The sequence below is a fragment of the Ailuropoda melanoleuca genome, chromosome 10, assembly GCF_002007445.2.
Source record: "Ailuropoda melanoleuca isolate Jingjing chromosome 10, ASM200744v2, whole genome shotgun sequence".
In the NCBI taxonomy this organism is placed as follows: Eukaryota; Metazoa; Chordata; class Mammalia; order Carnivora; family Ursidae; genus Ailuropoda; species Ailuropoda melanoleuca.
The window spans coordinates 96,631,166-96,893,119 of record NC_048227.1 but is presented as its reverse complement, the minus strand read 5'-3'; the positions used below and the strand labels follow the sequence as shown (position 1 = coordinate 96,893,119).

At 36.2% G+C, this 261,954-nt stretch overlaps 1 pseudogene; it reads left to right on the top strand.

The window, feature by feature from the left end:
• The first annotated feature begins 45,535 nt into the window (after nt 1–45,535).
• Nucleotides 45,536–185,145, top strand: LOC117804226 (annotated as a pseudogene).
• Nucleotides 185,146–261,954: the final 76,809 nt, after the last annotated feature.

Sequence of the window (261,954 nt, the reverse complement as noted above, 5' to 3'; positions counted from 1 at the left end):
TTATTTACGTGACAGAGAGAGAGACAGCCAGCGAGCAAGGGAACACAAGCAGGGGGAGTGGGAGAGGAAGAAGCAGGCTCCCAGCAGAGGAGCCCAATGTGGGGCTCGATTCCAGTACCCTGGGATCACACCCTGAGCCAAAGGCAGACGCTTAATGACTGAGCCACCCAGGCGCCCCAAGGGAAACAGTCTTCTTAAACATACAATAGTCTCAAGTGATGAATATATAATCATTGAATTTTGCTTAGTATCATCTTGAATAAATCTTTTCATTGCACTTACACATGCATTGCCTATTCTAAACTTTATTAGAAACTTCAGTTATTCAAGAGAAACCTTGTCTGTATTTTAGATTTGGGGTAAGTTTGTCTCATGCTGCTGAGGGTAGAAGGCAACATACAGACTGTTTAAAGTAAAAAAATGAGTTCATCTTGGAATATAAGTCCTTTGAAAATGCCATGTGCCACATTCTCCCTATAAAAACAACTATGCATATTCAACCCCTATCAGTAGGTTGACAGAGCACATATTCTTAGCTACATTTTCGTAATGATGATGGAATGACATTAATGCCACTCAATTATCATTCACAACTCATCTTGTTAACACTGACATATGTTTGGAATATAGGTTTTCAAGTTTAGGGTACAAGTAATACTTACAGTTCCAGCATATGACTCACTAGGCTTCAGAAGAAGTTAAAGTCAGGACTTCAACTGTCTTACAAAGCTATAAATAATTCCTTAAACAGGGCACCTGGGTGGCTCAGTTGGTTAAGCAACTGACTCTTGATCTCGACCTTGGTCAGAGTCTCAGGGTCATGAGATCGAGCCCCAAATCGGGCTCCACGTTGGGCATGGGGCCTGCTTAAGATTCTCTCTCTTCCTCACTCCCTCCCCCACCCTTCTTCTAATAAAAAATTCTTTGAACAAGAAACACATAAACTCATGTAAAATAACTCATAAAATAACATTTTATGAGCATCTGCTCTGCATAAATAGTTTTTTGCAGATGTTCTAAGAGTGCAATGAGCAAAAAAGTGTTTGGTGTCTAGAAGGAGGAGATAAGTAGGTGCTGTGATGAAGATTACTGCATAGGACAATGTGGTAGCCTGCCTCTAATATCTCAGAGGTACATGGCCCTGGTGTTCATGCCTTGTATAGCTTCCTCCCACAGCACACTAAGTTTGATCTATGTGACTAAGCGTATATGGAAAAAGCAATGGTACTTCACTTCTGAGATTAGATGATAAAAGATTGTGGCTTCCATCTTTAGCACTCATATTTTCTTTTGGATCAGTTTCTCTTGGATCACTTGCTTACCAGTTTGGATGCCTTTTATTTCTTTATGTTCCCTGATCGCTGTGGTTAGAACTTCCAGTACTGGGGGCGCCTGGGTAGCGCAGTCGTTAAGCGTCTGCCTTAGGCTCAGGCCGTGATCCCGGTGTTCCAGGATCGAGTCCCACATCGGGCTCTTCCGCTGGGAGCCTGCTTCTTCCTCTCCCACTCCCCCTGCTGTGTTCCCTCTCTGGCTGTCTGTCTCTCTGTCACATAAATAAATAAAATCTTTAAAAAAAAAAAAAAAAAGAACTTCCAGTACTGTGTTGAATAAAAGTAGTGAGAGTGGACATCCGTGTGTTATTCCTGACCTTAGGGCAAAAGCTCTCAGTTTATCCCCATTGAGGATAATGTTAGCTGTGGGTTTTTCGTAAAACTGTGCCCCACCATGGCGGGGAACCAAATGCTGCCTATAACGCGCAAAGAGAGTGCATACAGACGAATGGACTGAAGGAAAAAATGGATAAGACACAACAGCAGGGCACATGCAATACATATAGGAAACATCCCTGAAATGCTAGGTTCTGATGAACAGAAGACCTTGGATTAGAATGCATGTATCCAAATTGATAACCCTGGGTTTTTGCCACTACATTGCTCCTCTACTTGACTCATTTCAAGAGAGACCTTGAGCTACAAGGAGCCACCTCAGATGCTCATCAATTCCTGATCCTCAGAAAATGTGTCGAAGAATAAATATTTTGCTATTTTAAGCTGCTAATTCTTGGAGTTCAGTTTTACACACCAATGATGAACACAGAAAATATTTGGAAGAAAGAGGAAGAGAAAGATCTGCTATAAGTGGAGAACTAGAAGGAAGCTTAGGGAAGGGACTTGAAATAGGGCCTAAGAGATTGAAGGGCCTTCCTATGAAGGAAGAGCACAGTCTTCCCAAGCTGACTGAATGGTTAACGCAGAAACATTGCCTGTGGTGGGGTGATGATGGAATGTGGGGAGATCGGTTAGTGGAACTTCCCATAAACACATAGAGGATGGGAGTGGCTGAAAATGGTAAGAGTGGCAGAGTTTGAATGCCGGCCTGAGGAGTTTCATGTTGTCTGCGTCTGTGGAAATAAATCCAGCCACTTTTGACAGTGAATTGCAATAAGTGAACCTACTGGCAGAAAGACCAGCCAGCAGGCTGTCAGGGAAATAATGAGCACTGCATGAGATTTGGCTGGGGAGGGGAAGCAGCAAGAGGGAAATAACTTGATAAATACTGCTTAGTCCTAATTGAAAGGGGTACAGGGTGAATTGATGCAGGGGAGGAAGGAGAAGGGACTAACAATGACTCATGTTTTCAGCCTGCAGGTCAGGGGAAGAGTGATGTCTTTAATCAAACAGAGGGAACATAGGAGGGAAAGATTGGGGGAAGATGATAAGAACGAACCAGGCAGATAAATAATAAGTCCTCACATTAATGCCGCACACTAGCACTTTCAAAATAATTTGGAGCCATTGTATTATTTGTTCCTCACAACCCTTCTGTAGAGAAAAGGCAAACCTCTTTCTCTTCATCTGGGACGTGAAGAACACCAAGAAAATTAAGTGTCATCAACTCGACCAAGGTCACAGAACTGGTAAATGGCAAATCTGGGACTAGAATTCATCTGTCCTGCTGAACAGTTCTGTGTTTTTCATTATATTCAACTAGTAATACAATTAGTAACACAACTTTTAATAAAATAACCTCAGATATGCACATCGATGTGTGTTTGGATAGAGGGGAGGTGGTGAAATGAGGCAGCAAAACTGTTCTCGAGATTCCTATACTATTAACAACCTAGAAAATCAGTGAACCACCTGACTTAACCATTTCTGGGATCTACCGTCAACCTTAGCAGAAGAGAGTTCATTCTTCATTGGCCTTTCTCAGTTTCTCATTGACAGCTTTTCAATTTTCCCTCTGAAAATCATGTTTCCTTGATGTCCCTTGAAGGACTTCCTAGTCTTTGAAATTATCTACCAGCTAAAAAACATGCATTTGAATTATGTGGATAAATGGTTTATTCATTGGACACATTTTGTTTCTTGTATAGGAACTTCCATTTCAAAGATGCAGATAATGCCATTGGTTAAAATGCCGGTATCACATTGGAAAATGTTTTAGAATGGCAATACAAACTTGTTAACATTTTCTCCATATTTTGAGAAAGACACAGTCTGGTAGATTAATCAGATAATTGGATAATTATAACAACACAAAATTCTAAATTTTCAGCTCCTTTAGGATTGCCAGAAGCATGAATTTACCTACAGGAAATTCTGCATGTGAACTTGTTCTTTTTAAAACAGAATGTTTTGCAACGTAATTTTTAGAAATCATGCTTAAATCAAATTTAAGCTGTGTTTGGTAATGACTGCCTTTCTGTACGGCATGCAGAGGCAATTGTAAATCTTTCTGGAGCCTAAAGAAAGACTTTACAAAGAAGGCATTACTTGAAATAGGATTTAAGCTGAACAGAAATATAAAGAGAGAAAATGGTCAAGAGCAGAGCACTCTAGGCAGAGATAGGAAAAAGAGATAAGAGAACTAATGTATTCTCTGATGTTTAAGTAGTTTTGTATTAGAAAATATATACAAGGAGTAATTAAGGCAGAAATTGGGGAGGTATCAGATCTTAAAGTAGCTTGGATATAATGCAGAGGTATAAAGATTTGCTCTGAATATAAAGATTCCTTTAATATTTTTATACAGGGGAGTAATAAAATAAGACTGCGAAGTTACAAATACTGCTCTGAGGTCAGTATGAATGATTATGAATAGATGAAGGTGGAGGAAGAGAAACTTTATGTCTAAGTGAAAGAAATTGAGAGCATGAACAAAATTTGGGAGAGGAGAGAAGCGGGTTGTGGATTACTTGTGGGGAAGGAGTGCATCTGAGGGAGGCAAACGAATGAGTAATGGTCCTCATCATAAAGATGAGAGAACAGGGGCCTCAAAAATTATGTTTCAGCAGAATGTATAAATACAGGTGAGTAAACCTCAAAAGACTGGGTTTCTGAAGTCCTGCAACATGCCAATAAGAGTTAGCCTGAAGAGTCTTGTGCTGTGACTTGAGAAGAAGGAGAAAGTGTCCCCAGTGGGTTCTTTGACTAGATTAGAGTTGGAAAGAACTCAGTCAAGTAGAATTGGTGAATCTAGAGAAACAGGAGTAATTAGGAAAACTGGATGAAAGCCAGTTATAAACACTCTGGTCTAAAGTAGAGCTATGAGTGATTTGACAAGTCATAATACATGTTAAAAGAGTGAAAATAAAAACAAGAAGACAATGTGAAGGAGATAAAAGGGAAAGAAAAGATGTGGAACCCAGTGACAAATGAAGTGTACATTAAATGAAGCAAAACAAATTAATAATTTAATTTAATAAATTAAAACAAAATGAATAAATATTTCTATATTCAAGGAGTATATAAAACTTAAAACAAAATAAATAAAATAAATAAATAAATAAAATTATTTAATAAATTAAAACAAAATAATTCAGAGTTGTTCTAATTCAGGATGTCTGTTCACATTATACAATTCTATAAGGGAAATTCCTCAGAGATTGAGGAAAACATTGGTTTCTTCCTCAGTGGGAGGAAATACATAGCAATTCCCACAGGGGAGTGGTGTTTTTCTCTCCAGCTGTCTCCTTCTGCATCTCCAGAGAGTCCAGATCAGATGTTCACATCTTCCAGTGTCATCGAGGCCTCTGTCCAGCTTGTGAGGATCACGGAGGGACCATGGCAAGTCCCTTAAAATCTTCCTCCCCTGGAGTTTATGAAAACACCATTCTAAGCAGAGAGGCTGGATCCTCACCAGTGCCAATTTAAAATTCTTTCTCAGCCTTAAACTCGCATTTTGAAAAGACTATAGAAATATCTCCTCTTTACTTAGAATCTGTCCGGTGTCTACTGTGTATTCATTTTCCCCAGACATTTGACCGATCTCTGGGCATGCCAGGATAATGAATCCTTTCCTAAGCAAGCATTGAGCCCAAACGAGCATTTCTTTTCTTTCATTATAAGTTTTCTTATATTAAGTCACTCCAGTCTGTATATATCAAAAGTCAACTTTTCCTAAGATACAGCAAACTGAAAAAAGTTATGTTTTGTTTTAATTAATTCATGCCAACCCATTACTTCTACTTAAAAAACCAGTTTATTTCGTGAGTAGTGTGAAACTAACCCCTCGGTGTAGTGCTTTGGCCAGTGATCTTCTGTGCATGAGAATATCACTCTGGAGGTATGTGTTTTTGCAGGGCTCGTAATGTTGTAGGAATGAGTCATTTTAATGGATTTGAGTTAGGTGCTCTGGAAAGCCAATTCTGTTAGAGGATTCAACCATTCCGTGTTTGCAATTCTGTACTTCGCTGGGTATCATAACTACACCCACTGGCTGCTGAAGGAATTTTGAAGGAAAGTATTTAGTTTGTGGTTTTCTTGACTCTTGGGTTCCTGGAAATGAAAGTCACCCTTCTTCCCTAAAGCCTCACCAACAGTCCTTTTATTTCTATTCTATTATAGTGAAGTTTCCTTCTGTTTACACCCTGAACATCTGACAGACAGAGGAATACAGATAATTGAGTCGATAACAAATAGAGGCAGCCAGAAAGTAATGTTGACAGAAGGTCTTATATCACCTACTTCATTACTGTTTCTTAATGCTAACTTGGACTGAACTGTGAAATTGACTTTAGATTAGATGGATTCCATAAAAAAGATTACATTTTTTGAGATGTGACTAGATAATCCCATTGGCAATCAAGAAAAGGAAATACCAAATTGGTTCAGTTTCAACTAAATGTTCTCTTAGTTTTAAATATAAAGTTTTGTGTGTGACAGATTTTTATAGTCATGAATATTATGCACAGATATTGTTGCTATCACTTTGACGTTAGTATTCTAAAATATCTGCTTAGCCACCTCCCCCTTAGGAAATAAGTTTAAAGGAGGAGAAAGAAAATTTACACTCAAATGTTTCTTCCAAAATATTTATTTATTAAATTTCCTTGAGAAATATTTATTTATTTATTTATTTATTTTCTTCCAAAAATATTTAGAAATTCCAGGTTATTTTCAATGACGGAACTATCTGGTGTTCAACTCAAACAAATATCCCTGCTTTTTTAAAAAAAATCTATTTAAATTCAATTTAGTTAACATATAGTGTATTATTAGTTTCAGGGGTAGAATTTAGTGAATTATCAGTTGCATATGACACCCAGTGCACATTACATAAAGTGCCCTCCTTAATGCCCATCACCAACTTACCCCATCTGCCCACCCACCATCCCTCCAATAACCCAGTTTGTTTCCTATTAAGAATCTCTTCTGGTTCGCCTTCCCCTCTGTTTTCATCTTATTTTTCCATCCCTTCCCCTATATTCCACCCTGTTTTGTTTCTTAAATTCCACATATGAGTGAAATTATATGGCGTTTGTCTTTCCCTGACTTATTTTGATTAGCATAATACCCTCTGGCTCCATCCACTTCATTGCAAATGGCAAGATTTAATTCTTTATGATGGCTGAGTAATATTCCATTGTATATATAGACCACAACTTCTTTATCCATTCATCTGTTGATGGACATCTGGGCTCTTTCCATATTTTGGCTATTGTGGACATTGCTGCTTTAAATATTAGGGTGCATATATCCTTTTGAATTAGTGCTTTTGTGTTCTTTGGGTAAATACCCACTAGTGGAATTACTGGACCATACGGTATTTCTATTTTTAATTTTTTGAGGACCCTCCATAGTGTCTTCCACAGAGGCTGCACCAGCTTGCATTCCCACCAACAGTGCATGAGGGTTCATTTTTCTCCACATCCTCCCCAACACCTGTTTCTTCAGTTTTTTATTTAAGCCATTGTGACAGGTGTGAGGTAATAGCTCATTGTGGTTTTAATTTGCATTTCCTTGATGATGAATGATGAGCATCTTGTCATGTGTCTGTTGGCCATCTGGTTGTCTTCTTGGGAAAAATGTCTGTTCATGTCTTCTGCTCATTTTTTAATTGGGTTATTTGTGTTTTTGGTGTTGAGTTGTATAAGTTCTTTATATATTTCAGATACTAGCCCTTTATCAGATATGTTATCTGCAAATATCTTCTCCCATTCAGTAGGGTGTCTTTTAGTTTTGCTGGTTGTTTCCTTTGCTGCACAGAAGATTTTATTTTGATGTAGTGCCAGTACTTTATTTTTGCTTTTTTTCCCTTTACCTCAGGCGATCTAGCTAGAAAAATGTTGCTACCAACAATGTCAGAGAAATTACTGCCTGTGTCCTTTTCTAGGATTTTTATGGTTTCAGATCTCACATTTAGGCACTTACTCCACTTAGAGTGTATTTTTGTGCATGGTTTAAGAAAGTGGTCCAGTTTCATTCTTTTGCGTCAAGCTGACCAGTTTTCCCAACACCATTTGTTCAAGAATCTGCCTTTTCCTATTGCATGATCTTGCCTCTTTTGTTGAAGATTAATTGGCCATATAATCGTGGGTTTATTTCTGGGCCTTCTATTCTGTTCCATTGATCTAGGTATCTATTTTTGTGCCAGTACCATACTATTTTGATGACTACAGCTTTGTAGTATATCCTAAAATCTGGGATTATAATGCTTCCAGTTTTGTTTTTCTTTTTTGAGTTTTCTTTGGATTTTTGGGGTCTTTTGTGGTTCTATACAAATTCTGAGATTATTTGTTCTAGTTCTGTGAAAAATGCTGTTGGTATTTTTATAGGGATTGCATTAAATCTGTAGATTGCTTTGGGTAGTAAGGACATTTTAACAATATTTGTTCTTCTAATCCATGAGCTTGGAATAATTTTCCATTTGTTTGTGTTGTCTTCAATTTCTTTCATCAGTGTTTTATAGTTTACAGAGTACTGTTTTACAGATTACAGAATACAGGTCTTTTAACTCGTTGGTTAAGTTTATTCCTAGGCTCACTAATTCAAGAAGCCCAAATTCTGAACATCCACAACTCCCTGTATTGCTCCACTCTAAGCTCCTGGCATGTCTCACAGCAATTTGTGAAATTTTTCAGACTATGAAGGAGAAGACCCCATGCCAGCTCCTTCTTCAGATTCTCAACAGAGCTGCCCCCTCACTTATAGTCAGTACCATGCAATTTTCACAGCTCTCTGCCTCAAAGGAGGCAAGTAGCTGAGGGTTGGAAGTAGAAGGGAAAGAAGAAATGCTCAGTCCTCTCTGCATCCCATATTTCCAAACTGTTCTTAATGTTAAAACATTAAGAAGGAAGGTATCCAGGATTCAGAATATAGGTCTCAGTTCATTTCTTGGCACTTTACTTCATGCCTCAAGAATTACAGGATATTAATACATCCATCATCTAAAATTTCACTAGTTATGATGTTTCTGCAATATTAAGTTTCAGAAATAGATGTGGCTTTAATTATGTTTAAGAATATGAGTTAGACATCTCATGTTCTTTCTGAGGTTTTGGGTTTTCTCTTTTTTTTTTCTTACTTTATTGTGGAATATCATATATGGAAATAGAAGAATTGAAACATACAAGCACATTTAGGTTCAACAAAATCCGAATCTATTAAACTGTAAATTCATCAATGACCACCCTCAAAATTACTCACTCAACAGTTTTGAAATCCATTACAACTGAATTCAGCCTAATGGTATTCAAATTCAATATAACATTTTCTATTTGACTGGGATTCAAATTAGAGGAGACATAATTCATATCAAAGTCAATTAGAAGTTTTGCTGAAACCAGTTCAGGACATGCTGTTCCATCAGAAGGAGCCCTGACAGTCTACCTGGAGATGTGCCAAAGAGTAATTCAGAATTAGCACAATTGGGTACTTACTCTCTACTGTGTCAAGAACTTATCATAGCCTCAGGAAGAAACATAGATTTAAATCTCTCAAAGCAAATAACTAAGATTTCTTGGTATTAGATTGTGCCTTATAAAAGTGAAAAGATACCTCAAATTTTCTGTTTTGAATTATTAATTATGTGTCTCCAGTGCTCACTGCTCTTTAATGTTTATAGTGGCAATTTATGTGGGTACAAGGCTTTCTAATAGGATATCAATTCCACAAAGTTTCATGCGTTCTCAGTCAAATGACCACTAATAAATGGAAATATTAAAAAAAAAACAAAAAACAGCGACCACAAACATCAGTGCTGTTTTTGGGGATGTGTTGTGAATGCAGAAAGAAGCAAGTACATAAGTGTGTGTTCCCACATCAGTCTGTGTGTATACATGCTTGTGGGCTGCCACAGGGTGTGGGGGGACACAGACTATCAATAAACTATCTACCAGAGCTGAGAGAATCTTGGTCCACTTGCCAGATAATCTTCCTCAAAAATTTGTGGCTGACATAAGATTTTGACGGAGCAGCTCTTTTCCCTATCTGAGGATTCTGCTCAGATAAAACCTCTATGATAGCCAGTCAACCACTCATTGGAATTTTTTTTAACGGAAAACAAATCATTACTAAAATTGTTAGTAGGTACTGACAATGTAACGTGTCATTTTTAGTGTTACGCTCACATTTTGTCAGACTAGAAGTAAAACAAAAACACCAATAATGAGCAAGGTAAACGAGGTATTTACAAGGTAAGCTAAATTGAGAAAAGGACTAGAAGAAAAAGAATCTTTATAAACCTGATAGATGGANTACTGACAATGTAACATGTCATTTTTAGTGTTACGCTCACATTTTGTCAGACTAGAAGTAAAACAAAAACACCAATAATGAGCAAGGTAAACGAGGTATTTACAAGGTAAGCTAAATTGAGAAAAGGACTAGAAGAAAAAGAATCTTTATAAACCTGATAGATGGAGATTAATCTTTCTATTAAAGTTTTTAGTTAATAATGACAGAAGTGTCTGGAATGTCAATTTGCAAAACTCGGGGAGTGCACATCATGGCAGTTCATCAGACAGCGCAGATCTCAATCTGCGTTCTGAGAGCACTTGTTCTGTGAGATACTTGTTGAGAAGAGGTTGAGTAGATAAATCAGCTTGTGAATAAAACTTACTGCCCACCCTCCTTTCTGTGTTCTTGGTATCCACTTACTGCATACTGTTAGCCAGCTTGTAGGAAAACACACACACACACACACACACACACACACACACACAACTCTTTAGCTTTCTTTAACTGACTTTCAAATAATCAGTGTGTACTTGATAGAATAAGTGTCATGTGGAACACATTTGTGGAAAGACTGCGTAACAAAATTCTATAGCGCTATTACTTTTCATGTTCTGATTTTATGTGTTGAAGAGAGACTGAAAGACATAAATATTTAACCATCTGTGAAATGGTAAATTGAGGGAAAGGGACATCAGAGAATCCTTGAATGATAAAATGTCACATTTCATACATATCTTTTTATACACAATGATTAACCCAAACTCTCCTATATTTCAGGAGGAGTAAGTTGTTTTATTCTAGGAGCTTCTTAAACAGTTTGTGTGCACCTTTATTATAATATGTAGTACAATTTAATGTAATGTTGTAATGTGAAAAATAACATACCACACACAAATACATATGCACTTAATTTTTTTAAATTAATACTGAGAGACTCATCCACCAGATTAATTATCTGGTTAATAAAATTTATCATAACAGTATCTGACAAACCCTCTGTCATCCCTCATGATTTCATTCCCCTCTATTCTTCCTTCAGAGTTCATCACTACAATGAATTTTGTTTCATCGTTTACTCGGCATCTTTAAATGAGATTTATCTTCTATGGATGTATCCCTGAATAATATATTGTTTATTTTCATAGCCTTATTGATTTCTAATTTATATATCATGAAATTACCTATTTTAAGTATATATTTCAGTGACTTTTAGTAGATTTATGGAGTTATACCACCATCACCATATTCAGTTTTAAAACAGTTCCATCATCTCCCCAAATTCCCCCCTCGAAGGTCCATAGTAAATCCCCGTATCTACTTTAGTCCGTATCTACTTTTTATCTACTTTTTCTGCTTTCTGCTCTGCTTCCATAGTTTTTGCCTTTTCTATATATTTCATGTATAGGGAATAATACAACATGTGCTCTTTCATATGTGGTTTCTTTATCAGAGCATGTTTTTCATGTTCATTCATATTTTTATATGGCTCGATGGTTCATGCCTTTTTAATGCTACGTAGTATGCCATCATTTGGATATTCCATATTATGTCCCTCCATTAACCAATTGCCTAATATGATTAATCCTACTTATNATATGGCTCGATGGTTCATGCCTTTTTAATGCTACGTAGTATGCCATCATTTGGATATTCCATATTATGTCCTCCATTAACCAATTGCCTAATATGATTAATCCTACTTATGCACATTCACGTTTAAACCTATGTGTGAATATACGTTTTCATTTCTCTTGACTACAAACCTAAAAGTTGAGTTGCTGAGTAGTAAGGTAAGTGTACTTTAAGTTTTTAGCAAACACCAAATTGTTTTCAAAGTAACTGTATCATCTAAATCCCCACTGCGATGTATAAGAGTTATAACTTCACCTCACCAATGCATGGGTTTTGTCAGTCTTTTATATTTTAGTCATTTTAATATATATTTAATGGTACATCATTATGATAGTTAATTTGGATTTCTGTAATAAATGATCTGTAGTATCTTCTTATGTACTTATTTGCCATTTGCACATCTTCTTTGGTGAAATGTCTACTGATACATTTTGTCTTTAAAATTTTTTGGTTTATTTATAATTAAATTATAAGAATTCTTTTTATATTTTGAATAAAAGTCCTTTATCAGATATATTCTTTGCCAGTGTTTTTCCAGACTATTGCTTGTCTTTTTATTTTCTTAACGGCGTCCTTCAAAGTGAAAAAGTTTTAATTTCGTGAAGTCCAAATTTTTGATATTTTATTTTATTGATTATGTTTCCAATTTTATATCTAAGAAGTTTTTTCCTAACCCAAGGTCACAAAGGTTTTTTTTTTCAGGAACTATTTTTATTTTTCTTTTTTTCCACTTCTTGTTTTTTTTTATTTATTGAAATTCAATTAGCCAAGGTATAGCACATCATTGGTTTTTGATACAATGTTCAATGATTCATCAGTTCAGTATAACACCCAGTGCTCATCACATCACGTGATGTCCCCCTTAATGTCCATCACCCATTTACCCCATCTCCCCACGCACCTCCCCTCCAGCAACCCTCAGTTTGTTTCCTGGAGTCAAGAGTCTTATATGGTCACAAAGATATTTTTTTCTTTTTTACTATGACTTCTTTTAGAGTTTTCTAGTTTCGGTGGATATATTTACAAATGCGATCTATTTTGACTTAATTTTGATATATGGTATAACATAAAATTCATTTTATATCTGACATCATCTGTTAACAGTAAATTCAGATTAGTTGCAGCATACAAGATCAATGCACAACACTCAAACTCAATTCTATGCATTAACACCCAACATGTAAAACCAAAATTAAAAGCACGATATCATTTATAATTAATCCAAAGAAAATGAAGTACTTAGATACAAATCTAACCAAACATGTGCAGAATATTATTCTGAAAATTCTGATGAAATATATCAAAGGAAACCTAAAAAAGTTGAGAGACATACAATGTCTATGGTTTGGAAGACACAACATAATAAAGGTTTCAAATGAGCCATCAAGTCATGAAAAGACATATAGGAACCTTAAATGCATATTGCTAAGTGGAAGAAGTCAGTCTGAAAATGTTGGGGTTAATATAAAGCATGAAATCAGCCATAATGCCTGGCTTGCTAAAATGTAACACAGAGGCCGCTGAGGGCAGGGAAGGTTTCCGAGAAGGGCGCAGGCCTTTGGAATGCCGAGGCCTACGTGACCACTCTGCCCTTGGAATACTTCGGGGAGTTGCCTTCTCAAAGCCTTCCTAGCCCGAACAGTCGCCCTGTGATCTAAGAGTTGTAGGTATTGTCCCTTAGGCTATGTTTAGCAGAACTCCTAAAACATGCCCAAATTAGCATATTGTATCTTCCGGGTAAACAGATCCTCCCAGTTTCAGTAAGACCCCTTGTCAACATCATGTGCTTGAGAAACAGTGATACGGATTTGTGAATATCCTGAAGGACCAATAAAAGCGGGAGCAAAGAGGAGCAAAAGGTCTTTGCCTCTGAGCGTTGACCCCCTTGCCTTCTCCTCTCTTTTTTTGGCCAAGTTTGGAGTAACCTTTCATCCGTTGGTACAGGGATTGCTGGCCATTCCCGGCATGAAAATGCTATACACTCTGATTCCAACTGCATGACATAAAGATAAAACTATTCAGACAGTAAAAAGATTAGTAGTTGCCAATGATTTGAGGACAAGGAAAGATGGAGAGGTGGAGCATGGGAGATTTTTAGGGCACTGAAACTGTTGTGCTTGCTATTGTAATGAAGGATACATGACGTTGTGGATTTGGAAAAACCCATAAAACTCTAGGGCACAAAGAAGCCCTAATGTAACTTAAGAGCTAAAGTTAATAATCATGTATCAATATTGGTCCATCAATTTTAACAAAGTTACCACATCAATGCAAGATGTGAAAAATAGGGAAACAGAGACAGGGAAAAGTGGAATATGAAAACTCTGCCCTGTCTTCTCTGTTTCTCTGTTTTTCTGCAAACTTAAAATTGCCTTAAAAAATAAACTCATTTAAAAAAAAAAAAAGCTGCACACGGAGTCAGGTAGAATTTAGGAATGTGTACATCTGGCATGAATTTAAAATGTTATGTTTTAACTAAAAATAGGGCAAACACAATATAAGCCAGGCTGATATATTTTCAAAGAAATTAAATAGAATAAATCAAATAAACTTCAAATTTCCATTTCACATAAACTTTTTTGACTACCGTTAAAAACTCTAATACTATTTTCTTAAGTCACCTGATTATGATTTATTAATGAATTCTAGGAGAACTAGATCCTCTGTTGATAAAGTTCTATTTAATAAGAAGTTGGATATGCAATAATTAAAAATGGTTGGCAGTCAGCAGATAAAAGTTCTGGGCACTGAATGTTTATAAACATTTGCTGCCTCACTTCAGATCTGTGCTATGAGCTATTGAACCGTAAATAGAGTTGACAAAATATAGAAAAATATTTTTCTGGGTGATTTATTAAAATTATAAATAAACTTTGGCAACTACGTTTAGCAGGGCACTGAAGTAGGCACTCAGGTTGCTCTAAGGGATTTTCAATTCTCAGATAACTCCAGAAATAGGGTAACGTGTGTGACATAGTAAAGTTTGTCCCATAGAATTCACTTCCTTCAAGTATTGGCCCAAATGTAACATTCTAAGAGATGTGAACCCTGACCCCTCTGTTAAAACTGTGGCTTCTTCTAATCTCAGCATTCTGACAGCCCTTGTCCTTCTCTGCCTTCCTAGTGCACTTTGGCCTATGAATGCACTATAGGATATATTGATCTTAAAAGAACGAGTTCTGAGTGTAGGGTAGAAGGGCAAAGAATAACTTAGGTGAGGACATAGAGTGAAGTGTCTTGAATTAGGTAAGTGGTTGTTACTTCCAGCACTTAGTTTAGTATGGCTTCTCTGGTAACTTGACGGTGCATCAATCACCACAGATAGGCTGAATTACACTGCACTGTTAGAACCATTAGAACAAAAATAATCCTTGGAACCATCCAAGGAAAATGAGAAATATTTTTTATGTTTTTTATTTGTATTTTTTATTTATTTTTGTTGAAAGTAAGGTTTTTTAAAACAGATCTCTGGATTTACGGTTTCTCTGTATGATTCTTTTAATTTTGACACTGTCAACTTTGTAGTATCTTTTTTAAAAATTTAAAAAAAAATTTTTTTTTAAATTTCTTCTAAGATTGTATTTATTTTTGAGTGAGTGATGAGAAAGTAGAGAGGGAGAGACAGGGAGGGAGAGGGAGAAAGAATCTAAAGCAGATGAGCCCGACGTGGGGCTCAATCCCATAACTGCAAGATCATGACCTGAGCCCCAAAAAAGAGTCAGATACTTAACCGACTGAGCCACCCAGGTGCCCCAGTAGTATGTTTTTAAGAATCCATTATTCTTTCCAAATCTCATTCTATCAAGAAAGATGAATGCAGCTTTTATGGCACACCAAATTTTGAGACAACAAAATCCTCGAGTAAATTGTTAGAAATCAGCAGAAGTAGCTCTAGGTAGACATTTCCTCCCTCTCCTTTTAGTCACGTGGGTTCTCGAGAATTTATGTATTTTTTCCTCAGAACATTATCTATCATATTTGTGTCTATCAGAAAGTTAAAAGAATAACACATCCAGTTAATATGCAAAAGCCTTGCCATGTGGCCATGCAAAGAGCCGTTCTGCCAAGTGTTATTGAAAACTGTGAAGGGCAGGAGCTCTGGCTCTGATTACAGTGGAAGTTTTGGGATTGGGTTGGCCCAGTGGTACTTGAGTGTCACAGACGGGCTACCCACAAAACTAGCACTTGGATAGATCACCATGGAGACGACTTTTGAAATAAACAGAAAATATGAACATTTCCATCTGGCTGTAAGTTGTTCACCCTTGTGTAATGGTCAAGGGGGGATTAGCCTGTCCAATACATGAGGCCACAGAAACTGCAGACCACGAGACTGGATACCTTTTTTTTGGACCCACGTGAGCAGTCAGTGTTTTGACCTAGAATAACCTGTGGGGATTATATATGTAAAATGAAAGTGCAACAGAAAATTCACATCATTGCATGTGCTTCACACTGTTGATGTAATTGATCTCCTCTAGGATGTCCCTCTCAGGACATTCATTAAGTTAACCTATGAACTCCAACAGCAGCAAGATACAGATTTATATGACGTTAAATTTTTTTAAGGAAGCATTTTGCAGATAATGGTAGGTAGGTATCAGTTAGGTTTATGTTTACTTTGAGGAAAAATGAAACCCTTCCTTCTTTGCTTGTTAATATCCTCCAGTCCAACACCAACCCCTTCAATCTAGCTTAATAGGAAGTTATTGTGCAAGTAAATGTATATAATAAAGACCAGATTTTTTTTAAAAAAAATGTCCAAGTCAAAAAAGCAAGTAGAATAACGGGAAAGAAAAAATTTTGTTGTTCTTCTGAGAAGTTCTATATTATAGAAGGCACAGAATGAAGGTGAATTAAGGGATAGACTATTGTAACTAGAATTTGGGCTCTTCCATTAACTAATTATATGTCCTTGGACAAGCCACATAATTTCAGAGTTTTACTTTTCACATCAGAAGAAAATGAAAGCAGTGGTAAAGAGTCTCATTGATCTACCCGTTACAATTGTGTTGTGAAGACTGAATGACAATGAAGTTAGGGAGTGCACTGTAAATACTCAAACACAATGCAAACCAGTCACTATGACTAATACCTGTTTGCATTACGACAGAGGAAAGAAATGTATTAGCTGCAAATCAGCCCATGGTAAAGTGAAATGTACCATATCTAGGAGAGGATATGCCATTGATCCCAAGTGTCTCAGTAGACTCATATGCATGAATAGCTGTGGCTGAGGCCCACTAAAACACTTGATGTTAATTAATTTGCTTTTAATTTTTAAAAAATTAGCTAAAGTCATATAAGTGCATAAGTTCTGCTATTAAACATCATTACAGGTTCATTGTCAAATGCATATAATTTAGAATCATATTTAAGCCCCCTTTTATAATTATTTTTAAAATTATATAACCCTAAAAATATGTTTTCATTCTTTGATAAGATAATCTCTTTTAAAAATAAGTTGATAATTGTCAAGATAGTCCAGCTAATTATTCCTAAATATTTTGCAACCTTCTATAAATTATTAATTTCAGATTCATAGTTATCTGCTGCTGCCATTCTATTATATATGCAAAGTAGACCAGTAGGCACAATGTCCAAAGCAGTATTCCCCAAGGTATAGATCAATATATGTGCTAATACACAGATCTTTGACATATTCTTAAAGTCTATTTCTTTTCTTAAAAAAAAATTTATTTATTTATTTTAGAGAGGGACTGAGCACAAGCTGGGGAAGAGGCAGGTGCAGAAGAGGGGGAGAGAGAATCCCAAGCAGACTCCCCATTGAGCATGAAGCCCAACACAGTGTTCAATTCCAGGACCCTGAGATCATGACCTGAGCCAAAATCAAGAGTTGAACACTTAACCAACTGAGCCACCCAGGCATCCCTAATCTATTATATTTCTATTTCACACATAATTCAGCCTGTAATTAAAACATTCGAAATAGACCATGGTATTTATATGGGTTTACTTTTGTCCTCATGGGGATAAATGTACTTTTTTTCCCAAAGATTATGGTCATAGAAAATTTAACCTCTCTATTCTGTCCTAAACATTACATCCTTTATCTCTCTGTCAGAGTAATCCTCAGTAATATAACATTAAATTTCCTGGTTGCTCATTAGTGATGGATTCTCATTTGTTATTAGTGAAGATATACAGATCATTTTATTTTTCCTTTTCTAAAGAAATTTAATCTCCTTCTCAATCATCTACATCAACATTTACCTCATCGCTTTCATGTTTAGAGTATGTGGTGCTTGTTTACAGAGTCCTTCAACATCCCATAGTGGATTTTTCTCAGTTTTAGTCCAATTAAAGACATATATATAATATTATGCACCTAGAATTATGAAATTTGAAATATCATTGAAAGTATTATTTTTATTCTTCAAGGAAACATTAACTCACTGACACAATTTAAATGGTAAAATGTCTTGCTTAATAAAAAATGCTCTGAAGATTAAAAATAACCATGAATTATAATGGCAAAGCTTGAGACTATCTCATCTAGCCATTAAAACTTAATCAGGTTCTCATAAAAATTTTCTACGATGTCTGGGTGATAGAATACTTTCAAGTGCTGTCAGGTAATATTCTTCTTACACCAGTGAACATGCAGTAAGTGAGAGCTCCCCTTCCTAATTCTCTAATCCTCAGAACTGAGACGATAAGGAAATAACTTTTGTATATTCCTCCCAGCTCCACTCTTGAAACTCACAGCTACAAGCATTTAGCTGTTTTTCAAACTCTCCTCTGCTATACTAGAAATGCTTAAAGTGGGCGCCTGCGTGGCTCAGTCATTAAGCGTCTGCCTTCAACCCAGAGCATGATCCCAGGGTCCTGGGATCGAGCCCCACATCGGGCTCCCTGCTCTGCTGGGAGCCTTCTTCCTCTCCCACTTTCCCTGCTTGTATTCCCTCTCTCGCTGGCCGTCTCTCTCTGTCAACTAAATAAATAAAATCTTAAAAAAGAAAAAAAAGAGAGAAATGCTTAAAGAAAGGATCTAAGAAAGTGTGTATTTGGGACATCATAGCACAATGAACAGTACCCCAGAACAAACATGCCACAAACCTCTTTCCTTGGGTGACACTGGCCAATCCTGAGTGTTTCCCTGGAGCAGAGGCAGAGCAGACCTCAGAAGAGGTTAAATCTGCAGAAGAGCCATGTTTGTTTCATACAGTAGCCTGCTTTCATATTCTTCCAGTTAATTTGTATTGAAAATCACTGGAAAGCAAAGCAATGCCAACTTTTCATCTGTATTCCAATTGCATGCTCTCCCGGAATCTTTTCTTATTATAGGCGTGCTGTGTCTTCTAAGAAACTGGATCTCAAATGATGTGTTTTACAAGGAGACAAATTTGCTGGTATTCAAATAATAATTTATTACTTTGGATCAGACTTGATATGATTACATGTTTGGAAAATCCCCCAGAATACATGTGTGCAGAATGTAGGTGTATCTTAAATGACCCATAATTTGTCAACTTAGGCATAAGAGATCATTCAATTAAACAGGAAGTTCAAGTTAAAGGAGGAGGTATATTAAGGAAGTAGGTAAGGTATAAGACGTGGTATTTGGATAAGATTTAAACTTTATGGCCAAAGATTTGCAATAAAAATCAAATTGAAAATATCTAGCATGCAGATGAAGAGAAAATAAAAAGTAATCAAGTATCTTCATCTGAAAGATGTAGGGAATCGTGGGCAGGCATCAGGGTATCTAATAATCATCTTCCACGGGATGATTAGATGCTTTGTTTTTTCAGAACAAGGACGTTTTGTTTTTTCATTCTGGCACCAACTTTTGGGGCCTTATTGCTTCCACTAATTTCCCTGTTTGTCCTAATGACTAAGCTGTTTTCAAAGCTGAGTGATTAACAATACAATGTGCGGCCTCTGTTGTTTGTATCAGAAACCGGCTTGAGATTTCCTGAGCTTTCTAACACTAAACATGGTCAAAAGCAGTCCCTGGAGACTTCAGTGTCTTAAATTATTCATTTAGCTATTAGCACACAGGAGATAAACAATCACATGTCCTTGGAGGAAACCAAGTAGGTACAGAGAACTCTAGGGCAAAAATTAAGACACAGAGGAGGAGAAAAAAAAAGATGATCTAATATGCATCTGACAGATTTAGGAGAAGGAAAGTATTAAATATGAATTGGCTGAAATTTTTCCAGAATTGATAATTTACATTAATTTTCATATGCAGGAAACACGATAAATATTAGGTAAATAAACAAATATAAACCCACTTGTGGGTTTCATCATAATGACAAGGAGAAAAAAGCTAAAGGCCAGAAATAAAAGGCAGATTGACCATAAAGCAAAGATAACACGACTGCAGTGAATTTCTTAAAAAGCAATGATAGAAGTGAATATATGAAAGAATATGGGGATATAAAATAGTGCAGATATTCTGGATAAGAGTAGCCAGTTTCTTGAAAAACAAACACGCACTTAGCATGGAATCTAGCGCGTGCACTCTTGAGCATTTATCCCAGAGAAATTAAAACTCATTTTCACACAAAATCCTATACACAAATGTTAATGGTGACTTCATTTTAATAGTTAAATACCAGCGGGGCACCTGGGTGTCTCAGTCGGTTAAGCTTCTCCCTGTGGCTCAGGGGCTCAGGTTATGATCCCAAGGTCCTGGAATCAAGCCCCACATGTAGGGCTCCCTGCTCAGTGGGGAATCTGCTTCTCCCTCTGCTTGCCCCTCTCCCTGCTCATTCTCTCTCTCTCTCTCTCTGTCAAACAAATAAATAAAATCTTAAAAAGAAAGAGTTAAGTATCAGAAAGAATCAAAAGGTCCTTCAAAGAATGACTGATTAAATAAGCAGTAGACACCCACACCGTGGAACACCACTCAGTTATACAAAGGAACAGACAGTTGAAATACCCAACAGCTTGGATGGATTGCAAGGAAAATACGTCCAGTGAAAACAGTCAGTCTCCAAAGGCGATAAGCTCTATGATTCCATTCTGTATTAACATTCATGAAATGGCAAAATTGGTGAAATTAAGAACCTTAATAGAGATTAGTAGTTGCTGAAGGGGCGGGGGGTGGAAGGCTATGGTTATAAAAGGGGTTCTTATAACATAACCGTCCAGTGTTTTGACTGTGTTGATGGACGTGAACCACACAGATGTTAGAACTGCATAGAACAAATACACACAAAAATGTGTGTACGTGAAATGGCCGATTTCCGAATAAGGTTGATGGAGTGTATCATTGTCAGTTTCCTGCGGCGCTATTGCTCTATAATTATGCGAAATGGCACCACTGGGGGAAACTAGGCAGAGGATTTACCAGCATGCTCTGTATTATTTTCTACAACAGCATGTATATCTCAAAATCAAAAGTTTTAAAAAAGGGTTACTTCAAAAATTAAAAATAAAGAAATAAAAGGGGTGAAGGAAGATTGTCAGTCACAAATTCAAAGGGAATTAATTGCCAAGTTTAATTCCAAAATGAAGTTAGTTTGTGAGAGTCTAATTACAGTATTTTCATGCAGAGAGAAAAGAAATATAGACTCAGAATTTAATAAATACCACCCCCATGAGACTTTAGGGAGATAATTAAGATCCTAATGTGAGGCCCTACTTTGATAGGACTGGTGTCCGTACAGGAAGAGAAAGAGACACACCAGAGTTTGCTTGCTCTTTCTCTCTCTCCACATGGACACAGAGAAAAGGACAGGACAGGACACAGCAAGAAGGCAGCCGTCCACAAGCCAGGAAGCAGCCTTCAGCAGAAGCCCACCCTGATGGCGCCTTGCTCTTGGACTTTTCAGATCTATGAGAAAATACATTTCTGTTGCTGAAGCAAACCAGTCTGTGGTATTCAGTTATGGCCGCCCAATCAGACGTATCTAGTCACTAAAGAAACTGGTAAAAAAATGCTGTTCAGGAGGAAGAAAATTGAAAGTAGGAATGGAGTGATGAGCAAAATCAGTGATCAATAGTGACTGCACAAAGCAACATCAGAAATAAGGACTGATTGGAGAGAGAGATGAAACTGGAGTGTTATTAATAAGCAACGATTATATATATTATATATATATTTGAAAATGATATCAATGTTGAAGTATGGAAAAGATGTATTATCTGGAAAAAAAGCAGAGGTATTATTTTTGTCTTTAACTTAAGAAAATGTCTTAGTGTAAAAACTTACCAATAGTTCATTATTGGATAGAGCAGTGGAATTGAAAGATTATATTTAATACATGTCAGTGATTCCCCCAAAAAGCAAGAAAGGTTAATTTAGTGTTAGGAGTCTTTATATTGTTTGAATACAAGATCTTTGTTAGGTATATACCTTCCTGTGAGCTATCATCTATCTATCTATCATCTATCTATCTATCATCTATCCTCTATCTCTATATATGTCATTTCGTATCTTAAGAAATCTATGACTCAACAAACTGCCAAAGATACTCTGTTGTGTTTCATTCTAAAGTAATTATGAAACTTTTTAGAGGCTATTAAGGTCTTCCGCCCTAAGGGTATAGGAAAAAGAGTCTGGGCAGATGAAGCAGCATCTGCTGTTCTCCCTTCCAGTCAGTACTTGCAGGGGTGAGGGGTGAGGGGTGAGGAGTGGGCAGTGGTAGAGCTCGCTCCAGGTCCCCCCATCCTCCCCGTAAGAGCTTGCTGGCATGCTTCCTATGTCTGTACACCTCCTCTTTCAAGGCTTCTTACTCACTCTTGCCCACACTTGCCTTTACAAATTTGTTAAGCAATTGAAACGAATATAACACTCTATGCTAACTACACTGGAATTAAAAAAAAAACAGTAAGAAAACTTGTAGGTGAAAATTCTTGCCAGTTTATACAGCATTTAGTGGCTTCTGTCCTAGGTAAGTAAATGCTTAGGTCTGGTTTCTCCCCAGAGGCCCTTTTCTCTCACCAGATTTCTAATTAGTTGTTTGCCCTGAGAACTTAGTTCTCTGATAGGTTCAGGAAAAGCCACCACTTTGCTGATTTCCCAGTGTTGTTGCCATTAAAAGGATGGATGTCAGATTCTTTCCAGCTCTCCAAATCTCCGTATTGAACCTGCATGCCACTCAAATTTATTATATTATTATTTATTAAACATTGTAATCAGACATATTCTACATTCAATCAACAANAGGTAAACAGATCCTCCCAGTTTCAGTAAGACCCCTTGTCAACATCACGTGCTTGAGAAACAGTGATACGGATTTGTGAATATCCTGAAGGACCAATAAAAGCGGGAGCAAAGAGGAGCAAAAGGTCTTTGCCTCTGAGCGTTGACCCCCTTGCCTTCTCCTCTCTTTTTTTGGCCAAGTTTGGAGTAACCTTTCATCCGTTGGTACAGGGATTGCTGGCCATTCCCGGCATGAAAATGCTATACACTCTGATTCCAACTGCATGACATAAAGATAAAACTATTCAGACAGTAAAAAGATTAGTAGTTGCCAATGATTTGAGGACAAGGAAAGATGGAGAGGTGGAGCATGGGAGATTTTTAGGGCACTGAAACTGTTGTGCTTGCTATTGTAATGAAGGATACATGACGTTGTGGATTTGGAAAAACCCATAAAACTCTAGGGCACAAAGAAGCCCTAATGTAACTTAAGAGCTAAAGTTAATAATCATGTATCAATATTGGTCCATCAATTTTAACAAAGTTACCACATCAATGCAAGATGTGAAAAATAGGGAAACAGAGACAGGGAAAAGTGGAATATGAAAACTCTGCCCTGTCTTCTCTGTTTCTCTGTTTTTCTGCAAACTTAAAATTGCCTTAAAAAATAAACTCATTTAAAAAAAAAAAAAGCTGCACACGGAGTCAGGTAGAATTTAGGAATGTGTACATCTGGCATGAATTTAAAATGTTATGTTTTAACTAAAAATAGGGCAAACACAATATAAGCCAGGCTGATATATTTTCAAAGAAATTAAATAGAATAAATCAAATAAACTTCAAATTTCCATTTCACATAAACTTTTTTGACTACCGTTAAAAACTCTAATACTATTTTCTTAAGTCACCTGATTATGATTTATTAATGAATTCTAGGAGAACTAGATCCTCTGTTGATAAAGTTCTATTTAATAAGAAGTTGGATATGCAATAATTAAAAATGGTTGGCAGTCAGCAGATAAAAGTTCTGGGCACTGAATGTTTATAAACATTTGCTGCCTCACTTCAGATCTGTGCTATGAGCTATTGAACCGTAAATAGAGTTGACAAAATATAGAAAAATATTTTTCTGGGTGATTTATTAAAATTATAAATAAACTTTGGCAACTACGTTTAGCAGGGCACTGAAGTAGGCACTCAGGTTGCTCTAAGGGATTTTCAATTCTCAGATAACTCCAGAAATAGGGTAACGTGTGTGACATAGTAAAGTTTGTCCCATAGAATTCACTTCCTTCAAGTATTGGCCCAAATGTAACATTCTAAGAGATGTGAACCCTGACCCCTCTGTTAAAACTGTGGCTTCTTCTAATCTCAGCATTCTGACAGCCCTTGTCCTTCTCTGCCTTCCTAGTGCACTTTGGCCTATGAATGCACTATAGGATATATTGATCTTAAAAGAACGAGTTCTGAGTGTAGGGTAGAAGGGCAAAGAATAACTTAGGTGAGGACATAGAGTGAAGTGTCTTGAATTAGGTAAGTGGTTGTTACTTCCAGCACTTAGTTTAGTATGGCTTCTCTGGTAACTTGACGGTGCATCAATCACCACAGATAGGCTGAATTACACTGCGCTGTTAGAACCATTAGAACAAAAATAATCCTTGGAACCATCCAAGGAAAATGAGAAATATTTTTTATGTTTTTTATTTGTATTTTTTATTTATTTTTGTTGAAAGTAAGGTTTTTTAAAACAGATCTCTGGATTTATGGTTTCTCTGTATGATTCTTTTAATTTTGACACTGTCAACTTTGTAGTATCTTTTTAAAAAATTTTTAAAAAATTTTTTTTTAAAAATTTCTTCTAAGATTGTATTTATTTTTGAGTGAGTGATGAGAAAGTAGAGAGGGAGAGACAGGGAGGGAGAGGGAGAAAGAATCTAAAGCAGATGAGCCCGACGTGGGGCTCAATCCCATAACTGCAAGATCATGACCTGAGCCCCAAAAAAGAGTCAGATACTTAACCAACTGAGCCACCCAGGTGCCCCAGTAGTATGTTTTTAAGAATCCATTATTCTTTCCAAATCTCATTCTATCAAGAAAGATGAATGCAGCTTTTATGGCACACCAAATTTTGAGACAACAAAATCCTCGAGTAAATTGTTAGAAATCAGCAGAAGTAGCTCTAGGTAGACATTTCCTCCCTCTCCTTTTAGTCACGTGGGTCCTCGAGAATTTATGTATTTTTTCCTCAGAACATTATCTATCATATTTGTGTCTATCAGAAAGTTAAAAGTATAACACATCCAGTTAATATGCAAAAGCCTTGCCATGTGGCCATGCAAAGAGCCGTTCTGCCAAGTGTTATTGAAAACTGTGAACGGCAGGAGCTCTGGCTCTGATTACAGTGGAAGTTTTGGGATTGGGTTGGCCCAGTGGTACTTGAGTGTCACAGACGGGCTACCCACAAAACTAGCACTTGGATAGATCACCATGGAGACGACTTTTGAAATAAACAGAAAATATGAACATTTCCATCTGGCTGTAAGTTGTTCACCCTTGTGTAATGGTCAAGGGGGGATTAGCCTGTCCAATACATGAGGCCACAGAAACTGCAGACCACGAGACTGGATACCTTTTTTTTGGACCCACGTGAGCAGTCAGTGTTTTGACCTAGAATAACCTGTGGGGATTATATATGTAAAATGAAAGTGCAACAGAAAATTCACATCATTGCATGTGCTTCACACTGTTGATGTAATTGATCTCCTCTAGGATGTCCCTCTCAGGACATTCATTAAGTTAACCTATGAACTCCAACAGCAGCAAGATACAGATTTATATGACGTTAAATTTTTTTAAGGAAGCATTTTGCAGATAATGGTAGGTAGGTATCAGTTAGGTTTATGTTTACTTTGAGGAAAAATGAAACCCTTCCTTCTTTGCTTGTTAATATCCTCCAGTCCAACACCAACCCCTTCAATCTAGCTTAATAGGAAGTTATTGTGCAAGTAAATGTATATAATAAAGACCAGATTTTTTTAAAAAAATGTCCAAGTCAAAAAAGCAAGTAGAATAACGGGAAAGAAAAAATTTTGTTGTTCTTCTGAGAAGTTCTATATTATAGAAGGCACAGAATGAAGGTGAATTAAGGGATAGACTATTGTAACTAGAATTTGGGCTCTTCCATTAACTAATTATATGTCCTTGGACAAGCCACATAATTTCAGAGTTTTACTTTTCACATCAGAAGAAAATGAAAGCAGTGGTAAAGAGTCTCATTGATCTACCCGTTACAATTGTGTTGTGAAGACTGAATGACAATGAAGTTAGGGAGTGCACTGTAAATACTCAAACACAATGCAAACCAGTCACTATGACTAATACCTGTTTGCATTACGACAGAGGAAAGAAATGTATTAGCTGCAAATCAGCCCATGGTAAAGTGAAATGTACCATATCTAGGAGAGGATATGCCATTGATCCCAAGTGTCTCAGTAGACTCATATGCATGAATAGCTGTGGCTGAGGCCCACTAAAACACTTGATGTTAATTAATTTGCTTTTAATTTTTAAAAAATTAGCTAAAGTCATATAAGTGCATAAGTTCTGCTATTAAACATCATTACAGGTTCATTGTCAAATGCATATAATTTAGAATCATATTTAAGCCCCCTTTTATAATTATTTTTAAAATTATATAACCCTAAAAATATGTTTTCATTCTTTGATAAGATAATCTCTTTTAAAAATAAGTTGATAATTGTCAAGATAGTCCAGCTAATTATTCCTAAATATTTTGCAACCTTCTATAAATTATTAATTTCAGATTCATAGTTATCTGCTGCTGCCATTCTATTATATATGCAAAGTAGACCAGTAGGCACAATGTCCAAAGCAGTATTCCCCAAGGTATAGATCAATATATGTGCTAATACACAGATCTTTGACATATTCTTAAAGTCTATTTCTTTTCTTAAAAAAAAATTTATTTATTTATTTTAGAGAGGGACTGAGCACAAGCTGGGGAAGAGGCAGGTGCAGAAGAGGGGGAGAGAGAATCCCAAGCAGACTCCCCATTGAGCATGAAGCCCAACACAGTGTTCAATTCCAGGACCCTGAGATCATGACCTGAGCCAAAATCAAGAGTTGAACACTTAACCAACTGAGCCACCCAGGCATCCCTAATCTATTATATTTCTATTTCACACATAATTCAGCCTGTAATTAAAACATTCGAAATAGACCATGGTATTTATATGGGTTTACTTTTGTCCTCATGGGGATAAATGTACTTTTTTTCCCAAAGATTATGGTCATAGAAAATTTAACCTCTCTATTCTGTCCTAAACATTACAACCTTTATCTCTCTGTCAGAGTAATCCTCAGTAATATAACATTAAATTTCCTGGTTGCTCATTAGTGATGGATTCTCGTTTGTTATTAGTGAAGATATACNATTTGTTATTAGTGAAGATATACAGATCATTTTATTTTTCCTTTTCTAAAGAAATTTAATCTCCTTCTCAATCATCTACATCAACATTTACCTCATCGCTTTCATGTTTAGAGTATGTGGTGCTTGTTTACAGAGTCCTTCAACATCCCATAGTGGATTTTTCTCAGTTTTAGTCCAATTAAATACATATACATAATATTATGCACCTAGAATTATGAAATTTGAAATATCATTGAAAGTATTATTTTTATTCTTCAAGGAAACATTAACTCACTGACACAATTTAAATGGTAAAATGTCTTGCTTAATAAAAAATGCTCTGAAGATTAAAAATAACCATGAATTATAATGGCAAAGCTTGAGACTATCTCATCTAGCCATTAAAACTTAATCAGGTTCTCATAAAAATTTTCTACGATGTCTGGGTGATAGAATACTTTCAAGTGCTGTCAGGTAATATTCTTCTTACACCAGTGAACATGCAGTAAGTGAGAGCTCCCCTTCCTAATTCTCTAATCCTCAGAACTGAGACGATAAGGAAATAACTTTTGTATATTCCTCCCAGCTCCACTCTTGAAACTCACAGCTACAAGCATTTAGCTGTTTTTCAAACTCTCCTCTGCTATACTAGAAATGCTTAAAGTGGGGCGCCTGCGTGGCTCAGTCATTAAGCGTCTGCCTTCAACCCAGAGCATGATCCCAGGGTCCTGGGATCAAGCCCCACATCGGGCTCCCTGCTCTGCTGGGAGCCTTCTTCCTCTCCCACTTTCCCTGCTTGTATTCCCTCTCTCGCTGGCCGTCTCTCTCTGTCAACTAAATAAATAAAATCTTAAAAAAGAAAAAAAAGAGAGAAATGCTTAAAGAAAGGATCTAAGAAAGTGTGTATTTGGGACATCATAGCACAATGAACAGTACCCCAGAACAAACATGCCACAAACCTCTTTCCTTGGGTGACACTGGCCAATCCTGAGTGTTTCCCTGGAGCAGAGGCAGAGCAGACCTCAGAAGAGGTTAAATCTGCAGAAGAGCCATGTTTGTTTCATACAGTAGCCTGCTTTCATATTCTTCCAGTTAATTTGCATTGAAAATCACTGGAAAGCAAAGCAATGCCAACTTTTCATCTGTATTCCAATTGCATGCTCTCCCGGAATCTTTTCTTATTATAGGCGTGCTGTGTCTTCTAAGAAACTGGATCTCAAATGATGTGTTTTACAAGGAGACAAATTTGCTGGTATTCAAATAATAATTTATTACTTTGGATCAGACTTGATATGATTACATGTTTGGAAAATCCCCCAGAATACATGTGTGCAGAATGTAGGTGTATCTTAAATGACCCATAATTTGTCAACTTAGGCATAAGAGATCATTCAATTAAACAGGAAGTTCAAGTTAAAGGAGGAGGTATATTAAGGAAGTAGGTAAGGTATAAGACGTGGTATTTGGATAAGATTTAAACTTTATGGCCAAAGATTTGCAATAAAAATCAAATTGAAAATATCTAGCATGCAGATGAAGAGAAAANTTAGAATTGATGAAGAGAAAATAAAAATTAATCAAGTATCTTCATCTGAAAGATGTAGGGAATCGTGGGCAGGCATCAGGGTATCTAATAATCATCTTCCNAAGAGAAAATAAAAAGTAATCAAGTATCTTCATCTGAAAGATGTAGGGAATCGTGGGCAGGCATCAGGGTATCTAATAATCATCTTCCACGGGATGATTAGATGCTTTGTTTTTTCAGAACAAGGACGTTTTGTTTTTTCATTCTGGCACCAACTTTTGGGGCCTTATTGCTTCCACTAATTTCCCTGTTTGTCCTAATGACTAAGCTGTTTTCAAAGCTGAGTGATTAACAATACAATGTGCGGCCTCTGTTGTTTGTATCAGAAACCGGCTTGAGATTTCCTGAGCTTTCTAACACTAAACATGGTCAAAAGCAGTCCCTGGAGACTTCAGTGTCTTAAATTATTCATTTAGCTATTAGCACACAGGAGATAAACAATCACATGTCCTTGGAGGAAACCAAGTAGGTACAGAGAACTCTAGGGCAAAAATTAAGACACAGAGGAGGAGAAAAAAAAAGATGATCTAATATGCATCTGACAGATTTAGGAGAAGGAAAGTATTAAATATGAATTGGCTGAAATTTTTCCAGAATTGATAATTTACATTAATTTTCATATGCAGGAAACACGATAAATATTAGGTAAATAAACAAATATAAACCCACTTGTGGGTTTCATCATAATGACAAGGAGAAAAAAGCTAAAGGCCAGAAATAAAAGGCAGATTGACCATAAAGCAAAGATAACACGACTGCAGTGAATTTCTTAAAAAGCAATGATAGAAGTGAATATATGAAAGAATATGGGGATATAAAATAGTGCAGATATTCTGGATAAGAGTAGCCAGTTTCTTGAAAAACAAACACGCACTTAGCATGGAATCTAGCGCGTGCACTCTTGAGCATTTATCCCAGAGAAATTAAAACTCATTTTCACACAAAATCCTATACACAAATGTTAATGGTGACTTCATTTTAATAGTTAAATACCAGCGGGGCACCTGGGTGTCTCAGTCGGTTAAGCTTCTCCCTGTGGCTCAGGGGCTCAGGTTATGATCCCAAGGTCCTGGAATCAAGCCCCACATGTAGGGCTCCCTGCTCAGTGGGGAATCTGCTTCTCCCTCTGCTTGCCCCTCTCCCTGCTCATTCTCTCTCTCTCTCTCTCTGTCAAACAAATAAATAAAATCTTAAAAAGAAAGAGTTAAGTATCAGAAAGAATCAAAAGGTCCTTCAAAGAATGACTGATTAAATAAGCAGTAGACACCCACACCGTGGAACACCACTCAGTTATACAAAGGAACAGACAGTTNCTGTCAAACAAATAAATAAAATCTTAAAAAGAAATAGTTAAGTATCAGAAAGAATCAAAAGGTCCTTCAAAGGATGACTGATTAAATAAGCAGTAGACACCCACACCGTGGAACACCACTCAGTTATACAAAGGAACAGACAGTTGAAATACCCAACAGCTTGGATGGATTGCAAGGAAAATACGTCCAGTGAAAACAGTCAGTCTCCAAAGGCGATAAGCTCTATGATTCCATTCTGTATTAACATTCATGAAATGGCAAAATTGGTGAAATTAAGAACCTTAATAGAGATTAGTAGTTGCTGAAGGGGCGGGGGGTGGAAGGCTATGGTTATAAAAGGGGTTCTTATAACATAACCGTCCAGTGTTTTGACTGTGTTGATGGACGTGAACCACACAGATGTTAGAACTGCATAGAACAAATACACACAAAAATGTGTGTACGTGAAATGGCCGATTTCCGAATAAGGTTGATGGAGTGTATCATTGTCAGTTTCCTGCGGCGCTATTGCTCTATAATTATGCGAAATGGCACCACTGGGGGAAACTAGGCAGAGGATTTACCAGCATGCTCTGTATTATTTTCTACAACAGCATGTATATCTCAAAATCAAAAGTTTTAAAAAAGGGTTACTTCAAAAATTAAAAATAAAGAAATAAAAGGGGTGAAGGAAGATTGTCAGTCACAAATTCAAAGGGAATTAATTGCCAAGTTTAATTCCAAAATGAAGTTAGTTTGTGAGAGTCTAATTACAGTATTTTCATGCAGAGAGAAAAGAAATATAGACTCAGAATTTAATAAATACCACCCCCATGAGACTTTAGGGAGATAATTAAGATCCTAATGTGAGGCCCTACTTTGATAGGACTGGTGTCCGTACAGGAAGAGAAAGAGACACACCAGAGTTTGCTTGCTCTTTCTCTCTCTCCACATGGACACAGAGAAAAGGACAGGACAGGACACAGCAAGAAGGCAGCCGTCCACAAGCCAGGAAGCAGCCTTCAGCAGAAGCCCACCCTGATGGCGCCTTGCTCTTGGACTTTTCAGATCTATGAGAAAATACATTTCTGTTGCTGAAGCAAACCAGTCTGTGGTATTCAGTTATGGCCGCCCAATCAGACGTATCTAGTCACTAAAGAAACTGGTAAAAAAATGCTGTTCAGGAGGAAGAAAATTGAAAGTAGGAATGGAGTGATGAGCAAAATCAGTGATCAATAGTGACTGCACAAAGCAACATCAGAAATAAGGACTGATTGGAGAGAGAGATGAAACTGGAGTGTTATTAATAAGCAACGATTATATATATTATATATATATTTGAAAATGATATCAATGTTGAAGTATGGAAAAGATGTATTATCTGGAAAAAAAGCAGAGGTATTATTTTTGTCTTTAACTTAAGAAAATGTCTTAGTGTAAAAACTTACCAATAGTTCATTATTGGATAGAGCAGTGGAATTGAAAGATTATATTTAATACATGTCAGTGATTCCCCCAAAAAGCAAGAAAGGTTAATTTAGTTAGGAGTCTTTATATTGTTTGAATACAAGATCTTTGTTAGGTATATACCTTCCTGTGAGCTATCATCTATCTATCTATCATCTATCTATCTATCATCTATCCTCTATCTCTATATATGTCATTTCGTATCTTAAGAAATCTATGACTCAACAAACTGCCAAAGATACTCTGTTGTGTTTCATTCTAAAGTAATTACGAAACTTTTTAGAGGCTATTAAGGTCTTCCTCCCCTAAGGGTATAGGAAAAAGAGTCTGGGCAGATGAAGCAGCATCTGCTGTTCTCCCTTCCAGTCAGTACTTGCAGGGGTGAGGGGTGAGGGGTGAGGAGTGGGCAGTGGTAGAGTAGCTCCAGGTCCCCCCATCCTCCCCGTAAGAGCTTGCTGGCATGCTTCCTATGTCTGTACACCTCCTCTTTCAAGGCTTCTTACTCACTCTTGCCCACACTTGCCTTTACAAATTTGTTAAACAATTGAAACGAATATAACACTCTATGCTAACTACACTGGAATTAAAAAAAAAACAGTAAGAAAACTTGTAGGTGAAAATTCTTGCCAGTTTATACAGCATTTAGTGGCTTCTGTCCTAGGTAAGTAAATGCTTAGGTCTGGTTTCTCCCCAGAGGCCCTTTTCTCTCACCAGATTTCTAATTAGTTGTTTGCCCTGAGAACTTAGTTCTCTGATAGGTTCAGGAAAAGCCACCACTTTGCTGATTTCCCAGTGTTGTTGCCATTAAAAGGATGGATGTCAGATTCTTTCCAGCTCTCCAAATCTCCGTATTGAACCTGCATGCCACTCAAATTTATTATATTATTATTTATTAAACATTGTAATCAGACATATTCTACATTCAATCAACAACTACTTCTGTTTCTAAAGAGCTTAGAAATATACTGTTGATTCTTGTTTATTGTATCTTATCTTCTATGGGTTCATATATTGTTAATATTACACCAGAGGCCTCCTTTGGGATTGATCTCTCACAAAGAGGCTAGTTTTGCTGATGGCATGAGGCAGGGGACCACTTCAGACCCCAGTCTTGGAGCAACATCCAGACGTCCAGCTTTCCCGTCTTCCATGGACCCAGTGTTAGGTCTCAAACCCAGAGCTGGAGCATTTTGTCACCATGGAAACCCCAATACTTATGCGTTTTTTTGTTTTTTTGTTTGTTTGTCTTTAACTGTTTTCCCTACGTCTTGAGACTCTAGTGATGTTCTTTAAATATGTTTTATTGAAAACCTAGTTCTATTATAATGAAATATATATTCACATGGTTCGACCTTATATTTTTAGTAAAGGATTCCTTCAAAATAACTCTTTCAGTATTTTGCTAGAAAACCATATTTTTGCCCTCACTTTTTTGTATACCAGTCACGGTAATGCAGTATATTTTTTAAAATGAGAAAATTTAGATGATTACATGAATTCTAGGTAATGGGACCTTGAAAAACAACGCTTGTAATTCAGAATGTTTATAATATATTTAGACTCAAATAACCAGTTCATTTCTTATGGGAATTCATAAGGAGAAAATTCATAAAGGCAACATAAGGCCCTATTTTGAAAACTTTCATATGCCAGTTTAACATCTTCAGTTAAAAGACATGAGCAAATTAGTGTCACCAAAGGATTAGTAATGAGAAAGAATCCCAATGTAAAATGACATCATAATATAATTCATTTGACTTCAGAGTCCAGGTAGGACCTGATGGCAGAACCTGAAGTTTAGGGAGATGCCAAGAAGCTCTTACAAGTATGAAGTGAGCAGAATTAATTAAAATCACAAAAAGAGCAGTAAGAATGAAAAAGAATGTGGTAGAAGTGCCAGAATTTCACATTTGACTGAGTAGATGGGGAACCGTAGATAAAGCCAAGGTGAGATAAAGCTAACGCTAATGGCCCCAGAGAAAGAATATATAATTTATGAATAAAAAGGAAGAAAATTCTCTTTTGGCATCAAACAAGTAATATATGTAAACTGAGCATAAATATAAACACCAAAATCACTGGAAGAATAGAATAAGTAAAATTAGAAGGAATATTACAGTCATTTTAGACTAGAACTTGTATAGAGGTAAAGCTACAGATAAAATTATTTTCTTATTTCAGTTTTAGTTAAAGAAAGCTCTGTATAGCAAAGATTTTTGCTTTGTTTTGTTTATTTGTGTTACATAGGTGTTAAGTTTGGCATGTAGATGTTGGGGTCTACAGGGAAGTTAGCAAGCTTCTTAATATTGTGAAAATCCATTGTACTTGTGAAGTGAACCTGAAGAAATATAGCCAGACTAAGAATTTAAGTAATGCTAGTATGATACATTACTGGTTGCTGCTTTGCTACATTCAATTAACATTCTGTTTCATTGTTTTCATTTACCATAGAGTTTGTGTGGTGCTTTATGTTTGAAAATACTCACAAAGCATAATTAGAAGTTCAAGATGGCATACGTCAACTTTCTTTCACAAGAAGAACACATTCTTTCACACAATAATTTTTTTCCCCTTAATTTTTAGAACAGCTTTGAAATTCGGCAACAGGAGCGCAACACTTCTCTTAGCTAAGTGAGAATTCTTGAAAGTATTGCAGACAATGAATATTTAAAGAATGATTTGTTGTGTGGTTGACTGCCATTTCAGTTTTTATGATTTCTAAGTGCTGCCAACTGAAACTATGACAGAAATTAAATACACTAGCCCATATCCAGGAGCAAATGTTATTTAAATTATAAATGGTAGGGGCAACTGGGTGGTGTTAAGCATCTGACTCTTGGTTTCTGCTCAGGTCATGCATGATCTCATAGCCGTGGGCTAGAGCCCCACATCAGGCTCTGCGTCTAGCCCAGAGTCGGCTTTGGATTCTCTCTCCCTCTCCCTCCTGCTCACTTTCTGTCTCAAATAAATAAATAAAAGTCTTTTTAAAAAATTAAAAAATATATGTAAATGGTAAACTAAGACAGCATTTCTGGATTAGTATCATTAGAGTACAGATAAAGTTCTAATCTTCCACTAAAAATAAACGAATAATTTATTTTATTATTGCGACAATACCTATCCCATTCTATTCATGTTCATTCTGTCTATGCTTTGTGTCATAGGACCATATATCAATAATGTCAGGGAAATTCACAGAGCAGTCACAACAATCATCTCAAAATAACATTCTTGTATGTCTTGCATTGAACTGTATATTCAAAAAGGTATACTGAAGGCTTCTTACTCTGAACAAAATGAAATGGAAACTTACTTGGAAATAGGGGTTTTTGCAGACGTAATGAAAATAAGAGTTGAGATTATACTGGCGATGAGTGGGGCCTTAATCCAATATGAATGGTGTCCATCCAAGGAGAAAGAAGTGACACAAAGGCACAGAGAGAGAATGCCATGTGGAAACACAGGTGAAGATTGAAATGAAGCATCTGCAAACCAAGGATCATTGGGGACACTAGGAGCTAGGAGGCAGGCCTAAAACTCATTCTCCCCTATAGCCTTCAGAGAGAGCATGGCCCTGGTAACACCTTGATTTCAGTCTAAGCCCTCAGAACTGTGAGGAAATAAATTTCCTTTGCTTTAAGCCACCAAGTTTGTGGCACTTTGCTTTGGCAGCCCTTGGAAGCTAATACTGTGGAGTTGGAAAATAAATTATACTAGACAGACATTGAGAAAAATATATTCAATCACTATTTGGTGGCGTTGGAGGGCTTTATTCATCATTAGATAAGAAAATGTGGTTCTAAGAGTTGAAGTAACATGCCGAAATCATACATACAGGAAGAGGCAGAGCAATGAGGAAAAATGATAGATTATTTCTTTCTGTTTCAGAACAAACAGTATTATCAATGAGAATTGATATGATTGGATGACCAACACACAGGACTTAGAGTAAGGTGACAGAGTTTCCAGCTCTGGTCCTGTTATCTATCAATTATGTGAGCCTTTTAAAAAATTAATTTTCTTTGCTTCTGTATGCTTTTCTAAAAGGACGAGATTGAATGAGATATTCTCTAAGATTTATCTCAGACCTGACCAACTAGGACAAGCTTTGTTTCTTATTAGATATTAATGTGCTTCTCTCTTTCACTAATAATTGCTCATAAGTTACCTTCATAAGTACTCAGAAAATAGCCATAAAGTCACTGATTGTGCCACTAATTAATCCATTCCAGTTATTCACATAAGCAATCAAATATTCTTCAAATAATGAAAAATTCTTAATATAAATTTCAAGAATTGGATTGACTCATGAACTATTAAAAGATGTAGGTCTAAGACAAAATGCTTATTAAGATAGAAAAGATACATATTCAAATTACTTAATTTGCAGATCGTTCATCACAGGAAAAAGTTTCACTATTTTTAAAAAGTTAAGTGTTACAGTAGAGTGACACACGGTAAACATGCTATATTTTAATATTTTCTCCTTCTTCTGACCTCATAAGAGGTTAAAGATACAATTACTCTAAAGTGAGCAAGTTCTGTCTTCATGGATCCAAGAGATATTCTGAAAAGGATAATATCTGAGAGTACTAGGGTTAAGATAAAAAATAAAAGTGGAATATTTTAGATTCTATGTCCATGGAAATTATATGCCGGGATACTGAAAATATTTACAGCTGTGATCATAAAAGACCAATGGAAAACTAAAAACTCAAGAGGAAGAAAAGAAATTCAAGCTGCCAAAGGGTCAAATACCCACCCAGTATCTAAAACAAAGTATTGAACTTATTGTTTGCTAAGCAAGGGAAAGCTGCTTAAGAGAGACAGACTTACCGCTTACTTTCAGAAGGGTGTTCAGTCAAGTGAGGAAGTTGCTGATTCGGCCAATTTCAGAAGCACAGACGGTCACTGATTTGCTGGCCTTCAGAAGTGTCACTGAGAGTAATTGATCCAAGGGGATGGCTTTAAACCTTGTTCTGGTGGTAACTTATGTTTATGGCCAAATAACCGTCACTGTTTTCCTAGGACAATAAACATTTTTCTCAGGGAGCATCATCTTGCTACTTTGTTAATTTGCCAGCCAAGTAATAAATACACTTCTATTTGCTGGCACCTTAGAAGATATATTTGGGCACTTTAAAAAATAAATTTCAATAGCGATACTTTACTCTGGAAAACTCAGAATATATTATGCAAAAATGTGTGGGTATTTAATTAAGAATACTCTGGTACTACTTTGATATCATTAAAAATAGATTTTTTTGCCAGGGAAAATCTTGTTTTCCTTATTAGTAAGCTCATAAGAGTAGATCAGGAATTGTGAAATAATGGAGATGCCAGAAGCCTGGGGTTTGCATACCAACTCAGCTCCTCATTGATTATAAGATTTTCATAGCACGCTTAATTTCCACGCCATGTATCAAGAGCATAGGCTCAGAGAACAACTTAGATACATGACCTCAATATTACTATGGCTTTGGTTGCAAATCTCTAACTGATCTATAATGGTAAATTGGAATGGGAAATATATGAGACTTAAGGAACCTTGTTGCCCCATTTTCTTTAGGCTTAGTCTAAAGTCATGTCTCAGCAGTCTGACCCATATACCAGTGCCTTGATTTTCCCTCTGATATTCATGATTTTGTATCTTATTTGGTCCTTTAGAATGCAGGGCCTGAGACAGGGATTAAAGTTATGATATTCTATTTGGGAAGGTCAAACCTAAGGATGAAAGAGTTATTAAGAGACAAGAATCGAAGTAATTAAAAGAGTGAAGTAATGTGCTTTAAGATGAGATGAAAGATGGGCAGGTTGCTTTGCTGGTATTTCTGCGCTCCATGGTACCTGAGATGTCTTCCGAAGAATTCCAAGGATAAAGCGCACTGAGTCACAGACCAAGAAAGGGGAATTTCATCTCCCTCATTTCATATTTCCTGCTTCCCATCAGCTGTGTGATTCACCTCCTCATCTTTGAGTTACATACGTGGTCTCTCTCAAATCTGCTCAGGAAGGCATGTCTTATGCCACTCAGGTTGGGATTTCATCCAAGTCTGGAATTAGAAGGAGGACAAGTGCAGAGAGGCTCTGGGTGGAGGCTGTGAGCTCTAGAGTAGCCCCACATTTTCGGATTCATCTAGCTGGATTCTTCAGCTGATCAAGCGAGCTGCAGCAGGGGGATAGAGCATCTGCAAGAGCTCTAGCTATGCTGGGTCCTGCCACCAAACTAGGGCGGACTCATGACAGCTTGAGAAGGAAAGAGGTAATAGAGAAGATCCATAAAATCTCCTAAGATTTGTATGTGACCCGCCCAATGGTCAGAGTACTAAGAGAAAAGAGAATTTGGTCTGAATTTCCCATTTCACGTTATTCTTCCTTAAACTCTATACCGGGTCCCAGTTGGTCTACTCCGGGCCCTGGACTTCTAAACTGGACTCCATAGCCTGACCCGAACAAAGCTCTCCAAATCCCCTCATGGGGGGAATCTTCACCCTCTCCAAATCCCCCCTCTCCACAAACATTCAATGTAGTTGCTTCAACTCATGTTCTTGATGATTTCATTTTGTTTTTTAAATACATCCAGTTTTCCAGAAGAAGAGAAGGAAAGGTGTTTTTGATCTCTTTTTAAAGTTTAGAATGTCTTATAAACAATGCCAACCAATCTAAAGATTGAAATAATATTATATTAATTTCTCAACACCTGCTGCATTAGTCTGCTGTAACAAAAGACCACAGACTGGGCCACTTAGTGACAGAAACTTATTTTCTCACAGTCAGGGTGTCAGCAGGGTTGGTTTCTGGTGAGACCTCTCTTTCCAGCTTGCGGATGGCTACCTTTTCACTTTGTCCTCATTTGAACTTTCCTGTGTTCATCAGAGATCTCTGATGTTTTTTTCTGTTCTTATAAGGATACAAGTTCTATTGAATTAGGGCCTATTTTTATGACCTCATTTAACCTGTTACCTCCCTAAAGGCTGTATCTCCACTGCAATTCAGTTTCTCTCTACCTGCTTTTCAGCTTATTATTATTATTTAAATAAAAATAAGACGGGGGAATGAATACTTTTGGCATAACCAGAGATTTACTACAAAACAACAGAAATTCTAGTTACAGATTTGTTTGTTTTTAAAAAATCACTTACATTATTTTAATCTTTAGAATCATGAAATCATGCATTTACACATAGGGAATAAAACTGGGGAAACGAACTGATCAGTTAAATGCTTTTTGTCACATATAACAAAAAACAATGCTAATGGGCTTAAATAATGAAAGGAATTTGCTGTCACATGTAATTGAAAAAATCTCTATCAGTAGAAGAACTGTAAATCATGTCCTACCCAGACTTAGTTTTCAAAGTAGCCTCACCCTCAGTGACAAGATGTCTGCCCCAGTTTCAACTCATGTGTAGACACCGCACCATTCAGAGAAAGATAGAGCTCCCCGAAAAAAGTTCCTAGATGTACTATGAAAAGGACATTTTTTAAAGGTAACCTGCCAACCACTTCATTAATAAACACGGCAGTGATATGGAATGTGCTTATTGGCCTATTCTAGAACTTTCAATAAATATCAGGGGTTCTCGGCAAAGAATAAAAGAATCACAGATGCTAGGGTTGTAACAGGAGACGCCTAACTCCCCCAGTTAATCTGACATGAGTGTATTTTTTAGGCAAAAATTTACAGAAACAGAGTGGTTCCATTATTCTCATAAATGAGGTACAGGACTCAAAGAAGTTTCTTCTGGTTTATTACAATGCATAAGTTTCCAATATATTTTTTAAGGAAACTATTATAACTTAATTATTTGGCAGTATGTTAATGAAGCTAAGGTCACTGTAATATACTAGTTTTTCTATCTTAGAGAGCCTGGTGAATGAATAGAGTATGGGCTTCTTATAGCAAGATAGACATGTCCCTGTAATTGTCAGTAAAATCATAACTACTGCTAGAACTACAGTCCATGGTAGACTAATCTGGCTATTGACATCTCCTTTCCCTTAAATATGTTCCTATACATACTTAAAGTGATTTTTAATGATTCTTTAAAAGTCTTCTTTATTATTTCAGTGACCAAACACTTTGGTGTCCCCCTAAAAATATAATACAATAAAGATTGTGAATTTCTTATGGCAGTCAAAGCAGCTAAACTGCTATGAGCAACAACAACAGAATAAACAAAAAGTAATGTCTTTTAGAACAGCAAGAACTAAATTTAATCTCTGTGTAATCTATGTTTAAGATTTGTAGTGTATATCTTTATAAAGTAACATGAATTTTAAAAATATTTATTATATTTTAGTGTATTTCACTAATTCTACTCGAAATTCACACGATTCTGGCTCTCAAGAATGCAAAAACAAATATGCATATTGTAAAAATTAAAAGCTGTGTTTATCTCCTTTCTAAAACCTTGCCATTAAAATGGGTTTAAAAGCCACTTAAGACTTTTAAAAATTATTAGACACCCACTAAATTAGTATGCAAAATGGCAATGCAAGAGAAATTGATTTTGTTGTTTTTTAAATCAAGAACTTAAACGCTTCTCAAATTTCCTAGGGGAAAACACAATATTTGAAAACTCCCTATGAGGAAAGTTCATAATCTTCACAGTGGCAATCCTCACACACTGGCTGTGAAAAATCTAATAATCAGTGTTACAGTAAAGTTTGTTTTGGAAAGACTAAAAAGAAAAAATTATAGGAAAAGAATAAGTAAATCTAAAACAATCTTTACTGGATAGTTTCAAAGCTTCAAAGTGAAAATTCATCTGTCTTTGTTCATTTCAATCAGTACTTATTTTCAGGGGAATACTGAAATCTCACAAAAATTAAAAGCAACTTTTTCTAGGAATGGTTTGTGATCATACCCCTCAGAGAAATGGCATGTTTTTCTCATTTCTTTCCTCCTCTTAAATTTAGTTATCTTTTCCCACATATTCTAACCCACTTGTTAGAAGGTGGTATGATATGAATATTAGTAAGTTTGGTACTGAACACATTTGGTAATATAGCACTTCACAGCTAACAAAGAACAGTAATATGCATGGGTTTATTTAATGATACGACCTGATTTGGGGAAGTAGATATTATTCCCATGATCTCTGCAGAGGAAGAACAGCTACTGTTTGGTTGAGCAAAACCACAGCTAAGGTGCACTTATATGAATGGTTACTTTGATCTATAAATTCTCAAATGTATTTAATTGGTAGAAGAATGATATATTGGGCCATGCTCTCATTCAGTAGTAAGAACATGAAGACCCTAATTCTACTCACACTACCTTTGGCCGTGTGACCTTGAGCATGCCACTTGCCCTCATTGCATTTCTCTTCTCCTGAAGAAGCAGGATGGCAGAAACCCTGAAGCCAGTCTGCGTGGATCTGAATCCAGGTTTACTGCCTTTTGTCTGGATGACTTTGTGAAGTTTACTTAACCTCTCTATGCACCATGTTCTCATCTGTAAAATGAAGTAAATAAAAGTATTAACTCTTAAAGATATTATGGAGATTAAAATGAACAAATGCAAAGTACTTAAAACATTGCCTGGTACTCTGTAAGTACTATATTTGCACTAGGTAATAAACGGGTCAGCTGCTTTACATAAATACATTCTTTAAGTCTTATGACACAGTCTTGTGGAGACAGTAGAATTTGCTTTTTCCAAATAAGAAACAAAAGCGTGGAGACCTTCAAGAATTTACTAATGGTTATTTATTTAATGAGTGCTAGAGCTGGTATTTTTAGTTCAAGTCTAGTGTGTTCCAAAGCCTCCGCTCTTTCCAATATCAAGTGGAGAAGATCACTTCCTAATGGGAGAAACAAACAGAGATGAACACAAATAAAACCTGATCCAATGTGTATCTGAATCTGTTGTCTGCAATATTAGCGCTACAAAGTGCCATGGGAGTATTGAGGAAGAAGTAATAAATGAACAAATGAGGTAACATTTGAGTTATCTGTGAAAAAATAAATAGTGCTTAATTAGTGGAGAAGTGACAGCTAGACCTTGCCAGTACAGAATGGCTTGTGGACTATTTTCCATTGACTCATAGTCTCTTCACGGAGTGCCTGGTGGTCCAGTGTGGAAGAAGTCGTTTGTGGAAAGGGATGATTCTTCTCTGTTTTTCTCACAAATTTGGGCTCATTATGTGGTATACTACACATGGAAGTGCTTTCCGAGCTTTGAACTGCACAAAATGACTTGAAATTAGAGAGAACTCTTAGTCCTAGATACTAAACCAATGTTTCCATTTCCACCAGCCTGTGCTTGAAAAGCTAACATCTGGAGGGGCATTTGTGGTAAAGCATTAACCATCAATGACACATTTGATTAGCATTGTCAGTTTTGTTTTTTTTTTAAGATTTTATTTATTTATTTGACAAAGAGAGAGACAGCCAGAGAGAGAGGGAACACAAGCAGGGGGAGTGGGAGAGGAAGAAGCAGGCTCCTAGTGGAGGAGCCTGATGTGGGGCTCGATCCCAGAGCACCGGGATCACGCCCTGAGCCGAAGGCAGACGCCCAACGACTGCGCCACCCAGGAGCCCCAGCATTGTCAGTTTCTTAGTCCAAATATCATATTGTAGTTAAATTGTAGTATCATCCTTGGAAAGTTAAGTCCTATTACACTTATCCAAATCCCAAGAAATTGCATTGGACAGTTGTGTATTCTAGGACACCATACCAGTTATACTGTAATATAATAATGTGCTTCCTCTTGAGCATTTTTTTAAAAAATTTATAATAGCGTGTTGATTTGGGGCCGCTTGGATGGCTTTAGCTGGTTAAGCGTCTGTGTTTGGCTCAGGTCATGATCTCAGAGCCTGGGACTGAGTCCCGTATGGGGTTCTCTGTTCAGAGGGGAGTCTGCTTCTCCCTCTCCCTCTGTGCTCTCTCTCTCACTCTCTCTCAAGCAAATAAATAAAATCTTTAAAAAAACAGTGTGTTGATTTAACTTCTGGTTTTCCAGCCTTCAATATTATTAAGCTCAAGTTTACATTAAGATTAAAACAACTGTTGTCAGCCTATTCATGCATTTACTGATTCATTAAATAGTTATTTGGTGCTTGGGACTGTTCTGGGGCTTGGGATATACCAGAGAACTAAACTCCCAAATTTGCTCAATATAGCAAAGGAGGAGAGAAAAAAAACAACAACAAATACAGTAAATAGGTAAGTGTTCAAAGATGTTAGAGGATGGTATAAGCTGTGAAAAAATGAAGGCGCATAGAAGGAACGAGAATGCTGGCTGCCCCAGAGACATGGGTTGTACTTTAAAACATGGCGGTCGCAATAAGATTCGTTGAGTAAGTGATATTTGAACTAAAACTTGAGGGGATGTTAGTCATGTGACTATTTGGTGGAAGACTCTCTGGAAGAGGCCAACAGTTAACTAGAAGCTAAATACAACTGAAGGAACTTGAGCCATGGCTATAAGAGTACACAATGAAGTTGGAGGAAGACAAGACACTGGATTATGTAGGGTCTTACTGACATTTTCAGACTTTGGCTTTTTTTTTTTTTTTTCAGACTTTGGCTTTTATGCTGAGATGGGAAGCCATTTTCAGGGGTTCACCAGAAAAGTGACATGAGCTGATATTCATTTTAAAGAGCTGATCCTGGCTGCTGTGGTGTGGATAGCCTATAGAGGCCAAGAGCAGAAGCAGAGTTAGTTCTTATGAAGTTCTATGTTTTTTTAAAAAAAATATTCTATTTATTTATTTGAGAGAGAGAGAGGAAGAACGAGCATGAGAGAGAAAAAATAAGCACCAGTGGGGTGAGAGGCAGAGGGAGAGAGAGAGGCAGTCTCCCCACTGAGCCGCTGAACAGGGAGCCCAATGTAGGGCAAAAAGTTATACTCTAAAGAGAAAGAACTGACTTTCACTTTCTCCATGCTTTTTCCTTGACTCTTCTCCTGGTTCTCCACATGACCTTGATCAAATTGCCACATCTCTCCTGGCACACATTTCTTATTTATGAAAAGAAGGTTGATTCAAAAACGTTGTTGCTCTCCTTCCAGCTCTGACAATGTGAACCATGAATGTGCACGTTTTTATAAAAAGCAGTTTTCCCGAATACTCAATAAAATGCTGATTATTTTAAAAATCATTTTAATTTCCTTATTTGGGCAGGCAGTTATTGATTTCCAAATTGCTGAGAATCTAGGTTTAATTTGACAAATATGTGCTGAGTTGAAATAATGTATCTCTTGAAAACACGTCTCATGTTTGTGGCTATTTTGTCAAAGGAAGAGAGAATCCAATACGATGGTTGCAAAGAATCTTGAAAGAACTCAGGAAAAGTTATAAAATGAACCAAAAGTTAAAGTGGTAAATTTATTCATATAGGTGAAAAAATGATTTAGAACAGATTCAGGAAAAAGAGAATGCTGAAGATCTACAATTAAAAAAAAATTCTGGCCCAATTAAATATTTGAGTATTAGGAATAATTTCCAGAATACCAGAAGTTATTCACTTTCTATATTACACAAATTTTTGCTTTACTAATTTATGGAACAAATTGCTTTATAAATTCATGAAAGGTGTTATATATTTGTTTTATGATTTCTTCATTATTATTACAATATTCAGTAAATTGTGGAATGTGATTTTTTTTCAATAAGGCCTATATGAAAAATGTTAATATGACATCTATCTTTTCATTAGAAAAAAATTCATATTATGTAAATTAAGTGAAATTTCAAATGTACAAATTGTTGCTTCTTTTGGATATTTTTTCTGAAATCAAATAGTTATTTGGGTAAAAAAAAAATGTAAGTTTGGAAGAAATAGCCTAGGTGTTAGCTCATGATCTGTCCAGACAGATTTTAGCTTAAATTATAATTCTGAGACTTGCTCATTCTGTGACCTTGAGAAAACTTCTTACTTTCCTTTGAGGCTCAATTTCCCTCTAAAATGGATCTAATAAGGTTAAAGGACATAATGTGTTAAGTGCTTAACAAAGTAGCCAAAAGATGCTGGAAATCACTTCCTACTACACTTCTTGAGTTTCTTTCTTGACTTTCATTGTTGTCATTACTTCCATGGAAACTAGGTCCTGGAAGAGATAAAAGGAATTTTATATTTTCTTTCCTTATATAGTCTGAATTGTTACTTATTTTTAAGGATGGTTGCAAAATACAAAGGGAAATAACAGCTATTTTTAAGGCTGATGTTTTATTTCACATGTTTATTTTCACAGCCACCAGTAACATACAGAGAAGAAAGAGAAGGGTTGAACATCACCAAGACTGTAGCAGGTGAGCCTCTGCTATGCAAACCTAGTCCTTTGAGGTGGTTTCACTTTATAGGATATTAAATACAGTCAGATTCATTTTCTTTTCATCCGCTTTTCTTGATTTTCTGTGTATTGATTTCTCCACAGCTCTCTCATTTCCAGCAACTAAAGAGATCGTATTCTCAAACTAATTCTTAAACCATTTTTAAACAAATACAAATATTGCTATAAATGTCTGGCAGTTTGTTGGTAGGGAATGTAATACACCATAGTATTCAATAAAAAGTCATGCAAATATGCATAGGCAAATTTGAGTAATATAATATATACAGAATGATATAAACATACATATATAAATGTATATATATTTTGCATATATATAGAGTAACTGGAAGAGGATAATGTTAGTAGAGAAACGAGAATTACAAAGAGTCATATAAAGTAAAATAAATTCAAAACAGAGGTAGAATTTTTTTATTAATTCAACAAGTGCCTATTAAGTACCTAATATGTGCTGAGCAGATTGCTAAATACCAAGGATATAGTAATAAATAAAACAGTAAAAAATGAAAATCCCTTCCTTATAGAGCTTATAGTCTAAGGGGAAGGAAAGACAATAAATAAGAATTTATTCTTATTTATGCTTTTATGCTATTTAGTCTAAAGAACTAGATAGCCAAAAAATATATGTTGGACAATACATATGCCGAGAATGGGGCTGGGGTGGGGGGCGAAGCTCAAGCAGTTGAGAGGATAAAAATCATCAGAGGAAGGGGTGATGAACTTCAGATAAGGTGGCCAGGAAATGGCCACTGAGGGAAGAGGATTGCTGAGAAAGGACCGGAAGTGGAGAACTAGCCGTAGAGCCTTGTGGGGGAGGAGTGTCCCAGCAGATGTGCCGAAGTACCTGACATGTTCAAGGAACAGTGTGGCTTCATGGGACCGTGAGGAGAGAGCAGGGGGAGAAGAGCAGCAGGTGGGTCAGATGGATTTCCCAGCCACATCATGCGGAGACTTTTCAGTCCAAGTTAAAACTTCTCTCTCTCTCCGTCCTTTCTTCCTTCCTTGCTTTTTTTTTTTCCCTGCATAATATGGAAATGTACTGCTGTGGCTCAAGTAGGGAGACATGATGTAATCTAAGATTTAAATATATCACACTGGCTGTTTGTCAGGAATGGATAGGAAAATCTGTTCCTATTAGGAAGTTATAATACCCCAAAGCATTAGATTGGCTTTCCGTTCACTTAACAGCCATTCCTGGCTCCCTTTATGGCTATCAGTGTAACATTGAGAAAAACCATGAAATCCTCTGGGCCCAATTTCCTTATTTATTAAATAAGTAAATTGGATCAGAGACTTAGATTTTTTCTAACTCTGCTGATTTATGATTCATGAAGTAGAAAAAAATTGTAAAATTATTTTTTCTGCTACATATTTAAGCTGAAGGTGGCCGTAGGCTATACCAGTTGTGCCACCGGAAACTCTTCATAGTGATGACAGCAACATATTTCTAGCTTTAGTGTTATATAGTTATATAGTATTTTTTTTGAATGCTTATGTGCACACAAATCATTTCTCTGATACTATGTCCAGCCTGAAAACTATCTGTAGAAAGTAGTATTGCCAAACATTTCTCATGGATTGAGACCTATGAAATAAAATGGTCATTGCAACAGTAGAATATTTTTTTTTTCTTAGAGACAGTGTAAAGTTGACATTAAAAACATATTTCATAGCATTCTGAAAAATGCTTCCTTGGGCATTTAAGATTGTCACATTCTTCATAGACTTTTCATGGTCCTGGCATGGAGAGAGGTTAAAAAGCACCTGACATTCATTCTATATGGACTGTTTAGCAGGTGCTTGTATAGACACAATGTCATTATGTCACAGCAGCAGCCCATTGTGTTAGTTTTTACTTTCCACTTCATACAGCAAAAGAATTGCTGAAAACATAGAGAAGTTATATATCCAATAAGTGCTGAGCAGAGATTTGGACTCAGGTCTTTCATATTCTATGTGATTTCCACTTTGCCTTTGCTACTCTGGATGTGATTTGTGGACCAGCAGCAGTGCTATCACCTGAGATCTTGGGAGAAAAGCGAAATCTCAGGGACCATCTGAGACCTACTGAATCAGAATTTGCATTTTAACAAGTTCCCCAGGTGATTCATGCGCATATGAAATTTTGAAAATCACATTGTGCTATGCCGCAGGGCTTTTTATCACTATGGATAGTGTTTGTATATTTCAAGGTCCTAAGCTGGGCACTGCGGAGATCTGAAATTTGCAGTCAACTCCAAAATCAATCTGATAAAATTCACTAGACAACTTGATTATGGTGTTCAGTATGTACTTATCTAGTCATATACATATGCATGAACATACTTACCCACCTGCACACGTATATACACGCCTGGCCGAGAGAAAGAGAGAGAGACAGAGACAGAAACAGAAAGACAAAGAGAAGACCTTACTAGAAAAAGGAACAAAAAATATAGATATTGACCGAAGAAGTAGATTTAATAATTTTTACAGAATTAAGATAATGCAATTCATTGTGATCAGCAGAGCAACTGCAAACCAGTGCCTCACACTCCTTCATGTGAGAAATGTGAGACCCACATGCCAGGAGAAGAGAAAACACAATAAATTGTGGGTGTAGATGCCTCACTTATCCCCAGATTACTGTAGGTTGCCAGACTCTTTGTTATTAAAACTCCAAAAATATTGAAAGGCCTCCAGGCATCATTTACTCTGCATCTGGAAAGAGCCTCCAGTGTCATAGTATTAAACATATTTATCACTTCAAACTCATTGCCCTGTGCTGTTTGCATGTTTTTAACAAAGTAATAAGCATTGTAGAAATGATGAAAAGTTTCTGTGCAGGACTCAGGAAGCATTAAGTGAGGCCCTGGGAACTCATACCTGACAAGAGTATCTGGATCTTAGAAACAGCTGGAGCCTGGCTCTGCTGCCGTTTCCTGCTGCAAATTTCCTGCTCTTCGAGTTCCCTTTTATTTTCTTCTATTTATTTCTAAAATATTATATTTTATGACTTTGAGATTTTCTAAACATATGTTTATGTATCCTCTTTGGTAAATACACAAAAGTGTGAGTCCCTAGTTCTGACACACTGTACATCCTGGGGTATAGGTATGCCAGGCACTGGGCATGAAGCCATTGACGACCTGGTTCACGTAAGCTCACGTTCAAGTGCTAGAGCGTGATTGGTTGAGGTGAAACTGACACTGAGGTGATGTCATTGAAACCGACGAGGCTACTAGGTATTGGAAGTTAGGGAGGACTTCTTGATAAAGAGTTGGCTTTATTTTTGTCTTGTTTACAGTCTGATGTAGCATAGTCAACCTTCCTAATTCTGGCTGTGTAACTTTGAGAAGTTACTTGACTTTTCGGTAACTTGGTTTTCCTGATCATTCAACTGGAAATAAAAAAATACATCTACCTAATAATGTGGTTATGAGCATAAAAAGATATAATAATACCTTTAAAAGTGCTTGGTGAGTACTCAATAAGGCTGGTTGTAATGACTCTGTTCTTTTAACAGAACATTTTTTTGAGAGTGCTTCTCTATGTACACAATTAAACATTCTTTGCAAGTATGGTTTTTAATAATTGCATAAAATTTAATGGTTTGGTTATGTCATAGTTTATACACACACTCCTTGAGTGTGTTGGACATCCAAAGAGTATCATAGTTTTTCACTATTTTAAATTACCTATGGCTTATATTCTTACCTGTAGATCCTTGTTCAAATGTCTGATTATTTACTTAAAAAAAAGTTCTTGTTAGCTGAAGCAGACAGATGTTAAAATCATTATTGTAAAAAAAAAAAAAAGTACTGATCAATACATCTGTCAGCTATGGAGGAGTGCCAGTGAAAGCCATGTCTCTGAAGTTCATTTGGATTTCAAATCTAAGAATCATTGATCAGTAGCCTACAATCACCTTAGATTCCCTAAGGGGTGTGCTGCAAAGTGGACATAGGGGATATTGATTTTTATAGTACATATCTAAATGGGATTAGTTTAGAACATAAAAGAGATAACTTTTTGCTAAATTAGGGGTAAACTCAACAACCTGTGCCATTCACCTTTTCCTGAGTGCTTTCTATTATGTCCCGTGCCATCTACGTGGAAGACTCTTTGCTTTAGGAAATTATATAAAACAGAAATACAGGAACAGAGCTATCCAGAGATAACCACTTTCATGTTAACTTGATATCTTAATTTATTTGAACTTTTGAAATTTTGGAGTTAAAATGTATCTTTTTTTCATCTGTATTTTTAGATTACTAATGCAGTAGAAATTTTTTCTAATGTTTAACCCACTTGCATTAGTTTTCTGTGACTGCTGTAACAAGTCACAGTAAACTTAGTGACATAAGACAATAGAAATTTATTTTCTTGAAGTTGTGGAGACTGGAAGTCTGAAATCAGTTTTACTGAGCCCAAATCAAGGTATTAGTAGGTAGGGCCGCACTCCCTCCAGAGGCTTGAGAGGAGAATCAGTTCCTTGCCTTTCCAGCATCTGGTGGCTGGCAGCATTCATTCACGGGCTGTGGCTGTGTCTCTATGATGTCTTACACAGGCACTGCAGTGGCATAAGTACCCATCTTGTTAATCCAAGAGAATCACAACCTAAAGTCCTTATCTTCATCACATTTGCAGAACTTTATGACATAGACTAACATTCATCGTTTCTAGGAATTAGGACTGAATAGGGGGCCACCATTCAGCCCATTTAAATTTTATTTTTGAGAATGAGCTGTTGATATAGTTTGTCTTTTTTTCTAGAAGCTTTTTCTTATAGCATTAGGTATAGTATCCTCTTATCTATATTTACTGATACAGGTTTCAAAAATTTCTTCCCACTTTCACTTTTTAAAATGTTTCTGATTTTAAAGATGGAGTTATAATGCAGGAGAGCATTAAAATATAGCTTGTTCTTAGATAAGAAGACACAATATTATAAAAATATCAATTCTTAGTGAGCTACCCATCTTTTTTTTTTTTTAAGTTTATTTATTTGAGAGAGAGAAAGAGAGAGAGAGAGCATGAGCTGGGAGAGGGGCAGAGGGCGAGGGAAAAGCAGACTCTCTGCTGAGCAGGGAGCCCAACATGGGGCTCTATCCCAGGACCCTGAGATCAAGACTGGAGCCAAAGGCAGACACTTAATTGACTGAGCCACCCAGGTGCCCCAGTAAGCTACCCCATCTTAAACCATGTATCAGTAGTATTTCTTAGAAAGTACCCAAGCAATCCTAAAGTTTATTAAATATTTTTGGCATTGTAATTTTTAAAATGAAACAATCAAAATTATTTCTCATTGCCTGCATATATTTGTATAAACCCAGAGAAAGATGAGCAAGAATTATAGATCAAACTATTAGCAATAGCTGAAATTGTTGAAAATTGAAGGACATTGAGGAGTTTCTGGGTAGTTTTTGGTGCGATGCTATGGTTTACATATTGCACATACTTTAATAGTTTGATGATAAACTTAAGGCATTGTTAAAAGGTCTGAAGCATAGAATTTAAAGAACTTGAGGCCATTAATATTTTACTTGACAACTTTGAATTATGATTTACATACATAAAACCACACTAATTTTAAGTGGAGAGTTCAATGAGTTTCCCTTTCCTTTTCCTTTTTTTTTGAACTGAAGGTGTAATTGCCATATAATAAACTGCCTTCATTTAACATGTATATTTTTATAAGATTTTACATATGCAAAAATACAAAAGCATCACCATAATCAAAATAGTGAAAACATCCATTATGTCAAAAATGTCCCTGTATCCCCCTTGGAATCCCTTCTTTATCACTTCCTGCCCCTATACTCCTGTTTGTCCCCCAGACAATCATTGATCTGCTTTTCGCCACTATATAATTTGCACTTTCTAGAATATAATTTTTCTGAAATTTTTTACTCAACATAATTATTTTGAGATGCGTTCATAGCAATTAAGGTTTTTTTGGTTTTGGTTTTTTGTTTGTTCGTTTGTTTTTCGAGAGGGAGGAGAAGAGCAGCAGAGGGAGAGGGGGAGAGAATCTTAAGCAGGTTCCACGCCCAGTGCAGAGACCCACAGAGGGCTCCATCTCATGACCCTGATATCAAGACCTGAGCCAAAATCAAGAGTCCAAGGCTTAACTGCCTGAGCCACCCAGGTGCCCCATAGCAATTTGTTTTTAATTGCGGAATAGCATCCCCCAAAATATGAATATGTAAGTACTTTTATCCATTTTTTCTTGACATTTTAGTTTATTGTAACTTTTTACTACTACAAATTAAGCTGCTATAAAAATTCATGTACAAGACTTTGTATAAACCTATAGTTTCGTTTCCCTTGGATTAATACTTAAGCTAGATACTATGGTAGCTCTATGTTTAATCTTTTAAGAATCTGACAAACCGTTTTCCACAGTGTCATACTACTTTACGTTCTCATCAGCGATGTACAGAGTTCCAGTCCGTCCACATCCTCACTGACACTGTTATTGTCAGGCTTTACAATCAGGGCTATTCTGATAGGCATTTAGGGGAATCTCATTGTGGTTTCCTTTATAATAATGATGTTGGCATTTTTTCGTGTGAGTACTTGCCATCTGTATACCTTCACTTCTGAAATGTCCTTTCAATCTTTTGCTCATTTTTAATTTTAAAACATTGGATTGTTTATTTTCTTATTGCTAACTTTTGAGAGTTCTTTAGATATTCTGCATACAAGTCCTTTATCAGATATGTAATTTGCAACATTTTCTCCAGCCTGGAACTGTCATTTTTATTCTCTTAAATAGTATCTTTTCAAAAAAAAGACGTTTTTTATTTTGACAAAATCCACATTAATTTTGTCTCTTATAGATTTGTTGTTGGTGTCATTTCTAAGAAATATTTACATACCTTAAGGTAAAAAGATTTCTGTGAGGTTCCTTGTGGAAGTTTTAATTGATTTGAGACTTTCTAGCATAGTCATTTAATGCTAGAAATTTTCTACTAAGTTTTATTTCAGCGTCGTAGCACAAAGTTTGATAAATTTTCGTTTTTACTCAGTTAAAAATATTTCCTGATTCCCCTTTTGATTGTGATTTATTTTTATGAGTGTTTTAGACACTCGGGGTTTAGTTTCTAAACACTTGGAAATTTCCCGGGGACCCTTCTGTCATTAACTTCCAATTTAATTCTGTAGTGATGATAGAACATACTTTGTATGACTTGAATAACTTTACATTTATTGAGATTTGTTTTATGGCTCAGGACTATAGCTTTGTACTGGCAAGTGTTTCACGTGCGCTTGGTAAGAATGTCTATTTTGCCGTTGTTATGTGAAGCACTCTGTAAATGTCACCTAGATCCAGATTTTGATAGTGTTGTTTAAATTCTTTGTTTTCTTACTGATTATTTTGCCTACTGTGTCTATGAATTGAAAAAAAATGTATTAAAATCTCTGGTTACCATTGTGAGTTTCTTCTTGCATTCTCCTCCCCCTTTTTTTCTTTTTGTGTTTTGTAGTTCTGTTTTTTAGATACATACACATTTAGAATTGTTATTTCCTTTTGATAAACTGACTCTCATTGTCATTAAAAAATTACCTTCTTTATCCCTAAAAGTATTTTTTGCTCTGAAATCTAAGTGGCTTTATAATAATTTAGCCATTTCAGTTTTCTTTTGCTTAGTATTAACATGGTGTAAAATTTTTGCAACCTTTTACTTTTAATTTATTTGGTCTCCATGCTTAAGGTATGGTTCTTATAAGCAGCATTTAACTGGTTCTTGCTCTTCAGAATATATATAATCTAAAAATGACTGGCTTTTAATTGAGGTGTTTAGACAATTTATATTTATTATGATTATTGATTAGTGATAAATTTATAATCATTCTATTTGTTTTCTAGTTTCTGGATCTTCTACTTTCTTTTTCTGCTTTCTTCTGGTTAGTTTTTTTTTTTATTTCATTTATCTCATTTGCTATTTTTTTAGTTAAAACTGTTTTTATTATTTTAGGTAGTATTGCTTTAGGGTTTATAATTTCTGCTTTAACTTATCACAGTTCACTTTCAGGTGATATTGTGTTACTTCATTTATATTATAAGGACTTTTTATTAGCATACTTTCTCCCTTCCCCTCCAACCTTTATACCATTTAATCATACAGTTTACTTTTAAATATATTATAAGCACCATGCTATGTTGTTATTATTTTTATTTAAATAATTTAAAAATCTTATATATTTACTTACATTGTTATCATTTCCAGTGCTCTTCATTCCTTTTTATACATCCATATTCCATCCGTTATCATTTAACTTCAGCCCAAATGTCTGCCAGTGATTAATTTTTTAATGGTGTATCCAGTCTTTATTTTGCATCCATTTCTAACAGATGTTTTAAGGGGTATAGAATTCTATGCTAAAAGTAATATTCTTTCAATATTTCAAGTATATTGTCCAACTTTCATCTCATTTGCATTGTTGTTATAAAGAAATCTGCCATAATTCCTATCTTCATTGCCCTACATATAACATGTAATTTTTTCTGGCTACTTTTAAAATTTTCTCTTTATCATTTGTTTTGAGCTATTAATTTATGGTTGGCTCTGCTCTAGCTTTCTTCATGGTCTTTTCATTTTATTGACCTTCTTCGGTCTAGAGCTTTATTTTTCTCATTAAATTTGAAAAACTTCAACCATTATCACCCCAATTTCTTTTCCAACTACCCTTCACTTTCCCTCCTCCTTTTTGAATCCAATTACACATACTTTAGATCACTAAATTGTTAAGAACTCACTGATATTTTCTCTTATTTTTATTTCAATTTTCTCTCTGTAATTCATTTTAGATAATTTTTATTGCTATGTCTTCAGGTTCACTAATCATTTCCTGTGAATGTTAAATCTGTTGCTCTCATCCAGAGTATTTTTTTTTTCTGTAGCTTCTACACCCAACATGGGGCTGGAGCTTATGACCCAGAGATCAAGAATCTCATGCTCTACCAACTGAACCAACCAGGTGCCCCTCATCCAGGGTATTTTTTTCTCACAGATCTTTAGTTTTTATTTCTATAAGTTAAGTTTAGTACTTTTTAAACATCTTCTGTGAACTCAGCTTAACATTCTGAATATATGGAATGCAATTACAATAACTCTGTTAATATCTTTGTTGACTAATTCAACATATTCATCAGTTTTGAGTCAGTGTCATTTGATTGTCTTTTCTCCTTGTTATGGGTTATATCTCCATGCTTTTTCCCATGCTTTTTGATTAGGGGCTAGATAAATATTTTAGATTTTATCTTGTTGGGTGCTGTAGATGTTTGTATTCCTATAAATATCCTTGTGCTTTGTTTGGGGTGCACTGAGGTAGACAGGAACTTTATGAAACATTCTGATCTTACTTTCAGATTTGTTAGATGGGACCAGATATATGTTTAAACCAGGGCTAATTAGTTCCCAACACTGAGGTAAGACTCATTTGAATGTATGATACACCAAGAGTCTTGATGCCTGTTTATAGCCTCAAAAGCTACTTAAGCTACTTGAGATTCTTATCTTTTCTTCAAACTCTCCCCTTATCTTGGGGATAACCCAAGTGTGAAGTTTCCTAAGAATTGGAAGAGTAAGCAGAAAAGGCAATGAAGACTGAAAAAAGGAGGAAACTTTCAGTTACCACCACACCTCACCTTGCTTTGGTGTGAGTCTTTGCCTAAGTCAGGTCTGAGTGAGGACAGGAGATGAACATTATACTGAAACTTTTATTTTAGTTTACACTTGAATTTTTCATACTTTAGAATTACCAGAAAATACATGGAATCTACCTGAGATCTCAGTCACGGGTAGAAAAGATATTTTCACAAGAAGAGTTTAAATGGGAACAATAACAAATACTAAAGTCATTTCAGCTTGTACCATGCCAGATACAGCTCATTCAATAAACTGGTTAAACTTTTAGTGGGTCACTGAATACATTTGTTTTAAAAATAAAGAGCATGTGTATCAAGAAAAAATAAAACCCAAAACCAAATTAAAAGAGAAACAATAGGAAATACTATAACATATATGACAGCAAAAATCAGTATCAAGAATATATGTCAGTCATTTGCAAAGTAATTTTAAAAAGACAATAATCCAATAAAAATGGACAAAGAATTTGCATAACACTTTGCACACACAAAAAGAAAACTAAAAGGGAAATAAATATATAAATATACTCAACTTCCTTAGTAATCAGTGAAATGCAAATTAAAATATCAGTGATATATAATTACTTCCATCAGATTGACAAAATTAAATGCTTGACAACACTGTAGGTTTCTATAAACTCTCACACATTCTCCTGGAAGGTGTAAAACGACTTAGGAGAACTACTGGATGTTATGTCATAAATTTGAAGGCCCTTGATTTCACTCTTTATTAATCTGGAAATAAATCTCAAAGCGTGTGAAAGTATAATTGTTAACTACATTGTCATTAATCAATAGACAATTTTTTAAATCATAATATTTTCATACATCTAAATATTATACAAATGTGTCAGTCTGGGTCCAATCAGGAGACAGAGCCACAATGGGTTAAACAAGAGAAGCTTAATACAAAGAATTATTAAACTGTGATTTAAAAAAATAGCAAGATATCAGGAAACTCTAAATGGTACTCTGTGGGTGAAGAGGAGTACTCAAGGAGGGACAAACTTGGAAAGTGTTTCAGATTTCGGTGAAGTGTAGCTCATTCCACTGGATAATAGAGAAGTTCACTGGGTTTTCTGAAGCTGGAACTGGTCTGCAGTCACTGGGCAAGCAAGCAGCAACCTTCCAGAGTGCAGGCAGGGGCAGACAATTAGCCCATGTGGCAGAGAGGGTGGAAACCTTCTGGGCTACAAATGAGCTTTGTAGGGGCCTGAAGAAGGAATTGGAATGCCAGAGCAGGCAGGAGGCCTCCAGGTACCTATGCAGCCAAGAATCCTTCAGAGTACCAGTTTCTGTGTCAAGAGGACCATAAGAAGGTTGTCATCAGGCCAAAGCTACAAAATCACTGGGACCACACATTCTCGGATGGGGCACAGCTCCAGTAGACGTTCTTCCATGCATACGGAACTGCAGGAGAGCCTACAATGTCCTTATAGTGCCCCCTACTGAGAAAGCTTAATATCATGCTCACTTCAAAGGAGAAGAAGAGGGACTCTTTCTATCATCACAATATATATTGAAAGGAACATTTGGAGCAGAAGGCAATAAATTGGTAACTGCAACAACAACGTAGTGAGATGAATCAACTGAATAATCCCCAAAAGGTGAATTTTGCTACACACTATGCCAATTTGGTCCATGATCTTTAGGAACTTAAAGTGTGGGATAAGAAAACAACAAAAAGTAAATAAAACTCATAAATGAAATTGTGATGTGGGATAGATTAAAGTAATTTTTTTTCTTATGGGAGAATAGCAGGGTTCCTATTTCAGACGAGATAAGAAATGAGCCTTTCTCTCTCTGCAATAGTAACATTGAAAGTGCAGACATGAATATAAGAAGTAGTCTCTTTCAGGAAGTAGAAAACGATCAGTGGCGTCTAATCTGCTGAAAAAAATTAGTGAAATGAGGAATATTTGGTGTTTGTTCATTTTGGCAACATGGAGGCATTTAGTATTCTTGGCAAGAGCAGTTTCAGGGGGAAGAAGCTAGATTGGAAAGCTTTTCTCTCTGCTCTTACTGTCATGTCACAGAAATTCACAAACCAGATCTGATGGCTTCATCTTCCCCGAATCTCTCAGTGTTCTGCCTGATTGTACTTTTCACTGTTGCTGGGTTGCAAGGCTTTTGTCTCACTGAGTCAAAGAATGAATTTCCTGGACGCAAAATGGTGAAGAAAAGTGAAAGTTTATTAAGTGAAGGTGAGAACAGAAAGGAAAGAATAAAACTCTAGCATTAGAGGGGTCCCAATGAGTTGCCACTGAAGACTTTTATGGTTGGTCTTTTATAGAAAAGTGAGGAGGGAACTTGGTAAATTTTTGTCATTATCATGGTGGATTTGTAAGTAGCATGATAATAGCCTGTCTATATATAGAACAAACATGGTGGACTTGTTACTATCATGAGAACAAACAAGGTGTTCTTATAAATATCATGAGAATATCCTGTCTATATTTAGAACTAACATGGTGTTCTTGTAAATATCATGAGCACAAACAAGGTGTTCCCTTCTTTCTGGTTAATATCTCCTCTATAACATTTCTCAACATCGGTGATATCTGTGAGCCTGGTTACTTAACCCCCTGCATGAGCCTAATCACATAGCCTCCTACCTGTCTCTCCATACCTAGCCTCACTTGTCTCTTACTCATCACCAGACTCCGATCGGTTATTGAGAGGTTTGCTTTAACTTTAGTATAATGGATTTTGCTTTGTTCTGTTCAGGCTAACGGAAATGCAGCACTTGCCCAAATCTAGTGGAACTAACTCTATGTTGAATTTTATATAAAAATGAAATTTATATTGACTTCAAAGTGTGATTTTAAAACTTAATTCCACGTGTATGAATATCAATCAGACTGGTTGTAAAAATGAAAAAAAAATATTTTACCAACCCTAAATCATATTAAAGCTTTCAAAACTAATTAAAGATTTTATGGTATGAAATATTTTCAGTTTCTTTAAAAAAATAACATTTTTATATTTGCAGTCATGCTTAAGTTCTTAATAGAGAAGAAGGAAGTCATAGTTTTATAGTGATAATAAAATTATTTTAGTAGACTTATGAATCCAGGTATTACTGTTTAAGGCTCTTGATCTATAAAATTAGATGTATCTCTTAGGACTACATAAAGGACAAAGTTTCATCATAATATGGACTCTGGCAGTGAAATGACAGAAAGATATTTACCCAATATAATCATATATACTACTTACCTGGCATCTAATTACTATTAATTGTAAATGTGGTGATGGGAGGAAGAAATATTTGCATTTTTGAAGGCTTTAAAGCCTCAGGACTCTCCCAAATCTCATCAACTACTTGGATACATGGAAGCTTATTTACTGCCTCTCAGCATAGAACTGGTTTGATAAATAGATGAAGCATATTCTGGTTCTCATGGATGCCAATGCAAAGATTTGAATAAAGAAGGTTAAGGACATTTTGTGCAGAACAGTTATATGAAATCAACGTTGGTATGGTAAATCTAATCTCCCCCTCACTGAGCACTCTTAAAAATCTATTTTAAAAATGAGGATTTTAAAATACTGCTACGAAATACTCTTCTCTAAGAGTGCCTGAAGTAGTAACAAACTGTATTGTTTTGTGGAACTATTTCCCTCAACCTCTGGCTCAAATCATAAATGCATCCATATTGTGGTTTCTCTGCTCACTTAAACACAGTCAAATGTATTATGTAAATGAGTGTATGAGTGTATACAACATATAGGTAGAGTTTATAAGATAAAAGTAAATGCATCTATACTCACCACAGAGCTTAAGAAATAGTAGAGAGGCACTCAGGTGGCTCAGTCGGTTAAGTGTCCTACTCTTGATTTTGGCTCAGGTCGTGATCTCAGGGTCCAGCCCTGTGTCAGGCTCCACGCTCAGCATGAAGTCTGTTTGAGCTTCCCTCTCTCCCTCTCCCCTTGACCCCACTCCCACATGCACTCTCTTTCTCGAAAGAAAGAAAGAAAGAAAGAAAGAAAGAAAGAAAGAAAGAGAAAGAAAGAAAGATAATAGATCTTACAGTATAGAACCCCCCTTCTGCCTGAATCTATCAAACATACCAGTCTTGCCCACAGAGGAAAGCACTACCTCAAATATATGTTAATCATTCTCTGATTTGCTTACAATCTTACTATCCATATATGTATTGGTAAGTAATGAAATCTTTATTATTGCTTATATTTTCTCATGGTTTTAGTTTTATGCTCTGCATTGTATTTTTGAGAATTAGCTTTATTAGTCCTATGGGTGTAGTTACTTGTTTTCACTGTGATACAGGGTTTCACTGTTTAAACAACATTCTTCTGTTGATGGACCTTTTGGCATTTTTAGTTTTCTATTCTTGCAAACAATATTGTTATGAACATTTGTATATATGCACCCTGATGTAATATACATGTACAAAGAAGTTCATAGTCATATGGACTTTGAGCTCTAGGATATATATCCAGAATTGGAACTGCTGGTACATGAAGTTTACTGGGGTACATTTATTAGATTTCACCAGTTTTCCTAAGCGGGTATACCAAAATACACTGTGATCGCCAGTGAATGGGAATTACCATTGCCTCATATAAAATTTGCCGTAGACAGACTTAATTTTGACAGTCTGATAGTTCTGATGCTATATTTCATTATGGTAATAATATGCATTTCCCTTATAAATAATGAAGTTGTACATATTTTCATTTATTTGTGAGCCATTTGTGTTTCCTCCTGTGGATCATATCTTTGGCCCATTTTCCCCACTGGGTTGTTTATCTTCTTCATACAGACTGGTGGGATATTTTATGTATTAAAGATGGTAAAATTTCTGCTGTATAAATGTTTCAAGTATCTTTTGCAAATCTATGCCATGCTTTTGCATTCTCTAAAGTTATCTTGTGATCAAAAGAAGTTCTTACTTTTAATCAATGGAAATGATGAATTATTTAATTTGTTTTAAAAATGTTTGCGTCTTGTTTAAGTATCTTTGCCACTCCAGAGTTGATGAAGATATTCTCCTAACTTGGCTTCAGAAAACTTGTACAGATCTTTCTTATTTGTAGATTTTCATCTCCCTGTTCCTTTTGAGTAGTGTCTCAAAATGAAATCCAGTTTCTTTTTTTTTCCCTCACATAGATAACCAATTGTATTAGCCCCATCATTTTTCCAATGACCTGCAGAATTTGCTCTCAGATTCCCTACATTCATGTTTTTGCTTCTCACTTTTATTGTGTTCTTGTGTTCTGTCTTGTGTCCTTCTAAAATGTATTGGTTTGTATTGATAACCACAGGTGCAAATTATCCTATCTGCTACTTCTATTTCAAGAATATCTTACTGATTTTTGGACTTGCACTTCTATGCATATTTTTTAAATCAACTTTGTCAGGCTCCATTAAGAGACCCTATTCAAATTTTAATTGGAATTTCACTCACTGTAGAGAGTAGCTTATGATTAATTGGTATTTTTATACTAGACTTCCTTTTCAAGAAAACAGTATATTTCTCCATTTTATAGGACATCTTAATGTCTTAAATAATAATTTATCATTTCTAACTATAGCATTTTTCACACTCCTGATCAGGTAATTGTTAGATACTCTATTTGTTACTATTATAGATGTCATACTTATTTAAATTGCATTATCTTGGGGTGCCTGGGTGGCTCAGTCAGTTAAGCATCTGCCTTCAGCTCAGGTCATGATCTTGGAGTGCTGGAATCAAGCCCTGAGGCAGGCTCCCTGCTCAGCAGGGAGTCTGCTTCTCCCTGTCCCTCTGCCCCTTCCCCTGCTCATGCTTGCTCTCTCTCAAATAGAAAAATGAAATCTTTAAAAAAATAAATTGCATTATCTTTCTGATCGTTACTGTTGTTTCATTTCGTATGTTTTTATCTAGCAAACTACACAAACTATTGTATTAATTTGAATTATGATTTTCATTGATTTGGAGAGGTTTATACATGATAATTACACCATTATAACAGTTTTATATTTTTTTTCAGGATCTTTTTTTAAAAAAGAATAGCTTTATTGTGATATAATTCATATATCATAAAATGCACCCCTTCAAAATATATCGTGTTTTCAGTATAAACAACCGTGACACTATTGCCATGACCTAATCGTAGAACGTGCCCATTAGTAGCCACGCTTATTCCTTTCCACCTCGAGCCTTAAGCAACCGCCTAGCTACTTTCGTCTTATGGATTTACCTATTCTGGATATTTCATTTAAGTGGAATCATACAGTCTATCGTGTGTGTGTGTGTGTGTGTGTGTGCGTGCGCACCTGCCTGGTTTCTTTTAGCATAGTGGTTTCAAGATTAATTCATGTTGAAGCATTATATCAGAACTTCACTGCTTTTTAGTGCCAAGTGATGTTCTATTGTAGGATATACCACATTTTTTTATTCATTTATCAGTTCATGGATGTTTGGGTTGCTTCCACTTTTTCTTTCTTATGAATAATGCTGCTCTGAACATTTATGTATAAGTGTTTGTGTAGACAGTTATTATTATTTCTTTTGTCTATACCCCAAGAAATGGAATTGCTTGGTCATATGGTAACTCTATGTTCAGTGTTTTGAGGAACTATCAGAAAGTTTTCAAAAGTGACTGTGCCATTTTAGGAAGTTCTTGTCCATGGTAGTTTCAAATATATCTTCTGAGCCATTCTCTCTTTCTTCTTTTTCTGGTGTTTCAATTACACATATATCTTTTAAAATTATCCCACAGTTTTTCGATATTCTATTTATTTTTCCTTCTATTTTCTCTTTGAATTTAAACATGGAAATATTCCAGGGGGCGCCTGGGTGGCACAGCGGTTAAGCGTCTGCCTTCGGCTCAGGGCGTGATCCCTGCATTATGGGATCGAGCCCCCACATCAGGCTCCTCCACTATGAGCCTGCTTCTTCCTCTCCTACTCCCCCTGCTTGTGTTCCCTCTCTCGCTGGCTGTCTCTATCTCTGTCAAATAAATAAATAAAATCTTTAAAAAAAAAAAAAAAAACATGGAAATATTCCATTGGCAAATTTTCAAGCTCACTGATTCTTTTCTTAGTTATGTCTAGCCTACTGATAAATCCATCAAGGGTATTCTTCATTTCAATTATAAAGTTTTTGATTAATGTTATATACTTCCTTTTTATTCTTTCTTAAAGTTTCTGTCTTTCTGCTTCTGTAACCATCTCTTCTTGCATGGTCTCTACTTTCTTCATTAAAGCCCTTAACATATTAATCATATTTATTTTAAATTCCTTGTCTGAAGATTCTAAAATCTGTGTTATACCTGAGTTTTCTTTTGATGCTTGCTTTGTATCTTCATACTTTTGTTCTCTTCTTGCCTTTTTTCATGGCTTGTAATTGTTGAGAGCCAAACATGCTGTATGTGGTAATAGAAAATGAAGTAAATAAACCTTGTGTGAGGTTTATGTTAATCTGGCTAGGAGTTCGGTTGTATTTAATGTTCCTAGTGGCTCTATGCACCTTAGACTTAAAATTCCTCCTGTGTCCTTGTCTTTGTCTTCCCTCTTAGCTTTGAGATTCCCTAAGCACTCCTCCTCGGACAGAGTCTGTGTCTTTTAACTATTGCAGCTAAAATCCACTGTTATGCTGGAGGTTTGTTAATATGATGATAAAGTGTATTGAGAGAGGGTGAGTATTCTATAATCTTTCAATAAAATCATTAGCTTCATAATAGGCCTGTGTCTCTGGTTGTGACCTTCACAACTGTGTCCCCAGGGGACAGCTTTTTTTCTCCCTGATAGCATATTCTCTTCCCTGACTACAGCATTCCAAACTATTTCCTTGCAACCTTGACCCCTGTTGACTTTTTTCTTCTCTTTTAGGTGAGGAAGAAAGGCTACCGGGAGTAGGGTGGGAGGAATTCTCTTCCTTGAATAAGGCTCTGACCTGAATATGGAGAGGAGGCTTTTGTTATGGAGAAGGCTCATGGCAAATTCCCCAAAGATCACTCTTCACTTCCTCCTCCCTGAGCCACTGGGATCTTTATGTGGTCTTTACCATGAGAATCTGAAGAGCTTTCTGAAGGTAATGCACACCAAGGTATGGAGGGGTCCCTAAGACTTCAGCCCCCAGGAGTTCTCAATCTCCTGCTAGTTTACACTAAGTCTCTAACAATTCTAAAAATTACCATTGATCAATTAAAAAAAAAAAACAAAAAACAAAACTAAGCATCTCATTAAAACATGGGCAAAGACTAAAATAGGCGTTTCTTCAAAAAAGATATACAAATAGCCAGTAAACAATGAAAAGATGCTCTCAACATCACTAATCATCAGAGAAATGCAAATTAAACCACAAAGTGAAACCACGTCACACTCATTGGTGTGTTTTATCAATTGGTGTACTACAAAACAGATAAATCCAAAACAGAAAATAGTTAGCATTGGTGAGGATTTGGAGAAATTAGAACCTTTGTGCATTACCAGTGGGAATATAAAGTGGTACAGCCACTGTGGAAAATATTATAGCAGTCCCTCAAAAAATCAAACATGGCAGTACTGTAATTCAACAATTCTGTTTCTGCACATATACCCAAAAGAATTGAAAGCAAGGACTCCGAACAGCCACTTGTAGGCAATGCACATAGCTGCAGTACTCACGATAGTCAAAAGACAGAAGTAACCCAAATGTCTATGGCTGAGTGAGCAGGTAAACCTACAGGGCATAAACACACAATAGAATTTATTCAGCCTTAAGAAGGAAGGAAATTGTGACATATGCTCCAACATAGATGAACCTTGAAGACATGCTAAGTGAAATAAACCAGAAACAAAAGTGATGTAGGAAAGATGTTAGGGTTCGAAGCTGACAGCCAAGAAAGAATTCTTGAGATGTCTTTGGGGCAAAAAAGGTGGTTTTATTAAAGCACGGGACAAAAGCTGTGGGCAGAAAGAGCTTACACTGGGGTCACGAGGAGTAGCCAATTATACATTTCAAGTTGGGAGAGGGGTTAGGGATAGTATAAGCCTCCCGGGTATTTTGGAAACAAGGTTTCCAGGATCCTGAGGGGGCTAGCTATTGTTAGGAAAGGTCATTTATTACTGTTTAGTAAAGACTCCATCAGGAGATCCTTCAGATGTACTAGGGGGATGATTGCCAACATGTATCTGGGGGGCGGGGGTAGAGATAAAGGAAGTTTCCAAAGGAATTTTTATATGCTAAATAGACTTACAGTGTCCTTGGGGTCAGGCTAGGATTGCCTTTTGCCCTTAGCGAAGTATCAGCATTGAGGCAGTTGAGCTCCTAGAGGAACATCACTCTGCCTGTTTCAAGGACTTGTCAATGAGCTGTAGGTAGTAAAGGAATTTAATAATTTTCCTTCTGCCTTTGTTTCCCACATCAAAAGGACAAATATTATATAATTCCACTTATATAAGATACCTAAAGTTAAAATCATAGAGACAAAAAAAAAAAAAATAGAATTGTGGTTACCAGGGACTGAGGTGAGAAGTAAATGGAGATTTGTTGTTTAATGGGTACAGAGTTTTAGTTTGAGGAGATGAAAACGTTCTGGAAATGGATAGTATGATGGTTGCACAGCAATGTGAATGTACTTCATAGCAATAGCTGTATAGTTTAAAAGGTTTAAACACGGTAACTTTTATGTTATTTATATTCTACCACACTTTTAGAAAATATCCATTTAAGTGTACCTACCAATTTATTGCTACAATGGCCTTTGTTCTAGGTAGGCAGATATCAGCTGTTTCTCCCTGAATTTCTCTCTCCAGATTTCAGGGTGGTAGTTAGCCCTGGGACCTCAGTTCTCCAATGGGTTAAAAAAAGGAAAAGCTGCTTTTCAATTTGTCCAGATTTCTCCTGTACATACAGGAATGTGATTCCTAAGTAGTTTATATGTCAGAGCTAAGATTTAATTTTTCCCCAGCAATGTAAGAGTATTCCGATTTTTCCATATGCTTGCCTTTTCAGAATCTTAAACCTTTTCTCTTTCATGTCTTACTGCAATAGCTAAGATCTCCACTTTAAATATCAATGTAAATGTGAATATATAAATATAAACATAAATATAAATGGTGTAGCAGAATTGACTTATTAGTAAACTAAAGAGATGTGTTCAACATTTCACCATTATGTATAATATTTCCTGTAGATATTTTTGGGACAACAGAACACTTAATAAAATAGCTGTAGAAAGGTAAACTTCTTGGAGAGTTTATCTCTGTCATACTTAAGTAACTTACCCAACATTGGTCATTCTATCGCTAAAAAAAGAAAATTTGTGTTTAATATTAAAATTTTATGAAATTAGAAAAGGTTTTGGAAATTTAATTGCTCCATATTCACTAAGACAGAATAGCATACGCCGCCTTAAGATATTTTTGGCTCTAATACTTTTTGAATGACTCATTCTAACAGTATAGAAATTTTAGGACATGAGAATCTCTCCTTACCTAACTAATCTCTTAATGCTCATGGAAGAATGTATAAAAAAGTTCTTATAACCTTAGTTATTTCAAAAATTTCAGTACAGGAAAAAATAGAAAAGTTCCTTCATTGATTACTTAAAAAAAAAAAAATCCATTCCCCAAACAGAAGGGTGTACATTGAAAGATTAAAATCATGGTGAGACTATTGCTATGTGTTAATTTATTGTGGCATTTGAGTAGATGCCTTTATAATGATGGTCATTTCCCAGGTAGTTTTAATAAAAATTTTAGCAGCATAAATTTTAATTTGTAAAAATGTAGTTTCATGACTAAAAGTATTATAGTCTTTTTAAAAAACGATGATTTTGAAACTACTCAACTAGGCTAGAAGCAATATAAGCCAAATTGTTTTTATTAAATTGTCTTTCTAGGCCATAATAATATGGCAAATTACTAGTTTATTAGATCATTTCGTTGTAGTGCACAATTCACCACTGTAATTTACCAGTTCTACTTCCCATGCTCTGGAGCATTTTCATCTTTTCAGCTTAATGGGTTTAGCTTTAAGGTAAATTGAACTAATCAAATCTCCTTTTTAAAGCAGTTTTCTCTTCTGACTTCATTTTGTATCTTTTCACACTCTTCATTGACTATCTACATTTCATACCTGTAGGCAGAATATGATTAACAATGTCAATAATTATTTGATACATGATTTCCTTTTTCTATAAATGGTTAAGTAATAAAAATTATAATTCTTATGGTACCTATTTACTTAACAGTTGCTAAGTGCAGAGAGAAGAAATCCAAGTACAGGGTGACATAGTTTTATTTAGTCAAAAAATGTGTGTTAGGTAAGTATTGTGTTCCAGAATATATTGGCTTCAAAAATTTGATAGTAGATAAGATGGCCATGGTATAAAACTTTAATAAACCATTTTATATACTTCACCATATGGATTTAGATTTGTCCTACATATGATGATGTTAGAAATTCAATTTTATTGAAATATCTCAACATGAAAGAAATTTTATGTTATTGATAGAAAAATGTGTATTTCTTCTAGAGAGTGATAATATCTAAAAGGAGAAATGAAACAAAGCATACTTGAACAAAAGAGCTTTGTTGTGCTCTAAGTTTTCCCTGAATTTTTTGTTTTTGTTTTTGTTTTTGTTTTCTGACCCAGAGAGGTTGGCAAAGGTGGGGAATAGTATGGAAAAAATAAATATATATTATATACTTAATACATTATATTAAATTTAATATTTAGCCCTATTTTCAACTTTTTGAGGAACCCCCATACTGCTTTCCAGAGTGGCTGCACCAGCTTGCATTCCCACCAACAGTGTAGGAGGGTTCCTCTTTCTCCCCATCCTCCCCAACATGTCATTTCCTGACTTGTTATTTTTAGCTATTCTGACTGGTATGAGGTGGTATCTCATTGTGGTTTCGATTTGTATTTCCCTGATGCCGAGGGATGTGGAGCACTTTTTCATGTGTCTGTTGGCCATTTGGATGTCTTTTTTGCAGAAATGTCTGTTCATGTCTTCTGCCCATTTCTTGATTGGATTATTTGTTCCTTGGGTGTTGAGTCTGATAAGTTCTTTATAGATTTTGGATACTAGCCCTTTATCTGATATGTCATTTGTAAATATCTTCTCCCATTCTGTTGGTTGTCTTTTGGTTTTGTCGACTGTTTCCATTGCTTTGCAAAAGCTTGTTATCTTGATGAAGTTCCAATAGTTCATTGTTGCCCTTGCTTCCCTTGCCTTTGGCAATATGTCTAGGAAGAAGTTCCTGTGGCTGAGGTCGAAGAAGTTGCTGCCTATGTTCTCCTCAAAGATTTTGATGGATTCCTGCCTCACATTTAGGTCTTTCATCTATTTTGAGTCTATTTTTGTGTATGGTGTAAGGAAACGGTCCAGTTTCATTCTTCTGCATGCAGCTGTCCAATTTTCCCAATACCATTAGTTGAAGAGACTGTCTTTTTTCCATTGGATATTCTTTCCTGCTTTGTTGAAGATTACATGACCATAGAGCTGAGGGTCCATTTCTGAGTTCTCTATTCTGTTTCATTGATCTATGTGTCTGTTTTTGTGCCAGTACCATACTGTCTTGATTACAGCTTTGCAAGAGAGCTTGAAGTTTGGAACTGTGATGCGACCAGCTTTGGTTTTTTTTTTCAACATTCCTCTGTCTATTTGGGGATCTTTTCTGGTTCCATACAAATTTTAGGATTATTTGTTCCATTTCTGTGAAAAAAGTTGATGGTATTTTGATAGGGATTGCATTAAATGTGTAGGTTGCTCTAGGTAGCCTAGGCATTTTAACAATATTCGTTCTTCCAATCCATGAGCATAGAACGTTTTTCCATTGCTTTGTGTCTTCCTCAATTTCTTTCATGAGTATTCTACAGTTTTCTGAGTACAGATTCTTTGCCTCTTTGGTTAGATTTATTCCTAGGTCTCTAATGTTTTTGGGTGCAATTGTAAATAGGATCGGCTCCCTAATTTATCTTTCTTCTGTCTCATTGTTGGTGTATAGAAATGCAACTGATTTCTGTGCATTGATTTTATATCCTGCCACTTTACTGTATTCCTGTATGAGTTCTAGCAGTTTTGGGGTAAAGACTTTTGGGTTTTCCACATAAAGTGTCATATCATCTGCAGAGAGTGAGAGTTTGACTTCTTTGCTGATTCAGATGCCTTTTATTTCTTTTTGTTGTCTGATTGCTGAGGCTAGGCCTTCTAGTACTATTTTGAACAGCAGTGGTGATAGTGAACATCCCTGCCATGTTCCTGACCTTAGGGGAAAAGCTCTCAGTTTTTCCCCATTGAGAATGATATTCACCGTGGGTTTTTCATAGATAACTTGGAACCTTTATTAATGGAGCTGCACACACAGTGCAGGACCAGAAACATTGAAGAATGAGCTCCATAGTTGCTGGAAGAACTGTGGACTAGCCTGCTGCCCCCGCCAAATGATGCCCCAACAAATGAACAACAAAGTACATGAGCTCCAACAGTGCCTGGCAACAGTGCCTGGCAACGCACAATGACCTTCCCAGAAGCCACAGCTCCTTCCTTTCTGCCCTCCAAATCCATGCAGAATTGCTTTGTGGCCAACTTCACTCTGAACCATGCAAGGAAAGGAATTCTGGGGTGGGAGGGGGAACAAAACAGTTCCAGTATAAATGAGTTGATCTGGTACAATATCATCACAATCTTTCCCTCAGAGAAATGAAAAGGATAAAGGTAAGTAAAAGGTAGAACATTTAGATCATTTGACCTCAGAAGCACCACTTCATTAAATTGAGTTGCCGATCAATAAGAAAAATTACATGGTGTGCACAAAAAAATAATGGCAGTATCTACTTCATTTTATTTGCTTTCTCTACAGTATTTGTGACTTTGCTGATTCTTTTGAAGCACATACAGACAAGGACAGCTTTTCCAGAATCTTTAATTGATACCTGAATTTAAATAATGATTCCATTCTTTAAAGAATGCATTTTTTAAATTCTTTGAAGAAGGTGGGAAAGAACAAGGTCTCTGGAGCCAAATTGTCTCAGGATGAAACTCAGCTTATTTATTAGCTGTATGATCTTGGGCAAGTTATTTAATCTGTCTATGCCCTGCTTTCTCTTCTGTAAAATAGGGATTATATGCTCACTTATCTCAAAATTGTTGTGAAGATTAAATGTATATGTGTGCCTGAATATTTATATATGTTTTGTATGTATATTTTTATATATGATCACATGTATATTCATACATATGAATGTATATTCATATATATGTTTTATATTAAGTGCTGTATAAGTAGTGATTACAAATTAAAGCATTATCCTTTTTAAGCATCTTTCTTAATATTCCAAAAATAGAAAGGATCACAGAGCAAGTTTTTCTTATTTATGTATTTTTTAAAAGATTTTATTTGTCAGAGAGAGAGAGTGAGAGAGCATGAGCAGGGGAGAGGAGGAGAAGGAGAGGGAGAAGCAGACTCCTTGCTGAGCAGGGAGCCTGATGTGGGGTTCGATCCCAGGACCCTGCGATCATGGCCTGAGCTGAAGGCAGATGCTTAACCGACTGAGCCACCTAGGTATCTCTTTATTGATGTATTTTATAATAAAGTGAAACGTGTGTATGATTCAGGTGGAAAGCTTTTCACTTGTTGACATACATGCAAGAGATAATCATTCTTGCCAGTGCCTTTACGTTTTTTGATAGCACATGACATGTTCTTGGTAGTGTTGAGACTACCACTTTCGTATAACATGAAAAAATGCAAATACCCTTCTTATAAAATCATCCGAAACTACTACGATCTATGATATTGCATATTGGGGGATAAAGTAGTTAATATTTTATGCTATGTCTTCTATTTATATATAAAGTGTTTTACATGTGAAAACTTCAATTTTGACATCACTGAGAAATTTTTTACGTTTAAGTTCGGAAAAATTTATGAAGTGTAATTTTATCATTTAATACATTTAATCATTTTTCTTATATTAACTAAATTTTGAAAAATACTAGAAAATAGTCTTTTTCAGACATCAAGTATATCATTTCCGAGTTTTCCATCTTTAACCACAATTTTGTTTGCTAAATTAATATCATATATTACTACATTCAGCTAGAATGTAGTAATTCATATCTTATCATATATATTTGTGGGGGGTTTTGCCTATGTTAAGAACATTCCCAAAAAGTAAATAATGACAGAGAATATATTTTTTGGCTACTCTGAATGATACAGTAAGTATGTATTTGGACACTTTTTTTTATGAGAATATGAAACCTCTCCTTTTAAAACAGTGTCACGTAGCAGGGCACAATAAATTAATACAGTGCTAACTCAGGAGGGTCAAGCAGTGAGCGGGATGAGGATTGATGTGGGGCTTCCAATTTTACCTAAAAATATATTTGTGTATTATGTATATTATTTAATAAGATGAGGAAGCATGTGAGAAAGAGCTGTTACAAGAAAAGTAGAAATTTTCATTGAAGTTTTAAAAAAATATGTATTAGGTACTCAGTGCCTGACTGTCTATGCTTCAAAAGAGTTAACAAACATGCCGATACTGTAGAAAAAGTCAATGAAGATGAACAGATGTGGCCATTGTGTTTATGTGCACACCATGTAATTTTATGTATTGACTGGCAACTAAATTCAAATAATTACATTTCTCTATGTTTTGACTTGATTTCCTAATGGTGACAACAGTTTTCACTGGGAGACCTGTAGATTCCTTTGTAGTTCCCCTTGAGTCTCAGGACACAAACTAACGAGCCATTTTTTTAAAAAAAAGTAACTATGAAATTGTCTCCAGCATCTAGAATACATCCTGTGGGAGTGGAGAAATGACAATGGTAGGACCCCTTCCACTCCCATTCAGTTATTCATTTACAGAGGAAGTGTTGCCCATTCCTGCAATCAGTCGTGGCATCTGCTGGGTTCTTGTGATCTGTGGTGATTCCCAGGTGGAAAAACTTCCGGAAGACAAAATAAGGGGAATGTTGAGCAGAAGTTGTGACTAACAGTTGACTCTTTGGGTTCTTCTTACCAAATCAGCATGATCCTTGCCTATCTCAGGAAGTGACATTCATTAAAATGCTTTTGAATCAGATCCTCAAGCTTAGAGCCTAAGTAGCGTCTAGGATGAGAAGGTGACTCATCCTAATCGCTTCTGTGGCATTTAACTAATGAGTATGAGTTTGCCTGAGGTTAACAGGCTTTCGTGATTCATTATTCTGATCCTGACCTCCCGAGGCACTTGGACCTCTCAGAGTCTGGGCAGAAGGCTGGATGTGAAAGTAGAGATTGCAGCAGTGCCCGCCCACTCGGGCAAGAACACGGAGATTATACAGCTGTGGGAAATCTCCCCAACCCCGTAGTACTATGTGTACTGGGCTTTTTGAAATCCTGCTGAGCCCTCCAAGTATCTACTCTGCATAAGGCTACAACTAGGAGAAAGATCCTATTCTAAAATGTCTTCAGAGAGTGTTATTTCACCACTGAATTGAGCTATAGCCACGGTGTTTCTTGAAAGAATGTGGACCCAAGTAATTGAATGCAGGGTCAAGTGCAGAATACGATAACCTGAAATTATGTCTTCTACCAGTTTATAAATGTCATTTTCAGAAGAAAGAATAACAATAATTACTTTGGACAGGGATGAGGAACTCTTATAAGATGAGCTAATGTTATTGCACTGAAAGAAGAAATGCTTTGTACCAGCCAAGGGAGGAAGAGGAGAAAATTAGAAAAGGAAGGAAGAGCTCAGGAAAGATGGCGAGGATATGCCAAGAATTGCAAAGGTTTGGAAAGATGAAAAGACTACTTGTAGTACAGATATACCACCCAGTGTCTCATGGACTAAAGTATTTGCAGGCAAACAGAGAGGTCATTGTCAGGTCTTTAAGAAGGGCATGGCGAAGAAATGCTCTGATCACAATGATCTATTTGGGGAGTTTCAAGTAAGAAGGAGATGCTGGCTAGTGTCATGTACTTGCCACACTTGGCTGTCATCATCGGGGACATCTGCACAAGAACTTCCCTACACATCAGACTGGAAAAACATTTGCCAGGCAGATAGTACGCCCGGGGTAGGGAAAGGCATTGCTTGAGCCAGCTAAGGAATAGTTCCAGCAATTACCTAAACTTAGCAGGAACTGCAAACAAATAAAACACACAGAGAAACAAACAAAATATCAGGGAGGATGAAAGGAGCCAGACTGCCAGAAGCTCCCTGCATCAGCTGGACTGTGTACTTTCATCACGAGATCCTCTGTCTAGCCTGGGCCACAAGTCTGAAGGTATTAAGCTGGGCAAGCCCTATAAGGTTCCGACAATCCAATTTACTAGTTTGCAGCTCTATTAGAGTCTCTGAATCAATAGTCTCACCCCGGGGTTCCTAGCTGGCAGCCCTTAATCAAAAGATTGAAGAGGAGAAAGAAAGGAAAAGAACCATGCTGGCAGCAGTTCCTCCGATATCCAAAAAAAGCTATGAAAAAGGAAACTACACATGACAAAGAGCCTTAGCGTTATTGACAACAGGGCAAGACAAAGTTATAATTCATCATAGCACTACTCACATAACATTTGGGAGTTTCTCTCTCTCTCTCTCTCTCTCTCTCTCTCTCTCTCCCCCCCTCTGCAGGAAAGATAAAAACAACAACCTGTTTCCAACGAGCACTGTCAAATCAGAATTTAAAAGATGTGTCATGTTAGGTGGAGAGTGTTATAAAGGTTAAAATTCAGTATAGAGAGGTTGGAATCTCACAAAATAACAAGAAAGCCACTTCACTTTTGTATGTCCCTCTCAATTGAAGGTAAGCCTTAGACGACAAGGGGCTGCCTACGGCTTCTTGGGAGTGATGCAGATGGAGAATGTAATCCCAGCCTGGGGAACGTGATGTCATAGAATGGGCCTCATTACCATCCAGCAGGGATCAGAGCCCCTCCAGCAGGAGGTCAAGGGCCTCCTCACAGCCAGTCCTGGGTGTAAGCCCAGGCTCCCCCCTAGCCATTTGTTGGTGGGGTAGGGACAGGACCACAGTTTTTGCTAGTGTTTAGCTGGACTAGCACCATTACTATCAAACCCTTTTCTTTCTAGGCTGCTTTTTCCTAATGCTTTCATGGAAAGAGCACAATTTTGTGCGGACTCTCTGTGACCTTTGGTGTCACTGGGCTGCCGACTTCCTTACCTCCAGTCTGGGATATCAGAGGCAATAGGGAGATGCATGGATCTCACCACCATGTATTCCTTGGGTCTCAAGCTTCTTAGCTGGTCTGCCTTCTTCTCTTCACCATTCAGAGACATTTTATGTCTTAATTATATAAAATATAATTTTAATTATATAAATATATAAAATATATAAAATATAAAATATCCAGTGTGGTAGTTGTACTTAGTCGGAGGTATAGGGAAAAGTGCATCTACTGCATGTATCTTCCTCAAACCAGAAGTTTCTCCAGACATCTGTACTTTTCATTTTTAGATGCAATGCTTGCTTGCCTTATAGTGAAAGGTAATCTGCAAATTCTTATGTTTTTGCTTTGTTTGGTTCTGTTTTTCTAATGATTCAGAGTTGTGATTAAGAGAAAACAGCCCTGCTTTGAAATGCTAACAAAAGTCCTTATAACACTGTACCACTTTTTCTACAACAGGAAAAAAAAAAAGCAGCAAAAAAAAGTCATCTGGTTTAAAAAGAAATGATGATTTTGTAAGGTACGCTAAATAAGTATGTTCCAGAAATTGATGGAAGCTTATTCTTTATAATCCAAGAGGATTTTTTTCATTGCTTCTGCCACATTAGAATTCTAGAATAAATTGTAAAGGCTAAGAAGCAATTTGTAGTTTCTTGAAAACATTCATTTACCCTGCAAAGTTAAGAGACCTCATAGAAGAAAGAAATAGACTCTTTCAATTCCATTTTTTAAAAAAAATACATATTTGTCCTCATTTTATGTAGATTACAGGATGTTTTTCACAATGTACCTCAGCAGGAAAGATAATTTGTGGTCTTTTGTTCCTGAATCTTATGGTTATTACCTTATTTACTACAAAGTTATACTATGATTTCATAAAAAATCTTAGAATTTCGGAACATAAAATTGATTTCTTGGTTTGGATAACCCTAAATATTCAAAAATTTACATTTGGTGTCAGGGAGATGATCTCAGGCTGTTCATAAAATATAATAGGGGAAAAAATCCTAATGGTGAAGAGGTAAATATTCTAAAGTAGTTTTTCAAATGTGAGCAATGTAATAAGTATTTTAATTAAAAAAGGATTTTTCTGGCTCCAGTAAAAGCAAAAGTTATTATCAGAATGATATTTAAGTCTGTACTTACATAAAGTTATTTATAAGTTCTTAAATTTAAAGTACATAAATGACTCTAAAACCTAAATATGTGTTTGTGAATTGCATAAAAAAAGTCCTAAAGCAATAATATTAAAATTGACATTAATGCCATATGATGTGTGTTATTTTCCTAAAACCAATTTACCTACTTGCCATCAATATAGTGTCACTTTATTTTACTAATGCTTTTTGATTTCAAGCAGAATATAATTTGAATTATAAATGCTTTCACTATTCTTGTTTTCTTTCTTCCTTCCTCCCTCTCTCTCTCCCTACCCCTTCCTTCCTTCCTTCTTTCTTTTTCTTTTTTCTTTCTTTCTTTCTTTCTTTCTTTCTTTCTTTCTTTCTTTCTTTCTTTCTTTCTCTTTCTTTCTTTCTTTCTTCCTTTCTTCCTTTCTTCCTTTCTTCTTTCTTTTCTTTAAGTAGGCTCCACGCCTAGTGCAGAGCCCAACTCCTGGCTCAAACTCAGGACCCTGAGATCAAGATCAGAACTGAGATCAAGAGTCAGATGCTTAATGGACTGAACCACCCAGGCGCCCTTGTTTTCTTTTTAATGGTATACTCATTTCAAACTGACAATTCATTCTTTTAATGAACCTCTTATATTAATCAATACCGAAAAGAACATCCCTTCAGTGAAATATTCCTCCATGCTATAGTAGAAGAATTTCATCTACTTAACTGTTGGAATTTGTGACATACAAAACAAGTGTGTATATGCTGATGACAAAGGGAATATAGTCCCAACAGCTAGTGTGTAGGCGCTTATATTGTTTTCCCTAGTGAGTATATTTGAAATGATTCACTGGACTCCTCAGCGTATAGTCACGTAAAGTTTTTACTTAAGGACAAAGAACAGGGGCTCCTGGGTGGCTCAGTTGGTTAAGCATCTTCCTTCCTCTCAGGTCACGATCCTGGAGTCCAGAGATGGAGCCCTACGTCAGGCTCCCTGCTCAGTGGGGAGTCTGCTTCTCCCTCTCCCTCTGTCCCTCACCCTGCTCCTTCTTTCTCATGCTCAATCTTTCTCTCTCAAATAAATAAATAAAACCCTAATAAATAAATAAATAAATAAACAAATAAATAAATAAATAAAGGCAAAGAACATGGCAAAGCAAGAGGAGGAGAGTGCAGGCAAAGCATCCCACAGCTCCTGCTCCCCATGGGCCCAATGGCGGTTTCGTGCTGACCCTGGCTTTTGAGAGGCCCAGAAGGAAATCTGCTTGGGAGAGCTCAGAGAAGCTGCCCATGGGGGATCCCTATAAATCCTCTTAGTCATTTAATCAAAATAGGGCATCTAAGCAGTTAGGCCTTAGGGAAAGAGCTAACCCTGGAAGTCACCAGGGTAGTTGGGACTTCAATGAGCACATTACAACTTCCACTGACATATCCTGGCCAAGAGTCAAAAGTCGGACCAGTCAGGCTTTCCTGAACCAGAGACAACGATGTACTCCAACCGTAGACCTACTCTATCTCTACGGAACTTTTGAATTAACAGCGACTACACCACTTCTTGTAATGGAGTAATGTATTATTTCCTGATGCTGTGATAAGTGGTAAACACGAACAAAAATAATGAAATAGTATATATGGCTCCTTTTAGTTGTGGCTATAAAGATATCCTCTCCTTTGGAAAGATATTTTAAAAAATATTTTTAAATAAATGTATAATTTGACAGTATTAACATAGTGATGTATTTATTGTGTGTGTGTGTGTGTGTTTTAACTGTAAACTTTTTTTTTTTTAGATTTTATTTATTCACTTGACAGAGATAGAGACAGCCAGCGAGAGAGGGAACACAAGCAGGGGGAGTGGGAGAGGAAGAAGCAGGCTCATAGCAGAGGAGCCTGATGTGGGGCTCAATCCCATAATGCCGGGATCAGTCCCTGAGCTGAAGGCAGATGCTTAACCGCTGTGCCACCCAGGTGCCCCTTAACTGTAAACTTTTTTTTTTTTCCCCTTTTCCTTTTTGCTGTCTTTTATCTTCCTATGCATTCTTTCTTCCCCATATATACTTACATCACAAAAGTTAATGGTAATAGTAAGGGTAAGTATTCTTGTTTTATTTATTTATTTATTTATTTTAGAAATGGCTTTATCGGGTTAAGAAAATTCCCTCAAGTTTTTATTTTATACTAACTAAATGGTAAATGCTTTTGAACTGGTTTTTTCCCCCTCATATATAGGGTAATTATACTGATTTTTCCTCTTTAATTTATTAATGTCATGAATTAAATATATTCAATATTTAAACTTAACATGCATTCTAGGGATAAGCCACAACTTTTCATTATATGTTTTATTTTGTATATTATTGGGCTTGCACTATATTTTATTTAATTTTCTTAGTCTATGTTATAATTCCCTTTTGTATATTGTACTCAATCTTCTTTGGAGAGAAAGCTATGCTAGACTTTGTAATATGAGCTAGGTATCTTCACTTTTTTCCTCTCTTAAAAATTTTTGTGTTACTTTATTTTTCTGTTCCTTGAATGATTGGTAAAACTGAATGTAAAGCTCCTGGGCTTTGTGTTTTCTCTGTGAAAACTTTTAGATAATGACTCAATTCCCCTAATAATTATAGAATAATTCAGATTTCTTATACCTCTTGATTTTGTTTTAGTAAAATGTTTATTACGAGGGCTATACTAACATTTCAGGTGTTTTTGTTTGCCCACTAGAACTTTCTCTGAGGTTGGACTTGCAGCTGCATGTGTTCATGGACATACTGACTCTCAGGCCCTTGTCACTTAGTTGGATTTGTTGCAAAAATACTATAACTGAATTTTTATTTCTGAACAAAATGGTGGCTTTTATTTTTTAACTTACAGATTTATTTAATTTATATTTATAATAATTGTCTTTTGTATAGTTAGATTTATTTTTATTATACATTTTAATGTTTTCCATTTTTTATCACATTTTGTACCCTCCTTTCCTGCATATTTTGGATTAATCGTATCTTTTTTCCCTCTAATCTAGGTCAACTATTATTTATTTATTTTTTTTGGAAAGCAATCACTTATGAGAACCAATACAAGGGTGTGAAAAGAGGAGGGTGGGAGAGGGGGAGGGAATGAGGTCCACATCAATGTCAGTTGTGGAAACATGTAAATTGACTATTTTTAAACATTTACATTTAAATGGTAAATATATATACGTGTATTATATATATTAGGAATATATATAGATATACAATGATATATATATCACTAATCCTAAAAAAACAAATTAAAAAAAATGAAAAGCAGACATGTTTGGCTGAACTAAAACCAAGAAACACAGCCAAACTCCCCCACAAACTAAAAAGGTCCACAGAGAATTCAATTACCCATCTTTCCACTTAGAAATTTGGCTACCAAGTTTGAAGTGCTTTGCTACTCAGGGTGGGACAGAGTGCAGAGAGAATTCCCTCCTCTTGAGTCTCTCAGATCCCATCCTGTGGGAAGGGGTGGCAAGGCTGCTGGGCCATGGGGAATCAACTCCCAGGGACATAGCAGGAGGTCAGACTGTGCACTCTCCATCCTCCAGAACTCTACAGAACCACTCGGTGCCTCCAGAGCTGGGTGTGGAGAGCAAAGTTCACAAAGCACGAAGATAGGTCAATTATTTTTATAACTCTCTATCTCCTAGAGAGGAACAAAAATAAGAATTACGTAAGACTTATCTTCAGAAACCATGCAAGTAAAGAAAGATTGGAGTAAAATTTTAAATGTATTGAAAGAAAAAATCACCAATATAATTCTGTATCCTGGATACTATCCTTCAAAAGAGAAGGAGAAATAAAGAGAATTCTCAGACCAACAAAAATTGAGGGAATGCATCACCCGTAGACTTGCCTTGCAAGAAATGTTAAAAGATGTTCAGAGAGAAAGAAATAATATAGGTCAGAAACTCAGACCTACTTACAGAAAGGAAGAGCACTGAAGGAGGAATACATTAAGGTAAAATAAACTCTCTTACTTTTCTTATTATTCAAATAATAATAGCAACAAAGTATTTGTAATGATAGCTTCTGGATAAATGAAATGAGTGACAGCACTGTCACAAGGACTGGGCGAGTGGAACTGGGAATGCTCTTGTCATAGGTACTAGTCTATCTGTGAAGCGGAATTGTGTTTTGTGAAATGAACTGGTGTACGTTGTGAGTGGATGCTGCAAACTTGGGCAACTACTAAGAAAAATTTGCAGAGAAGTGTAATTGATATGCTAAGACAGAAAAGAATTTAGAATCATATTAGAAACTTGTTAAAGCCAGGAAAGGCAGAAAAAGAGTGGAAGACCAAAAAAAAAGGCCAAAAAAAGGAACAAAGAACAGTATTTGATGAGTGTTGGTTAAAGGAATTCATGTTTCCTTCTCTGCTGTTCATCTCTTCTTAAAACACCTGCAGAGGGAATCCTCTAATAGGGAAAATAAATAGGAACAAAGAGTTTACTCCCTAATACATTTCTTCAAGGACTATAAAGGAAATTTTGACCATCGTGCTATAAAAGGAAATTGCCCACAATCCTCAGCATTCCTTAGTATTTGCTGTCCTTTTAGGTGACAGCCTGGTTCATAAATTCTTTTCATTGCCTCTCCCAGTTGAATAATGTCTATCCATTAGAAGCAGTGTTTGAATGGGGTGTCTGGGTGACTCTGTCTGACTTCTGCCAGGGTCATGATCTCAGGGTCCTGGGATGGAGCCCCAGACTCTGTGCTCAACAGGGGGTCTGCTTATCCCTCTCCCTCCCCCCCCCACTCGTGCTCTCTTTCTCAAATTAAAAAAAAAATCTAAAAAGAAGTAGTGTGTGGGCACAGGAAGTGTAGCTGGAGAGTCTTCTCTACCCATAGTTAGGAATACTTTTACTGTAACCGAAAATTTGACCCAAAAAATCAGAAAAAGTGAATTTCTCGAATAGAGTGTGGAAGAGAAACAGTGCATGCTTTTCTAAACAAGTGATTATTTGGATGATTTGTTATATCCTATAGGCAGTTGAAAGAAAGAGCTATTTAATTGCTTTGGCTCACTGGAAAATAAACGAGCCTCATAATTTTTAGCTGTTTAACTGTTCATTGTTTTCTTCAGAGGAATTTAATCCAAATTCATTGCTTTTCAATAATTACTCCTTTCTTTCTTTTTTTTTAAATAATTTTTATTTTGTTATATTAGTCTAATTGCTGCTTTCTTAGCCATGGTGAAGGATATGTCCCACATTCTTAAAGTCAAGTTTAAATAAAAGCATCAACATTTATCATAGTTGACATTGTTTCCCATTATTAAAACTATCTCATATTAAGAGATTTATACATAATCACTCATTTCCTTTGAGAAAATAAAAATTATTAAATAAACACCTAATTTTTCCTCTGCCTATGAATGCCTGGATTATAATTTATTGTTGTCAGTTGGAAGATTTCCTAAATCAGTAATATTGTCACCTGTAGGCTCCTGAAAGCAGATTAAACATATCAAACAGGTTTATTATATTTAATAAGAATTATGGATAACAAGCAAATTCATTGATTCCCAAGAATTTAGCAGAATTCTTGATTCTATTATGATCAAGCTAGTCTGATGAATAAGTTATTCAGGAGAAAGTCTAAAAGTGTCAAAGTGCATGAAGCACAAGGGAAAAGAAGAGTGACCAAGACGATTGGGGTATTCTCCAAGGGCATATCCAGCTTAGTTATCCACTGGAAGACTTGCAGTCAGTTACTTTTACCAATTTCATGAGAAAGTTATATCTTTAAGTTATGCGGAAGGAAGGGACAAATGGTAAGTACTAATTTACAAAAGGTATTAAAATCCTAGTCATAATGAATGTAATTATGCTTACTATGACAAAGATGTAAGAAGAATGACAATACAAAAGAATAATGTGGAAGCTTAATGTGAACTCTGAGTACTATTTAATTGGAGAAGTTATCACAGCTTCATCATCTGCAAATAGATGTAAAATGATAGCTTTGTGTTGCTTTAATTTGCATCTCTGATTTCACATGTGTTTGAGCATGTCTTTATAGGTTTAGAGCCTTTGATGTTTTCTCTTCCTTAAATTGCCCACTTTTCTATTGATACTGCTCACTGTTTCTTGATGATTTATTGCAGTCCATTCATTATCCAGATAATAGCCCTTCACTGGGTCTAGATATGGCCATCCCCTTCTTCCAGTCTGTCATCTCTCCATTAAATTTGTCGATGGTATTCTTCATTCACTGAAACTCTTTAATGTTGTGCATCAAATCCGTCAGTCTTTTACCATGTTTTTATGACTTCTAACTCCTGTGTGCTCCCTAGAGGTAAAGACGGTCTCTTAAGTTTTTCTTATGCTCTATGTTTTAATTTTTTTCACATTTAATATTTTCATCTATGCAGAGTCCATCTTTCCACTGAGGTCATTTGACTTTTTTACATAAAATGAACCGCTTCCCAATTATGATCTGAACTTTCCAATTAACTTGTGATACAATCTTGTATGTTATGGGATTGGGTGTTTGTGCATGCTTACATCTGCATCTTGGTCTAGTTTTCTTTTTGTGTGGGTGTGGTGTGATACTTTCTTTGCACATACATAACTCTGACTCTCTAGAATGTTGCAGTATTTACTAAGGTAAGTTACCCTATCTCTACTCTTTAAAATTTAGTTAGCTATTTGTGGACATTTATTTTTCCACTTTGTATTTTATTATAGGTTTATAAAGTCCCTCAAAAAACCAATGGGGATTTCATTTATAGATTATGGAATTGCAGATTAAAGATTAGTTTGAGAATAATTGGTACCTTTATAGCAGTAAATCTTGTAGTTCAAAAAATAGAATTTTCAGGACACCGAGCTGGCTGAGTTGGTAGAGCCTGTGACTCCTGATCTTGGGGTCGTGAGTTTGAGCCCCATGTTGGAGGTAGAGATAACTTAAAAAAATGGAATTTCATTTCATCAGGTTATTTTCTAAATTCTTTATTAGAAGTTTTAAAGTTTTATTAGATAGTATTCATATTTTCCTGGTTAAATTAATTATCATAGAATTTACACTTTTTATTTTTGGAAGGACATGTGACTTTTTAGTTTATGGTTGGTTATTGTTGCCAAACGTTTTTTGATTTTTCATAGGTTAATTTTATATAAGAAGACACTGTGGAACTCTTATTTATTTAAGTAGAATGCCAGTCGTTTTGTTGGTTTTTCTAATTATCCTTTCTTGCCTCTGACTGGCATGGTGAGGCTGTGTTCTCCCAGGTCAGCCTTAAGCAATACCTAAGGAGAAATGGGTATTTCTTGCAGGAATGGGGGTGGTCTTCTTGCTTTGCTCATGGGTCACTTGTCTATCCTCGCAGCTGATGGTGTCATCTGGAAGGCAGAAGTAAGGGCAACATGTAAAGAGATTACTTTTTAGCAATGCAGAAAAACAAAAACAAAATCAAAACCCCAAAAACCAGAAAGTTCAAGACAAGACAGGATTGGAAGGTATTTTGTTCTAAGTTTATGCAATAAAATTCTGAATGGACAATTTGCCATGATGAGAAAATGAATTCTCATTCATTCACATTTTTCTCCCTATCAGTTGAGACTTACATTTTTAACCATCAACATAAAAGCAAGGAATCAGCCTTTGAGAGAGTCATTGGAAGCCAGCATTCATGGGCTTCCCGTGCATGATGCAGTGTCTTAAGTAATAATGTATCCAACATGAAATAGATGGTATTAGGGAACTGCAGAGACAGCAACACTTATGCTGATTCAATATCAACAGATTCCAAAGAGCCATGACATTGTCAGTTACAACAGCATTATTACCTTTTACTTTTGGTGGAAGACATCAAACTAGCCAAGCATGGTGATTTTGAAATAAAGGAGGAAACATTGGTTCTTGGAGATGAACAGGAAGAGGTGATACCTACAGACTGTGAATAATCATGTGCATGCATTGAAAAAAACAACTGGGGGCGCCTGGGTGCCTTAGACAGTTAAGCAGCTGCCTTTGGCTCAGGTCATGATCCTAGGGTCCTGGGATCGAGCCCCTCATTGGGCTCCTTGTTCAGTGGGGACCCCGCTTCTCCCTCTGCCTGCCACTCCCCCTGCTTGTACTCTTTCTCTCTGTCTGTCAAATAAGATCTTAAAAAAAAAAAAGAAAAGAAAAGAAATGAAAGAAAAAAGGAAAAAGAGGGGCGCCTGGGTGGCACAGCGGTTAAGCGTCTGCCTTCAGCTCAGGGCGTGATCCTGGCGTTATGGGATCGAGCCCCACATCAGGCTCCTCCACTATGAGCCTGCTTCTTCCTCTCCCACTCCCCCTGCTTGTGTTCCCTCTCCCTCTTCTTTTCTCATTTTCCTAGTCTTCACGGATAAATACCTTGCATCTTGCATGGGGCCACGACCTTTATAATACATTTTTTAGTTAAATTATTTATATAGAGAAACCCATCCCCACAAAATGTTTGCCCAGGGCCCTGCACATGGAAGGAGCAGCCCTAGGTGAGGAGGCTGGAGGTTCTTCTCCTCTGAACCCAAAAAACATTATTGTAACCTCAAAATTTTACTATATACACTCTGACGTCTAATGACTTCAAGAATAAACAAAAATGCAGTTAAAGTTTACTCTAAATAATTGTCACTGCATTTAGAAAATATTTTTTACTTTACAGTTGTTTTTCTGAAATTCATTTTAATACATATTTTAAGAACTTGTGCATATGCGATCATAATATTAGTATTTACAGAGACTACTTTAAAATTATGAAGAAATTATGGAAGAGATTGTACTTTTTGGTATACTACAGATATATGAATGATGCAATTAATTATTTACGAAGTACTAATTATGTAGTAACCTAGACCTATAGCAATTATGAGAATTATTTTCAAGTTCAAATACAAATTAATAATTAATATAATGCATTTTCATTTATTATTTACATTTTAAAAACATGTTTACCTATTAGTCTTTTAATAAATACTGCCCTTGATGTTTTATTAAAGATACCTCTAGAGGTTTTATAATGTCAAAATAAATAAAAATGTTATGTTTGCTAGATTTTTTTTCAAGGTGGGATAGCAATGAAAAAGCAATTGGTTTTCAAAAAAAAAAGAATTATTAGCAGATTTCAAGTTGCTAAAAACCCCTTTTAGTTATTTTGAGAAAAAAATAAGATGGGATCCATTTTCCCTTTTAGATATAAATTTGAACTAGTTGATCACAAAAAGATTCCCTCTTTGATAAGTTTTTGTTAATGTTTCCTTGTTTCTAAAAATTTCTAAATCTAATGTACAGCACTTTCTACAGCTGATCACAGGCAAATTCAAGGCAAATACATTCCAGAATTTATTCAAGAATTTTCAAAACTGCCTCCCTTTTCATCTCAAAAACAAAGTGCAATTATTTGGTGTGTTTTCCTTACAATTTTACAATTTTGTATCCTCTGCAAAAAAAATTTAAAAAGGGTAAAAGAAAAGAAACACTTCCAAAAGATCAAAAGAGCACAATATAACCTTTCTCTTTTATACCCACTGGCACATTTAGGAAATCAATTCAGGTCTGTGTAATGAACCATTCAAAGCACAGATAAATGCAGATGAAACGCAGACAACCCCAGAGAAAAGATTGATAATTTTATCTCCACTGAATGGCAGAGCAAGCAAATAGACAATGGTCTGAAAGAGGGTCATAAATAATAAGAATTCAAATCATAGAATGTCAAACCCTTATTTTTGCAAGTTTCAGAGTGAGAACTTAGGAAGAAAATAGTTATGTTAAAATCTTGTTATTGATATATAAAAAATGACTTCTCTGATCTTGAAAACATGTAAAGCCCAGGAATAAGTGTAGGGCACATACTGTGATTTATACTAAAAATAGTTCTTATAACCAAATGCTATAAAATAATAACTCATAATTATTCTTTATCTGAAAATATTAAAACATCTTCATGTGCATATGTAGGTCACATATGCATTTTATACAATTATACATACCTTTATGTTCATATGTAATTATTATGTTATATTTTGCAGTATTTGCTAGATGAAAAGCTGTATTATACTGAAATTCACAGGATGTCTTGGCAAGCAATCAAATAAACTCACTTTTAAGATCAATATTTCTTATTTTTCTAATTGTATTTTGTTGCATTTTGACTTATTTAAATTCTTCATTCTAGGGATGCCTGGGTGGCTCAGTCCGTTAAGTGCCTGCCTTCAACTCGGGTCATGATCCCAGGGTCCTGGGATCGAGTCCCACATCGGGCTTCTTGCTCAGCAGGGAGCCTGCTTCTCCCTCTGCCTCTTCCTTCTGCTCTTGCTCTCTCTCTCAAATGGGTAGATAAAATATTTTTAAAATAAATAAATAAATTTTTCATTCTAATTTTCAACTCTTCTTGATTAAATATCTATGTAGATATTTTCATATTCCTTCATAATTTATTCTATCTTTGTTTCACCATGCAAATAGTTTCTGTGTTTCTGGCTACAGTAAGCCTGGCCTTTCATATCTATTGGATTCTAACACATTTCATTATCAATTTAATCATCATAATACTGATTTTCTTTTTGCATTAACTATATGCCAGGCAATCTTTTGGGCGCTTTATGTATTAATTCATTTGATTGTCACAATTGGTCTATGAGATTCATATACTTCTCACACCCATTTACAGTTTAGGAAACCGAAGTCCAAAGAAACAAATTGCATTGTCCAAGATTGCAGGGCTCATACCTGAGATAGCAGGATTTAGACCCAGACAATCTGTTTCCAGGACTCCTATCGTTACCTACCATTGGCATACTGGTTAGAAGAGATGTCAGGTCTTCTGCTGGCTAATGATCAGGGGGTTTTAGTTACTAGGCGAGGGTCTTCACCCAAAATTTAGTCTTTGATATTAAGTCATGTCACCTGAGGAACAGATGGAAGCTTTCCAGGGGCAGTAGAGTTATTTTACTTGTAGTGATAAATGTGAACCTTACATCTCTCTTCTATGTAAATAATACCAATGTGCCTGGGCTGAATGCAGTCTGTTGTTTTCATGTGGATGCTGCATCACATGCTGAAGAAGACTGTATGTGGTAGTCCTAGAACTATAGGTATTTACCCAAAGGATGCAAAAATACTGATTCAAAGGGACACATGTACCCCAATGTTTATAGCAGCATTATCAACAGTAGCCAAATTATGCAAAGAGCCCAAATGTTCATCATCTGCTGAATGGATAAATAAAATGTGGTATATAATGGAATAATACTCAGCCATCAAAAAGAATGAAATCTTGCCATTTGCAATGACGTGGATGGAGCTAAAGTATATTATGCTAAGTAAAATAAGTCAGTCAGAGAAAGACAAACATCATATGATTTCACTCATATGTGGAATTTAAGAAACAAAACAGATGAACATAGAGGAAGGAAGAAAAAAAGAGCGGGAGGCAAACCATAAGAGACTCCTAAGGATGGAGAACAAACTGAGGGTTGCTGGAGGGGATGTGGGCAGGGCTAAATGGGTGATGGGGATTAAGGAGAGCACCTGTGATGAGCACTAAGTCTTATATGTAAGTGATGAATCACTAAATTCTACTCCTGAAACCAATTTTATACTATATGTTAACTAACTAAAATTTAAATAAGAAGTTGAAATACAAGAAAGAAAGTATTTTAATTGGTAAAGCTGTCTCAGGAATAACAAACACCTGTGGGCTGGGGCAAAGGGGTGGGACAAAATGTGCCAACCTAAGTAACTTCAAAAATGAATGGAATCTGTAGACTGAGTGCAAAATGTACTATATACAAACAGTGGGTTCTATCTTGTAAAGTTTATCTCGGACTATTAGCTAACAATTCTGAAACCACTATATCTGTACTCTGGAATGGAGCAATTATTTAAATAAATGACAAATGGTAGGAGTTGCAAGAAATAAATGTCAACTACTTAAAAACAAAACAAAACTGTAAGGTCAAATGCCTAGTTCCCAATGCAGCATTAAGACCTGGAGAGAACTTTAGATAATGGATGGGTCTTCTTACTCCTGTGAGAACATGTAAGATTGAATGAAATGCTGATAATGCACAAGCATTAGAAACTCCCTCAATAGTGAATGTCTTTCAAATACACCCAGGACAATGAGGTCGCTGTTAAGTGTTACCTAGAATAAGTGGGCTGAATTTCTTACTTCACATACCTAAAACAAAAAGAAAATGGTTTGTGACAAAGCAATACGTTTTACAAAATCAGGATAGGGGGAAACTCATCTAAGGAAAACTGCTTCTTTTCTATCCGAATTGAAAATTTTTCAGTAAGTAGTTTAAGGTGATTCTCATATGAATGGTCTGAGTTCACACATTTGAAAATAGTGTTCTAGAAATATTTTCACCAATCTCTCTTCGTTTGATTTTCCTAACAATTCTTGGGAAAGGCCAAAAAATTGCCTATATTACATATGAAAAACTGACTTTCAGAAAGCTTTCCATAATCCTACAGTATAGGATAAGAATTGGGATGAGAAGTAGAAACCAGTGCTAATATGTTGCCCATTTTTGTGTAGTCCCAGCCTACCAAACCAAGTGTTTGGGCAAGTTCCATACAAATCCCTTCTTCTAAATAACTAAAGTAGAAATCATGTAAGGAAACAACGATATTTTCATGTTTGAGATTTTTGCTGAAAGTCACTAAGGCAAAATAATTCATTGCAAAACAGCTATTAAAAAATATGTAAAACTCAAAAGTCATCCAACATCTCTTGATGTCATTTCCATGGTAAAATGTAGTTTCTTATCATTTGTAGAAATTTTTATAAATGATCAGTGAAAGAAAAAATATCTAACTAAATATTTGGTCTGAAACATTCTAAATAATTGGGAAAATGGAATTTTTGAAATGCAATGACCTAGGTTTCTAAGTTTTATATTCAGTAATTATATGACAAAATTGTCAGCCTTCATTAATTTTGGTTTAGTCATTTCATTGTAAACATCCGTAGTTCTGAAAAGTGCATGTTTTCCACAAAGAAAGTCATGGTTTTTTACTATCTAAATGGTATTTAATAATACAGATTAGCTGTTTTTACCTGATATTGTCTAAATGCTAACATCAATTAAAAACATCCAGGAGGACAATAGGAGTTTTTTGCAGCCTCTAAATTTTTGATAAACACATTCAAAATTTGCCCTTTTCCTTTTCATTTAAAATATTTGTTGTTTTTGTTTTGCTTTTACTTCTTATTCATGGGTTCACCTACAACAAGAGAAAAATAGAATGGTTGGGAAGAAACACATTTTCGAATTACAGTTAAAGTTTTGTAGAGAAGGAAAAATAAGAAAAGAGAAAATTGGGTTTTCTGAGCCAAATGCATTTACCATTTACTGGAACAAGCATCAGGTTTTTCTTACCAAGTAATGATTTCAAACTATGAAAATATTGTTTCTCTGAAAACAAAATGCATCATAAAATCCACAGTACTCTGTAGGGAGCAAGACAACTAATGAAGTAGCAACAATGCACTTTAGATAAGGAAGTGCTAAATTAATCCAGGTTTCATAATACTCTAGTCAACAGGAGACCAAGAAATTTAAACTCTCAGGCAATGACAACTCAGATTGATCAGACACAAAGTTCTATCTTACTTTATCTGAGAACTTTCAGACATTATATAGTCTTTTCAACATTAAACAAATCAAAGATCTTCAATCAGATTGGAGTCATCCATTTCCTATCACAAAACAGTGTGGGGCAGGAAGAACAGACAGAGAGAACTACAATCAGATCCAACATATGTACACACATATGTTGTTATATGCTGTTAGAATTGATGTCTGAATCCTGGGATAGAGACCCATCCTCTGGCTGCATTCCAGAGTCAAGATCAAATCATTCTCAGAGGAAAAGAAGAATGGTAGTTTGGTGGAAAGAGGTATTAGTAACTCAATTCAGCACCAGTTACAATATTCCTGTGCAGTATGAGTGGCAGATGATTAAGTCTTTCTGAGTCTTAGGCTTTTTAATAAAATGGACTGAATATCTATAATGTGAGATTTCTGTAAGAAGTGTAAAGAGCCTAACAGGGCGTTTATATTTTTTAGAAAATAATGTTATCCATTCTTCTATAGGTCTACATTTTCTTCTAAGCATAATTTTTGCTCTGTATCACTTGCTTTTATATATGATGATTTGACTTAGTTCAGGTCTAAGTCTTACATAATTACATAATTATAATGATTTATTTTCTAACCTTCAATATAAAATATGATTTCTAGTTTTTAAATATATGGGAACTGAGGGTAATTTTGATTATATTATTCTCCAGTTCTATTGCATTGTGGTTGACAGTATGGCTCATATATTTTGAGTTTGCTGGAATTTATTGAGAATTTTTGTAGTTAAGAACACAGTGAGATTTGCGTGTGTGTGTGTGTGTGTGTGTGTGTTTAATGAGCATTCGGTCTTCATGTTAATCTTACGTGGTAGTGGTTTTCTTTCTTAAATTGCCTTGTACCTCATGCCTGAAGATGGGATCTGGAGGTGAGATCAATGTCCTTTTTGCTTCTCATTGCCTCTATTGATCATTCTTCCTTTCGCCTCTATAAAAACAGTAATCTTTGTATCATCAGACTGCACAACCTACCACCTCTTATTTTACTCCTCAAAGATGTTTAACTCTTGGATCATGTTACTCTTTCCAGCACAGCTACTGTCATGATTCCAATATCCATCTTTCTGATTCCTTCAAATACTCTTATCTTTCACTCCTATGTCCTCTGCAGTGATCATGACCTCCATTCCACCCTTAGTCATTCCCTCTGGTGGTCATCCCTTGACCTTGTCATCATCAGTGTGTGCAACTTACTTATAGGACTGCAACAAACTCACCATTATCTTCAATATTTTGACCCAATCACATTTTTATTACCTCTCACACCTCTAATATCTGCTCTTGTGTTCTTTCTTAGCTTAATCACTCTCATCATTATCATTCCCTTCCATGCATGCTTTACCCATTTTTGCACTTAATTGGTAAAAGTGCATCTCTCATGAGCCCTATCTTTATGTGCCCCCCACAACTGAATGTTTGTGGCCCACTCCATATAGTGGAACATAGTGGGAGAAAAGACTCAATTGTGTTGCCTGCTTTCACTTTGAATTCATTATTGCTAACTTCCAGTGAGATGTTTTGCTGCCCTCTATGAGCCTACCAAATCCGCTTGGGCCATTCATTCATCCACTCGAATAGATAACTTTTCCATGCTTTCTTTTCTCTCATTAAACCCAACACCTTTCCACATCCTCATCCACAACCAGTGACCTTTCTTCCTATGTCACTGGGAGATGTGAAATAACTAGAAGAACATTTCCACGATCTAGTAGCAACAGCTTTACACAAACAATATCAAGGATGTTTTCCCATTTTATTTTTCCTGACTATCCTATATCAATTTTTCTCTCTTTACTAGATCGACACTGTTAAGTTATGGATCCACTGTTATTTCTGTCATGAGGAAAACGCACACACACACACACACACACACGCACACACTTTCTTTACTCCACTTTTCATTCTAGTTGAAGTCTGTATTTCTTCATCTCTTAATGTAAAACCCTGTAAAATAGGTTTCATACATTTATGTCCTGTAATACTTTTTAAATTCTACTTTAATAGAAGCAAATAATATTTGTTTTCTAATCACTCTATCAAAATTGTTTATCAAGGTCACCTATGACTCTCCTTCTCATTGGCTTTCCAGTTTTATATTGACTTTTTTCTCATATATTATATTGCACTCTGCTTCCAGTGTTGTGGTTGATAAATTTGTTATATATCGAATTGCCTTTCCTTTGTAAGCAATCAGTCTTTTTCTTTGTGGCAGTTATTAGCATCAATCAGGGAGAAACGTAGAAAAATGCTAAATTCAATGCATTCCTTATCAAAATTCTGAAGGTATTTTTCACAGAAATAGAAAGCAGTCTTAAAATTTGTATAGAACCACAAAAGACTCTGAATAGCCATAGCAATCTTGAGAATAACAACAAAGCCGGAGGCATCACCTTCCTCATCACAAACTATATTACTAAGCTATAGTAATCAGCACAAATATGGCACTGCCATAAAAGCGGGTACATAGACCAATGGAACAGAACCAAGAATCTAGAAATAAACCTCTGCATATATGATCAACTAATATTTGATAAGAGAGCCAAGAATACTCAATGAGAAAGGGATAGTCTCTTTGGTAAAAAGTGTTCAGTAAAGTGAATAATCACATGCAAACCGCTATCTTATACCACTCTTAAAAATTAACATAAAATGGATTAAAAACTTATATTTAAGGCCTTAAACCACAAAAGTCCTAGTAGAAAACATAGGGAAAAAGCTCCCTGACATTGGTCTTGGCAGCAATTTTTGGATACGAAACCAAAGCACAAGCAACAAAAGCAAAAATAAATAAGTGGGACTATGTCAATCTAAACATTTCTTTTTTTTAATTTTATTTATTTGTCAGAGATAGCACAAGTAGGGGGAGCGGCAGGCAAAGCAGGCAGAGGGAGAAGCAGGCTCCCTGCTGAGCAAGGATCTGATGTGGGACTCAATCCCAGGACCCTGGGATCATAACCTGAGCTAAAGGCAGCCGCTTCACTGACTGAGCCACCCAGGTGTCCCTAAACTAAACATTTCTGCATAGCAAAAGAAACACTCAACAAAATGCAAAAGCAACCTACAGAATGGGAGAAGATATTTGCAAATCATATATGTGATGCAAGTTAATATGCAAAACATATAAAAAGCTCACTCAACTCAATAGCAGAAATCCAAATAATCTGATTTAAAAATGGGTATAGAACCTAAAGACATATTTCCAAAGAGGGCCTACAAATGACCAAGAGGTACATGAAAAGATGCTCAGCATCACTAATTAGCAGGGAAATGCAAATCGAAACCACAGTGAGATATCATCTCACAACTTTAAGATGGCTATTATCAAAAAGAGTAGTGATATGATGTGCTGGTGAAGTTTAGAGAAAAGGGGACACACGCACACTGTTGGTGGGACCTTATGGAAAATAGTATAGAGCTTCCTCAAAAAGTTAAAAGTAGAACTACCACATAAACCAGCTATCCAACTACACTTACGTATCTGAATGAAATGAAATTACTACATCAAAGAGATACCTGCAATCTCATGTTCACTGCAACATTGTTCACACAGCCAAGACATGGAAACCACTATGTGTCCATGGCCAGATGCATGGATAAGAAAATGTGAGATATATATATATATATATATAATATTATATATGATATTATACATATATTATGTAATATATATTATATATGAATATTATTCAGACATTAATAAAGGAAATCCTGCCATTTGCCGCAACACGGATGGTCCTTGAGAACATTATGCTAAGTGAAAGAAGTCAGACAGAGAAAGAGCAAAATACTGTATGATCTCACTGTAAGTGGAACCTAAATGCCCAACTCACAGAACAGATAATAGAATGTTGCTTGCTTGCCAGGGGGAGGCATAGAGGAAGTGGGAGACGTTGTTCAAATGGTACAAGCTTCCAGTTATACGATGAATACATTCTAGGGATCTAATGTACAGCATGGTGACTATAAAATTTAAAAAGAAAAAAAAAAAGAAAAGAAGAAAACTACTTCATATCCTGTCATTCTATTATGATGATTCCATTATATTAGCTGTGTCTATTTTTGGTCTCCAAGTGACCCATAGTGAAATGTAAATATGCCTGTGAATTTTATGTTTTATTAGTAGACCCTTAATTAACCAATATTAGCAAGACTTTTATTTTGAATTAGTTTGAGTACATATAAAATATAAAAATAATACAATAGCACTTTGTTCTAAGATTGTTTCAGACTTTTAAAAAAAAAGTAAAATAGAAGTTTACAGTTAATAGGGGCACCTGGGTGGCTCAATCTGTTAAGCATCTGCCTTCAGCTCAGGTCATGATCCAGGGTCCTGGGATGGAGCTCCTGCCCTGCCGGAGGGCTCCGTTCTAAGTGGGGAGCCTGCTTCCCCCTCTTCCTCTGTAGCTTCCCCTGTGGAATAAATAAGTAAAATCTTAAAAAAAAAAGTTTATAGTTATAGTTAAAATTCCACGTTTATTCCATGTCTGCAATTTATTGGTTGTAGGGAAGTAAACTGCACAAGAAGAACTGTAACCATTTATGTAAAATATGATGAGTTATGTAAATAGTTGTTTTAGCCAATACATTTACAATGGTTTGTTACACAGCAATAGAAAACTGAAACTGTAGGTATTATTTATTTGCTTACCTTTAAGCTTTATATTGATGGCTTTGTGTTTCTACAAGATGCTTTTTTTTTTTTTTTACTTAACAAGACATTCATGAGATTTGTCTACTTAACAATAGTTCATTCTGTCTGAGGTTGATGGTACTGCACTGTATGAGTGTGACTATAGGTTGTTGATTATTTTCTTATTGGTGGACATTTAGGGTTTTGCTTTTGTTTTTGTAATACTGCTAAGTCTTTGTGTACGCATATGCAAGATATTCTCTCTGTGCGTAGAATTATCATATTTTATATCATGAAGTAGTATATATAATATAATATATTATATATGTAATATATAATATATTATATATTATATATGTAATATATAATATATTATATATGTAATATATAATATTTACTAGATACCATAATATTGATAATATAATATTAATATAATATTTACTAGATACCATAATATTGATAATCTAATCATCCAATGATCTAATGATCAGATGATCCCTTCGTTTTTTTAAAGGTCTAGGAATGGGGGGGCAGGGCTGCAAAGCGTGATCTGTGTATCTTTGTTTTTGTCTGCATATGCGGGTTGTTCTCTGGATTAAATGTCATGGGAAGTACACTTACATGAAGCTAAGTACAAGTGGGCAAGGTTGGGGACCATAATACTTAATTTTTATAAGTAATATTTAATAAAATTTTGTAAAATATTATTTTACTTTTGTTTGCCTAATGGCTGTTCTAATATATTTCATGATTTTCATTGAATAAGGAAAGGGGTGATGTGTTTGCCTTCATGTGTTTCTGAAGAGGCTGTCTTTGGATTAAGCTCCTTAGGAATGTTTACATGTGGAGCTAAATATACATTTTGAAGATTTTAGGCTATAATAGTGAACATTTATAGCTTAAGATATGACAAAATTCTAATTTCATAGAAGATATATTAACTTGAATGACATATTGAATATAATACAATGTTTTAATATCGTTTTTATAAGGATAACAGTCTGAATTCTATTTAATGTAGATGATTTATGGATTTAGAAGCAAATGTTTATCCTCCACTATAAAACTGTACCATGGGACATTAAAACTAGGAGTTAATTACCATACATTGACTGGAAACATAACAAGCTCATTACAATAGGTAAGACTTCAAATTCATGTTCTGTAGGCAGTTAGAACAGAAAAAAAAAGATGTAAGGCAGCAAAATTAAATGTATCTGTAAAGATTGAAATAAATCTTCACTTATTTCTTATTAGTTGCCCCTCATCTTTTGTACATTCAAAATAGATCTATTTTCTTCCTCTGTGAGAAAAAATGACAGTTTTACTAAATATATTTTGAAAGCCTTATTTCTTTGGGAATAGATTTGAAGCAAATTCATTGTTTCTTATGTTTGGAGTTTTAAATATGGACTATCATTGTTTCTTATGTTTGGAGTTTTAAATATGGACTATCAATTGAATGAACACTGTGGGACTATCATTGCTAAACATATAATGCAACCAAACATATAATGCTTTCTAAGCTTCTTAAGGTAAAAAAGAAATCCCTGTTGCTGTCCTGCTAATAATCTCGATGGTCACAGTGTATTTAAAAAAATCTTCGGCCCTAGAAATCATTCAAATATTATTCATTTGTTTATAGCTTTGAGGTGGGAAATGAACACGGGAGGTGAAAATTTTGCAATAACTCAGCTTAGGAATACGAGAGCAAATATTAAAGGATATTTTGCAATGATTGTATAAGGAAATACAGTTTCTAAAACTAAATGTATATCCTATTCAGATACTCAAGCCATTTTGGAAAGTTTATATATATACATCTATGTTTATGGGTAATGTACACACTTACTGAATAAAATATGGAAATCTTTCCCTGAATAGTAGATACTAATACTAATAACAAGATGTATTAGATAGCAAACAATCAATCACTGACTTATGAGTTTTTGTACTGGGATATATCACTTTGGATGTAATGGGTGACAACTGAGCAGATAAGATAGAATTTTTGTAGGAATGACAACTAGAACAAAAGATACACCATCACCTTTAATATAATATGCCATTGGCATTGATGTTAGTTATCACCTAGTATCTGTTAATTTATTCTTCCAACTTTTTGTTTGGCACGTAGTTTCCTAGAATAAAACACACAGTCCCAACCTCCTTTTCAATTAGTACTAGTGTAAGTATATACAATATACAAAAGCCCTTCATTTTACAAAAGACTAATATATTGGCTTTCTTCTAGAATCTCTAATTTATGATTCTCAGTTTAATATCATTGTCTTTTCCCCCAGTTTTCTGAGCCCTTGAATACATTTGGGGGCTTTGAGAGAGGGGGAGGGGAACAAGTGTTCAGATCCTGAAGTAAAAAAGTACCTGAAATGTTCAAGAAACAGTACAGAAATGAACATAATTGGAGCAGAATGATTTGGTGACTGGGAGATACAGCATGAGATTAGAACACTCCAAGCGCTATAGGGCCATTGTAAAGACTCACCCTAACTGAGATGGAAAGTCACTGGAGGACTCTGAGCAGAGAATCAACTGTCCCAAATTGCTTTTTTTTTCAGTATCTATCAAAAATTGTTTTTTATTATGTTCAGTTAGCCATCATATAGTACGTCATTAGTTCTTGATGTAGTGTTCCGTGATTCATGAGTTAACGTATAACACCCAGTGCTCATCACCACACGTGCCCTTTTAATACCCATCACCCAGTTACCTCAACCCCCACCTTCTGTAACCCTCAGTTTGTTTCCCAGAGTCCAGAGTCTCTCATGGTTTGTCTCCCTCTCTGATTTCTTCCCATTCAGTTTTCCTTCCCTTCCGCTGTGGTCCTCCGTGCTATTCCTTATGTTCCACATATGACTGAAACCATCTGGTAATTGTCTTTCTCTGCTTGAGTTATTTCACTCAGCATAATCCCCTCCAGTTCCATCCATGTCGATGCAAATGGTGGGTATTCATCCTTTCTGATGGCTGAGCAATATTCCATTGTATATATGAACCACATCTTCTTTAAAAAATAAGGATTTTTTTTAAGGATTGCCATTTCCAGTTATCAAACTCTATTTAAAAATTTTTTTAATTGTGGTTGGAGTACACATAACATAAAATTTACCATCTTAATCATTTTTAAGTGTACAGTTCAGTAGTGGTAAGCATATTCACAGGGCCCTGAGACCACTCTTCAGAACTATTGTACCTTGCAAAACAAAAACTCTGTGTCCATTAGATAGTAACTTCCTATTCACCCATGCTTTCTGGCCCCTGGCAGCCCCCACCCTACTTTGTTTCCTTCAGTAAAACTTTTCTAGATACCTCATGTAAGTGGAATCACATAGTGTTTGTCTCTTTGTGATTGGCTTCTTTCACGTTTTATTTCACATTTTGTGTACTCATTCATCCACCCATAGACATTCAGAGTGCTTCCACCTTTTAGCTAATGTGAATACTAATTCTTTAAACAGGGCTATGGTCTTTGAGAGTATTTTTTTGAGATCCAGCTTTCAATTATTTTGGATATATACCCAGAAATGGAATCTGGATCACACAGCAATTCTACTTTCATTTTTTTTTTTTGAGGAACTATTTTATACCATTTTCCTTAATGTCTGCACCATTTTACATTCCAACCAACAGGGCAAAAGGGCTTCGGTTTCTCCACATCATCTCCAGCTCTCGTTTTCTCATTTTGGTGTCTTGTTTTTGTTTGTTTATTTTTAAATTATAACCATCCAAATAACTGTGATGAATTACTTTTTAAAGGGATTATTCTGGCTGCTCTGGGGGAAGAATAGGTAAAGAAAGAAGAAATATGTCTGTATCATAACCCATTTACACACACACGCACAGCTGAAAGAATATAACATAGCCTTTCTACATGAAACTTGTTCTGATTTATTCCATTTTATTCTAGCTTACTGTATTTTTTTAAAAAGGTTAGAAATGACTTTTTAACTCACAAATGGATTTCCACCTGCTACTGTGAACTACTGTTTAGCCTTTGAGAGCAGTTCAGCGTGGTGTTTAATTACATCAGCTCTGGAAGCCGATGGCCAGTATGGACTTTGGGATTCTCCACTTACAAGATATGTGTCCTTCATCAAGTTACTTAAACTTGCTGTGCCTCAGTATACTCACCTTGCCTCATAGATTTTTTTTTAAGAGTTAATCAACAGAGGAAATCACTTAGAACATTGCTTGGCATATAATAAGGACATATGTAGTGGTTGCTTTATCAATAAATTATTATTATTGTAGTTATTATTATTATAAAAGATTTTACTTATTTGAGAGAGTGCATAAGCAGGGGGGAGGGGCAGAGGGAAAGGGAGAAGTAGACTCCCCACTGAGCAGGGAGCCTGATGCGGGGCTTGATCCCAGGACCCAGGGATCATGACCTGAGCCCAAGGCAGACGCTTAACTGACTGAGCCACCTAGGCATCCCTATTATTATTTTTATTAATGAACATTATCCTTTGTCTTTGGAGAATACTCAGAAACTCAACTGCTGATGGAGGAAATATTATGGCTATAAACATGAGAGCTATAGTGGATATATGAATAAATATTAAAGTGCTGGTATTCATAATTTACTGCCATCTAAAACAGTAGGCAGAGCCTAACAATGTAGCAAAACAAAACATAATCTAAAAGTCATTATTGCCAGTAGACAGCAATTGATTACTCTGGGTGTAGATTCAATCATTAATTTAGGATATAATAATTTATTTAGCAAAGCACCCTAACAATTGTAGCTTTGACACTAGGATGTTAGTTTTAAATCTACTAATTAAACATGACATGTCCACATTAACATTAATTTTCTGATTTGAAACTCATTATTAAGATTTAAGACAAATACCAATGAAGTGTATGTGTCTTTGTGTATATGTATATATAAATTATATGCATATATACATGTATATTTTAAACAGAATTTGCACGTATATATATACATACACATATATATGTTTTCAAATAATCTTTGCAGTTGCACTAACTCACACACGGATATGCGACAGTGTTCTTTTCTTTGAAAGAATGATGAGAATCTATTGTTTCTTCCTAAACTTTAAAGAAAATCAATGCTTAATAGAAATTCCTAATATCTAATTAACTGGCATACTTTAGGTATAAAGTGTTTCATCTTTTCACACTGTTTTCTACTGGAGAGTTTCTACATTAGAAGCTTCCAGAAGAACATTAATATTGAGGCAATTCTATTGAAATTCTTAGTCTGGGGTGCCTGGGTGGTGCAGTCAGTTAAGTGTGGGACTCTGGGCTTCAGCTCAGTTTCTGGTCTCAAAGTCATCAGACTGAGCCTGGTGAGCGACCCCGCACTCAGCACAGAATCGGCTTGGATTCTCTCTCCCTCTTCCTCTGCCTCTCCCCCTGCTCTCTCTCTTTCTCTCAAATGAATAAACAAATCTTAAAAAAAAGAAGAAGAAGAAATTCTCAGTCCTACACAAACGCCTCCAAATACTTTGACACTTGATTTAGTAACAAAATAATTTTAGCTTGCTTTTACTATAATAATTGTTATTAAATTTCTATTTGTTTACAGTGTTTTGCATAGTATAATAACTATTTTTTATTCCCTAGTTACAAAAGCCATAGCAATTTTTAACAAAAATGAACAGTTTCCTTAATTTTATAACATAAAATTACAGTTACAGTTCAGACACTGTGCAATCTATTCGGAGTAAAGGAGGAGTTAATAAACAGTACTGGACAAGTAATGAGAAGTGTGATGGTGTTTTGGGATGCGCCAATTTACCTAATTAAACACTAATCTAGGTATTGCTGTGAAGGTATTCTGTAAATTAAGGTCCATAGTCAATTGACTTTAAGTAAGGAAGATTATTTTAGATAAGCCAGGTGGGCCTGATTCACTTAGTTAAAAGGCTTTAAGAGCAGGGCTGATTCTCCCCTGATGAAGGTGAAACTTCACATGTGGACAGCAGCTTCCTCCTACACCCGGGTCCCAGTCTGCCCCTCCTGGTGGCATGTTGCCGTGTTTCAGATTTGCCTACCCAGCCTCCACAATCACATTGGCCAATTCTTTGTACCAAATCTCTTAATGCATGTCTCCTTCCTGGTTCTGCCTCTCTGGTTGAACCCTGACTAATTGTGACTTGCTCTGCCAGATATGAAAGCATATTTTAAAGTTATAAATATCAAAATGATGAGTTACCAGTATGAGAATCGATAGATGGACTGATGGATAGTAAATGGTATATAAATACAAGACATGAAAAAGTAGAATTATAAATCAGTGGACTTCTGATAAAACAACAAAATACTATTTTTTATGTATCAGAAATATTTAAAATGATACAAAGTAGTGTAATGGTGTAAAAAGGAAAAGAAAAAAAGAATGACAATTGGAAAAATGTTCTCAATTTTATTAATTATTTAAAACAATTTGGTGGTGAAAAACTTTCTTTACAGAAAACCCAGTGGGAATAATAAAGTTTTGTTGAAGCCAATTTGTCAATACCCAAAACCCTCCCCCTTCCCGCCACCAACCCAGCCAGGGTCCTGAGGAGATGCTGATGAAACTGATCTAAACTGGTTGAACAGCAGGTGAAGTGTGACTGTAAGTTAGAAGCCTACTCTTCTTTACATCTGTACTTTCTCTAGATATTCATATTCTGCCAAAAATTATTTACCTTGACGGAGAATGTTGAGATATTCATTTGGCTTACTTCTTTCCCATTATTCTCTTTATATCACTTAAAACAACTGCTAATCTTGTATTTACTTCAAAACTCTGAATCCTTCCAGTTAATAAACATAAGTCCCTCTCCCACTGGTTCATTAAATCCAACTATTTTTCCTTCCTTGACAGGTATCTCATAAACAATAGTTGCCCAGAGGAGAAAAAAGAAATATCTGGATGAGAAGTGTTGATAAGATTAGTCTTACACACCAACAAATTAATTGCCTGACTTGCTAAGTCCTGCCCAAATATTAGCAATTAAACAATACTATAGAAAATATAGTGTAGTCTCACCCTTACACAAAGATCATTCCAAATAATTATGTGCTCTGCTTTAAGCTGAAAATACATTTTCATACAGTTAATATGTAAGCTTATAGAAGCTGACAATTCAGAATCAGCAGTATGATAATGTAAGTTTAATTTTCAAACATTAAGTTCCATTAAATATTCAAAGTCCATGTCAAAAAACTTAAAATTAAAGAGTCATAAAAATTTTCACATCTGATATCAATATTAAATCCAATAATTACATATTAAATGTAGATTTTTTTAAAGATTTTATTTATTTATTTGACAGAGATAGAGACAGCCTGCGAGAGAGGGAACACAAGCAGGGGGAGTGGGAGAGGAAGAAGCAGGCTCCCAGCGGAGGAGCCTGATGCGGGACTCGATCCCAGAACGCAGGGATCGTGCCCTGAGTCGAAGGCAGACGCCCAACCACTGTGCCACCCAGGCGCCCCTAAATGTAGATATTTAAAATACAATTTATCAGAAATTTCCTTTACATATTAGTGTGGACTATCTAGAGAAGCATAAGGTCTGTGTGATCGCCGTGTCTTTACATTCACTGCCTTAAAATTTTGCTTATTTAGGAATCTTTATTGTGAATTGTTTAATCCATATTAAAATAGTTCGAATGACTAAATTAGACTTAACTGCCTAACAATTTAAAAAGTTTTCTTTTGACTTTCCTAAACTCGATCACTAAAATCATTGTTGTCAAGGTTACCAATGACCTACTTTCTGTTAAATAAAAAATAAATGAGCACTTAATTTTATTTAACCTTCCAGTAGCATTTGACCTTGCTGATGGTTTCTTCTTACTGTTTTTTAATTGCAAAATTATTACATCAAAATTGAAAGGACTCAAGTAATGTAGAAGTGTCTGAACTATCAACTGGGAGGCATTACCTCTTTCCTCCCACTCTGCAGAGATAACTACAGTGAACAATGAGATGCAAGAACACACCTTTCAAATATGTGTTCATGCTCATTCAAATGCATCAAGTCAATAGAAATGCTAAAAACACTTAAAACAAGTTAATGAACACACTGCCATTGTAAAAATTAATAAGCCAACAGGAAATTAAGTTGGTGGACGAGATAATTTGGTGATGATCCCTAAAACCACAAACACTGACTGCATTTTTGACTCATTCTTGCTCTAATCAGCTGCTACAACACCCAAAGCTCAGCTGTCTTCTAGCTCAGCTGAGCTCCTGACAAATGATAATTTAAAATCGAGGCAGGAATCTGCTTATATTTATACCATAGAAGGAAGCCACCGAAGTCCTGTAGGCATTCTGCTAATCCGGGCCTGCAGAGTGTTGGGAAATAAGTTCTTCCACAAAAGGTAAACAAATGAAGAACCAACAAATATTTCAAGAGAATAGCAGCATACAATTTTTTTTAAAAAATTACATGGATGAATTTACAGGAAAAAATATTAAAATAGAAACTGACATTAAGACATGTAATTAATGTTCTCAGAAATATCCATGAAGAGGATATGAGAAAATCACATGGGCAAATATATCACACAAGATAAGTAAAAGGAAAATAAGGCAGAGAAAGTAAGAAGTAAGGAAAGACATACACAAACTGTCAGGATATATTTGGTAAGGATTCCTGCCAGAGAAAACAGAAGAAACAGATACAAAATAATGGAGGAAGTAATAACAGAATGCAACAGAATGCAATAATAGAATAAAATGAATGCAAAGTCAACAGCCCTTTTAAGGGCCATGCTTTTCACGTCCCGTCTAAAAAGTTTAGGCCTAATTCATTATCACAAAGATTTTCTTCTGATTCTTTCTAGACATTTTGTGGTTTTAGCTGTTATATTTGAGTCTTTGATCCACTTTAATTGTTGTATATCTTATAAGATTAGGGATTGTGTATTCTTTTTTGCCTATAGATGCACAATTGTTCCAGCACAATTTGTTGAAAAGACTGCCCTTTTCCCATTGAGGTAATTTGGCTGTGTGTCAAAATTACTTGGCCATATATGTGTGGATCTATTTCTGGATTTTATTCTCTTTCATTCTTCAATGTCTATTTTTGTACCAATACCATATTGTCTTGATTACAATAGGAAACTATTTTTATTTTATGCTCCCAATTATTTATCCACATTTTTCCATATGCTCATTGTCTCTTGTATTTTCTTTCTAATGTGTCTATTTTTTTTTTAATTTTTACCCATTTTATTTTGGGTTGTTAATGTTTTTCTTCTTAATGTACATCTTTATTATTTTTTTTCTATATTTCCCAAGTTTACACTTACATTTGTTTCTAGTCTTCTATTTTTAATTTGCAAGGATTAAAAACACTACTGTATTTTCCTTTATGGTTTTTTCCCATTGCTGCTATGCTTAGATAGTTCTTCCCAGCCACTAACCTGTTTACTATGCATCTGTACTTTGTTAGTGTTTTAAGTTTTTATTTTTCTGTTTTATGTTTCATTTTTTTTGTTTTTAATCAATTTTGTTTGCATATGGACTCAATCATGTGCGTCAAAATTCCTTCCTGAGATTTTTCCAAAATGCACCAAAAAGGAATCTATTTTTCCTCTTTGGTCCCAGTGCTACAGGGGTGTGATCCCATAGGTGGCAACTGTTTTTTTCCCACACATGGCAAAACTCCACTAGAGAAGGATGCCAGTACGTAGATAGAAGACAGCTCTGATAAGCACAGTCCTGTGGCCCTAAGTGCAAATTGCAGCTTGTAATTATATGCATCGATGTCTAGGATTATCTCTATAGAAACTTATCTATCGTCCTTCCTAAATTGCAATGTCTACCAAGTAAGAAAATCTCTTTTATTCTCTGGACAGGCCTGGAATAGAAAAGAAAAAGGTATACACAAATATCTGTGGAATGAAAAACATGACTTATCTGCAATTTGGATACATGAACCAATATCTTCCTTCTCTTTGTTTAATATTGTCTAAGTTGTACTTTTGACACTATCACCTAAAATGCTTGTGGTATATGTTCTTCCTCTCTTTCTTTGAGATAACTCTGTTTCTTCATTTTACAGTTATTGGGCATACCTACAACTGTTGTTTTGTTTTGTTTCAGTTTACCATTCCTTAGCCAAAGAGAGTTCTGGCTAAAGATAGAATGTTTCAGGAACCGGAGGGTCTGTATTGTTCTCTGTACTCTTCGAACTTCGGAGAGATGTGATACTCTCTAGCACCTAGTAGGTCTATCTACTGGGATTGTCCTGGAATAAAATAAATGCACTTCTATCTTTCATGCATGAATCTCTATCTGAACCACTGGAATTCATGACAAACATTAGTTTCCATGTGTATTGTTACCAAGGTTCTTATGTGCTATCCCACTTCAGCAGGTGTTTTGTTTTTAAGGACTACATTTTCTAGAACACAAAGGCGTATGCTATCACTCCTTTCTTCCTTGTCCTATTTACTGCCTTTTTTGTTTGTTTATTTTCTGATAATTAGTCTATCAATTGATGTTAAAAGAAATTCACTGAAAGGATGAAGATTCACTAAAAGAGTGTCCATTGGGCAGAGGGATAGTCAGAAACAAGGCATGATGAACAGATTAAGCTACTGTCTGGCAATTCTGGCTACTGAATTTCAGTGAGGACTCTTAACCTCTTGTTGCCTGAAGTAACTTCTGCCTGCACTTGGCCAGCTACCCATGTATAAAACATTCTAGGCACACCACTGGGACCTGGAGGAAACAACTCCATGTGGACTGTTCTCAGACATTCGGTGCCTAATGACTAGGATATTATGGGAGAGGTGAGAGACTTGAGTCAAGAAGGAAAAACGGAACAATTTTCCCAAAGGAAAAAAAAACATTCACGGTGGAAAATGGAGGGATAAAAAAGCTCCAGGGCTGTGTAATTCCATCTGTGAGAGCCATGGGAGGCTACTTGCTGATGTCTGAGGGACTTTTTCTTTTCTTTCGTTGGTAACTGCACTTACAATTCCTTCTAAATTTTCCAGAACTTAATCCTTCAATGTATTATTTTCTAGTCCATCCTTGCTCTTAATTTAAAAATGTTAAGGTGAGGGTTTTGAAAGAAATGTGACTTATAAATCTTATAAATTCATATAATTCACAGTCCAGGTTACTACCTGACATCGCTTTGAGATGATTAAATACTTGCCATTATTAAATGCTCCAAAGTGCAAATTCCGTGGAAAGGAAGCTCGTGTATTAAATAATGTATTAAACAACACAATAAATAGTTAAGACCCTGTGCTCAAACAGTAAGTTGTTAGCAGATACATTAAATAAAATGATCACATACGTTCTTGACCTAAGATGTATAGTTGTATTATTATTTCGTTTTCTGATTTTCCACAACAAGAACTTATGGAATTTATTGGTTCTCGAGAGGTAACAGCTTATATAACAGAATCTTTTTTATTCTAACATGTACATTTCAAAGGCAATAAAAATGATTTTATTTCAGTTATTATTGTCATTCTTTTTTAAAAGCTTTATTTAGAAGTTCTCCATTTTCTAATGGGTAGACAAAATCTAATACAGCATGCCTTTCTCACTAGAAAATACCTTTTTATTTTTAAAAAAATGCTGACTTTTAAAAAAAATACAGATTTTTAATAATTAAATGCAGTGATACTATCCCTTCCTCATGGTTGGCTCGGACTCTACCCCTTTATTTCAGAGATATATGGAATGTAGAATTTATATTCTTTATTTTTAAGTTTTATTCATTCATTTGAGAGACAGAGAGAGTAGAGAGGGGCAGATAGGGAGAGGGGCAGAGAGGGAGGGAGAGAGAAAAGTGGATTTTGCACCCAGCACGGCGCCCAACATAGAGCTGGAGCCCAATATGGGGCTCGATCCCACCACCCTGAGATCATGACCTGAGCTAAAGCCAAGAGTCAGATGCTCAACTGACTAAGCTATCCAGGTGCCCCGAGCCTGTACTCTATACTTCCACTCTTATTCAACCCTCAGAAAACCAACTTTCCTTGGTTGATTATGCAGTAGGAGTACAGGGTTGCATTAGATATGTTACTTATCTTGTCTGGTGTGTAAACAAATGGAACTACTACATTGCCATAGAGATTATTCGAGTGGTAATTGTTTTCACTCACCCCTCGACTCCTTGCTATCTTTCATTCGACTCCACCGCAAAACGTGCTCATGTAATGATCTCAAATATTTTACAATTATTAGAATCCAGTGGTATCTTCTTAATCTTCCTCCTTTCTATGTTTTTTATGGCATTTGACAAGTATTCACAGTAAGGTCCAGTATGGAAAGTTTCTTTTATCTCCCTCGAAAATGATGCTTGTAATAGCAGAACTTTGTATCCAGGATTAGATGGGCTTTCTCACATCTCCAAAGCCTCTAGCTCTCGTGTCCCGTGACTTCTCATTTCTCCTACACGTTCATGGTGTGGTTCTTGCTAATGACTTTCACTGTGATGTGTGAATTCCCAGGTCCTTCCTAGTTGGTCTTTTTCTGTGTCTGTTGCTGTGCCACTCTTTTGACTGGTGCTAACACAACTGTCTCCACTCCTTCTGGCCAATCTCATGGGGGGCATTCAAGTTTCACTTCTTATTGACTCTTAGACCCAGACCTCTAGCCATAACTTCTCCTTTATGCAACCTAACTATGTTTTCCCAACTGTCTGCCAATGTGTTTCACCCTGAAAGGGTCTGCAGTCATTTCAATATTAAGTTAAAAGTGAAGGTATTTTTTCCACATGTATGAATTGATAATGTATTCCATTTTGTGGCTTTGAGTGAGTTAATTAAACTTTTCCTTAGTTTCCTCATTAAAAATTAAATGTTTAATTTGAGGAAACAAAATTATCTTCACAGTTGGGTCATTTTAAATTGTCCACTCACATTCTCTTCCCTTAGACTTATCTGTCCCCTATCTTTCCTTTCCTTTCCTTTCTTTCTTTTTTTTTTTTTTTTTTTTTTTTTTTAAGTCAGTTTTTTGNTTTTTTTTGTTTCAAGTCAGTTTTTTGGGTCATAGACCAGGGGAGAAAAGGCTTAAGAACAGATATAGAGGAGAATCTGATAATATCTATATTCTTCTGTCGACCAAGACTTCCAGTTTAGCTTTTTTAAAAAATTGTGCTTCTTTTTAAATAGGAATACCTAACACAATTAAGCAATATTCTAATTTGGGGTTCAAAGACTTCATCTTAATTAGAGTTCTCTTAAAAGAGCTTCATGCATAGGGGCGCCTGGGTGGCACAGCGGTTAAGCGTCTGCCTTCGGCTCAGGGCGTGATCCCGGCGTTATGGGATCGAGCCCCACATCAGGCTCCTCTGCTATAAGCCTGCTTCTTCCTCTCCCACTCCCCCTGCTTGTGTTCCCTCTTTCGTTGGCTGTCTCTATCTTTGTCAAATAAATAATAAAATCTTAAAAAAAAAAAGAGCTTCATGCATAACATGCTCCACTTTATTACACACACGGTTTTTCCAGCCTATATGTGATAATAATTAGGGAAGTAGACTAAGAAATGGAAATACCGATAACCTGCTCTCAAAGAATTTGCAGGAATGGGTGCAGTGGAAATATTTGCCACAATTTTCCCCAAAGAAATGACCATTAAAGAGTCAAAGAAACTTCACAAAATTAAATGGATTTTTCTTTCATAAGTCAAATTGGAAGCTCACGGACATATGTATTTGTTCATGTATTTAAAAACATTTGTTAAATAACTACTGTGTTTCAGGAAGCTAGAACATCTGTAACAGACAGACAAGTGTGAATTTTAGGGGAAAATGTATTAAATGCTTTATTAATAGGATAGTTTTGAAAACTGCTATTCAGAACGCTAACCCCCTCCCCCCACGGCATGCTCTATATTTGGGGGCATAAAGGGACATCATGGGCCAGAAAGAAGAGCAGAATAAAGACTAAGAGTTTCCTCCTCAGGGTAGCAGATACACACAAAAAACTAAACATCTGCATTTGAGTAAGGGGAGCTGACTAACAACTCATGTTCAGCTTATGGTCTAAAAGGGACTTCAATAGAAATCATGAGACCACCAGGGTGCATTAATGGGAATTTATTGTGAAAAACAGAAAAAAAATGTGTAAAAATAACTTGTGTTCTCAGTCCAAACTAAGGAAAAATAAAAACGAGGAATAAAATGTTAGAATAACATATTAATAAGAGAAAAGCACAAGTGTATAATTTAAAAAGAAAATGTACAATGAAAGGTTTAAAACTCTATTCAAACTGGCTTACAGAAAATTGATCCGATAATATTGAAGAAATATACATAAAGAATCTACTCGGAATTCAGATGAAAATGTGGCCAGTGAAGAGACACAAATCACAAGACAGAGAATAAAAATTCAACACAAATGTGCTTGAGTTTCCTTAAGAAACCACAACTAACAACTTAGAAATAATAAAGAAATAAAAAAGGAATGTTTTTCTGAGATGAAGAAAAATCACTATACATTTAGCAACCACTATACATCGAGTAACCAAAAATATCCCAAAATCTAACCAGCCTAGAGCTGACAGCTCCTGTTTCAGATCTACAGCCCCAAATCCCAGGGCAAATAGCAAGAACATTTTTCTTATGTGTCTGTGGACCCCCCAGTGCAGCCCTGGGTCCAAAGTGTGAGTTAGCTGGGACGAGGCAGGGGCTCATCCAGGTGGGGCTTGGCAGTTTGGCCGTCACGGGTCTGCGGCACTTTTTGTCCTGAGACCTAGGCTGAAGGGCTAGGCACCTCCCATGACTGCCCTTCTCATGGCCATTGCAAAAACACGACACGCACATCCAAACACACAGCACACGTCAAAGCCTTGCTTGCACCACACCTCTTCCCGCTCCACCTGGGAACCAGATCGCATGGTTGAACTACTTCAGACAAGTTCTGTAAACAAATCGGGTCTATCCGGTGCTTCCCAAAATAACTCCCGTTTCTTAGAGGAGTTCTGAGTTTGAAAAATCTTAAACCAGTAGCAACCAGAAAAGAACACCCATGCAGTTCTTTGCTGTGATGAAAGACATGCTTTCATGTATTCATGTGCTCATTTAATAACTCTACCAAGTTAATTTTATGTATTTCTTGTGTAATCTTATGTCTAAATTAAATGTAATCTGTAAGTTATTTGCAAAAGGTTATAGTTTGAATTTTTTCTCACTGAACAAGAGGAAAAAAGCTTGATTCTGTTGTCTTTTTTATTCTAATAACATATTATTCCTCTTTTTCCTAGTGATTCATTTATTTCTAAATATAAAAGTATGTGGTTTTGCTTTGATGAGATTGAGAATTATATCACCTCTGATTCATCGCTCATCTCTAGAAGAAGATAGGCAATTTTGGTTAAATCACTCCCGAAGTAATAAGCCTAAAGGTCTCTTTCCTGGCTTTCACAAAACCCAAAGAGAGCTGACCTGCTAATAAAATACCATTTATGTAACAATCCCTGGATCTCTTATGAATGTTCTCACTAAATCAAATTCACCAACACTACAAAATGAAAAGCACTACTTGGAAGAAAACATGGGAGGGATTCCAAATGTGAGATTGTGTGTGTGTGAGTGTGTGTGTATTGCATTATCTTACAATAATTACTGGGGATGGGTAGAAAATTTTGCATATTTTAAGAATAACTGATAGGAAGCAAGTGTCATAAGAGGAGACCTTAAAAAAGAGACACTTTAGTGTACTGTTCCTGAAAATTGTTACCACTGCAGCCATTCTAGATAGAGAATCTGGCTTAGTGAACTGAAATATAAATTGTTCTTACTGGAAAATGGCATTATGAAATTTAAAAAGACATGCAGGTGAGGGAGAGTTGGGTTTTATCAGTCAGAAATAAAATGTATTATGACAAATGAGCAAAACGTTATATTCTAACACAAAGATATTATCGCCAGTAACTCTAGTTACTGTAGCCACTCCCTATGTGTACAACACACAGTAGTAAAAAATGTCCACAAATGAAATAAATAACATTTGAGACCGAAAGAGGGAGGTTCTCTGATGACCTCTGAATTGAAAGCAGTACAAATGCGGTTGGGATTGTACATAAAGGGCTTGGATTAGTGAATTTAAAAAATTTACCGCACCTAAATGCAGCCTTAAGAATACACCTTCAACATGATATATTCTGATCAAGATCAAAATTTTCCGTGACCTGTATTGTCCCACCTGTCCTGCAGGACACCTTGAAATAGAGTCAGAAGCTCCAATCCTTACTTGGGTCAAGTGGATAGCCGAGCTCAGGGAAGAGCCATGGAAGGCTCCGGCAAGAACACAAGCCCCTGCTACTCAGTACAGTGTCTTGGTTGCCCCAGAGGAAGAAAGACTTACTACGTTGGGTTTTGAGTTTTTCAAGAAAAGATAGAAACAAAACTGCTTGCATGAATCTCCTGATATTTAAATATATTTGGTTTTATCTTCAGAATTCAGGAGCACAGAGTTAAATGAGTAATATTACCTAGCATACGATACACAGTTGTAATCAATTCTCTAAGTCTTAGATCTTGTTTTATTTGCTTCATTTTTATATTTCTTTAAATTTTATTTTTAATCCAGTTCAACTGTTTCATTTTATTTTATTATGTCCTTCACTCCTATTCTGGGCACACATTCCTTTCCACTCCTTATGTGCTCCTTTGAGGCATCCTCTGTTTGAGTCACTGATATCCTTATTGGTAATGTTATGGGTTAAATTATGTCCACCCCTAAAAAAGAAATGCTAAAGTCCTAACCCCCAAGACCGCAGAATGCGACTACATTTAGAAATAGGTTTGTTGCAGATTTAACCAAGTTAAGGTGAGATCATTAGCGTGGACTAGTGTTAGAACCCAGTATGTTTGATACCCTTATAAGAAGGGGACATTTAGGGCATCTGGGTGGCTCAGTCACTTAAGGGACTGCCTTTGGCTCAGGTCATGATCCCTGGGTCCTGGGATCAAGTCCTCCATGGGCTCCTTGCTCAGCGGGGAGTCTGCTTCTCCCTCTGCCTCTGCCCTCCCTCTGGCTCCTGCTCACGAGAGCACACTCTCTCGCTCTCTCAAATAAATACATAAAATCTTAAAAAAGCAGGGGACATTTGGACACAGTGACAGATATACACATGGGATGAACACCACGTGAAGATAAAAGAAGAGGAGAGGTGATGCTTCTACAAGCCAAGGTATGCTGCTGACTTCCAGCTAACCGCAGATGCTGGAGGAAGGCATGGAACAAATTCTCCCTCAGGGTCCTCGGGAGGAAGCAGCCCAGCTGACACCTTGATCTCAGACTTCCGGCCTCCAGAACTGTGAGACAATACATTTCTGATATTTAAGCCACCCAGTTTGTGTGACTTTGTTACAGCCGCCCCCACACACTAATACAGGTAGCCCTTTAGCTTGTCCGCTGATCCCACGGTGATCAATATGCTCTGATTAATGTACTCAATATGTCCCTTTAGCAACGTGCGATAGTTATTCTGAGTTACAGGTCTTAGAATAGGATGGCTGCTTCATATGGTATATTCAGCATTAATTCCATTAAATGTTGCCAGGCTTCCCTGCAGAATTGCTCTACCAGCTTCCACTCCCACTAGAGCACAGTGCAAATGTCCCTTGCTCCCTGCTGAGGCATTTTTTTAGACTCGGCAGCCTTTTGTCATGTGCTCTTCATCTGTACTGCGTTTCCCGTTTTCGGGAAATTATCTATTCATAACATTGAGTCTTTTTCTAATTGAAGAGTAGGATGATTCTTCTGTTTTTCAGCATTCAGAAACTACACTGCAAGTACTTTCTCCCACTCTTTTGCTCTTTTTAATTTTTTATGTCGTCTTTTGATGAACAGAAACTTTTATGAATATTTTCTATTAGAAAAAAATGCATGAATCCTTTCCTTTATGGATTGTGAATAAAAATATATAGCTTAAGAATTTTCTCCCTACCCTGAAATCGTAGTGCTATCCCCCCCCTACATTTGCTTCAACATTTTTAAGGTTCGCTTTGCACATTAAAGTCTCTGAGTCACATGAAATTTATTTTTCTGATGGTATAAAGTAACAAAAACATTTATTTTCTCATGTCTCAGAGATATGTATTGTCTGATCCATTCTTTCTTGCTGGTGTGTAATGCCAGCTTTGTCAGGCATCATACTTCTAGGTATTCATATTTCTATTTGTAGACTCTGGATCCGTCTATTTTCCTATCCATGAACCAAGGTCACATAGCTTTACACACATGGATCTACAATAGTATATGGCAAAACACTTTTTTTTTTTTTTAGCTTTCTACATAAATTTAAAAAGCAGTTACCATTCCACAAAAATCCTATGGGAGTTCTGATTGGAGTTGTGCTGAATTATAGATTTATCTCAGAATTTACATGCATCAAATAACCAAAACATCAACTATCCAAACAAGGACAAGTTGGAGAGTTGCCAAGATCTTTATTATTGCTTGATAATTTTTATATGGCTTTTAAAAAATACTGTTCAAAGCTATTTTTAAAAATAAAATTGTTTCTAAAACATGAAAGTAGCACATATCATTTACTTCAAAACATTTTATAATCATTTCATATTGATAATTTTAGCATGAAATACAACATAAACAAATTATGTTTGGGATGTAAAAACATATTTTGATGTTTGTTTTTCATTTCTGCCTTTAAAGCTATATCCCTGGTTGTTTCTAAAGATTTTGTTTGTTTGTTTGTTTACCATGCTCTTATTATTTCTTAGTTGTTCAGGTGTATGTACATTTATTCAAAGTCACATTTTATGGTAATTAAATTTTGAATCATTGATGTCAATCAGTTTATCTCACTGGACTGTAATGTGCTTCATAAAAGACCTTATCACTATAGATGTTAATAGACTTGCAAAGTGAAGAACAATTTCTGTTAGAAGATATAACTTTGTCAATTATAACTTTGTCACATGCAATATACTAATTTTACAGCTTGATTAATTCCACAGAAACTGTCTTTTGGCCTTTTTTCAGAGACGCTTTCTTTAGCAAATATTTTTTCAGACAGTTTATCAAATAATGATTTATATCTGTGGTTATTTTGATTTTTTGGTCAAATTTAGGCGTTACAAAACTAAACAATTTCTTATATGCATTGATTCTAGTATAAAATATAAACTGATTTTATTCAATATAAGAATCTATTAAATTATTCTTTCCACTAGTCAAGATAGCCTTAATCATAAGTGTAAATTTAAATATTAAAACATGCACATCATTATTTTTAGATAATCAATGAAATCATTTTCTATAAACTTGTTTAATGTATATGGATGTTCTTTATTTTTCAAAAACATATTTAAAAATTTTGTTTGCACAAAATTATTTTATGCCAATATAATAAAACCAAATTTTTAATCAACAAATATGTGTTTAATTTGTATTATTTTATTTATTATTTAACTTCCCCTTTCACTCTCCAGAGTGTCCTAATAGGATAATAAATTCTGTAGTCAGCATATATATATGCTATAAATAAAACTTTCTCATGTCATTATAAGTATCTTATTTTGAATGAATAAATATCTCATCATTATTTAAATATTTCTAGCTGCTGGTTGATTTTTCCTCCCACATATCTACTTCACATTATCCAATTCCAATTTGTCCTATGTTTTCTTATCCTAAAATTTTATTTTTTCATGAAAAAAACCCCACAGTTTTTGCAACGTTCTAGGACCAAAATTTTCTAAGACAGTAACATCCTTAGGCAAATTACAGGCACAGTCAGATACTGGCTACACTCTTGTGAATGATTAAAATTGAGAAGACTGACAAAAACAAATATTTAAAAGGATATAGAACAATTGAGATACATGTTGGCAGTGGGCGTGTAAAATAGTACATCTACCTTGGACAACAGTTTTTTCAGTTTCTTATAAAATGAAATTAATGTCCACACAAACACTTGAGCAAAGAATGTTTATAATAGCTTTACTGATGATAACTAAAAAGTTGAAATAATGACTAAAAATTGGAACCCAAGTGCCCATCAACAAATAAATGGATAAATAATTTTGTTGTATTCTTAAAATGGAACACTGCTCAGCAAGAATGAATGTATTGCTGATATTTGTATGTATATGTATGTATTCATATATACATATATATGACAGCATGGATGAATCTCATACACATTTTATTGAGTGAAAGAAGCCAGATACTAAAGTATACAGTGTTCTGATAAAAATCAGAACAGTGGTTTCCTGAGGAGGAAGGTATGACATGAAGCAAATGGGTAATGAATGCAAAAGGGTATCAGTATCCCTTGGTTGACTAGTTTACACAGGGTCACATTCATCAAACTATATTTTAAATCAGTATATTTTATTTTATATAAATTATAACTTAATAAAGATCAGAAATGCCATTATTTTTTCTTTAATATTTCCAAAATCACAAAAAAATAAGTTCAGAAGCTTTAAGTGATTGTTATCTATGCATTATAATTTAATATGGGGTTTTTTTGGCATAACTAACTGAATTTTTAAAAACACTTGATAGTTTTTAACAATAAAAATACAACTGTATCAATAAAATAAAAAATACGTATTGGGGATATTTACATTTTATCCAATTTACTTTCCCAGATATTATTTTACCATTTTAAAAGCTGGGTAAATAGCTTTGCTGTTATTATATCCATGTCATTGTAAGGAAACTAAATTAAATAACTTTCTTAAATGTGAAAAATATGTACAAAAAAGAGTGAATAGTATCATTTTTTATTACCGGATAATAGGCTTTACATTACACTAATTTTATAAAACAATCATTCCCTGTAATATATTTCAAAAAAATATATGCCTGTGAAATAATTTTTTAAAAATATTTTCAACAAATGAACATAAAATCTTTTCTGTGATAATTTACGAAGTTATGCATTATACCTTTGAAAGTTGGAGAGTTGCTTACAAAATAATCTGGTATATTAATACACCGATATTTAAACAAGGTGGCATTTTTCTTTTTTTTAATTTTTATTTTTTTAAAGATTTTATTTATTTATTTGACAGAGATAGAGACAGCCAGTGAGAGAGTGAACACAAGCAGGGGGAGTGGGAGAGGAAGAAGCAGGCTCATAGCAGAGGAGCCTGACATGGGGCTCCATCCCACAACGCCGGGATCAGCCCTAACCCGAAGGCAGACGCTTAACCGCTGTGCCACCCAGGCGCCCCAAGGTGGCATTTTTCTTAAACTCTCCAGTATATATATATTTTGTAGTCAATGATGGCATAGCATATGTTTCTTTCTATGATATTGTCTTTCAAAATTCTTAATAAAATAAGAAATAACACATCTTTTCTATTTCCTATGTCTTAAGAAGCTTAAAATTTCATGTTGATATTGTTCTAATTTCATGCATTGATTAACTAACCAGTGAGTTGTTTTATTATTTTCATTAAGCTGAGCATGCATTTTGGTGTTCATGTTAATGTTCTGTCAGTTGATTTTAATTAAAGAAGTGTTCATGGGGAAAAGAAGGAAGTATTTGTAATATGTAATCTAACTCACTGTTACTTTAAGCATTTATTTTCTTGATGGTAGAAATATTTTTGATACATACAGCAACAATTTTTCCTTGCTGAAATTGATACATGTTTAATATATGAATATAGCCTGCAGCTTTGGGGGGCAGAAATACTCACAATCCAAAGGCTCACGGAGTATCTGATTTACAAGCATGAAATCCCACAGACTATTACTTCAACCTAGGGGATCCACTTTATAGGAAAGGAAGGCACAACAATGAACAGATGACAATGGGATCCCATTTACGACGGGATCCATATCAAACAGAACCTGTTTGTCTGCATGCATATTGGCTAGTCTTTTAAAAGCAAAGCAATAGTGTCAGTGGAAATATGTATTAGTCAGGGCCCCAGAGTAACAGAACAAATAGAATATATAGAAATCTATAAGAGGAGATTTATTATAGGAACTGGATCATACAATCATGGAGGCTGAGAGATGCATCAATGTGTTGCCTGCAAGCTGGAGAAGCAGGAAAGCAAGTGGTAAAGTTCAGCCCAATCTGAAGACCTCAGAACCAGGGGGCTGCTGGTGTTAGTCATGCGATCCAAAGGCTGGAGACCCAGGAGTTCCGATGTCTGAGAGTAGAAGATGGATGAACCAGCTCAAGAAGAGGGAGAGAGAATTCACCATCCCTCTACCTTTTTGTTCTATTCAGGCCCTCAACAGATTAAATGATGCCCACTCACACTGGGGAGGACAGTCTTCTTTACTCGGTCTGCCAAATCAGTTGCTAATCTCCCAGAAACAACCTCCCAGACATCCAGCAATAATGTTTTTATCAGCTACCTGGGCATCCTTAGCTCAGTCAAATTGACCCATAGGATTAACCATCACAACACTTATGGCGACTTTCGTGGCCAAGCTCCTACTGGTGTATTTGGCAGTCTAAAAGTTGTTTTAGAACTTCAATAACTAAATCCTTTTGAAAACTGGTCTCATTTCTTCAATGGCTTAATAGGCTTCTTATGTGTATATTTTTAATCTATTTCATTTGCCAATAACTATATTAAAAGTGTTGTGGGTTTTTTCCTAGAAATAATTATCAAGCCCAAGTTGGTTTTTGCTACCTTTCCCTCTTCCATTTCTTTCAACTTTATAGCAGCAATATTGAGAACTTCAAGCTCGGGTGAAAAGCTATTTCAATCTTATTTCCTACTGTTTATTGTTTTCCAATTCTTTGAAACTCCATATTTCTGGAATCACTCTGTTCACATCTGTCTGCCTACACCAGCCAATTGTTACTTAAGCCCACATTTTTCTTTACATTCTTTGTTACGCTCAGCTAGTATCAACCAAAATGCCCTACTAATACTCTGATCAATCTTTTCCTTTATAATTCTAGGTTTGATAGATATGATGAGTTGAATTGTGTTCCCACAAAATTCATATGTTGCAGGTTTAGCCCACAGGACCTCAGACTGTGGACTTATTTAGAAATAGGGTCATTGTAGATGCAATTAGTTAAGTGAAGGGTTTATTGCAATAGAGTGCTCTAATCCAATATAACTAGTGTTCCTTTAAAAAAGGGAAATATGATCAGAGAGACACACACAGAGAACACCATGTGAAGATGAAAGCTGAGATTGGTTGGTGCTTCCATTTTGCGATCCCACCTGCAACGCCATCTGACTTTCTGTGTCGTTTTAAGTCCTTCTGTCCCCCAAATTGCCAAGCTAATGTCATACGGTTAGATTTTTATCATGGCATCACCCCCATTAAGATAACACTTTTATATTAATTAAGGCAATTCTAACTGCTGTTATAAATAATGCCACCAAATCTCAGTAGTGTATCACAATAGGTATTTATTTCTCATTCACATAAGCCTAAGTAGAGGTGATAAAGAAAGAGGGACTATCTTTGCAGGGCCCCAGGCTAATAATGCAATCTTCGCTGCCTTCAAGCTATGGTTTCCATGGTCACACTGGACATTTATATCAATCCAGCCTACAGGAAAGGGAGAGATCAGAAGGCTATATGATCAGGCATGGAGATGGCATTTATTAGCTCCACCTGCAACTCCTTGGCCAGAAACAGTCATATAACTACACATAATCATAAGAGAGGCTGAGAAAGTTTGCTTAGCTCTGATCTCAGGAAGAAAGTAAATGGATATAATGCCAATGAAACTGTTTTTGCATTCTATTAAGCATAAAACTGCCCCATAAAAATTTAAGTAATTTCTTTTTCGGCAAAATAACTCCACATGAAAGTACTAAAATATTAAATATTAAAAATGAATTGGGGTGGAATTCACGCATTTATTCCACAAAGATATCTCCTTTTGTCTCACTAGCAGAATAAAACCAGTTTAAGCAAAAATTGTAGATGTTATATTGGACATTCTCACTAATGTATTCCTTTCAGGCTGATCCCTGAAGACATCCAACTGGCAAACATAATTTTAATATCAAAGAAATGACTAAAGAGGCAAAATTCATACTGTGAATTTGATTTAAATTATGAGCTGTAGTTGGAAAATTAGTTTTAAAAGATCAAATGGACATAAAGAAAGCTGGTCCTAAGGTGATGGTCAATATTAAAAAACAAAACAAAAACCAATTCCCTCCTTATTCATTTACTTGAGCTTTTTATAAGAAAAGCCTTGGAAGCCATACACAAGAAGTCACTGAATTGACACAACTTATTGTAAGAATTAGAGATTAATAATGATATGGAAAGTTTTAGGATAAATGTATAAAATCATTAATAATAGCATTACATTGTTTTTTTAAACTTGTATAAGAATAATTCAGATGTTATTGAGCATTTGTAGAATTTGACATGCCGATTCTAAAGTTTATATACAAATGCAAAGTTCCTAGATGGTTAAGACCTTGAAAAAGAAAAAACCGAACTTGGAAATCTTAAACAGAATGGTTTCAAGATTTACTATAAGGCTACAGTAATTATAGTGACAGAAATTGTAGTAAAGTTTGAAGTAATAGAGAAATGAAACAGAATAGTGTCCCCAGATGTAGGCCCACGTATATTTCATAAATTAATTTTTTTTTTGAGAGAGAGAGAGTGAGTGAGCAGGAGGGTGGGGGAAGGGGCAGATGGAGAGAATTCTAAGCAGACTCCACTCTGAGTGTGGAACCCAATGTGGGGCTCCATCTCATGACCTTGAGATCATGACCTGAGCCAAAATCAAGAGTCAAACGCTTAACTGACTGAGCCACCTAGGCACCCCTGATGAATTAATTTTTGATAAAGTAGATAAGGTAATTCAACAAGAATTTTAAAAATAACCTTAGCCCATTATCTCACAACATACACAAAACATTATTGCAAGATAGATCTTAAGTGCAAATGTATAAACTAAAACAATAAAATTTCTAAAAGAAAACATAGAAGAATAACTCTTTCTCCCCTTTCTCTTATGTTCCTTCTTCCTGCATTAGCACTGCTCCTAAGACTTCCTAATTGATTCAGTGAGGCCCACCTAGATTTTCTAGAATAATCTCCCTTACTTACATCTGCAAAATACTTTCACAGTGATAATTAGATTAGTGTTTGAATTGAAAAACTAGCAATTGTTGCCTAGCAAAACTGACACATCAAAAAAGAAACAAATTCACAAAATGAATTTCATCAAAGTCAAAATTTTTATTCACTGAAATCATAGTTAATAAAAATGAAAAGTTAATCCACATACAGGGAGAATATAATCACTATACTTAAATCTGACTAAGGACTCATAGTAAACATATATAAAGAATTCCTCCAAGTATGAAAGACAAAACTGAATAAAAATGGCAAAAACTTTGATAGTTTATTAGGCAGAATAGATAAAAAAAAAACATGTGAAAAGGTGTTCAGCAACTTTAATCATCAGGGAAGTCAAATAATAGAAAAACAAAATATTTCTGCCCTTCACTAGAACAGCTTAAATTAAATAGACTGATAATACCAAGGAGGGGGGGGGATGAGGGGCCATATTGCTGGTGTAAGTGAAAAACTGTACAATCACCTTGGAATATTCTTTGCTGGTCTCTAAGAAAATTAAGGGTACACCTACCCTGACCCAACAATTCTATATTAGGTATTTACCCAAGAGAAAAATCACACATCTACTTAAAGTCTTGTAAATGATTGCATGGAGCACTGGGTGTTACATGCAAATAATGAATCATGGAACACTACATCCAAAACTAATGATGTACTGTATGGTGACTAACGTAACATAATAAAAAAATTTAAAAAAAATAAAGACTTGTAAATGAATGGTACCAGTTTTGTCATTAAGTTCATAGCACAGGATCATTGAATTTTTAAACTTGCTCTTTTGAGTAATTTTTTAAAACATTATTTATAAATGTGTTACACTTTATAATAGAAAATGTCACCTAAATTCCAATCCTCAGCTATTAGGATTGTCATATTTTGTTTTTGTTTTTATTTTAAGATTTTATTTATTTATTTGACAGACAGAGAGACAGCCAGCGAGAGAGGGAACGCAAGCAGGGGGAGTGGGAGAGGAAGAAGCAGGCTCCCAATGGAGGAGCCCGATGCGGGGCTTGATCCCAGAACGCCGGGATCATGCCCAGAGCCTAAGGCAGCTGCTTAACGATTGAGCCACCCAGGCACCCCAGGATTGTCATATTTTGTTAATGCTGCGCTAGAGATGCATATACAACACACATGATTGTATAAAAATGAGGGTTTGACATATATATATATATATATATATATATATATACATATACACATACACACTCCTTATTATAAAACAAAACACAACATGGTACTTTTGTGAATTAAGAAGCTACTGATTTGGTGATTGATAAATAAGAATGACTCAGAAAATATTGTACAAATTTTAATTTCTCATAGAATTATCTAAGAGCTCAAGTGATTGGCATTTCATTCTGCCTCTTTCCAATTCCTCCTTCTTCCCCTATTGCACTTACAGAACCCATTCTCGGATAAAATATGCCATCTGTCGCTTTGATAAACTTTGAGAAAATTTATCAACTTGCCCTCACAGAACTGACAACAAATGCCAAGGAAGCTAGTGTTTTCCCAAGACTGAATTAAGTAAACAAAGAGGGGCAGAAACTGGATTCAACTGAGAGACTTGCATATAGATAGAAATAGAAGATTGAGAAAATCCTGCATTTTCCCAGGAATTATGAGGTAGACATATTCCCAGATTTTAGGGCATATGGTTGGATACACAGTCAATGTAAGATTATTTTCATAGGCAAAACTTCCAAAACTTCAAGGAAAAATATTTCTCATGTAATTTAACTTCTTTAGACTCCAGAGCACAGAGAAAAGAAAACTTGACTATGATATTAATACAGATCTTTAAAAAAGTGTTAAATAAAAAGAAAAATCACATACCAACAGAAGATACATGCAAAATTCTAAATAACATATTAGCAGAGAGACTAGTGTTTGTTTAAAGTTAAACACGAAAAGACCATATGTGAGTTTTTCCAGGAATGTAATAGTAGGAAATGCATTTTACTAATAAATTTTTAAATGAGCATAAAAACAGATGTTGTTATTTGCTAAAATTTAAGCTATAATCCTGATGAACCAAAAGCTACAATAAAATAAGAACATGAAGTTATTACCAAAACCAAATGAAGTTTACAATTTCACACCCACCCACATACACATAAAAGAGCTACAAGCCAGAAATAATGAAGGCATGATAGTCTCAGCATGGTTAAGAGCATCCAAGCTGGAGCCAGACTGCTCAGGGGTAACTCCTGGCTCTGGCAATTTCTTTGTGACCTTAGGCAAGTTACCTAATTCCCTGTGTCACAAGCCTTCACAAAAAAAATGGGAGTAAAAATAGTACACATCTTATTAGGTTGTGGTGAACATTCAGTAAGCTGATGTATGTTAATGGACAAGTGGCTGGCCATCAGCAAATGCTGTTGGAATTTATCATTGTTAGTATCCTTGTTGTTCGGACCAAGTTGAAAGACGATATTAAGAATACCTGCAACTCCTCGTCTAAAATCTGCATTGATTTCATTATAAATACACTGAGGAGACTGTGCTCAGATTAGCTCCTCTTTTGAATAGACAGGGGCAGAAGTTGGGTTGGGTGATAGGAAAGGCAAAGGGCTAGCTTTCCCTTCCCTCCACCCAGATCAATCAGCCCCCAAGACGGCAACTGGAATCATCAGCCCCCACGACAGTGACTGGGGTAGCTGGTAAGTCTGGATATTTTTCCCATCTGAAGATAAACCAAAGCGTTCCCTAAATACACACAATATTCAACAGCCGAGAGGAAAATGTAAAACATTAATACGTAGTCCCATCTGGAAAGAGAGAGAAAGGAAAACCATCCATAGTATGAGATATTTAGTCTCTTAGCAACAAATCGCAGTTGCTATGCCACCTTCACCTTGCACTCTGCCTGAGACCCTGAAACAGAGCTCCATTTCCCCAAACCCTGGGAATTTCCCAAATTAGGAACTGTTCTTGGTGCCAGAGTTATCACACTGAACAAAGACACCAAAATCCCAGCCTTCAGAAAATGTATGCATTGCTTTAGGTGACCAAAAAAACCCCCAAAACCAAAAAACAAACAAACAAAAAAACTTCAATAGAAGTGTAGGGTTTGGGGAGGCTGCAATTATAGAAAAGGTGGTGAGGCAGAGTTTCTCTGAGAAGCGACCTTTAGATAATGACCTGAAGGAAGTGGGAGGAGAGAGGTCAGGACATCAGTGGGGAAGAACACTATAGAACGAGGAGACAGCCGGGGATCCTAAGGTGGGAGTGTATACCACGTGCCCAAGGGTGAGAGGCCAAGCCAGAGTCGATGAAGCAAAGTGAAGCAGAGAGAAAGCAGTTAGCCTGTGGTCAGACATGAGGTGGGACCAGACCAGCGTGTGCTAGAGCACTTCCAGGAATTTAGAACTCACTCTGCTTAAGGCACATCCTGGTCCTTTTTAAAAACACCACTCTTGTTATTTGACAGTAAGGTAAAATCAAAATGATGTGGATAAATTAAGTTGTGGGTGGCTATTTTTTTATACTGGGAGGCAGGGATTATCCATCTGGAGGGAAGCTTAGGGCATTTGCCCTCTCTCTCCAGTTCCCAAACTTTTCTTGTATCTCAATACTTTATTGCCTTTCTTTGTGGGGTAAATAAATAGAAATTTGAAATTTCACATTTCATAATGTGGAAGATTATCTGATCCTAAATTACCTAGGATTTTTAGCTATAGGCCAAAAAGGTGACTTTCGAAGATTTATTTATTTATTTTAGAGAGAAGAGAGCAAGAGTTGGGGGGGGGGCAGAGGGAGAGAGAGAATCCCAAACAGACTCCCCACGGAGTGTGGCTTGATCTCATGACCCTGAGATCACGACCTGGGCTGAAATTAAGAGTCAGAGTCTTCACCAACGGAGCCACTCAGGTGCCCCTGAAGGGTTACTTTTAATACAAAAGCAAACCAATGAATACGGCACATCAGAGAGAGATCGGGATGTTAATGACAGTGGGAGCTGTGAGTCCAACCTTCCAGTCACCTGCCTTTAATCATCATGAAGAGAAAAAAAAATCAACATCCTCACAGATTAAACTACTTGTAGTTGGGTTTTGTGCTACAGTTTTAAACATTTGTAAGACATCTATTCTTTTCTCTTATCTATCTTTAATTATGCACATTTAATAAGTTTTGAATATTAAAGTGAAAAGTATAAACTCAGTAATCTGGGCAGTTCTTGCCCATGGAAAACTTACGGCCTATGGATAAACATCAAAAGCCCTTTTTCAGGGCTCCTGGGTGGCTCAGTCGATTAAGCGTTCAACTCTTGATTTCAGTGCAGGTCATGGTCTCAGGGCTGTGAGATTGAGCCCATGTCAGCCTCTGCACTGGGTGTGGAGTCTGCGTAAGATTCTCTCTTTCCCTCACCCTCTGACCCTCCTCCCCCACATCCCCCTCGTTCTCTCGGTCTCTCGCTCTCTCTCTCTAAAAAAATAAAAAGCCCTTCTTCAATTATATAGAGGCCAAAGAGTCCATAGAGTATCTGTAGAAAAGCTCATTATAAGAATTAGAAATGGCTTGTATAAAATATAAAGGTTTTTCTTTTCTTTTAGTCCAAGACACTAGCTTGAAAAAAAGTGATTACATTTAATTATTCAATACCAAAGAGAGAACTTGGTTATTTTTATGAACGACAATGTGAAGTTTTGTATGTTTCTTCAACTTCTTGCTATATTAGGACACAAGCTACATGAAAATACACAATAATACATTGATTTGGAAAAAAAGCACAATTATAATCTAGGAAGAACAAATAAAGAGGAACAAAAGACAGATACATTAATAAAAGTGAAGAGGTGATTTATAAGGAGAAAATGAATTCTAGATAATTTAGTTTCTTTTGTCTCTGAATGTCCACTTAAAGAGTAGTTGATAAATTGGAGCATATTTAGATATTAGTGAATGTCTATGGTTAATATATTTCATTTATTTTTTTTTTTACTGAAGTAAAGTTAATACACAATGTCACATTAGTTTCAGGGGTACAAAATACTGATTTGACAACTCTAAACATTATGTCATGCTCATGGCAAGTGTAGCCACCATCTGTTACCATATCACACTATTACAATACCACTGATGACTTTCTCAATGTTGTACTTTCATCCTTGTGATTTATTCATTCCCAAACTGGAATCCTGTACCTCCCACTCCGATTTGCTCATTTTTCCCATCCTCCACTCCCCTCCCCTCTGGAAACCTCCAATTTGTTCTCTGTTCTTTATGGGTCTGGGTTTTGTTTATTTGTCCATTTGTTTTGTTTTGTGGATTCCACATATAAGTGAAAACATATAGTATTTGTCTTTCTCTGTCTGATTTACTTCACTTAGCATAATATCCTCTAGATCCATCCATGTTGTTGCAAATGGCGAGATCTCATCCTTTTTTATGATTAATATTTCATTATATATATTGATCATATACGTTTACATATATAAAGAAGATATGATATATATATATATTTCTATGGGACAGGTGAAAAATTCTCTTAACTTAAATAGACTCTCTAAAAATGAAACGTATGGTGTATGAACTACTTGAGGGATTTTAGGATTTTACGTACTTTCCAATTCTCTAATAATGCTACAGAGCAGCCAAATACTCAACCACGCATGTGAACTGAGCTTCAGAGACAAAAGCGAGAGAATGAGCTGAAGGCACCTGCAATTTGGCAGTTTAAGAACCATCATAGGGGTGCCTGGGTGGCTCAGTCATTAAGCGTCTGCCTTCGGCTCAGGGCGTGATCCCAGGGTCCTGGGATCGAGCCCTGCATCCGGCTCCCTGCTCCACTGGGAACCTACTTCTTCCTCTCCCACTCCCCCTGCTTGTATTCCCTCTCTCGCTGGCTGTCTCTTTCTCTTTCAAATAAATAAATAAATAAAATCTTTTTAAAAAAGAACCATCTTAAAGATGGCATGTCATCTGAAAAATGCAACCAATAAAGGAAAACTTCACATTAAATCTGAAATGCTTTGGAGTCGGCAGCCTACTGTAATGCTTATCAACTTTACTTGAATGTTTACTCTGAAACTGAATTTTAGACTTTTTAAAATATATATTAAACGTGTTCTCTAACCTTGAAGAATGTAGCATATTCCTTTCCTTTTTTCTGCTTTCATTTTTTTTCCCTATAATAACTTTTTCTTTCCCCTATGAATCACTTACTTTTTGCACTTGACAAAGTCTAAATGCTCGCTTTCCATTTCAGGATTGATATTTAAATTCCCTGCTGCACATCAAACCTGTGAATTGTTGCAGACATTCTTCTAGTGTCCTTGCTTTATCTTCTTTCAGAGGGCATGAATCACGCATAATAACTGATTAACAGTTAATTGCACATTATTTGAAACAAAAATAGGGCAGAGTGCCCAAATAATTGTTTCATCTGAAAAAATATCATCTTCCGCCCTCCAGGAAATTACCACCATCATACCATGACAAAAAGCATAGCCTCTTTTTCTTATCACTGGCACGGCTGAAGCATGAAATTTAAAAGTCAGGAATTTCTGAAAGCAGGAATTTAAAATTCATGTTGAATTTCGGAAGTGCTTTAGATAATCAGGGTCTGCCCAAACTTGCTCTTTCCTTTTCTGTTGTTCGTTTTGTGGCTCAGAAATTGAGAAGCCCATCTTTTTCTATGTACTGACAATCATCGGCATGTGTGTATCTGTGCACTGATTCCATAGACAGTAAATCAAATAGCATGGTACGGATTCACGTGAGGATGACCGCGAGGTTGTGTGCGATAACCCAGTCGAGTGGCTCCCGCATAAGACCCAATGTGGAAGAACATCACGGGTCTCAGAAGCAAGGATCTTGGGCTTGGTCGGGGCTGATGTTTGGCATCTCAGAGGATGCACGACACTGATCTGTGCCATGCAGAGGCCTGGGGTCTGGTCCTACAAATACTACAAACTAACTCTCACTTTCAAAGTCACTTCATCTCTGGGGGTTTCACTGTGCTTCTCTCTGAAATTACAGCTTTGCTTTTGGTGATCTTGAAAGGAACTTCTAAGCATATAATTCCATGGTTTAAAAAAATCATCTTTAATGAATTGTCTCTGAGTCAAAACTTACCTATTATGAATCATACAAATAAAAATCCAGAATATATACACCAGGATTTCAGAAAGAAAAAAAAAAAGTGTAGGGAAACATCTTGAAAACAAATACCTAAAAGCAAAAATTAATATGGATATAATATCCTAAACTAAACAGTTGCTTTTAGCTCCAAAGACTAGGAAGACAAAATAAAAGCACTTACCTTAATTGTGATTTTTTTATGTAAAGTTGATTCTCGTTATCCACGGTAACTATGTTTTGTAAAGTTACTATGGGCACAGAATCAGCAAATAACTAAGCCATTGCTCGCAAGGAAATACAGGGTTAGGTTTTTTGTGAGCCTCTAGCGTAACTAGTGTAACTAGTGTAACTAGTGTAACTATCCACTGATAGTTAACTAGTGTAACTAGTGTAACTATCCACTGATCAATACATGATCTTGTTTTATGTGTGTTTCTGGTTAACGACACCTGATTTAATATGTATTATTGATTCATTAACATTGAACTCGTGACCAACATCATTGTAACTCATGCCTGAACGAAGCTTATCTCACACACGTAGTCTCTCTGGCACATCACAACTTCCTTGTGCTGCGGAACACGAGTACTTCAGAATTAGGCTTTGGAGCTGTTAAAACAACAAAATCACCAACAAAAAGCATTTTTGCAAAAATGCAGAAAACATGGCAATAAGTAGACCACAGAAAGGGCGCTCATTTCCAGTTGGAAAGCTGACACAAGAATGCAGAATGTCCCTTTGTTCTACCTCAACCCAGAATGTACCCTCAGGAGACTCAACTTTCTCACTGCTCTACACACACACACGTCTATGAATGAACACAGAACTGCAATGAGTGTTGATCTGAGGGCTACTAATACATTTCGCAAGTAGGAAAATTCACAAATATGGAATCTGCAAATAAGGATTGGCTGTATTTATGAAAGTATATGATTAATGTGTATCTCACACACTATAGTGTCAGCACCATGAAAACAAGAATCATTTCTCACCACAGTGTCCCCAGAACCCACATCACACACACACACACACACACACACACTCCTTAATACATTTATAATAATGAATCAGTCATCAATATTATTAGCAAAATGTGCTTCCCATCTTGAAAACTTTTCACTTACTTTTAACCCCGACGATTGAAAATTCAAATAGTACATGTTTTGATTCAAATCCTTGAAACAACTCTTATTCTTGCAATAATGATACAGTAAAACCTTAAAGACCAATGAGTCACAGGCAAGACATGAAAGGATAATAATGAGGCCAGTACTACTTTAAAAAAAAAAAAAAAGTACTCAGAAGACTAGACAATTCCTCAGAACATAAGGCTACATTTTACTTACAATTAACATACACAACTTGAATACAATATCTTCCCTCCCAAACCATTCCAGTTGTCTACATCAGAAGTAAGTAAACACTGGCTCTTTTCTGCTTTAATTTTGATAATCAGTTGACCATAAAGGAGTCTATTTTATGACAGATTATTTTAACTTTATATTGCTTAAGAGAAAGTCAAAATTCTTTGACTACCTTCATGTTGACCCTATTTATCGTTTTCATTTTATCTCTTTGCAAAACCCCCTCATTGTATTCCCAAGGTACATCATGCTCTCTCTTGTGTCCATGCTTTTATAAAACAAGTTTTCCCCATGAGAGAACCTCTGGCTTTCTTTACCAGACTAATTTCTTGCTTGTCTATCAAGACCGCTCAAGCATCACCTTTTATTTCCAATCATGCTTCCATCTCTGGGGTTCATTATGCCTATACACGTTCCCATGGCACTCTGAATAATTCTTAAAGCCTCTGCTGTTGTAATCATCAGTTTCTTGTCTATCTCTTCTCTAGGGATGGGATTCTGTTTGACTTTTTCTTCATATCTCTAGTATCTGTCATGGGTTCTGACATACAGTAATACACACAGTGATAGATTTGTTAGTGTTTGTAAATAAATGCCTCTGTTGAAATCTCTAAGTGAATGAATGAATGAATGAATGAATGAATGAATGCACACTGGGCTAGAATTGGAGCTAATGGTAGGAAGATTTCTTACCAAAAAGATAAATGGATGAAGCTCATTAAACTTGGTTAACCTTTTCATTTTTTACTTAAAGGATATGCAGTATGTGGAGTCTCTAACATTATAACTCTGCTATTCCAGCGTGTAGAGATATAGATCTCAATTAGGTGATTAGACTAAACTTAATCATAGCTTATTCTACCTATCACTCATCTTACAAAGAAATCACGGGACAGACGTTCTCCTTAAATATAAGAACATGTATAAAGCAGTTGGCATATTCTGGAAAAGAAAGGATGTATTCTTGCTCCCAGGTCAGAATAATTCTTTAAAAACACACTTTGTTTCCAATAATTATGTTAATGCAAAGCAGATTGATGGGGAACGGAAAGTTCTACTAGAAACAAGTGTTGAAGAAAGTCATGAAAAAAAATCTGACAACTGAAATAATGAGTAGAAACACATCGCCATATCAGTCAAAGATATTTTTGTAATATCTAAGCAGATAGGAGATTAAAAGATACTTTAAATTTGAAGCAATCTGCAGATTCATGGTCTGTGTGTTTTTAATGATCAAGGCCAATTTGTTTTCAGTGTTCCTATAGTTTGAAAAGATACTTAGTCCTCCAAAAACTTGAAGGCAGAAGAAATCATCCCAGACCCAATTGGCTCTTTTCGGTATATCAGTTAATAGGGACCCAGTGACCTGGTGCTCTGGAGCACACCCACACTGGGAGTCGGGGAATCTTAGCTCTAATCTTTGCACTGCCAGCATATAGCTTTGCACCCAAGCATATCATTTAATCTGCATTAAGATTAATTTTTATGTAATGTCCTATAGAATGTCTAATGTTTGAAATGCTAAAGTATACCATGTAATACAAGTAGTAATGTAATCCACAGTAACATAAGAGTTATACATGGTATTATGATGAATAATACAAGGTGCATTCAAGGATTTTCTTGAAAATTCTTTTTAAGTAAAGTTATCCATTAATTATCTAAAGGTCCCCATATGTAGTGAGGTTTAGAAGAACTAATTTTGCTTCTTGAAAGTATATTTGATTTGACTCAATGAAGCTTTGATTTAAATCAAATTTCCTAAGTAATTATAGAGAATACGTAGATGGACTCCATAATATTCTGGTAGCCATGGTTTGTTACAATGTCAGATCAGTCTCTACACTTAAGCAGGAAAAAAAATTTAACACAAGTTATATTTGTTACAATTAAGTATCCATTCTCAGACTATAAATTTGGGAACCAGGAGCCGATCTTAATGCATACCACATTATAAATTTATTGTGTTCGATACTCTGGCTTATGATTCACATCTACTTAAACATCGATATAAGGAGCCCTGCTGGAGGATACGAAAGCCTTTATAATAATAAATAATTCTTACTAACAAATAGATGTTTGAGTTTCAAGAGAAGATGGAGCTCACAGGTCCAAACTTTGTAGATTTGGGGATCTAAGCAAATGGAATTAAGTACTGATTCGAAAGTCTAATCTTGGTGATCTAGGAAAAAAGTATAAGATATGATGTTCATTTATATGGTTAGATCAAGGTCTGAGAATTACATAAAGCCTGTCAGCTGAAGGAAAATGGATGCAGTGGGTGTTGGGCATTAATTTAAGGTGTGAACTAACCAAGTGAAGTGACTAAACGAGAGGCCTTTTTGCTTAATTAGATCATAGTCTTGGTATTCAGTTTATTGTAGCATTTGTACAGAATTTTTTTATTTTTTAGCAAAGTGTTATTAACAGTTGCACTAGAATAAGCCAAGAATAAAGACAGAAGCGAAATCCTTTCAGGCAAGTGGTGAAATATGAATATAGGTTGTATATTATATCTTATAATTACATAATTATTATATATTGTATCTATATAAACTTTCCCAAATAGTTATGTATGTGATAGCTGTGCAAGAAAATTCCTTGTTCTTAGGGTATATGTGTTGAAATATTTAAAGGTCAAAGGTCATAATATCAGAAACTGATTCTCCAACATTTCAGTAAAAATAGTATTAATATATATTTTAATATATATTTTAATTAATATTTATTTTTATATATTAATATATACTTTGTTATATATTAATATAATATTTTTATATTAATATATATTCATTTCAAAAGACAGAGAGAGCACAAGTAGGGGGAGGGCCAGAGGCAGAGAGAGAGAGACAGAATCTTAAGCAGATTCCATGCTGAGCATGGAGCCTGACAGAGGGCTCAATCTCATGACCCTGAGATCAGGACCTGAGCCAAAATCAAGAGTTGGGCACTTAACTGACTGAGCCACACAGGTGCCCCAAAGTAGTATTAATCATATAAATTATTTAAAGAAATAGATAAAAAAAATTTAGAACTATTAACAATCATCAGATATAGGTAAAAGTTACATGGGTCTTTATTGAGCTGTTCTTGCAAAAAAAATTTTAATAGAACCTATAAAAATACATTGTATGCCCTTCCCCAAAATACACCAGACAGGTATGGTAGCCCTCCACCCTGGACTTCCATGTTCAGTATGGTTTTATCTACTTGTGGGTGAGATCCATGTGCAGTGGACAGAATTCTCATTGTAGTACGCAACTAAATCTGAAAGATGCCTTACAAAAGCTGACCTCTCTCTTTCTTACCCTTTCTGGCTTCTTATATATAAAGTCTGACTAGTTCTCTGACTGAATCCTAAATCATGATGAGTGAGGCAGACAACAACAAGTCTGAATTGAAATTAGAGCTGCCATGTACCAAGGACAAAAAGTTTTCAGTTTCAGATTAAGTTAATTGCCTGATCAAAGTCATCAGCATTTTTGTAGCAATGTAGTAGGGCCCAGAATCTCCAAATATAACATCACAATATCTAGAATTACAATCCCATATTACTTAACATAAGAAGAAGAAAGAATACGTTACTCATTCTTAAGGAAAAGACAATTAACAGATGTCAAGCATAAGATGATACATCCCTTGAATTTATTAATCGTGGACTTTAAAAGCAGCAAGTCTAGTTATATTCAAAGATAAGGAAAAGTATTCTATAATGCTTGAAAAGATAAACCTCCCCAGAGTAATAGCATAAATAGAAAAGTACCAAATGAAAATTGTAGAGTCAAAAAATATGTTGCCTGAAATTAAAAATAATTAATGGGTGTATTAGCACAATGGAGATAACAGAGGAAAGGATAAATTAATTTAAAATAGAGTACTAGAAATTCAACACAAGGAAGAAGCTACTAAAAGCTCTCAAAAAAAGAACAGAATCTGTGAAAACGTTTCACCTTGCATCACTGTAGCCTCGGATGGAGATAACAGAGAGAATGAGGCAGAAAAACCATTTGAAGAAGTAATGGTGGAATTACTCCCAAATTCATGGAAAAGTGTATATTTCCATATTCAAGCAGCTAAGCATAGACCTAGCAGCATACTGCTTATAATGATTGAGAGAAAATTTCAAAAAAAATGCAGAGGAAAAAATGATGTATTACATAAAGGGAACAGCAATCTGAAGGGTCATGGATGTTTTATTAGAAACTATGAAAATGAAAAGACAGTGGAACAATATCTTTATAATGCTGAAGAAAAGAAAAAACTACACGGAATTCTATCGTCAGTAAAAGCATCCTTCTAGATTCAAAGTATCGGATATCAACACATTTTCAAATTAAAAAAAAAAACAACCTTGAAAGAATTCCTCACCACTAAACACGTACTCCACAAAACTGCTAAAGGATATAGTCTTCGGGTGAGAAAAATGTTAACAGATAAAACTTGGATATTCATAAATTAATGAAGACAATGGAAATGGTAATAATCTAGGAAAATATAAAATACTTCCTTGCTGTTTTAATTTACTTAAAATACATAGGAATGTAAAATAAGAATATTATAGAATGCTTTAATGTGGTTTTTAATATATGTAGTTGAACTCTGTATGAGAAAAATAGCATAGGGGCACCTGGGTGGCTCAGTGGTTAAGTGTCTGCCTTCGGCTCAGGGCGTGATCCCGGCGTTCTGGGATCGAGCCTCGCATCAGGCTCCTCCACTGGGAGCCTGCTTCTTCCTCTCTCACTCCCCCTGCTTGTGTTCCCTCTCTCACTGGTTGTCTCTCTCTCTCTGTCAGATAAATAAAATAAAACCTTTAAAAAAAAAAAAAGAAAGAAAAATAGCATAAAGATACTGCAGTTGCATACATATTAATTCAGATTCAACTGTGAAAAGATAGGTAACTGCATTTAATTTAGAGCAACCCCTGAAATAATGCAAAACGGAAAAATCATGAGAAAATAGTGAAATTCTGCAGTTGCTTAGATGAAACTGGATAAATTCCAATCATAAATGCTCTTAAGGGGCACCTGGGTGGCTCAGTTGGTTAAACGTCTACCTTTGGCTCAGGTCATGATCCCAGGGTCCTGGGATCGAGCCCCACATTGGTCTCCCTGCTCAGTGGGGAGCCTGCTTCTCCCTCTCCCTCTGCCTGCTGCTCCCCCTGCTGTGCTCTCTCACTCTCTCTCTCTGTCAAAAAAAAAAACAAAAAAACTAAAAAACAAATGCTCTTGAATCTAAAAAACTGAGCTCCTCAAGCAGCCAGATATATTGAATTCTAAATGGTGCCAGGCCCCCGAAAAGAAATGGAGCACATGAAATTTTCACCTTTGTCAGAGTCCAGGAAGAAGATGAACCTTCATAAAAGTCAGTGGGAAGAAGACAGCTTAAACTTGAATGGATACTTAAAGGCCAGGGGTGAGCTAGAATAATTTAGTAGCCCTGGTGTTCTGTGACCCAAGGGCAGTCAGTCCTCACCCACTCACCGGCTCTTCTCCACATGTCTCCCAACGGGTAATTAGAAGAAATGGCAGGACAGCAGGAGATCTTCGAGAACTCTACTCAGTGCTACATAGACAAGAAACCTTGCTTGGTTCTTTCCTTTAAAGTTAAGCTGTAAGTCACTAATGAAAGGGGAGAAAACACTCCTGATTCCTGGCACAAAGCAAATATTCAGTGACTCCGCAAAAGGGGTAAAAGCTAAAGTTGTCTGCCACTGGTGGGTGGGAGTCGGGAGAGAAAAACCCATTTGATCCTGTAACCTTGCATTGATAGCAGACAGAAGTCTGCTGTCCACAGGGAATTTGTAATTCATGATGCAGTAAAGGCAATTACAACAAAAATAAAACGTAAGTACAGACCAATGACTGGCCAGATTGACTCAAAACCTCACACTGAAGACCTTCCAGTAGAGGAGACATGTACATTTCTGAGCACGGGTATTATCATGTCCATGTTTACTGCTAACGTATATACAATATCCAACATTGTCAAAATGTATGCGGCACATGAAAAAGTAAGAACAGAGTAAGGAAACAATCCGTTGCCAAGATAAAAATCCAGTCCATAGAATCAGACTCAGAAAGGACAGAGATGTTGGAATTACAAAGCAGGTAATTTAATAACTGGGACTCTTTTGGTTTATATCCAGTTTTCTAGCATAATAATGAGTAGCACCCCCTTACACTTTCAAAAGTATTTTGATTTGGGCAGTAATTTACATGATTATCCTACTTGTAAAGATTTCGCCTGTTTTACTTCCTTTAAATTTCACCAAGGATTGTGAATCAGAAATAATTATCCCTATTTTACAGATAATAAAACTTACCACAGTAGGCTTAAAAACTTGCCCAAGTCACATATCTAGAGACTGTTGTTTTTCAAACACAGCATATTTGATTTAAAGTCTCAAGCATCACTGAGTTATATAATTTTTAAGTTTTGACACATTTCTCCTGTTCAAGCATAAAGTTTAAATAACTGATTTTTCTACCTAATTTATAAAATTTACTAAAAGTCTCATTTCCAAGGTCTGGCGTGGTTTTCTTCACAAATTGAGATTCACTTGCGCAAAGATTAAGTTCTTCTGATCTGTTTCCCATGTATTTTCAGCTGTTTTTTCAGACCTCATCATTGACTTTCCTATTATTTCTGAGTTTAATATCATATTATGCAAATAATTTTCTTTTGCGTGCACTGGATGGTAGTCACTATCAAAGCAGAAATGCTTTCACCTTCTGAATCGAAGCCAACTGCCAGCCAGAGCTTCGGAATTAATTAATTTAAATTCAAAAGCGACAAAATCAAACAGCCTGCTACAGTGACAATAACGTAAAAAGAATATTAAAAGTACATCAATGGAAACAACTAGGAATAAATAAAATATTTCCCCCTTCTTTCTTTTTAATTCAAGGTCACAGGAATGAACTTTTTTTTTCTCAATGATATTGATGCAGATTACATGTCCAGTTTACATTCAAAATTCTAAGAATTTGTTATATTGTAATCAGGAATTAGATGGAGATAAAAGTATTATTTAAAAAAACACCAACAGATGTTATCTTTGAGGAAGCATTCAATTTGCTGTGATAATGGCAATGAACTATCTGATCAAGAAGATGAAATTCATCAGACAGTTTCTGCTATCTACTAATTTAAACTTCTGTAGGAGATATTAGATAAAGCAGATTGAATAGGAAACCAACTGTGAGTAGCTTTCTAAAGTACTGTAATTTCTACTGCCAGATCACAAATCTATATGAGGAGCTCCTGGGTGGCTCAGTCAGTTAAGAGTCTGACTCTTGGTTTCAGCTCAGGTCATGATCTCAGGGTCATGGGATTGAGCTCCACATTGAGCTCTGGGCTCTGGGCTCAGTGTGGAGTCTGCTTGAGATTCTTTCCCTCTCCCTCTCCTTCTGCCTCTGCTCCTCCTCATATTTCTGCTTTCTCTTTCTAAAATAAACAAATAAAAACTTAATAAAAAATCTCTATAAAACCAGGGAATGAGAAACTCACATATATTGTGAACTGTCCCTATAGGTGAAGATTAATTACCAGCAATAATTTTTGACAAGCTAAAGGCTTTTCTTGCTTGCTTACTTCCTTATAATAACCATGTTTTATTGAAAGCCATACTGAATTTAGCTATGCCCTTTTGAATAGAGAATGTGAAACAAAATCCTACGTTTCTGCCGGCTGTTGAAGCAAAATTTTGTTGTTGCCTCCCTGTTTCTTCAGTATCACGCTATAAATTGCCAGGTTTTGACATTGACAGTGTTACTTCCTCTGCCCAAAGATTTCTTAATCTCAGTTTAAGAAGCAGTCTTATCCATTATTTTTCCCTCAAATTCTTGTAATAGATTGCTTGTTTCTCAGTTAAAATGAATCACGCATTTGGTGTTGTGTATAAAAACTAAATGCCAAACCCAAGGTCATGTAGATTTTCTCCTTGACTTTCTTTTAGACATTTATAGCTTTACACTTTCCTTTTAGGCCTATAATCCATTTGGGGTTAATCTTGCTGTGAGGTATACGTCAAAGTTTTGTTTTGTTTTGTTTTGTTTTGTTTTGTTTTGTTTTGTTTTGTTTTGCATATGGATGTCTAATTGTCACAGCACCACTTGAAAAACAATCTGTGTCCACGGTCTTTGCATCTTTGTCAGAAATCAGTTGGCTATACCTGTGAGTCTATACTTGATCTCTCTATTCTGATCTTACATACATCAGCTCCAAGCTCTCCAATACCACACAGTCCCAGTTAGGGCAGCTTTATAGTAAACTTTCAATCAGGTGATGTGAGCTCTCGGAGTACTGAGATCAGTTCGTGTGAGCTGAATTATTACGGCTATTCTATTTCTATTGTCTGTCCAATGCACTTGAGAATCACCCTGTCGATGTCTACCACAAAGATTGCTTTAAATGGATAAAATCCGGGGAAAATGACATCTTAATAATACGTAGTCTTCTGCTCTATAACCCTTTATATCTCCCCCCTCATAATCCATTAAATCTGTAGTTAACTACTTTATTTTTGTGTTACTGTAAATAATACTGATTTTTTTAATTTTAGATTTCAGTGGTTCATTGCTAATATATAGAAATACAAATAATTGACTTTTGACTATCGACTTTGTATCTTGGGAACCTACTACACTCACTTGCTAAGTCTAAAATCGTGTGTGTGTGTGTGTGTGTAGATTCTTTTGAATTTTCTACATATACAATATGTTGTCTGTGAATAAAGACAGTTTTCTTTTTTTATTGAAGTATAGTTGACGTATGATATTTCTTTCTTTTCAATCTGATGCCTTTTATTTATTTATTTTTTGCCTTATTGCACTGGCTAAGGTTCCAATGCTATTTTGAATAGGAGAAATGAGAGAAAACACTTTTCTCTTGTGCACATCTTATTAGGAAAGTATTCATTCTGTTACCATTAAGCATGTTGATAGCTGGAGATTCATAAATATTCTTTTAGGTGAAGGGAAGTTCTTTAGGCAGAATGATTATGATATAGGTCAGAAACTTGGGATATTTTGAGGTCTACTTAATCCAAAATTTTCTACTCCATCTTTCTTTTGGTGGGTTCTTGTACGGTATATCTTTCTCCATGCTTTTACTTCAAATATATCTAAACCTTTATTTTCAAGTGGGGTTTGCAAACAGCATGCAGTTGGATCTTGCTTTTATATCTGATCTGATAATCTCTATCTTTTAACTGTTGTGTTTGGAACATTTGCATTTAAAATGATTATCGATAAAGTTGTAACCTGGCTATTTTCTTCTTTTTCATTACTGATATTTTGACATTTCAGATTTTTTAGGGTACATTATCACTTTGAAGTGTTGTAGATGTTAAGCTTGTAATTTTTTGTTTGCTTGCTATTTTAATTGCCTTGTTTTTAAATAGAGAGTAATTCAGATGATTTCAAACAATGCTGCTGGCACTGCTAACTTGCTGCCAGCTAAGTGAGTATGTTCCAATATGAAAAGGGTTCTACTTATGAATAAAACTAATAAGAAAAGTAGACATGATGTATCATTATTTGGTTCTTCCAATCTGTTGATATGATTTCATTACCCCCTTATCTTTCTCAAAATCCAAGATAACTTTCCCTTATTATTCCTACTCAAAAGATAGTTTAAGCAGCCAAAAAATACTGTTCTTAATTTTGAAGATTGCATTCACATTACAGGACCCAAAGTCAGAGCTCACGGAAAACAATAGTAAGGTAAAGCCCAGACTCTGGACATAGACTCACATTTGGGTGAAGTCCAATTAGTATCAATGAACTTTGTGCAAACTGCTTTATTTTTGACTTTACCTTTCTCATTTGTAAAATAAGATAATAATTTCAGTACCAGAGAATTTTTGAGTATCAAATCAGTTTTTTTTTAACGTAGCTCTTATATAGGACCCAATATGTGTTTGCTAAGAAAAAGTCTCACTTTCGTCACCCTCATATCAACCTCATGAGATAATTCTGCAATTAATTGTATTTTGCAAATGAGAATAATAGAGTCAGAGTATGCTTACTATTCCTAAGGTTGAACAGCTTTTGGTGCCAGAGGCATTACATTAATTCAAGTGCAAAGAAGGATGCTTTAAGTATTTAAATGGAAATTCGGGGTGTTAAAAAAATACCATGCTGTTATACCATTTGCTATCATTCACTGGAAAGCATTCTTGTTTCATAGGTAATAAAACTGAGTGAGCTACTAAAAGAAAAAAGAAGAAAGCTCTGCATTTTTTTCTTAAGTTTTATCTTTATAGTTATGTAACACAGAATCTACCTTTATTGTCTATCATGGGATATGTATGATAAAAAAGAATATAATTAAAATGCACAGGAGCCCAAACATCCTAATCCTTGAGGATTATAGGCAGGACTGAAAAATTCATGACTGCTTCATGAATAATAACTATAAAAATTACTTTGAATCTCCATTATTCATGTTTTTCAAGAAGAGTCGCATGGAATTTCATTACATAAAACTTTTTTAAAGAAGGGAAGAGTTGAACTTTACTTACTTACATTAAAAAGCCTAGTGAAGCATCATTTTATTAGAGGATTAAGTCCAAATTTTTAATTGCAACTGTATCCTTTAATTTTGGAAATTGTAGTGGGAGCAGAAATCCTCGAAGAGAAATCAGTTTTTCTGTTAAGGTATTATTATTTACACATAAGGCAATTTTAACTATGTGAGAACAATCACATAGCTAAAATCACTAATTTGGTTCCTTGTTTCCCCAACCTCCAACTACGGCTTTGAAAAGCTCCACGTAGTCTTGGGTAGCTTTATTCCTCTTCTATTCAGAAACTTCTCTGCTCTTAAATTTCTGATCCAAACTGTCCAATAGACACAGATATTCATTCAGAAAAATATTTATTTATTTATACTATATGCAAGATATATTTTCTGGCACTAGAGATGCCGTGGAGAAAAACACAGATAAAACCGCACACTCATGAATCTTTGTCCTAGGGGGCGAAGGACACAGGCTACAAACAATTTAACCACTAAACATAGTATTACCTGCGTCTTACTCTGCCTCATTGGAAACAGGGAAGACATTAGAAAGGAATAGTCCCACTTCTTGGGGCACTTGGGTGGCACAGTCCTTAAGCGTCTGCCTTCAGCTCAGGGTGTGATCCCTGCATTCTGGGATCGAGCCCCACACCAGGCTCCTCTGCTATGAGCCTGCTTCTTCCTCTCCCACTCCCCCTGCTTGTGTTCCCTCTCTCGCTGGCTGTCTCTCTCTCTCAAATAAATAAAATCTTAAAAAAAAAAATAAAAGAAAGGAATAGCCCCACTTCTGCTTATATCCCTCCGTTTTTCTTTCCTGTTCTAAATAATTCGGTGACCTTCTATTATTTAAAACTCACGTCTTCTTTTGTTTTTTATGGCAATTCACTTTCTTCATTGTTGTCCAAACTATGTCCTCACTTTTAGACCCCTCCCTCAGGCTGCTCTCTGACAGAACGCCAATTCACTTCAGACCTCTCCCACCTCATCTCCTCCTTTCCCATGCACACGTGTGTGTGTGTGTGTGTGTGTGTGTGTAGTGTGAGTGGGAGACACACAACACTCACTGTCTCCACTTCCTCACCTTCCACTAACCCCTCAACCTGCTATAAACACGGTTCAAATTCTCTAAAATATTCTCAGGATTAAAATGCTCTCCCCAAGCAATTACATATGGATTAGAAAATCTAAAGAAGACTATTAAAATTTCTTATTTATCATTTGCTCCCATAACGGTGCTTAAAATAGTTGATTATTCCTTCATTTTTAAGTCACAACCATCCCTGGTTTCCATCACAGCACACACTCCCGGACTTATCCTACCTCTCTGGTTATTTTTATTCAGTGTCTGCTGGTTCTCTCCAGTGAATGTCTTTCAGGCACCTTGGCAACAGCTACGACAAACTGTAGTAAACTGATTTTTTTCTTGTTTCCCATCCTCTAGCATTTTCTCTGGCACTTAATGGCATATTTAGCAAATTGCCCAAAGGAAGAATTAAGAAATGACCTTGCAGGGGCGCCTGGGTGGCATAGCAGTTAAGCGTCTGCCTTCGGCTCAGGGCGTGATCCCGGCGGTATGGGATCAAGCCCCACATCAGGCTCTTCCACTATGAGCCTGCTTCTTCCTCTCCCACTCTCCCTGCTTGTGTGCCCTCTCTCACTGGCTATCTCTATCTCTGTCGAATAAATAAAAATAAAAATCTTAAAAAAAAAATGACCTTGCAACCCTTTTCTCTCGAGAAGCATCTACACCCAATTAACTTGTAAAGTCTTGGTCATTCTTATACCTAATTTTCTATCAATCCCATCCTCTTCTGCCCATCCTCACGGCTACACTCATAGTAAAAGACAATACCATCTATGATTTATAATACTTAACATTCATTCGAAAATCTTAGCGTTTTCTGTGGTTCAGACATCGTTCTAGGGGCTAAGGACACAAAGGGATCATCAAACCAGATCAAATCCCTGCCCTCAGCATACTTAACATCAGTGGGAAAGAGATTATTGCAATTTAGTTTGTTATTCTCTAACATTACATTATTCACATAAATTACAGACATAGCAGCCAAAGCTATTAAAAAACAACAACAACAACAACAAGAATATGATCAAATGGCTCCTGTACTAATGATCTTCCAAAGAATTTGTGATTTCCTTAACAAATATTGTTAATCATTTCACTGCCTATCTGTTCAGCTTCTTCAGTTCCTGTGATACCTGCACTATACGTTCTAACTATACTCCGCATCTTTACATAAATACCTGGGGATAAGAGGAAGCTTTATCAAGCTGAGGAAGGAGCATGCAAAAAATTAAGGCAAGAAACAAAAACAAAACCCCTGGAGCAAGGAGGAAGGGAAGCAATGCAGCCCAGAGAGGGTCATAATCATATATGGATAATCACTGGAAGAACAAGAAAAAATATTCAAAATCAGTACAGAAAACATGAAAGATGAAAGAAAACCTGATAATCCAACAGAAGGAACGACAGAAGATGAAAAGAAGCAAAGAAGAACCATGGGAAGTGGGAAGCACCACATATGACACAGGAAGAATTCCACGTCTATCAGTGTTCACAACAAATGTTAAGTTCCATTAGAATGCAGTCTTCACAAGAGCATTTTTTTCCCTGTTTTGCTCACTGATACAGCCCCAGCATCTAGAAGATGTACATACATGTGCTGGCAGATATTCAATAAATAGTATTTGAATGAAGGTGGTTTAACACACGTATGAAATTCTGTGTCATGCAATCTTTTGGAAAGTCTTCACAGTCATTAAGTGAAGCAAGATTCACTTTATAAAGGTTTGTTAATGATGTAATGCAAGTGCTTGATCTCAGCTACAATTCGCAGAATTGTAGGAAACTGGAAACCCTGCCCTCTCCCTGATTCTTCGCTTACATCTCTTCTTCGCCCATGATAATAGACTTGGGAGCTCTCTGAATGCAGGAAGCTATTCACCTATTCCTAATTATTTAATGTGAGATTGTGGTTTTTCTTGCAGTTGATAACCCGTTGTATTCTGGCTCCCATCTCCCATTTGTATTTTTCAAGATTTTGTCAAAGGTTTTCTTTGTCAAACAGCTAAAGCAGCTTAGACTAAATTTAATAAGTCCAAATCTAACAACTGAGATAAAATTATGTCAAATTAAAAATTTTTAACTCACAAAGTGGAGAAAAAAATGGAAAATATGGTTTGTTAAAGATAAATTCTTTTCCATAACTTCAAAATGAGATATTGGATGATAGTTTGAAATAAATAAGGAAAGGTAATGGAATTTAGTACCTTAGAGATTATGCTTTTACTGACATGGAGGAAAAATTAAATATAACACTGTGTGCTTTGAGCCTAGTAGCAAAGAAATAGTTCTTTTTGAAAATTTTTCAGCTATTTTTTTTGGCTCTAACAGTGAAATATTTTGTTAATATTTTAATAGACTTCATTGATGTAAACCACCTATGTTAAAGATGAATTGGGATTTGAGTAAATTTAATTCAAAATTTTCCTTCTTTAGGTTTTCTCATTATACACCAGGTTAAAAAAAAAAGAAGAAAAAGAATGCAGCAATGACCTGAACTGGATTCCCGAAATATCTGGAGAAAATATATCCTAAGTATTGAAGATACTTGTATTTAAGAGCTAATTTTTAAAAAAGACCCATCAAATTTGAAACCACTAGCTAGCATTGGGTAAAAAGAGGAAAAGTACATTGTCACAAATTTAGGACTAATGGAGGAAAACTGGTGATGAACATAAAGGGTAGAAACATGAGAGAATATTTGCATATCCGTATTGTTACAGCTGAATGTCTGACTGAGTTAAAATTATTTATTAAATGATGATCTAAATTGACTTGTGGAAACTCACATATGAATAAGGGAGAAACATGAAATTATTTGTTAATTCCCATACCCAGTCTCAAAATAAACTCTTTCTAACTTTAAAGTGCAGGTCATTTGACTTTCTGGAAACTCTGGCAGAACACGCACTACTCTGAGTGGGCTTGTGGACCGCTGGCATTAAACGTCTTGGGTTGCCGATCCAAAATGCAGATTCCCATGACTGAGATGAGACCTAATAGCATAAGCTCTCTGGGTGTTGAACCGTGGAATCCACGTTCTTGACGAATCTCCCAGGTGAATGTGATGCACATTAAAATGTGGCCAAGAGAACAAATTAAACCTAGGTAATTGTTTCTATACGGCTCTCATCTTCATTTTTCAAAACAACCAATGGCCTTTTCATTCCACAAATCATCTAGATTCACCATTTTGGAGTGATCTTTGACTCCTAAATGCAATTGTGAGCCAAATCTATCCCTCCTGTGTGCCCGGGTGTGGATGCTGCTCCACTCACCTCCAGCTGATGCTTCCAGATAATTCTTTGCAAAGACCCACATTTATCCTGTCATTTACTTTTCTCTTTTTTTCTTTCTTCTTTTTTTTTTTTTTTTTTTTTTGGGGGGGGGGGGGNTGGAGGGAGGGGTGATTATGCATAAAAAAAATCTTACTCTCGAAGCAGGGCACAGAATAATAGCCCCTCTCTTTCACTATGAATTTATTATAACATTAAAGATTTTGCAAATAGATTTTAATAAGCCAGTAGTGGTCATTCTGTGTCTATTTAATTATCCAAGTCATCATTACTATATCAGTAATATTTTATTGTATTTCTATATTTAGATCTCACAACAAAATAAAATATATATAAAAAACTGAGATACCTCTCTTAGTTATGGAAACTGAAAGGCTTCTTAGTAGCATGTGAATTCATGTATTGCTTGTAGTTAATATATGAGATTTTAATATAAGGACCAATAAAGGGAAAGGAAACAGCTGGAGTCATATAAATACACTTCCTTAATTTTAATATTTTTAAAAATATTATATGATACAATTTATAAGTTGTACCATAGTTGGAAATCTACATCCACTGGTTTTATGAAATATTTTTAACCTCAAGCCCTCTAAAGTTGTTATTTTCTATGTGTGGTGATAAAAACAGATTGCTGCGTCCTAAAATAGTTTTTACAATGACATATCAAATAAGAATACTTGATAATAAATAGTAAACAGAAAACGGTGCAGAAAGGGAGAAAAGCATGCTCTTATTTAGACTGGTGCCTGACGAGCAGTTCTAGGGACGGCTTCTGCCAAAGTCACATACAGGTCTTAGGAAATACTTTCATGGGCCTCCTCCTGCATCATTTTTATCTAAATAACTGTACTACAGAGACCAGTTTTCACGATAGAGTGAACCAATTCCTTGACTTCCTATGGGAGTTGCAATCCTTATTGTATGCCAAAAATGACGTATTGATTAGAGGTCTGATTGAGAAGTGGAGAACGCAATTCTGGCCACTTCATAAAACAACACCTCAGGTGAACATTCAAGGCTTCCGATTCTTGAAGGCATTAGACAAACAGTGGGAGAAATCCCCATCTGTCTCCTGACCTTTGTCAAACTGTGAGGACTGCTCTGGGCAGAGGGAAAAGTGCTCATGGTCCATTCATTCATCATATTTCTTTGTCTCTCTCCATGGCAAAGTTGGCCCAGATTTTGACAAATATTGGTGGCCAATCTTCATTTGGGCACAGTTGTTGAGCCTTCATTTTTATATTATTATATTTATTAGTGTATGTATTTTCTTAGGCCTTGGCTGGTATTTTAATGGGAATACAGTAACTGTAGCAGAAATTGTTATTCTCTATTTCTTCCCAACCATAAGGATAAAAGATTTTGGAAACCTGACAATAGTGAAAGGATAATAACACTATCAAATTATAAAGGTATAGCAAATTTATTAAATATATAATGGAAAAATGAACAGAATTTCCAGGTTCATTGACTCTATTGGATAGAGTATGATACAGGCAATTTTTCGTCTTAGTTTATCTTTAAATCCAGTCTGTTGAATTTACTTTCCCTGCACCTAGATGATAACACAAGTTGATTTCATAGCTTCTAGGTCACTTTCAGATACTGATAAACAATAGCATTTTCAGATATTAGAAAGTCCAATCTTATCTACATCAAATCTCTCATTCAGCTCAAAACTTATCACAAATAAACCTTGAGTAGAAGAAATGGATAATGTTGTTGCTATTTCTCTCCATAGATACTCCATTACTTCTCTCTTAATAATTTTGGTAATTTGCCCCACCCTCCTGAGATTAGTAGAGGAAGAGTATGAGAGATGAAGAATTGATTGCAATCTGATGTTTGGACTCTCTGTACCGCTTGGTGTAAGGTGACTGACTATTGCATAGTCAGAGATATCCCCACCACTTAATCACCTCCAATGATTCATGATTTCCTGATGCAAACTGTAACCTCTGGGTAACTACCTGGGACATCCTCTAAGTCTCTGTTTCCAAAGTAAACCCCATGCAGACTCTTCCTGCTCATGTATATCTATCTATCTATCTATCTATCTATCTATCTATCTATCTATCTATCATCTTTCTATCTGTACTTATTATCATATATGACATATGATAATATATACATATACATAAACATATATTTGTCTCCTATTGGCTTTGTTTTTCTGGAGAACTTTAATACAGTGACATTTATAGAACACTCCAGCCAACAAGAGCAGAATACACATTATTTTCAGTGCACATGGAACATTCACTAAGATCATATTCCACATTTTTGGCTATAAAACAAAGCTTAAGAATTTAAAATAATGAAATGATAGGAAGTATTCAGACATCAAAATGTAATTAAGGAGAAGCTAATAACAGAAAGACATCTGGGAAATTCCATATATTTGGAAATCAAAACACTTTTAAATAAACCATAGAAACTTCTGCCTCTGAAATGGAGTAAAAGGGACTAATTTACCATCCTCCCTGAAATAACAACAAAACTTGACAAAATATATAAAACAAGTCTTAAGACACTGACATCAGGCGGTGAAAGGATTTGAGATCTCTCAGAAATGGGAAACAAATGAGGCAGGCTTTCGACATGCCCCAGTTGTTGCTTTGAGAGATGTTCTAGGCCAATGTGGAAGGGGAAGGGGAAGCCGATCAGAGCTCCTCTTACTCTGAGTGGAAGAGATAGAAACTTTGCGGAGAGTCTGGAGAGACCAAGGCCACAGTTCACAGGGCAGAGGGCAGGAAAGGAAACGGCCCCACAGAGAAAGAGCCCTCTAGTCTTGTGGAAGGTCCCTCTTGAGATCAGTGGAATCCTGCTGAGCGTATGTGTATATGGAAGCCACCAGAGGCTGTGGAAGGAAACAGCCAAAAGGATTTGAGGCAACAGATTAGTTTCTGTTCCCACCAGCCAGAAGAAAAACTTCACAATTCATAAGACATTTAGTAGACTACTCAGAGGGCCCCATTCTCTTTGGGACCAGAGAGCTTTTTAAAAATAGCATTATCCACATATAAGTGGGATCATATAGTATTTGTCATTTATATATGGAATTTAAGGAGGAAATCAGAAGAACATATGGGAAGGAGGAAAAGAAAAAAAAAGGAGAGAGAGAAACAAGCCATAAGTGACTCTTAACAATAGAGAATAAACTGAGGGTTGATGGGGGTGAGGTGGGTGAGGGATGGGCTAGATGGGTGATGGGTATTAAGGAGAGCACATGTTGTGATGAGCACTGGGTGTTGTGTGTAAGTGACGAATCACTGAATTCTACTCCAGAAACTAATATTTCACTAAATGTTAACTAACAAAATTTAAATAATAAAAAACAGCATTGTCTCTCACCTGTATTTCCATTAGAAAAAGAATAAGGTTCCTTTACCAAATAGCAAAGTATTTCTCAAATTTTTGGTAAGATGAATTTCTTTTAAGCCATCTCAGTGGACATAATTAGGAGATGAATGTCATGCTTCAGTATTCCCATTCCCTGAGGTTATGAATTCCTCTACTTTATACCAGTAGTATAAAGTTGTGTACTTTGTACAATCTCCTTTCACATGAGCCAATGATAGATTCAATTTTGTATAACAACTCAGAAAACTTAGAATCCATGCCCATTTGAATAAACTGAGTGGCCTCTCTGGTTGAAAACTCATTATCAACAAATTTACTCTCACCTAAAATATGTTCAAATTCCTTTATGGGAGCTACCCTAAAATCCTATAAATAAGAGGAAAACCAGAAAAAAAATAAGTAATAGAGATAGAGAAGGATATGGAAATTTGGGAGATTTTATTTATTTTGCATAAATAATCTGAGATATAATCTGATATTAATTATCAAATCTCTGGGTGTATTAACTTTTTCTCCTCCATTCTAAATCTGTTTAATTCCCAGGGAGAGCCTGAGATCTGGCTAAGAGACTTTACAGGTTGGGATTATTAGTCTCCTATAAATGAGCTCTGTTCAGTGAAAGGTTAAGGGTTTAATGAGATACAAAGGAGTCTCAGCCTAGGGTAAGAGAAGCTCAATGTGATATAACAGAAGACTTTGGGGTTTAGGGTTCTGTAAATTATTTTAATCCTTCTGACAGCACCATTCCAAATGTTGGAGTACCTCTGTTTCTTTCTTGATGCCACAGTTTTATTTAAGGAATCTGAATCTGAAAGTGATATTGTGGTTACATTTTTAGAATAGTCCTAATATTTTAGAGAGGCACAGAAATATGCAAATGAAATTATTTGACATCTGGGAATAAATTTGAAATAACAGAAGATGGTAGTGCCTGTGTGGGAATGTAGTTGAAAAGCAGTTAGCCATGAGGCACTAATTATCAATGTGTATGATAACATATGTTACCTATATCTCTATATTTTTATGTCTGAAATACATTTCATTGGAAAAACAGGACTGAATGGAGAGAGAAAATTAATATGGCATATTAAACAAATCAACTCAGAAGCTTATCTGTGGTTTTGAGAAGTAATGGGAGTCAGCAAGTGGGAAATATGAACCAAGAATTCTTGAATATTGAATACTTGTGAGAATGAGAGACAAGTTGAAGACACAAGAGTAAGTGGGTATAACTAAAAATATGAAGTCTTTTCTAATGTGAAAGAGAATGATAGACAAACAGGGGAGGGATTGGTCCTTTCCAGAAAAGGGGACATAAGTATCTATGTAAATAAGAGGAAAACCAGAAAGAAAAATAATAAATAATAGAGATAAAGAACGATCTGGAAATTTGGGAGTTGAGGAAACATGGAATTTGCTGTTTGATTTTATCTATTTTGTTCAGGGGAGAACGAGGCAAGATCTTCAGATAACATTGTGTGTGGAAGGCTGGAGAGAAGTTTGGGGAGGTGGTAGAGACACAACGTTGCAGGATTTTAGGCAGTGCTGGGTGCCATTAACCAATGTAGCTAGTTTGCATACTTGTTCATCAGCCTCTATGCAACGCCAGGACTCAATCCGGTCTCCAGGCACTGCATTGGAGGGACTTGTTGCCTGTCTATAACTGACCGACCAGCAGGATGATGGATCTATCCTTTTTCTTCTGTTTCTTAGTAACCTCTTCTCCTGAGGCAGGGCAGGGCTCTGATTCTGGGAATTCTTCAATTTACCTACTCCACTCCATCAAACACTGGTTTAGGTTACGTGTACTCACCTAATTTTATGAATTGCAGCTCAGTAATCATTTTTCCTAACTCAATAAGGCATATGGAAATATTTTCCCATGAAAATGATATTTTGTTAAATAATGCATATCAATTTTTTCTGAAACCCAATTTTTTTCCAAATTCACATTTCATCATCACACAGTTCATCTGCATGTTTAAAACTTTAAGTCATTTTATCATTGCTAAATAAATTATATCAAACCCTTTTTTCTGCAATATGCCAACAACTTGCAATTAACTCTTTTTTCTTAGATGCATAAATCAATTATAATTAACTATTAATTAATTAATTAAGACTTTCAAAAGGAGAAATTAAATAACTAAAAGATAATGAAGAATTTATCTATTGGAGACATAGTTGCATAATCTGGGGAACATACATGGAATGAAAATATATTTATGTACAGGGGTACAGAGTTCTATTTTCTAACTCAGTGACAGAAAAAAATAATCAAGATCTGCAAGAAAGCACTTCATGATGGTAGGCACACTATACTGGCTGAGATTAAGTTTCTGTGCTGAGATCCTGTCCAGAAAATCAGTTCATCAGCAGTGTGATTTAACTGGATTGTCTCTTTTAAACATTCAGACCAATTTTGCCAGGTTAGATAATTTAATAAATAAATGATGGTTCAACTGTATTTGTACCATGGGGCAGTTGATTCTGCCATCAGTTCCATAGACAGATGTATTTATATTTTACTCAAACAACTTTTTGTTAGCAGAGGAATATCATTTATGTGCTTTTATCCCAGGGAATAAGTTTTGCTCAATATTTGAAAATCAATCAATATATTTTACATATGAAGTCTACATTGGAAAAGCATATATGATCATGTGAATAGGTTCAGATTTGATCTTTGTGGTCCTGAGTTAAGCAAATATTTTTTGGATAAGACAGTAAAATCAGTAGGTATAAAATAAAAATTTGATAAGTTAGGACTTCACCAAAATTAAAAACCTATGCTCTTTGAAAGATACTGTTGAGAGACCCAGAATGGTTAAAATATTTGCAAAACGCATATCTGGGGGGGGGAAGCCTTATACACAATATATATGAAAAATTCTCAAAACTCAAAAACAAGAAAAGAAAGCAAAAGAAAAAACACACTCAATTAAATGTAGGCAAAAGATTTGAACAGGCACTTAACAAAAAAAAAAATATATATATATATATATATGGCAAATTAAGGGCATTAAAAAATGCCCATATTAAAACTACAATGATATATCACCACATACACCTCAGAATGTCTAAAATTAAAAAGGCTTATCATACCACATGTTCATGAAGATGTGGAGTAACTGGGACCCTCACCACAGGAGGATGGAAATGGGAAATGGTACAACCACTTTGGGAAGCAATATGGTGGTTACTCACAAACTTAAGCATACACTTATCAAATGACCTAACAATCTGCTTCCTATGTGTTTAACCAAGAGAAGACAACTGTTGTCTATGAACCAGGAAACAGGCTTTCTCCAGACACAGAATCTGCCAGACACAGAATCATGAGCTTCCCGGCTTCCATAACTGTGACAAATAGATGCTTGTTGTTTAAACCACCTAATCTCTGGTTATAGCACCCCAGACTGGTGAAGACGGGGCTGAATGGTGCCTCCCAGAACTTACATGTTGAAGCCCTAACCCCCAGTACCTCCGATGAGACAGTTTTTGGAGATAGGGCTTTAAAGAGGTTGATTAAGATAAAATGAGGTCAAGGGCTCCTGGGTGGCTCAGTCAGTTAAGCATCTGCCTTCGGCTCAGGTCATGATCCCAGTGTCCTGGGATCGAGCCCCACATCTTGCTCTCTGCTCAGCGGGAGCATGATTCTCCCTCTGCCTGCTGCTCCCCCTGCTTGTACTCTCTCTTTCCCTCTCTCTCTCTCTGTCAAAAAAATAAATAAAATGAGGTCAGTAGGGTGGGCCCTAATCAAACTGGACCAGTGTACTTATAAAAAGAAGAACTCAGGGCACACACAGAGACACCAAGGATGTGAGCAGACAGAGGAAATATCACGTAAGGACACAGCAAGAAAGCAGCCATCTGCAAACCCAGGAGAGAGATCTCAGGAGAAACCAAACCCTCCAACACCTTGATCCTGAACTTACAGCCTGCAGAACTGTGAGAAAATAAATTTCTGTTTAAGCCACACAGTCAGTGGTATTTTGTTATGGCAGCCCTAGCAAGCTGGTATCACATCCCAAGACAGGATTCGGGCTGCCTCTTCAAACAATAGAGAGACTGAAAAGTTCAACAAGGGCATTAAAAAATGGTCACCAAACTAATCTCAGAGAAATATGTGCCAAGTCCCACCAATAACTTTATCACTTGATTACCTATTAGGTTTTCTCTGAAGAAGGCAGTTTACACAGTCTGATTAAACAGGAATCTCTGGATTTTTGAGCTAGAAGTTCGTGTGTCCTCTTTGTAGAGTAAAACACTGAAATGCAGAGGGTTCAGAGAACTTGTCAAGACTTACAGTTATTTGTGCAAAAATATATCTAAATAAGCATACAATTTTACTTGAAAATAGTCTACATATGAGTCCTTAGACGATCTCTGTTGTTCTCTTAAGAAAAAAAGCCATCTGTCTCTTACATTTCCTCTAGCCAACAAGACTTCCCTCTTTGCATATTCTCCTCGTTATTCCTCTTAATTTTCAGTTGTTCTTTCTTAGTTCATTATCAGGGGTGTGAATCACTTTTTAAATCTCCAATTTTTGTCTCCGTGGCAATAGGAAGATCGATTTCATTGCAATTTTTTTTTCCACTTAGCCTTTCAAATACTCTGGCTTTTATGTAGTATCTTCTTTAAAGTTTGCTGGTTTTTTCTCTCCTGATTCACTGAAGCTAGTTAGCTTACCAACTTCGAAAAAGACTGCTTTCCTGTGGCATTGGCAATTTTGCATTTGCTTTTGGCAACAATGATTAGCTTAAATTTGTGTACCTTTACTCTTTAACCAAGTGAACTTATCTTTTGACCGTTAAATATTAAAAGGTTTTAAATTCTTCAGTAATTTACCAATATTTCAACTTCAGATTACACGTGTTATTTTTACAATGTAGTGTTGCTTATGTTTACATTCTTATGAGACTCCTTGAACAGCTTTAGTGATTTCTTTATATACAAATTATGTGAAATTTGCCTGAAAACCTCATTATGCAGTTCTCAAGTTTAGCTCCACATGATGCAATACTCAATTCAATTATTTTGTGTGCTAAATGAAAACTAAAACACAATTTAATACCATAAAAACTGGACAAAAACTTGATAATGAATTTTACTATAATAATAATTAACTTTTAAAATATTATAGCTTGCCAATATTACTACCCATTTTTCTTAAAGGCACAATTTGAGTTATTGCTAGCCATTTGCCCTTTTCCCTTCATTTTTGAATTAGAAAAAAACGCTTCCCTCCAAATTAATCAATTTTGCTAAATTAATTTTCAATAAGCACCATCTTTCCCGTTTCAAATGTTCATGCACTGAGTCAAAATTTGAATAAATGCAATAGATTCTCTTTTTAGTTTCACCATCTTTATTTGCTCACCTGAATCATAAGACTAAAATCATGATTAGAAAAGTGTTATTATGATAGAAGCCTGATTTTTAAGTCTCATAAATGTCATTGGATGGTTTTAACAAAATATATTCCATTCCTACCTGATTCACGGGCTTATCAGGTCTTAGATAATGTATATAAAAGCCTTTGAACACTAAAAACTAGTACAGTATCAAAGGAAAGAATAATCTTTGAGCAGTTTTTACTTGCTTAATTATTTTCTCCTGTTATAACTCAACCTTCATTATTATAGGATCAAAGTTCTCCCTCCATCATTTAACTTCATATTTCTCATGGTCATTAGACTATCTCCATGGGTATCACTGGGGAGGGCGGTATTCTATTTGATTGAGAATTTCTAGACTACATCCCAGACTTAGAATCATAATAGTGGGGGATATGGTCCAGGGATTTGCATTTTAATGACTATCTGAGACAGTTCTTTTTTCACTTTAAAGTCTAAGAAACATTGATCAATGCGTTTTTCATCACTTTCTTACTTTGTTATTCTTCAATAATACCTTCATGGAGATTGAGAAAAGGGCCAGATTTTTCATCCCTGTTTATATCCATGCTCTTTGAAATGTGACTTTGTAGTTCCTCCCATCAACAGGTATAATTACTTCCCCATCATTTGAAGTTAACTTGTTTTGGTTAATCAAATGCCATGGAATTGGCAGTGTACCAGTCTCCAACCTAGCTCTTAAAAGGACTTGGGCAATTTGCTTACTCTCCTGGAACCCTGCCATCATGACCACGAGAACAAATTGAGGCTAACATACTGGAGAATGAAAGATCACATGGAGATACCTCACGGCCCAACCTGTCCCAATTTAGGACACCCAAGACCAGCTACCTATCAACTCCCTTTATAGCCAACTGCAGATGTGTAAGTGAGCCCAACCAAGACAGAAGTATCCATCTGACCAACAGACCTATAAGCAATAATACATGCTTACTGTTTAAGCCACTGAAGTTTAGATGGCTTGTTATACAGAAGTCAGTAACTAACATATTTCATGCATCAAGAAACTAAGCTTAGGTAGTGTGGGTGGTTTTCCAAAGCTTTCATAATCAAAGTCAAACCTTCGCCTTTAACTTAAACATACAAATCATGTATATACTTTGACAACTTGAAATTCTCCTCTGAATGTTTCTAGCCTTACAATTTTTCTGGAGGGTGACAAGTATCATAATTGTATTTAAAATGCACATCTAGGGGCGCCTGGGTGGCTCAGTTGTTAAGCATCTGCCTTCGGCTCAGGGCATGATCCCAGGGTTCTGGGATCAAGCCCTGCATCAGGCTCCCTGTTCTGCTGGGAACCTGCGCCTCCCTCTCCCACTCCCCCTGCTTGTGTTCCCTCTCTTGCTGGCTGTCTCTCTGTCTGTCAAATAAATAAATAAAATCTTTTAAAAAAATTAAAAAATAAAATGCACATATAAAATAAAATTCTTCTTTCAAAACTCATCTGAAACTTTACTTCCATTATGTTTTTTCTAAATAAATTAAAAACGGGCATGTAAGTGATTTTAATTTAATTTCAGAAAGTAAAAACATAAATCCAAGTGAATATATTTAATCCACATCATTGTCTGACTTAAACTGCCTTCAAGTTTGACGTCTTCAGGCACCGTCGTAACTATATAATCGCTATACATCATTGTGGGTAGTTCATTTGCATGAGCTGCAAACTTCATTTGAAGAGACAGAATAACTACGTGGTTAATTGAATATGCTTAAATATGTAAGATATTGTGACTCTATAATATCTAAAAAGGGGGAAATAACAATGGAAATTTTTTATGTGCCTGTACACCTTTCTCTGTCTATGCTTTTTGCCTCTTCAAATTCAGTCACTTATTTACTCAGTTATTAATTCTATGCAGATAACTTCAAAACTTCAAAAGCATAGAGATGTCTAACAACAGCTTGCTTTTGAAGCATCAGATACACTATACCAACTCCATGCTAGATAATTAAATGTGGTATCCTGCAGGCACCTGTCAAAGCATGAATAAAATTCAAGGTTATGTATGGTATAAACTTTCAGCTTTATTTTTCAAGGTTTTGTTTAAACTTTATGAAGATCATCTTATGGCTCAATATATTTTTTTTCCCAAACAAAGCAAACCACCTTTAGAAATACTACAACTCTAAAGGTTAAACTTGTATTTCAGAAATAAAGCAATTTGCAGCAAGAGAATGCTTAGGGACTTTTAAAGCATTGAACTCCCAATATAAACAACCTATTATTTAATCTATCAGAGTTAAATTTAACACTTAACAGATTATGCCATCCCTTTCTTTTAACAGACATACTCTGTTTAGCAATGTGAGCATGTAATCTATGGTTGTTTGTTAGGTTTAATATAAGTATTTCACGATATAATGTCAGAAAAAAACAAACAATATTTTAGCTTTGTGAGAATTGTTTCAAATTTTCCCTTTAATGAAATCCGTTTCCCTACTTAAAAACTAACATTTATGATTTCATATTTCTCTTTCTCAGAAAAGGGTTTACTTAGTCAAAAACAGATGTGTTTAAAACTCAATTCTTCATCTTCTCCAGAAAACCTCGGATAAAACTTTTTGTTGCTGCTTTTATTAGTGTCAAAATTATCTCTTTAAAAGACTATTATACTTTTAGGTTTTTCTTTTACATATCACATGTTTGTAAATATTGGTCAAATGAATGAAGAGCAAATACTTACCTTTACAAATAAGCACATTCCGTTTTCATAGTATTGATATAAATGGCCATTAAATGCAAATAATAGTAATAGCAAGCAGGAAGAGAGAGAGTGAACAATTTTCAAGTTCCAGCCACTAATTCTAAACTGGGAACTTGATAATGCAGGAAAGAATATCCTTATATTGTCTGCATAGTAGTTTATTTTAATAATTTATGTAATAGTCTATTTTACAAACTGCAAAGTGCTAATTGTAATGGTAGAAGATGATTTCGAGGTAGGCTGAAAATGCTATCTATACATGGGTATCAGTTGTCCAGGAATGGAAACATTCCTTTCACCACTTACTGCAGCAACAGAAGTGGGAATATTCGGGACAGCTAGAGCAGTTGGTCTACAGACTTCACAAAGACATCTGTAAAAGCTACCCACCTGTCAGTCCTCAATAAATCAGATTTCATGTAATCTGAAAATGCCAGGTTGTCAAAAGACAGCCCAAACTTTGAACATTCTGTAAGCAAAAGACAGAGGAGCTATCTTCCTGCTTCTAATATCAGCCCTGAAGCAAGGGACTCCCTTTGTTGTTCATGGATGGAAGTAGAATGTAGAAATGGTAGGGAAAAGATCCAGGGTTAAAACAGTGACAATAAAAGAGAATATCTTTATATTGTTTGTGCTATAGTTTATTTCAAAGATAATTCTAGATAAGTGGTTTGATGTTTATTTACAAATGTTAGTTAATATTTGAAGAACCCAGTCAAAAATTATAGTAGAGGTAGGGGGGACTTAAATAGCAGAAAATTTGCTTAGTTTTGATCAACACCACCAAACATGGTTAGTATTCACTCATGGAATGGACTAAACAAATCTAACAAGCATGGAAGTTTTATCCAATAGATCACCCTTGACCTCAGTGTTCAGAGTCTCCACATCCCTCCATTTTATGGAGGTCATGCCATCAGATTTGATCATAAGTCTGGCCAGTTCTGTCATTAGAGTATTGTTGAGCCTGCCTTCATATGTTTTCTGCTTAAGGTGCTAGTTGGAGTGCCTGGGCATAGAAAGAGACTTCCCTGTACTTCAGTGTATGGCTGTGTTTGTGCCCACTTGTATTAATTCATAACTTAGGTTTGGCAGAATTTGGTTTAAGGCTTACTGTCATTATAATTTATTACTTGGTAACAAGGTTGTGTGGAAGGACGGCACAATTCTCAACTGTCTCCAACACTTGAAGAATATCAATATTTAAACAAAGAACATGACATTTGCCAAATGACTAAATTGACTAAGCCAAACCTAGATGAGATAAAACAGTAAAATTTCTTTTAGTTCTGCTGATATAAAAGCCTTTCCAATTAATTGTTGAAAATGACTATTATTTAATAACAGAACCTTATAGTAAATAGATCCATGATATTGGTTATTCTGTATTGTATAGCTGATATATACATATATGTATATATCTTCATGTGTATTTATACATGGTAATTGTTAAATCAACCCTAACCTCTTAATTTCGTGGGATAAAGTCATCAGTGATGACAATCCCATGATTAAACTTGTACTATGTTTCTATTTTGTGCTGAAGTGCTAGAGTGTGTAACTAATGTGGACTAGACCCTGTCATAGATTATTTATAAGACAGTAAGAGAAACAAAGTAACAGGTCATATGTAACACAAAAAGCAGGGTATCCTGAAGTATGATGTCTTGAAAAAAGTGTTGTAGGGAAAGACAGTGTGCCACACAAATATCATATTGGAGAATCAAAAGAGATCTCACACTAAAACTGTATGAATGCATGATTAGGAGTTTTCCAAGCAAAGAAGGAGTTAAGTAAAGGTACACCAGATCAGTGGAATAGCACAGCTTCACAATCTGTCTATACCTCAGGGACAGGAAGAAGCTCAAAGTCACTATCATAAAGAAGAGAAGGGTCTGGGAAGGGAAAAGAGATGCCACTAGAAATAGTTATGTTGAAATTAGATCCTGCAAGGCTTTGATCACTAAGGAAATGAGTGATCATTTTATCTTATGGTGATGGGAATAGAGGTATTTCTGTTTTGTTTTGTTTTCAAAGATTTATTTATTTATTTTAGAAAGAGAGAACAAGTGGGAAGGGCAAAGGGAGAGGGAGAGAGAATCTCAAGCAGACTTGGCACTGAGCAGGGGGCCCAAGATGGGGCTCCATCCCAGGACCCCGAGATCACAACCTAAACTGAAACCAAGAGTCAGTCACTTAACCAACTGTGCCACCCAGGCACCCCTATTTCTGTTTGTTTTTAACAAGAAATGGATGACATAATGAAATCCACAGTGGTGAATCTGTGAAATTGACAGTTAGGAATGTGTCCCAGTGGAGATTGGTTTCAAGTGGGATGAGACTGGTGGAGGAAGGAAAAGTGAGGAGAATATTGTACAATAACAATCCCATTACTTGTGGGGTGGCTGGGTGGCGCAGTTGTTAAGTGTCTGCCTTCGGTTCAGGGCGTGATCCCGGCGTTATAGGATTGAGCCCCACATCAGGCTCCTCCGCTATGAGCCTGCTTCTACTTTTCCCACTCCCCCTGCTTGTGTTCCCTCTCTCGCTGGCTGTCTCTCTCTCTGTCAAATAAATAAAATAAAATCTTTAAAAAAAATTCCATTACTTCCTTTATTAAGGATCAAAGATTAACAAAACAATTTCTAGGATTTGAAACAAACATCCACCAAAACCAACCGGACACCTTGTTGTATAAAAATGATGCTGGGAATCTTGCTAAGACTGATGTAGACACAAGATCTCCAAAATGTAAACAACGGTATCACAAACAAACAAAGTGAAACAAATTAATCTGAAGTTATCTTTACATTTTCCAAGGAGAAGGAGAACTGGTCAGGAGGGCAAAATTTGAGTACCTTCTGATGTGTTGTTAGCCTTACAAACTGCCTTTAAGTTACATTTACAAATGAGCTTATTTTTTTGTATGGATACAAGTAAAGCCTTTTTTTTATGCATGCTCACTATATGCCCTATGACAAGAAGTAGCTTCAGGAATCCTGTATCTTTGATGTTTGTTCACTTAGAATGTCAGACTCATATACGCTCTTTTATATAAGCGCTTTGAATCTGTGTAGGCATAAGAGCAGCTTAAAACACCAACTCATAAAGTAATCCTGTCAAATACTAAAAAAATATGTAACCCATTCTTGAGGTTCTATAGTTCTGTCCCTTGCTGTGACCTACATTGATTTGCCATTTAATATTAATAATAGTTCATAGACCAGGATTTTTTTAAAAAGCATTCAAAGCTGACTTTGATGTGTGCTTTCTTTGAAAAGTCGTAATTTGTAGCTGTATATGACATTAGCCATTTTCAGTGCTCTGTGACCCTTCAATTTGGATTAGAAACCAACGCTACATATTTGCCACATTCTATCTGCCATATTCTTAAAGGTCATCATGAATTTTTTATTTGCTTTTTTTTATATTTCAATGTCAATGTCAATTAGAGCATAATTCAGTACTCTTCCATTTCCAAGATGAGAAGTGAAAAAGCTGAGAGTAGCAATTATCGAGACTTCTTACTTTCACCTGAGACTTTATAAGACTCTATTCTCAGTGCTAGACCTCTAACATAAGCTAGAAGTACAAGCTAGCTTCTGTCAGCAGTTTTGAATAACAGAAGTTTTGCTACAATGTTGGACAAACAAAAAAATGTCAGATACAAAATCCACACAGAATAAATAGGCCTTAAAACTGAGCATATAGGGATAATGAAAGCACACCAAACTCACTGTGGAAAGAGAAGGAATTTATTACATCACTACCAGCAAGTGATTTGCTATGGGTCTGCAATCTTATTGCCTTATTTCTTGGTGTTCTGGGATTCTTCTTTATAATGCAGGTATGATACCTGCATTTTATTGGCATGTTTATCTTTCTGTATTAAACAGTTTCCTAAAAGATAATGTATAAATTATAAGTGAAGAAGCAGGCCATAGGAAATAACGTTTTTTATATTTTATGCTTCCTTCATTTCACCAAAAAATGAGCTTATTAAAGAATCAGAAAGTAAAATGATAGCATGTAAATAAAGACTTCAGTTTCCAACACTAAAGTAACATTTCTACCCAAAGAAACCCTTCCCGTATAGAAGACCCCAAACTGCTGAATAAAATATTTTAAAAATCTTCCAAAATGTAAGACTAGTTTAATGTAATAGCATGAAAAATACTATGCAACTGGAAAAAGGAAGGATGGAAGGAAGGAAGAAAGGAAGGGAAGGCGGAGGGAGGGAAGATTTAGAGAAGATGCAATTTACTCTTCCACATTCTTGACTGAGACACCTAAACAGTCATTTCTGCTTAGTGTTTGGTTTTAGTGGTCCATTTAAAGAGGTCAGAAGAAAAAGCCAAAGGTAGCATGAAGTGGAACCTTTTGTCTGTGAACCCCTGTATAAAGAAAGGACCAATAATGGTGGATAAATTAGGAAATACCTACTCTCTAGTAGAGAATGATGATAATACTGTCATCAGCATTGACTCTGGATGATAGTTAAAAGTTACTTTTCCCCAAAAAAGTCTCTAACATAAGCCAAATTCTATTTAAATTAAGAGCAGGAATTCTTGCTAGCTTTATGGCTAAAAACCAAAAGACAAACAACAACAACAAAAACCCTAGTTAAAATGTGCACCCAAGCATTGGGGAAAAGCAAAGAAAGTCTGTACAGAAAAACATGGAAGATTTATAAACATCCAATTACATAGAAATTCAATGAAACTCAATGACAAAGAGCCCTCCAGAAATAACACAGCATCATAGGGTCTGAAAATATCTGGCCAATAAAAACAACATACATGAAATCATTTTATTAGCACAAAAGGCACCCTTTGGGCCAAGAAACCAGGTAAGTACCCTAACTCCTTCCTATCTGTCATAGATCCTTCTGATAAAAGCCAGTCTAGATAATCTAATTCATTCAAATATTGATGGCATGAAAATAAACAGTAGCATTCATACAAAGACACCTCAAGAAAAAAGAAATACATCAAGCAAAGCCTCTTAGAAGTCAAAGAAAACTCACCAGAAAAAATGTCATCACCAACCGAAAGTTGTAATGAAATATTTCAACCTGAATTTAAAAGGAAACGCAAACAGAGCAATTGCATCCGTGAAGAAACAGCACAAAGCAAAACTAAGAAAACAAACAGTAAATATGGTCAAGATACTTGGAGCTATAAGTGAACAATGGGGTAGTGCAGAGAGAACTCACAGAACTCAGGAAAGAACTGAAGAAAAGGACAAAAATGTGTCATAAATGAAAGCTGTATTACAAGGAATACTAGTGGGTATAGTCACCACAGGAAGGGAGAATAAAGGACAAAAAAATAAAAGGATAGAGATGAAGAAAATGGGCGGCACCTGGGTGGCTCAGGTGGTTAAGCATCTACCTTTGGCTCAGGTCATGATCCCAGGGTCCTGGGATCGAGCCCCACATCAGTCTTTCTGCTCAGCGAGGAGTCTCCTTCTCCCTCTTCCTCTACCTGCCACTACCCTGCTGTGCTCTCTCTCTCTCTCTCTCTCTCTCTCAGTCAAACAAATAAATAAAATCTTGGGGAAAAAATGAAGAAAACAAAACGAACAAAAGAAAAGATTAAATGGGATTACAGAAAACTGTGACTTCAGCTAGAATGACTGGCTAAAATTCAGCTAGAATTTTCCTGAGAAAATGTCACTGCCTCCTGGAATTGTGGCACCTTCTGCCTTTCTTCTGAGGGATGGCATTCACTTCCCTCCATGTCTTTTTCATCTTCTGGTACTTCATTATCTCCATCACCTCCATTCTTTGGGAAGAATGAGCCCTTTGCTTGTATTCTCTTGATGTCTAGCTGCCTCCATCAGCTTTACCATGATGGATGTCCGTGAAGGCTGAGGGTGTGGCAGGCAGGCGACACAGATGAACCAAGAGGAAACCAAGTGATGCTAAAAGTCCTGGAGATGCTGGAGAGTTCAAACATATGTAAGTTTTGGGGCATCTGGCTGGCTAAGTCAGTTAAGCTTCTGACTCTTGATTTTGGCTCAGGTCATAATCACAGGGTCATCAGATGGAACTCCAAGTCAGACCCCGCACTGGGTGTGGAGTCTGCTTAAGATTCTCTCTCCCTCTCCCTTTGCCCTTCCCACCCCACCCCACCGCCGCTAGTGCATACATGCTCTCTCTCAAAAAAAAACAAAAAACAAAAAAACAAAAAAAACCAGTTTTATAAGTGAGTTATACTAAACACTTAGAAAAAATTAAATCTTATATAAATATTTTGGGAGCAGAAAAAACAAGACTAATGCAATATTCATACCAAAGCCAGACAAAGAGTGCTAGAAATTATAATTGCATCCATTTTCATTAAAAAACCAATATGCTAAGTTATTAAGGAATGTGTGATATTAGAAAATAAAAACCGACAATGTATTCAAATTAATGAATCATTACCAAGTTCAATTTATTCCAAGAATGCAAAGTTGATCCATCATTTGAAAATTTATTTATTCATTCTATTAATAAACTAACTAAATATTATGTGAATATGATCATGTTATTGTACCAAAAAACCCACATTGACAAAATTCCATTTCTAGACAATGTTATATTTGAATTTTAACTGGGGGTCAAAAGGTTTATGTCATGTTTCATATCCCACCAGTTTAGTCACCTGTGGCAAGATACTCACTAAGAAGTGCTTACAGAACACTGTTTTCGAATTTAATATGACCCCAAAGTTACTTATTACAAACTAGGAATTTTTGTCATTCTGTAATTGTGATCGCTACAAAATAATGACCAAATAAAGATGACAGGTCAAAAATAACCACTCAGGCCCAATGAATTTTTGTTGTTGTATTAGTAACCCATATCTAGGATGTGATACAGCATTTCCTCACACAATTCAGTGAATTGTGAATAAGTTTTCTCATAGTTCACATTTTTAAATACATGGTTAAACAGATAATTGGAAAAACCATCAGATCCTATTGAGGTTTTTCTTTAATGTGCCAGAAGCAGTCTCACAATATTTCACACACAGCCATTATGTGAGGTGCAGGTAGAAAGCATAAAACATATTTTTAAAAGGAAAATGTCACCCTTTGACACAAAAGCCAAATGTGTTTATACTCATACTCTACTTGGATTTCACACATTGTCAATGCCAGTGGAATCACAGAAATTGAAAAGTAAACCTGTCTTACGTGAAAAGAGCTTCCAGAAACACCAACTAAGCACCTTCCATAGAAATAAAATTCATGAAAACAACTACAGTTCTTAGAAGAAAAACTTATGTTGATTACTTGCATTTTATTTGAAAACATTTGTACTTAAGCCAAAATGAAAATAAAAGAAAAATTAAATTCAACTGAATGCAACAAATTTTCTTTAGTGCTGAAGCATAATAAATGAAGAAGAAAGGCTTAAATGCATTTAAATTCCTTTTTCATGGCAACAACACAGCCTGTTTCATTACCTTCCGCTACAACTAAACGGCAAACTGCTAGCTCTTGCTTTCTCTTTGTTTTATTTCTTTCTTTATTTTAAATATGGAAATCAGAAATAAGATGAGTAATTGAACTCCATTAAGGTTTTATTTGTTGACATAGCATTGTCTTTAAGTCTTCACCCGCGTAGAAAGCACAGCAACAAAACTGAGTGACTGAAATTTTTGCTTCTTTTTCGTCCCAGGTGTGAACTGCCACAGGGTACAGACCAAAAGTGTGGACAGAGAGAGAAAGAGACTGTATAAACCATTAATAAGGTAATCAGCACTAGAACGACCACATCTTACACATTAAGAACATAGTGGACTGTGGGAAACAAACTGAGGGCTTCAGAGGGGAGGGGCGTAGGGGATTGTGTTAGGCCAGTGATAGGTATTAAGGAGGGCACATATTGCATGGTGCACTGGGTGTTATACGCAAATAATGAATCATGAAACATTGCATCAAAAACTGGGGATGGACTGTATGGTGACTAATATAACAAAATAAAAATTATTAATAAAAAACAAAAAGAACATACGTAATAGCTATTCCATGTTTTCTAAAAGGAGCTAGAAACGTCTATCTCAATGCCACTTAATCAGGTGCTAACATGCCTAAAATTCTGTAGTTATAAATCTACTCTGTTGTTTTAATAAAATTGTTCTCCCCCTGACTCAAATGTATCCATTTCCTTCCTCCTTCAGGGCCACCATCCATCCACTTTCCTCTGGAAAGTTCCACTCCTTACCCATTTGCTTTCCTATCCTTTCACTTTCATTGTATTTTCCCCATAAGAGTAATTTTTATGAAACACAAATCAGGTCATATCATTACTTCCTCAAACACTTCAGTATCTTCACCATGCACTTGGTGTAAAATCTAATCTTTATCTTAAACTCCTAAGCTATACAATATTAGAACCATGACAATGTCTAGAGCCTCAACACGTCTCTATTTCTCTTTATCACCAGGCACAAGTCACACTCCCTCTTCCTAGAATGTGACATTCTCCACTATACATCATTTGTATTTGTAAAATCTCAGATGCTGTGTTCTCCAGATCTTGCCCTGAGGGCTTTCTAATTCCTAATCTCCAGGTTTAAATATGGCCTTCACTGAAACTTCATTCCCTTTCTACTCTAAACCAAGTGGTCCTTCTTTATAATTCTTTGTCACCAAGCACTTTGTTTTTTAGTGGTTATAATCACAGTATACGTGTTTATATATACATGTTTTTATTGTTCAAGTCTCATCATTGAACAGAAGCTTCTTGAGGTCAGGGACTTTGTGTCTGTGTCTTATGTGCCATCACATACCCATCATCTCGGACAGTGTCTACCAGAGTTGACAACAAATACTTGTTAAATGAATGACCGAAAGAGGACTGAGTCATTTCAATTATATAATTGGGTTTATGTAATTCAGTTCTATATATAATTTAATTATATATAGATACATACAAATACAGAGTCCAAAACTTCAAAGGAAGAGTATAATCTCATAATTTTATTTCTAGTGTTCATTTCATTTTTCATCCCTTTGCTGAACAGACTCTGAAACTCAGGTCAAAGACAGTAAGTAACTGTGATTCATACAAATGCAATGTTTTCTATCAAAAAGTATTTCTTTGGGGTGGCAATAAAGTCAAAGTAAAAGTTCACCCTCTTATTCCATTTTGTAGAAGACATTTTTAGTAGAGATGCTAAAAAACAAGCCTATAAATCCTCAGTCTCCCTTGAGAAAAAGCTTTTAGAGAAGTGATTTATAAAGGCAAGATATGAAGACACTTGAAAGTAAACTCATATACTAACCCTCGTTTTTCTATATTGAGCTGTATATTCCACAGTCTTCAGAAAGTTTAAAGGAATATGAGTGAGAGAAAATAAAATAAAACGTAGAGGGGGCGCCTGGGTGGCTCAGTCGTTAAGCGTCTGCCTTCAGCTCAGGGTGTGATCCTGGAGTCCTGGGATCGAGCCCCACATCAGGTTCCTCCACGGGGAGACTGCTTCTTCCTCTCCCACTCCCCCTGCTTGTGTTCTCTCTCTCGCTGGCTTTCTCTCTCTCTGTCGAATAAATAAAAAAATTTAAAAAAAATAGAGAAGGAAAATATTTGGTTTATATATAACTGCAGAATATGATTACTTCTGATTACTTCTATTACTGAATTTACTGATTATCTCATATACTTTTATAATTTTTTGCTTAAATATTACTTTAAGAAGTTGTTTCAAAATGTGTGGTAAGATATTGAATCACTGAAACTTTGATAGAAGATAGACCAGGATCTGAGTACCTATATGGTTCTTAGTGGTATGGACTTAGGCAAATCATGTCATTTGAAAAAAGTGGATAAAAATATCAAGTTCAATGAATATTGTTAACTTACATTAAATAAGATATGCTAATAATACAATTCCTGGCACAGAAGGCATACTAAAATATTGTTGTAATAATGATTGTGATTGTTTTCATGCCGATATAAGGAGATAACAGCTTCCACAACCACACACACTTTGTTCCTGCCTCCCTTCCTCCTCTAACCTGAGAGCACAGGATCTAAGATGTTAGCAAAACATCACTGTGACATTAATTTCATCCATATTGTGTTTCTTAGAGTTCATCCTCTCCTGATCATTGAACATTATTCTCAAAGAATTAGGAGAAACAGAATGTTAGATATAATGTTTTTTAAAAAGCAGTAATCACAGTCATAAATAATAAAGAATGAAGAATATAAAAATCTTAGGGCCTGAATTCTAAAAATATAAATGGCATTAACATAACACATATGAAAGAAAACGAAGACAACTGGATCATTTGCTTACATAATGAAAGTTTATTGAGCACCTTCTGTGTACCATGGACTGTGCTAGATACTGACAATGCAGACTTTCCTCATTTTTTTTAACCTATATTTATTTTTTCAGCTTTATTGAGGTATACTTGACCAATAAAGTTGTAATACATTTGAAGTATGCAATGTGATGCCTTGATATTGGTATATATGGTGAAAGGATTCCCACCATTGATTTAAGTAGCACATCCATCCCCTCACATATTTACCTTTTTTTTCTTTTTGGTGAGAACACTTAAGTTTTACTGTCTTAGCAATTTCAATGATACCACACAATATTGTCAAATTTAGCGACTGTGTTATACATTAGATCCTCAAACCTATTTATTTATCTTATAACTGAAAGTTTGTACCCTTTAACTAGCCTCCGTCTGTTTCACATTTTCATTATCCATGCATTATCAATCAATGGACACATAGATGTTTCCATATCATGGCTATTGTGAATATTAAATATTGTATATTGTAAATATTGCTGCAATAAATGTGGGAGTACAGGTATCTCTTTGAGATAGTGACTTCTTTTGCTTTGAATATTTACCCAGAAGTGAGATTGCTGGATCATTTGTAGCTCTATTTTTAACTTCTTGAGGAACTTTCATACTGCTTTCCATAGTGGTTATGCCAGCTTACATTCCCTCCGATAGTGTACACGTGTTCCTTTTGTTCCACATCCTCATCAGAATTTCTCTCTTGTTTTTTGATAATAAGCATCCTAACCCATGTGAGATCATATCTCATTATGGTTTTGACAGAGCGGTTTTGTGCAGGAGATGAAACTCGTCAATCAATCCAGCCCAAACTCCTGCTTGTCTCTTGAACCTTATGAATTGTCCAAGCCACCATCCTATTCTTAGTGGCTCCCGGTAGCTGAGGGTGTGCCAAGACCCATCAGCGTCCCAAAGGGGAGGGTTGCTGTCAACACCTTCATGCAAGTGAATTAGAAACTGGACCCTTAGACGGCAGCTGAAAAAGTATGCTGTTAGGTCCCTTCCAGGGGGAAACTGGGAAATGGATGTTTTTGCTTTTCCATCTGTGCTGAGCCCAGGTGCATAGCAGTGCAGGTGTACTCTTATCCCCATTTAAAAACTACTTCTTGGGGCGCCTGGGTGGCACAGCAGTTAAGCGTCTGCCTTCAGCTCAGGGCGTGATCCCGGCGTTATGGGATCGAGCCCCACATCAGGCTCCTCCGCTATGAGCCTGGTTCTTCCTCTCCCACTCCCTGCTTGTGTTCCCTCTCTCGCTGGCTGTCTCTACCTCTGTCAAATAAATAAATAAAATCTTTAAAAAAAAAAAAACTACTTCTTTGTTTTCTATGGTCCTGTGGGCCACATCAACACAAGCCCTGTTGGCCTTCAGAGCTAAGTGTTTTGGGAGCTTTTCCCTCGGGTAGGAGCCTTAGAAGTTGGGGCACAAGGTATGGGGTCCAAATCCTTCACTCCTTAGAGAGAAGCTGGGAGTTGGGGGTTCTCTCCTGCTTGTGTGGCACTGTGCCAGGGATGGGGTTTATGGTGAGAGTGTCTCAGCCTTTCCTACTCTTTGCAATGTGGTTTTTTTTCTCATTGGCCTGACGCACAGGAGTCACTCAGCTTGTGTCTGGTTTCCTCTCAGAGGACATGGCTCCATGAGGAGCCGTATATCTGGTGTGTTTGTGGGAGGGAACTTCGGGAGCCTTTTATGTTGCCACCGTGGTCCTTTTAATACCTGTTTTATGTTTCTTATTTTTTATTTTTTTAGAATTTTATTTCTTTGAAAGAAAGGGAGTGAGCACAAGTGAGGGCAGAGGCAGAGGGAGAGGGAGAAGCAGGCTCCCTGCTGAGCAGGGAACTTGATGTGGGACTCCATCAGATCCCAACACCTGAGATCATGACTTGAGCTGATGTCAGAGGCTTAACAGACGGAACCACCCAGGCGCCCCCCAATGACTGTTTTATTTATTTATTTTTAATTTTATTATGTTATGTCAGTCACCATTCAGTACATCATTAGTTTTTGATGTGGTGTTCCATGATTCATTGTTTGTGTATAACCCCCAGTGCTCCATGCAATACGTGCCCTCCTTAATAACAGATCTAAGCCTGCTTTCATGGAGGTTTATGAAGAAAGAAGACATGAAGAAAAAAATCAATCAAATAATTAATATCAATTAATCAAATAAGTAATGTAAAATATAATTATTATTTGAGATAAATGCTGTTGGATAAAATAAAATGTTTCTACAAGTCATTTACAACATACAGAGCCATGAACTCATGTAATAGAAGGACTTGAACTGGTGGGATTGTCGAAAGATAGGAGTCATGTTTCATTACTAACAGATGGTATACAGGTAAAGAACAGGAGCTAATGAGCAAAAAAATGTTCATAGAAGTCCTAAAAGATCATGATAGACCAGATAGGCTGTCATAGTGGCAATGGAGAGAGCAAGTCTCCTCATTTCAACGCTTGTGGAAACTTAGGATGGGAAGGTCAGTGTAATAGACAAGCAAAAAATACTAAGAAAAAGTTGGAGTAACTAGAATGTGACCATTCTATCTAACATAACAAGCAAACAATCAGACAGTAATCACTTAATTATTATTAGAAAGACACAAGTCTAGGGACCATGATACTGGGCTCTTCTCCCAGCTCTGTCACTGAATAATTGTGTCACTTTAGGCATACAATTTAACCTCCACTGGTTTCAGTTTACTGATCTGAAAATCCTTGCCAGTGAAATAACCAATTTATGACTAAAGTTAATTATCTCTTTTGCAGAACAAAGGAAATTGAAGTATTTTGACATTTTATTTTTGAGTGACAGTTTCATCATTATTTGTTCTTTCCCTCCAGGGAGGAAATCAGGTAGCTTGGTTCTGCACTCAGCTCCAACTATGTGGAGTTAACAGAGGGTTCCTTCATTTCTAGATGGTACCTTGACCAAAAAAGAATCCTGAGGAAAACCATCTCTACCCAGCTTGTCAGCAGCATAGAGAAGCAGGTACAACTGAATTGGGAACTGCGTTAAGAGCTCTCTCACCTGAAATGAAGGTACGCAGCACAAAAGACCATACCTACGAGAGCTGCATTTTTGACAAAACGAGACACTGCAGCCTAAAGCTAAGTGGATTCTTCTCACAATAGGCTGCAGGCCAAGCTCTACATTTTGTAGCTCATACTAACCGTGTTACTTTAGGGGAGAATTGGAAATGATAAGGATCTGCTTTCTAAAATATCAGCTTGGTGATGCCTTGGGGCTTCCACATTTTTAAATTGAATATGGATATAATAATAGTTCAGGATACCAGAGTAGGCGATATACAGAGGACAGTTAAATAGACGAACAGTGTTTCTCTGCATCTGTTCTTCGACCTAAAGAGAGAAAGAGAGAGATAGAGAGTGTGTGCGTGTGTGCTAATGACAGACGGGCCACATGGTTAAGGAGGAGAGGATTCCTAGGATATTGTGTCATGGCCCACCTCATCTCCTATGTTTCAGAGGAACATACTTTTCTCTGGCATTATAACAATTTCCTTTGACAACCTTAGACACTAGAAAATGTAATAAAATACTCGGATTCTGCCCTGTGCAGCTCCTATCCTATTTATGTGCCCAAGGCAATGATATATCCTAGAAAGTCCTCTGTATTGGCACCTAGATCTGAAACAAAAGAAATAAAAGTTGGGACAACATGTGTTAGAAATAGGAACAGTGTCTTTCATGCTGCCCCACTCAGAATGCTAGTTCAGATTTGGGGTTTTTAGAGTATATAAAATACATGTGTTTACTTCTGTTTACTACTGACACTGTGATGAAATTACATTTCAATGGTATTTTCTAAGGAATAAACACAAAAACAAAAAGTGTGGAGGAGAGAAGAATAGACAAACTTTTAGAAACTAAGAGTAAAGAAGTGGTACAGAAAAGTGGTACTGACGTAGCAGAAGAGAAAAACCTGAAAGCTCTGTGTGGTGGACATTGCAATGTGCCACTTAGTCCCTCCTTTTGGAGTGAAAGACATGTTGATGCAAGTGCGGGGAGAGCCGAGGACAGACAGTTGTTCTCACACCGCTTTGGGAATAACCCAGGTGAAGAAAGCTGTCTAGTCCAAGGACATGCCACCCTCCCAGGATATCTTGCATCCAGTGACTGACTGACATTGATATAAAGGCCTGGTCCCCTGACTCAATTCTGAAGGACAGTTCTGGCTTAAGCAGGAGACAAAGGGGGGTCTTCACTGGGACTGCACTGGAACTGAATTTCTTCCTCTCCTCCCTCCTACCTCCTTCTCTTCCCCAAGAGATCATCTTAAAGGTATTACCCAATAAACCTTATAACCAATAAAACAAGGAAATTAATTTGTGGCAGTTGGTTTTGACTTCAGCAGCACCTGGGTGGCTCAGTCGGTTAAGCATCTGACTCTTGATTTTGGCTCAGGTCATGGTCTCTTCCTCTCCCTTTGATCCTCCCTACCACTCACATGAGTGTGCTCTCTCTCACTCTCTAAAAAAGAAAGAAGGAAAGAAAAGAAAGAAAGAAAGAAAGAAGAAAGAAAGAAAGAAAAAAAAAATGTGACCTGAGAAAGTAGATGGTAAATTTGGAACTTAGCTTTGGATCACTTGTCATCCAGTATCCATGCAAGTTTTGAAACCTTCATGGGCAGTGAACTTGGATACTATTCCAGTTCAAGATAGTGCATTAGCAACTACGACCTATCTGGCAAATGACAACTATGGGTAAATTGTGACGATAAAGCAATGGAATCAGATATTTATTGATAATGCAAATGATGATTTTGAGAAAAAAATGTAACTAATGACTGAGAATAAATAGCAGGGAAAACAAAGGGTGAAAGTCAGAATGTCTGCTTTTAGCTCTGAAGACATTCTCCACCTGGCAGGCCGAGAAAGCTGAAGGGTAGAGATAGCACTTAATGTTAGAGTAGAAGCTCTCCGACAACCCCAAACATGGTAGGTCTATCTGCCAAGGCCAAGGTCCTGCCTGGAAAACAAAGGGGCCCTGACACTGGAATAGAATCACATGACTTTATGCACTTAAAACTCTTGAATTCCAGGATTCCCCTTCATGTTCTGGGCCAGTAGAAATGAGCACCCAGGTGCCTGGGTGTCTCAGTCGTTAAGCAACTGCCTTCGGCTCAGGGTGTGATGCTGGGGTCCTGGGATCAAGCCCCGCATCAGGCTCCCTGCTCTGCTGGGAGCCTGCTTCTTCCTCTCCCACTCCCCCCTGCTTGTGTTCCCTCTCTCGTTGGCTGTCTCTCTCTCTGCCAAATAAATAAATAAAATCTTAAAAAAAAAAAAAAGAAAAAAGAAAAGAAAAGAGAAAAGAAAAGAAAAGAAAAAAAGAAAAGAAAAGAAAAGAAAAGAAAAGAAAAGAAAAGAAAAGAAAAGAAAGAAAAGAAAAGAGCACCACTTGCTGTTAAAGCTTAGTACTTCCCCCTTGCTTGGACGTGGGTGGTGGAGATCCTCATGCTTGCAAGAAAGTATGTGTCCTCCCACCACAAGGTTCTGCCCCCTACCTCTCTTGTTGATCACTAAGTCAATAAACAGTGTCTTGTCTCACCATAACCAGTCAGGTTTGCTGCTCCTCCTAAGAGAGATATTGAATTGTACTTGGAAGGAACTTCAGGAATTAGCCAACATGTACATTCAGGACCGCAGAGAATATGCCTGAGACTGGATGTTGAATACACGGGACCAAGATGCACAAATCATAGATCTAGATAAATGGGAGTTTATCAATATGCGAGCATTCTCCCAGAATATAGGGTTTGAAACTCCTGCAAGGACCCTGGGAAATGGTGCATCCAGCTTCTAGATAATTCTAAAAGCATGCAGAGTAACTGTCCACACATAGTGAGAGAAACAAAATGTGACAGAATTATTCTATGTTCTGTTAATTGTACATCAAAATATTAATTTTATAGTACATCATTTAATACTCTGTTATACCTAACGGATAGTCAGTTCTCAGAAGAGGAAACTCAGGGATCAAAAAATATATGACAAAATGCTCTATCATATTCATCCTGAGAGAAATGCAAATCCAAATCACAAGGAAACAAGAGTTTGCTCTCAACAAATAGACAACAATTGAACATCATTGGCAATCTCAAATATTGCCAAGGCTTAGGACCAGCACCATTCTTCATATGATATTGTTTGCCAGAGGAAATAGGCAATAGCTAGGAAATGTGATAATGCATACCCCTCAAGTAAAGCAAGTCAAATCTTAAATGTATACACCATAGCAAAAGACTATTTTCATATTAGAACCTTTATATAGTATTACAATTTATTGAGGGTAATGGACATACAGAACATTTGTCTGTATGGATTATACTTACCAATATTTGACGTTTTAGATACAGTTTGATTCCAGTTACAGGACATTCTTAAAACGATGAATGGAGATTGAAGAACAAATCAATGGTTGCCAGAGATTGTAGGGTGTAGAGGGTGACTGTAAAGGAATAGCACAAAAGAAAAAAGAATTTAATGTATTAGAAATTAAAATAGAAAACTTAGGGGCACCTGGATATCTCAGTCAGTTAAGCATCTGCCTTCGACTCAGGTCATGATCTCAGGGTCCCGGGATCAAGCCCCATATCGGGACTCCCTGCTTAGTGGGGAGTCTGCTTCTCCCTCTCCCTCCCCCCTTCTGCATGTGCAGGTTCTCTCTCTCTCAAATAAATAAATAAAATCTTTTTAAAAACTAGAAAATTTAAAACACTTACTGTTCAACTTTTTAAAATTAAAAGAAACCAATCATACTTCAATATACATAAGTTATTTTTCATAAAATAACTACATTTTTAAAAGCAAAAACAGTGAAAGGCAGGCACTGTTCCACATTTTTGCAAGTCTTTTTATTGTCTGTGTTAATAGAAGGTAACCAGAGTTCTCATACTTACTTCCACATTCAATTTATTGTCACAGCACATGTCATGTTGCCTGTGGAAGACTCCACTCTGCATTCATGAGAGAATGAGTGTGAAAACTACAGCTAATACCTTATTATTTCATAAAAATAACTTTGATCTCACAGGCCCCAAACCACAGTTTGAGAACTATTGCACTAGAGAAACACCCAACTTGTTTAAAAAGAGTCTTTTGAACATATTCAGCGCACGATTTTTGATTGAAAGAAAAATGGAAATAACACAAATATTCATTCATTTGGAATGCAATATGCTAATTCCTGTAATAAATACGATTTGACAGTAAAAATGAGCACCTAGAGACACATACCTGCAGGGACAAATGTCACAAATAAACTTGAGAGAAAAGAAAAAGTTTCAGTAGGATGCCAGGTGAAGAGGCACACAAAGGTGATTATCATTTGTTGTTGGATTTCTTAAGTTTTGTTATTATTTTATTGGTTAACTTAATTTTATTTATTTATACCTTCTAGCATATTTGAAGTAGTTCAGACTTCTGCAAATAATGTTGTTATTAGTTAATAATAATAACAAATATCATTAACTGATAACTGTGATAATTACTCTGATAATAATTAAACTTTGAATTGTATCGTGGTACAGTATGAAAAGGAACAAACTTCCCGTTATAAAACATGTAAGTCATGGGGATATAATGTACAGCACGGTGACAAGAGTCAATAATATCGCATTGTGTATTTTATAAATTGCTAAGAGAATAGATTTTAAGAGTCTTCATTGCAAGAAAAATAATTATTTGTAACTATATACAGTGATGGATGTTAACTAGAGTTAATGTGGCGATAATTTTGCAATATATACAAATATTGAACCATTATGTTGTACACCTGAAACTCATATAATATTAGAAGTTAATTATACCTCAGTTTTTAAAAGTGAAAGAAAAAACAAAGTAATGAGAGCAGATTCTTTGAGAAGCAGCTATAAAGGTAAAAGGAATTATGTAGGGATTTTAATAAAGTAATTTAGGATTAAAGAAGGTATTTATTTTCTTTTAGGTGGGAGTGACCTGAGCAAGGGAGGAATTTGAAAAGATGGGGAAGATAAAGATTCAGTAAGAAGTGAAATCATGGATGGAGCAAGGCATGTGCTGATGAAAGGAGATAGAATCCATCCCATAGGTAGAAACAGATCTCAGGAGGAAAGACAACTTTCACGGGAGACTCTCTTAGGGAGACGGAAGGATTAGTGTCTCTGCAGCTAAATTTGGTCAGAGATTAAAAGTTAAAGAGACTCAGGCTCAGGGCGTGATCCGAGAGTCCTGGGATCCAGCCCTCCATCGGGCTCCTTGCTCCCTGGGAGCCTGCTTCTTCCTCTCCCACTCCCCCTGCTTGTGTTTCCTCTCTCACTGTGTCTCTCTGTCTCTGTCAAATAAATAAATAAAATCTTAAAAAATAAAAGTTAAAGAGAGTTCATATTTAATGGATTCTAGTTTTTATTTTTTTAATAAAGAATGGAGTTATGTACTGGGTCAAATGGAGTATGGAGGACAGGTGGATGGATCACTTGAAAAAAGAAGTTGACTTAACATATTCAACTTGGTAAATAAGATATATGGAAGGATTTCTAGTTAGGATTGACGATTGTGCCCGTTTCCTTGCTCTTCCAGTGCGTGAACTGTCCATGCTCCTTTATAAAGCCAGGTCTTCTGCTGCACAGTAGCTCCCAATCCCCCACTCAAGGTTATTACTCCAGTAGTTCTATTCCATATCCCTACATTACCAATTGTCCATGTGTACTGTAGAATTCCCAAGATTTCACTAACACAGTATGTTAACTCCATCATTGAAGGAAGTCTCTCCCTTTACCTCGAATCCCCTTTTTGTGGTCACTCCTTTCCTATTAGCCCTTATAGCAAAGCTTATACATGGAATCTGAAAAAGTCAAACCATAAGACCAGAGAATTGAACAGTGGTTTCCAGGTCTATCTTGTAGCACATAATGCCATGATACTCTCATGTGCTATTTCGTAAAAAGCAAAGTGCATTTCATTTTCCTCCATTTTTGATAAAAGTAATATGCCATTATCAATGACCTAACACATATGAATATGTGATTATTTTAAGATTAAAGAGCAGATTAAATACCATTTTAAAAAGGTTGTAAATCCTTCTGATTATAAAAGCTGAATTGATTTTTATAATTCGCTTTTATTCAAATTTTAAGAACAGCAATATTGTTCTGAGTGTGAATACCTCCCTTCCTCATGTCAACCATGGGAGTAATTTCACGCTGCATTCATACATAAAATAGACTTGTTTAAAAGGAAATGAAACTAAGCAATGTTACCAGACTCAATCTCTGCATGCCACATCTCTGGCATGTGTTACTTTTCTTGCAATGCCATCATTTTACTTGTAAGGCAGAGGTTAGAAAACACCTGGTGATTGACTGAGCCTCTCCAGAGCAGATCCATTGTTTGATTACTTCCCCCATATAATATGAGTGTCATGGGGAAAGTAAGATAAATTAATAGTTCTTTCATCTGAGGATATATTTCTTAGACCCAAAATGTTGTACGTGGGTCAGCAGGAAAGCTTTTTATTTTGACAATAAGAACAGTGTTTTATTCTACCAATTTTATTAATTGTCTGAAGATTTTTCTTTCTTCAAAATGTATTTGCTCTTAGAGTGTCTACCATACAAAACAAGCACCTTTATCTTCTCTTTTATGTTCTCAACTTTTTGTGCCCCCACCCCTCAAAACCCCACCAATGGTTTTCATTTTACATTATTTTTCTCTCTCCCTTTCTTTCCCACTTATATCCACCGTTCACTTTCCTCCTCCAATTTGGGCAGATGGCACAAGAGCAAAGATGATCGTTTAACAAAATAAAAAATGTCAACAGTCACAAGCAAAAGATATTAAAATCTGTTGGCTGATTATTGTTGAAGTTTTGACTATTGATAATATTATAATATATTGATAACCATTTCTGACAAAAATAACTCTAACCTTCCAAACTTCTAAAATATATTTTTTTATTTCAGTCTCTTGATGGTTCTTTAGACCATACATTACTATTTGAAAGCTCTAAATATTATTCTCTCAAGCTGCTAGAACAATTCATTCAAGAATTCAATGACTTTAACAAATATGTCAGGTACTCTGCTAGGAACTAAAAATAGAAGAACAATAAAAGAATAAAACATTAATTTTTATGCAAGGCTTCATAATGTAGAGGAATATATCAACATTAAAGCCTGAAAAAACGCTTGCAACTTCAAGGTAGAATTCACTGAGCCCCCACGAAACACTAATGACAAGATATCCATGTCAACGTCTGTTTATTTTGTTTCTAAATTTATGGAATTAAGAAAAATGTTTACAACCATGCAGGTAGTAACAAATGATTCATAGACAAAGAAAAATTAGAACTGGATTAGTTATCTGATGACTCATACACTATAACAAATGCTAAAACGCACTTTAAGTGGGCAATATTTATTATAAAAATTAAATTTTAAATTGAGCTACTATTCATATACATTCTTAGACATAACCAATGATGCAGATGTTTCCCATGTTTTCTCATAAATAAAAACCTGTCAAATAAATATTCCACAGAAAACAGGCATTAATAACAATCACGATCTAAACAATGAAAATGTGGGGCACCTGCATGGCTCAGTCGATTAAGCCTATGCCTTCGGCTTGGGTCATGATCCCAGGGTCCTGAGATTGAGCCCTACATTGGGCTCCTTGCTCAGCAGGGAGTCTGCTTCTCCCTCTCCCTCCACCTGCTGCTTCCTCTGCTTGTGCTCTCTCTCTCTCTCTGTCAAATAAATAAATTAAAATCTTAAAAAATAATAATAAAAAATAAACAATGAAAATGTGAAATTTTTAAAAAGTGGTCTGTGGGGGCTCCTGGGTGGCTCAGTCAGTTAAGTGACTGCCTTCAGCTCAGGTCATGATCCCACGGTCCTGGGATCTAGCCCTGCATCGGGCTCTCTGCTCAGCAGGAAGCCTGCTTCTCCCTCTCCCTCTGTCCCTCGTCCAGCTTATGCTCTCTCTCTCACTCACTCCCTGCCTCTCAAATAAATAAATAAATAAATAATCTTTTTTAAAAAGTTGTCTGTGAAATCAGTAAAAGTGATCTAAAGTTTACCAAGTATAATTTTAAAAATTATAAAGCTCAATTCTGCTAGTAAAATACATTGTGGAGGACTTATGTAAAAATTAATTATACAAAAAAGAAATTAATAATAATATTGAGCTTTGTCACAACTATCTCATAGGCTTATTTGTAAGAATTAAATGTTTTAATACTTGCAAAGTGCAAAGAGCTATGAATGGCACAAAGTCAACAATAACATAAACTATGATGGTTAAATAATGAAGATGAGATGATATTATCATTCTTTAATAGACCAGATTATCTCAATAATTCCAGGGAATGAAATGAAAGTATAGGGGAGCAAAATTTGCCACCCCAATATGTCTCTTTGGCATTATATTATTTGAAGCCAATTATTTTTAAAAAAACAGAAAGCTCAGGAAGAACCCTTGACCTTCCCGCAAGCTACCTGGAAGAATTTAGATAGAGTACCTGTCCCAGGAAGAGAACTGTCATATAGATAACTACTATTGTAGTATGAATTAGGTGTGGTAAACAGGGAGGAACCTAGCAAAGTCTGTTTGTTAAAATTTCTATGTCCCATTATTTCTGAGTGGCCCTGCAAACATTGGTTACAAACATTTACTCTTTTTCATCTTCCTGTGAATTGTCTTCCTCCCAGTTGAAGTCCCAAACCCTTAACCCCTTCTCTTTAGCTCAGGATGGCATATAACCCTCAACTGCCTGACTGCCTGGGGGGCTCAGAATCTTGTGGAATCTTCATATGTACATAATTAAATTTGATTTTCTCCTGTTAATCTCTTTCATGTCAATTTAATTATTAGATCAGCCAAAAGAACCTTGAAGGGTAAAGAAAAATGTTTTCTCCCCAACAAAAAGCACGTCGAATATTTTACAATCTTTTAGAAAAGACACATAGTGTCCAATCTCATTTGGGCCTTAATATAACCCAATTAACCTTTTTCCTATCCATAGACAACTCTTTCTAAATCTCTAACGGGCTAATTTTAGATATTTAGCCTTAATCCAATGATCAACACATCTTTTACTAGGTCACTATCACTCTATTTTCCCCTTTTCTTCCTTTCACAGTGAAAATTCTTAAAAGAACCATTTTAGAACAATGTTAGAAAGGACCAATAAATGTCATACCTTACATCCTAGAGTCCAGAAAAAATTAGACTGAGCGGACTCAGAACCAAAACATCACTTGCATTTTTGACCACTACTTTTTGCCTCTGTGTCCTACTGCCTTACTATTGTTAATAAACATTCCCTTTGTATATGTTCATTTTATTAATGTACCATAATATTTAAAATAAATAAATGTAAGTGTCCTGCTATTTTGAAAATCCATTTAGTGGTTTGCATAATTATGCTATCTTCTCATAATTACTCCCATAGATTTTCTGAGACATAGAGAATAATTTTAATCTACTGAAAATGTTCTTTCCCTCTCCACTTGAAACTAAATACATGCATATGGCAGAGTTACTTTTACTCCCTGCAAGGATGCTAATGAATATTTCCGGACTCAAAGAAAAACACTATCTCCAACCAAGCATATATTTAAACATTATGGAATCTTAAAAGAAAAAACAACAATATTTGGCATATACACCAAGGCTTTTTACACAATTAAAAAGAATGCTTTCATATTTAACAACTTGCATGAAGTCTTAGAAATAAAAAAATTGATTTTTTTTTTTTTTTTTAGTATGACTTAAGAAAGCCATAAACATAGAAACTTCCAATTTGGGGTTTGCTTATTAACAATAATCCTAATAGGTTTTCTGAGAGATTTATATTCAAGTAACATAAATAGAAATCACAAATATATAATTAGCTGAGATAATGTCTGGAATTACAGTTTTGGTGTGCACTTTGAACCAGCCACTTATGTGAGGCCTTTGCTTCTCACAAAAACCCACATATAATTCTTGGAACATTATTAACAGCCTCTGGTTGGCCACACATAATAAAAAAGTCACAGGAAGAGGAAAAAGAAAGGATTCATTGGCCAATCTACCAAAAAGCCAGGCGACCTTAGCTGACATGCTAACTAGATATGATAAACAAAGAACTATACTGATCCTTTTGCACTGGCCTCTGAATGCACTAAACACTAGAATATATCACATGGGCAATATTGTGAAGTTCTGTGTCAAAGACTAGAATTTCTTGTGAATGAGAGGACAGAAGGGAAAATGATGAAGTAGGTGAGACTAATGGCAAATAGAGGCACTATACACTCATAGAAAAAATTGCATAATATAAAATTGTCCAGGAAAATAATTTGTCCTCTTTTGCAACACTTCTTCCATTCTATTAGCCCTTAGGCTCAATCTGTTATCAGAGCAAAATTTATACTGTTATCCAAGGCTTTATCAGTTTATACTATTTATACTGTTATCCAGTTATACTGTTTACACTGTTTATACTGTTATCCAAGGCTTTATCAATGTAATTAAACCTACATTAATAATACCACCTTTTTCTCTCAAAATATTCTCCCCAGTGTAAATACCTATAACCAAGAAGTTCATGGCTTGTGTTCAGAGATTTCTTTCATCCCTTGCTTCTTCCTTCCACCGAAGGTCAACAAACATTTTTTCTCTCCTTTAATAACCAGGTAATGGTGAGTTGGATCTAAGATTCAAGAGAGAAAATGAGCATGGTAAGGAAGTGTGGCCAAGGTGGTCTTTGAAGTAGGGATATATGGAAATAACTCAATGAGTAAAAGTTCAGGAAGTTTTGTTTCCAGGGGTAACTCCCAATGGAAGGACTTCTCAAAAAGTAGGGAGAAGATAGAAATAAGAGAAGAATAAGGGCAGATTTATTCCCATGGCTGGTTTTTTTTTCTCTAATTATTTTCAATTTTTTTGCAAATGCAGCTGTCTGGAACAGTTGGTTTACCACCCCTGAATTTTGCTTCAACTAAACCTCATAAAAAGGGTGTGGAGATGGATATCCCAAGTAGTCATTTTATATGTGCTGAAATTATATGTGTTATAAAGAAAATAAAGTGAAGTTAAAAAAATAGAAAGTGTATTTTAGAAAGCTGAAAACAACAAAGAAAACAACAGTGTATAAGAAGACCAGAAACCCTAAACAAAAATTTCATACAAACCACAAACGAAAGGAAATCAGAGCTTCAACTGATGTTACTTGCTGCAAAAAGGATGTCAACCCCAAATCAAAGAACTGTCCTCCAAAATAGTTTTTCCATATGAAATTAAAAGAAAAATCATTTGTTTCAACTACATTCTTTTATATAAATGACACCATGAGATTTACAAACCGAATACAACAATGGATATATAATATATAACATACAGCATATTCAAAGTAGCACTTCAAACAATTCTAACAAGTGAAATAAACAATTTGGACAAATAAAATTCACTAGGTAAAATAGTATCTTTAAAAATATGTCTTGAATGCTAGACCTGGTTTTAAATTTAACCTAACAGAAGCTTTGAGTCATGTTTGGAACTTGCTCAAAGAAAGAACTATTAAGCATAGACCACATAGTCTCTGTTGTGCTATTCTATAGGAAACTCTAGCTGATTAATCCCTTCACCAGTTTAATACAATGTCTACATGAGCAAATCTTATTAGAAAATATATTACTTAAATGTGCTTATCTATCTAAAATAATTGGGATGATGCAGTTTACAAGTTATAAAGATTTAAAGCTAATTTTCAGCAGGTGTGTTAGACTTCTATTAGTTTTTCTAAGGCACAGAATAAATAAAACCAAAACAGATTTCTATGAAACTTAAGTTACTAATTTAAATGCCCCTTTTAATTTACACTAAAATTAAACATTCTAAATGGCTTTAATAACTGATATCTGAATATTAGTATATTTACCTAATAGCAATCTTAAAAATGATAACAATATCTTACCCTCCCAGAGTGTTATTGTGTTTTAGGCATTGTTCTCACAAATTTAATCCAAACAACTACCCCAGAAAATAGGTATTACTGCTATCCCCCTTTCCAAGACAAAGAAGCTGAGGTTCTGAGGATTTAAGTGATCTGCCTAAAACAAACAAACAAACAACCACACACATACAGAAAAAAACAAAACAAAAAACACAGCTGGGATTCAAATACATGCCAAGGTGCTACAAAAACTGATCTCTTAGTCATCTCATTACATGAATGGGCTCCTTAATGATATTCAATGAAGAATAAAGATTAGGTGAATTGTAGGGGACCATCCATCCTTTCTAGAGATACTGAATTTTTCTCTTAATATTTAGTTTGGGACTGGATTCAACATTTTTAATAGTCTTCATTATTTTGCATATTCTTTGTACCCAAATGACTACTTCTTTTTTTTTTTTTTTTTTAATTTATTTGACAGATAGAGACAGCTAGCGAGAGAGGGAACACAAGCAAGGGGAGTGGGAGAGGAAGAAGCAGGCTCACAGCAGAGGAGCCTGATGTGGGGCTCGAACCCATAACGCTGGGATCACGCCCTGAGCCGAAGGCAGAGCTTAACCGCTGTGCCACCCAGGCGCCCCCAAATGACTACTTCTAAATTGCCTTACAATCCTATGTCTAGATGCTCTACACACTCTGCCTCTTTCTGTTTCTGTTTTCCCTCCTTCTCTCTTTTTTAAATACCACTGATGGACAGAGATGTATCTAGTGAAGAACATTTTATGGCATATGTAGGATATGCATTGATATTAGTTATGATTTGGTTATGTACAAAGGACCTCAAATAGAACAGCCAAGGGAAGACATTTAATAGAATTACGTGGAGAGGTTGAATTATGGTTTCTGCCCAATGGGAATTTGCTTTTAGTTGAGACTCCAATAGAAAAGGCACTCTTCCCTTCAAAACTACTCATCAAAAATTACTCCTATATTATGATAACATAAAGAACACATCCTTAGAAAAGAAACGTCGTCCTTAGAGAAAGAACATTGGTTCAAGACAAAGCATAAAGAGAGAAAAAGAAATCAACTGAGCTCTAAAGGTAAATAAGAAAGAAAAAAAAAAAGAAAAACCAAGAACAATACAAACGAGCAAAATCTTCTTTCTCTGGAGTCATTAGATATGTGTAGTGCAGTCAACACATTGCCAAACAATATATACAAGGGAGTCAAAGGAGTCACAGAAGAGAACGCACAAATGGACTTTAAGAATATAAAAAGCTGCTCAGTCTCAGAGGTAATCAAGGGAAAGACTGATTAAAACACAGATCACTGTTAGATCAAGAATACCAATTAGAATGTTTAGCCTCTTCTTCTCTTGCCCACTTAGCTCTCTTTCTTCAAAGAATAATTATCTTGTTGATTCATCTTGGTCTTTTTGTGCTGTTGCTCCCCTTCCAAAGTCTAGATATCTTTGAGTATCAATCATGTTTATGAATGAAGCCCCTGGTTGCTGTATAGAGGTGACTTGGGCCAGCTTTGCTTCTTTTATATAAGCCTATTTCCTGTTTCCCCAGTAGCCCACCTTCCTGAATTGGAGGGCTGCACTGAAGGACACAGAAGGTGAACTTCATGTACGTGGAAAAGGGACAGCTTAGCTATCAAGCACACGGGCAGGCCTTGAACTGGGCTTCTTGGAAAAAGACTACAGGAAGTCACATGCAGATAGCTCACTGGAGAACACACTTGGAATCACTTGGAGATACAGCTGGAGGAAAGTGAGAATGGCCACACTGAGCAGATACAGGCGCTGACTGACCATGCAATGGCAGATGAGATTTCAGACCATGCTACCAGGAGCTATTGAGCTAGGATGGCCCTTCAGACTTGTCCCAAATTGAGGCACATGCACACTCCTGGTTTAGGAGGTTTTTCTTAAGTACTGCAAAAAGACAATGGCTTTTACATTTTGCCTTGGATCAGCAGTGAATCCTCATCATTGTTCAATAAATCCATGAGTCAAATGCACTCAGCAACTGCCTCCCAATTCATAGTCCTTAGAGTTAACCCTTTCCATCACACTTCTCGAGCACCGGAGATACTGAGCATCAGGCAGTGATTCCCCTCCACCAATTACACATTCCATTTACCACTGGTGAATATTTTGACAACATGCTAGAGCTACCCATAATCTATTTTCCACCAATAATTGCCAGACAGCTGAAAACAGACCTAGTGCTAAAATTCTTTTTAATGTCTATTTCCTACACCAATCCTGAGACCAAATATCCTGGCTTGGGTTCCATGGTGAGAGAGAGACCCTGAAGTATGGAGTTGCATGGAGTATTGGCGAGCAGTCTCAAGAGAGAGACTATAAAAAATGAAGAAGGAAGGATTGGACCCAGGAAAGAGTTGACCCTCAGTGTGGTTGTAAATGAGCCTTTAGTTGATCATAGTTGAAGCAAGATGACTGAGACATTCTACTTCTGTAGAATAGTTATTATTATATTAGATAATATATTAGATAATAACTAGTTATTATCCCTCTGCCATCCTCTCCCAGTGGTTAAGATTTTGGGTAGTGCATTTCTCTGCTCCTGAGAATAATTCCCTGAGAAAAATACAGCAGCGACCTTTCAGCAACCAATATTCTTAGTTGCTCAGGAATCAATACCTTGGCGCTCAGGAGGGAACCTAGGGGGAATTTCCACAAGTGGAAATTTGATGAGTTTAACGTATGACTAGCTCATGGAAATGACCTCCACAATCAAGATAATTAAGATTATCAATCAACCTCAATAGTTTCCACATGCCCCTTTGCAACTGCATCTCCTCCCCTACCCCAGCCCAGGCAGTCATTGATAGTATCTGACACCACGGATTAGGTTTTATTTTCTATAATTTTACACAAACACAATCATATATTGGGGTGCCTGGGTGGCTGTCAGTTAAGCGTCTGACTCTTGACTTTGGCTCAGGCCATAATCTCAGGGTTGTGAGATTGAGCTCCATGCTGGGCTCTGCACTGAGCATGGAGCCTGTTTAAGATTCTCTCTCTCCCTAATGCTAAGTGAAATAAGTCAAGCAGAGAAAGACAATTATCATATGATTTCTCTCATCTATGGAACATAAGAACTAGGATGATCGGTAGGGGAAGAAAGGGATAAAGAAAAGGGGGGTAATCAGAAGGGGGAATGAAACATGAGAGACTGTGGACTATGAGAAACAAACTGAAGACTTCAGAGGGGAGGGGGTGGGGGAATGGGATAGACTGGTGATGGGTAGTAAGGAGGGCACGTATTGCATGGTGCACTGGGTGTTATACACAACGAATGAAGCATCGAACTTTCCATCGGAATCCGGGGATGTACTGTATGGTGATTAACATAATATAATTTAAAAAATCATTAAAAAAAAAAAAAGATTCTCTCTCTCCCTGTCCCCTGCCCCTCCCCATCCTGCTTGCATGAGCTCTCTCTCTCTCTCTCTCTCTACTAAATAAATAAATAAATAAATAAATAAATAAATAAAGGAATCAAATAGTTTGTAGTTTTTGTCTTGCTTCTTTTACTCAACATAAGTATTGTGGGTTGCATCTATTTCGTTGCAATTATCCATGATCCGTTCCTTCTCTGCTGAGTAGTAATGTATATATCACAGTTTTTGTATTCATTCTCTCACTGTTGAACATTGGGTTGTTTCCAGTTCTTGGCTATTACACATAAAACTACAATGAACATTCAAATACACATTTTTGTATGGATGCAATGCAAACTTTCTTTCCCCTTAAGTAAATACATAGAAGTGTAATGACTGGGGCATATGCCAGGTGAAAATTTAACTTTTATGAAGCTGCCAAGCTATTTTCCAATGTGGTTGTATCGTTTCAGATTATCCCCAGCAGTGTATGAGACCCACTTGCTCCTCATCTTCACCAAGACTTGGTGTTAGTAAACCTCTTGATTGTAGCCATTCTACTGACAGGAAGGTAGCATATTCTTGTGGTTTTAATTTGCGTTTCCCTAATGATTAATGATGTTGAGCATTTTTTAGGTGCTTATTTACCATTAAGAAAATAGACGTACCTAAAAAAATGTTCAACATCATTTGTGAGCATGCGCGTGGGTGCACACACACGAAACCCTCCAAATCTTTTGCCCATTTTCATTGGACTGTTTATTTTATTGAATCATCATAGTTCTGTATATATTCTAGATAAAATTCCTTTGTTGGCTAAATATTCTGCAAATATTTTCTCCCAGGTGATAGCTTTGCCTTTCATTTTCAAAACAGGATCCTTCGAAGAATAAAAGTATTTAATTTTGATGAAGTCCAATGTATTACCTTTTTAAACAATTGGCATCATGTTTAAGAAATCTTTGCCAAACCCAAATCCCTAGATCCTTCTGGTTTTGTCTCCAAATTTTAGTTTTTAGCCATTATTTTTAGGACAGCAATCCATTTTGGGTTAATTTTTATACAAAGCTTGAAGAAAGGTTGAGGTTAACATTTTAACACATGGCCATAAAATCATTTCGGCATCATTTGCTGAAAAAAATTTCCTTTCCCCCCACTGAATTTCTCTGGGACCTTTCCTGTGTCTTTGCATGCATGCTAATATTTTTATTGGGTGCCACACATTTTTAATTTTAACTCCTGAGTGATACACATTTTTGTATTACTATAAATACTTTTAGCTTTGTTCTAAAATTCAGTCAAGTGACTTGGAATTTGTCTGATGCTCTCAAGTCTCATTTATAACATTGTCAGATGGGACCAGAGAAGCCTTTAGTCTAGGGCTAATTTTTCCCCACCACTGAGGCAAGAACCATCCTCTCAGTACCCCACAAAGTATGCTTTTCCTATCAGGTACAGAAACAAACTCATTCTGGCCCTCCATAAGACCAAGAATCGACCCTTTTCTCCTTCCAGGTGTTTCTTTCTCTAGTCTCAGGTAATTTCCTTACACACACCTGCTAATCCATACTCAGCAAAGAACCGAGGGAAACCCTGGGCACATCTGGGGATTCTTGCTCTCTCACTGGGCTCCACCTTGGTTTGTCTCCCTGCTCGTAGCTGGTAAACCGGGCAGTAAACTGAGACAATCACAGAGTTCACCTCCTCTGCGCCTCCTCTCGCCTCCTCGCCTCCTCTTCCTCTCTCAGTGACCCTATACATCCTGATGCCCAGTTTCTGAAACACCTGTCAAATTATTTGGGGATTTTTTTTCCAGATAAGAAGGTAACTCTGGCTCTTTTGACACCATCTCTGTCAGAATAAGAAAACAACTATAGGCTTTCGACACATTTTAAAGGAGATCTTGCCTCTACAAGACAAGTGGTTCATTTTCTTTAGTGCGATGATTCTCAAAATACAGGGGAAACAGAAAACTCACTTGAGGAACTTGCTCCAAATACATATTCTAATGTCCTGCCTCAGAAATTCAATGGAATAGATCTGGCATAGAATAAGTTATCTTAATCTTTAGTAAGTCTAATACAAGTCTGATGCCGATACTGAATTTTCAATAATTCCGATACGAGGGGTTAACAGACTATAATTCGAGAAACTTGCTTCTATGATTATTCTGTCCAGGTTAATGTGGGCAAAAATGACTCGGCTGCATGCTTGAGGTAGGGAGGGTAGAGACCTTGGCAGTATTTGTGTTGTTAACCCTCTGATTATCATTATTATATCACCCTTTTCCCCTCCAACCCTGAGTGCCTTCTTACCCAGAGTCTGGAGTCTCTCCAGAGCTGAGCTGGGTGAAAAGAGCTTTCAAGTGATCTAGCCATTCTCTGTATTGCTCAGCTTTACATTGTGATTGTGATCCCATCTTCTCTCAATCTTTCAGGAATTTTTCAAAATTTCTGGGTGCTAATGACTTTATTTCATTTAGTGCTATGAATCCATTTCTTTACAAATATTTTATTGTCATTTCAATTTAATTTGTTGGGGAATAGAGTAAGGGTAGATTCAATTCATTCTCTTTAACTGGAAGACATGATTTTTAAATAGCATTGGAAGTAATCTCGTAAATGGAGTGGTCTCTTATTATTTGAGTGAAGAATTTCTATAAATTTCTACCAAGATAATACGTAAAGTCTTAATAATAGCATTTGCATTTTATAAAAGATTTTATTTATTTATTTGACAGAGACAGTCAGCGAGAGAGGGAACACAGCAGGAGAGTGAGAGAGGAAGAAGCAGGCTTCCAGCGGAGGAGCCCGATGCGGGACTCAATTCCGCAATGCCGGGATCACGGCGAAGGCAGACGCTTAACAACTGCGCTACCCAGGCGCCCCAATATTTGCATTTTTATTGTAATGAAATCACTTTCCAACATTTTTTATTTATCATTTAATTTCATCCTTAGACCATGCCTCTCACAAGGCTCAGCATTTTTTGGTACATTTTACTAAGGTATGTTGAATGACTTACTGAAGGCCACACACTGTCAGGAATAAAATTCCAAGATTTTGAATTTTAAGATCATTAAGGCTTACTTGTATGTTGTTTTTTTGTTGTTGTTGTTGTTTATGTTGCTAAAATCATCTCAATTATAGAAACATTTATTGCTGCTAAAGTCCATATTGCCACAAAAATTTGAGGATGAAAAAATTAAATAAGTCTATTGGGTATTTTGATTCATCCAACTCCTACTAATAGTTTAACCTGTTAACCTATAGTGATTACTAGTTGCTAAGCATTGGTGTAAGTGATTCCTGTAAATCAGCTCTTAGTCTTCACAAGAACGCCATAAAATATGCATTATTACTCTGGAATTTTACTAACAGAGAAACTGTAGTACAGAACAATTCAGGTCACACGGTTAAAAATTGTAAAAGCTCAGACCCAAAATCTCAGAATTTGCTAAAAATCTGTGCTTTTAGCTACTGTACTCCACTGCCTCTTATACTGAAGAAGCCTCTGTATTTAATCTAAAGAACCATTTTTTAGTTGATCAGTTCAATATTCTAGCTATTGTCAGAGGACATTTTAAGCAGCCTGCTTCACAAAAACAAAATCTCACAAAACTTCTGATTATTCTCTTTAGTGACATTAACTGACTCTGATTTTTGCAGCCACCATTACTTCCAATTGTCTTCTTATCACTGGGGAGTGGGGTATTAGGTTTGCATATTAATCTCTCTTACCAGTCAAGAGGCATTCTATTAGAATCTTAAACTGACTTAGCAATAAAAACAAAACATAGAAGTCTACCGAGGAAATCACTATTTCAATATATTGTGATTTTAAAAAGTGGTTTTGTGTGTATTTAAGTATGATTGTTTACCTTACCTTTTGATTTGATTCCACCTCCCCTTTACAACCAGCTTTTACTTTGTAACTGCTATGTGTCCGATAGAGTAGCTAACAGGTGACATTACAAGGACTAACTTTGAAGAACCATCTACATTTTAATGGCGACTTTAACCAAAATACCGGTTAAGGATGCATCTGGTCTTGGATAGCTTTGCAGAACTGGCACAAGAAAGTATTCATGGAGCCTCTAGTTCATGAATAAAATGAGGAACATACTGCCGCACACTGACTCCTGAGAGAACATTACAGAGATTTTTAAAAAAGAGCCATATTGCTCTTTTACTAGGGGCCCGCCAATGTGCATTTCATTGGCACCAAAACCGTGAAGAGGGTGGCACAAGACATCATTGAGAAATACTACACACGCCAGGCAGTGACTTAAACACCCCCAACCACCAGTGCACGGGGATCGTCATTATTCCCAGCAAGAAGCTCGGCAATGAGACAGCAGGCTGTGTCACACGTCTGACCACGCGGATTCACAGAGGTCCTGAGACAGGGATCCCATCAAACTGCAGAAGGAGGAGACAGAAGGGAGGGACCATTGTGTTCCTGAGGTCTCAGCCCTTGGATCAGGAGATCTTTAAAGTAGATCATGACACTAAGGAGATGTTGAAGGTCTTGGACTTTGGCAGTCTGTCCAAACTGCAAGTCACTCCGCCCACAGTAGAGGGTGAATTTCAAGACACCCCATGGAGCCCTTTGAATCTTTCTGCTGTGCTGTAATATCTTCACTAAACCTTGGATGACAACAACATAAAGAGCCATATTATGGAAGAAAAGCTATTGGTATGATCACTATATCCAGCTTTATCTAAAGAAAACCACCTTTGTAAGTCACTAATATGGTAAAATAAACAATAGCTGGAGATAAGCAAATGTTGAAGGAGAAGAAAGTGAGGAATGAAAACACCCCTATATTCCTTTTGTACTTCAGACATGCTCTAGAGGTCTAGAGCTGGCCCATTTCAAGAAGGATATCATCCAATAAAGCAGAAATATGTGGAAGAAAACTCAGGAAAATATTCTTACATTGGATTAGGAGGAAGTTTTCCAAACTCTCAAAACATCAAAAGATTTCCTATGGTCCACATACTGCTCTATCCCTACCCAGTGAGTTTCTTGGGCACTTTTATTTATGTAATGGAAGCACTGAGCCTTGTCACCAGGTGCCCAACATGTGATAGGAATTCAAAAACAATTGTGGAATAAATAAATTTATATTACTGGTTTGAAATTAAATTAGTATGGTATAAAATAATAAGAATATATGTTTTACAAGTTATTGACTAGTATAAACAAATTACTTTAAGATATATGGGTTATTACTCCTTTTATTTTCCTTTCATAATGTTTATTGTCTCATTAGATACATAATTTCAAATAACATCTGAATGTATTTCCATCAGGCTATTTACAATCAAGATCTAGGAAGAGGGGTAGGTATCTGATTGCATATTTCCAAATTTCCGAGGATAATCATCTCATTAAATTGGTCCTTAAACAACAAAAATACAGAAGCATCTGTTTGTTTTTTAATGTTACTGTAACATGAATTTGGCAACAACAAGAAGAAATTTTTCCAGGAATTAATGGAAAACTAAACATATTCTAGCTTTTGTTAGAAAACACAGCTCTTCAGAAATATAGTAATTTGTTATTTAAAAACCTTAAAGTAATGTTGTTATAAACTGTCAGAAATTCAAAGTAACAATTTAATTATGAGCTCATAGTTTTTGTGTTTGTTTAGTTTCCTTACTAACCAGCCATTTTTACATTTGAGATAATCTTTTAAAACAATATTTCGGTAAAGGAAGAGGACTGGACTCTGAGTCAGGGAATGTCAATGTGTTCTTAGCTAATTATCACCAGTAAAATGAAAAGGGAAATTGGATTAGAACATCTCTCATCTCCATCCATAAAAAGTTATATAATACGAATGTAATGTATATGATATAATACTATGTAATAATAATGCCTACTGTATAATCAGCCAGCTAACTGGAAAATACGGAATAAAATCTAGATGTAGAAGAAAGATAACTAATAAAGATTCCTAGATCCAGCTCCATCTAGTCCTCATAATAGTACCTTTAAAAGTCACATAAGGTGTCTGGAATTCAGTTTTGTCATCTGTAAGATGACCAAAATAGTTTGGCCCAGATGGTCCCCATAGTCCTTTCCAGCTCTCAGAATCATTCATTTTGAGACACTGGATGTCTTCTCTCAGACTGAATCTCTGCTCATTTGTACAAGATTAAATCTTTGAGTAGTTTTGAAATCAGAAATTATTTAGGAAGCAGAACTCTTAACACAATTATACAACTCTTGAAACTTTCTTGGTTAGATCACATCATGAGCCAGAACCGGCATCCAGCAGATGGCACTATGCCATCATCATGGGACGGCCAGCTCTTAAGGGCAGACAGTCCTCTCTCAATCAGCAATCTTAATCATTTCCAGTAATTAACAGTGCCACACTTTTTTTCTTTATGATTATAAGATGATCTTGATACTTTCTAATTTGAATAATTATGACCCACTTAATTCTTTCTATCGTCAGGTGGATAAAAGCTGAAAGGGAGTTTGCTAGTTCTAAATCCTGAGCAAAGACCAAAGACAGAGGTAATGAAGTTATCTGTTCTATGATAGAATGGTGATTCACCTTCTCAAGAAGACCGCTGGCTCCACCAATGAGGCTGTGAACTCTGTGAAGGCAAGAACCATGCCTTATCTCTGTGCCCTTGCTTACTAGGAGGTACTTAATAAATCTGTTGAAGAGATTAGAAACAAAATATAGGATCAATGAACAGAAGATGTGGAAGGATGTAGAGAAAGTTATATATAGAAATTCTCTATTGATGCTGCAATTATCGAAAGAAAGTAAGCAGCAAAAGTGATCATCTGAGAATGAAGAGGAGGGTGAAGGTGCTAGAAGTTCAGAGGGCAGAGAAGTTGTGAAATGTTTTCTAGAAGAGTGAGAGAATGAATGAACCATACTGGAATAACATGGTATGATTACTGACCAGTTTTAAGAATAATCTGAATCTTTGGTTCTGATTTTCTTTAAGATTTTATTTATTTTTTTTAGAGAAAGTGTGTACATGAATGGGGGGAAGGACAGAGGGAGAAGGAGAGAATCTCAAGCAGACTGCTGCTGCGTGGGGAGCCAGAAGCGGAGTTCCATCCCACGACCCTGAGATCATGACCCTAGTGGAAACCAAGGGTTGGACACCTAACCAATTGAGCCACGCAGGCACCCCTTTTTGGCTCTGATGAAAAAGAGAACAATAAAGTGAATTTATCTTCAGCTAATTCAAGGGTCCAGGCATGGTGTAGGAAGACAGTTTGATACAGTCGTGGTTGAGATTAATCAAGAAAGGTTCAGGGAGGAGAATGGGAACAAGGGAAATAGAGGAATGATTATAATGACAGAACATGGAATTTAAGGTGAGTAAAGAAGAGAGAGAGAATGTCAAGAAATTAAAATGAGGGAGTATCAATGAGTTGGAAATCCCAGTTGGATTGAAGTATTGTTGGAGCGGTGGATGAAATCTGATGAAATGATAAGTGGTGGTAGTGAACAAGAGGTATATGTAATTATGAAGGGATTGAAGTTACTAGCAATGACAAGTTCTAGGATTTGACCACTAGAATTAGAGTAGGCTGGAGGGCAAGATTATTGAAGGAGAGAAGTCAAAGAGACAAAGCTGTTGGAAGTATTATCTAGATGTATCTTTAAATCAATAGGAAGAAAGTCAGCAGTAATGTGAGAATGACAATGAACAAAAATAGCAATAAAGAAGAATAAGACAAGGGCCTCTTAGAGGACACTAACCATGTTGATGATATAATCTAATGAGATGGCATTCAAAGATAGATAATTTTAGGCAGGAGGGAAGGAGAATGCTTTGAAAGCAACCATGAAGAGTAAGAATGTTTCTTCAACATATGACCACAGGCGGAATACAAAGCCACCACTCGAAAGGCGCACAAGGAAAGCTAGATCATCAAAGAAGATCTAGATTTCTGTTTAAACAAGAAGCTGAGAGAAACATACAGGGAGAGCATTTAGCATATCATATTAAAGTAAGAGTGTACATGAGATTTTGCCAATGATGGACCATGATAGAGGACAGAGTGGAAAAGTGTTCAGAATTTGTGAGTGATGGAAGAAAGGAGCAGAACAGGGGATAGCAGAACTTTATTGGTATTGGTGTAAGAGCTAAGGGATGACATAGAGGTAATGAATATATTAAAAAATGATGTAATAATATTTATAAATCCTTATGGGTTAAAAGCAGATCATAGCAAGGAGGATCTGGATTTGGGGAAAAAGGAAAAACTAGGTTCTGGGTCTCTTGTTGACTTCTGTTGATGGTGGCAGTGAGATCTATAGAAGCTGGGTTTTGTTCCACTCTATGAAATCCTATAGACTCACACTGATGGAACTAGAAGCTTCCTCCCTTATGCTGGGGTTCACTTTTGACACCTGTTAAGAAAGACATAATCCAAAACACCAGTGCATATTTGCTGCTTTGACGTCTGAAAATGGAGGTAAAGCTTCTCAGGAAGTCATTTGTTACTCTGCATGGGTAGGAGTCCACTCAGCAATGATGATGGTTATAGAAGGTCTAGATGAGACACATCCTTTCCAGAAAAAATTATCTTGCTTTCTCTTTCTAAGACTCCTATTATTTGGATGTTGGGCCCTCCTGGGATGATCCTTTAATTTTCTATTTTTTTTTCCTACATTTATTTTTTGCCTATCCTGCTTGTTCTTTCTGAAAGATGTTCTGACCTTTATTTGTTTCCACTTTTGTATGCATAATTGGGGTGATATTTAAGAACTCTTTTTCTCTTTTCAAAAAACAACAACAACCAAAAAAGAGCACGTAGTACTTGTTTTATGGATGCAAGATTTCCAATTTCTTTCTCCCAGAGGATATTATCATTCCTTTGATGCTCTCCTTTCCATTAACTCTGTCTGTTTCCTTAGAGTCCTTTCTCTTTTCTTCAGGCACTAAAAAGTTAGTTATAATTTCCATACTGAAGAAAGACCTTGTCAATTGGTGGGGTTAACTAAAGGAGACTGAGCAAGGACCCAGAAGTTTCACTGCACTTCTGCCAAAAAGCCATCTCTGTAGATATATTCAGTTCTCCCACAGGAGAATATTTCAATATCCTTAGGAAGTGAAACAATGAAAGTGATCTAAAGTATATAAGCTTCAATATACTTTTTGTTTCTAATAAGAAACGTTAGTGCCCACTTCACTGTGTTCTTGTTCTTTCTAGTTCTAATTATGCAGGGAATACATGTGCTGCTATCATGGGAGAGAGGGTAGTTGTCTATAAGCACAGGTGAAAAAAAACTTTGGATTTCTTGAGATGCACAACAAATGTCCCAGTTTTTCTTTACTTCTTGCCATACCCTGAGGTTGCTAGAGCACCACTCCCTAGCCTGTAAGGGTTCTGCCCGTAGTCATCTTGCTTCTGCTGGACCTGGATGTCAGCTTTCTTGGCTCTGCAAAACTTCTTGTTAGCACATCTGTTTCTCAACTTCTGAATGTTCACTGATGTTTCTCATTTGCTAGAGTCCCTTGTCCCGTGCCCTTAGACTTCTGGTTCATTCCCTTTTTTTCTTCCTGTGTTATTATTGTAGTGGAATATTTGAATAAGGCAAAGATCTGCACTTGTATTTAAGTCCCACTGTTACTTGTATCCCTTTTGCCAGTGATAAGTAGAACCTGGATTATAACGTGAAGAACCCCACTAGGGCTTGTGTTAGACCAAGCATGGCTGGAGTTAATCCTCATATGGTCACATCACCAGCAATGATTTAGTTGTCGCTGCTCTAGAAACCGCAGATAAAACCAGGAAGGTGATTCTGTGGATTTTGCCATTTTCTCAAAGGAAAAGTGATTTCTACATCCTATGTGATAATGTTATTATCGACATTTTATAGAGTTGCTATCTGAACATAGGATTGTTTAACAGAGCTGCTAAATGAAGAAACGCACATTTGTCTCAGGTCTCTTTGAATCCAGAGATCATCTTCTTGACATTACACCACACATCTTCCTTGACAGCCTCAAAGTATTCTTGCTTAGGAGCAGTTGTCTGGATATGTTATAGTTTAGTGAATTTGCTGAACATATGATCACTGTAAGTTTTGTCACAAGTTTGCTGCATTCCGTTTACCATAAATAATAATCTTGGAAATTATTACAAGAATTATTCAATATAAATATTAAATATTATAAAACACAAGTTGTGCGAAGTCACACTAACAATTTTAATACCTTCCAAATACTTCTACCATAGCACCACCTAGATTAGTCATTTTAAAGTGTCTCCTGAGGTGTCCTTTGGGCATGCAGTGGTGGTAGTCAGAAATGGGGAGCAGAGAGAGGAAAGAAGTGGAATAAGAAACATGAAAACTTGGACTTCATGCTTCATTTGTGCCTATATCACATCCAGGGAGACCAACCTCAATCTACCTTAGAGTGAGAGATCAAATATAAATGTAATAAAATAGAAGACATTCCCTCGCCTCAAATAAAGGGGACTACCTTGAAACCAATGTATTTCAAACATTTGCAAGTGAATTTCCCAGCAGCGGTAAGACAAATGTGGTGCCATAATTCAGCAGATGAGAGTTCAGAATCCTTGGGGAAATGGCCATTACTCCTTCAACAAATTGGATTTACATGCCTGTATATTTCATCAGTGCTTTCCCGTCAAATCTATCACATCCTAAATGGCATTACAAAAACAAATGCCCTTCTTCTAATGAGTTTTTCATGTTTTTCTCTTCTGTTCCCCTGCTAACATTCTTTCCTCAGCAGTGAGGGCAACACATTTGTTCTTTAAAACAAATCTGAATAGAAATTCCAGGAGAAAAGCCCGTGGTAAATGCCCGGCAAGGTAAATAATTTGATGAGACATAAAAATAATGAAATTACAGCCACCTTCACTGGAACTTGAAAGTTTAATTGTACAAAGAAGTATTGGAGGAAAAAAAAGTGGGGGGGCAATATATGTTAAAATTGCAAAATTAATCCTTACTGAAGCAAAAAGTAGAATGATTCACCAATGGAAGGTTTCATGTCTGAGCCAGTGATATCAATATGTTTTTCACAATAATAACTAGAATCTGGGTTGTGATCTATTTTTATCATTGCTGTGTAGCTTTTGTTGTCAGTGTGTAAAGAATGTGCAGTGAGAACTCACTTCAATCTTGATGCAGCTCAAGGTAGAGCTGTTTCCCCCTCCCCTGCTCTTACCCCTTAGCCTAGGCAGTAATCAAGGGCATGGAGCCACTTGAAGAGAACTCTCCCCCACTCCTTGCTTCTATAATATTTATTTGTTTCTTTGCTTCTCTTTCTTATTTTTGCAACATCGTAAGATTTATCTCAGAGAATTACCTCAAAATTTTTTTAAAAGAACCAAAATAAAAATACTTTTAACCATCATCAAATAATAGATTGAGTATATATTTCAACTAGGCAAAGCACTTTACATTATTTGACTTGGTTTAATACTCAAAACTACCGTTTCAGGAAAACTATTATTTTTACCAATGTGGTTACGAGGAATATGAGGTTCATAAGGTTAAACAACACACTCCAGGTCACATGACTGAGGAGTTAGGCAAGTCCCTCTGAGTATTAATCCCTCATAAAGATTTAAATTGAATCGGCAACAATACACTTCTTTAACAGAGTTCATTAATTTAAAATCAACTAATAGTGAACTTCTTAAAATGTCAGCTCAAGCAACTATTAACTTCTGTTTAAAATGTTAGTAATTTAATGACCTTAATTAGGAATGAATGAATCCCAGGGCGCCTGGGTGGCACAGCAGTTAAGCGTCTGCCTTCGGCTCAGGGCGTGATCCCGGCGTTATGGGATCGAACCCCACATCAGGCTCCTCTGCTATGAGCCTGCTTCTTCCTCTCCCACTCCCCCTGCTTGTGTTCCCTCTCTCACTGGCTGTCTCTCTCTCTGTCGAATGAATAAATAAATAAATAAAATCTTTAAAAAAAAGGAATGAATGAATCTCATTTGTAATAAATTATTCTTTTTGGAAAGACCAAGTTTCAGAGCAACTTCATAGAAGGAAGTTAATGATACATCAAACTTGAGCCACAAATGAGCTAACACATTTGTCCTATAGAAAATATGCCATGTCCAGTTCACACTGGAAGAATCTGAAGAACTCTGGTTGTGTCTCACAACCCAAAGTAACATTTCCTTTTGCATAATGTGTACCCCAGCATCAGAGAGCTGAATTGGAATTAAGTATATTGCCAGAGGCACAGATAAACATGCTGTAGGCACTCAATAAATAGTGATCTATTAACAAAACTTATGATATAGAAAAAAATGGTTTTAAATTTGGTCAGGAAATGTTGCATCTGTTCATAAGCTTTGCCTTTATGAATTGTTCTCCTTTTGTGGAGGACTACACTTCAGGGAGGCAGTGGCTCCAAGAAAGGAATCCTTTGATACAGTTATAGCCAACAAAACAAAGAAAAGGAGCAAAGCAAACCCAAAGGCCCATATTTCTTCATCAAATAGACCTAAGAAAAAGACAATGGTCAATTTATTTCCCTGTAATATTCCCCTTTTCTGCATCTTTGAAGCTGATTATATTTGAATTAATTCTTCATGACTGGCAGTGAAATATTAGATTACTTGTTTGGCAAGAGTAACATACATGTTGTATTGTTTGCCATTTAAATAATCAAAATAGCTTCAAATAATAGAAGCTGTCATTTGGGGAGACTTCCTGTATGTTAACCACTATGAAAGCTGTATTTATATAATTTCACTTTATTTTTTCTCCCTTGAAAACCACTGCAAACATTTATCTCTAAGATTGGTACACTATCCTGTGACACCGATGGTATGCCCACCTACACTGTGGAAAAGGGTTACACAGGATAAATATCAAGCTTCAGAGCAAGCAGGCTATGTCTTTCTAGAATAAAATGTGCCAATTTAAATGGAAACGAAGATGGCAAGACTGCCAGCACAGGGGGGTTCCTACAGTCTGAACTGTGAATGAAGTTCAACGGGTCAACGCAGATGTGTGGAGCTCGCTGCCATCAGCATTTCCATGCAGGCCCAAACATCTCCTTTCAATTTATAAGGATAATGAAATATATCAAAATGGTCCCACTGACTGTTAGAAATTATCGCATGAACAGAGTACCATGGCCTTATTCCTGCCAGATGTCTTCTATTAAAATCAAATCAGAGCAAAATGTGTCTAGGCAAACCTCAAATGTATTTGGACCCCAATTTTCTTAATTTTGAATGAGAAATGTGTAATTTCCAGTAAGTAGCTTCTAGGCTCATGCAGTGCAGAGATAAATTTATGCACCTTACGATTAACCGACTAAGCATAATTAACTTAATTAGGAATATTTTTGCCTGTCTCTATTAATCTTGTTCTAGAATAGGAACAAAAATAAATGCCTAAAAGACTGAGTCTTAATTAGAGTCACGTCATGTCTTCAGCAAGATACTTTACATTAAAAAAAAGAAAATCAAGAAGTACTAAACATTGTTAGCACTAATAAACATTTCTTGTTTCCATTGTTTGTAATGTGATTTGGAAGTGAAGGAGTTCTCAACTCCAGCAATAAGTGAAAACACAGGAAACTTACTTGTTTTGTGTTGGAGTTAATGTAGAGCAGAAAATCAGCCAGAATACCTGGCTTGCTAAAATGTAACACAGAGCCCCCTGAGGGCAGGGAAGGTTTTGTAGAAGGGCCTAGGCCTTTGGAATGCCACGGGGAGTTGCCTTCTCAAAGTCTTCCTAGCCCAAACAGTTGCCCTGTGGTCTAAGAGATGTAGGTACTGTCCCTTACGCTCTGTTTAGCAGAACTCCTAAAACATGTCCAAATTAGCATATAGTATCTTCCGTGTAAACAGATCCTCCCAGTTTAAGTAAGACCCCCTGTCACACACCCTGTGCTTGAGAAACAGTGGTAAGGATTTGTGATTATCTTGAAGGACCAATAAAAGGGGGAGCAAAGAAGAGCAAAGTATCTTCGCCTGTGAGCGTTGATCCTTTTGCGTTCTCCTCTCTTTCACGGCAAAGTTTGGAGTCCTCTTTGATAACGTGGCTACAGGGATTGCTGGCTATTCCTGGCAGGTGGTGACACGCACGTGACCATTTTGCAACGGACACCATACGGACCCCCGAAAACGAGAAGTCTGCACACAGTAAGTTGGCATCAGCTCAAGGCCAAGTTCGGGGAAGTTTCAGACTCGGGTATTTCTAGGGAATTAAAAGGTCTTTAAAAACTGCAGATATAGGGCAAAGGCAAAGCTTTTCTCTCGAGAAGAAACAATATACTCAGGTTTAAGGCAACTCTTAAAGGCTAATGGGGCTACGATCATTGAGGATCAGCTCCCACAAATGTTACAAGTGGTTTTGGATGTAAATTCTTAGAACTCTGGGAAAGACAAGGTACTAATACGAAAAGAAACCGTGAACAAGGCTCTAAGATTCCTCTTTCTGCTCTAACTACCTGGGGTTTAGTTCGAGCTGCTCCGGCTTCTTTACATACAGAAGCTTCCCTGTAAACAGAACGTCCCAGTTTCAGTAAGACCACTTGTCGCGCACTGTGCTTGAGAAACAGTGATACGGATTTGCGATTATCCTGAAGGACCAATAAAAGCGGGAACAAAAGAAGAGCAAAGGGGCTTCACCTCTGAGCGCTGACCCCCTTGCCTTGTCTTTCACAGCAAAGTTTAGAGTAATCTCCATCCATACAGGGATTGCTGGCCATTCCTGGCAGTTTTATAAGGACAATAAATACATTGCGTTGTTTAAATATTTATAAAACATCTAGGGGCGCCTGGGTGGCTCAGTTAAGCAAGCATCTGCCTTCGGCCCTGGTCATGATCTCAAGAGTCCTGAATGGAGCCCCACCTCAGGATTTCTGCTCAGGGCTCCCTGCTCTGCTTCTCCTTCTGCCCCTCCCCCCTGCTCAGGCTTTCTGTCTCTCACAAAATACTTAAAAATATATATATTTAAAACATCTAGAGAAAATAGAGCCTGTCATTTGGACACACTGGTTCTGTGCCAAGAACTATGAGTCTCATATTTCACTTGACTTTCCCCATCAAAGAATGAGATAGAAGTCAATGCCCCTAAAAGCAAGGAAAATGAGAGCTTGAGGGGTTGAGCATTTTGCCCCAGGTCAAACAACTAGTAAGGGATGGGCCCCAACACTGAACCATAGTCATCTGAGCCCCAAACCTGTTTCCATGATAGCTCTGCTACACTTACCCAAGTGACTCATGGTAAATCTATTGATTACATCATAAAACATAACCTGGATGTTACAAATGCCCTCTGATGCATTCTAAGCAAGTTTGAGACTACCTCCGCAAAGCGTGCTCGGCACATACTAGGAGGTGTGTCTGAATTTCCAGGTGCGCAGAGTGAAGCCCCTCCCTCTTGCTGGAAAAGCAGAAAGTTAAAGTCACCCTCTTGGCTCAGCAAATGCCCATTTGCCCGCTTCGGTAGATTGACCTTTTCAAGCAATGTACAGCGTCCCTTAGCTTCATGAAGTGCTGAACATAAGAATTTTCTCTGTAACAAGGAAAGAATCATGAATCAAATTACGGTATCCCATTTCCCAGTTTAATTCTCAGTCTTTGGAATTTTTGTGTCAAATATCCAGGCAAAGGCCCATTCGGATACTTCCCAATTAGTGTTGCCTGATCAAGAAATATTTTTTCCTGATGTAAATGCTAAAAAGTTTGGAATGGGACATACTGCTGTGACTTTATTGTCCTTGTTAAATACAATTGTAATAAACACTATTTTATAGTAGTGTTCCTGCAACTCCACATCCAGGGATGAAAGAGCTTGAAATCAATCTGCCCTTAACAATTGCTGCATTTTGTCTCTGTCGACATTTAGTATGTAGTTGCTCCAGGATCATTTAAAATTATTTATCAACAGTTTATCAAGTATGTTGAGCAAAAGCAGTCTGAAAAACATGAGAAAAATGTCAGGGGGCTCTTCGATTAATCGATAGTTAACAAGTGATTTAAAGAAAAATGGGATGGAGTGAAAAGGAGAAATTTAAGGTAGGGCAGTGAAATAGGGATCTCACGTTACAATACCATGGATTAGTTGAGAACAGGGAATGGAGTTAAGCAGTTTTAAAAATATATTAGGAATAAACTTATTGATAAATTGTTTATTTCCTAGTCACTTTTTAAAAAAAATATTTTATTTGTTTGACAGAGGGGCAGTGAGAGAGGGAACACAAGCAGGGGGAATGGGAGAGGGAGAAGCAGGCTTCCCGCTGAGCAGGGAGCCCAATGCGGGGCTCGATCCCAGAATGCTGGGATCATGACCTGAGCTGAAGGCAGACGCTTAATGACTGAGCCACCTAGGCGCCCCTGCTAGTCACTTTATATTATGCATTGTGATAGTTGATGACTTAACATTTTTAAAAAATAGACTGAGCACTTTATTGGTGTCTCTTAAATCATAGTATTACTAGAGCCAAATTTAAATTCAGGGTCTACCTGGATGTAAGCACAGATGGCAGAAACAAAAAGTCTACGGTGTCCAGTTCTGTGGTAGAACTGGGGACATGGTTACGCCTATTTGGCATCCATTTCAAAAGACCCACACTGCCTTCCATTTCCCAAAGCAGGTAAGAACAGATCCTAAGAATTTTCTGCAAGTGAAGTATCAATTCAAAAACATAAAACACTCTTAGTGGTATTTGAGACAGTATAGGGTATGAAGTTCTGGGAGAACATAAATTCTTACCAAATAGTTCATTTTGGTATGAAGCTTACATTTTTAAGAAGTGTGCATTGTTAAAAATAAACTCACTTGGATATTCTCTCCAAAAAGGAAATACTGTAATTACTTCTATCCATGAGAAATCACAACAATAGAATGATCCTGGGGATTAAGTTGCCCAGTCAAAATTTATTGAGAAGTTACTAGAGGTATCAAGAAATTTGTATTAATGAATATTTAATAAATTCATGCTAGCTAAGCCTACAGTAGTGACTTACTGATAAAATGATATTTATGTGAAATAATTCAATACTATACTGGGGCAGAAATTCGATTACTCCACAGCTATGTATACCTGTACTCAATATAACGAAGAAGCATTCCCACCATTAGCATTGTGGCCTGTTATTACAAACCATATAAGCTGTACTTTTATTGCAGGGTGCATACAAAATATAACTTATTTCATACTTTTTGCATTTATGCAATCTTTGTGTTAATGCCATGTTATATTAATCAAATCTGTATTATGAATTGAAACTAGATGGGAAAACTAGCATCCAGATATTTGTAGAAAATAACACATTTGACCTTTCAAAAAATTTAGATTAAAAAATTTGGATAAATATTGTAACGGACAAAGTTGAGATAATCCCAAAAGGAAGGGAACATAATTTATTACTAATCACGAAGATTGAACTTGCAACTAATAACTAGTCCTAGAAAAGGAAATTGGTTAAAATCAATAATCACGAAATTGAGTGGTCAAAATGTGTCCTCTCATAACAGGGTAAGGTGAATAAAATCAGCATGTACAGTATGTCCTGCTGAACTTTTTGAATTCTAAAAATATTAGGAAAAATATCTTCACAGATTCAAAAAATGAAATTTTTGAACATGAAATTTCAGAAGAAAACAAATGCTGTAAAACTTTGAGAGAGAAGTATAATTGTCCAGGAATTTAGATACACTTCAAATTAAAATTTGTGTATAAGAAATAACATATAAAGTCTCAAGCATTATGTCTTATGTGAGCTTTACATGGAAAAAATAAACACAACCTCCAGATCATGGAAATAAAATTATCACTCAAAAATTGAAATGTTTGATTTAAAAAACTACTGGTGGGAATATTAATATCAAAGACAAATAAGACTGCATCTGAATAATAAATACAAATTGGTTGAAAAATAGTTTGCACTTACATAGTAGTGTGATAAGAGACAAGATATATATAAGTGTTCATGATTTTTATACTTAATGACGGTTGTATATTTTGTCAAGGTAAAATGGATGATCTTCTCTACCTAACTTAATTCATTTTAACTGTATACTGATAAAATTATCATCCCTGCTCTCTTCTTACACTCTGTCCTCCTGAAGCGTATGTTTCTGCACCATGAATTACTTCATTCACAATGAGCAAGTCGAGGCAACTAAGTAACAGCAGCTGAATGCAAAGTATTTCAACACATCTAAATGCAGCAAGCTGCATAAGAACGCTATAAACAATGTCTGTTTACCTCGGTTTCCTTCTCTTGGCTCAGTTTATACATTTGCTCTGTTTGGAAGCAAAATTTATTTGTGCTATTCTTTCCATAGTTGGGAAAGCTTCCCCTGTCTCCACAACTCAGTAGCTTGTACTCTCATTCCATTTCCATTATTCTTCCTCCTTTTGCTTTTGTCTTTACTTAATGCCAAATTTCAAACACACACAAAAGTGTGTAGTTTAATGACACCCCATGTATTCATCACCAAGGTTCAATAATTATCAAAGTATGGCCAATTTTGTTTTATCTGTATCTTCAATAATTTCCCTCTATACCAAGTCATCTTGAAACCTGTCCCCAAACATCATGTAATTATATCCATAGACATTTCAATCTGAATTTCTAAAAATAGATTGATTTAAACATAAATTTAATTCCATAATTAAACAGAAAATGATAATTCATTAATATCAAATATCCACTAAGTGATTGATTTTGATAATTGGTATAATTGAAGTACAAGGTTTATACAGTGTATTTGGTTGATATTCCTTGATACTATCCCATGTCTTCCATTCTTTTTTCTTTTATTCTTGTGAACTTTTTGTTGAAATCAGATCCCTTGTTCTATACTAGTTCCCAGATTCTAGACTTTGTTGATTGCCTCCTCAAGAAATTAACATGATTTTGGTCTCCGGTATTTCCTATAAACTACTAGATCTAGAGTTGAATAGACTTAATAGCATCATTTCACTAGAAGATGCACAATATCTGGTTGTTTCTCTCCTTTCTTTTTAATGATACACTTCTACATTTACTCTAGCAAATTAGAACAAAAATCACAATATATTTTACTTTATGTGATGTTAAAATGTCATTTAATCTGTTCTAGGATATTGTTTAGGATTGTTACTGTTTTTTAGAGGTGAAAAAGTTGCATATAAACTACTTAGAGGTCTAGTCCCAACCCTATTTTCCCCATAAGCTCTACTATGATAGTGTTTTCTGGAAATGCACCTATCATGTTGGAGAAGCATAATTTTTTTTTTAATTGAAGTGTAGCTAACACAAAATGTTACATTAGTTTCAGGTGTACTAGTGATCGAACATAGTGAATCAACAACTCTATACCTCAGAGAAGCATAATATTTAATACTAAATTCAATTTATGAGCATTAGCTCTAGTAATTGGGGAATTTATATCACGCATATTTATTTTAACTCACAGTTTTCTAACTTGTTTCCTGCTATTTGTGTTTAAGATACTACGTTGTACATTTGACTTTGTGATTTGCTATATAAATATTTTTAAATTTGTTTTATGTGCATTTTTCTGGAATATCTTCCAGAAAAGTCTTAGAGTACTATTAATATCAACATTCAAGTTTTTATAAATGTTTATACTGTCTTTAGTTGTCAATTTTAAGAGTGGAATTATATTTGTTGATTCCATCTACATTAGAAAAGGAATTTATAACGCATTTACCTGGTTTCTCTCACTTCTTTTTTTTTTTCTGATACAATTTGGGAATTTAAAAGCAGAGTATTAAAGTAAGTTTTATTTTTATTTTTTTTCTTCCAAGATATTATTTAAATTCAAGTTATTTAACATTTAGTGTAGTATTGGTTTTAGGAGTAGAATTTAGTGATTCATCACTTACATATAACACCCAGTCCTCATCAAAACACATGCCCTCTTTAATACCCATCTCCCATTTAGCACATCCCCCACCCACCTCTCCTCCAGTAGCCTTCAGTTTGTTCCCTGTTGCCAAAGAATTTTTTTGTGGTTTTCCTCCCTCTGTCTTTATCTTACTTTTTCTTTCCCCTCCACTATGTTCATCTGTTTTGTTTCTTAAATTCTACATGAGTGAAATCATATGGAATTTCTTTCTCCAACTGACTTATTTCACTTAGCATAATACATTCTGGTTTCATCCACATCATTGCAAATGGCAAGATTTCATTCTTTTGATGGCTGAGTAATATTCCAATACAGATACCACATCTTCTTTATCCATTCATCAGTCGACGGATATTTGGGCTCTTTCCATAACTTGTCTATCGTTCATGGTGCTGCTATAAAGATTGGAATACATGTACTCCTTTGAATCAGTATTTTTGTATCCTTTGGATAAATATTCAGTAGTGAAATTGCTAGGTAGTAGGGTAGTTCTACTTTTAACTTTTTGAAGAACTTCCGTACTGTTTTCCAGGGTGGCTGCACCAGTTTGCTTTCCCACCAACAGCATAAGAGGGTTCCCCTTTCTCCACATCCTTCCCAACATGTTGTTTCCTGAGTTGTTCATATTTCCCTGATGATGAGTGATGTTGAACACTTTTTTGTGTGTCTGTTAGCCATTTGTGTTTTCTTTGGAGAAATGTCTGTTCATGTCTTCTGCCCATTTCTTAACTGGATTATTTATTTTGGGGGTGTTGAGCTCGATAAATTCTTTATAGATTTTGGATACTAGCCCTTTATCCGATATGTCATTTGCAAATATATTCTTCCATTCTGTAGGTTGCCTTTTAGTTTTAATGATTGTTTCCTTCACTGTGCAGAAGCTTTTTATCTTGATGAAGTCCCAATGTTCATTTTTGCTTTTGTTTCCCTTGCCTCCAGGGACGTGTCTAGTAAGAAGTTGCCATAACCAAAGGCAAGGAGGTTGCTGTCTGTGTTCTCCTCTAGGATTTTGATGGTTTCCTGTCTCACATTTAGGTCTTTCATTAACTTTGAATATATTTTGGGGTATGGTATAAGAAAGTAGTTCAGTTTCCTTCTTCTGCATGTAATTGTCCAGTTTTTCTAACACCATTTGTTGGAGAGACTGTCTTTTTTCCTTTGGATATTCTTTCCTGTTTTGTTGAAGATTAATTGACCATATACTCGTGGGTCCTTTTTTGGGTTCTCTATTCTGTTCTGATCTGTGTGTCTGTTTTTGTGCCAGTACCATATTGTCTTGATGACTACAGCTTTGTACACAAAGTCCGGGATTGTGATGCCTCCAGCTTTGGTTTTCTTCTCTCAACATTACTCTGGTGATTTGGGGTTTTTTCTGGTTTCATACAAATTTTAGGATTGTTTGTTCTGGCTCTGTGAAAAATGCTGTTGGTATTTTAATAGGGATTGCACTGAATATCTAGATTGCTTTTGGTAGTGTAGACATTTCAACAATATTTGTTCTTCCAATCCATGAGCATGGAATTTTTTTCCTATCACTTTATCTCTGCTCTAATCTTAATTATTTCCCTTCTTCTGCTGGTTTTAGGCTTTATTTGCTATTCTTTGTTTTGCTATTCTTTTTTCCAGCTCCTTTAGGTGTAAGGTTTGAGACTTTTCTTCTTGAGGAAGGCATGTATTCTATATATTTCCCTCCTAGCATTGCTAGGTTTTGGACTGTCATGTTTTCATTTTCATTTGCTTCCATGTATTTTTTTTTTCTTCTTTCATTTCCTGGTTAACCCGTTCATTCTTTAGTAGGGTGCTTTTTAACCTCCATGTATTTGTGGTCTTTCCAATTTTTTCTTGTGGTTGACTTCAATTTTCATAGTGCTGTGATCTGAAAATATGCATGGTCTGATCTCAGTCTTTTTGTACTAGTTGACTCCTGATTTGGGATGTAGGATGTGATGTATCCTGGAGAGTGGGATGTTAAAGTACCCTACTATTACTATATTATTATTATCAATGGGTTTCTTTAAACTTGTTATTAATTGATTTATATATTTGGCTGCTCCCAAGTTGGGGGCATAAATATTTACAATTGTTAGGTCTTCTTGTTGGATAGACCCCTTTATTATGATGTAGTGCCCATCTTCATTGCTTATTACAGTCTTTGATTTAAAATCTCGTTTGTCTGATATAAGTATGGTTACTCAGCTTTCTTTGATGTCCATTAGCATGATAGTTCTCCACTCCCTCACTTTCAATCTGGAGGTGTCTTTGGGTCTAAAATGAGTCTACTGTAAGCAGCATATTGAAGGGTCTTGTTTTATTTTAAACCATTCTGATATCCTATGTCTTTTGACTGGAACATTTAGTCCACTTACATTCAGAGTAATTATTGATATGAATTTAATACCATTGTATTACCTGTAAAGTTGCTGTTCCTGTAGATTGTCTCTGTTCCTTTCTAGTCTTTGTTGCCTTTGGTGTCTTTCCTGCTCAAAGGGTCCCCTTTAATATGTCTTACAGAGCTGGTTTTAGTGTTCATGAACTCCTTTACTTTTTGCTTGTCTTGGAAACTTTTGATCTCTCCTCCTATTCTGAATGACAGCCTTGCTGAATATACTGTTCTTGGCTGCATATTTTTCCCATTTAGCACATTGAATATATCTCACTCTTTTTTCCCCTGCCAAGTTTCTGTGGACAGGTCTGCCATTCACCTTATGTGTCTACTCTTGTAGGTTAAGGACCTTTTGTCCCTAGCTGCTTTCAGAATTCTTTCTTTACCTTTGCATTTTGCAAGTTTCACTATGGTATGTCTTGGTGTTAACCCGTTTTTGTTGATTTTGAAGGGATTCTCTGCCTCTTGGACTTGAATGCCTGTTTCCTTCCCCAGATTCAGAAAGTGTCTCATCTGTAATTTGTTCAAATAAACTTTCTGCCCCTTCTTCCTGCTCTTCTTCAGGGAGTTCTCCTTCTGGGACTCCCTTCTGGACTCCCTAAGTCTATAATGGTGACCTAATAGTTTTCTTTTCCTCTTCTTTCCAGCTTCATCATTTTCTATAATTTTATCTTCTCTATGACCTATTCATTCCTCTGCTTCTTCCATCTACTTTGTGATTACATCCAGTTGGTGTTGCGTCTCAGTTACAGCATTTTTTTTATTTTGGCCTGACTAGTTTTTAGGTCTTTTATCTCTGCAGCCAGGGTTTCTCTGCTGTCTCCTATGCTTCTTTCAAGCCCAGCTAGTATTCTTATGACTGTTGTTCTAAATTTTTGTTCACATATATTGCTTATATCTCTTTTGAGCAAATCCCTGGATATGATTTCTTCTTGATCTTTCTTTTGGGAAGAATTTCTCTCTCTTGTCATCATGTCTAGTTTTCTGTCTTTTGTGTGTTATAGAAGCTTGTTATGTTTCCTGCTCCTAAGACTAATACTATATTAAGAAGGGGTCATGCACTGTTAAGGGCCTGGTGCTTCAGGAATTGTTTCTGGTGTATGCTGTGTGCACTCTCCTGTTGCATTTTGGCTGCTCTTTCCCAGAGGTCAGTCCTCTGCAGAGTTTTTCCTTACTTGCAGTGGGAAGTGTTTGGACCTTTAACTAGGTGTTCTTTGATTTTGTTTGTTAAGCCTGATTTTTTAAAAAAAACCAAAAAACAAAAAACCTGATCTGAGAAAAGAGAAAAGGAAAAGGAACAAAAATGCAAACAAGACAAGCTATAAACCTGATTCCAAAGAAAAAGAGAAAGAAAAGAAAAAGAAAAGTCTGATCAAGAAAATGAGAAAAGGAAACAAACAGACCAGCAAATGAACAAAAAACTATAAGCCTGAGTCCAAAAAAATAAAATAAAATAAAATAAAATTAAATTAAATTAAATTAAATTAAATTAAATTAAATTAAAAAAGCAAGCAAACCAGCTTGGTTCTGTTTCCACCAGAACTGAAGCTGTCGTTTGGAGTACTCTATCATTAGTGCACTTGGTACACACGGGGGCCCTATGTTGGTCTTCTGAGGGAGAGGCCCACTGCACTGGCTCACAGCCGGACCTGCCCTAGTCAAGATGTCCCTGCTGGTCTCAGGGTTGTAGAGTTTGGTGTAAGTGACTCTAACCTCCACTGGGGGTGCTGTGTTTCTCTCTAAAGTCTAACTGTGCTGGTGGGAGGGGTGTGTGAAAGATGGCATGACCCTGCCCTCTTGTCATGGTCACACTGCTTAGAGGCCATCACAGAACAGCGAAAAATCTCCTCCCTGTGTTCCAGGCTTTGCCAGTTCCCTGCCCTTAACTTATCTGTGCCCAGGCTGTTGGCATGCCTGGTGCTACAGTTCCCCTGTATTTGGAGAACTGACCAGAGGCTGGGATTCATGACTCCGAATCTTAAAAGACCCAGCAAGGGGCAGACTGTTCCCCTCCCCTGGAGGAAAGCCTCACAGCACTGCACCTGGCACCATTCTGTCCCAGACAAGCAGTCACACACCTGTGCGGGTTCCCTGAGTCTATGGTGAAGCACAGTGAAAAGCTGTGATCAGGTTTCTGCCCTCTGCATGTGCCTCTATCCCCTGCTGTTGAACAGCTGCTCAATGGCACCTGGTGGGTCTTTTGTCCTTGGAGAGGCAATATGCCCTCTTCCAAATGTACTCCAGGACAGGGAACTTTTTCTCCTGGTGTGACCCAGGGGATCCCCACACCACAGCATCTTGCATGAACCCCACCCAATGCTGTTTCCTGCCCTCTCCCTCTCTTCCTGACTTGTCTCCACAAAAAAGATTCCCTCTCCTCTACCACACCATGGCTTTTCTCTCTTCCAATTCATTGTCTCTGAGCCTTGCATCTACCACATGCTCTCCCTCTAGCTGCAGATTGTTTTCTTAATCCTCAGATCTATTTCCTCATTGTTCAAAATGATTTGATGTTGATCTACCAGTGTTCCGAGAGACAAGGCAAGCCCAGAGTCCCCCTACCCTTCCGCCATCCTAACTCCTCCCAGTAAGTTGTATTTTTAAATTTTTAATTTTGCTAACACGTGGTTTGTATTTCAAATTCATCTTATAAGAATACTGGTAGTCTATATAAAAAATATACCCATAATAATTACTCAATATTTATATGCTACATAATTGATATACCGTACATATTCAGTAATTAACAATGTTTGTATTCCAAATCTTTTGAGTCATTATTTCTAAATTTGTTTCATTTGTTATTCAAATTTAAGTAATTCTTTCAAAAATGCAATGTTTTAAACACAAATATACTCTTGTCCCCACAGGACCCTCCTGAGTATATTCCAAAAACATTGTGCTACTGATGTACATAAAATGATGTTCAGATGTTTTTGGTGGTCACATTAGAAACAATTTTTAGAAATGAGATTTTCATAGAAAATTAGATAAAAATGTGCAAAAATCAATGTAAATGATAAACAAGCATACTAAAAAATGACCAGTATTTGCCAGCAAGCAAATCAATGAAATACTTTTGCCCCCAAATTAGTAAGTATTTTTTTAAATGTCAATATTGAGCATTGACATGCATGCGATGATATGGTCCTTCTCACACACTGCTAATGGGCTTGTAGCTGTTACATATTTTTGCAGGACTATTGGACATCATATTTCCAAAGACTGAAATATATTTAATCCCTTGATTCAGTAATTCCACTTGAAGAAAATGCCTCTAAGAAAGCTGGTTTAGGTTGTTGCATTTGAATGCTCATCAGCTGTTTGTTTAATAATACCAAAAATAAGAGACAGCACAAAGGCCCAACAATTGGGAAAGATTCAATACATCATTATCCACATAGGAAATCAAATATTATACCTTACTAAAATGTTATTTTGAAGAATATTTTATGATATGGGTGAGAATAAACAAAATAACATAAAGTGAAAATAACTGAATAAAATTTCAGTGCATAATTTTATCCTGTGATGGAAAAAATACAATTACTGATCAACAAGTTGGTCAGCTTTAAAGGACAGGTAAGCACACTTCTTTCAAGGTATGGTTGAATTCACCTTATTACCCTTTGAAACAATAGTGAAAGAGGCATCATATCTTTTACAAGTTCCTTTTCATATTTCTTTTGAGATACACCTTCATTTATACATGTTTCAGAAAAAAAATTCTGCTGCTTTTCCTCAATTCCTTCAGAAATAATGATCACTCCTTAACACTTAACAAAATTTTACATTTCCAAAATTTCTCTAGTGATTTGATGCTTGCTTGCTTTCTCTTTTTTTCCCTTTATTTTCTTTCTTCTTTCCTTTCTTTCTTTCCTTCTTTCTTTTCAGAGACAAAATCATTGGGCTTACAATTCTGTTAACCTTTTGTGATATAACTTTAATTCTGGTTCTTCTGTCTTACATAATTTTACTCCTTCCGCTTACTGTAACTCTGTACTTACCTCTACTTTTCCTGTAACTTCAGAAGCCATAATATTCTCTCTCCTCCTTTTTTAAAAAATGTCTCCAAATGCCCATTCCCCAACTCTAATCTTCACAATTTTTCATTCTTGAATAAACTTCAGATAGAGCTGTATCTTTTGCAGCAATTTTTTTTTCTCTTCCAACACTAATCCTTTCTCTGCTTTGTTGCCGTAGTTTCCTAAAATATTATAAATTTTGATCATTTTACTACTTTGGATATATTTGTTGATTTTTCTCCACCCAGCTCTCTCAGTTTAGTCTACAAAAGTCCTTTTCATGACATTCCTGAGAAATAATCAACCTCCTCGTCCCCTCTCTGCACCACCATCAGCTCATCTCCCAGATCGTTGTCATTTATTGCACACCAGCAAAATGTTTCTAAATCTTAACTTACCCTCTTCCCAACACATTGCTGAATCTTCGATGACCCCCCATAATGTTGAACCTGCTGATCTCCAAAGCTAGGACATCTCCAGCCACGCCTTAAGTGGTAGCAAGGAAAGGCTTACTAATTCTCCAAGTTCCGATTACTATTATCTCTTTGATAGACTCTTGACAATCTGTCTTAGGCAAAAGAGTTCACTTTTTTTGTCTCATGACATTTTGCTTACATATCAGAATACCATATTGAAGATGATCTGTTTATCTTTTCCTAACTGCAAAATGGACCTGGATTATTTTTTCCAATGCTCTGTATTCTGTGCTGGTTTTTCCAGTCCCAGTCCCAAACCAATTTGACAATTTCTCTTGAAGCATTTGTACCACAAAAATATCTTGCTAAGTCGCTCTGCCTCCTTTATTCACTGCTTCCTCCCTGTTGAGTATAAATTGAATCTTTAACCTTAGCCCTCTGGGTGGAATTACCAAAATAAATTCTCTCAGCAGTCTTTTTCTTTGTTTCTTAATGCTTTCTCCATAATAAATGCATTTTCCTGCTGATTAAATTGCACTGAATTTCTCCACACAAGATTTTTTAAATTAAGCTCAGCAAGGAAAAAATGAAATAAATATCAGTGTGGAAAAAAAATGAACCTACTGATTTGTGGTTACTCATTTCCTTTGAAATAAATATTTATATAATTTCATTCCCACATTAGAATTGAAAAATATTTTCTACACAAAGCACCTTTCTTCCTGCCAAATGGATAGATGATGATATGCTAAGTACTTTATATTTATAAGCAATGGGAAAATGCCAATGCCTATAGTCAAAACTGCAAACAAATTGTTAATTATTTGGGACTCTGAGTTGTTTGCACGTTGCTGCCAGGACTCCATCATGTGTCTTTTATGGTCCAAGTCTGGCACCTGGATGTGGCTGACTACAGAGAAGGGCTGGTTAGTGACTTTCCTGTGAATCTCCAATTCCTCTGAAAGTCTTAAAAAATCCTGTTTTCCAGCTTCTTCCACAGTCATGTGGAATCTCATTCCCATAATGAATCTCTTGTTCTATAATATTTCTATAATATTCGTGGAGTTTGCTTCTTTGCCAGAACACTGACTGATGCCATTGTTAGTATCAGAAGTTCTTCTGGGGAACAGAAACTTACAATGGGAATGTGTAATTAGTTCTCTGATCTGATTACATTTAGAAGCAATAATGTCATTGTTAAGCAGACACTGGTAGTCCACAACATACAGTGACAAAAAGGGTTACTTTTATGAAGTCTAAGCTCAAGTTTCAAGTAGGAGGTCAAAGAACTTTTATGACTACACTAAAATAATTTATTATTTCCTGTACCTTCAGGATCAATATTTTTGAAAATGAAGTCCTAATTCTAATCTACAGATGCCTAAATTACTATGAAAACTGAATTCCCAATTTCATGGGCACTCTGAAATTATATCAGATATTGGAAATCTGTAGACCTGAAAAGTGGGATAAAGATTGATGGACAGACTGTGATGAAGTTGAAGACTGAACTCCTAAACCTTACTGAGCCTCATTTGCTTGTAGAAAGAACTTCCATTCCTCTGAGTAGGTAACTCCTCTTGCCTGAAAACCTGTATTTGTCTCCAGTGAAGTCGGTGTTCTGCAGACAATTATTGATCTCACACCCACACATCTTGTTTTTACACCTGTAACCAGAACCAAGTCCCAGAAGGCTTCCAGCTTGCTGGCAAAGTATGACCCCTTGGTAGTCACCTATACACCAAAGAAATTGCATGATCTTTCCAATTTTTAACACAAACTTACAGAATATGTATGGGAACATAACCTAAGGTGTAGGATCAGGGTAGAAGGAGAATAATGTTCAATCAAGCTAAATATATTAATATAGGTGCACTAAGCAGAGATTGTCTATTCACTATGTTAGATTGAGTGACTGGGAATGCTCCAACAATTTGCTTAATCAACATATTCAAACCTGGACCCAAAGATGGTCCACAGTAAATGAACTTGAGATTCCAGATCTTCTTGGTATGCTCTAGAGGAAAATAATCAAAGGCTTGAAAAAAGTGAAATGCTGTGTGGACTCTTTTATGTAAAATCTGCTCACTCACACCCTAACTGTGAGAACCCTGTAGACATTTCCTTCAACAAAACTTTGAGATTTGATACATTGGAGAAGAGTGCCCCACCATCTGTGAAGAGCTCCATGCAGTCCAGGAGCAACAGTGGGAGCTTTTACTATCAAAGTGGGCTCTCTGAATCCAATAAGGCTGATGAGATCCAGAAGTGATAAGGACCAGGTGGAAGCACTTAACTTCCAGAGACCAGGAACCATGATGGGTGGCAGGTCCAAAGCAGTTATCAGAACATACCAGAATGGTTTGACCCATAAAGAACTTTGATTTACCTAACTGATCATAGTATCCCTAGGACTGAAACTGATGGTAGCCCACTAAAGTCTTACTTGATTTGTGTAACTGGAAAAGCTTCAGATAGTGTGAATAAGTCTGACCTTAATTCTCACAATAGAGTGGTGCACATCAACCATTTTCCAGAGTTGTGCCAGTTTATAGAGCTAGCACCCTTGAAATGAAAAGTGAGTTCATTTTATACCAAATGAAGAGTAGGAGTGGTATCATAGCTTAAGGAATTCACTAGTCTCACCATGTTCCCAATCTCCATGATGCAACTGGCTTCTTAGAATAGAATGACATTTTGAAGAGCCAATTATGGCTGATGACACCTTATGTACATATGGTTACAAAATCTATAGGACATTCTCCTATAAAGGATCAATTTACAGTGGTGTTTTTTTCTATGACTAGGAAACTAGACAGTCTAACCAGACCAATATGGGGGGGGGTGATAAAAAGCTTGCAGATAAGAGAAGAAGAAATTAATCAGTTGGTATTTACAGTTGACATAATGGTCTTCATGGAAAATCCCAAGGACTCCAAATATTCTAACTTACTGTTTAACTTCCGCAAACTTATGTTATTTCCATTGAAACTAGTTAGAAAATTGAAATCTTTAACCTACTGTCACTACAAAGATTTCTGCAAAGCTAAAGTTCTCTGCACTAAGTTGTACCTAGGAACTGTCATCCTGTCATAGAAGGAACTGCTGTTTCTTGGATAATGAGTTGTAAATCTAAGTTAGATGGGTCAGTTCCATTAAGCATCACGAACTTGCTTGGTGTTCAAATCTTTGACCTTTAGTGTATAACGAAGATAAAGCCGGCAAAAATTAAATATGGAGCCTAGGGCTAGTAGGTGTAGCTTGAGCTTCAAAGAAGCCGGTTTGAATTTCTAGGCTTTACACTTATTATCTCTAATTTAGACAAGGTTTTCGACAAGCTCTCTAAACATCAGTTTCATTATGTAGAAAATGAGCATAATTTCAGGGTCGAGGCAAAAATTACATGTATTATATAGAGAGCTTAGATCAATGTCGAGTACAGAATAAAAATATATCTGAGTGGTTCTTATCATTATTATCATTATTGTTGTATTTTTTATAGTAAACTAGAAACTCGTAGTCAATGACTACAATGAGACATCATTACATGCATTACATGAACTAAAGTAACTCCTAGATGGTTTTATTTCATACCTTTGACTTTTTTTCTGTCATCTTCTATTTCTCGTACACTTCTGATATGTTATCTTGCTCTATTGTATCCAGTATTACAAGCTATTTTCAATTGTTTCGTGACGATGTTAACTTTATATAAGAACATGGATGAGTAAATAGATAAATAAATATATGAATAATCTTGGGCTACAAAGGTATAAAATGTCACAGAATCTTAAAAATTGGGGGGTTTTATAGTAAAAAGTGTTAGAAGATACAATCTTAAGGAATTATATAAATCAGCCAGAATTCAAAACTTATCTACCACTTCCTTCCTTATCAAATTTAAATATGAAAACTACAAAAAAGGCCAAAACATCAAAAGTAAATATTTTGAAAAAGAGAGTAATTTGAATTTGTTTTTCATTTATGAATTTATTCAGTTTCCAACAACACTGAGAAATAGGTCCCCAAATTTGCATATTCTTCATTAAGTGGCTTCCTTACTTTTTTACTCTTTGTTTATCCTCATGAAAAATGAAAGTTAATTCCATATTGTTTTTATTTTTCTAGTATAGATACAATGTACAAAAAGAAAATGTGTTAGAAATAAACCAACTGAGGGAGATCCTGAAGAACATTATCCATGTTCACCGATTTTTTTTAAATTGAATCAGTCTAATGATACATTGAGAAGAATACCTAGGGAACAGAACCGACATATACTGTGAGCATTTGAATTACCCATCGGCATTAGAAATACATTTTCCTTCATAACCAAAGACATAGAGTAATTTTCAAATATAGTAGAAATTTTTTATAGAAAATATTATAATACCAATGTATTCTGGCTGTATTCTGAATCACTATCTATTTGTCAGTGGTAACTTATTAATGCAAGCATTTGGATAAACACCACCATATGGTGAAAGACACGAAATCAGAAACAGAAGGTGGCGCACAAAGGGATAACAAGCAGTATTCAATGTATGTCACCCATAATTCAGGTGGTTTAGTAATTTCAGACATTTTTGTTAAAATCGACTCTGTGTGTGATATGAATATGACATTCTTTTTTAAAAGCAAAGATGTAAAGTAGAATAGCTAATTAGTTACTATAACCTTTAAGTTTTTCGATCATCACTAGTGACACTACTTAAAAAATATAATACTGGGTTTTTAAACAAATATGATTTTGGACAATTGCAATGCTTATTTTGAGATTTTATGCATACCTATGTTATTTCCTTGAAATGTGTCTATTTTAATATATTCTGTAATTGTATAGCAGAGGTCTGAGGATAGCTAAGACCCAAACCACATTTCTTGTCCTTGAATATGCTTTTTGTTGTTGTTGTTGTTGTTGTTAAAAGTGTCTGGAGACTGCAGCGCTATGCAGACTAGACCATTAAGAACTGTAGGTTTACTCTCACACAGATGTTAGAATGCATTAAAATTGACTTTAAAAAACTCACATCTGAAACACGTGTTTTTTCCTTTATTGCTGTTATTTCCGGTATAGATTTGAGTTACTAGATTTACTAATTAATATTTCCCTTTTGAAGGCAAAACTTTCATTTTGAAAGCAGAAAAGCACAGCAAGCAATAAACTAAAGAAGTTATAATTTGCAAGCAGACTTTTAATGCTATCCTTTGCACAGTCTTAAAGTACAATTGTTTTGGTGTTTTCTTACCAAGGGGTTACCTTATGAAGTGCTTACCAGAAAATAACATCTTACATATATTTTTTGAATAGATGAGATTTACTTTCCTAATGTTACTCTTACTGAATCAGTCTTTAGTCTCTATATTATGAAAAGCAATATTTAGTAGATAGATAAATGAAAAAATTAAATGTTCCATGTTCCAAATGGAATGTGCTTGATTTAAATTATTAATTTAAATTATTAATTTGTTCGTATCCACATATATTATCTAACTAATTGTGTGATTAAGCAGAGGTAACCCGAGCAGCTGTTTCCACGCATGATCTTATGATACCATAAATACTTGAAATTCAACAATTCCACTTTGAAGGATTTATTTATTTGGGTCTTGAAAGAATTTTAGCCATTAAGAATTTTGTGTAAATGTATAAACACTCCAAATAAATGGAATTTCAACATATGGCTTCCGTTGATTCACTCACTAATTCATTCTCAAACAGTGTTTTCCAAGCATAATTTACATGTTCTCTGTGCGCTGGATATTCCAGGCAAAGAACCCACGATCAGGTAGCTTTGGGAGGTAAGGGAGTTGGCCAGTGACAAACACTTGGGTAATTTCAGATTGCACTGCTATAAAGTGTTCTATCCCAGAAAGTAACGTGATTGGTGGGCAAGGTTTCCCTTGGTTGATCAGGAAAGGTCTTATCTTATTTTTAGGAGTTTGTGGCTGTGAAAAGATGAGGAAGAATCACTACTTTTACTCCTCTTTGTTTGCCTATCAAAAAAAAAAAAAAAAGTCCCTAGTCACACAGGATCAGAATGGAAGCAAGGAGACTTCTGTAAGACTCCAGGCAAGATAAGAAGGGCAACTTAGATTAGGTGGTAGCAGTGGAAGTTCAGAGACGAAAGTGCATTCAGGATATATTTTGGAGATAGAACGGACAGGTTTGAATGTTACGTTTATTTCTAAGAAAGGAAAAGGAAAGGAATCAAGAATGAGTCTTGGTGGGGGGGCCTGGCTGGCTCAGTCAGTGAAAAATGTGACTCTCGATCTTAGGGTTATGGGTTCAAACCCCATGTTGGGTGTACAGATTACTTAAAAATAAAATCTTAAAAAAAAATGGGTCTTGGGTTTTAGCTATAACTGTGTGATAAGGTAAAATAAGAGCATGATTGTTTTTAATTCAAATGTTTCATAGGTATGTGCAGCAATGGAAGGGATCAAGATATACGTTTTAGTCATGTCATTCTAAGATAACTATTAGATGCCTAGAGATATCAGTTAGACCATTTGATGTATGTATGAGAGGCCATGGGAGAAATAATGAGGCATCAGCATTTAGGTATTGTTTAAACTACATGTGCTAAATAGATTGTCCAGGGAGAATGTAGATGGGAAGAAGAGCAGGTCCAAGACAAAGCCCTGGGGTATTCCAAAATTCTGGTGTCTAGCAGAGGAAAAGGAACAACTCAAAGAGACTGAGAAGGAGCTGAGAGGAAGATGATATCACAGAAGCTAAGAGAGGAAAGTGCTTTAATAAGGAGAAAGTAGTGCTGCTGAGAAGTCAACTGAAGAAGACAGAGAAATTGCCAATATGGAGGTCATTAGTGACTTCACCATGAGCAGTGTCAATGGAGTGGTGGGTCAGAAGCTAGACTCTAATGGGTGAAAGTCCAGTGGAACTTTCCAGTTCAACATGGTGGCATAGAACCCATGTGTTTACCTTCAGTTGTTCCCAGAACTACACTCAAATGACAGCAAAGAAATTTAATGGAGGGGCGCCTGGGTGGCACAGCGGTTAAGCGTCTGCCTTCAGCTCAGGGCATGATCCTGGCGTTATGGGATCGAGCCCCACATCAGGCTCCTCTGCTATGAGCCTGCTTCTTCCTCTCCCACTCCCCCTGCTTGTGTTCCCTCTCTCGCTGGCTGTCTCTATCTCTGTTGAATAAATAAATAAAATCTTTAAAAAAAAAAAAAGAAATTTAATGGATAAAATGTCTCATATTACATTCTTTGACTTAAGCAAAAACTGTGATCAGGCCATAGTTGTTAGGATAAAGAGATGGGCAATGTGTGTTTTATCAGACAAGGTAAAAGAGCTAAAGCATCATAAATACAAGTCTCTAATTGTCTTAATATTAAAAATCTAGACATAGTAATATGAACATTTCATTTAGAATTATGCAATTAATTGGGGTTACTGGGTGACTCAGTCAGTGAAGCATCTGCCTTCAGCTCAGGTCATGATCTCAGGGTCCTGGGATTGAGCCCTGCATCAGGGTCTCTGCTCAGCAGGGAGTCTGCTTCTCCCTCTGTGCTTTCTCTCTCTCTCTCAAACAAATAAATATTTTTTAGGGGTGCCTGGGTGGCACAGCGGTTAGGCGTCTGCCTTCGGCTCAGGGCGTGATCCCGGCGTTATGGGATCGAGCCCCACGTCAGGGCTCTTCCNAGGCTCCTCCACTATGAGCCTGCTTCTTCCTCTCCCACTCCCTGCTTGTGTTCCCTCTCTTGCTGGCTGTCTCTGTCTCTGTCGAATAAATAAATAAAATCTTTAAAAAAAAAAGAAAAAAAAATAAAAATAAAAATAAAATATTTTTTAAAAAAGAATTATGCAATTAATAGTAATAACAAAAACCATTGCAGCAATACCTATGTATTATATACAATGTGCTAAACACTGTTCTGGTAATTTTATCCTCACCATAACCCCTTTGATAGGTTATATTGTTATGCCTTCTATGGAGAAAAGACAACTGAAGTACAGAGAGCTGAGTGACTTGGGTCAAGTCACGCAGCCAGCAAGGAGCAGAGCTTTGGAGCAAATCTTGCAGGCTGACTTCAACTTCTGCCCTGGAGGTTAAAGTGTTGTCTCCAGGGAGCCAGAAGCAGTTGTGAGTAAAATGGAAATGCAAATGCTTTCTCACCCCAGTGTCTTTGTTCTTTAAAAAATATGCATAGTATTACTTGATAAAGCTATAAATTAAATTTTGAAAAAGAAGAGCATATACCAAATTTTAAGTTTGAATTTCTCTGGGTGTTGGAATTATTGATAGTTTTTAATTTGTTCCTCTTCTTTGTATTCTGGTTTTCATAGAATTGATTCCTATCAGTTGTATCATTAAAGAATGTTGTTTTATAAATTTTTTAAAGTATGATTAGGAGTTGAAAAAGTAGAGTATAGACATGTTTTTCTGGAAACATTGTTATAAAAAGAAGAATGCAAATGGGAAATGAGATGAAGAAGAGAAAGGAAGTAATCACTAATTGAAGTTTTTGAGAGAATGAGAAGGAATAAGATATAAAAAATAGGTCTTCCGGGAACATGAATATTTCATCTCATCCATTTCTACAGGAGTGAAGGCAGGAAGTGCAGATACAGTTGAGTGGATAGATCCTGTGGTGAGAAGATGTGGAATTTCAATTCTGATAGTCTGTATTTTTCAAGTGACACTTGAGGCCTGTTTGTTGGTGAATGGGTCATCAGGGAAAGAAGGGCTATGGAAATTTTGAGGAAAAATTAGAAGATATGAAATGATCTGCGATGGGCTCATTAGTAAAATAGATTTCTTGACCATGTTATTTGCCCATTTGAGATTTGTGGCCATTAGTTTAAAATGAGAATAGACAGGGGTGCCTGGGTGACTCAGTCAGTTAAGCATCTGACTCTTGATTTTGGCTTAGGTCATGATCTCAGGGTCATGAGATCAAGCCCTGTGTTGGGTTCCATGCTGGGCATGAAGTCTGCTGAAGATTCTTTCTCACCCTCTTCTTCTGCCCCTCCCCACTGCTCCTTACCTCTCTCTTTCAAAACAAGCGCGCACACACACACACACACACACATACATACACAAAGTGAGAATAGATAAATCATGATAAAATTAAACAATAGCCTGTCACGCTACAGGCAGCTACAGGCGATCACATAATGCTGCATATCATTTCACTATCACACCACACCCCTAACCAGTCAGAACTCTATCACTGGCTTCAGCCCCTCTTAGATACTTTCAGATTTAATTCCACCTAGGCATCTTCTAGATGCCCATTGCTCTCCCTGCACAATACAGATCTTTGATATAGCATTCTCTATGCATTTTGCACAATATATGAACAAGCAAAAAAGGTCAAATGTTCTCCATTTAAAGATCTCATACATTTTCTGGAGATGGGGGAATAGTTGGAAAGGGTAGAGCCAGGCTTGTAGATGAGAAGGATTCTCTAGGACTCATTTTTCAGTTGCTTTTTGCCATGCCAAATATCTTGCACATCTGAATTAATTTTAGTTGCTGGGGGGAAAAATCCCATAGAATCTATCCTTTAAAATAAGAACTTTCAGAATTCCTTGTGCCCTGTATCTATTGGTTGCTCTGTGACACTATTGACTCAACATCTGCTTTCCTGAACCCATTCAATTGCTTCCATAAGTGAGCGTTTAATCTTCATGATCTTAATTGTATATGTTGAATTCCACCATACTGATCATTTTCATGGGTGTCAAGAGATCAATATGACAACATTAGTCATCGTTTTCAATTAGCAGAAACAGAGGTTGAGTGACTGGTCCAAGGTAATCTGGTTAAACACCAGCAGACTAGGATTCATGTCTAATTCAATTTACTTTCTCTATAACTGTGGTTTTCAGATTTTATAATGCATCATAATCACCTGGAGTATTTATTAAAACATATTTCTGGGCTTCAGCCCCAAAGATGCTGATAGGTCTGGGATGGCACCTAAAATATAAATTTCTAACAAGTGCCCAGGGCATGTTGATTTGCTGGTCATTTTCTAAAGAACAAAACATAAAGTTTTTTAAAGTTCTGCCTCCCACATTTCACCTTCAGGACCCAAGTCTACAAATCTTACCAATTCTATACCTCCCAATATTTTAATAATCTTTTTTGATGTGCACGCCCTAATCTTGGGCTCAGTAGGAGCTATTTCTGAAAGTTGGATAGAATACTGATAGTCTCTCCTTGCAGCATTGTCTTTAAATTCCTAGAAGTTGCTCTTGGAAGGGCTGCCTGTTAGTACTTCTATGTAAATATCAATAGGATACATAGGATTTCAGTTAAAGAATAACTCCTCTATAATAAATGAGCTTGTAACCTCTGCCAGTGTTAAGAATATAACATTCTTGGCTCTCTCCTCCACTCTCCCGTGTACAGAGCCAAATCCCATGGAGTGTCAGTTCTGTTTTCTCCAAATGACTTTTGGGTATCTTTATGGGCATTGATATTTTGAAGCCAATCACTTATTTCAAGTAGTGTTTGGACTCACATATGCATGAAAAATTCAAATTATTTTTTACAAGACACATAGGCATATAAGTAAATTAATCCCAAGAGAAGCTTCTAGTTTCCCAAGAAAAATATACAGCCAAAACTAAATATCTAAAACCTGAGTTGAAGCTCATACATGTGCATTAAATATGAAAAATGATTCTTTAAATGCAAAATGTCACTTTGAATATAGTTATTAATATCCTACACTTTAGATAATGACAAGATTTTAGACACCAGTATAATCAATCCTCAGGAATATAGGGTTTTTTTTTTTCTTTTTTCCCTTCACCAGTTGGAAAAAAAAAAAAAGTGCAGTGGTGAGATACCTTTAGACAAATGAGACAGCATCCAGGTAAAACTGACTTTGTGCCAAAGATTTATTTGAATATGAGTTATGACAATCCAAAAAGAGATCTTCTCACTTTAGAAACAGTAGTTCTGAAAGTATACTTTGACATGGAACACTGTGTACAAAAAATCTGAAAAGCATTAAAAGAACCTAAGATAGTAAGCGTTTTCATTAAATTGTCAAGGAAGATTTCTAAACAATAAAATAAACTCATAAAAATGCCAGACTTGTACCAACTCAGACATGCATTTTGTGATAGAAGACATGAAGATTAACAGACATCAGAAAGACACTATGTCGGGACGCCTGGGTGACACAGCGGTTAAGCATCTGCCTTCGGCTCAGGGCATGATCTGGCGTTATGGGATCAAGCATTGTCTTCCATCTGGTTGACTTCAACTAATTTCTCAACTACAACCAATGGTTTAATTAAACCTAAGGTTTAATAAAAATTGCGAGTCTTCCTTGCTTCCAGTCTGCTTCCAAATAACCAGGAGCATCTCCTTGCCACCTCTGAAATGCCTTTTTAGAATGATCTTTCAGTAACTGTGCAAGAAGGAGTAGTTTGTTCTCTTTTTGAGTTGGTAAACCCACCTGTATGCCTCTGTATTAACCAGATCTCAGGATTATCAACAGAAGGTCATTCATTTCATTCTTAATGCTAAACAATCTTTGTAACAACTGATATTCTATACTGATACACTAATTGTTTGTTCCATAACAATAACACATGGCTGACCCAAATTGAAGAAAGTACTCGGGATTGAAAAATTAAAAGTCCTTCTTTTGTATCTCCTTGTTGACACACTGAGGAAATTAAAGAAAAGTAAAAAATGTTTGCATATGTAAATACAATATCGCATTCATTGGTTTGCTTCTTGGAACTCAAAGTATCATAGAAGGGAAAAGGCTCTGGGTCAAAAGGCAAGGGCGTGGCTTCTGGTCCTTGCTTTCTGCTGGTTACTATGCCATCTTAACCAAGACACAACTTCAGGTCTACTTTTCTCAACTTCATTTCTAAAATTAGGGTGCTGAAATTTATAAACCTTAAAATCTTCCAAATGCTGAGTTTCCGTATAAGAGAACAAAAGCTCACCAAATATTCAGATCATGAAATTCCTGTCTATCATTTAAAAAAAGAAAAACTTGCACACAAATTAGCATCCAATTTCCATAAATATTCACTGGGCACCTGCTTTCAAGGTATTATCATGTCTAAGTATTGTTAGAGACATAGGATGGAAAAAATCTCCAAATTTGGTGTAGTAATGGATATTAGAAACCTTATATGCTATCATCCTGAATTTATGATGGGGAACCTAAGGCCACAGGTAAACCATGCCACAAGAGCCTGCCATCTTCACCTTTATTCTAGCGATCTTTTTAGTAATATGTGTTGTTAAACAAAACATTCTATATCTCTTCCTTCTCAAGCTTTATAATCCAGAGGGTAGAAGAAATTGGTATGACATACAGCTAGTATGGCATGTACAAGATTTCCTTAGTAAAAACATATCAAGCTACATTCCCCCATTCATTAAGTCATCTCAATAAACATTAATGCAAAGTACTATTTCAGTGACTGTGGACACTCCAAACACAAGTTAATTTTGGTTTTTCAACTTCAGAAACTCAATCTAATAATATAAAGAGATGAAGAGGGGTGCCTGGATGGCTCAGTCAGTTAAGCATCCAACTCTTGATTTGGGCTCAGGTCATGATCTCAGGACCCTGAGATGTCCCAGCACACAGATTCTTAGAAACATCTTAGTTGAGGAAAAAAAAGAAATCTTGTGAACCAAGTATTCTATATTTAATACACATTAAAAATTTAGAATTGTGTATTGTATTCATGGTAAATACTGAGTAAGTGATAATTATTATCACACCCTACTCACAGATAAGAAAACCAGAAGAGAGAGAGATGGACAAACTTGCTCAGTCACACAGCAGATAAATGATGAAACATGCATGGTTGAAAGGCAAACAGCCAGACTCTAGAGCTTATTCATGTGGGCACGCACCCCCCCCCCGCCCCCGCTACTCTTAGCCATAGATCTAAGGCTGCCTCCCAAGGAACAGAAAGACCCTCTTGAATATGTCAGAAAACCACAACTACGCTTTTCATCTACTGTTCCAGCAGAGTGGAAGGCGAATCGAAGATTCAATTAGTCAAAAGAATGAATTAGTCAAAAGTAAGTTTGGTATACATATATACATATAGATGAGGGTCAGTTTAAACAGATGCTATAAAATTTAATGCAAGCACTGAAGAATTATCTATAAAATAATGACTTTACCTATACCAATCTCTGTTTCAAAAGGCTTTGAGAAAACATGAGGGAACCATTAGTGAACAATTTCTTATTAAGAATCTGAAAAACATAGAAAATGTTAAAAAAAAAAAAAAGAAAAAAGAAAAGAAAGGAGAGGGGCTACAAAATTTATTCTATAAGCCATTGTACCAAAATAAGGCTACTGTCTAATCCTAAAGAAAAGTCTAAGTAAAATGTGGGGAAAAAAAAGAAATGTACCAAAATGTTAATGGTCTTAATGGTCTTAAAAATTATAAGTAAATTTATTTTCTTCATTTTTCTTTAGTTATATCTACAAAAGTCATGCTTGTTTTACAGTTATTTTTAAATTATTTTAAAGTGTATGTTGTAATTTAATATAATTACAAATATGGTATACACACATTTACTTCAAACAAATAGGATTTATTATAAAGAATTAAACTTTACTTGGAAAATAATTTTTTTTAAATCCCAGCAATTTCAAAATGCTTCACATTGCAATCTATTATGAATCATTTTAGGAAAAACAAAATATGTGGTATCATTTTAGGATATAATAATTAGCATTACTATTCTGTCCACACAGCACTATTCATTTAAGAAAAATTGTTTGTTATTTATAAGAAAAAGCTGTTACATCTTGATTAATAACAGAAGATAGCAAGCTTGTCTCCATTATGCTGTTATGAAGTTGTAAAAGCCTTACAATATCTATTCCTGTAAATGAGCCTACATCACACTTAATGTTTAATCAGTAGAATTTTTATGCAACTAGTAATGTCCTAAATTACCTCTGACCAAGAGTCACCTCATAAAATTAATTACAGAGAATTTTAGATACACAAAAGTTGACAGAATTGTGTGAACTTTCATGTACTTTTCATTCAGGTCGAACAAATACCAACCCATGGCCCATCCTGCCCCAACCACAACCCCTTTCACAGTTTATATTTCTTATTATTTCGAGGCAATCCAAGGGCACTAACATTTTTATTCATAAATATTTCTTATGTTTCTGTAAGTATAAGGGTTTTTCTCTCTTTTTTTATAAATTTTTTTTTTTAACAAGAACACATCTTTATCATACCAAAAACAAGTAACGGTAATTAACTCATAATATGGTAGTACCCAGTCAGTGTTAAACTTTTCTAATTGATTTGTAAATGTTATAAATAGCTTTTGGGTTCTTATTTATAATCTTTTTTTTTAAGATTTTATTTATTTATTTGACAGAGAGACAGCCAAAGAGAGAGGGAACACAGGCAGGGGGAGTGGGAGAGGAAGAAGCAGCCTCTCAGCGGAGAAGCCCGATGTGGGACTCAATCCCCGAACGCCAGGATCACGCCCTGAGCCGAAGGCAGACACTTAATGACTGTGCTACCCAGGCGCCCCTTTATTTATAATCTTTTAAAATAAATTTTAAAAATCCATGCATTGGGACTGATTGATAAGTTATAATATCTCTTTTAATCTATAGCCTTCCTTTCTATTTTTTTCCTTGCAATTAATTTCATCAAAGTAAAAAAGTTGTTTGTCCCATATAGTTTCTTACAATTTAGATTGTCCTCATTATACTTTTAAAATTTAACTTATTTTCCTATTTCTTGTCAAGCAGTGATATAGAGATTCAGTCAGATCCAGATCATTCTCTCTCTCTTTTTTTTTAACAAGAATATATACATAAGTGTATCCTCTCATCAGGATGACAAGAATAATTTGTTGTCCCCTTTTTTTTGCTGGCAGTCCTTAATGTTGCAATAGTTCATTAGGGTGAAAGGCTAATGTCATCATCTCTTCTTCATTTATTCTCTTCAACAATTCTTTATAAAGAAATTTTCTTTTTTCTATTATTTTTTGGCCAGTTGTAAAAGCTTATTTTTAAAAATCAAAGTAAATATTTGATCTTTTCTCTTGATTTAACATCCACAACTATAAACTGGTTTTTCCAGAATCCCCCAGTGATGACCAGTTCTTTAAGAATAATTATGAAATCATTAAACATATTTTATGTTTTTGTTATTTATGTATTCTTCCTCTTGATATTCAAATTAACTCATGTTGGACTAGGAGAAGGCTCTTCAAGTTTGCACCCAAGATTTTCTGCCATTCCCTAAGAGGTCTTTGATAGTTTTCTCAGTGTCTGATGTAATAATATGTTCCAGGTTCATCTTATTTATTTCCTGCCTTAGGCCTTAAGTCAGCCATTTATCAAAAAAGAACTGGTTCTATTTTGTGAAAAATGAAGGCCCAACTGTGGACACTATGGGTATGCACGTGACTTGGCTAATTATAATTTCCAGGCCTTTTCAGTGAACAGAGCTGATAAATATGATTTTTTTATTTTTTTTAAAGATAAAGCATCTCATATATTCAGAGAAGCATCAGAGATAACAGAGTATACCTACTTCTCTGATCTAAAAAATCCCCAAAAATCTATTAGTAAGCTGCTATAATTAATAAGTGACTTTTTAAAAGTCCTCAGAATACAAATAAATATTGAAAAATTAATTGTATTTCTGGATGTTTGGGTGGCTCAGTCAGGTAAACTCAGGTCATGATTCCAGGGTTCTGGGATCAAGCCCCATGTCAGGCTCCCTGCTCCATGGGAAGCCTGCTTCTCCCTCTCCCTCTGCCTGCTGCTCCCCCTGCTGTGCTCTCTCTGTGTCAAATAAGATATTTTTCAAAATTAACTGTATTTCTAACAAAGCAATGATAAATATTGAAATTAATAAAACACTGCCATTTATATTAGCATCGAAAATGTGACATACTTCATGATAAATTCAACAATATGTATGTGAGACTTTTTACTGAAAACCACAAAACATTGATGAGAGAAATTAAAGAGGGCGGAAATAAAAGGAAATATGTACCATGTTCATGGATTGGAAGACTCAATAGTTCTAAAATATCGATTCTCTCCTAACTGATCCATCAAAGCAATACAGCCCAATCAAAACCTCAACTTTTTTTTAATAGAGATAGAAAAGTTGATACTCCCATTTGTATAAAAATATAAACAAACTTGATTAATCAAAACAATTTTGGAAAAGGAAGAATCTTAGAAAACTTACATTTCTGGATTTTCTAAAGCTAAAAAACCAAGAAAGTAAGGTCTCTGTGTAAGGAAAGACAGACTAGACTGATACTGTCTGATAAGGACATCATCACAGGGACACCAGAAGATATAAAAGAGCACACAGCAAGGCATCTACCGTAGAAAAGCATTGGAGGTAAGTGAGGGCAAGTGTCAGTTAAGACTTCCTAGAGGAAATCAAATTTAAGCCGCAATCAGAATACAGCAATTTAAGAGAAGAAGTGGGAGAATGGGGGCGCTCCAGGCAGAGGGAACCACAGAGGTCACACCCAGCAGTGAAAAAGCATGCCTGATGAAAGAAACAAGATCATCAAAAATAGATTACAGAAGAACATGATTCTCTTTAAAGGGGAGCAGTTGGCATGTCATCCCAGAAAGGGTAGGAGAAGATGGTGACTTAGATCCCATCGTGGTGGTAGGTATGTGCCCTGAAATGACTAGAGCTTGCTGGATCAGCTGGCAGGGAGTTAGAAAAGGGCACAGTTCTCTGTGGAATTCAAAATGAAAGTGTCCAATCATCAGTTGGATAAGAGTTTAAATCATAAAAGAGATTTTGAAGTATAGATTTGAGAGTAATAAGGGTGAGTGTAAATGGTAATAGAAGCCATGAGAATGGATGGGACGGCCTCAAAAGAAGGAAGAGAGTAGAAGGTACACAACAACAAATCATCCAGCAGAGCGGACAAGAGCTTAAGTTGATATACTCTTCAAAGCAATTTGGCAAATACATATTACAATTTAAAATGTGCATATCATATCATCTGAAACACCATTATCCACTTCTAACCCAGTGCAAAAACTCCCATCTGTACAAAAGAGGTACACTGCCCTTTTTGTCATAGAGCAATAATGAAACGGCGTTAAGTGTTTCAATAGGGACATGGAAACAATGAATAAGCAAACTGACATACACACTATGGAACACTATGCAGCGGTATAAAAAACGGCAGTAGAAGACCTGTACGTCCAGCCATGGACAGCTTCCCCAGACATCTTGCTAAGGTGTTCTTTTTGTTTGTGCTATTAGATGAGATTGACCAGGATATGTTTAAATGCTAAGAGGAAAGAGACTGTAAAGAGAGTAAAGGTAAAGGGAACAGGGAGGGATTTTACTGAGAAGTGACAGAAGCTAGAGCTCTGGGAGAAGACAACCACTTCCTTCCATAACAGAATGAAACGAAGGGTGGACACACATTCTGAAAGTTTTCTTTCTCCTCTCCTCCCAAGTCGTCTTTGTCTTAACAAGTTATTATGTTGAAGCTCTAGCCAACAACTTGCCCAGTCTGAGGAACCCTTTGTATCTCCTGCTAAATTTTTGGAATATCTTCTGTATTACTTTCCTAAGGCTGCTATAATCAAATCGATCACCACAAACCGAGTGGCTTACAATAACAGCAAATTACTTTTATAGTTCTAGAGGCCAGGAGTCAGAAACCAAGGTGTCGGTAGAGCCACTCCCTCTTCTGAGGCTAGGAGGACTCCCTTTCCTTGCCTCTTCCAGCTTCTGGGGACTCCAGCTGTTCCCTGACTTGTGGGGACACAAGGCTGCCTTTGTTTCACACGGCCTTCTCCCCTATGTCTTTCCTCTTCCATCGGTGTCCTCCACAAATCACTTGTAACTAGATCACCCACAATAATCTCATCCCAAGATCTTGAATTTAATCCCAACTGCAAAGACCCTTTTTCCAAATAAGGTCACATTGACAGGTTCTGGGGGTTAAGACATGGGGACATATCTTTTTTGGGGGGGCCACAATTCAGACCACTACACACTCAATCTTTTTTTCTTTTGATAAAGACCTCGTTTCTCCTATTTTTAAGTCTGAAGATGATATAACTTTAGATTGCAGGCGATACACACATAAAATGAAAATAGAACATGGATGACTCGGGAAGTCCGGTATTTGAAAAGCTCCATGTCCGATGATGAGTAAGAAAATGGGAGAAGAGGAAGAATATATAAAAAAAACAAACTCACAAGCCCTCTCATCAATACATTTTTTATTATAGGAAGAGGCTGGTCATTTGATTGGAAAAGGAAGCCAATTAGGAGAGAGCAGTAGACACAATATGAGAAGGGCCTCAAAAAATCTTTATAGGGGCCCCTGGGTGGCACAGCGGTTGAGCATCTGCCTTCGGCTCAGGGCGTGATCCCAGAATTGTGGGATCGCGCCCCACATCAGGCTCCTCCACTATGGGCCTGCTTCTTCCTCTCCCACTCCCCCTGCTTGTGTTCCCTCTCTCACTGGCTGTCTCTATCTCTGTCAAATAAATAAATAAATAAATAAAATCTTTAAAAAAAAATCTTTATATAGTTTGTTTCTTTGTCAGGTATAAACAGGGTCTGCTGGATCTGATCTGTTAACTGTCTTAAAAATGCAAAAAACAATGTTACAGTCTTGTGAATGAAACTATCCTTCGTCTTCTCCGTATAACACAGAGAGTCAAGGAGAAAACCGTGACAAAGTCCTATTTTTGGTGATGCTACCGAGGGCCGCTGTGGGTCTCAGGTTGCTCATGATTTCTTCACAGATCTCATTTTGCTTGTAAGGTTACAAACTCGCTGAGAATGGGGGCATGGAACCTAACAACTCCCATGAAGATTTCTGAGCCTGTGCTCAAAAAAACAGAAGTATGTTCCCTGCTGGAAAAGGGAGGAAACGAAAATCTAACCTCACAACACAGGTTCTAGAATGTCACGAGGAGCCATGTCTTCTGATTCACAGAGCTAATAATTCCAAGCCGACTCAGAACAGACGCTCCCCTGAACCATGGAAGAGCTGAGTCCTGGGAAGGGGCAGGGAACCCTGGGACTTCTAGACAATGGGGACCAAGGGAGGCAACACCTTGTCTCCAAACCCACAGCTCCCTCTTAGGAGGTTGTCTCCCACCAAGAGGCTCACAACTCTGGGTTTCATCTTTCTCATACATCAAAATAACCTAAGGATCAAACAATATGAGCAAAGGCTTTCAAATGGGTAGAGCATGGTGCGTATGTGGTGTGGAAAGTTATTTTGTTACCACACACTGAGTAACCTATGCCAAACACATTGCAACAAAGAACTCCAAATGACCTTGGGAGCAGGTGTGTGTAAGAACGATTGGCCTCCAGCAACAAGGTTACTAGTTAACATGAAGCCTTGGAGTCTGTGATGGATTCCATCCTGCAGTTTTGGTTTGTTTCATTTTTTCATTTTAAAATTAAAGGGGGAGACACTCCTTGGCTAAATTCATATATCAGAAGGGCAAGTGAAGAAAAGAGGCATAAACCTGTGTAGCTGACAGCTGTTTCAAAGGAATTAGAGATCAAAACTGCTGTTCCGGCAGATGCAGGCGGCAGATCAATAACAAAATGCTTTCCTTAGGGGTCTGAGAGGCAGAAGGGAAGAGGAAAATCTGTTTCAGCTTTTTCTGTTCAGTCTGTCTCGACAAACAAGACACTGAGGGAGGAGAGAATCCAAAACACCCTTTCGCTCCACTTTTTTTTTCCCCTTAAAGATATGCTTGCTGATCCCACAAGGTGTTCCATGGCACGCAGTGATGTAGCAGGAAAGACGGTTTCACAAACCATCTGGTGAATCTCCCCCAAGAGACTGCAGAAGTGAATGAAGGCTTTTCTTCCTTAGCACTTCCGCAGATTCACTATATATATAAATATGTATGCAGCTATATATCCATGGGGAATTAGTGTGTGATATAACATTAGGCATTGCAGGGAACGGCCAGCAATCCCTGTAATGATGGATCAAAGACAACTCCAAACTTTGGAGGGGAGAGGAGAATGCAAGGGGGTTAACGATCAGAGGCAAAGACCCTTTGCTCTTCTTTGCTCCCACTTTTATTGGTCCTTCAAGACCATCACGAATCCTTTATCACTGTTCCTCAAGCACATGATGTTGACACGGGGTCTTACTGAAACTGGGAGGATCTGTTTACCGGGAAAGATACAATTTGCTAATTTGCATATTCCACAAGTTCTGCTAAACAGAGCCTAAGGGACAATGCCTACATCTCTTAGACCACCTGGCGACTGTTGGGGCTAGGAAGGCTTCCCGAAGGCAACTCCCCCCGGCATTCCAAGGGCAGAGTGGTCACGTAGGCCTTGGCATTCCAAAGGCCTACGCCCTTCTACAAAGCCTTCCCTGCCCTCAGGGGCCTCTGTGTTACATTGTAGCAAGCCAGGTATTCTGGCTGATTTCCTGCTGTACATTAACCCCAACAAGGCACGAAGAGATGCGTGAATGTCTTGAGCTTTACAATGTATTTGGTACGAGGTTGTCTATCAGTAGCAGTGTGATAAAAGCCATAAAAATAATAATTTAACTCATAGGGTATTTTATAAACATAATAAAAGGTAAGATTAAATAACTATATTATAACTTATTACAAAAGCTTTTAGAAGTGAAGTGGGAAGGGGAAGAGGGAGGAATGGACTTCCAGGCTGTATTTAATCAACATAATAACATAGCCTTTGATGGGAAAAGAAAATATGGTCTAAGTGTACATGGACAGTGGGTAATAGGAAAAAAAGAAAAACAATTTGAAAATAGTAGATATCTAGGCAACTCTTTACAAAGCAGTAAAATCTAAAGATCCACTGATTTTGATAGTGTGGTTCCCCAGCATTCTGACTCAGGTAATTCTCAGGCAAGATAACACCCCTCAGCTAGCCACCACTGATGGAAACTTGCTGATGATCCCTTTTCTGGGTTTGGAGTTTCATCTCGTAAATGAGACTAGACTGAAATGTCTAATTGAAATGTTAAAATAAGACACTTAAAAATGGAATCGTGATTAATTGCCACTCAGATATGGTTTGTTTAGTTAAGTGTATATCAGTAACCCGAGAGAAGCCCTTCTGCTAAAACACCTTTAATAACATGGTCACCATTCATTTCCAAGATCTCTGCTGTTCCAACCTGTATTAGGAGTCAGAAGCTGGAATTCTAATTTCATACTAAATAATCACCTTAGCAGATCTTTTCCCACTATATCATGCTACCTGTTTTTGTTCGCCTTCAGAATTGTGTCTCTCTGGTAATTTATTTTTTTCTTAATCTAGGTGAGGCAAGTTAAATCTTGTGGAAGAGTAAGTTCTAAAAAATTAAAATTCTAAGATAATATTGAAAACCTGCTAGCTTAGTATTCATGACCTTCCCTTTATCTTTTCCTCCTTTGGCTAAAAAGAACTATTACTAGATAGCACATATCTCACCCTTGTGACAAATAACTTATTATCTTGCTTCTTAAAACCACTCCTCCTTCCATGGTCTTAATATCTACTTGATAATTTCTATTTTCCAGGAATTCAGTGGTAATTCACCACCTAGCCTGTGATTCAAGTAAAATATGCCACAAATCTTCTTTCCTTCGCTCTCATTTTTTTTTTTTTTTACCTATCTCTTCCCAGGTACAGTACATGTCATTTTGAAATAAAACCAGACTTACCTAAAAGTTGCAAAAGTAGTATAAAGAATTCCCTTACACACTTCTTCTAAATTCCTCAAGCGTTAACATTTCACCACACCTTACCATTCATTCTCGTGAAAACCTGATTGATCGATTAAATAGGCAGCTAGAGATGTTGCTATCATTTCTCCTGAAATTTTTGTAAGTTGCAAATATGATATGCCTTCATCCCTAAATACTTCTGTGTACATTTCCTAAAAACAAGGATGTTTTTATATGACTACATGTAACTTACCAGAATCAGAAAAGTAATAATGATACAATACTATTACCTAATCTACTATTCAAATTTTGCTAATTGTTCTAATGTCCTCTTTATTGTGTTAAGTTATGATGTCTCTTTACTCATCATTAAACTGGAACAATTCTCAGTTCTTCTTTGTCTTTTCTGCCCTAAACCCTTTTTAAAAAGACAAACTAGTTATTTTGCAGAACACCCTTTAATTCGGATATTTCTGATATTTCCTCATGATTAGATTTATATTATGCATTTTTTACAGGAATACTTCAGAAGTGGTGGTATTCATCCTTCTCAGTCCAACACATCAGGAGGCATGTTTTATCCATTTGTCCCATTACTGTTGGCATTTACTTTGATCAGCTGGTAAAGGTGGTGCCTTTCAGATATCTCCATTGTAATGCCACTGTTTTCCTTTTGTAATTATATGTTTCTTGTGAGAACATACTTTGAGACTGTGCAAATACAGTATTTTCTATGATACCATTATCTTCTCAATTAATGTCCTTCCTAAAAAAAAAAAATGTTACTGTAATTCTTGGCAAATAGTGGTTTCCTAATACCATCATTTCTTCTAGAGTTTTAGTTGGGATCCTTCGGTAGAAAAGAACTTTGCCTTTAATTTATTCGTCATTTATTTGTTTGCGTCCGTAATGTACCGTTTTCTTGTATCAGTGGGTCGTAGTTTTTTACTATCATTAACTTTTTGTTGAAGGTCAGATTATACCCTATTCAAAATGGTCCCTGTGTCTTTTGACATATGCTCATTTTTTGAGATTTCCTAATTTTTTTCTAACCAAGTTATTCCACGTTCATCTTATACTTTTCCTAAGTATATTAATTTCCTAATTTTCCTGGTGCTGTAACCAAGTACCACAGACTCAGTGGCTTAAACAACAGAAATGTATTGTCCCCAAGTTCTAGAGGTTGGAACTCCAAAAATCAAGCTGCCAGCATGGCTGTTCCTTCCTAGCCTTGAGGATCTGTCCCGGGCCTTGCTCTTTGGCTGGTGGATGGCCATCTTCCCCCCATGTCTCTTCCCTTCATCTTCCCTCTGCACATGTCTCTGTATCTTCACACACTACTCTCCCTTTTCATAATGGCACCAGTCATATTAAATTATGGCCCAGCCCAATAACCTCATCTTAATTAATTCTACTGCAATGGCCTTATTTCCAAATCGGTTGACTTTCTGAGATTCTGGAGGTAGGAACTTCAACTTATGAAATTTGGGTTGACAAAATTCAACCAATAACTCTGTGTCAGCCCTGGGATCAGCCATTTCTCCAAGGAGTTCTGGCTCCTTTTACTGGTAATTGGTATTTATTTATTTTTTTTTAATGATTTTTTTATTATATTATGTTAGTCACCATACAGTACATCCCCGGTTTCCGACGTAAAGTTCGATGCTTCATTAGTTGTGTATAACGCCCAGTGCACCTTGCAATACGTGCCCTCCTTACTACCCATCACCAGAAATTGGTATTTAGAAACCAGTATGTATTGCTAGCTGGACTCTCTAATTTGGGGACATCACAGGCACTAGGCCGCCTCCAAGGACATAGTTAAGAAATGCATATGCCAACACATCTACTTCTGCTTTCATATCTACATCTGGACCTAGATATAGTTATCAGTGCAAACATACACGAACTGAGCTCACACTGAAGCCTACAAATTCTAATCCAATGTCACAGAATTTATTATAACCTTCTTTCCTTCCTTGATGTAAGATTCTCTCTAATAGTTAGAAACCGGGGTCTCCTTTTCCGTAGAATATTTATTTATTGGCTTAGGCCATGATTATACATATAGTCGTTTTAGAATTGATAAACCAAGCTACCGTGAAAAACAAGCTTTTTGAGTTCTTAGCCCAGCATGTGAGGAATTTGGACGTGCTAACACTGAATTGCGAGGATGTGGAATAACAGGAACTCTCATTCGCTGTTGGCAAGAGTGAAAAATGAATGGTACAGTCACACTGGAAGACAGTTTCATGATTTCTTACAAAACTAAACATTCTCCTACCATGTGATACAGCAATCCAGCTTATGTATTTACACAAAGGAGTTAAAATTCATGTCCGTACAGAACCTCGCATGAATGTTCATAGCAGTTTTATTCATAACTGCCAAAACTTGAAAGCAACTAAAATATCCTTCAGTAGGTGAATGGGTAAATAAACTGTAGTATATCCAGAAAATGGAATATTATGCAGTGCTCAGAAGAAATGAGCTATCAAACCGTGAAAAGACATGGAGGAAACCGAAATGCTTATTACCAAATGGAAAGAGCCAATCTGAAAAGATAAAACAAGTGTATGATTCCAACTATATGGTATTTTAGAAAAGATAAAACAATGGAGACAGTGAAAAATACCAGTGGTTGCCAGGGATTTGAGGGGAGGGAATGATGAATAGAGCACAGAGGACTTTTAGGGCATGAAACTATTCTGTATGATATTATAGGGATGAGTACATGTCACTCTACATTTGTCAAAACCCATAGAATGTACACCACCCAGAGTAAACTCCAATTTAAACTATAGACTATGGTTGATAATGATTTGTGAATGTAAGTTCATTGATGATAACAAGTATGTCATCCTTGTGCAAGGTGTCAATAGTGGATAAGGCTAAGGGTTGGGGGGTGGGGTATATGGGAACTCTCTATGCTTTCAGATCAATTTTGCTGTGAACCTAAGACTTCTTTAAAAAATAAGCTTATTTTTAAAAAATAACAGCAACACACACACTAATTGAATTTAATGTTTATATTTTTTTTTGTCTTTCTCCTGAGGGTGTCTAGTCAAAACACTGTTCCAGACTTACTTATATTAGGTCCCCCTACCCCATCCCTTAAGTATGGTTATGTTATTCATTTGGAATATAGTTTCCTTTTTTCTTTTGAATTTTCTTCACTTATTTATTTGATTTCATTTATTAATTTGGTAAGGGTTTCATAAAATCTTAACATAGTTCTAAAGGGCAGAATTAAATGAAATAATATATTTGGAGAAGTGTCACTCCACGACCCTGTCCTCATTCCTGCGCTATTTCTACCCCATTCTCTTCCAGCTCCTGGTAGTGACTAATTTTATTAGTTTCTAGTTTATTCTTATTGTCCTTATTTTATTCACAAATAAACAGGCACAGGTACATTTTCTTACTTCTTGTTGCTGCCACAAAAGTAGCATATCATGGATATATAGATTGATAGCGATTCTTTTGTGACTCACTTATTTCTCTTAATGACACATCCTGGAACTCGTTTGCTACTTCATATCAATTCACCAAAGCCGCCTTTATGCTTTTTCAGAACGTCATCTCACTGAATTGTGTGGATGCACCATACTTAATTCAACAGTCTTCTTATATATGGTCATTTAAGTTGTTTCTAATGATTTTCAATTATAAACCATGCTTCCATGAATAAAATATGGGCATATACTTTTTTGTGTTGTTGGAAAGGCCAAATGTAGTACATTTGATATAATTGTCTTTATTCATTCAAACAAGTAATCATCGAACCTGACTTGTACTCCAAGCATAAAAGACGAGATGGCAAAAAATAAAAATAAACCTCTGGGCTTATGAAACTTATGTTTTGGTTATAGTATATTCACTGGTTCATTCAGTAATGTTTAACACTTATTTATTGAGTACCTACTTTGTGCTGGACACAGTGTTAGTTGCTTAGAAATCATAGTCAACTAGTGGAGCTGGAAACTCTCACCATTGTAACCTCATCATCAGGCTCCCTACTCTTCTATACCCCCTCCTATCCATCCCTCCTATTCAATGATTGAGTCGTGTCGCTTGGAATTCTAAGTATTAGTCTTACCTCTTCTAATTAAAAATCTGTGCACCCCTGAAAACAAGAAAAATCCAGACTCCTCAACGTGACACCGCAGGTTCTTCACAATCTTATCCCATCTACCCAGATGGTTTTGTAACAGCACTCAGCTTTTAAGGGTTCACTTGATTCAAGCTTATGCACTCCCTGCTTGCTGACCAGAGTCCCTTGATCTATAGCAAAACTAACCTACTTTCCTTGAGATTTGCAGACCACTGGTCTTGAGGAGTGAAGGACCAAACTTTCCCAGAAGGTAAGACCTGACCACATTTGAGAACATTTCCACTGATGGCAGTGAGTCTGTTTAGGATCATGTCAAACTACAAGTAATCCCCTGGCCACCTGTTTCTCCTGCATGTAGCCCCCCTCCCTCTTCCCACACCTCCCCCTTTACAACCCTCCAGCTTCTGGGGCACCTGGGTGGCTCAGTTGGTTAAGCCTCCACCTCTCGGTTTTGGCTCAGGTTATGATCTATGGCGGGCTCCCTGCTCAGCGGGTAGTCTGCTTGTCCCTCTCCTTCTGCTCCTCCTCCCACTTACACTCTCTCAAATAATAAAGAAATAAAATCTAAAAGCAAAACAAAACACCTTCCAGCTTCGCCTGGCCAGGGAAGATGGCCTTTGAGACCTTACTCCACCATCTCACCATCTTCCCAAGTTGACAGCTTCCTGAATAAAACAACTTTCCTTTCCTACCCTCACCTGTCTCTCGAGTATTGGTTTTTGAACAGTGAGCAGCAGAACCTGAGTTCGGAAATGGTTCTCTGTCCGGGAACAGTTTCACCTGTTGTCAGGATCTCACCTGCTCTCAAATACTCCGGCATGCACTTCACATGCTAGGAAATGGTGCTCTCCATTGCTGGAATAGTCTTTTTGATCCCTACCACAACTAACTCCTATTCATTCTTCAGTGATAAGCTCTGCTCTGAAATCTTGTCCGATTTCCCAAAGTAGACTTCCCAAAGCACTTTCTTCTAGCATGTTCCCCAAATACATGCCGTGGTCTTCTGGACAAAGATTCACACTATATATAGTATCTCACTAGCTGTGAACTTTTCTAGGGCAGAGATGGAGGACTGTGCTCATAGTGAGAGGTCAGTAAGGGTGTTTTGAATCAATAAAAGAACTACATTTCTCAGTCAAGGTTTACAAACCTTCTCTTATTTTGCTGGGAGCAAGATTAAGGTGCTAGCAAAGGTCATAAAACTGCTCATCTTTAAATCACTGTGGTGCTTCCCTTGCAGCATGACAGCAGGAGCACAGTAATCCAAACGACAAAATTGCTACAGCTGTTCTCCCAGAGGTTCGGCCCGCTAACCCAAGAAGGCCTCTGGGAAGAACCATAGGAACCAAAGGAACAAGCACTCCACCCATGAAAAAGTTAGAAATATGTGTCTAATTAGTGAGAAGAAATAATCAGTTAAAGTAATTCTCTTCTAGCCAACTGTAAGTAAGAGTTTACCATGATTTCCTGAAGCTTCCTAGATATTCAGATTTATTTTTAAGTTTTATTTAATTATTTTGAGAGAGAGAGAAAGAGAAAGAGAGAGCCTGAGTTGGGGGAGGGGCAGAGGAACAGGGAGAGAGAGAACCTGGAGCAAACTCCCCATTAATCAGGGAGCCAGATGCGGCGCTCTGTCTCAGGACCCTGAGATCACGACTTGAGCTGAAATCAAGAGTCAGGCGCTTAACCGACTGAGCCCCCAGGTACTCCGTAGGTATTCAGTTTTGACAAAGGGGCAGATTTGACTTATATCAAATTGATGTTAAAATCTTTAGGTATTTTTGAAACTGAGAAATTGTTCATGTTTTTATCTTAGAAAGTATTCAGTTTTGAGAAAATCACATATTTATGTATTTTGAAGTTCTTGATTTTTATAATTTTGCAGGGATTTGGAAGGGGAGCTATGCACTTTTTACATAATTCTGATGCAAACATGATCTACAGATAATTGAGGGGTCTTTGTTCCGCAGAGGAAGGATAAATTGTCACCAAGATCCACAGAATTTTAAGTTGTTTTTGTAAAGATAACAAGTCTATGTACGTACTGTAGAAACCAGTGATTTCTAGGGCAGCTTAGATTAATGGTAAATGACACAAAAATAGAAAAAAATCTTTCAAGAGATCAGAGATACAGGAGAAAACAGGCTTTTGAGTGACAGGGTCACCTGTGTGAAGGAGTTTTGTGTGTAATGTTTTTTGTAATACCTTGGTTTTATAGAGGAAAAATAGCATGATTTATCATTTCTGATAAGTTCCAAGGTCACACTTTTGACGGAGTGGATAGTGAGGGTCAGGAATATTCCAAAAATAGAAAGAAAAGTTCATTTTCCTTACTGCAAGGAAACACAAAATATTGTTTTTACTAGTATAAAACCATTAGAGTGTCTGTAGATAAGATTTTAGTTTCTTAATATATAGCTGCATATATACGCCTGATGACAGTACTAGCAAAGGTAATATATAAAAGCTCCTCTTTAAATCACTCTAGTGAATTCCTTGCATAATGGCCATAGTAGCATGGTATTTAAAAAACAAAATTGCTACTAATATAATATTAATACTGCACACACACACACACGTATATATACACATTTTTTTTTCCTATTGCTACTGTACTAAATTACCACAAATGCGTGGCTTAGAACAACACATAATTCATTATCTTCCAGTCTGGAATCAGAAGTATGGAATGATTCCTCCCTGAGCTGAAATCAAAGCCTTGGCAGCCCCATTCTTTCTAGAAGTGCTTTACTTCCATACCTTTGCCACCTTTCACGGCCGCCTGCATTCATTCCTCGGCTCTGGGACATTTCCTCCCTGTTCAGAGCCAGTTCTGCACCATCCTGACCTGTTTCTGGCAACACACCTGCTTCTCTCCCACTTCTTCTTCCCTTTCCCATCTTTCAAGTACTGTTTTGACTACATTGGGCCCACACAGATAACCCAAAAGAGTCTCTACATTTTAGGATGAGCTGAGAGACCACCTTCATTTCATCCACACATTTAATTCTCCCCCACCATGTAACATGAACATATATTTTTTTAAGATTTTATTTATTTATTTGACAGAGAGAGAGGCAGTGAGAGAGGAAACACAAGCAGGGGGAGTGGAAGAGGGAGAAGCAGGCTTCCCGTGGAACAGGGAGCCCAATGCAGGGCTCGATCCCAGAATGCTGGGATCATGACCTGAGCAGAAGGCAGATGCTTAACGACTGAGCCACCCAGGCACCCCGACATGAACATATTTACAGGTGATGTGGATTGGGATGCAAACATCTTTGCCGGGGACATTATTCTGCCTACGACATATTTACACTTATATGTGGCTATTTTTAGGTTATTTAGAGAAAACAAAGTTTGCATCCAATTTGAGGCAAGAACCATTGTCATAGGGCAAGAAAATAAGGAGACAAGCAAATACGAGACTCAAATATTAAACAGAGGAGGTCACTTGTTCCATAAGTTCATTAATAAGAGTGTATCTGCAGGTTTTGCAGTTACAAAGTATGTGGATACTATGGCACTAAGTGAAACACAAATATATTTAACAGCATTATTGAATTCGCGGGTGGCTTTTTTCATTCACGTATTTTATTCAATCATTATTCTAAACTATCATCATGGTCCTGTTGGAGAGTCTGTAAAATTGATGAGAAAGAAGAGTTACTCACATTTAAAGAATTGGGAAGTGGTGCCTTCCTTTTAAAAATTGCCACTAGTCGCTAAAGCAGAGTAGAGGGGTCCTGAATCAAACAAATAACTATCTACTGGGAAAAATAAATTTTGGATATAAAGGAAAGCAAGTATACCAGAAGAGGTTTTTAGTACTGTATTGAAAACCTACGGAACGACACCACAAAATTAAGTCAAATTGTTCTAGCAGGGAAAAAAGACTTTAAAAAAAAATGAATCCCTCTATTACTACATTAAAAAGAAAAAAGTACAAGTAAGCAAGATAGAGATGTTAGGATATGCATGTTTAAATGAATAATTTTCAAGAAAACTGAAGATGCAGGGTTCAAGGATTCATCAGTTGTGTATGACAGCCAGGACTCATCAGCGCACATGCCCTCCTTCACACCCATCACTACATCAAACACTAATGATGTACTATATGCTGGCTAATTGAACATAATAATAAAAAAGAAAGAAAATGGAAGATGATTTTTTAAAACTACGTATGTAAATGTAAATAGTATACATTATGTGCCCCATCAGAAAGCTCATAAACTCAATCAAAACTCATTCAAAACTTTCTTGGCCAAGGCAAGTAGTCTCTGAGTAGAAAAAGAATGTTTGCTCTATTACATTTTTAGAGAATAGCCATACAAGGCCCATTCATTTTGATCAGAAGTAAAGAAGAAATTGCCGAAGACATTGAATGTGCTAAGGAAGTTCCGGAGGGGAAAAATTAGGATTTGCTTTTGTTTCTATAGGAGGCTGGAAATCAGACCACCAATGAGAGGACTTGATTAACGTGGTACAAAAGAAAATGAGACAAAAATAACCACAATTAAATTATTTGCTTTGGATTTTACTGAGGAAGCTAGTAAGAAAATTCCCATTGTAAAATTGTCTCTGAAGGAATGTCACATTTGAAACAGAAAAATTGCTCAGAATGTTGTCAAAGTGGTTTATTTGAAAAACTAAATTCAAATAATTATGAAGATTGCATGGCATACATGAAAAAATTTTTAAAGGCAAACAGCAGTGAAGTTATGAAATTGAAAAATCAGTACCATGCCTGCAATGCTTCTAGAGGATTCCAAAAATACCCTGGATATAACGCCTGAGTCCTCTAAATATGGCAAGACTTTAGAACTAAAATGTCACAGGCAGTAAATTCTTAGCCAAGCGACCACTGGAGGGGAAAAAAAAAAAAAGCATAGAAGAAAATGTTAACAAATGTAGTTTTGCAATGGACCTGAGGAGTTTGACTAAGTTCCAGACCACTGATTTTTTTTTTTTAAGATTTTATTTATTTATTTGACAGAGAGAGAGACAGCCAGCAAGAGAGAGAGACAGCCAGCAAGAGAGGGAACACAAGCAGGGGGAGTGGGAGAGAAAGAAGCAGGCTCCCAGTGGAGGAGCCCAACGCGGGGCTCCATCCATCCCAGGACCCTGGGAACACGCCGTGAGCTGAAGGCAGACGCTTAACGACTGAGCCACCCAGGCACCCCAGACCACTGATTTTTTTTTATCATGAAAGGCAGTTAATATCCATTATTCTCCAACTTTATTTGTTATCTAAGTTAAATCTTACATATGAAAAAACAGACACTGTGGGACAGAAGAGGATGACTGAAAAGGGATTAGAGCAATCATAATCATATTTAATATTTTCGTAAATTACATGGAATAAAAGAAGAGTTCAACAAACTACGGAGCCAGTTTTATTTTTCAAATGGTTGAGTGCTTATGACATCCCAGACACAGCAAAAGTGCTGAGGTCAGAGAAGTGAGTGAGTCATGGTCTTGCCTTAAAGTAATTCACACTGCCCTAGGACAGATGACCTCTAATCAATGATTGGTGAAAGTGCAGAAGTAGGAGCACGCACAAGGAGTGACAGGTGCTCAAATCATCTGGATATGTGGATCTCACTGAGCTCTTTCCAACGGAGAGATCCCAAACATATGGGGACAAGCAGAAGCCAGAACCCACGAGACTGTTTAACTTAGCACTGAGTGGCAAATAACATCAACTTTAAAGTAAACAGATTCATGAAAAGCTGGTCCCAAGCCTCCTTAGATGGCATGCTTTATACTCAGTCACTGCCTCTAAGAGTCATCACATACCAAATCCGAGAATCCCATGTCTCCATCTGTACCAAATATACTTGATGCAATGCTTGTTTCTGAAACTTACGAGAAGTGGAATGATGCATGAAGTCCATAGAGGCACGGTTTAGGGACTCAAAACAGAAAGACGGTGTTGCAATGACTTTTACCAGAACATAACAGTATTCCCTCTGACTTTGGAAAGAGAAAGGTTGCTTGTCTCTGCCTTCCTCAGAACAACTGCAATTATGACAGATGGCTTACAGATTAACCATGATGCTTTATTTTGAAGCACCAAAGTTTTTGGCTAACAGATTCATTAGAGAAGTGCTAAAACATTACATAATTCAGTCTGAGACTCTCACCACTCTCTTCTAAATTCTCGTCTTACTAGGTGTATTTAAAACAGTCCAAATGCATTATCTCTTTTTCTGGTTACTATAGTCTTTAGTGATACCTTAAAATTTTTATCCCACACTCATTTCTTGGATAGCAGCTGTTTTTTACAGACAGTTTTTAAAATGATATCAAATATATTTCTGATGATTTCGTTCCATCCAATTTCTTTTCAAATTCTTGTTATGTATCTCATGAATCACCCACTACTTGAATAAATTCTATCCCTAATATAGTGACAAATATATTAAAATATGTGTTATCAGTCCCTTTCACCAGTACCGTCAAAAAATGAGTTTATTTTATGAACAAATTGAGAAATGACTTAATTATGGTGTCAGTGGGATGATCTCTTTGCTCTCCCTATAAATGGATCAATTTCGTCAACAATCACCCAAGGCCCATTACCTGCTTAGAATCTTGCTAGATGGGGCGCCTGGGTGGCAGAGCGGTTAAGCGTCTGCCTTCGGCTCAGGGCGTGATCCCGGCGTTATGGGATCGGAGCCCCACATCAGGCTCCTCTGCTATGAGCCTGCTTCTTCCTCTCCCACTCCCGCTGCTTGTGTTCCCTCTCTCGCTGGCTGTCTCTATCTCTGTCAAATAAATAAATAAAATCTTTAAAAAAAAAAAAAAAGATTCTTGCTCCTTCTCCCGGGCTTTCCCGCTTGTGCGCGCTCTCTCTCTTTCTGTCTCTCTCTCATTCTCTAAAATAAATAAATAAATCTTAAAAAAAAAAAANAAGTTTTATTCTTTAGTTAGTCTAAAATAAATAGAAAGGTAGTAAGTTTTAAGATATTTTGTAGCTTTTCTTGCCCCCTGGGGACTGAGTAGTTCTCAATCATGGTGGAAATTTTTTTACTCTCCTTGCTTCTGGGAAATGGATTTTTATACTATTTTATTTTATTTCACAAAATGGGTTATTTACCATAATAGGCACAAATATACCAATTGGCAGCTAATTTTGAAACTACAGATAGTAATGGATCCAGAATTAAGTTTGTAGGATAACAATGCATTTTTGTGAGCAAAGAAACAAAAAGTTCTTCCTGTAAACCATTTGTTCTTAGTTGTTACAGGTTTCAGTACTATTGAAGAAACTGTCAAAAGAAAATCGCTTATGTCAGTCATTGATTTTTAAGAGTCGTCATACTATCAGTTAGCAGTTACATTATATCTCAAAAGCTTTTATAATGTTTCAAATATTCTAGAATCTGTCCAAATAATATAGACAGGTAGACAATTAGTCTATGAGCCCAATGAAGAAATAAAGCAAACCCTACTTTTTCTGGCATGGAAAGAACAGTTTTCACTAAAAAGCTTCATTTGGCAAAGTAGCATTCTCTTTTTATGAAATCCACAGGCTTTACATTTTTTGTTCTTTCTTTGCCTTTTGTAAATAGTCCCCAGCCTGCTGCCCTTAGGTAGGGTATGAAAAGGAAATCCCCTTATTCAGTCAACTCATATTTTGAGCCTACATCATGCCTATCATATAATTAGCAAGACAATAAAACAAATGGCCAAAAATTCTGCATTCATATGGTTTGCATTTAATAGGAGGAAACAAAGGATAAAAATATTAGTATATCAAATATTGACATCAAAGACGTCAAGTGGGCTATGGAAAAAAACCAGTCCCAAGCTTCAAAGAGTGGGTCAGGATGGAAATGTGAACTTCGGGATCAACTGCACAAATATTTAAAGGTTTTAAGATTTGAAGTATTTAAAGCCATGAGGCTGGGTATCACCTTGGAGATTCATGTCATCAGCAAAGCAGCAAGAACCAAAACTGAGCCCAAGGGCACTCTAATTAATGTAAAGGCTAGGAGATGATGAAGGGTCTAAGAGAAGAAATTAGTGAGATCAGGAGGAAAATAGACCACTGTGGTGTTCTGAAGACAGAGAAAATGCATTTTCAAGCAGGTATCCACAGTCAGCTGTGTCAAGGTGAGGTGACGACCAAGAATTAACCACTGAATTTAGGAATATAAAAGTCATTTTGACCCTGAGTAGAGCAATTTCAACAAAGCGTATGTAGAATGAGTAAGAGAAGAATTAGATGCAGGAAGTATAGAAAACTCATCTCTGTTTACAGTCTGGCCATAAAAAGAGCAAAGAAATGGAATACTGGCAGGAAGGAGAGGTGGGCTAAGGTGGGGGGGATTGTTTGGTTTGGTTTCTTTGTTTTTAAGAGTGAGATAAATTTCATGCGTTCATATGCCAATGCTGATGATCCAGTTAAGAGAGAAAACCTGGTGATATAAGACAAAGAGGGAAACGTTCTGTTCAGATGTCACTGATGAGCCAGAGAGGATGGGACCTAGGGCACATGTAGCGTGTTTAGCTTTAGTTGGGAGCAAAGCACAGTTCATGCAGAACAATGGAAAGGAAGACACTGCATGAGTTCAAATGGGTGTCTGGGTGTGTGGGTTGAATTGTGCCCCCAACATATGTTGACGTCTTAAACCCCCAGAACCTGTAAATGTAAACTCATTTGGAAATAGGGCCTTGGCAGATGTATTGGATTAGAGTGGCCCGAATCCTGGCCTTATGAGAAGAGAATAACTGGAAACACAAAGCCACAGACACACAGGAAGACCACCATGTGACAATGGAAACAGAAATCAGTGCTAGATATGCCAAGGAGGCCAGCAACACCAGAAGCTAGGAAGAGGCAAAGGTGCTCCCCTAGGATCTTCAGACACCACAGTGTCCTCCTGACACCTTGACTTTGAACTTCTAGCCTTCAGAACAGTGACAGAATAAATTCCGGTTCTTTTAAGCCATGGAGTTTGGGGCACTTTCATATGGAGGCCACAGGAAAGTAAAACTGTGCTATAGGCCATGGTGGTTCTCCTCTGATGGCTTCCTCCTTGGGTCACAAGGCATGGTGAGCTCTTTTTACAGACATTTATCAAGGCTTTGGACATATTTTTTTTAAAGATTTTATTCATTTGAGAGAGAGAGGGAGAGAGAGTTACGGAGAGCACAAGCAGGAGGAGGAGTAGAAGGGAGTGGGAGAAGCAGACTCCCTGCTGAGCAAGGAGCCCACGTGGGGCTCGATCCCAGAACCCTGGAATCATGACCTGAGCTGAAGGCAGGTGCTTAACTGACTGAGCCACCCAGGTGCCCCAACATATTTGTTTTTATTAGTGTTGCTAGCAATGTCCAAGTTTTATTTTGTTCATTAATAATGGAGACAATAGAAAAGACAAAAGATTGGGTAAAAGAATGTTTCAGGAACATCGTCAAACAGGAAAGGAGTGTCTGAATGAGACACAAAATTATATTTAAAAATTGGCTACATTTCTACAGAGTAATAAAGCCAAAATACCTTTAGAAGTTTTCTCTACCAGGCTATAAAATCATAATAACGTACACATTTCTGTGCCTGAATCTCTACCCCTAATGATGGCAAATCACCAATATCTCTATCCGTTGCATGCTATTCAAACATTCTGTGCTACACGTTTCATTTCCAAAGACCCTCTGAGGAGGGGTGATGCCTGAGTTGGAAAAGCTGTTTTTACTCCAACAGGTTAATTTAGAAAACACTCTAGAATAATATCAAAATTTCAAGCAATCAGCCTCTTGTCTTTTTCAAGTTTGGATAATTTGGGATTATTTTTCCTAATTGTGCTGCAACTGAGATTTATACCCAGACTCCATGACATCAGAGTAGATACTATTAGATTATTAATCACTTCAAACACTGGTAAATGCAAATTATAAAGACAGTTAACAGATTACAAATGAGTTCACTTTCATATGATAAAGAACTAAACATACCAATTAAAGAAAACAAAATTATTTTTTAGAGACCAATTAGTTTCTTATGTCTAGAAATTTTTTCTTTTGATTTTGATTTTGGTATCAGATTGGTACATTTATAGAATGTAAGACATTGGCTTGCACCCTACTACTTATTGTCACACATCTTGAATTTTCACAAATTCCCCTTCTGTTTTCTTCTTCCCAACCAGCTTATACTTGGCATAATGTGAAAATTTCCTCAGAAAGGATTGTGTAGTGAAGACATCAGTTAATTTACAGACCACTGACCCCATGGTCTTTTTACATTGTAATATTCTGATATTCTATCATCTCTAGTGCTTCTAATTAATCTCTCATATTTCTCTTGGTGAGACTGATTCCCCAACTTGACTATTTAAGTAGGCCAATTCTTATATTATTTAAACAGTTTAAGACAAAGTAGATTTATTTAATATGCTAATAATTCATAGATATAATAACACCCATGTAATAAGCATTTTAGTTCTAGAGATAGGAACAGCTGTGTTTACGATCTAAAATTAAACATGTGTGAATGCTCAATATTTTTTATCTTGGATGAGTACCAACTGTCATTAAGCTGGAAACATTACTTTTTACAAGTAAGCAACTGAGACATTCACTATATTGAGTTGAGAGAAATAGTAATTTAAAAGCAACTAGGTCAATAAAACAATGTCAAAATCCCTTGAACTCTGCACCGTCTTCATGTCTTGGGGTTTTTTTAACTCACAGTGAAATCAGTGAAGAGTATATTAATTTGATTATTTTAAATTCACTTTTTTCCTAACTCAGCAAAAGTGGGGTTTTTTAAAAAATGAATTTCATTTATTTTAATTTTGGGAACAAGCTTTACATTCTATGTTCTTGGCTGGCCGGCTAATCATTTAAAGAATGATTGTCAGGACACCTGGGAGGCTCACTCAGTTGAGCCATCTGCCTTAGGCTTAGGTCTTGATCCCAGGGTCCTGGGATGGAGCCCTGCGTCTGGCTCCCTGCTGAGTGGGGAGTCTGCTTCTCCCTCTCCCTCTGCCCCTCTCCCCCCCACTTGTGCTTCTCTCTCTCTCTCTCTCTGTGTCTCAGATAAATAAATAAAACCTTAAAAAAATAAAAGAATGATTGGTTCATCTTAAGTGGATCAGTTTATCAATTTGGCAATAGAATATTAACATTGCTTTCTCAGGTGCCTAAAGACCTTACAACTTATTATTAGGCTGTTTATATGCTCTATATAGACATTAATCAATCATGTGAAACATAGACTTATTCAGACCCTAGGGCATTAAGGCAGTTCATAATTTGGACTATCGTGGAGAATAATTAATAATACAATTTTAAACTATAATACTCAAGGTTTGATTACCTCCCTCAACCCCTGACTAATTCCTACTATGATAGTTATTTGCAGCCATAACTACCTAGATGGCAAAAACAAAAGGATTTTGCTGGTTTAACATGTTTTCATCTAGAGTTAAAAGGAGTTAAAGAACGTCGCCCAAATAAATTGCAAATCACTGGATGCAGTTCAACTGTGGGTACTGTGTATCTCTGTATTTCAGTTAACAAAATGCATTTATACAAAATACATGTGTTACACATCTATACAGTTCAATTAACAGAAGTCATTTAATATTTTAAAAATAGATTTATTTCTCTGAATAATAAATTTTGAACACTCAATCTTTTTTTTTTTTCTAGCATTGACAGTCAAACTTAAGGGGATTAGCATTCAACCAGTGGCTTCATTAGAAAGAAATCCTTCATGGAAATCCCTAGATTCAGAGTGTTTTAGTCTGCATAGAGCTTTCTCACCACCTTTGAACAATAGCCAGGCAAAGTTATGACAACATTGTAGAGGTGAAATTAAGATTTTTGATGAGGATTATCACCATGATACCATTTTGAAAGCTTCCTGACTAATATTAAGAAGTTTATTTTTTCTTTCAATATACTCTCTAGTCATCATTAGCCTAGATTAAGTATCAAATGCTGCTTTCACATAATTTGACAAAATCCTTACTTTTTTCACATTAAATCCTTCATCTTACTCTACCTGATATAAAGTAATAAGCTTTTAAATTAAAGAAACATTTTTTCATGGAATAAATATGAGAAAGTGTCAATTTTGACACTTTCTCATGTTTAGAGTACAACTTGGATTTTCACATTACCTTAAATATAAACAAAATAAAATGATAAAAGTGATATTTTTGAGCTTTCCGTATAAAGAAAAGCAACGAACATCAAAGGAATATCATTACATAAATGATAAAAAAATTAGAGCAGGAAACAACACTGAATTTAAAACTTTGGGTAACAGTAATACACAAATTAGTTAAAGAGGACGGAATCAAAAAAATTAAAGCAATTATAGAGAGGTTTATAGATATACACTCAAATAAACATAAAAAATAAGATTATAGTTTATAAAATTTTATAACTATATTTTTTAAAGTATATGATCCTAAAGTACCCGAGCTATGGGACAGAAAATGTATTCCAAAGTATGACAAGAAAATTTTCTTGAAATAAAAAAACAACTGTATCTGTAGATTTAAAGAGGCTTCAGGTTTGAGAAAATAAGGACACAGAAGGATTGACACCCAGGTATCTCCCGATCATTATTAAACTTAAAGGAAAAGGAAAAAAACACTTCAAGCATTGTTGGAGGTGGAAAGATGTTTTTACAAGAGAGAGAAAATCAGACAAACTTATGATTTCTTCATAGCAACATCCAGAATTAAGAGAAAATGAAACAATATCCACTAAATGTCAAGGCAAAGAAAATATGACCCACGGTTATATAACTAGTCATTTAATAAAGGGCTGGCAGAGAAGCATTCTCAAATATGAAAGTTCTCAGGAAATATAGCAGCATGATTCAAATCTTAATAAATCTGTAATGGAATTGAGACAACTTAAAATATATATATGTGAAAGAAGAAACCACGCTAAATGTACTAACAAGAAACACTGAATTTTCATTTTTTTAAAGCATCCGGCCTCTTAAACTGTGTCAAAAATGCATTAACAAGCTAAGATAAATCTTGAAAATATGAAATTAAATAATCCTATTTTGAACGTGAAGAAAGCATAAAAATGGGAAAAGGTCAAAAGTGCTTTAATTTCTTTGCCTTTTTAGGAAGTCAATAGGCAGCTTTAAAGTTAGATAATCAAGAAACAGCATTGCATGCACTACTCTGAGCGATAAACGGGATGACATGAGGGAATAAGCCTAGAAGAACACAACCCAGGCTAAAATGTGAGCCAGAGTGGAAAAGGAAACTGAGAGAAAGACATTATGGAATAATTTTCCCATTTTTTTTTTCCCAGCAGGAAGGTGGTGGAGCCCATCTACAGTAAGTAAAACAATAGAAGTAGTTCAGTATATTAAATAATGACATAAACGCAACCACAGGAAGAGCACAAAGAAAGCAAATTATAAGCCTTCCAAATGACCACAGGGAAAACACTCATGAACTACAATACCACAAATTCAACAATTAAAGGCAAGGTTCAGAACAGCGCATGGAGTTTTCTAAAAGAAATCATGAGAAGTTACTAGCAGTGGTTTTCTTTAGAGAGGCTGTTGCGGAGAAGGAAGGGGAGGGGACAGTAGCAAGTCTTACAGCTTTTCCTTTGTATTTTTCTGTGCCACTCACATTTTCTAACTGCTTTATATTTATCTGCATTAATAAGTTCTATTGTATAGTATATGTCAGTCATGAGAAAATAATTAAGATAGGTGTTTCACAAACGTCACAAACTCTTGTATGCGTAATACATACATATATTTCTGCACAATCATTAATTATGTTTATGGTCTACAATTGAGTTTATTGATTCTTTGCAAAAACTCCTACAATTTAGCTTATGTTCACATAAGCAATGAGAGGGCAAACATTAGAAATATTCTACTATGTTTTATTTTTAGTTTGTCTTTCTTTTTTAAAACTAATTTCTTGCTATGCAAGGGAATATAGTCAACAAAGAAGGGGGCAGTCTTTCTGTTCACTGTACATACTGGGAAGATTTCCTTCATGAGAGTGGGATTTGAAAGAAATGGAACCCACAAAATAGAGTTGCCTTAGGAGGTGGGAGATATGGGCAGTTTGGGTATAAAAGGTCAAATTCTAGTAATACTGAGTGGCAGTCGTAGAATGAATTTCTACATCAACTAAGAAACATGACTGGGGATGTTTAGAGCAATAACTGTTATAAATTAGGAAGTTTCAAGGTTCAATCATGGACGTGCCTAGAGAATATTTCCTTAGAAAGAAGACAACTAATCAAAATTAAAAAATTAAAAAAAAACCTGGTCAATATCTTTAATTGTTAACCAAATGTAGATGCATTAATTGCTTATTAAAAGCCCTAACCAGTATTAGGTTTTTAAGGGAGATCCAAGACTCATATCAGATGTGGGTCTACACTTAGTAATTTACAGTCTGTGAAGAAAAATAATATTGAAGAAGTTATCATATAGGGTGATATGTATCAAAACCTTTTGAATAAAGAATATCATTAAGTTCTTAAGTCAATACATAATGGATCAGAGACATGTGAAGTCACCTTAAAAATAATGACTATCTCTAAGACCTGCAAAACTTGATTGGTACCTAATTAAATGTATTATTGAAAGGAAGATTGTTTCTCAGCACGTATGACATAAAAAGGAATATTACCGGGGTGCCTGGGTGGGTCAGTCGGTTAAGCGTCTGCCTTCGGCTCAGGTCATGATCCCGGGGTCCTGGGATAGAGCCCCGCATCAGGCTCCCTGCTCAGCTGGGAGCCTGCTTTTCCCTCTCCCTCTGCCCCTTCCCTGCTTGTGCTCGCTTGCTCTATCAAATAGATAAATAAAATCTTCAAAAAAAAAAAAAAGAAAGAAAGAAAGAAAGAAAGATTACTAAAGCAAAAACAAATAGCATTATCCTGACTGCCCAAGAAAGAAACAGTTTTGGCCCCAAAACAAGAGAAGCAGGGCCCATTTGGCAGCTCCTACTTCTGGAAGTGAATGCATTTAGCCTAATGCCACAGACTATTAAAATGTTGTAAATCCACCTAATTCATTTGGAACTCACATTCACCAAGCTTCCTTCTAATTATAACTTGGCTTCTTACACCTTTTTAGGGAAAAAATTTGTTAGTCAGAAAACATCATTGTACAAATCTTTTTGGCTTTTATAATTTTTATTGTAGGAGCACCTAGGTGGCTCAGTTGGTTAAGCGTCTGACTTTGGCTCAGGCCATAATCTCAGAGTCCTGGGGTCTAGCTCCATATCAGGCTCCCTGCTCAGTAGGGAGTCTGCTTGTTGCTCTGCCTCTCCCCCCAACTCATTTTCTTCCTGTCTCTCTGTCTCTCTCAAATAAATAAATAAATAAATAAATAAATAAATAAATAAATAAATAAAATCTTTGAAAAATATATATATATTTTTTATTGTAAAGCAATGCATAAGTATTTTGGTTCATGCACAGCTTTTGAAATCTTAATTGAAGTCATTCTTGAGAGATGGATCTATTCTAGCTATAATATTGAGAAAAAATATATCAGACTTCTGAAGCTGCAGAATGAGGGAGGTGTTTAAAGACAGGGAGCTGAAAGGTATTGAATCCATCAAAACAAGGATGCCATCCAGTTAGAAGGGCTATGAACATACGTCCCACCGTTTCAGTTGACCACACTTTGCTATCCCTTATCGTGTGCCCACCTCTCTCTGGACACTTGACATAGTTAAACTCAAGAAACATAACAATATGTCATAGTTCATAGTAAGGGCAAGTTACGTAGTTCAAACTAGAATTTTATAACAATTAAGAAACAAAAGAAAACTGTAAGAGAAATCAGGAAAAACTTAGTAAGACAGTTGGAACTGACATCTATTAAGGAAGGGGAAATATTTGACTGTATAGAAAAATAAAATTGAGGAAGTTTATTCCAGGCAAAGAAGTAGTCTAGGAACTAAGTGCTAGAAATAAGCACATGATGGAGTGCAGTATTTAGAAGGTCATTTTCCTGTGGTGAAGGTTGAAATCAAAGATTATAAAAATAAATAAATAAATAAAAGATTACAGATAATTTGAGTTTTTAAATACTTCTAAAAGAGCAGTATAATATTCACAAAGATTGAGCAGTTTATTTTTAGTAACCATCGAAGTTACTTATGTGGATTGTGTAAGACTGTGTTCAACTACTGTTATCTATTTGTATTTATATCACATCTCACTTTGTAAGAATCTCAAAGCACATTTACAGCAACAATAAGGATAATCCAGGAATGTAAGAGTTGTTTTGATGTTGGCCATCTTCCTAATAAGGACAAGGGAGTTGTTTACCCTTGAACAAGATGTTGTGTAATATTATGTTAAATGTTTGGAAAGGGTCTCAAAAGGCTTAGAACAAAATGATGAGAGTAAGTATTTTCACATTCCACAGTAAAGGTAGACCACCTGTGCTGGATTGCAAGTCAAGTGGTTGAAAATTAGTTATGTAACCTTCAAGCCTCCTTGAGGAAAGGTTGAGGTGAAGCCAATAGAAGGAAATTCTTTGGAGAAAATTCTCAGTGTGTGTGTGTCTCCTTCACACCATCTCAAACCTGGTAAGAAGGGTTTCAAGGAAACACTTGGGAGCCTAATAGAAGTCCCCTAAAATTTAGGGGACACAGAAGACTGGTATCTAGCTCATGACTGAAGTCAACTCCAGAGAAAAGCTGTCAGCAGTAGCCTCCCACTATGATGGGGCAGCAGTGAAAATCTCTCCTCTCTCTCTCCTCCCTTTCTCTCCCGAACACTAATTGCATGTATATTAGACCATTTGATATTTTCTCACTGGTCACTGAGGCTCTGCTCATTTCTTTTTAGTTATTCATTCTTGTTTCAGTTTGGATAGTCTTACTATCGTGTTCTGAAGTTCAATGATCTTTTATTTTGCAGTTTTTTATCTGCTGTGGATCCCATCCAGTAAATGGTTTAAGATGAACTGTGCTTTTCATCTCTATAAATTCTAGTTGGCATATTTTGTTGTATCTTCTATTTCTCACTTCATATGGTCACATTTTCCTCCAAATCATGAGCACATTTATAATAATAGCTTTTTAAAAGGCCTTTTAAAGATTTTTAGGGCAGTGAAAATCCTCCGTATGATACCGTAAGGATGGATACATGTCATTATATATTTGTCTAAACCCTACATATAACACAAAGAATGGACACTAATGTAAATTGTGGACTTTGGGCACTTATGATCTGTCATGCAGGTCCATCAGTTGTAAGAAATGTACCGATCTTGCCGGTGTGTGTATGTGAGGAGGAGTATTGATAACAGGGAGGCTATGCAGTGTGGGGAGGGGGTATACCAGAAATCTCTGTACCTTCCTCTCACTTTTGCTGTGAACCTAAAACTTCTTTGAAGAAATTAAGTCTTTAAAAAATACATTTGAAAATTGCATCCTTAATAAACCAGAAAACAAACAAACAAAAAGTCTTATCTGATCATTTCATCATTTCTGGGTCAGGACTGTTTGACTCCATGAACCACCCCCTTCTTCCAGCACTTTCTCCCTGGCCTCCAGGACGCTAGGTTTGCTTTTGTTGTACTCTGGCTACACACACCCCATTTGAGAGCTCACATAGCAGTGTAGTTTGGAGTCTAATCTGTCAGTGACTCCCAGATGGTTTCCCTGGCCTGGACATCTCCCCTGACATACAGATTCCCCATCCACTCCCGGGGGCCACATCTCCACGTGCATATCTAACAGACATTTCAGACTTAACTTGTTCAAAATGGAACACCTGATCTTTTCCCCAAAACTGTTCCACCTGCTCCAGCTCCACCTGCATTTTCCCATCTCTCTTTATGGTCTGGCATATTCTTTTCACAGATAGCCATGGTTAACCACCACATTGTCTCCAGACCTTTGTTCAAATGTCAGCCTTCTCAGTGAGGTCAACTCTAACTACCTAATGTCAAACTTTGCACCCCAAACCTCCACGTTCAGCATTTACGCCGCTCTAGTTTCCCCAGAGCACTTACTGTGTTCTACTTTATCCATAGCACTTTACTCGTTCATGACGTTAATTGTTTATACTCTCACGTCCCCAGAGAGAATACAAGCTTCATGAGGTAAGGAATTTTTGTCTGTTTTGTTGACTGAAAAATCTCAAATTTGGCACATAGTCGATATTTCATATATATTATTTGTATGAATGACATATTAGTATAAATCAGTAATTTAAGGGGGGCGCCTGGGTAGCGCAGTCGTTAAGCGTCTGCCTTCGGCTCAGGGCGTGATCCCGGGGTCCTGGGATCGAGTCCCACGTCAGGCTCCTCCGCTATGAGCCTGCGTCTTCCTCTCCCACTCCCCCTGCTTGTGTTCCCTCTCTCGCTGGCTGTCTCTCTGTCACATAAATAAATAAAATCTAAAAAAAAAAAAAATCAGTAATTTGGTAATTACATAGGCCTAGCATTGAGATATCAACTGTATAGTCAATAAAAACTCTGATTTCAATCTGCTATTCTATTTTTCTGAATATTCTTATAATTACATATTTTATCTTAAACATGGTTTAAGTTCCAAAATTATGTTTTGGAATTTTTAGTCCCTCTAGTATTATCACTGCATTGCTTTGTACATAGTAAGTATAGGCTAAAAACAAAAATAATATTTTCAATTTCTGTTTTATTCTGGAGACATGGTTTCTAATGCTATTTTAATGCTTCTAGTAACTTTTTTAAAAAAAATGCAGTTTATTTCAAATCATCTTAATTTTGTCTATCTTTGAACTTTCTCTGGTTTCTCTGTTTATTTCCATTTTTTCCGCTATTCCCAATTCCTTTTCTACTCCACCTCTATCATAGACAACCATCGTAATGTGTTTGATTTGTATAAATTTATTTATATATCTCTTTCTAAAACACAGGATGTCGTTTGTGGCATATTTATTTTTATTTTATATAAGTTGAGTTGTACTCGCATACCTTGCTCTATTTTTTTTCTTTTTTCGCTACACTATGTTTTTAAAATCTATTGCCATGTACGCAGCTAGTCTACAAACCAGCCATTGTTACTTGTCCCTTGATCTATTATTCTTCATCTAATCAAGGTAAATACTAGTAACTCTTTTGCTTATTTCACCATGTGATTATGAAGTTCCAATGTGAAAATACATATGAAAACACTTGGAAAGCATTGAAAATCTCTACGCAAATGTAGAGTAGTCATATTTTGCAGAACATTGTAATAATAGAGATTACACAGATGCTTTAAAAATGCAATGCAGAAGATAATAAATGTGGGCTCACTGTGTTCCAGAAGGGCCTTGAGCTTTCCTGATCCAGGAAGCCATAGAGAGCTGGTCATGTCCTGGAGATTGGTATGACTGAGATATAAACCAGAATGTAAATGTATTTAGTTAAATGGTCTTTCTGATAACCAGAATGTTGACATTTATCATCAAGTTGCAATAAAAGTGGAATTATCAGAATTCTACTTTTAAATATAACTCAGAGCAAAGAGATTTCGATGTTGAGCTGGGTTAAATGGTTGAGGGGCAAGGATCAGGGCTTATATTACCCAAGATAAAATGACATGTGTATGATTATTTTGTAATCTCTTATCCAACTGATTAGGCTTCCTTCTGACTTGGACACTACTAATGTATATTGATAAATTATTTTTCTTACTACGTTTTTTAAAATACATGTTCTGAAGAATTATTCCTCAATACATTTTATTTACATTGTTTCTTTATATAATATCTTTAAATAGCTAGATACATTTCATATGTAGTGTACCAAATGTATACATATGATTTTATGATTATATATTATAAAAAATGATTAAGTAGATAATCTTGAAAACAACATACAGATTAAAAAATAAACATTGCACATACCCTAGAAAACCTATACCTCTCTCTTTAATGTATTCCTCTCTCTCTCAGGAAACCACTATCCTGACATTACAAAGTTTATTTCTTCTCTATTTTTTTTTTTTTTTTAGTTTTCCCAAATCTTTGCTTACTACTATATAATATATTTTAGCTTTTGAATTTCTTATAAATAGAATCACACCATATATAGCCTTCTTTCTCTCACTATGAGGCTCGTGAAATTTCCAGGGCCATACATGTGGCTATAATTCATTTATTTTCATTTTTCTATAGCATTCATATGTATGCATCGACCATAACTTAGTGTACAATTTATTACTGATGGAAATTTTATTGTCCCCAGTTTTTTACTGTTATGAAAAATGATGCTGTGTACATTATTTATGAGCTTCCTGATACCAATGTGCAAAAGTTTCTAAGCTTTATTCCTAGGCCTTGAAATCTAGGTCATAGCATATAGGCATCCTCAACTTTATTAGATACTGTCAGGCAATTTTCCAAAGTGTTTGTACCAATTTGCATTCCCACTAGCAATGGGAGAGAATCCCCTTTGTTACACAGCCTTACTTACTCTGGTTATTATTTATTCATAAAATCCACATAATTAGGCTACTGCTTCTTCTCACACAATCATATTTTCAATTTTAACTCTCTTAGACTCCAGTGCTTCTACTGATCCTCTCTTCTGAATTGAAAACTACTTTATTTCCCAAGGTAGCTTTCTCACAATGGTGATCCCCACCTATTATTTGCTGAAAAATTGGTACTAGTTTATACTGTGAGGGAGCAAGTTACAGCTGGGTTTCTTGACCTCATCACTATACACATTTCAGACTATATAATTCTTTTCCAGAGGATGTGTCCTGTGCATTTTGGAATGTTTAGTGGTATCTCTAGGCTCTACTCACCAGATGCTAGTAGAATGTCCCTCTCTCACTTGTGAAAACCAAAAGTTTCTCCAGGTATTTCCAAATGCCCGTCTGGGGGCAAAATGGCCCCCACTTGAGAACCACAGTGGTAGAGTATAGCCCATATCCTGACTGGAGAATTTAGACTAAAATAGTTATTGCAAAGTCAGTGATTTGAGGGACTTCTCAGCCTCTAAACACAAATGGGCAAATTTCTTCCTGGGTGCAAATTTCAGGTTCTGAAAAGGGCTGTGCACTTAGAAATAAGATGTTCAAGACAATTGAAAAGAGAGGTGTGATTTCAGGAAGCATTAGTTCCTATTATTATTTTTGCTGGTTTGGTTGTTTTGAGGAAGTGCAATAAATATTTTTATTTTTAAGTGAATGTGAAAGGATAGAAAAGGATATATTATGCAATCATTAATCAAATGAAATCAGAGATGGCTGCACTAACATCAGATCAAGTAGACCTCAGAGGGGGGAAAAAAAAAACTTCCAAGGAGAAAGGAGGCATTAGGCAATAAAAAAAGGGTCAATCCACTAGCAAGACTTAGCTATCTTATATATTAAACACCAACAGAGCTGCAAAACATGTGAAGCAAAACCTGAAAAAAATTTAAAGGAGAAACATAAATCTACAATTATAGCTTTAGAATTCAACAACTAGACAGAAAGTGAGAAAAATGTAGAACATACTAGATACAAGATAGAAAAGCTAAAAACCACCAGAAATAAACAGAATCTAAGGAACATTATAGAATATTCTGCTCATGAATAACAGAATATACATTATTTTCAAGCGTTGATGGAAAATACACATACACATATATCTACATGGAGACCTACATCTCCATAGACTTCATATTCTGAGCCATAAAACAAACTTCAACATTTTAAAAATAATTGAAACTATACAGTGTTTTATTAAACTACAGGGGAATCAAACTAGAAATCAAAAACACAAAGCTAATAAGAAAATCTACCAAGACTTGAAAATTAAATAATACATCTCCAAATAATTTATGGGTCAAAGAAGAGGTCTCTAGGGAAATTTTTAAAGTACATTGAACAGAATGAAAATGAAAATGTGACTTACAAAATTTGTAGAGTGTGGCTAACACTAGGCTGAGAGTAAACACATATATTGGAAAAGAAAAGAAGTCTCAAAGAAATAATCTAAGTTCCCACCTCAAGATCCCAGAAAAAGAAAAGCAAAATAAACCCAGAGCAAGCAAAAGGAAGGAAACAGTAAAGGTAAGATTAGAAAAGAATGAACTTAAGACAGAAAAGAAGTAGGGAAAATTGATGTAACAAATAACTATTTCTTTGGGAATATCGATAAAATTGTCAACCTTCTGACAAGACTGCTAAAGCAAAAAAGAGAGAAGACAGAGATCTTCAATACCTGGAGTGACACAGAATATTACTATAGACAGCAAACATCAGAAGGTTAATAATGAAATACTATGAAAAACTAGATACACAAATTTTACATATTGGCAAAATTCTTCAAACATATTATTACAATGTGTCAAATATAAAAGAAATATTTGAATAGCCTTCGAATATTAAGAAAATTATTTTCATAATTTAAAAACTTCTAACAAAGAAATCTCCAGACTCAGATGGTTCTACTGGAAAATTCTACCAAAGAAGACCAATTCTACAGTTTTCTCTTCTAAAAATATAAAAGAGGAGAGAACACTTCCCAACTCACTTTCGTCTCAAAGTGAGACAAAAAAGTACCAAGAAAGAACAAAAGTGATGACCAATATCCCTTATGCATATAGACAGAAATCTTCAACAAAATATTAGCAACAAGATTTGATCAACATATAAAATATTACATGTAATGACCATGTAGAGTTTATTCCATGAATGTAATGATGATTCAGTATTTGAAGATCATATTGATAACTAAAGAAGAAAAATCACAGATCATATCAATTGATGCAAAAAGGAGAAAAAAGAATTTGACAAAATTCAAAACTCATCCGTGATAAAAACTTGCAAGAAAATAGGAATGAAGGGAAACTTCCTCAATGTGATAAGAATATCAATGAAGAAACTCACTGCTAACATTATACTTAATGGGGAATGGCTGAAATCTTCACTCCTAAGAATAGTTCTGAATGTTCTTATAAATGCAATTAGGCAAGAAAAAGAAATACAGGGCAAATCACTCAGAAAGAAAAAAAATAGAACTGTTCCTGTTTGCAGATGACATCATTGTCTATTCTAGAAATCCCAAAGAATTTTAGGTAAACCTCTAGAACTAAATGATTTTAGGTAAACCTCTAGAACTAAATGAGCTCATTCAATTTCCAGAAAAAAAGGTAAGCATTAAAAAAAAATCAATTATAATTATATAAGAAATTAGACACCAAAATTAGCAATACAATACCATTTGCAATTGCTCAAAAAAATGAAATGTTTAGGTGTAAATCTAACAAGACAGTTACCTGACCATATGCTCAAAATTACACAATGTTGATGAAGGAAATCAAAGACCAAATAAAATGGAAACACAAGCCGTCTTTATAGATTGGAAAACTCAACATAGTAATGATGTCAGTTCTCCCCAAATTGATATAAAGGTTTAACACAATTCCTGTCAAAATCCCAGCAAAGCTTTTTGTAGGTATAGGCAAAATTCTAGAATTTATATGGAAAAGCAAGGGAACTAGAATAGCTAACGCAAGTTTGAATAAAGTAGGAGCCTTTTACCCTTACTAAATATGTTTTCAGTGTCCACTGTGTGCCTGGCACAATTCTAGGTACCAAGAGCATCACCTTAAGCAATATATGGAAAAATATATGGAGCTTACACTCTTTTGGGAAAGATCAGTAATAAAACAAAGATGGCGAACGAGTGTAAGTCAGGAGGTAATAATTCTACAAAGAAAAATAAAGAAGATGAAGGTGTTGGCAGAGGGGCCTTGGGGTTATCTATAGGATGGTCAGGAAAGGCCTTACTTGGAAAGAGTAGTCACAGAAAAGACCTAAAGATCATAGGGAGACAGCTGCAGAGATATAGGGTAAAAGAGTCTTAGGCAGAGGGAGAGTTCAGGCAAGTAATCTGAGGTGGGAGTATGCTTGGCATAGGAGAGGGTAAGGTGAACAGTGAGAGTGCAGTGGAGGAAGAAAAAGAGCAGTAGATGCCAGCGCATGCTCAGAGATCCTGTTTAGTCTTGTAGGTGACTGAGAGAACTTAGTATTTCACTCTGAGTGAGATAGGAAGTCATTTGAAGGTTTCATGAAGAGGAGCGCTGTGACTCAACTTTTGGTGTATGTTGAGATAATAAGGTAAGGCAACAAGGGCAAGCAGGAAAATTCAAAACTCTCTTCTTATGGAATAAACCACATAATAGATTAAATCTTAGCCTTTTTAACTCTAACTTTTCCTACTTCAGAGCCTAAGACAGATACTAGTTTTCTCTTTGTTAATAATAAGATGAGAACCCAAAATTCATTATCAAGATAGTATTGACTAACCCAACCCACAAGAATTCATGGCTCAAAGCGTTGCATGGAAAGCAAAGGGATGCAACTGGAGAATGTTAGATTAAATGGATTTCAATTTCAAGGTGTTAAAGTTTGCAAATTACTGAAAATCGATAAAGGGCTACATAAAAGGACATTTTAGCATAGATGAGTAAAAATTACAAAATACGATTTAATGTCAGCATATTACTGAACTTGTGTAAATTATGGAAATCTGGCTTGTTACTTTATTTATTTAACACATATTAATTTTATGATTTTAAGTCACTCATGTACATATGAGAAGGAAGCATGATGGTTTGAGATGATTTTATGGGATATCTATCATGGCCCCGTTGCTGTGACTTCGATGAAATTTTCACAGAAACAGGTTAAGGGAGCTCGTACTGAAAATATACGTATTCTATATCAACTGTAGACTTCATTCTGGCCTTGCTCTAGGAACTGTGCTTTTGTAGCTTGTCAAAAACAAAAAATACAGATAATAATGTAAAACACTGGTAGTGTTGAAAGTTATGGGTATTTCAATTTGTGTTTATTACCTGTGGTGTCTACTTAATTTTTTATTCTGTGGGCTAGGTTTCACTAAAGGGCGTCTTCACAAACAATAGTTAATTAAACTTAGGTTAAAAGGAATGCAATTGGATCATTTCTTTATAAGAGATTATTTGACATATGGTAACGTGTTTAGCTTTATTTTTTGCCAGCTTTTCATCAATAGGTGTATTTGCTTCAGATTCCTTAACAGAATTAGCAAAACGGTCTGACAATTCCAGCTCATCTGGGAGGCCCAGTCCCTTAGGATTCCATCACAAATCTTGGACTGTTTTTCAAGTTTTCATTGGTGTGACATTATTCATCTTTTCTCATCTTTTCTGTTAATATCTAACTTTTTTTGAGATAGACTGTGCGTGCATGCATGAGTGGGGGAAAGGACGGGCAGAGGGAGACAGAGAGAGAGAATCTTAAGCAGGCTCCACGCTCAGCATAGAGCCCCAGGTGGGGCTCAATCTCACCACCCTGAGATCATGACCTGAGCCAAAATCAAATGTCAGTCACTTAACTGACTGAGCCACCCAAGCGCCCCAGTTAACATCCATCCGTATAGTCTATATGTTATTTTCAAATCACTTATTTAAATTAAGAAAAGAGTTTTAAAATACAGGTTAGATAGTTAATCCTCCAGGATTAGGTTGTTTTAGCTTTTTATTTAGAAGTCACCATTTCAGTTTCCCTCTTTATAACAGCACATGCTGGGGCTGCAATGGCACAACTGGTTAGCACACGGCACCTTCACAATACCATGTGCCCAACTATTACTGTCTATTATGATTTTCTCATAACTCACTATCTTCTAGAGGTTTTAACAACCAAACAACCTCAGATACTTGTCAATGTCTTCCTTGTCTTACTAAGCAAACTGTAAAGGTAAGTATATATAGATCCATGTCAATCTATGTTCTGATAAAGGTATAAAATATCAAGTATTTTAAATCATGAAGCCATTATATGGAAAAATAATAAGGAAAAATAAAACATAAAGAATGCTTATTTTAGTACCCTTATAATTGACCCTGAAGTTCTCTCTTGGCTTATGAGAATAAAACATATTTTCCATAATATATATATTCATAAAGCTATTAAGCCTACATATAAAACTACTGAATACGGTTTTAAACCTATATATAAAACTAGACATAAATATATATACGTAATATACATAAAACTATTAAAATATATACAATATAAAAGAATAAGTGATTCAAACAAAAATTGTAATTGTGCACATTTAATTTGGGTATTAAAGCCCATTTACTTTCATATTTGTATATGTTTTCACATGAATGATACAAGTTGATGAACTTGAAGCCATTTTGAAAACTTTGGTCTTTTCAAAGCCTTGTGACTAGAAATTGCCCTCCTCCCCCCAAAAAACAGACAAAAAAATACTGAGAATGTTCCTTTGTCTTTATCAGTGGTATAGTAAAACATTGTTTTATTGAATATTATCTCCTGAAAATTGGCAAATTGTTAAGCGGTTAAAGAAAGTTTTCATTTTCAGAAAAAAGAACAGAGAAATAAATTTGAATATCTGTACTCACTATCAATTAGCATCATGTTGCTTTAATCTTAACAAAAGTAATTGCAGTACTGTCAGCAATTAGCTTCTCCAGAAAATTTGCCGAAGCGTGTATTACATCGAAACAACATTTCCTATTTTTATTAAATAGTTTGCGTTATGGGGCGCCTGGGTGGCTCAGTCATTGAGCGTCTGCCTTCGGCTCAGGGCTTGATCCCAGTAATCTGGGATCGAGCCCCATATCAGGCTCCTCTGCTGAGAGCCTGCTTCTTTCTCTCCCACTCCCCCTGCTTGTGTTCCCTCTCTCACTGGCTGTCTCTCTCTCTCTGTTAAATAAATAAAATCTTTAAAAAAAATAGTTTGCTTTATTTTTTTTCTGTGATTATTTGTAGGAATACCGAAAGACTCCAAATTTAAGTGTTATTTTTTCAGATCATTGGTGAGAAGTGTAAATAAATCCATTATAATAAGTATGGAAGTGGTAGGTATCAGGATCTTTTTCAAGGGTTATCTAAAATATACCATCTGTTGTATATAGTTTTCTTTGAGATTTTCAACTATCATATTTCTTAAAGAATCACTTCATTAAATCCATCGATCTAATTTTGACATAACAAATTTGTTTGTACATTTTTCTTATTTTATCTGCTAAACAGAAAATACAATTGTAATACACGTTTGAAGTTTTGTAGTTTATTTTGTTCTTTAACAAACTTTTTCTGGGTCCAATACAATACAGTCATTAAGAAATAAAGTTACTTTTAGGTGTTCACATCTTAAAACTGTTAGGTGAATCACTATCCCCGATGACATCACCAGTACTGCTATCAGTGATTTTCATTGTCATAAAATTATGATTGCAGGATTCTAGATAAGCCCAAAGAACAGAGAACCTAGCTCAACACAGGGCCTGGGCATCCCATCAACACCAGTGATTAGTGATCACAGAGGGTTTTTTTTCAATATACCTCCAATGACAGAGCATTACTTAATGTCAGAAGCAAAAACATTTTTGATACTGCTCGGGTCTATATACAGAAATTTTTGCATCATTTAAAACAGAAATACTCTGCTAAGTGTCTGTTGCCTTGCTAATCAATACATCTGTAAAAAAAAATTTTAAAGCAATTCCGGAATTATAGCTAACGTTAGGATTGCTCTCCATCACACATTTTTCATCCATACCACGGCAATGATCCCTCACTCTTTCTAGTCGAACTCAAGAAGCAGCATGAAAGAAGAGTATCTGCTTTTCTTAACCTTGGTATTTATCCTAATATGCGATCCCAAAATATACCATTTTACCACTTCGAAAGGGGAAAAAAAATAACATCAGAAAAAATAAGAAAAAGTTCTGATATTTAGAGGGGTGTAACAAATGAGTTGCCTCACCCATTGCCCCCCTAAATGATCCCTGAGCTTCCCCCTGAAGACCTTCCCTTCCTGTCACTTTCCTAATGTTGATGACCAGTGGTTAATTTAAGCAGATCCAGCCAGTACTTTCCTTCCCACTCAGGCACCCAAACACGAATTTTTGCCAGCCAGAATCAAAGAGACCAAGGGGGAGTGGACTACATTCTTGAGCTCGCTTGTGAAGTGTCCCTCCCGTGCACGGAAAGAAAACAGAAAATACCCCGTGTTTCATTCCCCAAAATCAACTGTCGGGACAGTGTAGCCCTGAGCTTCAGTCCCTCCGTAGACCAAAAGGCTCACCGAGCGGGCTGTGAACACAAAGCCACCACAGCTGGCAGGCAGACCATGAACTGCAGTGTTTTAGTGCCTTCTGCTGTTGGTGCCTAGAAACGCAGTGGGCATCAATGACACCACGTTTCTAACAGGCAGCACGGACTGATCTTTCTCCTGTTTGCAAGAAATTTTCTGTTGCAATTGGCAAAGACACCTCATCGTTGAAAGAAAACAAAATCTCAGCAATAGCCTTTTAAATCCTGTATCCTTTGATTTATATTAGATGTCTTTATTATTTTTCTCAGGAAAAGAGTTTGAACAAAGCCCATGTCTAGTACACTCTCTCTACAAATATACTAGCTATGTAAATACAGAGAACACCCCAATTTCTTTGAGTGTTTTTTTTTTTTTTACATTTCAGATTCTTCTTAGGAAAAATATTAACCATGAACAATAAAGAGATGAAAGTGACCAGAATTGCTTCTCTCGTTTTTAAAATTATTTTTCCATGGAATAACTCCTATTTTCACAGATAAGAAGAAGGACTCTCAGAAGATCAGCTTTGAAAATAACATACTAAAATATAAATAACCTGAAAATAGTTTGACTTGTCTTTTCACAGAATTCTAATGAAAGTTTTTATGCTATGACAAGAAAGATTAGGAGAGATGACCAAAATCAGGTGAACCCTGGAAGTAAGCAGGCTGAACTTACATGAAAGAGCAGAGTAAACATCTCCTAGGACAGTGAGGGTCCATTTAGCAAATGAGTTTTTCCAGTGTGCTAAGATGCAGCCTTATAAAACCCCCAGAGAGAGTCATTTATCTACACTTCTCATGTAGCATTAGGACCATCCATACCCATGTAAACATCAAAGTCCTACAGACAGAGAAAGTT